Source organism: Vigna umbellata, chromosome 1 (assembly GCF_029865625.1).
Source record: "Vigna umbellata cultivar VRB3 chromosome 1, Vumbellata_1.0, whole genome shotgun sequence".
Taxonomy (NCBI): Eukaryota; Viridiplantae; Streptophyta; class Magnoliopsida; order Fabales; family Fabaceae; genus Vigna; species Vigna umbellata.
This window is the reverse complement of record NC_142165.1, coordinates 64,307,443-64,550,708: the sequence shown is the minus strand read 5'-3', so window position 1 is coordinate 64,550,708 and position 243,266 is coordinate 64,307,443. Positions and strand designations below refer to the sequence as shown.

General features: G+C 39.2%; 29 protein-coding genes, 2 long non-coding RNA genes and 1 pseudogene across 39 annotated transcripts; 16 read left to right on the top strand and 16 right to left on the bottom strand.

Moving 5' to 3' along the window:
* Positions 1 to 8,185: 8,185 nt before the first annotated feature.
* LOC148206057 (uncharacterized) lies at positions 8,186 to 24,334 on the bottom strand. Its single transcript, XM_088104067.1, has 2 exons — positions 24,115 to 24,334; positions 8,186 to 16,249 (listed from the first exon to the last, which is right to left on the bottom strand). The coding sequence occupies exon 2, from the start codon at positions 13,295 to 13,297 to the stop codon at positions 12,512 to 12,514; it is 786 nt and encodes a 261-aa protein (XP_087960193.1). The 5' UTR covers positions 13,298 to 16,249; positions 24,115 to 24,334; the 3' UTR covers positions 8,186 to 12,511.
* Positions 14,770 to 24,121, bottom strand: LOC148206058 (uncharacterized). Of its 5 annotated transcripts, none has more exons than XR_015783427.1 (3): positions 21,260 to 24,121; positions 20,962 to 21,113; positions 14,770 to 20,423 (listed from the first exon to the last, which is right to left on the bottom strand). XR_015783427.1 is itself a non-coding variant. In XM_088104065.1 (2 exons), the coding sequence occupies exons 1-2, from the start codon at positions 22,532 to 22,534 to the stop codon at positions 21,066 to 21,068; spliced, it is 1,323 nt and encodes a 440-aa protein (XP_087960191.1). In that variant the 5' UTR covers positions 22,535 to 24,121; the 3' UTR covers positions 14,770 to 21,065. The 5 variants fall into 5 exon arrangements, 2 of the variants coding, with proteins under 2 accessions (XP_087960191.1, XP_087960192.1); XR_015783426.1 differs by having other exon boundaries at positions 21,001 to 21,113; XR_015783425.1 differs by having other exon boundaries at positions 21,001 to 24,121.
* Positions 24,335 to 33,416: 9,082 nt separating the features above from the next.
* Positions 33,417 to 34,787, top strand: LOC148206056 (uncharacterized). Its single transcript, XM_088106318.1, has one exon. It carries the CDS (start codon positions 33,417 to 33,419, stop codon positions 34,785 to 34,787), a length of 1,371 nt encoding a protein of 456 aa, XP_087962444.1.
* Positions 34,788 to 41,852: 7,065 nt separating this feature from the next.
* LOC148206055 (aquaporin PIP2-7-like) lies at positions 41,853 to 43,439 on the top strand. The gene is made up of 4 exons (XM_088104064.1): positions 41,853 to 42,186; positions 42,549 to 42,844; positions 42,929 to 43,069; positions 43,199 to 43,439. The coding sequence occupies exons 1-4, from the start codon at positions 42,147 to 42,149 to the stop codon at positions 43,310 to 43,312; spliced, it is 591 nt and encodes a 196-aa protein (XP_087960190.1). The 5' UTR covers positions 41,853 to 42,146; the 3' UTR covers positions 43,313 to 43,439.
* A 2,706-nt stretch (positions 43,440 to 46,145) lies between these two features.
* On the top strand, positions 46,146 to 46,994 carry LOC148206054 (uncharacterized). Its single transcript, XM_088112767.1, has one exon. It carries the CDS (start codon positions 46,363 to 46,365, stop codon positions 46,774 to 46,776), a length of 414 nt encoding a protein of 137 aa, XP_087968893.1. The 5' UTR covers positions 46,146 to 46,362; the 3' UTR covers positions 46,777 to 46,994.
* A 627-nt stretch (positions 46,995 to 47,621) lies between these two features.
* On the bottom strand, positions 47,622 to 49,354 carry LOC148206053 (uncharacterized; annotated as a pseudogene).
* A 96-nt stretch (positions 49,355 to 49,450) lies between these two features.
* On the bottom strand, positions 49,451 to 50,628 carry LOC148206052 (uncharacterized). The gene is made up of 3 exons (XM_088104063.1): positions 50,469 to 50,628; positions 50,270 to 50,371; positions 49,451 to 49,776 (listed from the first exon to the last, which is right to left on the bottom strand). The coding sequence occupies exons 1-3, from the start codon at positions 50,487 to 50,489 to the stop codon at positions 49,660 to 49,662; spliced, it is 240 nt and encodes a 79-aa protein (XP_087960189.1). The 5' UTR covers positions 50,490 to 50,628; the 3' UTR covers positions 49,451 to 49,659.
* Positions 50,629 to 58,040: 7,412 nt separating this feature from the next.
* On the top strand, positions 58,041 to 60,024 carry LOC148206051 (aquaporin PIP2-7-like). Its single transcript, XM_088104061.1, has 4 exons — positions 58,041 to 58,767; positions 59,130 to 59,425; positions 59,510 to 59,650; positions 59,780 to 60,024. Exons 1-4 carry the CDS (start codon positions 58,470 to 58,472, stop codon positions 59,891 to 59,893), a joined length of 849 nt encoding a protein of 282 aa, XP_087960187.1. The 5' UTR covers positions 58,041 to 58,469; the 3' UTR covers positions 59,894 to 60,024.
* Positions 60,025 to 66,867: 6,843 nt separating this feature from the next.
* Positions 66,868 to 70,404, top strand: LOC148206050 (uncharacterized). 2 transcript variants are annotated; one of them, XM_088112765.1, is made up of 3 exons: positions 66,868 to 68,186; positions 68,293 to 68,379; positions 70,113 to 70,404. In XM_088112765.1, exon 1 carries the CDS (start codon positions 67,002 to 67,004, stop codon positions 67,626 to 67,628), a length of 627 nt encoding a protein of 208 aa, XP_087968891.1. In that variant the 5' UTR covers positions 66,868 to 67,001; the 3' UTR covers positions 67,629 to 68,186; positions 68,293 to 68,379; positions 70,113 to 70,404. The 2 variants fall into 2 exon arrangements, with proteins under 2 accessions (XP_087968891.1, XP_087968890.1); XM_088112764.1 differs by having other exon boundaries at positions 66,868 to 68,379.
* Positions 70,405 to 80,713: 10,309 nt separating this feature from the next.
* On the top strand, positions 80,714 to 81,562 carry LOC148206049 (uncharacterized). Its single transcript, XM_088112756.1, has one exon. The coding sequence runs from the start codon at positions 80,931 to 80,933 to the stop codon at positions 81,342 to 81,344; it is 414 nt and encodes a 137-aa protein (XP_087968882.1). The 5' UTR covers positions 80,714 to 80,930; the 3' UTR covers positions 81,345 to 81,562.
* Positions 81,563 to 82,295: 733 nt separating this feature from the next.
* Positions 82,296 to 83,923, bottom strand: LOC148206048 (uncharacterized). The gene has a single exon (XM_088104059.1). It carries the CDS (start codon positions 83,906 to 83,908, stop codon positions 82,775 to 82,777), a length of 1,134 nt encoding a protein of 377 aa, XP_087960185.1. The 5' UTR covers positions 83,909 to 83,923; the 3' UTR covers positions 82,296 to 82,774.
* A 92-nt stretch (positions 83,924 to 84,015) lies between these two features.
* On the bottom strand, positions 84,016 to 85,181 carry LOC148206047 (uncharacterized). The gene is made up of 3 exons (XM_088104060.1): positions 85,036 to 85,181; positions 84,837 to 84,938; positions 84,016 to 84,343 (listed from the first exon to the last, which is right to left on the bottom strand). The coding sequence occupies exons 1-3, from the start codon at positions 85,054 to 85,056 to the stop codon at positions 84,227 to 84,229; spliced, it is 240 nt and encodes a 79-aa protein (XP_087960186.1). The 5' UTR covers positions 85,057 to 85,181; the 3' UTR covers positions 84,016 to 84,226.
* Positions 85,182 to 91,784: 6,603 nt separating this feature from the next.
* On the bottom strand, positions 91,785 to 93,821 carry LOC148206046 (protein WUSCHEL-like). Its single transcript, XM_088112753.1, has 2 exons — positions 93,383 to 93,821; positions 91,785 to 93,295 (listed from the first exon to the last, which is right to left on the bottom strand). The coding sequence occupies exons 1-2, from the start codon at positions 93,654 to 93,656 to the stop codon at positions 93,111 to 93,113; spliced, it is 459 nt and encodes a 152-aa protein (XP_087968879.1). The 5' UTR covers positions 93,657 to 93,821; the 3' UTR covers positions 91,785 to 93,110.
* Positions 93,822 to 107,512: 13,691 nt separating this feature from the next.
* LOC148206045 (aquaporin PIP2-7-like) lies at positions 107,513 to 109,462 on the top strand. The gene is made up of 4 exons (XM_088104058.1): positions 107,513 to 108,239; positions 108,602 to 108,897; positions 108,982 to 109,122; positions 109,252 to 109,462. The coding sequence occupies exons 1-4, from the start codon at positions 107,942 to 107,944 to the stop codon at positions 109,363 to 109,365; spliced, it is 849 nt and encodes a 282-aa protein (XP_087960184.1). The 5' UTR covers positions 107,513 to 107,941; the 3' UTR covers positions 109,366 to 109,462.
* Positions 109,463 to 113,593: 4,131 nt separating this feature from the next.
* On the bottom strand, positions 113,594 to 116,408 carry LOC148206044 (uncharacterized). The gene is made up of 3 exons (XM_088106296.1): positions 115,694 to 116,408; positions 115,176 to 115,438; positions 113,594 to 113,677 (listed from the first exon to the last, which is right to left on the bottom strand). The coding sequence occupies exons 1-3, from the start codon at positions 116,406 to 116,408 to the stop codon at positions 113,594 to 113,596; spliced, it is 1,062 nt and encodes a 353-aa protein (XP_087962422.1).
* Positions 116,409 to 122,113: 5,705 nt separating this feature from the next.
* On the top strand, positions 122,114 to 133,782 carry LOC148206042 (uncharacterized). 2 transcript variants are annotated; one of them, XR_015783424.1, is made up of 3 exons: positions 131,019 to 131,334; positions 131,652 to 131,756; positions 133,461 to 133,559. XR_015783424.1 is itself a non-coding variant. In XM_088104056.1 (2 exons), the coding sequence occupies exons 1-2, from the start codon at positions 122,114 to 122,116 to the stop codon at positions 133,532 to 133,534; spliced, it is 1,242 nt and encodes a 413-aa protein (XP_087960182.1). In that variant the 3' UTR covers positions 133,535 to 133,782. The 2 variants fall into 2 exon arrangements, 1 of the variants encoding a protein (XP_087960182.1); XM_088104056.1 differs by lacking the exons at positions 131,019 to 131,334; positions 131,652 to 131,756 and adding an exon at positions 122,114 to 123,281 and having other exon boundaries at positions 133,461 to 133,782.
* LOC148206043 (uncharacterized) lies at positions 127,093 to 129,499 on the top strand. The gene is made up of 2 exons (XR_015786896.1): positions 127,093 to 127,318; positions 129,155 to 129,499. It is a non-coding gene; the product is annotated as an uncharacterized LOC148206043 (long non-coding RNA).
* A 1-nt stretch (position 133,783) lies between the features above and the next one.
* On the top strand, positions 133,784 to 141,215 carry LOC148206041 (uncharacterized). Its single transcript, XM_088104057.1, has 2 exons — positions 133,784 to 135,115; positions 141,016 to 141,215. The coding sequence occupies exons 1-2, from the start codon at positions 133,951 to 133,953 to the stop codon at positions 141,087 to 141,089; spliced, it is 1,239 nt and encodes a 412-aa protein (XP_087960183.1). The 5' UTR covers positions 133,784 to 133,950; the 3' UTR covers positions 141,090 to 141,215.
* A 7,444-nt stretch (positions 141,216 to 148,659) lies between these two features.
* On the top strand, positions 148,660 to 155,876 carry LOC148206040 (uncharacterized). The gene is made up of 2 exons (XM_088112748.1): positions 148,660 to 149,824; positions 155,685 to 155,876. Exons 1-2 carry the CDS (start codon positions 148,660 to 148,662, stop codon positions 155,756 to 155,758), a joined length of 1,239 nt encoding a protein of 412 aa, XP_087968874.1. The 3' UTR covers positions 155,759 to 155,876.
* A 1,173-nt stretch (positions 155,877 to 157,049) lies between these two features.
* On the top strand, positions 157,050 to 157,887 carry LOC148206039 (uncharacterized). Its single transcript, XM_088112744.1, has one exon. It carries the CDS (start codon positions 157,256 to 157,258, stop codon positions 157,667 to 157,669), a length of 414 nt encoding a protein of 137 aa, XP_087968870.1. The 5' UTR covers positions 157,050 to 157,255; the 3' UTR covers positions 157,670 to 157,887.
* Positions 157,888 to 158,514: 627 nt separating this feature from the next.
* On the bottom strand, positions 158,515 to 160,243 carry LOC148206038 (uncharacterized). 2 transcript variants are annotated; one of them, XR_015783423.1, is made up of 2 exons: positions 159,035 to 159,072; positions 158,515 to 158,858 (listed from the first exon to the last, which is right to left on the bottom strand). XR_015783423.1 is itself a non-coding variant. In XM_088104054.1 (2 exons), exon 1 carries the CDS (start codon positions 160,231 to 160,233, stop codon positions 159,100 to 159,102), a length of 1,134 nt encoding a protein of 377 aa, XP_087960180.1. In that variant the 5' UTR covers positions 160,234 to 160,243; the 3' UTR covers positions 158,515 to 158,844; positions 159,035 to 159,099. The 2 variants fall into 2 exon arrangements, 1 of the variants encoding a protein (XP_087960180.1); XM_088104054.1 differs by having other exon boundaries at positions 158,515 to 158,844; positions 159,035 to 160,243.
* A 97-nt stretch (positions 160,244 to 160,340) lies between these two features.
* LOC148206037 (uncharacterized) lies at positions 160,341 to 161,490 on the bottom strand. Its single transcript, XM_088104055.1, has 3 exons — positions 161,361 to 161,490; positions 161,162 to 161,263; positions 160,341 to 160,668 (listed from the first exon to the last, which is right to left on the bottom strand). The coding sequence occupies exons 1-3, from the start codon at positions 161,379 to 161,381 to the stop codon at positions 160,552 to 160,554; spliced, it is 240 nt and encodes a 79-aa protein (XP_087960181.1). The 5' UTR covers positions 161,382 to 161,490; the 3' UTR covers positions 160,341 to 160,551.
* A 7,692-nt stretch (positions 161,491 to 169,182) lies between these two features.
* On the bottom strand, positions 169,183 to 170,974 carry LOC148206036 (protein WUSCHEL-like). The gene is made up of 2 exons (XM_088112740.1): positions 170,462 to 170,974; positions 169,183 to 170,373 (listed from the first exon to the last, which is right to left on the bottom strand). The coding sequence occupies exons 1-2, from the start codon at positions 170,733 to 170,735 to the stop codon at positions 170,189 to 170,191; spliced, it is 459 nt and encodes a 152-aa protein (XP_087968866.1). The 5' UTR covers positions 170,736 to 170,974; the 3' UTR covers positions 169,183 to 170,188.
* A 9,656-nt stretch (positions 170,975 to 180,630) lies between these two features.
* LOC148206035 (uncharacterized) lies at positions 180,631 to 183,858 on the bottom strand. The gene is made up of 4 exons (XM_088106287.1): positions 182,700 to 183,858; positions 182,128 to 182,585; positions 181,061 to 181,926; positions 180,631 to 180,967 (listed from the first exon to the last, which is right to left on the bottom strand). Exons 1-4 carry the CDS (start codon positions 183,856 to 183,858, stop codon positions 180,631 to 180,633), a joined length of 2,820 nt encoding a protein of 939 aa, XP_087962413.1.
* Positions 183,859 to 194,670: 10,812 nt separating this feature from the next.
* Positions 194,671 to 202,359, bottom strand: LOC148206034 (protein WUSCHEL-like). The gene is made up of 2 exons (XM_088104053.1): positions 196,614 to 202,359; positions 194,671 to 196,523 (listed from the first exon to the last, which is right to left on the bottom strand). The coding sequence occupies exons 1-2, from the start codon at positions 196,885 to 196,887 to the stop codon at positions 196,339 to 196,341; spliced, it is 459 nt and encodes a 152-aa protein (XP_087960179.1). The 5' UTR covers positions 196,888 to 202,359; the 3' UTR covers positions 194,671 to 196,338.
* Positions 202,360 to 207,635: 5,276 nt separating this feature from the next.
* LOC148206033 (uncharacterized) lies at positions 207,636 to 211,567 on the bottom strand. Its single transcript, XR_015785906.1, has 3 exons — positions 209,113 to 211,567; positions 208,967 to 209,038; positions 207,636 to 208,025 (listed from the first exon to the last, which is right to left on the bottom strand). It is a non-coding gene; the product is annotated as an uncharacterized LOC148206033 (long non-coding RNA).
* A 379-nt stretch (positions 211,568 to 211,946) lies between these two features.
* LOC148206032 (aquaporin PIP2-7-like) lies at positions 211,947 to 213,657 on the top strand. Its single transcript, XM_088104052.1, has 4 exons — positions 211,947 to 212,406; positions 212,767 to 213,062; positions 213,147 to 213,287; positions 213,417 to 213,657. The coding sequence occupies exons 1-4, from the start codon at positions 212,109 to 212,111 to the stop codon at positions 213,528 to 213,530; spliced, it is 849 nt and encodes a 282-aa protein (XP_087960178.1). The 5' UTR covers positions 211,947 to 212,108; the 3' UTR covers positions 213,531 to 213,657.
* A 2,706-nt stretch (positions 213,658 to 216,363) lies between these two features.
* On the top strand, positions 216,364 to 217,212 carry LOC148206031 (uncharacterized). The gene has a single exon (XM_088112734.1). The coding sequence runs from the start codon at positions 216,581 to 216,583 to the stop codon at positions 216,992 to 216,994; it is 414 nt and encodes a 137-aa protein (XP_087968860.1). The 5' UTR covers positions 216,364 to 216,580; the 3' UTR covers positions 216,995 to 217,212.
* A 678-nt stretch (positions 217,213 to 217,890) lies between these two features.
* On the bottom strand, positions 217,891 to 219,568 carry LOC148206030 (uncharacterized). Of its 2 annotated transcripts, none has more exons than XM_088104050.1 (2): positions 218,360 to 219,568; positions 217,891 to 218,183 (listed from the first exon to the last, which is right to left on the bottom strand). In XM_088104050.1, exon 1 carries the CDS (start codon positions 219,556 to 219,558, stop codon positions 218,425 to 218,427), a length of 1,134 nt encoding a protein of 377 aa, XP_087960176.1. In that variant the 5' UTR covers positions 219,559 to 219,568; the 3' UTR covers positions 217,891 to 218,183; positions 218,360 to 218,424. The 2 variants fall into 2 exon arrangements, with proteins under 2 accessions (XP_087960176.1, XP_087960175.1); XM_088104049.1 differs by having other exon boundaries at positions 217,891 to 218,169.
* Positions 219,569 to 219,665: 97 nt separating this feature from the next.
* Positions 219,666 to 220,830, bottom strand: LOC148206029 (uncharacterized). The gene is made up of 3 exons (XM_088104051.1): positions 220,686 to 220,830; positions 220,487 to 220,588; positions 219,666 to 219,993 (listed from the first exon to the last, which is right to left on the bottom strand). Exons 1-3 carry the CDS (start codon positions 220,704 to 220,706, stop codon positions 219,877 to 219,879), a joined length of 240 nt encoding a protein of 79 aa, XP_087960177.1. The 5' UTR covers positions 220,707 to 220,830; the 3' UTR covers positions 219,666 to 219,876.
* A 3,890-nt stretch (positions 220,831 to 224,720) lies between these two features.
* LOC148206028 (aquaporin PIP2-7-like) lies at positions 224,721 to 226,437 on the top strand. The gene is made up of 4 exons (XM_088104048.1): positions 224,721 to 225,180; positions 225,543 to 225,838; positions 225,923 to 226,063; positions 226,193 to 226,437. The coding sequence occupies exons 1-4, from the start codon at positions 224,883 to 224,885 to the stop codon at positions 226,304 to 226,306; spliced, it is 849 nt and encodes a 282-aa protein (XP_087960174.1). The 5' UTR covers positions 224,721 to 224,882; the 3' UTR covers positions 226,307 to 226,437.
* A 12,692-nt stretch (positions 226,438 to 239,129) lies between these two features.
* On the top strand, positions 239,130 to 239,952 carry LOC148206027 (uncharacterized). Its single transcript, XM_088112725.1, has one exon. It carries the CDS (start codon positions 239,347 to 239,349, stop codon positions 239,758 to 239,760), a length of 414 nt encoding a protein of 137 aa, XP_087968851.1. The 5' UTR covers positions 239,130 to 239,346; the 3' UTR covers positions 239,761 to 239,952.
* The last annotated feature ends 3,314 nt before the right edge of the window (positions 239,953 to 243,266 follow it).

The following is a 243,266-nucleotide window of genomic DNA, read 5'->3' as shown; positions in this document are numbered from 1 at the left end:
ATGACTAGATGCATTTTCAATATCAATCAAGTAAATGTTATTATGCCTAACACCTTGCAAAGCAATTTCAGTAGAATCTTTAAAATATACGGTGCATCTATCACGTTCAAAAGTTACCTTGAGACCCTTGTCACATAATTGACTTATGCTTAGGAGATTATGTTTGAGACCTTCAACACATAATACGTCCTTTATAGTCAATGTGTTTCCTCCTCCAATGTCTCCATTTCCAATGATTCTACCTTTGTTGTTATCTCCATAAGTCACAAAGCCTTGCTTCTTCTTCTCAAAAGAAATAAACTTTTTCTTGTCACCGGTCATGTGTCTTGAACAACCACTGTCAAGATACCACAGTGACTTTTTTGACTTAATAAGTTCCTACAAAACAAATTTGAGCAAGACTTTAGGTCCCCAATCTTATTATGGGTCCTTGGGGTTAGTTTATGCCAACATACATCATTTTACAGTTTTAACCCATGCATATTTACCATTTGGAACACCAAAATGTTTGATGCTGCATTTGTTTGAGGTGTGACCAAGTTTCATGCAGTAAAAACAACAAGCCTTATACACTTTATTTTTCACAAAAGTCCCTTTTTCTACCCAAACTCTACGGGTTCTTATCACTTTAGATTTTTTGTGTAGATGTGTGTTTCCACTTCTTGCATTGCTTTTCTCAAAGTTTGTTTTGGCATATGATTTAGACTTGGTTGCCTTTGCAAGTAAGTGCTCAAGAATGTCAATATCAAATAGATGACTTTTACATGATAGACATTCAATAGGATGTACAATAGTATCAGATTCAGATAATTTAGTTTCCAAATTACTAACTTTGTTTCTTAAAACAACTTCGTCATCTAGAACTTTTTCATATCTCAATTTCAATTCATTATGCTCTTTCTTTAGCTTTTTATGAGCAACATTAAGTTTTTCAGATTCATTTAACAAATCAAGAAATGCCTTTTGTAAGTCAAACTCATTACTTGACTCTAAGCTAGAATCACTTACTTGGCTTCCTGCATCTTCTAGGTCTGCCATTAAGCACAAATTTGCTTCTTCATCTGATTCGCTTGAGCTTGAAGAACTAGAAGCATTCTCTTCCCAAGCTATGTAAGCTTTCTTCTTCTTTGGAAACTTTCTTTCTTTCTTTTCTTCACTTTTCTTATTTTTAGGACAGTCAGTCTTCACATGACCTCTTTCTCCACATCCATAACATTTAATGCTTGAAGAAGATCCATGATTTTCTTTCCTTTCTTCACGGTATTTGTCTTTTCCCTTTGCTTTCATAAATTTTGCAAACTTCTTAATCATAAGACTCATGTTTTCTTCATCGTTATCGGAATCATCATCCTCAATTCTCTTATAACTTTTTCCTTTTGAGATTTCAGATTTGAAGGCAAGTGTCTTTCTTTTGCCTTGATCCTCTTCTGTAGTTAATCTTTTCAGCTCAAGCTCATGCTCACGAAGCTTTCCAAAGAGAATCGCCGTTGACATCTGAGTAAGGTTTTGAGACTCCGAGATGGCAGTCACTTTTGGTTGCCAAGACCTGTCCAATGATTTCAAAATTTTTACATTTAATTCATCAGTATCAAAAGTCTTACCCAACCCTGTCAAGTGGTTCACTATGTGAATGAATCGCTTTTGGACATCAGAAATTGTTTCTCCAGGTTGCATTCTGAACATCTCATACTCCTGAATGAGAGTGTTCTTCCTTGCACGTTTCACGTCCTCTGTTCCTTCATGTGTGACTCTGAGAACCTCCCACATTTCTTGTGCTGTCTTACAAACTGAAATTCTATAAAACTCATCAAGTACAACAGCAGATGAAATGATGTTGCGAGCCTTAATATCAAATTGAGCTCTTCTATTTTCCTCTGGAGTCCAGTTGAAGTATGGTTTTTCTACTTCTACACCATCAATAGTTCTTTTTGGAATATAGGGACCATTTAGTACAGCTTCCCAGATGCCTCTGTCAACAGACCCCATAAAAATTTCCATTCTGACTTTCCAGAATGCATAGTTATCACCAGTAAAGAGTGGTGGTCTGTTGATGGAAGCACCCTCGGCATATACTTGAGTTTGATGACCGGCCATTTTCGAAAAAAAAATTTGAAAAAATATCAAAGCAAGCTCTGATACCAATTGTTGGAACAATCGGTACCGTTATAGAATTTGGCACAGCGGAATAACTTATAAAGCGGAAAGCGTGTTTAGTCAAACTCTTAATAAGATGGTCAGTTTTAGAAATTTAATTTACTTAGAGACAAATTTCCAAACAGTTGATGTGTATAAAACAGTAAAGAGTATAGAGAGCAAGAAAATTCAACACAGAATTTTTATCCTGGTTCGATTCAAAAGAATCTACGTCCAGTTGTTAATCACTATAAAAAGTGATTAACGTTTTCACTAAAAATAGTTTCACAAGTTTACAATAGAGTGAATGAAACAGAAAACAGATAAAACCTTCCTTCGAACGAACGAACCGGAAGAACAGAAACTTTGCCAACTTGAAGAGAACCGCTCCGACCTTTGACCCATAAAGCGCGAGCTTCTCCTTTTCACAAGACCAGGCAATGCAATGAACAAACTTTTGGAACTTCCTCAGATCACACTGTATTCTCAAAAGCTTTTTGTTCAACTCTATGTTCTAATTTCTCCAAAACAAAATATATAGCCAAGTACACTGAATGCCAAAGGTCAACTCTCAACTGCCATGAATAATCGATTATTGTAAGTGATAATCGATTATTCAAGTCCGTTATAGGTTTTCGAAAATGTGATAATCGATTATATGAAGTGATAATCGATTTATTTAAGTATGACTTGTGATAATCGATTATTGCTTCATCATAATCGATTATTGTAGTTAAAAATGTAAGTTTACAAGTTTTACAAGAATTTCCTACTACATTTAATTTCTACAAATTTGCTTTTAACTAATTCTAATATCTTCTGCAACTAAAACTTCTTGTAGCATCATCAAAACAAATTTCTTCAAGATTTACCAATACTCCTTATTGGTAACAAAACGTTGATCAACTCCAGGCACCACTTCTTGTACAGCTTGTAGTAGTCCCTGTTGAATGAAATTATCACAGTGTTGTTAGAGATATGATTTCAACCTCAAAGATAATTAACATAATCGGGGAATAGGTCATGTGCATTACCTTTTGCTGGTCCGACATGAATGTAAATGATGAACTTACTTCCTCCACACCGAGATCTTCAACCAGAAGTTGAAGGAACCATTTCCAAGTATCCTTGTTCTCTACTTCCACCACGGCATACGCAAGCGGTAACATTTGATCATTTGCGTCTCTACCAACAGCAGTTAACATTTCACCACCATATTTTCCTTTCAGAAAAGCACCATCCAACCCAATTATTGGCCTGCAGGACACAAAACTATCCTTGCAGGCCTTTAGACATGTATAAAACCTCGTAAAACTGATTCCATCCACATTCTCTTCAACTTTGACTTTTACTATGGATCTTGGATTACGAGCTAAAACCTCATTGGCATAATCATAAATCCTTCTATATCATTGGCATAATCATAAATCCTTCTATATTGGTCTTTGAAAGACCCATCAACATGGTCTGAAGCAATGGCCTTTGCCCTATAAGCCATACATCTAGATACACCTACATTCCATTTTCGATTTATCTTCTCACGAATTTCCTTTCCCTTTACTTGGGGATTTTCTCTAACAGTTTTTTCCAACCTTTTCTGAGCCATTTGCATTAAGTAATCTTAATTTGTGCTCTCTACTACATCTGTGGTAATCAACAATAGTCCTTAATTGCCACGTATGAATGGCTTCCATATAAGCACAATATGCCATCCAGGGGAACTCTCCTTTAGCACCCATACATTTTAGCCTCATTCTCTTCTTATCATTTTTAATATATTTAATATTTCTGCCATTTTCTATTGCATATGTTTTCATGGCATCCACAAAGTCTTCCTTCTTAGCAAAATAAGTTCCCACATCCCATTGATAATCTACCATTGTCTTAGGCATGCAGAAGGTTACAAACTTCCCATAACCCTCCTCTTCATCATCTTCTGCTTCACTTTCTGCTCCATTGTCTAATTCATCGGATTTCCATTCATCATCGGACAAACCTCTATGATGATCACTATTCATTCCATCATCCACATCACTATCATCAGATTGCACATCAACTTCGACATTACCAAACCAATCTGCCACTCTATCTCCTACCTCCTCTTCTAAATCACACTCAACATTAACATCAACCAGACCTTCCATACAGTCGTAATTAACCTCCTCATTGCCATCATCATGACCACTACTGGTCCAGCTTCGAACATCACAACCATCCTCTTCAACCTCACCCACACCAACATGTGTTTCAATTTCTCCTTCAACAACATCATCATCCTAACCTCTCTCACCTTCATTGACAACCACCTCAAATTGTCTTTCACTGTGTTGTTCACATTCACCCCCACCAACCTCTCTTTGAATTTCTCCTTCAACAACATCATCAGCCTCAACTCTTTCTTCTGAAACCACAATAGTTTCATTAATTCCATCACACTGCCCTCTCTCACCTTCATTAACAGCCACCTTAAATTGTCTTTCACTATGTTGTTCACATTCACCCCCACCAACCTCTGTTTCAATTTCTCCTTCAACAACATCATCAGCCTCAATTCTTTCTTCTAACATATGTATCACCTCAGGTTCAGAGACATTGTGAACAACAAATAGATGAACCTCACCATTAAGCCTAGCTAAGGTAATCATGTGCATGGCTCCTATGTCATCCAACAAAGGTTCCAACCTATTTTCCAAAACAGAACCACCACCAACGCAGTACAACAACTCCTTAAACCCATCATAACCTAGACCTTTTACTACACTAACTACAAGAAAATAACTCCATATGTCTGGGTCAAAGGATAAACTTGTACTCTCCCCCTCATACTTAAGTTTTCCTTCATTTATGAACTTCCCACCATGGTGAAAAACAACTTCAAAATTTCCTTCCATTACGTACAACACAACAATTATATTTTAACCTATAAAGTAAGAAAAGACTTTAACAATGGGGGACCACATTGCAACCGACCACAAAAAAAAGCATTAACAATATATACAAACCACAACCCACTGAAAAAGACAATCAAACAACACTTTAATAATGAGGGACCACATTGCAATCGAAAACGAAACAATATACAACATACAACAGTGTACGACAACCATAAAGGACAAAATCATCACAAAATTCAATCAAAAGCACATTTACTAACCTGAACACGTGGTTCACTTCGAACACTTTCGCCACTGCTTTCCACGTGCTTCACCGCCAACACCTTCTTGATTCTACCGAAATACCACCGATAGATCACTCGTAAATCTAGAAACGATACCTATTGTCTGCCAAATTGGAACCACAAAAGACAACCCTCAACAAAACCCTCATCAATTTAGGGATTCCTCCTTCTCATAAAATGTTCGCTGTTTATGTTAAAAATCAAAACGTTGCGTTTTGATTTACAAATTTCACTTTTTTAGATCTTAAAAACTCACCATTAAGCCAGGTCAATGCCACGTCAGTAACATTTCGCCATCTCAGCATCCCACTCATCAATTTTTTTAACGTCGTCCACCCAACTTAACGGGAAGGACTCAATTGATCTCAATTTTCAAAATTAAGGACCATTTTGATACACTTTAGAAAACGAGGACCTATCTGAGACATTCCTACACAAATAGGGACGTCAAAAAGGATTAAACCTATTTTATTTTCATCATGAGTGAAAAATAAAAAATAAAAAAATAATAGAAAAAATAAAAAAAAAAAGAAAAAAAGCGTTCGGCCTTGTACTGTAGCTTTACGACCGTTCGTTTTCTCCCGTGCGTCGTTCGGCTCCTCACCTTGCGTGACCGTACGTTTGTGATCAATTTCGCTGACCGTTCGTCCTCTACCATGCGCTTCTCATCTCCATATCCTTTCGACGTTCGGCTCCTTCCCTATGCTAATTCGTTCGTCCTCTACCATGCGCTGCTGTTCTCCATATCTTTTTGACGTTCGGCTTCTTCCACCTACATGCAATCGTTCGGTCTTTATTGAACAATACCACAGACATTCGGCCGCTCGTCCTCAACTGTTCGGTCGTTCCGTCTCATTGACGTTCGACAATTCTCAAACTCAAGCGTTCGACAGTTCAGCCTCGCAGGTTTACCGTTCGTTCTTTAATAATTGTCAACCTGATGTCTGTTAGTAGATGTTAGCGTTCGATCTTGATTAGAGTCTTAGGATTCAATCTGAAACGTTCGGTCATATTATGTGTTAGTGAACGTTCGGTCATGTTTATTCTTAGTGAACGTTCGGTCATGATGTTTATTCTTAGTGAACGTTCGGTCTTGATTGAGCGTTCGCCCTAACAGTATATTATAGGTTTCAAAATGGTTGGCTGTGTTTTAAAGAGGTCTGAAGACGCTCCCCTCATCTACCGCTCGTCCTTATCACTCTCCCCTCTCGCCTTGGTCGCTCCCCTTGTTTAGGGCCCCAGTAATGATTCCCACGATCTTCCACTAATGATTCCCATTTAACAAACTTCCACTAATGTTTCCCACTTCACCAACCCTCCAATTATCTGTCTGCCTACCAAATTCTTCCACCAATTCCCAGAATCCTCCAATCAAAGCTGCCGACAGACGAGCTCCAATGAAAGCTGCCGACACTTACCTCCTTCTGCCAATTTAATGGGTGCAGACCTCACAGAAGAGAGGGGAAATTCCTCAGCCCCTCACCCGTAACCATCCCAACTACACTTCCATTTCACCCGTGATCACCTCCAACAGCCCATCATCTTCATCTTAACCCCTTATCCCACGACTATCCGGATCCTCCTCTTCGAACCCCATCTATCCTCATTTTTTCACCTCTCTGATCACCTTCATCCTTACACACAGCCAATATCATCATCCATCTTTTGACCGTGGGCCATTGCCTCAAACAGCCATCGTCTTCATCCCTTACCTTCTTCATTTTCAAGACCTCACCATCAACAGCTACTGCCACGTCCACTTCGATCACCACCATTCATCGTCAACTCCGACAGTCTGCCACTGGACCAACACTTCCACCTTGCTTCCGCCGCTATCCCCAGGTCGCCTCGACTCTACCTCCGTCGACTCCGCGAGAACCTGTCCACCCAAAACACCTATTTTCCGCCATCCAAGGCTCTGCCTCAGCCTCTTCCCCGTCGCCCTCGATCCCAATCCGAACCACCATCATCTTCTCCGTGCCTCAGCCCTTTCTCCGAAACCACCGAACAACCATCTGTTGCGTATCTGTGTTTCTCCAAATCGCGACCGTGTAAGCGGAGGCGGCGACGCGTCCGTGTAAGTGATCAGAGAAACGATAAAGAGAAAACCAGAAAGAACAAACTGAAAATGAATTGTATTGAAAAAGTTGCAGAAATTACAATAAAACAAAGTATTTATACAGGAAAAAGAAGAAACAACTAAGAAAAGTAAAACGCAGACCGAGCAGCTTCCTAGACCGATCGTCCTAGAATAGAGACGATCAATAGAGAGCAGACAATCGAATGGAACGACCGATCGTCCAAGAGTCCTTACCGATCAGTGGTGACGATCGGTAAGAACGATCGGTAAAGAAAAGGATTACAATCAAACCGATCGTCCGAACAGTAATGACGAGCGTTAAGGACGATCGATAATGTAAAAGGTCTCTATCACCCTCCCTCAAGATGAACATGGATATTATGCATCTTGGAAGTAACAGTATTAAAAGGAGAAGGATAGAGAGATTTGGTAAAAACATCTGCAACTTGATTGGTAGAAGAAACATGGAGAAGTTTGATAAGACCATTGATGAATCAATATTTTCTTCACTTCACTTAGTTTACTGTACTAAAATTAATCGGGGAATTGTGCATAATTGTCCAGTATTTTCCTATTTTACTGAATTGAGCTTAATCCGATCAGAAATTCTTATTTTAACTAATTTGAATTATCTGAGCTAATTATTTTCATTATTGATTGTAGGGAAAATTTTGGAAATATTTGAGGACATTTGGAAGAAGCTAAACTACATTGATTTATTTTGTGTGTTGATCTATGGAAACTTGAGATGAAATATTTTTGTTTGGATTAACTAAAAAATTAGAAGAAGTGCACGGTTGGAAACATCCACGTAAAAGGGAAAAATCATGTCATTCACTCTTTACAATTTTAAAAGCAAAATTGGCTTGGAACTCACATACACAACACACGGCAATTGGATTTAAAGTAGGAGCCACCTTGGGAGCTCACGGTTCTTGGCCATTAATTGTAGAAAATCATACGGCCTTAAGCAACCAGCCAAGGAATCTTCTTTCTTGCTTTGTAAATTGCACTAATGGAGGGGCCACGTAGAAGAATAGCTCACGGTTTTGAAGGATACACGTGCAGAGATTGGAGAAAATTATACACAAAGGGCCCACAAAGGAATTAATTTTAGTTTATCTTGGAAAGGTTCACAAGCACATGCAGACCACATCCAACTTGAGCAAGGAGGGGGTTTCACAAATGAAAATCCACGTTTTGGAGGGCTGCATGACCAACATTTTCCTTCATCCAGCTGCAACGTCTAGCCAAGGAAAGCTCACGGCCCACACTTGGTTTGCATTCCAGCAGCCTGCACGCATCTAGCATTCAAACACGGTCCAGCACTCCTTCACGTCCAGCTTGGGAGGTGTCACGGCTGGAGCAGCAAAGACAGCTTGGTTGGAGACAAAGCAGCAGCTGTTTGATTACGGCCCTGTTCTTGGAGGCCAAAAACGGTCCAGCAGCTTAAGTCTAGCACACGTCCATGGAGAAGCACAACCTATGAGCAATTAAATGGAAGCAAATCCAGCACCACTTGGTTGGTTGAAAGCTCACGGCCTAGATGCTGTCACGTCCAGGAAGATGCTTCACGTTCCAGCAGCGGCAGCAGCAAGGAGTGCAGGCAGCAGCAAGAAGAGAAGCGTTCCAGCAACACACAGTAGCTTGGAGGTGCACGGTGATAGTCCAGAAAGATGGGTCTTCTCGGTGCAGCAGCTGAAGAAGAAGACAAGAAATGGAGGGCCCCACCTTAATTTGCTTTGACAAAAGAGGAGCATTTGACGAAGGAATTCAGGAAGGCAGGGGCTGCTAATGGGAAACTAAGAAACGGGAAACCGGGCTGGAATACTGGCTGAGATGAAGGAGGAGAAACGGGAGATGGTTCTGAATCTTGGAAATAAAATGGAGAACCAGCAGCAGAAGGAAGACGGCCTGGGAGGAGGCTCTCGCCTCTTTCTATTCCTCTCTCTTGTGTTTTTATTTTCCCGCAGTAAAAATTGTATAATTTTATTTCTGAAAGCATGTAATGTTTGGATCAGTTTTACTCGTTTTATTTTTACCTTCAAGAATTTAATTTAAAGTGTTGAATCCTTAAATGAATCTTTTTCATTTTCAGTCAAGTACTTTTATTTTTTTACTGTCTCTTTTATTTTACCATTTACTATTTTATGCATCGTTAAATTTTATCGTTTCTTTAGGGCTAGTGTATGAGCTTCAAAACAAATAAATGGGGAAAGTATAGGCTCAAAAGGGGTTAACAATGGATAATAACAAGGTAGGCTTATTTGGCTAGAGAGGTTCAAGAACAAAAATGCCTTTGTCATCATTTCTGATCATGCATATCAATCAAGTATATCAACAAGAGTCAAGCCAAGGCATATGTGCAAGCAAGATACATACCACATACAAGAAAGAAAATTAAGTGGCTCAAATCTCACATAGGGTATTCGTCACAATCAAATCAACCTCTTAAACACATAATCATCTTTCCAGGCAGAGAAAAGCAAGGATTACAATCTATAAGTATTAAGTAAGTGAAGGAAAAAATCTACAACTTAGACATCATCCAGAAATCAAGAGAAAAATGTAAAATTTATTGCACACGAAACTCGATAAAAATAACTTAAAACAGAAAAAATTTTAACACTCAAAAACAAAAAATTTAACACACAAAATACAAACTAACAGAAAAATCAGAATTTCTCCCCCACACTTAAATTACACAATTTCCTCAGTGTGTTACAATCATCAGATTATCAATTTCAGAGCAGTCAAATAATATAGACAAGTGCAATAAAAAGTAGGAAAAAGGGAAGAAATTTCCAGTAACATCCATCAGTAGATGTTATCATTGACATCCATCAGCAGATGTCTAAATCACCTAGCATCCATCAGTAGATGCTAACTAATTTTTTTTTTTTTTTTGAAAAGGGAGATGATCGGTACTGTGACAACAGTTTCGGCGGCAACGACCGAAACTGTTGCTACAGTTGCAGAATTTTTGGCTATAAATAGGCACCTCCTTCGCGTCGAGCAACATTTCTGATCCCTCACTCTCTCTCTACTCCTCTCTTCTCTCTCTCCGCTCTCCTCTCTCTCAACCTGAGCGTCTGGAATCTCTGCGGAGCCTCTGCCCCGGTGCCATCTGAAGAGTCTGAGATCCGCTAGGAGCTTCTCTGCCAGCCCTACTTCTCCGGGTAAGTTCTCAGAACTTTGGATCTCCCTTTCAGTTCTTTCTTTCCTTACTCCCCTTTAAGCTTTTCGTTCTTTCATTTAAGCTTTCTCTTCCCTTTCCCTTTCTGTTATTCCTTTCCTTTATGCATTTCGTTCTTCTTTTCTTTCTGCCTGTTTTCCTTTCCTGCTTTCCGTCTTCTTACTTCTTGCTTTCCTTTATCGTCTTTCTTCTCCTTTTCAATTTTTTTCATCATTTTTTTTTTAAAAAAAAAAAACTTAAAACACTTAAAACACATAAAACACAACTGTCTTAAAACTTAAGGGGTATATAGGCTGGAAACCAGACGTTAATCTCCCTTCGATTGAAGGTATGGCAGACACAATCGGGTAGAACAACGCCACGTACCCCACTTAAAACTAAATAAACACAGAAACATAATTTACATGAACAACATGGACAAGGACAACAGGACATAGATCCGTTTAGGACCCTTTTGCAAGGACCGTGAAACAGATCTGAGACAAGACACAGAAACATCAAAGACTGACAGGACAAAAAATAAATCTAAAAGGAAACAAAAATGAATAAAGAAAACACTGAACTAAGTTTTTTTTTCGTTTTGTTTTTGTTCTTTTTATTTTTTTTTTATTGTTTTTGTTCTTTTTATTTTTTTATTTTTTAGAATACTACGAGAGGAAGGATGAGTGAGATGGAAATAGAGAGATACACCAGTCAGCGGTGGCGTCCTACCGAAGATCAGATCAAGATGATGACCAACATATACAACTATGCGGTCACACATCCAAGCAGAGCTCAAGTCATCGAGATTGCGTCTTGACTAAGGGCTTTCGGAGAAGCCACTGAATACAACGTGCACTGCTAGTTCAACAACCATGGCAATCGGGTCAGGCGCTTGCAAGCGGAGATAGACCCCACTAGCACCATCTTTTCATTGCTGCCGCGATATATGTACGGTAGGAACTCTGATCATATCTCTATTTTTATTGAATTTTTTTCCTTTCCTCTTCTATTATTAACACAATTTTTTTTTGTTGAAAGAATATGACTGGGTAGTAATGAGGGCACCGAGGCTGCTGGATCTGTTCCCCATTCCGATCATCATCGACGACGACAGAGATGAACGACAAATCCCTCCGCCTAGGCCTCCTACATTCCGTACCAGAGCTCCCTCGACGGAGCTTACCTTAAGAACTCCACCCAGCCACTACTTTCAATTTTAATGTTTTTATATTTTTTATGTTTTTGTTTTTTTTTTTATGTTTTTGTTGGCCGAGTGTGGCCAGAATTTTAATAAGGATTGTAATATGGACACTTATTTTTTTTTTTAATTATTATTATGGTTTGTAATATTAACGGTCAGAAATGATCGACCCTGAACATCCTTATTATGTTTTTATATATATATGTTATATTTATTATTATTAACAATGTAAGATAGAATGTTTTCGGTGTAAGGTTTTTTTCAATAAAAGCACTCAAATTTGTATCAGCTCAAACTACACCTCTCTGCATTACTTGTTAATTCTGCTCTTGTGACTATTTTTTTTTTTACACAAAAACTAAATAAATAAAAAAAAACAGAACACAAATTAACAAAACAAAAGACCTAATACCGAACACAAAATATCAAAGCACACAAAACACATATTTACAAAACATACATTAACAAAATAACACACCTGAAATAGAACACACATTTTTTTTTTAAATTTTTTTATTTTTTTATTTTTTTTAAAGATAACAATTCGAAAACTAAGAAGAAAAGGAAAAAAAAAAACTTAAAAGAAAAACAAAATGCAGAATCTTCCCGAGACCACACTTAAACTACACTGTCCTAAATGTTTTCTAAGCATAAGATCATAAATTAAAACAATAAACAGATAAAGGACAAGTGCACTAAAAATATGAAAACGGGGAAGAAAGAAAAAGAAAACTTCCCTGGTCATGGTGGCAGTTGCCAATTTTGGATTTGTAGGGAGATGTTCTTCGCCTCAGGATCCAGCATGAAAGTGTTGAGGACGAACTGCTTCATCCTCCAGATCTGATCAAGCAGTGAAATGTCCTCCACCGCGGGATCTAAACCACAAATATTGTTACTGAGCGGATTCAGCAGGTGCCTATTGGTCTTCAAACTATCAGTGTTAGCATCTTTGTTTTCCACTGTGGGTGCATGCTGATCAAATTTATATGTACCTCCTGCAATATGGTTAGTGCAAAATGGTTCCACAGAAATGTCATGCAGAGGTATAACACCCAATCCTAGTGTAATAGGCTGAACCTTAGATAAATCCTCATAACATGAATCAATTTCTAAATTACATGCAATATTAATCATAGACTCAGATTCATGTTCAGTGCATGAAGAATAAACATTCGAATGTGATAGTAAAAAGCGGTTCTCATCATGCACAGAGGAAAAATTAAAATCAGACTCAGCAACAATATAGTCATTAGCATACCGATCATCATCACAATCAACAGAATAATCAAATTGTGGTATGCTTACCTCCTCTTCCTTGAAGATTGCTAGAGTGTGGGAAGATGAAGGTGGTCTACCTGGTTCAGAACTACTGCTTATTCTTGCCTGGTCCTCAAAATCTTCAGCATTCTCCTCAGGTGCAAGAGTGGCCATCTGCCCGATCTGATCACTCAGATTCTGCATGGCAGCTTGAGTTTCCTGTTGGATCTTCATGCTCTCTTGCTTGAACTTGAGATTCTGCATGGTCATCTGCTCCAATAACTCCTGCAATGTGGGTTCAGAAGTTGAAGGCTGAGGAGTTGTTTGGGCAGAAACATTATACTGCTAACTCTGATATTGCTGGACTGGTGGAGGCATAAAAGTGCTCTGGAATGGTGGTTCTAGATAATGATCTTGTGGGGTATCGTACCATTCGTTGTTAAGATCATTCCAGTCAGGATCGTTGATGTATCCATACTGCTCAGGGGAGAATTTGCTCAGAAACTGATGCTCAAGATATCCCCAATTGGTAACGGATCCTAGATGAAGAGAGTCTTGCCAATCCTTAGCTGCTCCTTGTAATGAGTGCGGAAATGCCCTCAAGAAAATGTGATCAAGAGGGACATGTGGAGGCTTCATTGAAGAGCACATGTTGTGGAACTCCTCCAAATGTCTATGTGGGCATTCTCCGGCAAAACCATGAAACTTAGGGAGCAGATATATCAGTCCAGTGCTAAGAACTCAATGAATATCATCCTTTGTAGGTGGGACCGGCTCACGAGGAGCGCTTTTAGGAAATTGAGGATGATCCATATAATTCTTATCATAGAATTCAGCAGAATTATAATCAGAGTACCATGCAGAGGGCGAATCATAATTATAGACGCAAGCAGAATAAATAGTATTCGCATAATTAAAATTGGTAGACATCAAAAAGAATAAAAATAAAAATAAAATACTAAAAATTACGAGATAAACAAAATACAACACATTTATACATGCTACAGGCACACACAAAACAGAACATAATTAATTTTTTTTTTAATTTTTTTTTTAATTAACGATATAATACAAAACACAACACAATAAAAATATAAAATACTAAACATATATTAACACAGTAAAAATCTAAAATAAAAACCTGGAACTGAAGTGACAACGCCGCCAAAATTTGCTGAAGGTGTCGTTGTCGCCTACAAAAATATACAGGAAAAACACACAAAACACACATATTAACAAAACAAAAATTTACACAACAAAAATCTAAAACCAAACCGTCTTTGGTCCTCGGCAACGGCGCCAAAATTTGCTGCGGGTGTCGCGGCCCGTCAAATTTGATTGCTCGAAATGATGCAGTATATCTAGGAAGTGACTCCTGGGTCGTCTCTCAAGGACCAATTTGTGGCGGTTCAATCTCAGATTTTTTTACACGAAGTGGGGGGGGGGGGGTTTGTGATTTGTTTTGTTATGCGGTAAAATTAAATTAAAACTGACTGGAATTTAAATAAGACAGAATTTAAAAACACTAAAGTAAATTTTAAAGATAGTAAAATCAAAACAGTAAAAGACGATAAAAACGGAAAGTGATCAATTGAGAAACGGTAAAATTAAACGATGTAGAAAACAATAAACGATAAAATAAAAGAGACGGTAAAATTAAAAGCACTTGACTGAAAATCAAATTGATCAAGGATTCAGTATTTAAATTAAAATTCAAAACTTCAAATAAAATGAAAATCAAATGATCAAATGAACTACACGCTTCTTCAGAAATAAAATTCATACAGTATTTGAAAATAGAATTGAAAGAACTTGCTACTGGAAATGGAAAAGGAAGTGGCGGAAGCCTCTTCCAAGCCGTAAGTTTCTTACTTCCTACTCCTAGTTCTAATCTAAAATCTGATCCTAAAATCTAATGATTTTTTTTCTCTGCTGCCCATTCCATTTTATAGCCAAAACTCATCCTCCCGTGACTTCCTTCACTCCTAGATGTGCCAAGGAAATAGGTGGGTTCCACTTCCAACTTCTTGCTGAACCGTGAACCTTGCTTCTCCCTCTTTCACGGGAATTTTGCTCCCACTCCAAATCAAGGATCAATTCTTCTTCACATTCTTCTCTTTTGCTTGGACCGTGGAAGTGCAGCTCTTCACGTGTGCACCTTCTTCTTCCTTTATCTTGTTTTTCTTAAAGCAAACAAAAAGAAGCTTCTCCTTCATCCAGCCCGTGTGGACATTCCTTGACCAAATAAAAAATCTGCACCTCTTATTAATAAATGAAATCAGCCCTTCTTCTATTAATCACGTTGCAGCTGGTCCAAAACGTCCCAGCTCCCTTCTCTTCTCTTCAATGTTGGATAGGTGCTGCATCCTCTCATGCTTCCATCATCAAAATGTTGTGTGCTTTGAACGTGGCAGCTGCTGTAGTCCAGCCAAGATTCACGTGAATCTTCTTCCAGTAGGCTCCCTTCACATTTCATGACAATGAATCAACTCTTCTCCCTTTGGTTCTCCAAAACAATCTTCAAGAAAACATCCAAAATAGCATGCAAGTGGTGGCTGGATGCGTGAGGAAAACTGCTGGAATGATGAAGTCTTTGCTGCCATGGGGTATCACCTTGAGAGCTCCTCCTTTTGCTGGCCAACCATTAACGTCAAATCCATGCCTCTTTCCCGTGAATATATGTCTCTCTTCCAAGCAAAAAAATAGCATTTCCTAAGTGGTGAATGGACACATAAACCGTGAGCCTTTAGTGGAGAAACCATGTCAAAAATTCTGCACACCAAGTCAAGGTGATTAACGTGAAGTGGTGGCTCCCATTTCTTGTCCAACTTTGCAAAATTCTTCACAAGAAAGAATGCAGCCGTGAACTTCATAGGTGGTGGTGGTCCCCTTCATCTTTTATTCCTTCATGTGATGCCAAAATGAATGCATAATACCGTGGCCCATGTGTTGTCAAAAATGTTGAATGGCCGTGTGAAGTGGAAGAGAAAAGTAATGTGCACATTCTTCTTTCATTTTAATAAAAGAATTTCCTTGTTTGGTGTCACAATGAATGTGCTGTGAGTGCTTAAGGCCGTGGGCAGCTACTATGTTCCAAGTGATATTGAAAAACCGTGGCTGCACTTATGTGGTGGTCTCATGATTTTCATGTGTTGTCTAGTATCTCCAATCAATTTTTCACGTAGGAAAAAAAAGGCCATGTGTATGTGGATGCACAATTTCCTTCAAAATAATCAAATGAGTTACGTATCAATTGGACATGTAGCCATGAGTTTGGCTTAAAAAATAATAATGTGGCAGATGCAAATTCTTCTTCAAAATTTATGTCACATCTATCTTGAAGTCCCAAATTTATTTCCAGAATTTTCCTTGCAATTACTAATGCAAATAATTAACTCAAATAATTCAAATTAATTCAAATTAGAATTTTTGGTGTAATTAAGCACAATTAGCAAAAACGGAAAAATACCGAACATTTAAGCACATTTCCCCGATTAATTCTAGCACAATAAACTAAGTAAAGTGAAGAAAATATTGACTCATCACCAGCACGCACAACGTCAATTTAATTATCTCGAGCTTCACCGGACTAGTACCCCACGTCACCCCCATCACTCTTACATAATGTAAGAGATTCCCCGGGCGGTTACACATTACCCCAATGTGTAGTGCTGCTTCCCATCACTCTATAGGGAGATTCCCCGGGCAAGTACACAATGTCACCCTCCATCACTCTCATCAAGAGCTTCCCCGGACAAGTGCAAGTATACGCCCCATCACTCACCTAAAGAGATTCCCCGGGCCCGCAAGCACAACACTTACTATCCACCACTCGTTCAATAACATTATTTGACCAAAATACCCATATACAATAATCCTTACAATACCAATCCAACCATACCATAATGCCTATATCATGTCATCATCACATATTTGCCAACCATGACCTTAGCATATGTTCAATATATTTAAATGCATAAGTGGGATTATCACAATACCATATCATTAATAACCTCAATTCTTCATTTAACATGAAACTCATAATCAAATCATATACAACCATGATTTCAACAGTACTTAACCATCCAAACATCATTCTCATATCAATTTGCAATGTCAAACCGATCACACAACATTTCCATATCAAATAGATATATCTAACAACTCAAAACAGTGTACACCTAACACATTTTCTTTATATCCTTTTAATACTCATTTTTAGGTAACTCAAACAGCTTTGAAACCATTACCAACAGTTCCGGAAGGGTCAAGAACCCCCAAAACGACCTAGAGAACGTCCAAAACGAACATCCGGAACCCCCAAAACTATCGAAAACAATTTCTGCAAAGTGCAGGTGCGAGTTAACTATTTGGACGAACGTCATAAACCATTGGACGGACACTGTTTGGACAAACGCTGTTACTCTTAGTCGAGCACTATTGGGATGAGCGTTGTTACTCTTAGTCGAGCACTATTGGGACGAACGCTGTTAATGCTAGCGCTTCATGGACGAACACTGTGAGATCAAACACTAGGCCGAACGCTCAAAACCGAACACCATATTGAATTCAACACTTATTGAACGAGCGCTCCACGATCAAACCTTATGAAGACCGAACGCTAATTAAACCATCAACTGACCGAATACTACTAAACCAGCGAATGAACGAACGCTACTAACCAACACCTGAGCGATCGTTACTAAACCATAACTTGAGCGATCGTTATTTAAACCAATGACCGAACGCTATTAATATCATCCCCTAAAACCGAACGCTCTCCAGACAAGGACGAACGCTAAATGCCTAAGCCAAAGCATGATTATGACCGAACGCTACTACCAAGAACGAACGTTAACCAAACCAACATTTGACCGAACGCCACTCAGCACATGGCATGACCGATCGTCCAAATCCGACATGGACGAACGGTCAGTTTTCGCATCATGCAGAATTCTGCAGAATGGTAGCAGAACCTCCCTTGACCATTTCTAACCACTTTTCTCAACTTCTTAGACTCTTAATTCTTGTTTTAGACTTAATTAAACTTATCCAAATGATTCTAAGCATTTCTACTACCATTTTTAAGTGATTAAAGTTCACTTTCAGCTCCAAAACACTAACTTCAACATCTTAGGGACCCAAATTTGATTCTACTACTTGGAACATGTTTTAGACCACTTTTATGTTTCTAACAAGTCACAATAGACTTGTCTAGACTGCCCAAACAGTCCAGGAACACTACAGCCTCAACTACCATTCACAACTTTGAAAAGACTCTAAATGACAGTGCTTGACTCAAGGCTTCTCTAAATCAATAGGTCTTTAATTGGCTTGTAATGTTCATGGAATGAAATGGAAAAACAGAAAAGAATGGGAACTAAAATGAGTAGAGAAATGTGAAGAAAAAGGGATAAAACTAGAACTCAGAACATACTATTTTTCTCAGACTTTGGCCAGATGATTTTTTCTTTCTTTTTCTCTGGTTCTCTTTCTATTTCATTCATTTCAGGTCTCTTTTTCAATTTCTTTTTCTGATTTTTCTCATTTCCAAACCTGTTTCTTTCTTTTTCAACCAAACCAGATTTTTTTCAACACATTTTTTTTTCTTTTTCACTTCTGGCCTCACTCTTTTTCATGCACTCACCAAGTTCTAAACTTCTCCCTACATCTCACAAGTCTCTAAGGAATGATTGGTTTGGGGAAATGGCTTGAAATGGATGGAAAGCAAAGAAAAGAGGCTAAGGCTCAATATAAGGTGCAATGGTAAGGAATGAAATGGATAAGCTAAACTGGAAAAATGAAGGATGCCTATATCATATTTAAAGTTACCAAGAGCAAGCACATCACAAAGAATCAATGCAAAATCAGAATGACAATTAAACATGCATGTTATCAAACAAGAAAGACAAAAACTGGCCCAAAATCTCTCAAGGGTTTAAAATTTGTTAAAACTGACTTGCTACTCATCCTATGTAAAAATTACTGAATTGAAATGAACTAAAGACTGTAAAAATTAATGCTAGAACTACTTCTGCCTAAATCCAAAGCTAAGTCTACTCTTGACAATTCTAATCTAAGGAAATAAAGCTAAAATTTGAATGACATCACCAAAGAATGAAGATAAGCATAAAACAGAATCTAAAAGAATAGAAACAAAGGTTAGAGAAATAAAAGGAACCTGGAATCAGTCCTAAACTACCAATATATTGACAGAAGATAAACCTAAACTATTCCTATAAGCTACCTGACATATGCAATATAACCAGAATAGAGAATTGACAAAAAGAAAGCTAGACAGATTCAGAAAAATTTTAAAAACAGTAGTAGAAAGAAAATAGAACCAAATTATGAAAAGAATCCTAATTAAAACTTGAAGCAAAGCATGAAAATAAAATGAAGAATAGAAACTAATGAAGAACCAAAACAGAGCAAGAAACTAGCATAAGGAAAACAAAATAATAGAAATAAGCCAAGAAAAGGGACCTAAAATAAGTTCTAAAACAGATTAAAAAACAGCAACAGAACCTAAGCTAAAACAACATAAACCAGAAAATTAATGAACTTTAAAAGACCTAAGAACTATTATCAACAAAACTAACAACTAAACTAAAACAGATCAGTAACAAGAGTAAGTATAAACAGACTAAAGAAAGAATAGTAAACTACTCTAGGGATTTATAAACCAAACCAGACCTAAACTAAGAGAAAAACAGTTCAGAAAAAAAAAATACCCATATTTTATTGCTAAAACAGATACTAAACACATCTATCAAAGTAAAAGCAAAAATTTTAACTACAACCCCTCACCCCCACACTTAAGAGGCACATTGCCCTCAATGTGTGAGTGAGTAAGGTTTTCTAATCAACAAAAACATACTCAAATCAAATAGCAACAAATATGTACAAGAATAGAAACTGAAAAACACAAAAAGAACAACTGAACAAGAATAGAAACAAGACTTAAAAGTAAAACTATAAAACTAAAGAGGAAAAGAACTTATTCAGATTGGCCACAAATCAAAGTTAATTCTTTTTATTTTTATGAAAAACAACATATTATCTATCCTACTATTTATTATGCTACTTAAAGCTATGTAAACTACTATAAAAGACCTGTAACTACTATTTAAAAGAAGGGAAAAGAAAGAGCTTATTGGATTTTCTCCACTGTCAGCCAAGATGTGCATTAGCTCCTTCCCAGCTCTTTGCTTTAGCATCATCAGTTCTCCATTCAATGCTTTCAGTTGCAGCAACCAGATCTCCTCATGCATTTGCTGTTGATTCTGCAAATTCCAGGCTCTTTGAGCATCATTTATACCTTCTCTTGCATCCATCACCACTTCCTTTGTGTCTGCAGCTTCCTTTGGATGAGTGGCAATATTAGTCATGTCAGCTGCAACAGCAAAATCAAAGTCAATGTTCATCAGTGAATCATCAAACATTTCAGCTTTGTTAAAAGTGAAATCAAGATCATTTTCATGAAGAACCAATGCATCAAAGGTGGGACAAATATTATCAGTGCAAACAGTAGGGGTATGGATACGTTCAATCTCAAATGGTGCTCTGAGAACCTTAGAATCAATAACTACTGCAGTGTTAACAACAGGCTCTAAAGGATCTATGCACAGGCAATCAAATGAGCTAAACTGTAAAGGAAACTCAGATAAGACAACTAGAATTTCAAGGTTAAACAACACCTGTGTTGGCTCTTCCTTAGTAATAACAACAGAATCCATAGTTAACTCAACACAGTCCATAAGGCTATCCTCAAAATTGTTGTCCAGACCAATGCACACATCATAAAAATCATCAGAAATATCAATATGTTCTACAACACAAATTTCATCCAGCTTTTCAGTACAATCAGGTATAACAGCAAGAATATCTGGCAAGTGTTTCTCATGCATAAGATTATCAAAGCTAGTTTGTACCTCACCCAAACAGATAGGAAGCTGAAATTTAAAATCAACCTGTACTGGCTCCTCAAAAATGACCTCACTAGCATCTATCAAATCAGCAGCTAAATGAACACCTACTATGAAGCTATCATCAACTGGAATAATGTCAAAACCAGTGCATAACTCTGAAACAGCATAAGGCATGTCAATATTTTCAATGGAAAAGGCTGAATCTAAAATGAGTGTGTGCAGGCATAACATGAACATAATCTAGAGCAGGTTCTATGGGTTCAACTTTAAACAGATCCAAAGCATTAAATTCATATTGAACCTTAGAGAACTCTATGGGAATGCTAAGTTCAGAATAAACATGTGTTCTCTGATCACTAGCTACATCATCAGGGTCATTTCCATCCAGCTTGAACATAATGATCTCTTCCTTGGCACCTGCAAAATAGTTAGAAGCAGAACATATGGCAGAACTGATTTCTTCACAAATTTCACAACCACCCCCAAGGCATGTACAACCAGTGAGTTTTTCATTACTCAGTTCTAAAGAGTTTAAGAACCCAACAAACTCAAGTTCAAGTTCTAATCCTAAATCAGTACAGGCATTTTCAAAATCAGTCATATCAACTTTCACATCATCAAAAACTACATATCTATCATCATGAGCATCTGATTCATCATCAAGAAGTGCATTTAAATCTGTGCAATCATAAAAAACACTAGATGCAGGTATATGAACTCTATCAATGTTAAATACTGAATTTGTGATATTAGAATTATCAAAGCAAGGACTAAAATCAACAACCTCTACAGGCACATCAAGCATTTGATCAAACACAGGCAAATCAATTTTAGGATCACATACATCAGCATAAAAATCCATTTCATAGTACTGAAGCACCAAAACATGGTTGGCAGCTTCCCTCATTTTTTTCGAATACTCTTTAGACTTTCTGAAATCAATTTGTACGTCAAGTTCAGCAGGTTCAATTTTCAAATCAGAGTTCAAATCAACAATACAATCAATTTCAGAATGAGGTTCAGTACTCTCATTACCAACATAAAGTTCACATACAGATTCAGAATCAACAGATGCATTCATACAATCACCACTCATCAGAGAATTGGAATTATCATTAACAGAATTTAAAACAGAATGTGAATCAGTGAAAGAAGGATTAGCATATACAATTACAGAGGTGGTTGGACACTTAATCACTTGAAACTCTGGAGCAGCAGCTACCATCAGTGGTGCTCCATTGTTTTCTGCCCCTTTCTCCTCTTCAGCTCTCCCTGTCAGCTTCTTGATAGTAGATACCAATTGAGCCACTTGATTAGTCATTTCTTGAAAGTCTGTTGATGGCAAATCTTGTTGCGCTTGATCACAGAATTGGTCCTGCCATGACTGCAGTGACTGGAAATCCTCTTGCTTTGGATCCTCATATTGGTTCCAAGGTTGCTGAGCACGAATTGGATGAGAATAGGGTGGGGGTTGCTGCATGAAATTCTCAGGAAAAGACTCATAGAACGGGTCAAAGCCTTGTGGTTGAGCATTATAAGGGAAAGAGAAATTATCATATGGAGAATAGTAACTCATGCTTACCCAAGGCTTACTGGAAAAACACCAATCAGACCTCTTTAAGGCCTCTATCACAAAACTCAACAAAAATATATGAAAGAAAAGAAAACTATACAAACTATATGGATGCAAGGGCTAACAATACACTCCCAAACCTAAGCTATATAAACACAAACAGAACTGCAAGTAAGAAAAGAAACTAACCTAGACAAGACTAACCTAACACTCTAAAACTTAACTCGCCGAGTCCCCGGCAACGGCGCCATTTGTTAAACTGATTTTTGTCGCCTAAAATCAGAACAAACTAAGTTTCCCCACTAATGTAGTAAAGGGACAACCTAGGTATCAATCCAAAGACTCGGCTAGAATTAAGTTTAAAGTGTAGAATTGAATCTTGTATTTATTTAACACCTAATGAACTACTAATGCAAGGTGGGGAAATGAATTATGAACAATGAAATTAAAGAGAAAAGAATAAAGGAATCAAATCTGTATAAAAGAAAAAAAATCAAGAAATAAAATGCAAAGAAATAAAAACAAAACTGGAACCTAATCTAAATTGTAAAATAACTGCATAACAAAACAGAACCTAAACTAAAATGAGAACTGAGTACAATTAAAACTAACCTAATACAGCAAAATGAAACTAAAACTAAAACTGAACAAGATTCTAAGAGTAGACAGTTCAACATCTAATCTACTAAACTTAGTCTATTCCTAGGAAAACAAAAATCAAAGTAAAATTAAAATGCAATACAGATCACTCTATCCTAATCTATATATCACCAGAAATCAATCAAGAACAGAATTTAGAATTGAAACAAATCAAAAACAGTACCTAAATTCTAACCAATCAAAAGCAATATCACAATAAAAAAAACACAGAATTGAATTCATAGGTGTATTGCACATTGAACTGAATAAAAGAGTGCTTAGAGCTCTCAGGAAGACATCCTGATAATATGAATTCCAATCCAGGATATTCTAAGTCATGTTTCAGAACTTTAAATTTGGCTCTTTCCACTAATTTGTCCAATCAATGTTCAGTAACCTATTCATCAATCTAAAATTCACAAACAAATTCAAGAAACACATATTTGAATCAATGTTTATGCATTGGACTGTTCTCTGTCTCAAGAAGACATCTCGATGAAGAATGCTCACTACGGAGACATTTAATTCCAAACGGAACCATAGAATTGCAGAGTTACAGAATCCAAATCAGTTTCTCAACACGTAACAAGTACAAAATTCAAAAACAAAGAACAAAATCGAGATATAAACAAGAACAGAACAAAAACACAAAACTCAACTTTATTAACATGAAAAGAAAATTTTACACACTACCAGAAATCACCAAGACTCTCGCGGCCTGTCACCCTCGCGATCGTCTCAACGAAATCCAAAAGTCGAGAACTCTACTTCTACGAAAGCGGAAAGGAACCCTAACCTAAAGCGCTTAGAACTATGAACAGAAAATGTATCTCAGGGTGTGTAAGTGGTGTCTCGTGTACATGGTGAAAGCCCTTTATATAGGGTCGAAGAAAGAAAACAATAGAAAAGGAAAGGGGAAACGAAAAAATATGGGAGAAGGGAACCTTGCTGTGACGCTTTGAGCTCTCTAATCAAACGACCAACCTTCATTTCACTTCACAGCCCTCCGATCACCTTCTTCGGTTAGGTTCGGTCAGCTCTTCTTCTCCGGTCAGCTATGGTCAGAGTGTCACACTCCTCTTTTCACTTCGCTCTCTGCCCCTAGCTCAAGGGTGAATTTCTTTTACCCCTTTTCAAATGAAGATGAAGGGAAGAGATGCCTAAGGAACGCTAAAACGCTGCGTATCAATAATTGGAGCCCAAGGCAGCTGCACTTTGCATCAAAACGGTACGCTTCAATAAGGGAGAGTCCAATTTTACTTTGAGAGTTGCTCCCTCCACCACCACCAACCGCTCCCTGCACCTCCCCATACCTTATTTGCCCTTTTATAAAACGGATGTCAACATCCGTTTCACCTTCAACGGATGTTGACATCCGTAACATCCATTTACATATTTTATATTTTAGTTTATTATTTTTATTTAAAAAAAAAAAAAACTTCAACGGATGTGGTCACATCCGTTAACGGATGTGCCACATCCGTTTAATAGATTTTTAAAAAGTTTTTTATTTATTATTTAAATAATAATATATAAATTAAAATAATTATTATTATTTTATTAAATAAAATAAAATTAATTTACAAATAATTAAATAATAATTTTTTAAAAATTAAATAATATTTATATATTAATTTAAAATATAAAAAATTAAAAAAATAAAAACTAAAAAACAAAAAAAGCAACGGATGTCGCCACATCCGTTAACGGATGTGGCGCATCCGTTTTAATATATTTATAACAAATTTTTTAATTATTATTTAAATAATAATACATAAATTAAAAGTAATAATAATTATTTTATTAAATAAAATAAAATTAATTTATAAATAATTAAGTAATAATTTTAAAATAATTAAATTATATTTATATATTAATTTAAAACAAAAAAAATAAAAAAACTAAACTAGAAAAAAAAAAAGCAACGGATGTGGCACATCCGTTTTAATATATTTATAATAAATTTTTTAATTATTATTTAAATAATAATACATAAATTAAAATTAATAATAATTATTTTATTAAATAAAATAAAATTAATTTATAAATAATTAAGTAATAATTTTAAAATAATTAAATAATATTTATATATTAATTTAAAACAAAATAAATAAAAAAACTAAAAATTAAAAAACCAAAAGAAGGCAACGGATGTCGCCACATCCGTTAACGGATGTAACACGTCCGTGGAAGAATTTTTTCTTCAACGGATGTTGACATCCGTTGAAGAAAAGAGGTGGGGGTGTAGGATATTTTAAAATATAAAGGATAATTTTGGAATTTTAAAAAAATGTGGTGGTGCAGGGAGCAAAGTGGGGTGGTGTAGGGAGTAAAACCCTTTTACTTTTGTTCCAATTATCCAAATGCAGTGGCCCAATTTCTCGGTGCAGCGGCCCAATCTTCCAATGCAATGGTTCATTCAATGCAGCAGCAACAACAATGGCCTAGCAGCACAATTCAACACTCTGCAACAGCAACCCAATTCCTGAAATCAGATTCACCAAGCAACAAAGAAAAATTAATCAGAAATTAAAGAAAGAAAAGAAAAATTAACAAACAAAAGAAAAGAATCTTTTTATCAAAAGATTTTCTAAAAAAAAAATTATTAATTTTCTAATTATTAACATAAACTAAAAATTATATCTAAAAACCTAATTTTAACTAAAATTTTACAATTCTAAAGAATTAAGAGAAAAACATAAAACTAGCATAATTCTAAGAAATTAAAAACTAAAGAAATCTAAGAAATGATTTTTAACAAAGAAAAATATGTAAATCTAGAGTGTTATCACTCAGGATTCCAACAATGTCAACAGCTGCAGTGTCGGAAGTGGCTTCACTTGGTGACTGTGGCCATGAGGGAACTAATGGCTGTTTAGGAGCCTCAACTGCTGGGGCTTTTGAAGCTGCACCCACCACATCCATGCACATCACAACCATGCATGCAACCTTAAGCTGACCATACTTCCAAATACTGGTATTAGTTCCTAGACTAAAGGAAAAATACTACTATTATGTTGTGTTATCAATTACCTTTTTTATGTATGTATATGTCTCCAAAACTATTTAAATCCAAATGAATGTCACAATCTGAATTGATATATATAGAGGGAGGAGGGGGAGAAAACCAGAAAACCACGTTTTTCTTTCCTATGATTGATTCACATTTGTTGATAATGTAAACAATAAATTCTTCCTATAAAGTCAGTTTATGTGCCAAATTAATTAATAAGCTTTTATGACAAGCAACCACAAATGTTTTTAAAATCTTACGATATTTTTAAAAATAACCTTCAAAAACTTTCTTTAATGATAAAATATTATATTTATATGTTAATAATAATAATATAAATAAAATTCTGTGATATAATAATATCTTATCGTATATATATAAATTTGGAAAAATGTCAATTTATCATGTTCTTTTTTTTAAATAAAATAAATAGGTAATTTTTTCTTCCTTCTAAAATAGAAAATATCTCAAATATATAATGATTAATTCTAATGATATTCTGATTTCAAGTTTGTGAAATTATTTTATAAAGTGAATAATTCTTATAAAGTAATTAATAAGATGATCAATAATAATTCACACACCAACCTAAAGAGTATGTTGCATTCCAATAGTTCATCTTTTAAATTATTTACTTTTCTTCTAATTACTAAAGAATGACTTAACTTGTCTTAGGATTCCAACAATGTCAACAGTTGGAGTGTCAAAAGTGGCATCACTTGGTGATTGTGGCAATAAGGAACCAGTGACTGTTTAGGAGCCTCAGCTGATGGGGGTTAGGGGTCGTTTGAACTAGTTTAAGATGGGCAGAAGCTGGTGATAATTGAGCTAAAGTGGTGGTGGAATACAAAAATGAAATTAGTAGTGCTACTGAGAAAGACAAAACATGTTGCTTTTTCATCATCTTTTGGTTTTGTTCAATGAAGGTTTGGATGATATTAGAATGCACGTATGTAGGCTCTTTATAGAGAAGCACAAGTAGGTGAAGGTCCATGTTATATAACCTTTAATTTTGATTTATGAACTATCTTATTTGATATTAAAAGTTTAAAAAATAATTCTGATGTATTATTTAAAATAGTAGAGTAACACACACACACACATATATATATATATATATGTGTGTGTGTGTGGATCCTATAATTTCTCATATATTACAAGAATGACAAGTGCACAAATTTGCATAAATTATAATAATGCCCAAATTATAGCCAACACAATATTTAATTACCTAATATTTACTAATAGAATATTTAACATATCTTAATATCCCTAATCAAGTAAATGCATGGATATTAAACATTCCCAACATGAATAAGGACTCATTAAAAAATATGTTTGACACTCCTTTGGTGAGAACATCAACCAACTGCAATTATGATCTTATAAAAGGAAAGGATATTATTTTAGTTTCAAGTTTCTCTTTGATGAAATGTCTATCAATAGAGAGATGTATATCGCACTATACATTGATGCGTATGTATTTCCCAATATTGTTAACTTTTATCAAATTTTAATCAATAAACTCACTAGTTGTTGGTACATGATAGGGGCCATTGGCAACTACTGGTGATCATTCCAAAAGAAGCACAAGTTGTATGGTTTTGTTCTCTTCATAGGAAGATGAAATCGAAGTTGAAGTCCTTGTTACAAACATAAGTATTACATTCATTCATATCAATTCATTATGATATTTATATATTAACTTATGTTTCTAATGTTTCAAATGTTTCAAATTTGTTTAGAGTTATGGCTAGGACTAGAGGACAACAAATTGAAATTATATATCCTAAGGATGGAATTCATTGATCTTTAACTATTAATTTTCGTAGTCAAATTTAAACCATTACATTTGACTAAGTTCTTTCACATGTTTAGTGTAACAAGCAGAATGATTCCTGGGCATGTGGCTACTACATCATGTCATGGATGAAGGCAATCATCCGAGCAAAAATCAGAGAAGATTGGACTGAGGTAGAAATTTACATTTGAAAATCTTACAAATATCAATAAACTTTTCACAATAAAATGAATATAATAGTAAAATTTTCTTGATTTTGCAGCGGTTCAACACTACCTCTACATTGTCAGATGCATTGATAAAGAAGATAAGAGAGGAATGGGCAGAATATTTGAATAAACATTTTAAATAACTATAACTTTAGGTTTTTCCTTTGATGATAGTAGCATTTGCTTAGCTTTTAGTTTTACTTGTGCAACTTTTTGAATGGATGAATTGATAATAGCATCGTTTAAATTGTGAATAGATGAATAATGTGAATAGATGAATACTGTGTATAGATGAATAGTGTGAATAGATGAATGGAAAACTAGGTTCTTTTAAGTTTTGATGATAGCATTGATAATGACATATTTTACCATGAATTCAGTAATGAATTAAGAGAAAATGTCAACCCTTCCTTAACTTTTTGCCTTGTAAATCCTAGTTTTCTTTTAGTTTGTTAAGTGGTTACACCTTAAGCTTTAATGAGATATGTTGATCACTAATCCCTGCTTTCATGTGCTTAAAGTAGTTGAAAGAAGTCTATGCATCAAATGAAGACACTGGAAAGCAAGGAAAGCAAGAAAAACAACAAAAATGAAGAACCATAATTCTACTGAAGCTAGCCTGGGCGCCCCTGGTCTATGGGGGCTTGAGCTCCAGTGCATCAGGACTGTCGTGAACTCTTATGTAAACTAACGTGTTTTGAATGAATATATGTCTCTTTCATTGATTGTTAGTGTTTAATTCATTCTCTTAATGCTTGTTGTGAAATTGCTACCCATGACATGATTTTAAGGTTTGCTTGATATCGGGAAATGTTGGGTAAATCTGGACTTGGATTAAACACCTAAAGGAAATAGTATCTAGGGATAGAACTAGGACCTTTGGTTGTCTTAAATCTCAATTCTTAATGCGGAAATAATTTTTAGGTTTTCCAAGGGATTGGAGCCTAATGAGGAAGTCTAGGCTCTCTCTACCAAGGGATTGGGTTTGAGTAAATTAGTAGATTGACATTGGCACATTAATGAAGAGGAAATGAGTTACCATACATAAGAGTGAAGTAGGTGAAATCATACCCCCAACAATATCATTTCATATCATTTATAGTCTTTTCATTTCCAAGTGCTTGAGTATCTAAGATCACTTTTATCATTTATGTTGAATGGTTACTTTAATTGCACAAAAACCCAAATTATGGAATCATTCTTTAGTCTAAGTTAGTTGAAAATTACACGATTGTTTGGTGACACGAGTCTCTTGGGAAACAATATCCGGTCTTATCGATTTATTACTTGAAACGATTTGATACACTTGTCAAAGTCTCAACAAGTTTTTGGCGCCGCTGTCGGGGACTCGTGGTCAACACTATACTTTTGTGTGATTCTTAACCAACTTAGGCTTTATTCTTATATTCTTTTTTACTGTGTATAATTTTGTTTTAATTCTTCTGGGCTAACTTGGTGCTCTAGTATTGTTGCTCTCTAGTGCATGCAGGACACAATCTATACTAGGAGCACAACATCATCTGAACCTCTCCTTTTAGACCCTGAAGTTGAGAAAATTGCCTGTAGAAACAACAATAGAAGGAGAAGAGAGAACAAGGCTTCCAGAGAAACTTCTCTCATTCCTGAGATTCCTGAGCAACCATTCATCCCTGTTTTTTATTAGGAAGGAGAAGATATGGCCGCCAATCCAAATGGTCATGGTGATGGTCAAGCTATACGCACCTTGGAGGACTATTCTACATTCTCAGGGCCTCTTCACTTCAACAACATTGCTAGGCCAAGGGTTAATGCCGCCAACATGGAGATGAAGCCTGCTCTCATCCATTTGGTGCAAACAATCAGTTCAACAGCCTATCTCATGAGAATCCTTATAATCATTTTGCCACCTTCCTTGAGATATGTAATACTGTGAAGATTCATGTGTGCCTGATGAAGCTATAAGGCTCAGCCTGTTTCCATTCTCACTGGGAGACAACGCCAAGGTGTGGTTGAATTTGTTTCCTGAGAATAGCTTCACGGCATGGGAGGATGTGGTTTCCAAGTTCCTCAACAAATACTTCCAACAATCAAAAGTCAACAAAGGGAAACAGGAAATCTCATCTTTTTAGCAAGATGGTAGTGAAACTTTGAGCCAAGCATGGGATAAGTTCAAGGGGTTACTACGAAAGACGCCCACTCATGGGTTTGATGAGCCTACCGTCCTGAATATGTTTTTGGGAGGCCTTGAATCCCAAACCAAATTGATGTTGGATGCCTCAGTTGGAGGAAACATCAGATGGAAGACACCTAAAGAAGCACATGAGCTGATACAGAATATGGTTGTTAATGACAATGAAGTGCAGAATGAAAGGGATCAACTATAACAAAAAGGTGTTCTTCAACTACAATCTCAGGACGCCTTGTTAGCTTAAAACAAAATAATGACCCAACAACTCGAAGCTCTCATGAACAAGCTCTCTCAACTGCCTAAAGAGCTCCAAAATGTTTCTCAAGCTCAACATCAAGGTTGTGAGTTATGTGGTGGAGATCATGTAAATAGTTAGTGTGCCATGCAAGCAAATTCCCAAGAAGAGGTGAACTATATGGGTAATCAAGGTCGACAAGGTAACTACAACCAAGGGTGGAGACCTCACCTAAGCATGGTCCAAGGACAAGTTGGGCCATCAAATAGACCACCTCAGCAACAATATCAACCACATCCCTCCTTATCTGACAAGACCTCAAAGTTGGAGGACACACTTCAGCAGTTTATGCAAGTATCCATCTCTAACCACAAGAGCACTGAAGCTTCCATTAGAAACTTGGAGATATAAGTGGGTCAACTTGCTAAGAAGCTGGAGGAGAAAACTAAAAAGAATTTTGTAGCCAACACTGAAGTTAACCCTCAGGAGAAATGTAATGTCATTACAACAAGAAGTGGAAAAGAGGTTGGGCTTGATTACAAGGAGAAGCTGCCAAATGAAGAGAAGAGAAGCAATGAAGATAAGATTCAAGCACAAAAAGAAACTAATCAAGAGATTGTTGGGGGAGAAGAAAAAAATAAAGGAAAAGAAAAAGAGAAAAAACAAAAAGAGAAGGAAATTTTGAAACATCTTCCTTATCCGAAAAATCCTTCCAATAAAGAAAAGGAGAAACATTTGGCTCGATTCAAGCAAATATTCAACCAGCTTGAGATTACCATACCCTTTACTGAAGCGTTGCAACAAATTCCCGCCTATGCAAAGTACATGAAGCAAATCCTTAGCAAGAAGAAGAAGTATTTAGATGAGAAAACAATTGAGGAGCAAGGAAATTGTAGTGTCATCATGCAGAAGACTCTCCCTCCAAAATTTAAAGATCCGAGAGTTTCAACATTCCTTGCACCATTGAAGACTATGATATAGGAAAAACTCTTATTGATTTAGGGGCTAACATCAATTTGATGCCCTTATCTATGCTTAAAAATATTAGTGGTCTTGAAGCCAAACCAATAAGAATGATGCTTCAGTTGACGGATAGATCTATTAAATATCCATTTGGTGTAATTGAAGATGTGATAGTCAAAATAAACGAATTCCTTTGCAGCAGAATGGTCATAAGAGTTTGAGATATATATGTATATAAAATATAAAAATATTTTAGCGAGTTTCATGGTGTTATAGCCAGTATCATTTTCAATAGAAAATTAGTTTAAAATTTTAACTTTATTATATTATTGTTAATACTCTTACTTATTTAAATTTAAAAATTTATCTACTATCTATATTAATGTTTGATAAGAATATATGGAGTACATATCACTTGTGAAGAAAAATATTTCTTTTTGTAATGATGATTATTAAAACAAGATTGTGAAAAAAAATAGAAAATAAATTTACTGCCCACAATATTATTATTTACATTAAAAAAAATAGTTTTGATTTAGTCATTGGTGGTTCAATTTTATAAAAGAACAATCTATTAAATATATATAATTTTTTTATTGTTATAATTATATTAAATTTGATATTCATTTTTGTTATGTTAGAGAAGATAATAAAATTATAAATTTTGAAAATATATTTTTCCTAAAATTAGTGGTCAAAATCCACCAGCGATCATGGCGTGGAACCATGCAAGCGAAATCAAGCTAGGGGCGGAAAAAAACCTATGTTAAGGAAAAATAAAAACACAGTTAAATTATTTGATTCATTACCATTCTCTCTCTTTCTTTTGATACTTGAATACCACCTCTTTCCACTAAACTTTGATGCCACACAAGACACACAGAGAGTTACCTAACTATATATAGTAGTGATTGAGCTTGAGAAATGGCTGAAGATGTTGAGATTCAAGAGCAAAGAGAATACCCTGCAAAAGACTATTATGACCCTCCTCCAGCACCTTTTTTCGACCGCAGAGAGCTCACACAGTGGTCCTTCTATAGAGCCATTATCGCTGAGTTCATAGCAACCCTTCTCTTCCTCTATGTCACTGTCCTCACCATAATTGGCAACAAAAGACAGATTGATAGTGGCACCGAATGTGATGGGGTTGGCATTATCGGTGTACTATAGGATACCTAATCCACCAACGGTCGACCAATAACCCGGGCGATTCATAACGACATTCGACCACGTGTTGTCGACCACTCGGTGCCCGACTCGCCCCGACATCTGACCATATGGTGTTGTCGACCACTTGGTGCTCGACAACCATATAAGTGATGTCGCGACATGAGGCATTCGCACGACAAGTCGTCCACTTATGTTGGAACGCAGGATGATTGATATACAGAACGCGATACCGCGGTCTAGCGGTTACAGATAAACAGTTACGCATATTGGTTAACAAGCGCCGTGAATCATGGAAGTACTTGACTCAATATCTAGCAGTTATAACTTATAGATAACCAACTCCAGTAACCACCCGAGATCTCAGGTAAACGGTTTATTTTACTACTTTAAATACACACAGCATACCAGAAAAAAGGTACGTTTTTCCCTTGAGAGAAAATTAACTAAGATTTTCTTATTCTAACAACACCCCTGTTGACTTGAGCGTCGGAGTGCCTTTGCAGGTACCCAGCCCACCGTATTCCAAGGATAGAGCGTAGAAAGAGAGAGGAAGCATCATCAACGAGATCACAAAGAGAAGCATTCTGGTCTTATTTGGTTTGTATTTCGGTCTCCACATCTGTACTGAAACATTTTGGCGCCCACCGTGGGGCCCAGATTTACAATCCCAACAACGACCACCGGAGCAATGGAGGATTTGATCAAGCAGCTGCAGGCACAGATAGAAGCACAAGAACAAACCATAAAGGAACAGCAAGAAATCCAACGCAAACAGGCAGAGGAGCTGGCAGCACTGAAGGCGCAACGTCCACCGCCAGAGTTATCTGCCTCGAACAGACAGAATAATAATGAAGAGAGTCACCATGGGGGACCATCTGATCCTTTTGACGGGGATAAGAAAGGGCCTACTTCCATACGCCTCACCAACTTACTTCCGTTCACGGAAGCCATCATGCAAGCGCACATGCCAGATAAACCTCCCCCAGTGTTAGAACGCTACGACGGCTCCGCCGATCCCGACAATCACCTGCGCAACTTTATAGACGCCATGGCGTTCTACACAGATAGTGACCCTGTCATTTGCAGAGCCTTCTCCTTATCCCTTAAGGACGAGGCCTTGGAGTGGTTCCACACTCTTCCACGTCATTCCGTAGATTGTTTCGCCACAATCGAATCCCTCTTCAGAAAGCAGTACGCGACCAATAAGAAACCGGCGATGACTGCGGCAGAACTTGTGCACACCAAGCAAGAAAAGGACGAATCTTTGAAAGCTTTCATGCAACGGTACACTGAGACAGCCCGACGCGTGAAAGATATCAGTCACACATTTATCATCAACAATCTGCCGTCATGTTTGAGACCGGGATACTTTGCGGAACAATTGTACGCTGACCCTCCGGCAACTATGGAGGAACTGCAATCCACAATTGCTAAATTCATCCGCATCGAGGATCTCCGAAACTCTAGGAGAAAACAGCAACCGGATACTTCCAACCATGAAGCAAAAAAACCTACCAAGCGATCGACGAACGACTATAAGTCAGATCGCGCACCCCGAAAAGAGTCGGGGTGGACGTCCAAATATAATCATTACACGACACTCAATGCCCCGAGAGCAAGAGTGCTCGAAGAGGCCTTGCACGCCGAACTCTTAACCGTACGGCGAAAGGCTACCCCAAAGAACGCGGATAATAGTAAAACCTGCCGGTTCCATATGAACCATGGGCACGACACGGAAGAATGCAACATGGTGAAAGAGGAGCTAGAACGACTCATCCGGGCAGGATATCTCCAGAATTACGTCAAGGATAGAATTTCCACAAGAGCCGCGACACCTCACCGAAGAGACCCTCCTAGACGAAGCCCCCAGCGATCACCCCCTAGAGATGATCGACACCGCCGTCGAACGCGCAGTCCGCCTAGACGGACAGATAGAGAACGCTCAGTCCGAGGCCGCATTGACACCATATCTGGCGGCTTCGCAGGAGGAGGTGTGTCAGCTTCAGCAAGGAAGCGACATTTAAGACAGTTGAAGTCCGTTCATATGGTCGAACGATAATCTAGGTCGATTCCTGACATTACTTTCACGAATGCGGACTTCCACGCGCCCGACCCTGATCATGATGATCCTATGGTCATCACAGCTAACATAGCTCGATATGATGTCAGCAAAGTCCTCGTCGATCAGGGGAGCTCGGTCAATATTCTGTATTGGTCCACCTTTCAGAAAATGGACCTATCGGAGGATCTCATAGCCCCGTTTAACGAACAAATTGTAGGATTCTCTGGAGAAAGAGTAGACACAAGGGGATACCTTGACCTGCGCACTCGGCTCGGAACAAGTCGAGAGGCACCTGAGCTTAGAGTTCGATTCCTGCTGGTCGAAGCAAATGCGTCGTACAATGCCCTGCTAGGAAGGCCTTGCCTAAATGCATTCGGGGCAATTGTCTCCACTCCCCACCTCACCATGAAGTTCCCGACAGAGCATGGTACCATTTGCACCGTGCAGGCAGATCAACGAACAGCCCGACAGTGTTATGTGGCCGGGCTAAAAGTCACCCCCTTCGTTCCAACTAGAAGGGCGAAAGGAGCCGAGACAGCGGCAATCGACTTAGACCCCCGGACCAATGCAGACGAGCGTCTTCATCCACAAGGCGAAGTCAAACTCTTATCCCTTACCACTGACGCGTCTAAATCCACCAACATTGGTGGCGACCTCACCTCAAGCGAAGAGCACGATTTAAGCAATATACTACGACATAATGCAGATTTATTTGCATGGACGGCCGCCGACATGCCAGGAATCCATCCAGGGGTTATGGCGCACAAACTGTCGATCTTCCGGGAGGCTCGACCGGTCGCCCAGAAGAAACGAAGGTTCGGAGAAGAAAAACGCCGGGCTGTGCAGGTTGAGGTCGAGAAGTTGATGAGCGCCCAGTTCATCAGAGAACTAAAATACACTACGTGGTTGTCGAACGTAGTTATGGTCAAAAAATCCAACGGTCAGTGGAGAATGTGTGTCGACTTCACTGATCTCAACAAAGCTTGTCCCAAAGACTCGTATCCCCTGCCCAGCATCGATCGCCTGGTCGACGGAGCCTCGGGTCATGTCGTATTGAGTTTTCTCGACGCTTACTCAGGATACAACCAGATCCCAATGTACAAGCCCGATCAAGACAAAACAGCCTTCATCACCGAACGTGCTAATTACTGCTATGAAGTAATGCCGTTTGGGTTGAAGAATGCCGGAGCCACTTACCAACGCCTCATGGACAAAGTCTTCCATCATCAGATAGGACGATGCATGGACGTATATGTCGATGACATGGTTATTCGGAGCAATTCCATGGAGCAACACCTGAAAGATTTGAAAGAGGTTTTTGGCCAACTCCGACGGTATAGCATGCGCCTCAATCCTTCCAAGTGTACTTTTGGCGTCCCCGCAGGAAAGTTCTTAGGCTTCATGCTTACACGTCGAGGTATTGAAGCTAATCCGGACAAGTGCAAAGCAGTCCTCGACATGCCTGCACCAAAAACCTTGAGGGAGGTACAACGTCTGGTAGGTCGACTCACCGCCCTATCTCGATTCATTCCAAAGCTAGCTGAACACATCAAGCCCATCCTGCGGAATTTAAAAAAGGATACCACTCAACACTGGGACGACGCCTGTGAGACAGCATTCAACACTGTCAAACACATCCTAACGAGTCCTCCCATTATGGCCCGACCAGACGACGGGTCCGACTTGCAGCTATATATTGCAGCTTCACAGCATGCTGTTAGTGCCGCCTTAATACAGGAAGCGCCCTCCCTGAAATTGATATATTTCATCAGTCGTACATTACAAGGGGCTGAGGAGCGTTATTCCCGAATTGAGAAACTTGCCTTAGCCCTCATCACAGCTTCTCGTCGCCTTCGACCATATTTCCAGAGCCATCAAGTAGTAGTCCGCACAGATCACCCCGTAGCCAAGATTCTCCGTAAACCAGACTTGGCAGGACGGATGGTCGCCTGGTCCGTGGAACTGTCTGAGTTCGGACTCCGTTACGAGCCGCGAGGATCTGTCAAGGGTCAACATTTGGCTGACTTCACAGCTGAATTAATACATACATCTGAGGACTCACCTACCACGTGGCTACTCAGTGTAGATGGTTCCTCCGACAAAAGGGGAGGAGGAGCCGGGATCGTACTAGAAGGCCCGGATGGTTTGGTCATAGAGCAAGCCATCATATTCAAATTTCCAACTAGCAATAACCAGGCCGAGTATGAAGCCTTGATTGCCGGCCTATCCTTGGCCAGAGAATTCTCGATTGATCATTTGGAGTGTCGGATGGATTCAAAGTTAGTGGTCAGCCACGTGGACGGAACCTATCAAGTCAAGGATAATCAACTTCTGCGCTATTTCCACAAAGTCCAAACCTTACTTCAACAATTCGTCAAGGTTAGCGTCACTCATGTACCCAGGGAGCAAAATGCAAGAGCAGATCTCTTGTCTAAGTTAGCTCACTCTAAAGAGCAAGCACAGTTGTCTTCCATCATTAGAATGACGGTCGACCGTCCTGTGGTGGAAGCTTTCGTCACCAATGTGTCGACACCCGCGGCAGACTGGCGACAGAACGTCAAAGATCTCATGGAGAGGCAGGATAAAGGAGATAGCATTACGGTAGCAGATTCCAAACGTATTGCACGTTTTGTAAGTATAGGTGACGACCTATACCGTCGCGGCCACAGCACTCCTCTGTTGAAATGCTTATCAGAGGACGAAGCAGACTATGTACTGCGCGAGTTGCACACCGGGATATGCGGATTTCACTCTGGCAAGAGAGCACTGAGAGCGCGTGTTCTCCGCGCCGGATATTACTGGCCTACACTAGACCGCGATTGCGAGACATTTGTCAAGAAATGTATCTCCTGTCAGGCCCATGGTCACGACATCCGCGCGCCTCCCGAAGATTTGCACAACATTGTCTCTCCTTGGCCATTCGCTCAGTGGGGTCTCGACATACTTGGACCACTACCGATCGCTAAGGCCCAAAACAAGTTTCTACTCGTGGCAGTCGATTACTTCACGAAATGGATAGAGGCCGAACCGTTGTCTACTATCAGTGCCCAACGAGTGCAGAAATTTATTTGGCATCTCATCTGCCGATTCGGTCTCCCTCAAAAGATCATTACTGACAACGGTCGCCAATTCATCGAGCGCAATTTAGAAGATTTCCTTAGCAATTTGGGCATCAAACATGTCACCTCATCCGTCGAGCATCCCCAAACAAACGGCCAAGCGGAAGCCGCCAACAAAGCCATACTGACAGAACTAAAGAAACGACTCGGTGACGCCAAAGGATTATGGGTGGAGGAACTGCCAGAAGTTCTGTGGGCGTATAGATGCACTCCTCACGGATCTACTGGTGATACGCCATTCAACCTGACTTACGGCACCGATGCCATGCTACCCGTCGAAGTTGGCGAGCCTTCCTTAAGACGCGACATCACTAATATGTCACTGAATGAGGAACAGTTGCGGCTGAATCTTGATATCCTTCCTGAACGTCGAGAGATCGCCACCATACGTGCAGAGGCACAGAAGCGAATGCTATCTCGCCGTTACAACACCAAGGTTAGACCCAGAGCTTTCAAAACTGGCGATCTGGTATGGCGAAAGCGGGGAGAGGCCAGAAAGGACCGAGCGCACGGCAAGCTCGCAGCCAACTGGGAAGGACCATTCCGAATCATAGAAGACCTGTCGAACGGTGCATATCGCCTCCAGCACCTCGATGGACAACCGGTACCTAATACCTGGAATGCCACTCACCTCAAATATTACTTCAGTTAACATTCATTTTTTGTGGGTTCTTTTGAAACATTGTTCAGTTTTATTTTGAATAACGAGTACATTTCATTATGATGCTACTTAGTCAAATCTCCAATGTCAAGTCCCAGGGTCATCGTCTCCGACACTTCCACACACATCACTGGTAGATGTTCACCCTTGAACACCCAGTCGACTTGGGATACAATCCCTCTGGTAGATGTTCACCCTTGAACACCCAGCCCACTTGGGATACACTCCCTCTGGTAGATGTTCACCCTTGAACACCCAGTCCACTTGGGATATCCAGTAATCCCCTACGCGACACTCGCTCTCGACGACCATACACAGCGTGAACAACACATTCGACATCGATAGTTATTTAACGGCCTTTATGGCTAACAAAGCGCAAAATCAGCAAAGATAAACGCTCAATATTCACAAACATTCAACATATTCCAAGAGTCCTACATTTCAAAGAGTTCTACATTTCCAAATTCATACCCACACATATGTAGGCATTTATATATACATTTCAGTATTCATAAACTCCTAATCTATTACAATGTTGGTGGGGACGCCCTCAACATCTTGAACCGTCTCGGCAGCTGCCTCATCCACAGCAGCTGTTTCCACGGGTTCCTCCGCCACAACCCCCTCTTCATCCTCTTCACCCTCCAAGATAGCGTCTTCGGGGATTTCCTTCAAGGGTTTCAGCTGACCCTCATGTACATCTTTGCGGACGTCAAATTCGGTTCCCTTGGTTGATACTTGAAGCAAGTGTTCGACTTGCCTCAAGGCCTTCCTGAATCCTTTCTTATGTTCGTCCATAATTGCATCCTTCAACTCCTCGATCAATTCATTTTTTTTCAAAGATTTCTACCTTCAGTGCGTTTCTCTCTCGGGCCACTAGCAACATTGAGTTCTTTGCTTGATCCAGATCCCTGCCCATCTGATCACGTTCTTGTTGAAGGGTCACACCAGCTTCTCGAGTCTTATTCAACAATACCTCGCCCTCCTTCAGCAGTTGTTCAGTATGCTTCTGCTTGGCCTCACAGCCTGCATGGACCTCTGTGAGCTCTTTCAGCTGGGCACGCACCTTCTCTAACTCAGACCGCATCTGACCCCTATCCGAAGCATACGCTAGATGCCAGGCCAACGCCTGTGCTCGTGTGTTCATCTCTAGCAAGCCCTCAGCAATCTGTTGCTCGCTCATGTTTTCGATCACCTTCTTCTCTGAAACATCCAGGTTGAGGTCTACTCTATGACCAGGCATGAAAGCACGATCCCATATGCCCTGCGGCAGGGGGCGTTCATCTTCTTCAACCACCTCCTTACTTTTCTTTGCTGCCTCGCGGTTGATGTCGCCTGTCTTGGATTTCCTTTTGCGCACAAGAGGCACCTCGACTAATGTCGCCTCCTCAGCCGGTGCCACCACGACGGGAGGTGGACCAGATGGTGGCACCGGAGGGCATTGTCGCCCAGTGGATGACCCTGGACGATTACCTTCATCCCTCTCATCGTCGATGGTCTGAAACCAATTGCGACCACTTCCTTTCCTCCCCATTATCTCTGCAAAACACCAAAACCCATCCAGCATGGTCAGCAACAACATAACAAGTTACAAAAATGATAAGCAAAGACACATACCAAACACCCTCGCCCCTGCGTCGTCGAACTCGAGGCAATTAATAAGCTGACGAGAAGAAAGGGGGCGTGGCAACGAAGTCAACACACTCAACGCCTCTAATTCTTCAACCGTCATCTTATCCTCCGGCCAAGAGGTGAATCTCAGCGGATCTTGCGTCCAGTACAGGGGAAATCTAGGGTTCCCCTCACCATCGAAAAAATACTGTCGACCGACAGCGGTAATCGACACCTTAAAAAATTTTTCTTTGAAATTCCTATATGATTGCAGATATAGCTCTAACAGCGCGCTACCCGGCTCCGAAATCAGCGACACCCATCCCTTTGTGGCTACTGGTCGACATCTAAAGAAATACAGAAACAAACCTACAGTGGGCCTAATAGCTAGTGCCCGACACACTATGGCGAAAGCCTGCACATACGCCCAACTATTGGGGTGCAACTGACTCGGTGCAACGTTTAGGGTACGCAGAACATCCATTTGGAAGCTGGTAAAAGGCAGTCTCAGATACAAATCGTAGAATAACACAGAATAAAAATAAAAGAACTCCTCAGAAGCATTCTCCCTCCCATGGCACACCCTCTCATCATCCCGGCAAGCTATCAATTTTATACAAGTTTGATACCCTAGGGTTCGCAACACGCAACTATTTTCAATCCAGTCTGCTAACACAACCCTACTCCTAAATTGGCTTCTGAGTTCTTTTACCTCACGCGCCGCCCAGGCGTACTCATCTCCACTAATCGGAGATATTATACGCCCCCCCGGTCCTTCACCACACACATTTCCATATGTAAAAGCCTCCTCCCCAAAAGGCACTGTGGTAATTTCAAGACATTCCGCCGTAGAGGACGGCCCCGGCGTCCCGCCCCCAATGTTCTGCCCCTTTCCTTCCATGGTCAACACTAAACAAACTAAGATGAAGGAGATTTTAGGGTTACCTGGTAACGTCTCGTAACAGGGTAAGCAGTGAGGATAGAAGAGAGACAATCTCGCTCAGGATGCACACTGTCAAACTCTGATCCTCCACGAAAGTGAATAACCTCCTTCTGAATCGTATTGAAGAAGCCAAAAGGTTCAATCATCAGGCACCGTAGGATTCTTTTTTATCTGACGGCTACTAATCCGCGTCCCCTCATTTCCCTAAAGGCGCGGGAAAACCCTAAAATTCGTAACGCCACGCACAGCGGTCACCCACGTCTTCTCGTTTCCTCCACGCCTCCTCGTTTTCCCCAACAATACTTAACAGTCCTTCGTAATTCTGTCGTCCATTTACTCGGACTTGGGGGGCATGTACTATAGGATACCTAATCCACCAACGGTCGACCAATAACCCGGGCGATTCATAACGACATTCGACCACGTGTTGTCGACCACTCGGTGCCCGACTCGCCCCGACATCTGACCATATGGTGTTGTCGACCACTTGGTGCTCGACAACCATATAAGTGATGTCGCGACATGAGGCATTCGCACGACAAGTCGTCCACTTATGTTGGAACGCAGGATGATTGATATACAGAACGCGATACCGCGGTCTAGCGGTTACAGATAAACAGTTACGCATATTGGTTAACAAGCGCCGTGAATCATGGAAGTACTTGACTCAATATCTAGCAGTTATAACTTATAGATAACCAACTCCAGTAACCACTCGAGATCTCAGGTAAACGGTTTATTTTACTACTTTAAATACACACAGCATACCAGAAAAAAGGTACGTTTTTCCCTTGAGAGAAAATTAACTAAGATTTTCTTATTCTAACAACACCCCTGTTGACTTGAGCGTCGGAGTGCCTTTGCAGGTACCCAGCCCACCGTATTCCAAGGATAGAGCGTAGAAAGAGAGAGGAAGCATCATCAACGAGATCACAAAGAGAAGCATTCTGGTCTTATTTGGTTTGTATTTCGGTCTCCACATCTGTACTGAAACAATCGGCGTCGCTTGGGCCTTTGGTGGCATGATTTTCATCCTTGTTTACTGCACTGCCGGTATTTCTGGTATACATCTCTCACCCCTTTCAATTTCCTCTCTCTCAGACACCACAACTGTGCCCTTCTATGCTTTCAAGTTTCAACTTTTCTACATGAAAAAGCCAAAATTTGGACAACTTTTGTATATGCTCACACGTTAAATCTGCTATAAACAGCCATTCAATAAACATAAGCACAATTCGAAGGAAAAAAAGTTGTACGGGTGCTAAAACTAGGTTAAAATTCCTGTATAAAATTGTCCATCTTGTTTCAAAACCTTGTTAATTTCGTGGTTCTTTTTGCTGGTTCGGTTGGATATTGGACAAGGAACGTGGGTGAGTATGCATGCAAGAAGAAAGTGTAACATGTTTTTGGATTTGGTGTTGTAGGAGGACACATAAACCCAGCAGTGACATTCGGGCTGTTCCTAGGACGCAAGGTGTCGTTGATAAGGGCGTTGTTGTACATTGTAGCACAATGTGCTGGTGCTATCTGTGGCACTGGACTGGCGAAGGTGTTCCAAAAGGCGTACTACAACAGGTACGGAGGTGGTGCTAACTTTGTTGCTGACGGCTGCAACAGGGGCACTGCTTTGGGTGCTGAGATTATCGGTACCTTCGTTCTTGTCTACACTGTCTTCTCTGCCACTGACCCTAAGAGGAACGCTAGGGACTCCTATATTCCTGTAAGCACCATAATATATACATGTTACAAACCTATTTCTTAAAAGATTAGTTAGTAATTCGTGGTCTCACATTTTCACATGAAGGTACTAGCACCACTCCCGATTGGCTTTGCTGTTTTCGTGGTTCATTTGGCTACAATCCCAGTTACTGGCACTGGCATTAACCCAGCAAGGAGTTTTGGAGCAGCTGTAATCTACAATGACGACAAAATCTGGGATGATCAGGTTAAAACTTCTTAACTATTTGAAGATGAAAACAGATTTTTACCGAAGAACACAAAATGCTGTTGAAATGTATATGTTGTTATGGATGTTGATAATGACTTGATAATTTTGGTGATTATTTATGAACAGTGGATTTTCTGGGTTGGACCAATTGTTGGAGCAGCAGGGGCTGCATTATACCACCAATACATCCTTAGAGCATCGGCTATCAAGTCTCTTGGATCATTCAGGAGCCATACTTAATTAATTAATTGTTTAATTAATTATGTTTTCAGTAATAGATAAATCAAGGAATTTTCGTTCCTAATACAATTTTGTAATGTATTGAGTTAGATCTTTCTCTTACCATTTTGCTTGAATGTAACCTCGTTACAAGAGTTCATGTTGACAGTATTTTTCTAAGAAATTCACTGTATTTAATGAAAAATGTTTCTAAATTAAATTAAAATTATAAAATATTAAAACAAAAAAAATTATAATTTAAATTAACTAAGCACACTCGTCAGAACACAATTAAAACTATATAACTAAATCAACATACTTAATTTTAAATATTAACAACCATCGATTCATGCTTCATAATTCAAATTAAAGATAGTCACTAGCTTCTTTTACCTGATTGAAAAAGCTATCATGATTTTATGTAGTGTACTACTCATGTCTCATCTCAAGAAACTCTAATCAGAGAGTTGTGATCGGAGTAAGGACCACTAATTGATAAGAAGCCAGAAAAAGAGATCAAGTAACACATGTAAGGAATTATATGTATGTGTCTTAAACTAAGAATTAAAGAAAAAAGAGCATAAACTTACTTACTTTGTAAGCAAAATCGATCGGTAAAGAATGGAGGACTCACTGTGATCTTCTAGGCAACTCCTGATGGTCAAATAGATGTCTCAGGTGTCAAAATTTGTAGAAAGAAAGGAGAAAGAACTCAGAGAATGAGTTTTAGAGAGATAGCGAGTGTTTTAAATATTGAGAAGTGTTTAAGAAATTATACTTATATTATTGAATTATTTTAATATTGAAATACTATGTCTCATTATTTTAAAACAGCTATTAACTCTAATACTCTATTTTCTAGGTGTTTACCCTTTATATCTTATAATTTTTTAATTTTATAGTTTTATAATATTAAAATACTATGTCTCATTATTTTAAAACACCTATCAACTCTAATACTCTATTTTCTAGGTGTTTACCCTTTATATCTTATAATTTTGTAATTTTATAGTTTTATAATTTTGTAATTTTTATATTTAAATAGAATGACAATGCAAAATAACAGGAACATTTATTTACATGAATTCAATGGAAAAGTTTTAAAATTTTGAGATTTTAATTTATCATAAAAATTTAATAGAGATTCAAAACATAATTAAGTCTTAATTAATAATTAAGCTACTTTTCTAGCTTTTTAATTTCTAACGAGCTAGGGTTTTTCAACCAAGAATAATAATTTTTGTGATGAGGAGTGCGGGTGAGTTTCTTAATTTAGGCTTTTTCGGTTTTTTCCTTTCATATTCTATAGTGGTAGTGGGGTTTGGAAGATTAAACCGAAAGGTAAAAATTTGGATTATCTGATACTGATTTTGATTTTTAAAATATTTTTAAAATAGTAATATAGGTGTATTTTTAATGCTCAGAGAATTCCAAAAAATTCAACAAAAAATTTGGACTCCAAAATTGTAGATAAGTATGCCTATGTGCAAGGATGTATTTTGTATCATTTTCTGTTTTGTTTTTTTTTTAAACTTGCTTGTAGGTGTCTCTTTTTCATTTTTTGTTGTTTCTTATAATATGTTTTTCGTATAATTATTTTTTTGCCTTATTCTATTTTAACTATTTTGAACTCTTAATGGTTCGTTTACTAAAAAAATGAGCTAATCTTTAAATATTTTGTGAGAATATACAATTAAATAGAATTGTTGGTGATTTAATAGTATATAGCAATCTCCATGAGTCATATAGTTGAGTATTCCAACATTTTACTGATTTTAATACATTTCATAACAAAATATGAATTAAAACGTTTTACTGCCATTTTACCAAAACTCAACCTGAATGAAAAGATTTTCCATGGGAGGTGAGACTTTTATACGTGATTTTATTTAGCAGATTGTGACACTTCTGATAGAGAATCTGTGAGTGCAGCCATGGAGAAGGAAGGATTAAAGAGAGTCACAATAGGAGGCACAGAAAGAGGGGAGAAGGCGTGAAAGCTGAGATGATTTTGAATTAACATCACTATGATTTTCACATATAGTGTGTGAGGCTAAGGAAGAGCAGAATGCATTTGGTATTCAATTATTGCATGCGTTTTGTGCCCTCGCAATAATGTGACGGAGCAGGCCAGCAATGCCCTTTGCTGGCCCTCTAAGCTAAGCCAACCTTATGCTTTAATTAATTATCGTTTTCCACTTTCAGACAAAGCAAAGTACAAAACTTTTTTCTGATAAAGTATGAGAAGCCTAATAGTGTCAAGCTGAAATACCCAGCTGCATTGAATACTATGCACATATGCAGATTTTTCCCACTCTTTTGAGATGGGTGGTTATTGCTCTAATTATGCAAGGGTGACAATTAATGTTCTAATCTTCTTTCTGCTTACTCTGTATTGTATCTGTATGCATTAGAGTAAGACACTTGAGCACAATCATGAAAAAATAAGTACTCTTGTTCTTACTCGAGTATAAGGATTATTTCTCCAAGTGCCTGAGTGAGTGGACCTTTTTCTTCACTGAGGAATTCATTTCGATTACAGAACAATACATTCATGGGTGACATAATTTTCCAACAATTTTGTTTCTGAAGTTGATAATTTTCCATATGGTGTCCCTTAGTTAATACTTTTACCATCTACCCCTTCCTCTTCCAATAAAGATATCAGCATCATTATTCCTCAAGTACAAGCATAATTTTTCTTAGAGCCACCTCTAGCTAATAAATAAAGCAATAAGATGGTGTTGTTATCAGAACAACTATGACAGTAATGCCACTGCTGCTTCAATCAATGCAATCTTTAAATGGGCGTCATTGTGAACCATTTATATACGTGTGTAACATATAGCCATGGGCAGTTTGGGAATAGCAAATGCTTTCAATGTTGGGGTTGGGGTCTGTTGAAAGCAAAATCCACAATTTTGTTCCCTCTCCTATAATTAGTCCAAGGAACAACCACTTCTTCAGAACCTCAACACATTTATAAAAGCCAGAGCAACCACCTACAAGTTTTTATCCAAAAGCTACTCTTTCTCTGATTTCAAGTGATCTACACAAAACAAAAGAGAAAAATGAGTTCTATTGGTTTGTCCTTCCTCTTCCTCCTTTCTCTAGCAATTTTCTCTATTGCTAGAGGGCAAGAAAGGGCCCCTCACGGGCTTGCTTATGAGAGTCCCATAGCTTTTCCACCAGCAGCATATGATTTTTTTCATCCCAATGCTCAAAAGCCTCAGACTAGAGACTCATGTGCAGCATCCAAATGTTCACCGCTGCCTCTAGCAGCTCAAGTGGATGGCACTCAAATATATCAAAACAAGGCTTCAGCATTCCAGAAAGGTGGGAAAGATATCGGAGCTGGGGGTGTAGCTGCCATTATCACTGTTTCTGCTTTTGTTGTGCTTTTAGCTATGGGAATCTACTATGTAAAGGTCACTCGCCAAGCCAACATGAATCGAGCGTGTAGTAGTGTTCAATCTCATGCTTGATGTGCTTTTGTTTAATCACTTCACAACCAAGCTTAGAACAAGGCATAAATACTCTTTCACTGCCTTAATTCCCAAAAAAAATTGTTTCCTTGACCATGTGTGTATCTCATTTTCTTATTTCTTAGCACTAGTTCCATTTCCAGTGTTCATGATTAACAATGTAACTACGACTGTCATAGTGATTAATATCAAATTTGGATGTTTTAACAGTTATTATAGTTACGTGTTTCCAACTTCCTACTAACTACTGAAAATAATAAGATAGTTTCGAGGCGAGGCAATATCAGACACAAAATAGCAGGTCTACTGCAGAACCTGGACATAATCAAACACACAGAAAGAGTGCTAAAACATACATTCTAAAACTTCCTTTGAACACATTCTAATTGGTTGAAACTCACGTGACCCCGAGAAGAGTTTGTACTGGAAAAGAGTGTTAAAAAATGTGTTCTTATCATCTCTCACATAAGTTACGAACATGAATCCTGAACTCACTGCAAGCAGACAATCGATAAACTCATTCAGAGTTTTGAGAGGCTTCTCGTCTGTGATACTAAACCGAAGATTTTATAAAAGAAACATACGATAAAATAGATCTTCATGTTTCCCTTTTAGACTTCATAAACGAAGACATTTCCATGAAATACCTGAATAAAAATTAAAATAACGTTGAAATGACTTATTAGTGGTATCTATTTGATATTCTTATCAATTTCCATTCAAATTTTACAGCAAAACGTTGCTTATCAGTGTGCAAATCATTAATTGGCAACAGGCAACTAGGGAATGCTAATTCATAGAGACAATGTGAGTAAATTCTCATATTCAGATATTAGAGTGCTGCAAGGGAGAAAAATCAGGTATCTTGATTCAAATATTAAAGCAACAGCCAAGTATTGCAGAATACATTACATTGGTGTTCAAACATCACTAGCTGTGTCCATGTGCACAACCATTTAAAAATCTAAAATGTCAAGGTAAAAATAAGGCCTTGTATGGTATGTTTTGATATCACAATTACAAGAGATAATATTAAAATAAATTTTCTCATAACATTTGTACCATCCGCGTGAGCTGAGGGACTTTATCAAAGGTCCAAATGTCCGATCCACTGTTTTGTTCCACTTATGAGCAAATTCAGAACGTGATTTTTTTCCAAATATAGGTTCTCCGACCTGGAGAGTGAAAGCTGAAAGGTTATAGTTTAAAAGTACCAAATCAAAAAACAAACTTATCTGCACCTTGTGTGTCAAAAGGGGGTATGTAGACTGGCAGAAAAATAAAATAAAGTTTTCAAAAAGCAATTTTGAGGTAAAAGTTTCCAAACACAAATCATAATGGGATCATAAATTATCAAATACTTACTGTTGTTGGTCCCAAATTGCCCAGGCTTCCTGTAGAAGAGTGAAAAAACAGAATTGAAGGTATGGTTAGGCCTCCAGATAATGACCCTTGTATGCTACTAATAACTCCTCTGCATTTTCCCTGAACTGTGATATATACTTGTCCAAAAACATCTCCTCAGACAAGCACAACACATGAATATAACTGGGGACTTTCTTGCAGAGATTTTTTGATTTCAACAGCTGGAAGACTTTATATCGAGGAAGCACGCGATCCTCCATGCTTGTACATTAAAATCTGAGGCTGGTGAATAAGGACTGACTTGGGCAGCATAACTGTGTGCAAGAGGAATTTCATTCCAACTTTCAACTTCATCTCTGATGTTCTGAACAAAGTCGGGGCTCTCTTGAACATTTGTAGGCCCTCATCGTTGGAAAACCCAAAACTATTAATTAGTTTCAGCTTTCTCTCAAATGTTTTATCGCTCAAACAACTTAATGTATGAATTGCATGGACAAGCATTCTTGAATTTTCACGGAAACCCAAGTCTACAGCTCGAGAAACACGGTTTTGAATAGTGGACTGCTGTGCAATGAAAAGCCTTGGGTGAAGTTTGAGTAGCAATGCAAGATGAGTCCCAAGAATGCCACACCTCTCCAAGAAGACGGCATTATCCATAAACCTTTTGTACTTTGGGAGTATCCAGCCACATCTGTGCAACACAAGAATAAAATCTTTCTGGTCGCACACAATTTTCCTAATAGCTTCAACTGAGGGGACCAATGTTTTCTTCAAGCTATGAGTCAAAATGGAGGGATTCTTTGAAATGAAGCTGCATAACTCGCGACCCTGGAATCCAGACATCTGAAAGAACTCAATTTTGGATCTTAAGATTTTGTCAACGTCTGTAAACAGTATCTGAGGTCTTTGACGAATCACAGAGAGAATCTGGCTTTGCGAAAAGCCTATTTGTTTGAAGAAAGTGAGCACTGATAATGGGTTTTGAGGGAATTTGCCCCGTGAAACACGTTTGGAGATATAAAGGGATTGGGTTTTGGAGAACTGGAAGTTGAAATTTAGGTAATCAATCATTGAAGTGGTTTCGTTGAAGTGTAGGCAACGGCATTTAGTTGAGAAAGAGAGGAAGGATGTCAGAGACTGAGAAGAGAATTGATTGAAAAGTGAAAATAAAAGAGCAGGGTGTGACTTTAGAGATTGCATTAGTTTAGTGAACGAGAATGAATGAATGTTTTATTTGGCGTCAACGAACAAACAAACTATTTCTTAGGTTGTCTATTTCGAATTTCCAGCCACCAAAACGTTGTCTGTATCCTAAATCAGGTATCTTGATTCAAATATTAAAGCAACAGCCAAGTATTGCAGAATACATTACATTGGTGTTCAAACATCACTAGCTGTGTCCATGCGCACAACCATTTAAAAATCTAAAATGTCAAGGTAAAAATAAGGCCTTGTATGGTATGTTTTGATATCACAATTACAAGAGATGATATTAAAATAAATTTTCTCATAACATTTCTACCATCCGCGTGAGCTGAGGGACTTTATCAAAGGTCCAAATGTCTGATCCACTGTTTTGTTCCACTTATGAGCAAATTCAGAACGTGATTTTTTTCCAAATATAGGTTCTCCGACCTGGAGAGTGAAAGCAGAAAGGTTATAGTTTAAAAGTACCAAATCAAAAAACAAACTTATCTGCACCTTGTGTCTCAAAAGGGGGTCTGTAGACTTGCAGAAAAATAAAATAAAGTTTTCAAAAAGCAATTTTGAGGTAAAAGTTTCCAAACACAAATCACAAGACTTCAAAGTTCAAACCCAGTTTTAACCAAAATTAAATGTACAACCTTTCATCATACCACAGATTAAAATACAACAAACAAATAGCCCTTCCCAAACACAACAAATTGTGGATTGTCTGTTATATAAGAAAAATGACAGCCAAACTTGAAGGGTAGTTATAATTTAAAAGTAAAACTAGCGCAGGCCACACCACACCACTTATTCAATCAAGAGTCAATAACAATGTGAATTCATTTGGTGTATCTAGTATCTGTGATTCCATCTACACAATTAGATAAACTGAATTGACAGGAATAAGGTAAAGAAGGAAGGGATAAGCGAGTAGTACCTGAGATTGGTTTTGGGAAATAGAGGCGTAGATGTATCTGCGTTGCTCAAACACAACCACCCCCGTCAATACCACTCCCAGTGAAGCTCCCAGAAGCCGTTCCTATTTCAAACCCAAATCCGCCATTAAAGTCCTCACCTTTAAATTGAAAGAAAACAAAAAACCTAAACTGATAATATTCTGATAGAGGAACTCGTACCTGGGTGAGAATGCTGATCATCCTTTCCTTTTTGTTTGTTCGCTGCAACAGATTTATCGGAACAATACTTCTCCTTCAAATGCCCCTTCCCGATCTTGCTTCGGGAAAAGCCTACGCTCCTCACGACATCGTATTCGCCGCTTACTTCTCCCTGCTTGGGCCTGTTTGTTGCACTGCCCAAACCACTAGGCCCAAAGGATGCACTCCAACACCATCTTTTGAAGGTTCTTTATTTTTTTTATTTCTTCACCCCACAATTTCTTTTGGAGAAAACTGTCTCTAATTAATGGTAGTATACTAGTAGTAGTAGTGTACAAGTGTTTACAAACCATTTAAAGTGAACATGGTGGATCCCAACAATATTTTTGGTATAATTTTCTTATGTTTGTTATCTAAAACTTTTATGGATTGTGTAATTCCATAATACGATTTAAGATTTTTTTTTGTCGAGAAATTTTGTGAAAGGTAAATATTACACTAATACTATCTTATTATTTATAATTATATAATTTGGAAGATATTTCTTTTATCGATTTTAAATAGGTTAATTTGTAATTTGAAAGGTGATTTATGACTTTCATATCAGCCAATTTCAATTTGACTTATACACAATAACTATGATAGACAATTGTCAACACTCAATTTCGTCTGGATTGACTAAATAATTTGTTTTATTGTTTTATCCTCATAAAAGGAAAAATTAAAAAAATATATATGTGTGTATATAAAAAGAAAAAAAAGTATATAATAAAAAATTATTAAAAAAAAAAAAAAAAGGTTTTTGTTTTGAACGTTCGGTTTATGTTGTTTAATGAGCGTTCGGTCATCACTTGGACACTCGGTTTTTCTTTTGAACGTTCGGTCTCCTCCAGCGTTCGTATTCCCTGCATTCGGTTTTGAGCGCTCGTCCTTTGCGCGACCGCTCGCCGAATTCGTTCCCCCTCATCTACGCTCGTCCAACTCACCCTTTTCTACCACTCGTCCAGGAGAGCAACTTGGAGTATGCGTAAAGAAGTGCTCCTGCCACACAAAATGCCCACGGCCTAGCTGGAGGAAATGCTTCATTTTAACAAAGCTGAAACATGAATTGCATCCTCCACGTTACTTTTGCCACACATGTGATATTATTGAAAAAAAAGAGAGGTGCTATCACTTGGGAGAAGCACATCCAGTAAGTGGCCAACCTTGGAGAGCAACTGCCATTGTCCAGCAGCTCCAACACGTCCAACTCCGGAAGTAGCGTCCAACAACCGTCCAGCACACACGGACAGCAGCTCCAGTTTCAATCAACTCATCTACACCAGTTCACGGTCCAATCCAGCATGGGAGAAGAAGCAAGCCTTCACGCCTTCACTTTGGTGTTCTACGTTCAGCAGAAGCGCATCTCCAAAATTGCAACAGCAGTTCACGCTCCCAGCGGTTTGGGAGGCAATTTCGGTTCACCATCCAGCATGCACAGAAGAGGAAGCAACCACACGCACAGGGTGTCCACCGTATGAAGAAGAAGACAAGATTGAGGGGCCCTCACCCTATTTTCTCACGGCCAAAAAACTGTAGCTCAGCATGCAAAGAAAAGAGGATCACGGGAAGAATTCTGAACAGATTGGGAGGCTCACGGGTTCTGAGATTTGGCTATAAAAGAAAACAAGCAGCAGAGGAAAAAAGGGGGGGCACAATCCAGAAACCCAGAAACCATAGCCGTGAGACACTGGCTCCCTCAGTCCCTCACCCGTAACCATCCCAACTGCATTTCCTTTCACTCCCAATTCCTCACATCCAACAACATCCATCATCTTTATCCTGAACACGGCCTAACCTCAAACTGCCATTCTTCATCACCCAATCTTTCAATCTTCATCCATTCCCAACAACCCAAATATACCCACGGTTACTGGGGAGCGATCATCTTCATTTTACTCTTCATTCCTCATCCACCTTTTGACCGTGGACCATTGCCAACAACACGGCCATCACCTTCATCTTCATCCCTCTCAATACTCCCGACACCCTTCCATTACAATACCTTTTTCGTTTTCATCCCCAACACCCGAACACACACAGCCCGTATCATCATCATCACACAAATACCTTCCATACGGCCTCCACCACAACCGTTTTTCCTTTCTCACTACCAACTCTGTTATCTTCAACGCCGGTGATCATCTCCAAGACCCCGGGAATACCTGCACATCCCTTCCCTCTTCGACCAACTTCATCATCTTCTCCCACAATATCAGCAACAACAATATCCCCCATTCACCTCAAACGCCCACTGCTACTAGAAACGGCCATCCTCCATATTCACACACAGCCAATATCATCACCTTCTCCTCCAACACGCCTCACGGCCATCCTTATACCATTTCATGGCAGCACCTTAGTCTTCATCTATTTCCTCCGTTTCATCATCCTAACAAACAGAAAACCAAATTTGAGTGTCATCGGAGACTCTGCCTCAGCCTTTGCCCGTCACCCCTGATCCAAACCCGAACCACCATCCTTTACCTCCACGTATGTCTATCGCGACCCTCATCACCAGCACACTTCAGATCCAGTCACCGTCGTTCTCCGCCTCTACCTCGCAGCCGCCGTCTTCTTCTCTCCTAGGTCAATACCCGCCACCACGAACTCCAGCCCAGACGGTTCCGACCCGGCAGCAAGAGAGGTCGCAGCCAGCAAGAAAGGTCGCCGTTGTCCTCCAGCATTAAGCCCTCGCCGACGGCCGCCCATCACTTCTCCCCACGCGGTGGCTGCCAAGTCTAGGAAGAAGGGAGGTTGCTTCCTTTGGTTTCATTCAGAAGAAAGAAAAAAAGAGAGAGTTTGGGCTTTGAGCCCGTTTTAGTTTCTAAATAAACAAAGAGAAAAAAAAAGAAGGAGAACTTTTTCTGCATTTCATGATTTGCATCCTTTCATTTGGACTTAAGCCCGCTCTAGAAAAAAAAAGAGAATTGGACATGAGCACACTATTTCAGAATACACCTCCGTTTTCGATTCCACACCGGGGCTGAAGCCCATTCCGTTTTTGCAAACAATAAAAAAGGGAGGTTTGGACATTGGGCTCATTTTATTTCTGGCACCTCCAACTTTGCTGCTGCACCTCTATAGAGCCCAATTTCGCTCCGCGCGCAACTCTGGTTCTTATATCTGCACCCTTATTCTTGTTTAGTTATTATCTTGTTTTATTTTTATACTTTTGTTTCTTTTTTTATTATTATTTATTTGGTTATTAGTTTTTTCTGTATATAGCCCCTTGTAAGATAACCCCTACCCCCTGTTTTAGTGGATTTGCTCGTTTCGTTTTATATCAAAAGAAAATAAAAAAAATAATAAAAAATATATAAAACTTTAAAAAACATTTAATGTAATAAATCTCGGTATGAGTACTCGTGCGATCGTATGCATCAGCCTAGTACTTATTGCCCAAATATAAAATAAATAAAAAGCCGTGTGAGTGCTCGTGCGATCGTACGCATCAGCCTAGTACTCATTACGCAAAACAAAAGAAATAAAAAGCCGTGTGACTGCTCGTGCGATCGTACGCATCAGCCTAGTACTCATTACGCAAAACAATAAAAGGAAAAAAAGCCGTGTGAGTGCTCGTGCGATCGTACGCATCAGCCTAGTACTCATTACGCAAAAAAAATATGTTTCAAAGGTTTAGGCACATGTGTGATCGCACGCATCGTCCTTGTGCTAAAAACCTTTTCTCTTTTCTAAAATTAAAAATCCAAAAAAAATATGTTTCAAAGGTTTAGGCACATGTGTGATTGCACGCATCGTCCTTGTGCTAAAAACCTCTTCTCCTAAACAATAAAAATACCAAAAAAATATAAAAATCCTCAAAAACTAAAAAAGGACTTCTACTTTTCAAATTCAAACAATATTGCCATGCAGAACTACGTGATCCTTGATTCTCCATCAAAAGTGGAGATACGTAGGAGCAAGGCCAGTCCTTGTCAGGCTCATTCTCCCAAAAATCCAAATTATCCATAACAAGTTTTCAAACAATTTTCCAAACAAGTTTCTCAAATAGTTTCTAAAAGAACTACGTAACCCTGATTTCTCACATGAGAATACGTAGGAGCAAGGTCAATCCTTGTCGGGCCCAAAAAGCTAAAAAGTATTGTTTGTTTTCTTTAGCGTTTTATTTTAAGGGGAAGTTAAACACTTTGAAACCACATCCACATTTGCACATTTAGTTAAAGGTACTGCCTTATGGCAGGCGTTGTAGGGTGCTGATACCTTCCCTACACGTAACCGACTCCCGAACCAAGAATCTGGTTCAATTTGACTATGCCTTATCATTTTATGGTTTTTCCGTAGTTTTCCAGAATAAACTATGGTGGCGACTCCAAAATCTCTTTTCAATACGTATTCTTTTTATTGGATCGTCGTCCCGTCGCGATTCCGGTTGCGACAACAATATAACATACAGCGTTTAATTTTAGACTTGGAGTTTACTTTTAAAATGTAATTTCTTTTAAAGATATTTGATTTAATATATATGAATTTGTCTCACAAAACTACCATACAAGTTCAATTTTAGAGTAAAATATATATAAAAAAAATAACATGTTGAGAGTTATGGATGAAATTGATTATATTATAAATTTTGAATCGAAAATAAAATGTTAAAGAGTATTACAATTATATTTTTTATATTTTTATGATTCGTAGAGATTTGCTTTAGGAAATACAGTTAGACAAATTCCAATATTAGGTAAGTTATATTCATACAGTTTTACATTATGGTTTTTTTTGTTATTAATAGGTTGAAATTATCATGTAAAGACTTTTTAATATCTTTTTATTCTTAAATCTTTTAAGTAAGATGTCTTCGTATCTATATTTCATCCTCAACGGAGTAGAGTTGTGAATTGTGTCTGCAAAAGACACTCTAATGCTCAAGTCAATCGAATTCGTCAGATATAAGTTAATAATGTAATGAATGTATACATAATTAATTACCTTGAGAATAATGTTATTTTATACTAAACTTATGAGCCTTTACATGGTTGAGCTTGAACTTGCAAACAATTATCTTAATTAACTTTTATTAGTGACCTATGTAATATTCCTTAATTTTAACTCAGTTTTTTAGTTAATCAAAATTATTTGAGTCATTTTAGTAGAGAATGTCTAAACTATCATATGTCATAGATTGAGATATACCTGACCATCATAGGTCAGGATGCTCCAAGTCATCTTAAGTCATGATGTTTTAGACCATTATAGACTGAAATATTTTAGACCCTGAAGTTGAGAAAATTGCCTGTAGAAACAACAATAGAAGGAGAAGAGAGAACAAGGCTTCCAGAGAAACTTCTCTCATTCCTGAGATTCCTGAGCAACCATTCATCCCTGTTTTTTATTAGGAAGGAGAAGATATGGCCGCCAATCCAAATGGTCATGGTGATGGTCAAGCTATACGCACCTTGGAGGACTATTCTACATTCTCAGGGCCTCTTCACTTCAACAACATTGCTAGGCCAAGGGTTAATGCCGCCAACATGGAGATGAAGCCTGCTCTCATCCATTTGGTGCAAACAATCAGTTCAACAGCCTATCTCATGAGAATCCTTATAATCATTTTGCCACCTTCCTTGAGATATGTAATACTGTGAAGATTCATGTGTGCCTGATGAAGCTATAAGGCTCAGCCTGTTTCCATTCTCACTGGGAGACAACGCCAAGGTGTGGTTGAATTTGTTTCCTGAGAATAGCTTCACGGCATGGGAGGATGTGGTTTCCAAGTTCCTCAACAAATACTTCCAACAATCAAAAGTCAACAAAGGGAAACAGGAAATCTCATCTTTTTAGCAAGATGGTAGTGAAACTTTGAGCCAAGCATGGGATAAGTTCAAGGGGTTACTACGAAAGACGCCCACTCATGGGTTTGATGAGCCTACCGTCCTGAATATGTTTTTGGGAGGCCTTGAATCCCAAACCAAATTGATGTTGGATGCCTCAGTTGGAGGAAACATCAGATGGAAGACACCTAAAGAAGCACATGAGCTGATACAGAATATGGTTGTTAATGACAATGAAGTGCAGAATGAAAGGGATCAACTATAACAAAAAGGTGTTCTTCAACTACAATCTCAGGACGCCTTGTTAGCTTAAAACAAAATAATGACCCAACAACTCGAAGCTCTCATGAACAAGCTCTCTCAACTGCCTAAAGAGCTCCAAAATGTTTCTCAAGCTCAACATCAAGGTTGTGAGTTATGTGGTGGAGATCATGTAAATAGTTAGTGTGCCATGCAAGCAAATTCCCAAGAAGAGGTGAACTATATGGGTAATCAAGGTCGACAAGGTAACTACAACCAAGGGTGGAGACCTCACCTAAGCATGGTCCAAGGACAAGTTGGGCCATCAAATAGACCACCTCAGCAACAATATCAACCACATCCCTCCTTATCTGACAAGACCTCAAAGTTGGAGGACACACTTCAGCAGTTTATGCAAGTATCCATCTCTAACCACAAGAGCACTGAAGCTTCCATTAGAAACTTGGAGATATAAGTGGGTCAACTTGCTAAGAAGCTGGAGGAGAAAACTAAAAAGAATTTTGTAGCCAACACTGAAGTTAACCCTCATGAGAAATGTAATGTCATTACAACAAGAAGTGGAAAAGAGGTTGGGCTTGATTACAAGGAGAAGCTGCCAAATGAAGAGAAGAGAAGCAATGAAGATAAGATTCAAGCACAAAAAGAAACTAATCAAGAGATTGTTGGGGGAGAAGAAAAAAATAAAGGAAAAGAAAAAGAGAAAAAACAAAAAGAGAAGGAAATTTTGAAACATCTTCCTTATCCGAAAAATCCTTCCAATAAAGAAAAGGAGAAACATTTGGCTCGATTCAAGCAAATATTCAACCAGCTTGAGATTACCATACCTTTTACTGAAGCGTTGCAACAAATTCCCGCCTATGCAAAGTACATGAAGCAAATCCTTAGCAAGAAGAAGAAGTATTTAGATGAGAAAACAATTGAGGAGCAAGGAAATTGTAGTGTCATCATGCAGAAGACTCTCCCTCCAAAATTTAAAGATCCGAGAGTTTCAACATTCCTTGCACCATTGAAGACTATGATATAGGAAAAACTCTTATTGATTTAGGGGCTAACATCAATTTGATGCCCTTATCTATGCTTAAAAATATTAGTGGTCTTGAAGCCAAACCAATAAGAATGATGCTTCAGTTGACGGATAGATCTATTAAATATCCATTTGGTGTAATTGAAGATGTGATAGTCAAAATAAACGAATTCCTTTGCAGCATAATGGTCATAAGAGTTTGAGATATATATGTATATAAAATATAAAAATATTTTAGCGAGTTTCATGGTGTTATAGCCAGTATCATTTTCAATAGAAAATTAGTTTAAAATTTTAACTTTATTATATTATTGTTAATACTCTTACTTATTTAAATTTAAAAATTTATCTACTATCTATATTAATGTTTGATAAGAATATATGGAGTACATATCACTTGTGAAGAAAAATATTTCTTTTTGTAATGATGATTATTAAAACAAGATTGTGAAAAAAAATAGAAAATAAATTTACTGCCCACAATATTATTATTTACATTAAAAAAAATAGTTTTGATTTAGTCATTGGTGGTTCAATTTTATAAAAGAACAATCTATTAAATATATATAATTTTTTTATTGTTATAATTATATTAAATTTGATATTCATTTTTGTTATGTTAGAGAAGATAATAAAATTATAAATTTTGAAAATATATTTTTCCTAAAATTAGTGGTCAAAATCCACCAGCGATCATGGCGTGGAACCATGCAAGCGAAATCAAGCTAGGGGCGGAAAAAAACCTATGTTAAGGAAAAATAAAAACACAGTTAAATTATTTGATTCATTACCATTCTCTCTCTTTCTTTTGATACTTGAATACCACCTCTTTCCACTAAACTTTGATGCCACACAAGACACACAGAGAGTTACCTAACTATATATAGTAGTGATTGAGCTTGAGAAATGGCTGAAGATGTTGAGATTCAAGAGCAAAGAGAATACCCTGCAAAAGACTATTATGACCCTCCTCCAGCACCTTTTTTCGACCGCAGAGAGCTCACACAGTGGTCCTTCTATAGAGCCATTATCGCTGAGTTCATAGCAACCCTTCTCTTCCTCTATGTCACTGTCCTCACCATAATTGGCAACAAAAGACAGATTGATAGTGGCACCGAATGTGATGGGGTTGGCATTATCGGCGTCGCTTGGGCCTTTGGTGGCATGATTTTCATCCTTGTTTACTGCACTGCCGGTATTTCTGGTATACATCTCTCACCCCTTTCAATTTCCTCTCTCTCAGACACCACAACTGTGCCCTTCTATGCTTTCAAGTTTCAACTTTTCTACATGAAAAAGCCAAAATTTGGACAACTTTTGTATATGCTCACACGTTAAATCTGCTATAAACAGCCATTCAATAAACATAAGCACAATTCGAAGGAAAAAAAGTTGTAGGGGTGCTAAAACTAGGTTAAAATTCCTGTATAAAATTGTCCATCTTGTTTCAAAACCTTGTTAATTTCGTGGTTCTTTTTGCTGGTTCGGTTGGATATTGGACAAGGAACGTGGGTGAGTATGCATGCAAGAAGAAAGTGTAACATGTTTTTGGATTTGGTGTTGTAGGAGGACACATAAACCCAGCAGTGACATTCGGGCTGTTCCTAGGACGCAAGGTGTCGTTGATAAGGGCGTTGTTGTACATTGTAGCACAATGTGCTGATGCTATCTGTGGCACTGGACTGGCGAAGGTGTTCCAAAAGGCGTACTACAACAGGTACGGAGGTGGTGCTAACTTTGTTGCTGACGGCTGCAACAGGGGCACTGCTTTGGGTGCTGAGATTATCGGTACCTTCGTTCTTGTCTACACTGTCTTCTCTGCCACTGACCCTAAGAGGAACGCTAGGGACTCCTATATTCCTGTAAGCACCATAATATATACATGTTACAAACCTATTTCTTAAAAGATTAGTTAGTAATTCGTGGTCTCACATTTTCACATGAAGGTACTAGCACCACTCCCGATTGGCTTTGCTGTTTTCGTGGTTCATTTGGCTACAATCCCAGTTACTGGCACTGGCATTAACCCAGCAAGGAGTTTTGGAGCAGCTGTAATCTACAATGACGACAAAATCTGGGATGATCAGGTTAAAACTTCTTAACTATTTGAAGATGAAAACAGATTTTTACCGAAGAACACAAAATGCTGTTGAAATGTATATGTTGTTATGGATGTTGATAATGACTTGATAATTTTGGTGATTATTTATGAACAGTGGATTTTCTGGGTTGGACCAATTGTTGGAGCAGCAGGGGCTGCATTATACCACCAATACATCCTTAGAGCATCGGCTATCAAGTCTCTTGGATCATTCAGGAGCCATACTTAATTAATTAATTGTTTAATTAATTATGTTTTCAGTAATAGATAAATCAAGGAATTTTCGTTCCTAATAAAATTTTGTAATGTATTGAGTTAGATCTTTCTCTTACCATTTTGCTTGAATGTAACCTCGTTACAAGAGTTCATGTTGACAGTATTTTTCTAAGAAATTCACTGTATTTAATGAAAAATGTTTCTAAATTAAATTAAAATTATAAAATATTAAAACTGTAAAACCCTGTATAATTAGCAATAGTAATTCTGTGTTAAACCAGATTTATGCTCATTATAATCCATGCTTATCCTATTAAATCCCATGTCAAATCTGCTTTTAAAATCCCTCTGCTGTGCAATAACACCGTGCCACAACATTCTCTGAGACGCGCACCACTGCACACATTCAGTGCATTAAAAACGCACCAATCTGTGCATGCACGCACGCCACGTGTCGCAGGAGAAGCTTCCAAAGCAGGGTTTGGGGTGCAGGTGGCAGGCTGGGAGACGCTAGCCTGTTTTGACGTGGAATCCACCAACAATACTGAGTTTTGAGAAAACTCTCTCACTTGCACGCACACTTCGTCTTCCTCAGAAAACCAAACCTTTCATCTTCTCCAACTTCTCACTAAGAACCTTTATCTTCTCTCTACCATTACTCACTTCTTTCAACTCCAAACAATTTTCTGAAACCATAGAAACGTTCACGGGCCAGTAAGCTTCGTTTTGATCCGAACATCTTTTGATCCTGTAACTGGTAAGTTCCCAAGCCATAACCTAGTTCTAGAATTTCTAGGAACACTGTTTTAGTTGCATGCAAAGAATAAAATCTGAGTTTCTGAGTTCTCTTTGGTTAAACCTAGTTGAAGAGCGTAAGAAAGAGCTTAACGGGTAGAAAGCCCTAGTTGGACTGATTCAAGTATACTGTTAAACGTTCACTGCAAATCCGGGTAAGGGAAGCTTATATGTTTAATTTATACTGTTTGATTTATGATCTGAGATTCATATAAGAAAAACATGATGTTTGAGTATTTAGAACGTTTACTGATATCTGATATGTATTCTGGTTTGGATGGATCTGTCATGAACTGATACGGCTTATATGAATTTTATTTGATGATGAATTTGATTTAAATGCATGATTGAGTTGATTATGGATAAATGGAGAATGGTTATTGTGTGGTTGGAATGATTTAAATGTTGAAATTTGCATGATGATGGTGTCTGAAGGGAATTAAATCTGGAAATGAAAGTATAAAGTTGAAAAATGGAAATCTGGAAAAATTTCTACTAAGTGTGAAAACTCTGAATTTCTGATCATTCTCTGTTGCTAAATGACGCTCGTCACTGTACGGTCTTAGACCGTTCGGTTTTTGGTTAACATGACTTAGATTGGAATTCATTCATTTGGAATGAATTCTGCTCGAGAACGAGCGTCCCCCAATTGAGTGAATGAGCGTTCGTTTCTGCTCAGTATAGATAAATATTTAAAACTTTATAAATAAGTGACGTTCGGCCTTAAGTCGAGCGTACGTTCTCATTGACGTTCGGCCTCATGTTGAGCGTTCGTCCTTATTGTCGTTCGTCCTTATTGTCGTTCGACCTTATATTGAACGTTCGTTCTACAGAGTGTTCGGTCTTATACTGAAGTGCTCGTTCTAAGTTGAGCTCGGTTTATACCAAGCGTTCGTTCTGATTGTGCTCGGTCATTGACCCAGCGTTCGTTCAAGGAGGGTTCGGTTACTTTTTATATAACTGAACGCTCGTCCTTACCATTGAATTCTGAGAGAACGTAATTGGCGTTCGTCCAAATTGTTAATGAACGTTCGTTCTTTGACTGGCAGTGTTGTTTTTTTTGAAATCAATTATATTGATTGTTTATCTAAACATTTTCTTACGGGTTTTATCCTTTGGATTCTACCTGGATTCTTTACCTTCAAAATATTTCTAAGTATCATCCATATCTTTTAAAGATCAGTATTTTCAAATTATGAAGTGTTGAAACGTGTTAAGTGAATAAATGGTTCGTTTCTTTTGTTCAGAAACGAGGATGTAGGAGTACTGTAACATGTTAAGTCCTGTTGATTAAGTGATGAACGTTCGTGGAATTAAGAGAGTGGAACACGGAATGAAAATGTGAATCAGTGAACTGTTTAATATGGTGAATGATATGTTGAACGAATTATTGGAACTGGATTTTATTAGCGTTCCAAGGAGGAACGTTTTTGATATGATTGATTATTGAGTTTTGTAAAGTATGACTGTGGGCATGCTAATGCTGGCTTGGTCCATCCTGATATTCCGTGATACTCATCTTCACGTAGAAGGGAGTAGTCATGCGTGGGAATGGCAGGAGACTCTATTCCTTAGAGGTACTTTGGATAGGGTTAACCTCGAGTGGCAGCTGTCGAGTGTAATACAGTTACCACACCACTCGGGTGCAAGGACGCCTGTAGCTACACGGTTCATACAGTCCGGACGGTCTGTCTTTTATATATGTATCTATATGATTGTTAACTGATGAGCTTGTATGTTGTATGCGTGGATTGAAATGTAAATGTATGTGATGATGGTATAAATTAAATATCATAAGCTTACCCTTGCATTTCCTTTGTGTTGTCTAATGTCCATGTATAATCCGTCTTGTCGAAATGCAATGATCATCCGTTGTGGATGTGAGCAGATGGTGGTGCATCCCTTGAGCAAGTACTGGAAGAAGAAAATTTGGAGGATGCCAACCTTGTGGACGTTGAAGTAAAATTGGAGCAGTAGGGATTAGTTCCGTAGTAGCAGCAGTAGTTAATTTTGGGTGTGCTGTATTCTGGCAGCCTGTATATAATTCTGCAGATTTGTTCCTGTAGATCTGTTTTGTATATTTTGCTAAAATTCTGAACACTGTAAACTCTACTGTAAGTTACTGTACAGTACTGTTTATTTATATAAGTGCTGTTTTCTTTTGGAGCAGCTGTTAATTACGCAAAGACTGTTTACTGTTACTGTTAATTGTGATAAATTCTGAATTATAGTGATTACTGTATTTTGGGATGTTACATTAGTGGTATCAGAGCAGTTTTGTTCTTTTAAGGAACACTGTAGGATATGAGTGCACTACGTTTTTGCTGTGTGCTTATTATGTGTTAATGAGTTATTGTTTTAACTCTCGAACTTTACTAACGCTCGTTTTTCTCTGATCCAGAGAACTAATGGCGCCTAGACTTCCTCCTCCTCCCCAACCGAATGAGTCCGATACGTCCAGCAACACTAGGTTGTTGGAAACCGTAGTTGAACGACTGCATCAACAGAATACTACACTGATGGAGCAAAACGCCACTCTGATGCAGCAAAACCAAGCTGCTATGCAAGGATTGGAGGCATCGCGTGTCAATTCTGAAAACACGCAAAGGCAATTGATGGAGATCCTGGCTGCAACTAGAGGTGCGCCTGGAGCATCTTCTTCAAACGCTGCTCAACCAAATGCTGAATGGAGTTTGGAAAGTTTCCTTCAGCATCACCCTGCCAAGTTCAGTGGCAAATGTCTTCCTGATGAGGCAGATCATTGGCTGAGGGACATTGAGAAGATTTATAATGCAAAGAGGTGTCCTGACGACAACAGATTGGCGTTTACTGAGTACTTGTTGACTGGTGAGGCCAACCACTGGTGGACGAGTGTGAGGGCTATCCTGGCCGACACTCATGCTCCTATCACCTGGGAGGTTTTTAGAAACAAATTTTATGAAGAATATTTCCCAGACAGCGTTCGCTATGCCAAGGAAGTAGAATTTCTTCAGCTGGTGCAAGGGGGAAAATCTGTATCCGAGTACACAGATTCTTTCAAACAGTTGTTGAGGTTTAATACGATGGCCACTAGTGAAGAGTGGCAGTGTAGGAAATTTGAGAATGGATTAAGAAGCGACCTGAAGGTGTTGATATCAAGTTTATGCATTCGGTCATTTCCTGCAATGGTGGAAAGAGCCAAAGTATTGGAGAAGAATATGGCAGAAGTGGAACGACAAAAGAAGCAGACACAGGTGACTAGAGGGTCGATTGTATCCAGGGGTACTGCCAACACGAGAAGTACTCCTTACGCTCGCCCAGGTCAGTCAAATGCAAGTGGATCACGAGCATTAATCACTGCCGGACAGCCAGGAAACGTCACTTGTTTCCAGTGTGGAGGGCCACACTATCGTTCATCTTGCCCTCAACTCACGGGAGGAAAATTCTGCACGAAATGTAGAAGAAGTGGGCACTTGGAGAATGAGTGCAACATGGGTGGACGAGCTGTGTTGAGGCCACCGAATGCTGGCAGAAATCAGGCTAGAGGAGGACGAGCCCAAGCAGCTGGACGCGTATATGCGATTACTGGTGCAGAGGCAGCTAATTCAGGTACACTCATCATCAGCACCTGCCTTGTGTTTGGTACCTCTTGTTGTGTGCTGTTTGATTCGGGGGCAACACACTCCTTCATATCGAAGGCGTGCGTTGATAAGTTGGGAATAGCTGTGAGCGAGATGAATTTTGATTTGGTGGTGTCAACACCGGCTGCGGGTGAAGTTAGGACGTCTACCATGTGTGTTAGATGCCCTATTGAGGTAGAAGGACGTAGGTACAAGGTGAATCTTATCTGTTTGCCTCTCAAAGATTTAGAAATAATTTTGGGAATGGATTGGCTCAATACCAATCGCATTCTCATAGATTGTGGCAAGAAGGAGTTAGTATTTTCTGAAGAAGATGAGGAATGCTTGGGAGTGACACTCGGTCAGTTAAAGGAAGACATTATGGAAGGCGCGGCTTGTTTTCTCATCATGACACATGAGGACCAAGAGCTGGGAAATTTGAAACAAAAACGAACGTCTGTTGTGGAGGAGTTTCTGGACGTTTTTCCAGATGAGATACCAGGGTTGCCTCCTGTTAGAGAAGTTGAATTCACCATAGACTTGGTGACCACGGCAGCCCCTATATCAGTCCAACCATACCGTATGGCGCCTGCAGAGTTGGTTGAACTCAAGAAGCAAATTGAAGAACTCATGGAGAAGCAGTTTATCAGACCGAGTGTGTCACCATGGGGAGCGCCTGTGCTCTTGGTGAAAAAGAAGGATGGTAGCTCTCGTCTGTGTATAGATTATAGACAATTGAACAAGCTGACCATCAAGAACAAGTACCCCTTGCCAAGGATTGATGATTTGTTGGATCAACTGCATGGGGCAACAGTGTTTTCTAAGATTGATTTGCGTTCAGGATATCACCAGATCAGGGTGAAGGAGGACGACATCCAGAAGACAGCGTTCCGATCACGTTATGGGCATTATGAGTACGTGGTAATGCCATTTGGAGTGACGAACGCTCCAGCCATCTTCATGGATTACATGAACCGGATATTCAGACCCTATTTGGATAAATTTGTAGTTGTGTTCATAGATGATATTCTCATCTACTCCAAAACCAATGCCGAACATGAAGAACACTTGAGAACAGTACTAACCGTGTTGAGGGAGAAAGAGTTGTACGCAAAGCTGTCCAAGTGTGAATTTTGGTTAAAGGAGGTGCAGTTTTTGGGGCATGTGATATCGTCTGAAGGTATTTCAGTGGATCCCTCTAAAGTGAGAGCAGTGCTAGATTGGAAGAGCCCGCGTTCAGTCACGGAAGTGAGGAGTTTTGTGGGACTGGCAGGTTATTACAGACGTTTCATAGAGGGGTTTGCCAAGATAGTGGCTCCTCTTACTAGATTGACTAGAAAGGACCAACCATTCGCTTGGACTGATCTATGTGAGGAACGTTTCCAGGAGCTGAAGGTGAAACTAACGAGCGCGCCAGTTTTGATTATTCCAGACACGTCCAAGCCATATGAAGTGTACTGTGACGCTTCTCACCAGGGTCTGGGCTGTGTGCTCATGCAGGAGAGACGTCCAGTAGCGTACGCGTCTCGCCAATTAAAGATTCATGAGCAAAATTACCCCACACACGACCTAGAGTTGGCAGCGGTCGTGTTTGCATTGAAGATTTGGAGGCACTACCTATACGGATCCACGTTCCAAGTCTTCAGTGATCACAAGAGCCTCAAATATTTATTTGATCAGAAGGAGTTGAACATGAGGCAGAGGCGTTGGCTAGAATTTTTGAAAGACTATGAGTTTGAGCTGCTCTATCATCCTGGGAAGGCAAATGTGGTGGCAGACGCTCTAAGCAGGAAGGCGATACATGTCTCATTGATGATGGTGAAGGAGCTGGATTTGGTGGAGAGCTTCAGAGATCTAAGGTTGCAGTTCGAATTAGAACCGAACAGCATCAAGTGCTGCAACCTTAGAATATCAAGCAATGTGTTTGATCGTATATGGATGAAGCAACGTGAGGATGAGGAGCTGGGGAAGATCTTTGGCGCACTCGGTACAGAAAAAGCCAAAGAGTTTAATGCTGGAACGGATGGTATGTTACGTTACATGGGCAGAACGTGCATTCCTAATGATGGTGAACTGAAACGGATTATATTGGAGGAAGCACACCATAGTCGTCTTAGCATACACCCCGGTATGACTAAGATGTATCAAGATCTTAGGAAATCGTTTTGGTGGCCTGGAATGAAAAGTGATATAGCACGTTTTGTAGCTTCCTGCCTGACATGTCAACGTGCTAAGGCCGAACACCAACGACCAGGTGGTTTGCTTCAGCCACTGGAAATTCCTGAATGGAAGTGGGATAGCATTTCCATGGACTTCGTGACTCATCTACCACGAACGGTTAGGAATCATGACTCAATATGGGTGATCGTGGATAGATTGACGAAGAGCGCACACTTCTTGGCCGTGAATCTGAAGATGTCAATGTCTAATTTGGCCAAATTGTATATAAATGAGATCGTTCGTCTGCATGGAGTGCCCTCAAGCATCATTTCTGACCGAGACACGAGATTCACATCTCGGTTTTGGCAATCCTTACAAGGTGAATTGGGAAGCAAGCTGCAGATGAGTTCAGCGTATCATCCGCAAACGGACGGCCAATCCGAACGTACTATACAGACGCTAGAAGACCTACTGAGGACGTGCGTCCTAGATCACTTAGGCGCATGGGATGAGGTACTGCCTCTTGTGGAATTCACGTATAACAACAGCTTTCAAGCTAGCATTGGGATGGCGCCGTTTGAAGCTCTCTATGGGAGGAAGTGCAGAACGCCACTTTGCTGGTTTCAAGATGGAGAGAACGTGCTAACTGGACCTGAGCTCATCCAGCAAACTACTGATAAAGTGAAGTTGATCCAGGAGAGACTGAAAACGTCCTTGAGCAGACAGAAATCCTATGCGGATAGGAGAAGGAGACCATTGGAATTCGCTGCAGGTGATCATGTATTTTTGAGACTGAATCCAATCACTGGAGTGGGAAGAGTTGTTCGTCCAAAGAAACTGTCTCCCAAGTTCATAGGGCCGTATCAGATATTGAAGAAGATTGGACCAGTAGCCTATGAGCTTGCGTTGCCTCCTCAGCTATCAAATCTGCATCCAGTCTTCCATGTGTCTCAGCTTAGGAGATACATAGCTAATCCTTCTCATGTCTTGGAGCTGGAAGACATTCAACTGCGTCCAGACCGAACGTTGGAGCTACAACCAGTCCGCATTGAAGATGAACGTACCAAGTTATATAAAGGAAAAGATATTCATTTGGTGAAGATAGTGTGGGACGCTAAAACTGGAGATTCAACGTGGGAAGTGGAGAGTGCAATGAAGGATTTGTATCCGCACTTATTTGCTTGTAAATTCTGAATTTTCGAGGACGAAAATTTTTGTAGTTAGGGAGATTGTAAAACCCTGTATAATTAGCAATAGTAATTCTGTGTTAAACCAGATTTATGCTCATTATAATCCATGCTTATCCTATTAAATCCCATGTCAAATCTGCTTTTAAAATCCCTCTGCTGTGCAATAACACCGTGCCACAACATTCTCTGAGACGCGCACCACTGCACACATTCAGTGCATTAAAAACGCACCAATCTGTGCATGCACGCACGCCACGTGTCGCAGGAGAAGCTTCCAAAGCAGGGTTTGGGGTGCAGGTGGCAGGCTGGGAGACGCTAGCCTGTTTTGACGTGGAATCCACCAACAATACTGAGTTTTGAGAAAACTCTCTCACTTGCACGCACACTTCGTCTTCCTCAGAAAACCAAACCTTTCATCTTCTCCAACTTCTCACTAAGAACCTTTATCTTCTCTCTACCATTACTCACTTCTTTCAACTCCAAACAATTTTCTGAAACCATAGAAACGTTCACGGGCCAGTAAGCTTCGTTTTGATCCGAACATCTTTTGATCCTGTAACTGGTAAGTTCCCAAGCCATAACCTAGTTCTAGAATTTCTAGGAACACTGTTTTAGTTGCATGCAAAGAATAAAATCTGAGTTTCTGAGTTCTCTTTGGTTAAACCTAGTTGAAGAGCGTAAGAAAGAGCTTAACGGGTAGAAAGCCCTAGTTGGACTGATTCAAGTATACTGTTAAACGTTCACTGCAAATCCGGGTAAGGGAAGCTTATATGTTTAATTTATACTGTTTGATTTATGATCTGAGATTCATATAAGAAAAACATGATGTTTGAGTATTTAGAACGTTTACTGATATCTGATATGTATTCTGGTTTGGATGGATCTGTCATGAACTGATACGGCTTATATGAATTTTATTTGATGATGAATTTGATTTAAATGCATGATTGAGTTGATTATGGATAAATGGAGAATGGTTATTGTGTGGTTGGAATGATTTAAATGTTGAAATTTGCATGATGATGGTGTCTGAAGGGAATTAAATCTGGAAATGAAAGTATAAAGTTGAAAAATGGAAATCTGGAAAAATTTCTACTAAGTGTGAAAACTCTGAATTTCTGATCATTCTCTGTTGCTAAATGACGCTCGTCACTGTACGGTCTTAGACCGTTCGGTTTTTGGTTAACATGACTTAGATTGGAATTCATTCATTTGGAATGAATTCTGCTCGAGAACGAGCGTCCCCCAATTGAGTGAATGAGCGTTCGTTTCTGCTCAGTATAGATAAATATTTAAAACTTTATAAATAAGTGACGTTCGGCCTTAAGTCGAGCGTACGTTCTCATTGACGTTCGGCCTCATGTTGAGCGTTCGTCCTTATTGTCGTTCGTCCTTATTGTCGTTCGACCTTATATTGAACGTTCGTTCTACAGAGTGTTCGGTCTTATACTGAAGTGCTCGTTCTAAGTTGAGCTCGGTTTATACCAAGCGTTCGTTCTGATTGTGCTCGGTCATTGACCCAGCGTTCGTTCAAGGAGGGTTCGGTTACTTTTTATATAACTGAACGCTCGTCCTTACCATTGAATTCTGAGAGAACGTAATTGGCGTTCGTCCAAATTGTTAATGAACGTTCGTTCTTTGACTGGCAGTGTTGTTTTTTTTGAAATCAATTATATTGATTGTTTATCTAAACATTTTCTTACGGGTTTTATCCTTTGGATTCTACCTGGATTCTTTACCTTCAAAATATTTCTAAGTATCATCCATATCTTTTAAAGATCAGTATTTTCAAATTATGAAGTGTTGAAACGTGTTAAGTGAATAAATGGTTCGTTTCTTTTGTTCAGAAACGAGGATGTAGGAGTACTGTAACATGTTAAGTCCTGTTGATTAAGTGATGAACGTTCGTGGAATTAAGAGAGTGGAACACGGAATGAAAATGTGAATCAGTGAACTGTTTAATATGGTGAATGATATGTTGAACGAATTATTGGAACTGGATTTTATTAGCGTTCCAAGGAGGAACGTTTTTGATATGATTGATTATTGAGTTTTGTAAAGTATGACTGTGGGCATGCTAATGCTGGCTTGGTCCATCCTGATATTCCGTGATACTCATCTTCACGTAGAAGGGAGTAGTCATGCGTGGGAATGGCAGGAGACTCTATTCCTTAGAGGTACTTTGGATAGGGTTAACCTCGAGTGGCAGCTGTCGAGTGTAATACAGTTACCACACCACTCGGGTGCAAGGACGCCTGTAGCTACACGGTTCATACAGTCCGGACGGTCTGTCTTTTATATATGTATCTATATGATTGTTAACTGATGAGCTTGTATGTTGTATGCGTGGATTGAAATGTAAATGTATGTGATGATGGTATAAATTAAATATCATAAGCTTACCCTTGCATTTCCTTTGTGTTGTCTAATGTCCATGTATAATCCGTCTTGTCGAAATGCAATGATCATCCGTTGTGGATGTGAGCAGATGGTGGTGCATCCCTTGAGCAAGTACTGGAAGAAGAAAATTTGGAGGATGCCAACCTTGTGGACGTTGAAGTAAAATTGGAGCAGTAGGGATTAGTTCCGTAGTAGCAGCAGTAGTTAATTTTGGGTGTGCTGTATTCTGGCAGCCTGTATATAATTCTGCAGATTTGTTCCTGTAGATCTGTTTTGTATATTTTGCTAAAATTCTGAACACTGTAAACTCTACTGTAAGTTACTGTACAGTACTGTTTATTTATATAAGTGCTGTTTTCTTTTGGAGCAGCTGTTAATTACGCAAAGACTGTTTACTGTTACTGTTAATTGTGATAAATTCTGAATTATAGTGATTACTGTATTTTGGGATGTTACAAAAACAAAAAAAATTATAATTTAAATTAACTAAGCACACTCGTCAGAACACAATTAAAACTATATAACTAAATCAACATACTTAATTTTAAATATTAACAACCATCGATTCATGCTTCATAATTCAAATTAAAGATAGTCACTAGCTTCTTTTACCTGATTGAAAAAGCTATCATGATTTTATGTAGTGTACTACTCATGTCTCATCTCAAGAAACTCTAATCAGAGAGTTGTGATCGGAGTAAGGACCACTAATTGATAAGAAGCCAGAAAAAGAGATCAAGTAACACATGTAAGGAATTATATGTATGTGTCTTAAACTAAGAATTAAAGAAAAAAGAGCATAAACTTACTTACTTTGTAAGCAAAATCGATCGGTAAAGAATGGAGGACTCACTGTGATCTTCTAGGCAACTCCTGATGGTCAAATAGATGTCTCAGGTGTCAAAATTTGTAGAAAGAAAGGAGAAAGAACTCAGAGAATGAGTTTTAGAGAGATAGCGAGTGTTTTAAATATTGAGAAGTGTTTAAGAAATTATACTTATATTATTGAATTATTTTAATATTGAAATACTATGTCTCATTATTTTAAAACAGCTATTAACTCTAATACTCTATTTTCTAGGTGTTTACCCTTTATATCTTATAATTTTTTAATTTTATAGTTGTTATGTAGTAAGGATATTTATGTAATAACATAAATACCTTAGATATTTTAGACAGTTAAGATATTTATCAAAGCCACTCACCACATTTTTAGGTAAGGTGGTTATTCTTATTTTTGCTTATAAATACAGTGAAAGGACCAAAGTCCAGGTACGTTCTCTTTATGCTCTAGAGATCCTGAATAATACTTCAGAGCAGTATCCAATTACTCTCTTCTGAGCTTCAGCTCCATAACTCATATCTGACTTGAGCGTCGGAGTATCTTTACAGGTACCTCCCCCTCCTTTGGCGAGTTTGAAGAACAACAATGGAAGAAATGCAAACATCCCAGACAGTAGAACACGCATCCCAGACAGCCAGGAGCAACGCAGGAAAATGTACACCGAAACATTTTGGCGCCCACCGTGGGGCCGAGCGTCATCTCACAAAAACCGCAAGAGGAGCACTCGGCCTCGAGAAATCATTTTTTCGGATAAGCTACTCCATCAACAGGAACAACCCGCACCAGTCCCTCCATTGACGCCACTCCTCAGATCCCAAAGCGCGCAATCAAACCAAACCCAGATCACGAGTTTCACAAGCTCGTTCATCATTTTCCTCGGAGACCTTCATTCATATCGGCAAAGAGGGAACGGTGCAAACCAGAACTCATTCATTTCCGCCTTCACCACGGAAAGATCATCCTTGCTCCCTCACCCTTTAATCATCAGCTATTTTTCCATAACTACTTTGAAATCCCAAATCTGTGAACCCCTCATGCGGGTCTCGTAACAGAAGCCACCAAACTCATCTTCCATCAGCAATCATGCACCTATGCCGTCATCACCATCTCCATGTCTTCATCTTCTTCCTCACCAAACAACATCCACGTCTACTGTTTGAACACCCTTCCATCAATCTCCTTCGAATTTAAGGATACAGAGGCACACCAGAAATTCCTCATTTCCCAATTACATCAGAAATCGGAGAAGAACAGGAACCCTAAACCCAAAACTCCATGTCGCCGCCGTCCCTTCCAATCACAGCGTCGCTGCCCTCGCCATCAGAAATCGAGAACCCCAAGATCAGAATCGAGACTGAGAACAGAAAAACTCCAAACCGGGCTCTGTCCAGACCACGCATCACCGTCGTGATTCAAGAGCCACTGTCGCGCTCTTATCCTCTCCGGTATCGCAGCGGTGGCACCTCCGTCGTGCCCAAACTCCATCAGGTGCGGCTCAAGCGACAACCACATCAGGGCCGTCGCCATCAGAATGCCACTGCAAAGCCGCCAGTTCATCCCAAGCTTGGGGACTCCATTGTCTTCGATCACCTCGGATCGCGGCAGCCTCAAGATCAGCCGTTCCGCAATAGGGCTGATTCTAGGGTTTTTTGGGCAGAAGGGATTCTAAGGAGACCCATTCTCCACATCTTCCGCAAGACTCGCGTAACCCACGCGTCATTCAGTTTTGCCTCCACGTCATCCAACCCAATTTCTATTCCTCAAATACTCCAACGTTCGACCTCGACTTTCGGCTTCGAGGACGCTCGACAATCACAATGTACGAGCGTCCAAACTGTCAGCCTCGCATACGTCAATGACGTTCGTCTGGAAGCGTCCCCCACTCGGCCTCACGTACGTCAATGACGTTCGTCCTGAAACGTCCCAAATACAGCCTCGCGTACGTCAATGACGCTCGTCCTGAAACGCCCCAAATTCAGCCCCTCGTACGACATCAGCGTTCGGCCATTGCATTCCTCTGACGTTCGGCCTAGAGCGTTCGCCATTTGGTTCAGCGAGCGTTCGCAAAGCGCTCGTCAATTCGTGTGTACGAGCGTCCACACTGCTCGACCGCTCGTCAATCCTCGTGTACGAATGTTCCAACCCCACTCAACAATCCTTGTTAACGAGCGTTCAAATACCGCTCGAATATCTATTTCAGCGAACGTTCAAATACCGCTCGACAGCCATGTGACAAGCATTCACGTGTCGAGCGTCCAAACCGCCCTCACGCCAACGACGTTCGTTCTATTAGGGCCAATCGTTCGGCCATTAGATTGTCGAGCGTTCGTCTCTTCGCTCATCATCGACATTCGGTCCTTAGCGCTCGACTTCACGTGCTACTCAACCGCTCGACAATCAGTATGTGTACGAGCGTTTGAACAGTAGACCGCTCGACCTCGCCTTCTGTATCCGAACGCTCGACACACAACGTGGACGAGCGTTCAAACAGCAGCCGCTCGTCCTCGTCTTTATATCCGAACGCTCGACACTCAATGTGGACGAGCGTTCAATAATCAGCGGTTCGTCCTCACGCTTCGGATTCGAACGCTCGACAAGCCTTGTGAACGAGCATTCCAGCACGGCTATGGACGAACGCTCGCCTGCGAAGACGAACGCTCGACAATCAATATGTGAACGAGCGTTCGTCAATCCATTTCAACGAGCGCTCGTCCATCCATTTCAACGAGCGTTCAAGAAGCGCTCGCCAACTCATGTCAACGAGCGTCCAAACGTCGCTCGACACTCCACTCGGTTTAGGCCGCTCGGCAAGCAATGAGACGAACGTTCAAACAAATCCCGACGTTCGTCCACTCGGTCACCAATGTTCGTCCACTAGGTTCCCAAGCGTTCGTCCCTTCGACGTTCACCAGTTCGCCATGGACAGTACGGCCTTTCTTATTGACGTTCGGCCTTGCCCTTCGAATTCGTCCATCCATTTCAGCGAGCGCTCGTCAAGTCCATGTTAACGAGTGTTCAGAAAATCGCTCGACAAACAACGGGACGAACGTTCAAACCATCATCGACGCTCGTCCACTCCGTCCTCAACGTTCGCCCACTCGGTCGCTAACGTTCGTCAGCTCGGGCGTTCGCCCACCCGAATGAATAACGTTCGTCCTCGCCTTCAGATTCCAGCGCTCACGCTCGACACTCAAAGTGGACGAGCGTTCAAACAGTGGGCCGTTCGATATCCTTTCGGTTTCAACCGCTCATCTTCACGTTCGGTCTCTACCGCTCAACCATTCTTCAATACGAGCGCTCCCACATTCGGCCTCATTAGCGTTCGACATCTTAGCTGCAACCGTTCGGCAAATCACTCCATTAGCGTTCGCCAATTTCCGCAGGAAGCATTCGGTCACTTCATCTCTTTGACGCTCGGCCTCAAGCGTCCAGCCACCAGGTTTGCAACTTGACCAAACGGTCTCACCTATATGCTTAATATTATTTCTTACAGTGCAGATATCTTGTACATAAAAGCGGACACTTGAAAGCCGTTCATCCTGAAGCACTTGCATATGTTCGCCCAAGAACACCCACGTGCATAAAGGGATACACTCCCACTGGCCGATGTTCGCCCTAGAACACCCAGGTGCATCGAACAACACGTGCATAAAGGGATACACTCCCGCTGGCCGATGTTCGCCCTAGAACACCCAGGTGCATGGAACAAAGGGACACACTCCCGCTGGTAGATGTTCGCCCTAGAACACCCAGACCATCAAACCTAGGGGACCATCCCCATAGCCTAGCTTATGTTCGCCCAAGAACATCTACTTTTCAAAGAATCTGTCGTTCAACATCGAAAGCGTTCGTCATTTGGTCTCAACGCTCGACATTCAATTGTCAACGAGCGTCCACTCAGTCAGTCGTTCGGCCTCAACGCTCGACATTGAATTGTCAACGAGCATCCAAACTTCGCTGGACATTCCATTTTAACGAGCGTTCAATAGCCGCTCGTCAATTCGTTCCAACGAGCGTTCAAGAAGCGCTCGCAAATTCATTTTAACGAGCGTCCAATAGCCGCTCGTCAATTCGTTCCAACGAGCGTTCAAGAAGCGCTCGCAAATTCATTTTAACGAGCGTCCAATAGCCGCTCGTCAATTCGTTCCAACGAGCGTTCAAGAAGCGCTCGCAAATTCATTTTAACGAGCGTCCGATAGCCGCTCATCAATTCATTTCAAACGCTCGCCAATTCATTTTAACGAGCGTCCAATAGCCGCTCGTCAATTCATTTCAACGAGCGTTCAAGAAGCGCTCGCCAATTCATTTCAACGAGCGTCTCAACATCACTCGACAACGAGCGTTCAAGAAGCGCTCGTCCATCCGAGTCCGAGCGTTCAAGAAGCGCTCGCCAATTCATTTTAACGAGCGTCCAATAGCCGCTCGTCAATCCATTACAACGAGCGCTCAAGAGCCGCTCGTCCATCTATGTCAAGGAGCGCTCGTCAATCCATTACAACGAGCGCTCAAGAGCCTCTCGTCCATCCATATCAACGAGCGCTCGTCCACGTCAACGAGCGTTCAAGAGCCTTTCGTCCATCCAAGTCAAGGAGCGCTCGTCAATCCATGTTTTCGAGCCTTCAAGAAGTTGGCCGTTCGGCCTCACGAACCCAGGTGCACGAACGTTCGACCTTTTGCTTCTTAAGCGCTCGCCAACCCAGGTACACGAACGTTCAGCCTCACTTGTTCCAGCTTTTTACCATTCGTCTTGGTCTCTTTTTGGCTCATCAAACCCAATTGCTCGGTCATCCTTGATTTAAAACGTTCAATCCACACATGAACGACAACCACAAACACGCTCCCCCAAACAACCTCCCTCAAACTCATAAGTCCTATAGTTACCACGTTCATAAAACAGAACGGTTAACTCGGACTTGGGGGGCATGTTATGTAGTAAGGATATTTATGTAATAACATAAATACCTTAGATATTTTAGACAGTTAAGATATTTATCAAAGCCACTCACCACATTTTTAGGTAAGGTGGTTATTCTTATTTTTGCTTATAAATACAGTGAAAGGACCAAAGTCCAGGTACGTTCTCTTTATGCTCTAGAGATCCTGAATAATACTTCAGAGCAGTATCCAATTACTCTCTTCTGAGCTTCAGCTCCATAACTCATATCTGACTTGAGCGTCGGAGTATCTTTACAGGTACCTCCCCCTCCTTTGGCGAGTTTGAAGAACAACAATGGAAGAAATGCAAACATCCCAGACAGTAGAACACGCATCCCAGACAGCCAGGAGCAACGCAGGAAAATGTACACCGAAACAATAGTTTTATAATATTAAAATACTATGTCTCATTATTTTAAAACACCTATCAACTCTAATACTCTATTTTCTAGGTGTTTACCTGTCACGCCCCATTTATTAACCTGCTGATTCACCTCTCTACTTCCATAAATGCACCTTGCCACGCGTACACCTCCATTTGACACGCACGCCCTTTATTTAAAACGCACTCACGTTCACAATGCATGCATGCTGACAAGTGTCACTTTGGAACGTTCCAAAACGTTAATGGAATCCAAGTGGCAGCAGGCGGTTGGACGATCGTCCTGCGTGAGGAAAGAAATGATTTCTGGAAAACTCTTTCCCTTTCTCTGTGCACTTCATCTTCTTCCTCCAACTCTCTGATCTCTCAAACTCTCTACCTTCTCTCTAGAACCCTTTCTCTTCTCTCTTCTGCAACTCACGATCTCCTTCTCCAATCCAATTTCAGAAACCGTAGAGGAGATCCAAACGTCCTGAGCTTTCCATCAAACCGAACCATTCTCAGTTCTGGTAAGTTCGCTTGGACGTTCGTCTCTGGAATTTCTGCTAACCCTAATTATCTGCATGCATAGACGTGAACTTAGTCTTTTCGTTTTCTTTTTGTAAATTTTAGTTGAAGAATTTAAGAGGAACGTTGAGAATAGAAAGTCACCGTGGACGAGTAGAAACCACTCATCTTAGAACGTTCACCACTGAATCCGGGTAAGGGAAGCTTATTAGGTTTAATTCATGTGATGTCTGTACTGCATGCGCGTTATGTGATGCTTGAAAATATGATTTCTGATATTTGATTTTTGAGTTTATGAATATGATTCTGAGATGATATATGAAAGTGTTGCATGTATGTACTGGGGAATTTTATGCTGGTGTGTATGAATGTTCTGTAAATTTGAATGCAGTACGATTTTTATATTTGTTGTTGGTATATGATTTTGATTCAAAGCTTGAGAAGTATAGAATATACTGTGAGATGATTAATGGAATGAATGTAAGTTATACTGGAAAATGCGTTACTGGAAGAGTAAATTTTAATATGAGAAGTATATGAAAATGAACGTTCGTTATCGATACGGTCATTGACCGTACGACATTCATAGTAAAATTCTTTGAAGTAGTCGAACCCTTTCATTTGGAAAGGATTTCCTATTGAGGACGAACGCCCTCTTATATAGCTTTATGTTGTGCTTTTGGCCAGACGTAAACATCACGAGTGTTGTGTGAGAATTGAGAAGTCTGATAATATCCCTTTGATCTTTTAGTCAAATTATTAAAACATCAACTTTAAATATCTCATCTTATATAAATCCCAATTTCTATGATTTTGAATTCAGCTAAGAGCCTCGACCTGAAAACGTACGTCCTAAGTGGCGTTCGGTCTTAGACCGGACGTTCGTTCAAAAAGGTAAACGATAAGTGGCGCTCGTCCTTATGACGAGCGTTCGTCTTTGGTGGCGTTCGACCTTATGTCGAGCGTTCGTTCTTGATAGCGCTCGTTCTTTTGTCGAGCGTTCGTATTTGATAGTGTTCGACCCTTGTCGAGCGTACATCCTTAATAGCGTTCGGCCTCTGTCGAGCGTTAGTCTTTAATAGCGTTCGGCCCTTGTCGAGCGTTAGTCTTTAAATAGCGTTCGTACAGATCATTAAATAGCGTTCGTCCAGATCTTTAAATAGCGTTCGTTCTGATCTTAAATAGCGTTCGTCCAAACAGTGAATTAACGTTCGTCTTTTTATGGAAGTGTAACAAAGAATGAAAATGTGATGTTGAGGGAAGTATAAAATGTGCGAACCATATATGAAATGATATTATGATTTTGGAATTTGAACGAGCGTTCCAGGGTGGAGCGACTCTTGACTGGATATTGATATTTGTAGTATGAACGTGGTAAGCTTAGATGGTGATCCATCCTGATATTCCGTGAGTGCTCGTTCTCAAGTAGAGAGGAGTAGGTCATGCGTGGGAATGGCAGGAGGTCTAGACCATAACTGTAACTTGGCAAAAAGACTAACCTCAGGTGGATACTGATGAGCATTCCAGTTACCCCACCTGAGTGCATGGACGCCTTAGCTACACAGGTTTCATACAGTCCGGACAGTCGGTCTAGCATTAGGAATTTGGTTGAATTAATGTATGATCTGAATGCATGTGTTATGAATAAATTGATATGTTTGATATGCATGAACTGTATGATTGACTTGAATTAAATTCAATAAGCTTACCCTTGCAATTCCTTTGTGTTGTCTTGTCTATGTATATCCGTCTTGTCGAATGCAATGATCATCCGTGTGGATGTGAGCAGAGGGAGATACTTCTTTGGAGCAAATACTTGAAGAAGGACTGCTTGCTGAAGAAAGTCTAGTAGAAGTCGAGGTAAAGGCCGAACAGTAGGAGCGTTCGGTTGTTAGTTAGGTTAGCGAGCGGCTGTGAGCGAGCGCTCATTTATCGTTTGTAGTAGTAGGACGTTCGGTATTTGTTTTGTAAACCGTTCGTCCTTATGAATTGGTGAACGCTCGTTATATTGTTGTAAGTTTACGGCCGTTCGGCCTCTTTAGTTGTTGTCGCTCCCTGTGTATATTAAAACTGTTTTGAGTTATTAATACGTGTAATTATTCTAAATATATAGTTGATGACTGTAAAATTTTGGGATGTTACATTACCCTTTATATCTTATAATTTTGTAATTTTATAGTTTTATAATTTTGTAATTTTTATATTTAAATAGAATGACAATGCAAAATAACAGGAACATTTATTTACATGAATTCAATGGAAAAGTTTTAAAATTTTGAGATTTTAATTTATCATAAAAATTTAATAGAGATTCAAAACATAATTAAGTCTTAATTAATAATTAAGCTACTTTTCTAGCTTTTTAATTTCTAACGAGCTAGGGTTTTTCAACCAAGAATAATAATTTTTGTGATGAGGAGTGCGGGTGAGTTTCTTAATTTAGGCTTTTTCGGTTTTTTCCTTTCATATTCTATAGTGGTAGTGGGGTTTGGAAGATTAAACCGAAAGGTAAAAATTTGGATTATCTGATACTGATTTTGATTTTTAAAATATTTTTAAAATAGTAATATAGGTGTATTTTTAATGCTCAGAGAATTCCAAAAAATTCAACAAAAAATTTGGACTCCAAAATTGTAGATAAGTATGCCTATGTGCAAGGATGTATTTTGTATCATTTTCTGTTTTGTTTTTTTTTTAAACTTGCTTGTAGGTGTCTCTTTTTCATTTTTTGTTGTTTCTTATAATATGTTTTTCGTATAATTATTTTTTTGCCTTATTCTATTTTAACTATTTTGAACTCTTAATGGTTCGTTTACTAAAAAAATGAGCTAATCTTTAAATATTTTGTGAGAATATACAATTAAATAGAATTGTTGGTGATTTAATAGTATATAGCAATCTCCATGAGTCATATAGTTGAGTATTCCAACATTTTACTGATTTTAATACATTTCATAACAAAATATGAATTAAAACGTTTTACTGCCATTTTACCAAAACTCAACCTGAATGAAAAGATTTTCCATGGGAGGTGAGACTTTTATACGTGATTTTATTTAGCAGATTGTGACACTTCTGATAGAGAATCTGTGAGTGCAGCCATGGAGAAGGAAGGATTAAAGAGAGTCACAATAGGAGGCACAGAAAAAGGGGAGAAGGCGTGAAAGCTGAGATGATTTTGAATTAACATCACTATGATTTTCACATATAGTGTGTGAGGCTAAGGAAGAGCAGAATGCATTTGGTATTCAATTATTGCATGCGTTTTGTGCCCTCGCAATAATGTGACGGAGCAGGCCAGCAATGCCCTTTGCTGGCCCTCTAAGCTAAGCCAACCTTATGCTTTAATTAATTATCGTTTTCCACTTTCAGACAAAGCAAAGTACAAAACTTTTTTCTGATAAAGTATGAGAAGCCTAATAGTGTCAAGCTGAAATACCCAGCTGCATTGAATACTATGCACATATGCAGATTTTTCCCACTCTTTTGAGATGGGTGGTTATTGCTCTAATTATGCAAGGGTGACAATTAATGTTCTAATCTTCTTTCTGCTTACTCTGTATTGTATCTGTATGCATTAGAGTAAGACACTTGAGCACAATCATGAAAAAATAAGTACTCTTGTTCTTACTCGAGTATAAGGATTATTTCTCCAAGTGCCTGAGTGAGTGGACCTTTTTCTTCACTGAGGAATTCATTTCGATTACAGAACAATACATTCATGGGTGACATAATTTTCCAACAATTTTGTTTCTGAAGTTGATAATTTTCCATATGGTGTCCCTTAGTTAATACTTTTACCATCTACCCCTTCCTCTTCCAATAAAGATATCAGCATCATTATTCCTCAAGTACAAGCATAATTTTTCTTAGAGCCACCTCTAGCTAATAAATAAAGCAATAAGATGGTGTTGTTATCAGAACAACTATGACAGTAATGCCACTGCTGCTTCAATCAATGCAATCTTTAAATGGGCGTCATTGTGAACCATTTATATACGTGTGTAACATATAGCCATGGGCAGTTTGGGAATAGCAAATGCTTTCAATGTTGGGGTTGGGGTCTGTTGAAAGCAAAATCCACAATTTTGTTCCCTCTCCTATAATTAGTCCAAGGAACAACCACTTCTTCAGAACCTCAACACATTTATAAAAGCCAGAGCAACCACCTACAAGTTTTTATCCAAAAGCTACTCTTTCTCTGATTTCAAGTGATCTACACAAAACAAAAGAGAAAAATGAGTTCTATTGGTTTGTCCTTCCTCTTCCTCCTTTCTCTAGCAATTTTCTCTATTGCTAGAGGGCAAGAAAGGGCCCCTCACGGGCTTGCTTATGAGAGTCCCATAGCTTTTCCACCAGCAGCATATGATTTTTTTCATCCCAATGCTCAAAAGCCTCAGACTAGAGACTCATGTGCAGCATCCAAATGTTCACCGCTGCCTCTAGCAGCTCAAGTGGATGGCACTCAAATATATCAAAACAAGGCTTCAGCATTCCAGAAAGGTGGGAAAGATATCGGAGCTGGGGGTGTAGCTGCCATTATCACTGTTTCTGCTTTTGTTGTGCTTTTAGCTATGGGAATCTACTATGTAAAGGTCACTCGCCAAGCCAACATGAATCGAGCGTGTAGTAGTGTTCAATCTCATGCTTGATGTGCTTTTGTTTAATCACTTCACAACCAAGCTTAGAACAAGGCATAAATACTCTTTCACTGCCTTAATTCCCAAAAAAAATTGTTTCCTTGACCATGTGTGTATCTCATTTTCTTATTTCTTAGCACTAGTTCCATTTCCAGTGTTCATGATTAACAATGTAACTACGACTGTCATAGTGATTAATATCAAATTTGGATGTTTTAACAGTTATTATAGTTACGTGTTTCCAACTTCCTACTAACTACTGAAAATAATAAGATAGTTTCGAGGCGAGGCAATATCAGACACAAAATAGCAGGTCTACTGCAGAACCTGGACATAATCAAACACACAGAAAGAGTGCTAAAACATACATTCTAAAACTTCCTTTGAACACATTCTAATTGGTTGAAACTCACGTGACCCCGAGAAGAGTTTGTACTGGAAAAGAGTGTTAAAAAATGTGTTCTTATCATCTCTCACATAAGTTACGAACATGAATCCTGAACTCACTGCAAGCAGACAATCGATAAACTCATTCAGAGTTTTGAGAGGCTTCTCGTCTGTGATACTAAACCGAAGATTTTATAAAAGAAACATACGATAAAATAGATCTTCATGTTTCCCTTTTAGACTTCATAAACGAAGACATTTCCATGAAATACCTGAATAAAAATTAAAATAACGTTGAAATGACTTATTAGTGGTATCTATTTGATATTCTTATCAATTTCCATTCAAATTTTACAGCAAAACGTTGCTTATCAGTGTGCAAATCATTAATTGGCAACAGGAAACTAGGGAATGCTAATTCATAGAGACAATGTGAGTAAATTCTCATATTCAGATATTAGAGTGCTGCAAGGGAGAAAAATCAGGTATCTTGATTCAAATATTAAAGCAACAGCCAAGTATTGCAGAATACATTACATTGGTGTTCAAACATCACTAGTTGTGTCCATGTGCACAACCATTTAAAAATCTAAAATGTCAAGGTAAAAATAAGGCCTTGTATGGTATGTTTTGATATCACAATTACAAGAGATAATATTAAAATAAATTTTCTCATAACATTTGTACCATCCGCTTGAGCTGAGGGACTTTATCAAAGGTCCAAATGTCCGATCCACTGTTTTGTTCCACTTATGAGCAAATTCAGAACGTGATTTTTTTCCAAATATAGGTTCTCCGACCTGGAGAGTGAAAGCTGAAAGGTTATAGTTTAAAAGTACCAAATCAAAAAACAAACTTATCTGCACCTTGTGTGTCAAAAGGGGGTATGTAGACTGGCAGAAAAATAAAATAAAGTTTTCAAAAAGCAATTTTGAGGTAAAAGTTTCCAAACACAAATCATAATGGGATCATAAATTATCAAATACTTACTGTTGTTGGTCCCAAATTGCCCAAGCTTCCTGTAGAAGAGTGAAAAAACAGAATTGAAGGTATGGTTAGGCCTCCAGATAATGACCCTTGTATGCTACTAATAACTCCTCTGCATTTTCCCTGAACTGTGATATATACTTGTCCAAAAACATCTCCTCAGACAAGCACAACACATGAATATAACTGGGGACTTTCTTGCAGAGATTTTTTGATTTCAACAGCTGGAAGACTTTATATCGAGGAAGCACGCGATCCTCCATGCTGTACATTAAAATCTGAGGCTGGTGAATAAGGACTGACTTGGGCAGCATAACTGTGTGCAAGAGGAATTTCATTCCAACTTTCAACTTCATCTCTGATGTTCTGAACAAAGTCGGGGCTCTCTTGAACATTTGTAGGCCCTCATCGTTGGAAAACCCAAAACTATTAATTAGTTTCAGCTTTCTCTCAAATGTTTTATCGCTCAAACAACTTAATGTATGAATTGCATGGACAAGCATTCTTGAATTTTCACGGAAACCCAAGTCTACAGCTCGAGAAACACGGTTTTGAATAGTGGACTGCTGTGCAATGAAAAGCCTTGGGTGAAGTTTGAGTAGCAATGCAAGATGAGTCCCAAGAATGCCACACCTCTCCAAGAAGACGACATTATCCATAAACCTTTTGTACTTTGGGAGTATCCAGCCACATCTGTGCAACACAAGAATAAAATCTTTCTGGTCGCACACAATTTTCCTAATAGCTTCAACTGAGGGGACCAATGTTTTCTTCAAGCTATGAGTCAAAATGGAGGGATTCTTTGAAATGAAGCTGCATAACTCGCGACCCTGGAATCCAGACATCTGAAAGAACTCAATTTTGGATCTTAAGATTTTGTCAACGTCTGTAAACAGTATCTGAGGTCTTTGACGAATCACAGAGAGAATCTGGCTTTGCGAAAAGCCTATTTGTTTGAAGAAAGTGAGCACTGATAAGGGGTTTTGAGGGAATTTGCCCCGTGAAACACGTTTGGAGATATAAAGGGATTGGGTTTTGGAGAACTGGAAGTTGAAATTTAGGTAATCAATCATTGAAGTGGTTTCGTTGAAGTGTAGGCAACGGCATTTAGTTGAGAAAGAGAGGAAGGATGTCAGAGACTGAGAAGAGAATTGATTGAAAAGTGAAAATAAAAGAGTAGGGTGTGACTTTAGAGATTGCATTAGTTTAGTGAACGAGAATGAATGAATGTTTTATTTGGCGTCAACGAACAAACAAACTATTTCTTAGGTTGTCTATTTCGAATTTCCAGCCACCAAAACGTTGTCTGTCTCCTAAATCAGGTATCTTGATTCAAATATTAAAGCAACAGCCAAGTATTGCAGAATACATTACATTGGTGTTCAAACATCACTAGCTGTGTCCATGCGCACATCCATTTAAAAATCTAAAATGTCAAGGTAAAAATAAGGCCTTGTATGGTATGTTTTGATATCACAATTACAAGAGATGATATTAAAATAAATTTTCTCATAACATTTCTACCATCCGCGTGAGCTGAGGGACTTTATCAAAGGTCCAAATGTCTGATCCACTCTTTTGTTCCACTTATGAGCAAATTCAGAACGTGATTTTTTTCCAAATATAGGTTCTCCGACCTGGAGAGTGAAAGCAGAAAGGTTATAGTTTAAAAGTACCAAATCAAAAAACAAACTTATCTGCACCTTGTGTCTCAAAAGGGGGTCTGTAGACTTGCAGAAAAATAAAATAAAGTTTTCAAAAAGCAATTTTGAGGTAAAAGTTTCCAAACACAAATCACAAGACTTCAAAGTTCAAACCCAGTTTTAACCAAAATTAAATGTACAACCTTTCATCATACCACAGATTAAAATACAACAAACAAATAGCCCTTCCCAAACACAACAAATTGTGGATTGTCTGTTATATAAGAAAAATGACAGCCAAACTTGAAGGGTAGTTATAATTTAAAAGTAAAACTAGCGCAGGCCACACCACACCACTTATTCAATCAAGAGTCAATAACAATGTGAATTCATTTGGTGTATCTAGTATCTGTGATTCCATCTACACAATTAGATAAACTGAATTGACAGGAATAAGGTAAAGAAGGAAGGGATAAGCGAGTAGTACCTGAGATTGGTTTTGGGAAATAGAGGCGTAGATGTATCTGCGTTGCTCAAACACAACCACCCCCGTCAATACCACTCCCAGTGAAGCTCCCAGAAGCCGTTCCTATTTCAAACCCAAATCCGCCATTAAAGTCCTCACCTTTAAATTGAAAGAAAACAAAAAACCTAAACTGATAATATTCTGATAGAGGAACTCGTACCTGGGTGAGAATGCTGATCATCCTTTCCTTTTTGTTTGTTCGCTGCAACAGATTTATCGGAACAATACTTCTCCTTCAAATGCCCCTTCCCGATCTTGCTTCGGGAAAAGCCTACGCTCCTCACGACGTCGTATTCGCCGCTTACTTCTCCCTGCTTGGGCCTGTTTGTTGCACTGCCCAAACCACTAGGCCCAAAGGATGCACTCCAACACCATCTTTTGAAGGTTCTTTATTTTTTTTATTTCTTCACCCCACAATTTCTTTTGGAGAAAACTGTCTCTAATTAATGGTGGTATACTAGTAGTAGTAGTGTACAAGTGTTTACAAACCATTTAAAGTGAACATGGTGGATCCCAACAATATTTTTGGTATAATTTTCTTATGTTTGTTATTTAAAACTTTTATGGATTGTGTAATTCCATAATACGATTTAAGATTTTTTTTTGTCGAGAAATTTTGTGAAAGGTAAATATTGCACTAATACTATCTTATTATTTATAATTATATAATTTGGAAGATATTTCTTTTATCGACTTTAAATAGGTTAATTTGTAATTTGAAAGGTGATTTATGACTTTCATATCAGCCAATTTCAATTTGACTTATACACAATAACTATGATAGACAATTGTCAACACTCAATTTCGTCCGGATTGACTAAAAAATTTGTTTTATTGTTTTATCCTCATAAAAGGAAAAATTAAAAAAATATATATGTGTGTATATAAAAAGAAAAAAAAGTATATAATAAAAAATTATTAAAAAAAAAAAAAAGGTAAAAAAAAAATAGGATGAAGCGTTCGTCCTTCTTTGGGCGCGTTCGGTTTTTGCCACTGTTGCTGTGACCGTTCGTCCTCAACCGTGAGCCTTCAGCACGTTCGGACGTTCGTCCTCCGTTTCAACCGTTCGGTTATCATCCAGCGTTCGTCTTCCATTGCTTCGACCGTTCGTCCTAAACTGTGAGTACTCAGCGTTCGTCATTTCTCAGCCCAGCGTTCGTCTTCTACTGTAGCTTTAGGACGAGCGTTCGCGTTCGTTCTCGAGGATCGTTCGTCCTCTGCATGGCGCGACCGTTCGTCCTCTGCCGTTCGTCCTTCCCCACTGTGGACGCTCGTCCAAACAGTGGCCGCTCGTCCAAACAAAGACCGTTCGTCCTTCCCCACTGTGGCCGCTCGTCCAAACAGTGGCCGCTCGTCCAAACAGTGGCCGTTCGTCCTTCCCCACTGTGGACGCTCGTCCAAACAGTGGCCGCTCGTCCAGACAGTGGCCGCTCGTCTTTTTTTTCAATAATATCACATGTGTGGCAAAAGTAACGTGGAGGATGCAACAACAATATCCCCCATTCACCTCAAACGCCCACTGCTACTAGAAACGGCCATCCTCCATATTCACACACAGCCAATATCATCACCTTCTCCTCCAACACGCCTCACGGCCATCCTTATACCATTTCATGGCAGCACCTTAGTCTTCATCTATTTCCTCCGTTTCATCATCCTAACAAACAGAAAACCAAATTTGAGTGTCATCGGAGACTCTGCCTCAGCCTTTGCCCGTCACCCCTGATCCAAACCCGAACCACCATCCTTTACCTCCACGTATGTCTATCGCGACCCTCATCACCAGCACACTTCAGATCCAGTCACCGTCGTTCTCCGCCTCTACCTCGCAGCCGCCGTCTTCTTCTCTCCTAGGTCAATACCCGCCACCACGAACTCCAGCCCAGACGGTTCCGACCCGGCAGCAAGAGAGGTCGCAGCCAGCAAGAAAGGTCGCCGTTGTCCTCCAGCATTAAGCCCTCGCCGACGGCCGCCCATCACTTCTCCCCACGCGGTGGCTGCCAAGTCTAGGAAGAAGGGAGGTTGCTTCCTTTGGTTTCATTCAGAAGAAAGAAAAAAAGAGAGAGTTTGGGCTTTGAGCCCGTTTTAGTTTCTAAATAAACAAAGAGAAAAAAAAAGAAGGAGAACTTTTTCTGCATTTCATGATTTGCATCCTTTCATTTGGACTTAAGCCCGCTCTAGAAAAAAAAGAGAATTGGACATGAGCACACTATTTCAGAATACACCTCCGTTTTCGATTCCACACCGGGGCTGAAGCCCATTCCGTTTTTGCAAACAATAAAAAAGGGAGGTTTGGACATTGGGCTCATTTTATTTCTGGCACCTCCAACTTTGCTGCTGCACCTCTATAGAGCCCAATTTCGCTCCGCGCGCAACTCTGGTTCTTATATCTGCACCCTTATTCTTGTTTAGTTATTATCTTGTTTTATTTTTATACTTTTGTTTCTTTTTTTATTATTATTTATTTGGTTATTAGTTTTTTCTGTATATAGCCCCTTGTAAGATAACCCCTACCCCCTGTTTTAGTGGATTTGCTCGTTTCGTTTTATATCAAAAGAAAATAAAAAAAATAATAAAAAATATATAAAACTTTAAAAAACATTTAATGTAATAAATCTCGGTATGAGTACTCGTGCGATCGTATGCATCAGCCTAGTACTTATTGCCCAAATATAAAATAAATAAAAAGCCGTGTGAGTGCTCGTGCGATCGTACGCATCAGCCTAGTACTCATTACGCAAAACAAAAGAAATAAAAAGCCGTGTGAGTGCTCGTGCGATCGTACGCATCAGCCTAGTACTCATTACGCAAAACAATAAAAGGAAAAAAAGCCGTGTGAGTGCTCGTGCGATCGTACGCATCAGCCTAGTACTCATTACGCAAAAAAAATATGTTTCAAAGGTTTAGGCACATGTGTGATCGCACGCATCGTCCTTGTGCTAAAAACCTTTTCTCTTTTCTAAAATTAAAAATCCAAAAAAAATATGTTTCAAAGGTTTAGGCACATGTGTGATTGCACGCATCGTCCTTGTGCTAAAAACCTCTTCTCCTAAACAATAAAAATACCAAAAAAATATAAAAATCCTCAAAAACTAAAAAAGGACTTCTACTTTTCAAATTCAAACAATATTGCCATGCAGAACTACGTGATCCTTGATTCTCCATCAAAAGTGGAGATACGTAGGAGCAAGGCCAGTCCTTGTCAGGCTCATTCTCCCAAAAATCCAAATTATCCATAACAAGTTTTCAAACAATTTTCCAAACAAGTTTCTCAAATAGTTTCTAAAAGAACTACGTAACCCTGATTTCTCACATGAGAATACGTAGGAGCAAGGTCAATCCTTGTCGGGCCCAAAAAGCTAAAAAGTATTGTTTGTTTTCTTTAGCGTTTTATTTTAAGGGGAAGTTAAACACTTTGAAACCACATCCACATTTGCACATTTAGTTAAAGGTACTGCCTTATGGCAGGCGTTGTAGGGTGCTGATACCTTCCCTACACGTAACCGACTCCCGAACCAAGAATCTGGTTCAATTTGACTATGCCTTATCATTTTATGGTTTTTCCGTAGTTTTCCAGAATAAACTATGGTGGCGACTCCAAAATCTCTTTTCAATACGTATTCTTTTTATTGGATCGTCGTCCCGTCGCGATTCCGGTTGCGACAGATGGCGACTCCGCTGGGGAAATGAGAGAGTCAGGCCATTTAATTAGATGTGCGATTTCAATGTGGTTTTTCTTTGTGTTTCTCTTCCCTCTTTCTTTGTCTTTGTTTGATATTTGTCATAATTGTATGTGTGTTTGTTTTGATTATATTGAACCCTAGGGTAGAAAACATGTTATATCTGCCTGGGATTTTTCTGGTTGTTTTGCAGGTGAGGGTTTGGGGTGTATAATTGCATTCTCCCTTCACACACACACAATATGCATATCATGAGTGAGGCCCTATACCCGGGTCTGAGCGCAACTTAGAAATAGAGGGGTTGTGTAGCGGTGTCACTCTGGGATGTACTTCCTGTCTGGCTATCGTGAGAACTCCAGCTAGAGTCTGTTCTCTTCATTTGTGTCTCCACATCTAGTTGATTACTCTGACTGTTGTGCCTGATTTAAGCATTAGGAAGCTATCCTTGTGAGTGCATACATTTGGCCTTAGAACTTTTGATATTCAACCTTTGATAAGGCACAAAAGGGAGAAATGTGTATTCTGACAACCCTCATGTTTGCTTAATAAAAATCACGCACCTTGTACATATCATCATATCTCTTTATCTTTTTTTTCTTTCTTTCTTTCTTTTGCTTTTTCCTTTTTCTTCGCTCATTGTTTTTCTTCATAGTCTTGTCACATTTTGTGGATTCTAGTCAAAAATTATAAAGTTGTGATTAAGGCCCTTAAGCTAAAAATGGAAATTAACATGGAATTTGAGTCAAGGGGTATAAGAATTTGGTGAGTTTGTCAGAGGGGAAGAATTTGGGAAAATATTAAATGCAAGTCTTGAGGCCAAAGCTCTATACAACTAAATCGGGCAATATACCCATGTCCCGTCCTGGCTGAAGTTTATGGGACCCTTAATCGTTGTTACGAACTTAAAGAGGGAAAGATGTTATGTTGTCTACCAGTGGTGTATTTGTGGTTCATTTCCCATGAGACTGGAGACGCCTTAAATTCCCTGTACCCCATGGACGAATTATTGTAGTATGTAATCGATTACAAGGACATTGTAAACGATTACCCGAGAGAAAATTGGATTTTGTACAAAACGTCCATCACAGGTACTCAGTCAGGTGAACATGGGTCACCATTGGAAAAAGAAGTGACTTTTAGGCACTGTTGCGCTTGTCTTAGGCTGTTCCTTGTGAACCACATGTGAAAAGAGCAAATGAATGGGCGCAACTTTGTGCAAGTTTAAACGAAGAACAAGTTAAATGGTGTGTCCCTTGGCAGCATAGATCGCAGATCACATATCATTGCAGGAGGTATCCTAATGTACCCCTCATGGGTATTAGGTGGTGTATTAATTGCAATCCTTTGTTAGCGCAAAAAGAATAATTTGAGTATCCTGAGAGGATCGCTAACACCTGCATCTCTCGCCACATTGCAGATCATATGAGGAATAAGTCTTCGCTGAAATGTTTCATCAAGTTAAAGACACTCGGGGAAATGGTGTTCGCTTCAAAGAAAGGCCCAAGATCATGGACTGTTAGTGGAAGTTGCCCTTAGCCAATGAATCACAGAAAGGGTTAAGACAATCAAGTTGTAATTCAGATTAATTTCCCCTACCCAACTTATGAGAAGAAATTTCAAAATGATGAGCAGTGGCTAGAAGCAGCAATGACAAAACTAGAAGGAATGTTGGCGTTAGCTAAGAGGAAAAAGATTGATGAGTCAGATGAAAAAAGAATATGTTGTTGAACAAGGACAAGTTAAAAGAATTGGAAGAGAAGTCTCTCATAGCTAGCTTCCCTTGCCAATGGAGCCATTGAAAACGTCCTTAAGTTCTTAGTTGATGCTGAGTCCGTAATGTCAATCATCAACCCGCTTGAGGGGACTGAAACATTCCTCAATTGCCGTAAGAAACTGATCAGACAAATGAAGAATGTGATGACTAAAGCCTGCGATGGTTGACCAAGAATTCCTATGTCTCGCATTTTGGGAACTTCTGAATGATGAATCACCTTATTGACTCAGTTTCGTGTTAATTTCCAAATTATACCGGGGCAATTATTTTCACAGCTTTATAATTTCTGACTAGAGATTTTAAACTGCGTTGTGTGTTCTTTTCATTTAAAAAAAAAAACTAAAATACAGCTAAGCATCTAATACACCCTAAAGGACACGAACCAGTGGCAAAATCATGGAGAACCAAGTAGAAGTTCAAGAGGGAATGAAGGCCGATATCCGACAGCTGAAGGAACAAATGAGACAGGTCCTAAAGACCCTGGAAGCCTTACAAAGTCCTGGATGTTTATGCACACAACGATCACAACAAGGAGTTCCAGAAGCACAAACTTTCCCTTCCTATGGTCTTCCCCCGAATTATACTCCACCCTCAGGAGTGGACTCGAGACATCTTGACACTCAAAAGGCCGAAGGTAATGCAGTTGAAGTAGAAGACGAGCCTGGGGCAACCACTTTCATAATTCCTAGGCAGACGATCCAACCAGGTATTGAGAGCATGATAATGAAAAAACAACCTAAGACGAAGTCTCCATCTTGTGTCATTACACCAGCAGATTTTAAGGATGATAAGAGCAGATTAGAAGTCCTTGAGAAGAGGTTGAGAGCCATAGAGGGTGAAGGAAGTTTTGAATTTGAAGATGCTAAAAAACTGTGTTTAGTTCATGATGTGGTGATACCTCCAAAGTTCATGTTGCCAGAATTTGAGAAATATCGGGGAAATACTTGCCCGAGGGACCACATAAGCATGTACTGCAGGAAAATGGCAGCTTATGCCCACGATGAAAAACTTTTGATTCACTTCTTCCAAGAAAGTTTAATTGACGAAACTCTAACTTGGTACATGCGCTTAGATACTACTCACATCTACTCATGGAAACATCTGGTTGAGGCATTCTTAAGGCAGTATGGATATGATAAAGATTTGACACCTGACAGAGCACAATTGCAGAACATGGTGAAGAAAGAATCTGAATCATTCAGAGAATATGCCCAAAGGTGGAAAGATATTGTTGCTCAAGGAAAGTCTCTTATGAGTGATAACGAGATCGTTGACACATTCCTAAATACTCTGTAATCACCCTTCTGTAAGACCATGGTGAGCAGTGTTTTCCTAAGCTTCTCAAACTTGCGATAATCCAAGAAAAAATTGAAATTGGCATGAAGACTGAAAAGATCGTACAAGGTCCTACCATGACAACGAATGTGAACAAGTCTGGTCTAAGCCTGGGACAAGGAGAGAAGAAGGAGCTCAATCACATCCTATTGCTCAAATACCGTCGGCCTACCCTTTGAAACTGCTCCGAGACAAGATTGGACTCAGCCCAAACTCAACTTCCCACCAAGCTGTCGGGTAGAAAAATGTTTGATCAAGAGAAAAGGCCTACGAGTTTCACTCCTATCCATATGACTTAGGCAACATTGCTTCCAAGTCTTATGCATAAAAAAGGTTGGTCTCCACTTGTTACATGGAGCCTTTAAAGCCTCAATACCTCAAGACTCATGATACAACATACACAAAAGGTGATTACCACGGAATGGCCATCGATCGTTCCAAAAGTGCTGGTGGTTCAAGCGCGAAGGCAAACTTTGATTCATTCAAGATAATTAAAGTTTGAAGAAAGTTAATCCAGCACTGTGGCAAGGTGTGAGTTCACCTCTAAAAATGCCATGACGAGGGAAGAGGACTCACGGATTATTTGGGAAAGCATTAAGTTGGAACTGATGTTGTTTTGCTCGAGCTTTAATTTGCCTCGCTATGAGGTTTATGCTCATTGATATCACGCTCTCATCCATGAATTTTAATGTAAAATTTCATTACTTGGTATCTCCAAGGTTTACTGGAAATCATGTCCTAATAGGGTGTCGTGGAGAAAATAAAATAAAAAAAATAATAATAAAACCGGAAATTGGAAAAATCTTGAGTCGCTTGTCTTACTTGCAAATTACCAAACTCTTGTTTTTTTTTAAAAAAAAAAAAAAAATGTTGCAGTGTCGGATTTTCCCGAATTTGATGTTTTCTTGCGAGACGTGTTTTCCATCTTTATAGTTGTGTCAGCGTGTATTTCATCATGTTTTCCATCAAAGGCTTATCTTGAGCCCATTTCTTCGTTGTTTCATGCAAATAATTTTGAGTTTTACTCCGGTCCTCATCTTTCGAAGTTATTTTTCCTTATCTTCCTTCATTGTAATATTTTTTTTAAGTCCTCTTCTTCTTTGTTTATTCGATTAGAATTTTTCTTTGGACAAAATAAAAAGAAAAACCATAAAAATCTAATTTTATTTCATCATTTGAGCAAGGTTTACAGTAAGGACAGAGGGAAAAATTTTGAACAAGGATACCAATTTGAAATATACTGAAACGATCATAGAATAAAAATACAAAAAAAAAGAGAAAAAACAGATATAACAAAAAAGTGCAAGGTTACAATTTCAAATAAAGGCAGCAAAAAAAAAAGTAAATAAAGCAAGGCAAATAAAGGATGTTTAGAGTTCGATCAATGCTGATCGTTAATATTACAGACCATTAAAATAAAAAAAAAATAAATAAAAAAAAAAATTTTCAGCGAAAGAATTCCCGAGCTGGTTGTGGTGGTCTAAGGGAGAGCTCCGTCGAAGGAGCTCTGGTTCGGAATGCGAGAGGCGTGGGTAGAGGGATTTGGCGTTCGTCCCTGTCGTCGTCGATGATGATCGGAACGGGGAACAAGTCCAGCAGCCTCGGCGCCCTCATAATTACCCAGCCATATTCTTCCAAAAAAAAAATTTTGTGTCAATAATAGAAAAAAAAAATTGAAAAGAAAGAAAAAAAAGGATGGAGGTGATCAGGTTGCTTACCATACATGTATAGTGGCAGTTGTGAAAACTGAGTGCCAGTAGGGTCTATCTCCGCCTGCCAGCGCCTGATCCGATTACCGTGGTTGTTGAACCAGCAGTGCACATTGTATTCAGTGGCTTCTGCGAAAACCCTTAGTCGAGACGCAATCTCGACGACTTGGGCTCTGTTGGGATGTGTGACCCCATGGTTGTAGATATTGGTCATCATTTTGACCTGATCGTCAGTAGGTCGCCACCGCTGACTGGTGTACCTCTCCATCTCCGTCTCGCTCATCTTTCCTCTCTAAGTTTTCTGAAACAAAAAAAAATATAAAAATAAAAAGAACAAAAACAAAACAAAACAAACCATAAATAACAAAAATATTATGTTCATAGTCTAATGTCTTCTTCCATTGTGTTTCTTTTAAGCTAATTTTGTTCTTTGTATTGGGTCTTTCGAGTCTTATTGTCCAATTTGTGATCTGTTTCATGGTCCTCGCAAAAGTTCCTAAACGGATCTATGTCCATATTGTCCTTGTCCAGTTCATACAAATAAAATCTTCTTGTCCATGTCCAGTTCAATAAAATTCTCTTTTTTAAGTTTTCTGTTTTTATGGGGTACGTGGCGTTGTTCTACCCGATTGTCTCTGTCATACCTTCAATCGAAGGGAGATAAACGTCTGGTTTCCAGCCTATATACCCCTTAAGTTTAAGACAGTTGTGTTTTTAAGTGTTTTAAGTTTTTTAAAATTAAAAAAAAAGAGGAAGAAAGAAGACTCAGAAAGAAAAGCAAAGAAGGGCAAGACGGAAATAAAAGCAGACAAATCGGAAAGCAGAAGAAAATGAAGAGCTTGCAGGAAAGGAAAGCAGAAAAGAAAAACATAAAAGGGAGAGGGGAAGTAAAGCAAAAATGGAAAGCGAAAAAAAAGCATAAACAGAAGGCTAAAGGGAAAGAAGAACAGAAAAACAGAAAGGGAAGAAAAGAAAGAAGGAACGGAAAACTTAAAGGGGAGTAAGAAAAGAAATAACAAGAAGGAAAGAAGTACAGAGGACTTACCTGGAAGTGCAGGGCTGCAGAAGCTTGTCGGAGGACTCAGACGCCTTCGAAGGCACGCGGGGACAAATGCTCCTCTCAGAAATCCAGACGCTCAGAAAGGAGAGAGAAGAGAGGAGTAGAGAGAGAAGAGAGAGGTAGAGAGAGAGGCAGATCGAGAAATGCCGCTCGACGCGGAGGAGTAACCATTTTATAGCGAAAATTTTGTCCACTGTAGCTACAGTTCCGGTCACTGCAACCGTCTGGTGTCGGTCTGATTTCTTTCTGAGTTTTAAAAAAAAATAAATAAATAAAAAAATTTGAAAATCTGAAAACGGGTAGGGTTTTGTTGGGTCGATCCGGCCCAATTCAAGACTTCTTGGATGATCCGATTTCACCAAAAAAAATAATAAAACAAAAAATCAAAAATATGATAATTGGAAAATTTTCAAGAAATAATAATTGGAGTGTTGTAAAATTTGAAGTGTTCAAAATTGTTTTTCATTTGCATGATAAAGGACATTTTTCAGGTTCATTAGGCCTCATTGTCATGTTAGCCTTCTTTGAACCCAATTCTTTCTGAAATAATAAATTTGAGTGAAGAATTATTTTGGCATGTTTGTGATTTCACATCACGCCATTTTGTTCGATTTTATTCTTTATTCTTCTACATTTTGAATAAATCTAAAAAAAAATATATTGAAAAAAAAGGGAACAGTGCTCGAGCCCATTAGGCCCAATGGCCTTCGTGATTTTCTCTCGAGGCTACTTCTTTTGAAAATATGTCAAAAACATTTTGTTTTCACATTTTTGCTGTTGAATGATGTATCATTCTGAGATTTGTCAAAAAAAAAGAATTCAGGTTAGATTTCAATTTTTTTTTCAGTGTGGTAGTAGGAATAGTTATCGTTGAGCCCATCTGGGCCCATTTTCAGTGTAATATTTTCCTTAGTTTTGTTTTCGAAAAAAAAATATATAAAAATTTTTCCCTTGCATAATTTTCACATATGTCATATTTCATTTAAAACAAAAAAAAATGTAAAAAGCAATTTCAATTCCTTGAGTCGCTTTGGTATTGGGTTTGTCCGGCCCATTGGGCTCGCTATCTACATTAATTTTTTCTTCAGGTCCAAGTTTGACCCTTTTTCTTTGATGTCTTATAAAATAAAAGTCAATCCAAAAATCTCAAAAATTATCAAAGTGCAAATTTTCAACAATGTCTTTAGAGTACAATCTTCCAAGTTGTCATGTGTGATTTTCTTTGAATTTGTAATTAAAAAAAAATCTGAAAATGAAAGCTGAACAGTTTTTGAGCCCATTAGGCCCTTTGTCATATGAGGTTTCTCTTAAACTGGTGCATCTGAATTTCTAAAAAAAAATAAAAATAAAAAAAAAATAAAAAAAATGCATGTCTTTGTAGATCTTGTGTTTTGAATTCAAATTTTTCCTTTTCATTTGTGTGAACAGGTATTTGTGCAAAAGATAAAATAAAGGGATTCAAACTCTTGTCTGAAGATTTTGTCATGGTTGTAAGAAGAATAGTGTTGGGCCCATTGAGTCTGGTGGTGTTGCAAAATTTTCTCTGGTTCAATCTTGTGAGATCCTCTCGTAACCAAAAAAATAAAAAAAAATGAATTTCTTTTAGCTTGTCCCATAAACTTGGAAAAATGCAAAAAAAAAAAAATGTTTTCTTGGTCACCTTCTTGTGTCATGATCACACGGCTCAGGTCATCTGATCCATTGGGTCAATGTGCCTGGTAAGTCCAACTTCCTTCTTTGATACTTCTCCTCAGGGCCGATCCGATCTGGATTTTCCCGTGTCAGAAAGTGAATAAAACAAAAAAAAAACATTTATTTTTCAAACGTTTTTTTCTAAATCAAGTTTTCTCATATCAATTTTTTTTGCATTGCTCACCAAGCCTAGTTTCTGCACTGGTTCCCAAGCCTTTGTTTCCATTTTAGCTCTCAAATCCCATTTCCCATACTGGCCTGCAAAGCTCAGTTTCCATACTGACCCGCAAGGCCCAGTTTCCATTGGCCAAGAAATCCCAATTTTTCCAATGGCTCACGAAGCCCATTTTCCACATCGGTCCGCAATGTCCAGTTGCTAGGCTGGTCCGCAAAGCCCAATTTTCATAAAAAAAAAAATTAATTAAAAAAATATATACAAAAACAAAAAAAATCTGTTTTTTCAACTAGCATCATCATTTTCATTTCATATCACTTTTCTTCATGCATAAAACCAAAAAAAATACGCAAAAGTTGAGTCAATTATTTTCGATGCAAATCATCCATTTTATGAAAAAAAAATAAGTATAATGGATGTCATAATCTCCTGGAATCAAATGATCAAATCAAATATTCTTAAGAGATATTTGTGTGTGCATCGCTTGAAAACATCATCCTTTAGCCCTCACTGTACCAAGAGATTGGCCCAATCATGTCCTTGAGCCCAATTGATAAACACCAAGTTTTACACTGGGGCAGATTTTCCGTTATATCCACTGGCTTTCATTTGGGAGATCCTGAAATCCGTTGTAAAAAAAAAAAATGAAAAAATGAATGACTCTTGTTGAGATCATTTAGTCTTGTCTCCTAACTAATCTTTTGAAAATGAAACAACCAATATTTGAAATGATGTGTGGCCATTTTTCTTCATCCAAAAAAAAAAAAAAACAAAAATATATCCTTTGATACCAAATTTGAGCCAATAAGAAATTTCTTTTCAAATTTTACCCAAACAAGGGTTACCATCACAGTAGAAGTCGACTCAAATCGCAAGAAGAACACACTTAGTGATCAAATGAAGAGAATTCCTCAAAAGTGAAGCAAGAATGGAAAGAATCACAAACTGATGACAAGCAAAGAATGAAATTTGAGAAAGGACAAAATAGTCAAAACAGATTTGACAAATAGCTGATACGAGGTGTAGATGGTAACTCTTGTTTCCAATAACCCACAAAAATTTATTTGAGCCTTTATATCCTTTCTTTCAACACCCTTTAGCCCAATCCACATTACAAGCCCAATAAAAGTCCACACAGATTGAATACTGGTTGCTTAAATTTTCATAAAGCTTAATTTTGAGACAAGACAAAAATGACCGACAATGCAGTCAAAAAAAAAAATGATGAAAAATGATGAAAAATCAATGTCCTCGAATGAAGGGAACTCCCTATTGATCAAAATTACACAAAGGAAAATCAAGCCAATTGGGGCAATCTTTTCAAGCCAATCCTTTCCATATCCATCACAAATTCCTGAACACATTCAAATCCCATTCAAACTCTTCCCCCGATTCCTAAACTAGGGGGCAATTTTGGGCAACTTTATTTCATATGTTTTGGCCCATTCAAAATATCGAGCAACTTTGTTAGTCTCACATTTGTTTCATCTGTATATTCAAAGTTCGTACCAAGACCGAGGCATCCCTTGTTGGGTCTCTCAGATTTGTCTACACTGAAACTCATGGATCCACCCTCAAAACAGGGGCAGACACTTTAGGGCTTTGTATGATTTTGAGTCCATCTTATCATTCGTAAACCCAGAGTGGGGGGAAACTTCTTTTTGAACCTCGCTTAATTGACTCATACCCAAAACCAAGGCGTGTCTTTCATATGCTTCGGCCCATTTAGAGTATTGAGCAACTTTGTTAAATCTCAAATTTTTTTCATCTGAATATTCAAAGCTCATATAAAGACTGGGGCATCCCTTGTTGGGCCTTGCATGATCTTGGTTCGCCCCGAACTTCAAAAATCTAAAAACCACCAAAATTGGGGCAATTTGCAAATCCCACATGATATTCTCACTCCCTGATTCCTGACTTATTCCCTCTCATTTCGGATACATTTGTCCATACCAATACTTCTACCATGTTCCAGAGCAGCTTCTGGGTATCTACTACTTCACAATGGCCTTTGTAGCCGTTTTAAGGAGTAAGAGGCTCAAGTAGCCAACCCGGTACTCTCCAAATCCTTCCAATCATCCTCCACGTTTTTGTCCCAACCCTTGATACCAAGCATGTACACACTAGTATCTCGTCAAGAAATGTGTGGCACACAAACTTCATTTTGCACAGTTGACTTTAGGATTTGGACGTCCATTGAAAAGAAATTGGAAGTCTAGATCGTCATAAATTGGATAATTTCAAAGGAAACAAATTGACTCTAAAAAAAATGTCATAGGTTCATAATCTTCCAATACATCTTGTACATATTTTCATCAAACTTTGAATTTGCCTCCATGTATATTCATCAAATTTCCTTCCTTCAAAAAGACAAAATTCAACATGCATCAAAGTTTTCTCCTCCAATTTCAAAATTACATACTTTCACCAAATTTTCTTCTTTCAAAAAAAAAGAGACAAAAAAATCAGCATGCATCAAAGTTTTCTTCTCCAAATTACAAAATTTACATCAACCAAGTTTCTTTTGCACATCAAGATTTCAAATCCTTGTACAAAAATGCAACACCTTGTTTCTTAATTTCAAAATTTTCCAAAAAAAAAAATCAAAATCAAAAAATTTTCAACATCTCAAAATTTCAACCAATTCCAAATTTCAAATTCAAAACAATCAAACATTTTTCTCTCTGCCATTTTATCTCGGCCATCTGCAAGATAATGGTCGAAAGCACTTTTCTTTTGTTTTATCTCGGCCATCTGCAAGATAATGGTCGAGCGCACTTTTCAGTTTTGTTTTATCTCGGCCATCTGCTAGATAATGGTCGAAAGCACTTTTCAGTTTTGTTTTATCTCGGCCATCTGCAAGATAATGGTCGAAACCACTTTTGAGTTTTGTTTTATCTCGGCCATCTGCAAGATAATGGTCGAGCGCACTTTTCAGTTTTGTTTTATCTCGGCCATCTGCTAGATAATGGTCGAGCGCACTTTTCAATTTTGTTTTATCTCGGCCATCTGCTAGATAATGGTCGAAAGCACTTTTCTCTTGTTTTATCTCGGCCATCTGCTAGATAATGGTCGAAGGCACATTTCAGTTTGTTTTATCTCGGCCATCTGCTAGATAATGGTCGAAAGCACTTTTCTCTTGTTTTTATCTCGGCCATCTGCTAGATAATGGTCGAGCGCACTTTTCTCTTGTTTTATCTCGGCCATCTGCAAGATAATGGTCGAAAGCACTTTTGAATTTTGGTGTCTCGGCCCTCTGTAAGACAATGGTCGAGCCCAATTTTACTTTCTGCCATTGGTATCTCGGCCCTCTGTAAGACAATGGTCGAGCCCAATTTTTACTTTCTGTCATTGGTATCTCGGCCCTCTGTAAGACAATGGTCGAGCCCAATTTTGCTTTTTGCCATTGGTATCTCGGCCCTCTGTAAGACAATGGTCGAGCCCAATTTTACTTTCTGTCATTGGTATCTCGGCCCTCTGTAAGACAATGGTCGAGCCCAATTTTGCTTTTTGCCATTGGTATCTCGGCCCTCTGTAAGACAATGGTCGAGCCCATTTTTATTTTTTCAAACGACCCTCTGCATGGCAATGGTCAGTACATTTTTTTTTTCTCAAATGACCCTCTGCGTGGCAATGGTCAAGTCCATTTTTTTAATTTTTTCAAAACGACCCTCTGCATGGCAATGGTCGAACCCAATCAAATTCAAATTTTCTCATTCATTTAATCTTGTTCATTTTATTAAAAAAAAAATAAATAAAAATATAATAAAAAAAAACAAAACAAAAGAATTTTTTTTTTAATTCAAAAAAAAAATGAAAAAAATTCCCTCTTTGTTCCTGATTCCTTTTCATTGAAAATTCTCTTTTTTTTCTTGTGTATTTTGAAATCCGAACGAAATTAATATTTCTATCTTTACTTATCTTTTACTCTGATAATATGAAAACATTGTTTATCATATGATCTAGTAAAATCTAAGTAAAGAGGGGCAACACTCAATTTCGTCCGGGTTGATTAATAAATTTACTTCCATAAAAAATTTGTTTTGTTGTTGTTCGTCGTACACTGCATCTGTAGCGTTGGTACACCCTCCACGAGGTTGTCACACTTCAATTCTCAGTTTTGTTTGTTTGTTTCATTCGCTGTTTGTTTCTTGTTTATCTTAAAATCCAGACGAAATTAGTATTTCTATCTTTACTTATCTTTTACTCTGATAATATGAAAACATTGTTTATCATATGATCTAGTAAAATCTAAGTAAAGAGGGGCAGCTGTCAACACTCAATTTCGTCCGGATTGACTAAATAATTTGTTTTATTGTTTTATCCTCATAAAAGGAAAAATTAAAAAAATATATATGTGTGTATATAAAAAGAAAAAAAAGTATATAATAAAAAATTATTAAAAAAAAAAAAAAAGGTTTTTGTTTTGAACGTTCGGTTTATGTTGTTTAATGAGCGTTCGGTCATCACTTGGACACTCGGTTTTTCTTTTGAACGTTCGGTCTCCTCCAGCGTTCGTATTCCCTGCATTCGGTTTTGAGCGCTCGTCCTTTGCGCGACCGCTCGCCGAATTCGTTCCCCCTCATCTACGCTCGTCCAACTCACCCTTTTCTACCACTCGTCCAGGAGAGCAACTTGGAGTATGCGTAAAGAAGTGCTCCTGCCACACAAAATGCCCACGGCCTAGCTGGAGGAAATGCTTCATTTTAACAAAGCTGAAACATGAATTGCATCCTCCACGTTACTTTTGCCACACATGTGATATTATTGAAAAAAAAGAGAGGTGCTATCACTTGGGAGAAGCACATCCAGTAAGTGGCCAACCTTGGAGAGCAACTGCCATTGTCCAGCAGCTCCAACACGTCCAACTCCGGAAGTAGCGTCCAACAACCGTCCAGCACACACGGACAGCAGCTCCAGTTTCAATCAACTCATCTCACCAGTTCACGGTCCAATCCAGCATGGGAGAAGAAGCAAGCCTTCACGCCTTCACTTTGGTGTTCTACGTTCAGCAGAAGCGCATCTCCAAAATTGCAACAGCAGTTCACGCTCCCAGCGGTTTGGGAGGCAATTTCGGTTCACCATCCAGCATGCACAGAAGAGGAAGCAACCACACGCACAGGGTGTCCACCGTATGAAGAAGAAGACAAGATTGAGGGGCCCTCACCCTATTTTCTCACGGCCAAAAAACTGTAGCTCAGCATGCAAAGAAAAGAGGATCACGGGAAGAATTCTGAACAGATTGGGAGGCTCACGGGTTCTGAGATTTGGCTATAAAAGAAAACAAGCAGCAGAGGAAAAAAGGGGGGGCACAATCCAGAAACCCAGAAACCATAGCCGTGAGACACTGGCTCCCTCAGTCCCTCACCCGTAACCATCCCAACTGCATTTCCTTTCACTCCCAATTCCTCACATCCAACAACATCCATCATCTTTATCCTGAACACGGCCTAACCTCAAACTGCCATTCTTCATCACCCAATCTTTCAATCTTCATCCATTCCCAACAACCCAAATATACCCACGGTTACTGGGGAGCGATCATCTTCATTTTACTCTTCATTCCTCATCCACCTTTTGACCGTGGACCATTGCCAACAACACGGCCATCACCTTCATCTTCATCCCTCTCAATACTCCCGACACCCTTCCATTACAATACCTTTTTCGTTTTCATCCCCAACACCCGAACACACACAGCCCGTATCATCATCATCACACAAATACCTTCCATACGGCCTCCACCACAACCGTTTTTCCTTTCTCACTACCAACTCTGTTATCTTCAACGCCGGTGATCATCTCCAAGACCCCGGGAATACCTGCACATCCCTTCCCTCTTCGACCAACTTCATCATCTTCTCCCACAATATCAGCAACAACAATATCCCCCATTCACCTCAAACGCCCACTGCTACTAGAAACGGCCATCCTCCATATTCACACACAGCCAATATCATCACCTTCTCCTCCAACACGCCTCACGGCCATCCTTATACCATTTCATGGCAGCACCTTAGTCTTCATCTATTTCCTCCGTTTCATCATCCTAACAAACAGAAAACCAAATTTGAGTGTCATCGGAGACTCTGCCTCAGCCTTTGCCCGTCACCCCTGATCCAAACCCGAACCACCATCCTTTACCTCCACGTATGTCTATCGCGACCCTCATCACCAGCACACTTCAGATCCAGTCACCGTCGTTCTCCGCCTCTACCTCGCAGCCGCCGTCTTCTTCTCTCCTAGGTCAATACCCGCCACCACGAACTCCAGCCCAGACGGTTCCGACCCGGCAGCAAGAGAGGTCGCAGCCAGCAAGAAAGGTCGCTGTTGTCCTCCAGCATTAAGCCCTCGCCGACGGCCGCCCATCACTTCTCCCCACGCGGTGGCTGCCAAGTCTAGGAAGAAGGGAGGTTGCTTCCTTTGGTTTCATTCAGAAGAAAGAAAAAAAGAGAGAGTTTGGGCTTTGAGCCCGTTTTAGTTTCTAAATAAACAAAGAGAAAAAAAAAGAAGGAGAACTTTTTCTGCATTTCATGATTTGCATCCTTTCATTTGGACTTAAGCCCGCTCTAGAAAAAAAAAGATAATTGGACATGAGCACACTATTTCAGAATACACCTCCGTTTTCGATTCCACACCGGGGCTGAAGCCCATTCCGTTTTTGCAAACAATAAAAAAGGGAGGTTTGGACATTGGGCTCATTTTATTTCTGGCACCTCCAACTTTGCTGCTGCACCTCTATAGAGCCCAATTTCGCTCCGCGCGCAACTCTGGTTCTTATATCTGCACCCTTATTCTTGTTTAGTTATTATCTTGTTTTATTTTTATACTTTTGTTTCTTTTTTTATTATTATTTATTTGGTTATTAGTTTTTTCTGTATATAGCCCCTTGTAAGATAACCCCTACCCCCTGTTTTAGTGGATTTGCTCGTTTCGTTTTATATCAAAAGAAAATAAAAAAAATAATAAAAAATATATAAAACTTTAAAAAACATTTAATGTAATAAATCTCGGTATGAGTACTCGTGCGATCGTATGCATCAGCCTAGTACTTATTGCCCAAATATAAAATAAATAAAAAGCTGTGTGAGTACTCGTGCGATCGTACGCATCAGCCTAGTACTCATTACGCAAAACAAAAGAAATAAAAAGCCGTGTGAGTGCTCGTGCGATCGTACGCATCAGCCTAGTACTCATTACGCAAAACAATAAAAGGAAAAAAAGCCGTGTGAGTGCTCGTGCGATCGTACGCATCAGCCTAGTACTCATTACGCAAAAAAAATATGTTTCAAAGGTTTAGGCACATGTGTGATCGCACGCATCGTCCTTGTGCTAAAAACCTTTTCTCTTTTCTAAAATTAAAAATCCAAAAAAAATATGTTTCAAAGGTTTAGGCACATGTGTGATTGCACGCATCGTCCTTGTGCTAAAAACCTCTTCTCCTAAACAATAAAAATACCAAAAAAATATAAAAATCCTCAAAAACTAAAAAAGGACTTCTACTTTTCAAATTCAAACAATATTGCCATGCAGAACTACGTGATCCTTGATTCTCCATCAAAAGTGGAGATACGTAGGAGCAAGGCCAGTCCTTGTCAGGCTCATTCTCCCAAAAATCCAAATTATCCATAACAAGTTTTCAAACAATTTTCCAAACAAGTTTCTCAAATAGTTTCTAAAAGAACTACGTAACCCTGATTTCTCACATGAGAATACGTAGGAGCAAGGTCAATCCTTGTCGGGCCCAAAAAGCTAAAAAGTATTGTTTGTTTTCTTTAGCGTTTTATTTTAAGGGGAAGTTAAACACTTTGAAACCACATCCACATTTGCACATTTAGTTAAAGGTACTGCCTTATGGCAGGCGTTGTAGGGTGCTGATACCTTCCCTACACGTAACCGACTCCCGAACCAAGAATCTGGTTCAATTTGACTATGCCTTATCATTTTATGGTTTTTCCGTAGTTTTCCAGAATAAACTATGGTGGCGACTCCAAAATCTCTTTTCAATACGTATTCTTTTTATTGGATCGTCGTCCCGTCGCGATTCCGGTTGCGACAACAATATAACATACAGCGTTTAATTTTAGACTTGGAGTTTACTTTTAAAATGTAATTTCTTTTAAAGATATTTGATTTAATATATATGAATTTGTCTCACAAAACTACCATACAAGTTCAATTTTAGAGTAAAATATATATAAAAAAAATAACATGTTGAGAGTTATGGATGAAATTGATTATATTATAAATTTTGAATCGAAAATAAAATGTTAAAGAGTATTACAATTATATTTTTTATATTTTTATGATTCGTAGAGATTTGCTTTAGGAAATACAGTTAGACAAATTCCAATATTAGGTAAGTTATATTCATACAGTTTTACATTATGGTTTTTTTTGTTATTAATAGGTTGAAATTATCATGTAAAGACTTTTTAATATCTTTTTATTCTTAAATCTTTTAAGTAAGATGTCCTTCGTATCTATATTTCATCCTCAACGGAGTAGAGTTGTGAATTGTGTCTGCAAAAGACACTCTAATGCTCAAGTCAATCGAATTCGTCAGATATAAGTTAATAATGTAATGAATGTATACATAATTAATTACCTTGAGAATAATGTTATTTTATACTAAACTTATGAGCCTTTACATGGTTGAGCTTGAACTTGCAAACAATTATCTTAATTAACTTTTATTAGTGACCTATGTAATATTCCTTAATTTTAACTCAGTTTTTTAGTTAATCAAAATTATTTGAGTCATTTTAGTAGAGAATGTCTAAACTATCATATGTCATAGATTGAGATATACCTGACCATCATAGGTCAGGATGCTCCAAGTCATCTTAAGTCATGATGTTTTAGACCATTATAGACTGAAATATTTTAGACCCTGAAGTTGAGAAAATTGCCTGTAGAAACAACAATAGAAGGAGAAGAGAGAACAAGGCTTCCAGAGAAACTTCTCTCATTCCTGAGATTCCTGAGCAACCATTCATCCCTGTTTTTTATTAGGAAGGAGAAGATATGGCCGCCAATCCAAATGGTCATGGTGATGGTCAAGCTATACGCACCTTGGAGGACTATTCTACATTCTCAGGGCCTCTTCACTTCAACAACATTGCTAGGCCAAGGGTTAATGCCGCCAACATGGAGATGAAGCCTGCTCTCATCCATTTGGTGCAAACAATCAGTTCAACAGCCTATCTCATGAGAATCCTTATAATCATTTTGCCACCTTCCTTGAGATATGTAATACTGTGAAGATTCATGTGTGCCTGATGAAGCTATAAGGCTCAGCCTGTTTCCATTCTCACTGGGAGACAACGCCAAGGTGTGGTTGAATTTGTTTCCTGAGAATAGCTTCACGGCATGGGAGGATGTGGTTTCCAAGTTCCTCAACAAATACTTCCAACAATCAAAAGTCAACAAAGGGAAACAGGAAATCTCATCTTTTTAGCAAGATGGTAGTGAAACTTTGAGCCAAGCATGGGATAAGTTCAAGGGGTTACTACGAAAGACGCCCACTCATGGGTTTGATGAGCCTATCGTCCTGAATATGTTTTTGGGAGGCCTTGAATCCCAAACCAAATTGATGTTGGATGCCTCAGTTGGAGGAAACATCAGATGGAAGACACCTAAAGAAGCACATGAGCTGATACAGAATATGGTTGTTAATGACAATGAAGTGCAGAATGAAAGGGATCAACTATAACAAAAAGGTGTTCTTCAACTACAATCTCAGGACGCCTTGTTAGCTTAAAACAAAATAATGACCCAACAACTCGAAGCTCTCATGAACAAGCTCTCTCAACTGCCTAAAGAGCTCCAAAATGTTTCTCAAGCTCAACATCAAGGTTGTGAGTTATGTGGTGGAGATCATGTAAATAGTTAGTGTGCCATGCAAGCAAATTCCCAAGAAGAGGTGAACTATATGGGTAATCAAGGTCGACAAGGTAACTACAACCAAGGGTGGAGACCTCACCTAAGCATGGTCCAAGGACAAGTTGGGCCATCAAATAGACCACCTCAGCAACAATATCAACCACATCCCTCCTTATCTGACAAGACCTCAAAGTTGGAGGACACACTTCAGCAGTTTATGCAAGTATCCATCTCTAACCACAAGAGCACTGAAGCTTCCATTAGAAACTTGGAGATATAAGTGGGTCAACTTGCTAAGAAGCTGGAGGAGAAAACTGAAAAGAATTTTGTAGCCAACACTGAAGTTAACCCTCAGGAGAAATGTAATGTCATTACAACAAGAAGTGGAAAAGAGGTTGGGCTTGATTACAAGGAGAAGCTGCCAAATGAAGAGAAGAGAAGCAATGAAGATAAGATTCAAGCACAAAAAGAAACTAATCAAGAGATTGTTGGGGGAGAAGAAAAAAATAAAGGAAAAGAAAAAGAGAAAAAACAAAAAGAGAAGGAAATTTTGAAACATCTTCCTTATCCGAAAAATCCTTCCAATAAAGAAAAGGAGAAACATTTGGCTCGATTCAAGCAAATATTCAACCAGCTTGAGATTACCATACCCTTTACTGAAGCGTTGCAACAAATTCCCGCCTATGCAAAGTACATGAAGCAAATCCTTAGCAAGAAGAAGAAGTATTTAGATGAGAAAACAATTGAGGAGCAAGGAAATTGTAGTGTCATCATGCAGAAGACTCTCCCTCCAAAATTTAAAGATCCGAGAGTTTCAACATTCCTTGCACCATTGAAGACTATGATATAGGAAAAACTCTTATTGATTTAGGGGCTAACATCAATTTGATGCCCTTATCTATGCTTAAAAATATTAGTGGTCTTGAAGCCAAACCAATAAGAATGATGCTTCAGTTGACGGATAGATCTATTAAATATCCATTTGGTGTAATTGAAGATGTGATAGTCAAAATAAACGAATTCCTTTGCAGCAGAATGGTCATAAGAGTTTGAGATATATATGTATATAAAATATAAAAATATTTTAGCGAGTTTCATGGTGTTATAGCCAGTATCATTTTCAATAGAAAATTAGTTTAAAATTTTAACTTTATTATATTATTGTTAATACTCTTACTTATTTAAATTTAAAAATTTATCTACTATCTATATTAATGTTTGATAAGAATATATGGAGTACATATCACTTGTGAAGAAAAATATTTCTTTTTGTAATGATGATTATTAAAACAAGATTGTGAAAAAAAATAGAAAATAAATTTACTGCCCACAATATTATTATTTACATTAAAAAAAATAGTTTTGATTTAGTCATTGGTGGTTCAATTTTATAAAAGAACAATCTATTAAATATATATAATTTTTTTATTGTTATAATTATATTAAATTTGATATTCATTTTTGTTATGTTAGAGAAGATAATAAAATTATAAATTTTGAAAATATATTTTTCCTAAAATTAGTGGTCAAAATCCACCAGCGATCATGGCGTGGAACCATGCAAGCGAAATCAAGCTAGGGGCGGAAAAAAACCTATGTTAAGGAAAAATAAAAACACAGTTAAATTATTTGATTCATTACCATTCTCTCTCTTTCTTTTGATACTTGAATACCACCTCTTTCCACTAAACTTTGATGCCACACAAGACACACAGAGAGTTACCTAACTGTATATAGTAGTGATTGAGCTTGAGAAATGGCTGAAGATGTTGAGATTCAAGAGCAAAGAGAATACCCTGCAAAAGACTATTATGACCCTCCTCCAGCACCTTTTTTCGACCGCAGAGAGCTCACACAGTGGTCCTTCTATAGAGCCATTATCGCTGAGTTCATAGCAACCCTTCTCTTCCTCTATGTCACTGTCCTCACCATAATTGGCAACAAAAGACAGATTGATAGTGGCACCGAATGTGATGGGGTTGGCATTATCGGCGTCGCTTGGGCCTTTGGTGGCATGATTTTCATCCTTGTTTACTGCACTGCCGGTATTTCTGGTATACATCTCTCACCCCTTTCAATTTCCTCTCTCTCAGACACCACAACTGTGCCCTTCTATGCTTTCAAGTTTCAACTTTTCTACATGAAAAAGCCAAAATTTGGACAACTTTTGTATATGCTCACACGTTAAATCTGCTATAAACAGCCATTCAATAAACATAAGCACAATTCGAAGGAAAAAAAGTTGTAGGGGTGCTAAAACTAGGTTAAAATTCCTGTATAAAATTGTCCATCTTGTTTCAAAACCTTGATAATTTCGTGGTTCTTTTTGCTGGTTCGGTTGGATATTGGACAAGGAACGTGGGTGAGTATGCATGCAAGAAGAAAGTGTAACATGTTTTTGGATTTGGTGTTGTAGGAGGACACATAAACCCAGCAGTGACATTCGGGCTGTTCCTAGGACGCAAGGTGTCGTTGATAAGGGCGTTGTTGTACATTGTAGCACAATGTGCTGATGCTATCTGTGGCACTGGACTGGCGAAGGTGTTCCAAAAGGCGTACTACAACAGGTACGGAGGTGGTGCTAACTTTGTTGCTGACGGCTGCAACAGGGGCACTGCTTTGGGTGCTGAGATTATCGGTACCTTCGTTCTTGTCTACACTGTCTTCTCTGCCACTGACCCTAAGAGGAACGCTAGGGACTCCTATATTCCTGTAAGCACCATAATATATACATGTTACAAACCTATTTCTTAAAAGATTAGTTAGTAATTCGTGGTCTCACATTTTCACATGAAGGTACTAGCACCACTCCCGATTGGCTTTGCTGTTTTCGTGGTTCATTTGGCTACAATCCCAGTTACTGGCACTGGCATTAACCCAGCAAGGAGTTTTGGAGCAGCTGTAATCTACAATGACGACAAAATCTGGGATGATCAGGTTAAAACTTCTTAACTATTTGAAGATGAAAACAGATTTTTACCGAAGAACACAAAATGCTGTTGAAATGTATATGTTGTTATGGATGTTGATAATGACTTGATAATTTTGGTGATTATTTATGAACAGTGGATTTTCTGGGTTGGACCAATTGTTGGAGCAGCAGGGGCTGCATTATACCACCAATACATCCTTAGAGCATCGGCTATCAAGTCTCTTGGATCATTCAGGAGCCATACTTAATTAATTAATTGTTTAATTAATTATGTTTTCAGTAATAGATAAATCAAGGAATTTTCGTTCCTAATAAAATTTTGTAATGTATTGAGTTAGATCTTTCTCTTACCATTTTGCTTGAATGTAACCTCGTTACAAGAGATGTAACATCCCAATAAATAGTAATTACTATTAATCAGAACTAATCACATTTACAGAAAATACAGTGCAGTCTTAGCATAATTAACAGCTGTTCCAAAATAAAACAGCATGTACAGCAAATTACATTATTCAGAAATTCATAAAAGGTACAAAACCAGTTACTGGACAAACGTTCTGCAGAAATATACAGTCAACGTCCCAAAATGCTATACAGAAAGACTAACTACTACTAATACTGTATGAACAGCGCTGCAAAACTATACACAGAACTATCAAAAATACAGCACTGAAAAGTGACTAATGCTAATACAGAAACGGGTCTCTACTGCTCAGCTTTAACTTCAACTTCCACAAGGTTAGCATCCTCCAAATTTTCTTCTTCCAGCATAGTTTCAAGGGATGCCTCACCATCTGCTCACATCCACAACGGATGATCATTGCATTGACAAGACGGACATACAGAAACAGTAGACAACACAAGGAAAATGCAAGGGTAAGCTTAGGTAATTTAATTCAATAAAATCAACATAATTTAACTTATAAAATAAGTCATGCAGTTCATACAATATTAAACACATATCCCAGCATACAGTAACTCATTCAAATTCTCATAATTAAAGACTGTCCGGACTGTATGATGCCATGTATCTACAGGCGTTCTTGCACCCGGGTGGTGTAGTAACTGGAACATCCATCAGCTGCCACCCGAGGTTAACCCTATCAGTCCAAAGTACTCAATAGGACTAGGGCCTCCTGCCATTCCCACGCATGACCTACTCCCCTCTACCTGAGGATGAGCACTCACGGAATATCAGGATGAACAGCCATCAGCAGCTTTACCATGGTCATACTACACTACTTCCCATATTCACATCATGGAGACGTTCCTCCTTGGAACGCTCTTTCATAATTCAATCCAATAAATCCATTCCAAATACCATTCGCACATATTCACAATTTCTCTTATTCAAATTTTCATTCTGTGTTCACTCTCTTTATTTTAAAGAACGTTCATCACTCAATAAATAGGGACGAACATATTACAGTACTCAAACTTCCACGTTTCTGAACAAAAGAAACGTACCATTTATCAACTTAACTACATTACAACACTTACTAATTTGAAGAAAACTGATCTGAGAAGAGATGGGTAATACTTAGAAAAATCTTAAGTATAAAGACTCCAGGTAGAATCCAAAGGATAAAGCCAATAAGAAATATTTAGATAAACAATCAAATATAATTGAATTCAGAAAACAACACTGCCAGTCAAAGACCGAACGTTAATTAACAATTTGAACGAACGCCATATACGTTCGCTCACGAAGCAATAATAAGACGAGCGTTCAATTATAAAAGCAAACACTGCTCAGGACGAACGCCAGGTCAATGACCGAGCACCAAATAGAACGAACGCGCATTTGAACGAACGCGCATTTGAACGAACGTTCGACCGAACGCTAACTAGGACGAGCGCTCAATCTAAGACCGAGAGCTCATTTGGACGAACGCTCAGTATAATACTAAGCTCTACTTATGACGAACGCTGGTAAACAAATCCGAGCGTCCTAACTATACTTCAATTTATTTTTTTTTAATGGTTGGACCCGCTAGGCTAAGCCGAACGCTCATACCTAACTCTTGACACCAATAACGCTCGTTCTCGATCCGAATCCTCTCCAAATGAAAGAATTCTTACTCTAAGTTATTTTCCAGTGAAACCGAACGGTATAAGACCGTTCGATGACGAGCGTACACCATTAATCAGAGAAGATCAGATTTTCCAGATTTTCAAACACTAGAATTTCACAGTTTTTCACACTATTCATAACTTAGAATTTATCTTTAACATAAATCTCATACCTTACATAATTCATATTATCATTTCATAATTCCAGAATCTTCCATTTTCCAGTTTCAAACATATCATCATCAACATACAGTTCAGATCATTATCATTCCAAATTATGCAGAAATCAATCACATTACAACTCATACATCTCATTCACTGCATAATTTCACACAACATTCCTGATATACATACATTTCAATTCTGCTCATTCACGAATATTCAAAATTCATATATTGCATACATTTCAGACATCCATCACAATTCATTACTGTCATACAGATCAAACATATATTAAATTAAATTACTAAAGCTTCCCTTACCTGGTCTAACACTGCACTTCCAAATGCTTAGAATATATCTCGACCACTCACGGCTTCCTATCCAGAAATTCACTCAACCACTTCCACTAAATCTAATACACCAAAAATCATAACAGATCAGACTTCTAATCCTGCATGCAACCAGAATTTTGGTTCGCATGAACTAAATGGAAAATTGTGCAGAAACGAGAACTTACCAGTTCAGTTCTCAGTTCTGTTCGGATCTGAATGGTGCTCACGGTGCAGGGAAATTTTCTACTGTGTCTGAAATGAGATCAGAGGGATTGATAGTGAGTTATCTTAGAGAGAAGATGGAGATGGTTTAGAGAGAGGGCAGAGAGTTTGAATGCAGAATTCTGAGAAGAAGATGAAGCATGCAGAAGGAAGAGGGAGAGTTTTTTCAGAATTATTTTTCTCTTCCCACGCAGAACAAACTCCCCAACCTCCACACGCCACTTGTCTCCCACTAACCATTCTTAGAATGCTCCAACAGTGACACATGGCAGGCGCATGCAGTGTTGAAGTGAGTGGAATTTTGACGTGGCAAGGTGAATTAAAACAGTGATCAGAGGATGGATTTAAGTGTGTTAATTATCAGGTTCTCACATTCCCCCTAACTACAAAAATTTTCGTCCTCGAAAATTCTAAAGCTTACCAGGGAATAGGTGCGGATACAATTCTCTCACAGCCTCTTCAACCTCCCATGTTGAGTCACCAGTCTTTGCATTCCACACCACTTTCACGAGCCTAACATCCTTTCCTTTGTAAAGTCTGGTGCGGCTGTCTTCCACACAAACAGGCTGCATCTCCAGGGTTCTATCTGGCCGAAGTTGGATATCTTCTAACTCCAATACGTGTGATGGATCAGCTATATATTTACGGAGTTGAGAGACATGAAAGACTGGATGAAGGTTGGACAGTTGAGGTGGTAAAGCCAATTCATACGCCACTGCTCCAATCTTCTTCAGAATTTGATAAGGTCCAACGTACTTGGGAGAAAGCTTCTTTGGACGAAGGATTCTTCCCACACCAGTGATTGGATTCAACCTCAGAAACACGTGATCTCCAGCAACAAATTCTAAGGGTCTTCTTCTTTTATCAGCATACGATTTCTGCCTGCTTTGGGAAGTCTTCAAACGCTCTTGGATCAGTTTCACTTTCTCTGTTGTTTGTTGGATTAATTCTGGTCCGGTTAATGCAGTTTCACCTTCTTGGAACCAACACAAAGGAGTTCTACACTTCCTTCCATAAAGAGCTTCAAACGGTGCCATTCCTATACTTGCTTGAAAGCTGTTATTATACGTGAATTCCACAAGCGGCAGAACCTCATCCCATATTCCCATATGATCTATCACACAGGTTCTCAACAAGTCTTCAAGAGTCTGGATAGTTCGTTCAGATTGGCCATCCGTCTGAGGGTGATATGTAGAACTCATTTGCAGTTTGCTCCCCAATTCTCCTTGCAATGACTGCCAAAAACGAGATGTGAATCTTGTGTCCCGATCTGATATAATACTGGAAGGAACTCCATGCAATCTAACAATCTCCTTAACGTACAGCTTGGCCAAATTTGTCAGGGACATCTTCAAATTAACGGCTAGGAAGTGGGCACTCTTAGTTAATCTATCAACAATTACCCAAATGGAATCATGGTTTCGGACTGTACGTGGTAGATGAGTCACGAAATCCATAGAGATGCTGTCCCACTTCCATTCTGGAATTTCCAATGGCTGCAGCAATCCTCCCGGTCTTTGATGTTCAGCTTTGGCTCTTTGACAAGTTAAGCAAGAGGACACAAAACGTGCAATGTCACTCTTCATCCCAGGCCACCAGAAGGATAAACGAAGGTCCTGATACATCTTAGTCATGCCAGGATGCATGCTAAGACGGCTGTGATGACCCTCCTCCATTATAATCCTCTTCAGTTCACTGTCATTTGGAATGCACGTTCTGCCCATATAGCGCAGTAAACCATCCGTTCCAGTACTGAATTCCTTGGCCTGATCTGTGCCAAGCACGCTCAAAATTTTCACCAATTCTGTATCCTCTCGTTGCTTCACTCGAATCCGGTCAAACACAGTACTGGAGAATCTAAGATTACAGCATCTGATAACGTTCGTTCCTACATCAAACTGTAATCTTAGATCTCTAAAGCTTTCCACCAAATTCAGCTCCTTCACCATCATTGCAGAAACTCTTACGGCCTTCCTACTCAAGGCATCAGCCACCACATTAGCTTTTCCAGGATGATACAACAGTTCAAATTCATAATCCTTCAAGAATTCAAGCCACCTCCTTTGCCTCATATTTAATTCCTTTTGATCAAAGAGGTACTTGAGACTCTTGTGATCACTAAACACTTGGAACGTTGCACCATACAGATAATGCCTCCAAATTTTTAATGCAAACACGACTGCTGCTAGCTCCAAGTCGTGTGTGGGGTAATTCTTCTCATGAATTTTCAGCTGTCTGGAAGCATAAGCCACTGCCCTCCTTTCCTGCATCAGCACACAGCCCAAACCTTGATAGGATGCATCACAATATACTTCAAATGATTTGGCTGTATCTGGAATGACCAACACAGGAGCGCTTGTTAATTTCTTCTTCAATTCCTGAAAGCTCTCCTCACATTTATCTGTCCAAGCAAACGGCTGGTCCTTCCTGGTGAGGTAAGTCAGAGGAGCTACTATCTTGGAAAATCCTTCAATAAATCTCCTATAATAGCCCGCGAGTCCCACAAAGCTTCTAACTTCCGTGACTGAACGTGGACTCTCCCAATCCAGCACTGCCTTCACCTTGGCTGGATCCACTGCAATACCACCAGCAGAAACAACGTGCCCCAAGAATTGGATCTCCTTCATCCAAAATTCACACTTTGAACGTTTGGCATACAACTCTTTCTCCCTCAACACGCTCAAGACGATCCTCAAATGTTCTTCATGTTCGTCAAAGCTCTTGGAGTAAATGAGGATGTCATCAATAAATACCACAACAAACTTATCCAGGTACGGTCTAAAAATTCTGTTCATATAATCCATGAAGATTGCAGGTGCGTTTGTCACTCCAAAGGGCATCACCACATACTCATAATGGCCATAGCGAGACCGAAATGCAGTCTTCTGAATGTCCTCCTCTTTCACTCTAATTTGATGATAGCCCGAACGTAAGTCAATCTTAGAAAACACACACGCACCATGCAACTGGTCCAGCAGGTCATCAATCCTTGGAAGAGGATACTTGTTCTTGATGGTCAGCTTATTAAGTTGTCTATAATCAACGCATAGCCGTGAGCTGCCATCCTTCTTCTTTACCAACAATACAGGCGCTCCCCAAGGAGAAGCACTTGGACGGATGAACCTCTTGTCCATTAATTCTTCAATTTGCTTCTTGAGTTCCACTAATTCAGCTGGTGCCATTCTGTAAGGTTGGACCGAGATGGGTGCAGCAGTGGTCACCAAATCAATTGTGAATTCTACCTCACGGATGGGAGGTAGACCAGGTACTTCATCCGGAAAAACATCTGGAAACTCATCTACTACTGTTCGTCCTCTGCTGCCATCATTGTTGGACGAACTCTCTACCCCATTATCTTCATACGTCATTATCAAAAAACAGCTTGCTCCCTCCATGATATCCTCCTTCAATTGACCGAGAGTGAGAGACAATTCTTCTTCTTCTTCATTGGGAAAAACCAACTCCTTCTTCCCGCAATCAATGAGGATCCGATTGGTAGCCAACCAATCCATCCCCAAAATTACTTCTATGTCTTGCAGGGGTAAACAAATAAGATTGACCTTATATCTACGCCCCTCAACTTCTATAGGACATCTTACACAAACTGTAGATGTCTTAATCCCACCAGCTGCTGGGGTTGACACCACCAGATCAAACTCTAATTCACTCTCTCTTATTCTCAGTTTCTCAACACACGCCTTCGAGATGAAGGAATGAGTGGCCCCCGAGTCATACAGTACACAGCAAGGCTTTCCAAACAACAAGCAAGTGCTGGTGATGAGTGTACCTGAACGAGCAGCTTCAGCACCAGTGATTGCGTACACTCTCCCTGTAGCTTGCGCACGTCCACCTCTCCCTTGTTGTGTTCTCCCAGTGTTCGGTGGCCTCATCGCTGCACGTCCTCCCATATTGCACTCGTTCTCCAAGTGCCCATTCTGTCTGCAACGAGTACAATATTTTCTTCCCGGCAACTGTGGACAAGCCCACCGATAGTGTGGTCCTCCACACTGATAACAGGTTAAGCTCCTCGGCTGTCCAGATTGTCCAGCAGTGACCAAAGCTTGTGATCCGCCAGAGGATTGAGTGGAACGAGCATATGGGGGCCTCCTCACATTCGATGCACCTCTGGATAAAACCGGACCCCTACTCACTTGTTGTTTCTTATGTTGTTCGGCCTCAGCAATGTTCTTCTCAAGCACCTTTGCTCTCTCAACCATAGCAGGGAAGGATCTGATACACAGGCAGGATATTAATACTTTCAGATCGCTCCTCAACCCGTTCTCAAACTTCCTGCATTGCCATTCTTCGCTGGTAGCCATGGTATTGAAACGGACAAGATGTTTGAATTTATTGGTGTATTCCGAGACAGACATACTGCCTTGCACCAATTGAAGGAACTCCACTTCCTTAGCAAACCGCACACTGTCAGGAAAGTACTCTTCATAAAATTTAGTTCTGAAAACTTCCCAAGAAATTGGACTTTGGGATTCTGTCAACAACATCTTCACACTTGACCACTAATGGCTAGCTTCTCCCGTCAACAAATATTCTGTGAATGCCAAACGGTTTTCATTTGGACATCTTTTGGCATCATAGATCCGCTCCATATCTCTAAGCCACTGATCCGCTTCATCCGGAAGTCCTTTTCCATTGAATTTTGCAGGATGGTGCTGCAAGAAGCTTTCCAAACTCCATTCAGCATGAGGTGCAGCATTAGAAGAAGAGGCTCCTGGTGTGCCTCTAGTAGAGGTCAGCAGGTCCATCAACTGCCTCTGAGTTGCTTCAGAGCTGATACGTGAGGCCTCCAAACTCTGCAGTGCTTCCTGGTTTTGCCTCATTAAAGCAGCATTCTGTTCTATTAAGGTTGTGTTCTGTTGTTGAAGCCTGTCAATGACGGTCTCCATCATCCTGGTATTATTAGAAGAGTCAGCCTCGTTTGGCTGAGGTGGGGGAGGAAGTCTAGGCGCCATTCGTTTTCTGGTTCAGAGAAAACGCACGTTAGTTATGTTCAAGAGTTAAAATTAATAACTCATCAACACACAATAAGCACACAACGAAAGTATAGTGCACTCATAACCCTACATGTCCTTAAAAGAACAAAACTGCTCTGATACCAATAAATGTAACATCCCAATAAATAGTAATTACTATTAATCAGAACTAATCACATTTACAGAAAATACAGTGCAGTCTTAGCATAATTAACAGCTGTTCCAAAATAAAACAGCATGTACAGCAAATTACATTATTCAGAAATTCATAAAAGGTACAAAACCAGTTACTGGACAAACGTTCTGCAGAAATATACAGTCAACGTCCCAAAATGCTATACAGAAAGACTAACTACTACTAATACTGTATGAACAGCGCTGCAAAACTATACACAGAACTATCAAAAATACAGCACTGAAAAGTGACTAATGCTAATACAGAAACGGGTCTCTACTGCTCAGCTTTAACTTCAACTTCCACAAGGTTAGCATCCTCCAAATTTTCTTCTTCCAGCATAGTTTCAAGGGATGCCTCACCATCTGCTCACATCCACAACGGATGATCATTGCATTGACAAGACGGACATACAGAAACAGTAGACAACACAAGGAAAATGCAAGGGTAAGCTTAGGTAATTTAATTCAATAAAATCAACATAATTTAACTTATAAAATAAGTCATGCAGTTCATACAATATTAAACACATATCCCAGCATACAGTAACTCATTCAAATTCTCATAATTAAAGACTGTCCGGACTGTATGATGCCATGTATCTACAGGCGTTCTTGCACCCGGGTGGTGTAGTAACTGGAACATCCATCAGCTGCCACCCGAGGTTAACCCTATCAGTCCAAAGTACTCAATAGGACTAGGGCCTCCTGCCATTCCCACGCATGACCTACTCCCCTCTACCTGAGGATGAGCACTCACGGAATATCAGGATGAACAGCCATCAGCAGCTTTACCATGGTCATACTACACTACTTCCCATATTCACATCATGGAGACGTTCCTCCTTGGAACGCTCTTTCATAATTCAATCCAATAAATCCATTCCAAATACCATTCGCACATATTCACAATTTCTCTTATTCAAATTTTCATTCTGTGTTCACTCTCTTTATTTTAAAGAACGTTCATCACTCAATAAATAGGGACGAACATATTACAGTACTCAAACTTCCACGTTTCTGAACAAAAGAAACGTACCATTTATCAACTTAACTACATTACAACACTTACTAATTTGAAGAAAACTGATCTGAGAAGAGATGGGTAATACTTAGAAAAATCTTAAGTATAAAGACTCCAGGTAGAATCCAAAGGATAAAGCCAATAAGAAATATTTAGATAAACAATCAAATATAATTGAATTCAGAAAACAACACTGCCAGTCAAAGACCGAACGTTAATTAACAATTTGAACGAACGCCATATACGTTCGCTCACGAAGCAATAATAAGACGAGCGTTCAATTATAAAAGCAAACACTGCTCAGGACGAACGCCAGGTCAATGACCGAGCACCAAATAGAACGAACGCGCATTTGAACGAACGCGCATTTGAACGAACGTTCGGTATCAGACCGAACGCTAACTAGGACGAGCGCTCAATCTAAGACCGAGAGCTCATTTGGACGAACGCTCAGTATAATACTAAGCTCTACTTATGACGAACGCTGGTAAACAAATCCGAGCGTCCTAACTATACTTCAATTTATTTTTTTTTTAATGGTTGGACCCGCTAGGCTAAGCCGAACGCTCATACCTAACTCTTGACACCAATAACGCTCGTTCTCGATCCGAATCCTCTCCAAATGAAAGAATTCTTACTCTAAGTTATTTTCCAGTGAAACCGAACGGTATAAGACCGTTCGATGACGAGCGTACACCATTAATCAGAGAAGATCAGATTTTCCAGATTTTCAAACACTAGAATTTCACAGTTTTTCACACTATTCATAACTTAGAATTTATCTTTAACATAAATCTCATACCTTACATAATTCATATTATCATTTCATAATTCCAGAATCTTCCATTTTCCAGTTTCAAACATATCATCATCAACATACAGTTCAGATCATTATCATTCCAAATTATGCAGAAATCAATCACATTACAACTCATACATCTCATTCACTGCATAATTTCACACAACATTCCTGATATACATACATTTCAATTCTGCTCATTCACGAATATTCAAAATTCATATATTGCATACATTTCAGACATCCATCACAATTCATTACTGTCATACAGATCTGTCAGGCCTTGGAAAAAAAAAAAAAAAAAAAAAAAAAAAAAAAACGTGGCAGTTGGTGAGCGCGCCACCTCAGCGACGCACTTGGACGACAGGAGCGCCCGACAACCACTAACGAGCGCCAGCTGTTGCACGTGGAGCTGAGTCAGGAAACGGAAGTGGAAACCACGTGGCGACCGCTGAATGGACGTCCAACATGGACTGTTGGGAATCTGGAGTGCAGAACGTGCGTCCAGTGTGGCTGAGTGGGAATGTGCGTTGGCTGAGTGGAGAAGTGCGCTGGATGAGAGTGGAAAACGAATCTGAGAATTTCTGAAATATTCTCCACCCTCTGCACGCACACCATTTTTTCATTCCTAAGCATCCAAGTCTCTCCTCCTTCTCTCTTCATTTTTTCTCTGCACCTTCTCTCTAAGAACCACCGTTATCCTCCTCCGTTTAGCATTTCCTGCACCATTGAAGGACGCTCAGCGTCAAGGACTTCCAGAGAAGAACGTTCGGTTAGTGAAGCTGTGTGGATAACAAGCGTTGGCGGTAGGAGAAATTGTAGTGGAGAATTGTAATTTGCGCATCTGTGGACGTTCGTTCATTTTCCAAGTAAGGGGAAGCTTATTTAATTTAATTCATGTGGTGTGCTTTGTATGAACGTTCGTCAATTTACTGCACGAAATTTATGCATGATGTATGATATGTATGAATTGTATGAACGCCCGTTATTTGATGGTATGAGTAAAATGCATGATATTTGATTTACTAAACTGCATGAACGTTCGTTTTTGATTGGATTCTCTATTAATGATGAAAATGATACATGACTAAGTTACGTATGACGCATGAGATGTTGGATGAAATGAGATATATGAAATCTGAAATTTTGAGTTGATATGAAGAATGCAATTATGTGATTTTGATGAGAAATGAACTTCCCATGAAATACTGTACGTTCGTACTGAACGGTCCTTGACCGTTCGGTTTTTCCTCATTGAGGACGAACGTCCTCATGTTCCAATGCCTTGCTTGAGCGTTCGGCCAAGCACTGTGATATCTGGGAGTCTTTGATAAACTCTATTCTTTCATATTTACATATATTCAGTCATTTGAAATAGTATATTTCCCGTTCGTAAACACTGTCGTAAAAGCCCTTAGAATTATTTCTTGAAATCTATTATTTTAAGATTATTAACGTTCGGTCTCACACCTGACGTTCGTACTTAGGAGAGTTCGGTCTTAAACCGAACGCTCGTTCTAATTGGTGCTCGGTCTCACACTGAGCGTTCGTCCAGCGCTCGGTTTTGAATTGAGCGTTCGTTCAAATAGTGCTCCGAATTGAGCGTTCGTCCAAAATGGAGCTGGGTTTTGAATTGAGCGTTCGTCAAAATAGTGCTCTGAATTGAGCGTTCGTCCAAAATGGAGCTCGGTTTTGAATTGAGCGTTCGTCCAATATGGCGCTCGGTTTTGAATTGAGCGTTCGTTCAAAATGGTGCTCGGTCTCACACTGAGCGTTCGTCCAAAAGTGAGCTCGGTTTTGAACTGCGCGTTCGTCCTAATGGTCTCGGTTTTGCTTGAGCGTTCGTCCTAAAGGGTGTTCGGTTTATACTGAACGCTCGTCCTAATAGTGCTCGGTATTATTTTGAGCTGTCGTTCTCTTTTCCCACCAAATAGCGTTCGTCCAATGAACAGTACCAGATTTGGAAATTTCTGAACTTAAACCGTTCGTTCTTTGATTCGAACGAGCGTCCTTTTGGGTCTCATTTATAGCGTTCGTCCTCGGTCTTTGGGGACAGAACGTTCGGTCTTGGTGGTTTTCTTATGAATAGTGGAAAAGGATTATGTATTAATGAATAGTACTTGATGAACAGTAAATGATGAATGGTAAATAATGAATAGTAAATGATGAAGAGTATATGAGATGAATGGAAAGTTGTGACTTTTGAAAGAGCGTTCCGGGGAGGAACGACTCAGAACTTGATTATTAAGATTTGTAATGTATGAATGTGGTAAGCTTAGCCGGTTGTTCATCCTGATGTTCCGTGAGTACTCGTCCTCACGTAGAGGGGGTACGTCATGTGTGGGAACGGCAGGAGGTCCTAGTCCTGGTGATTATTTGGACAGATAGGATTAACCTCGGGTGGCAGCTGATGAGAGTTCCAGTTACTACATCACCCGGGTGCACGAACACCGAAGCTACACAGAGTTCATACAGTCCGGACAGTCAGTCGTGTTGAGTTTTAATTTGTGAATACGTTAAAGTGGGTTGTTATGTAATGAATGTGTATGTTGAGATATGCATGTATGTTGAATTGTTTACCTGAAATTGCATGTTGATGCATGAGTTAAATTACGTAAGCTTACCCTTTCGTTTTCCTTGTGTTGTCCTTTGTCCTTGTACGTCCGTCCTGTCATTGCAATGATCATCCGTGTGGATGTGAGCAGAGGGAGACGAGCATTTGGAGGATGTTCTGAACGAAGAAAATTTGGTTGAAGTTGAAGTGAAGACTGAGCAGTGAGACGTTCGGCCAATCCTTTAATTCTATCATGTATGACCGTTCGGTGTTTTCCGGTGTGAACCGTTCGGTCAGGTTTTAATTTTTACGTTCGATTGTAATTCGTGACTATTGTATGGACGTGCGGTTTTGCGCGTTCGTTATTTATTTTTTTTTTTAAGACTGTATTCAAGGACGTTCGTCCTTGAGCGTTCGTTTGGTTTTAACTTTTTAGTTGGAAAACTGTACTGTTTTATTATTAACGGTGATTTTCTAATTTTATGGTTTTTACTGTATTTTTGGGATGTCACATTAGTGGTATCAGAGCAGTTTTGTTCTTTTAAGGACATTGTAGGTTGTGAGTACACCATGCTTGTTTTGCTGTGTGCTCAACGTTCTTTATTGAGTGTTTTAGACTCTTTGAATTTAATTAATGACCGTTTTCTCTGTTTCTCAGAGAATCAATGGCACCCAGACTTCCCCCTCCTCCTCCACCACAGACCAATGAACATGATGCGCCCAACAACACCAGGTTGTTGGAATCAGTGATCGAAAGGCTACAAGAGCAGAACGATGTTTTGATGCAGCAACATGCAGCTGCCTTACAGAGTTTGGAGGCCGCTCGTGCAAATTCTGAAGCGACCCAGAGACAGTTGATGGAGATCATTACGACCACGAGGGGTACGCCTGGGGCGTCTGCTTCAAACGCTAATCCTCAGACCGAGTGGAGTTTGGAAAATTTCTTGCAGCATCGTCCGGCCAAGTTTGATGGGAAGTGCCTTCCTGACGAGGCAGACCAGTGGCTACGTGACATGGAACGGATTTACGACGCCAAGGGATGTCCAGACGACCGTAGGTTGGCTTTCACTGAGTATCTGTTGACTGGAGAGGCCAGTCATTGGTGGTCAAGTGCAAAGATGTTACTGACAGACGTTCATAGTCCCATTTCCTGGGAAGTCTTCAGGGCTAAGTTTTATGAGGAATATTTTCCTGACAGCGTTCGTTTCGCCAAGGAAGTAGAATTTCTTCAGTTGGTGCAAGGTGGTATGTCCGTTTCTGAGTACACCAACAAGTTCAAGCATCTGGTTCGTTTTAATACTATGGCTACCAATGAGGAATGGCAGTGTCGGAAGTTTGAGAATGGACTGAGGAGCGATCTGAAGGTACTGATATCCAGCCTTTGTATTAAGTCGTTTCCTGCCTTGGTTGAGAGGGCCAAAGTGTTGGAGAGGAATGTGGCCGAAGCAGAACGACAGAAGAAGCAGCAGCAAATAGCTAGGAGACCAGTCATGTCCAGACCTAATCTGAATCGGGGCAGGATGCCGTACGCTCGACCAGCACAACCATCGAATTCTCAAGCTATGGTTGTTGCCGGACAGTCTGGGCAGCAAGGAACAGTCAGGTGTTTTCAGTGTGGAGGACCACACTACCGATCTTCGTGTCCCCAGTTGTTGGGGGTAAAGATATGCATTCGCTGTGGGAAGAACGGACATCTAGAGCGCGATTGTAATATGGGCGGACGAGTGGCAATGAGGCCGCCAAATACTGGGAGGATGCAACAAGGAAGGGGTGGACGAGCACAAGCTGTTGGTCGAGTCTATGCAATAACAGGCGCTGAAGCTGCCAGTTCAGGTACGCTCGTCACCGGTACTTGCTTATTACATGGAATGCCTGTTTGTGTGTTGTATGATTCGGGGGCAACACACTCCTTCATTTCGAAGGCGTGCGTTGAGAAATTGGGATTAGTCGAACGCGAAATGCAGTTCGACTTGGTAGTATCAACTCCAGCGGCAGGTGAGGTTAGGACGTCTACTGTATGTGTTAAATGTCCTATAGAGGTTGAGGGGCGTAATTATAAGGTGAATCTCATCTGTCTACCCTTGAAAGATCTAGAAGTAATCTTAGGAATGGATTGGTTGACTACCAACCGCATTCTCATAGATTGTGGTGCAAAGGAATTGGTGTTTCCGGACGAGTATGAAGTGGATCTATCAGTGACGCTCGGTCAACTGAAAGAAGACATCGTGGATGGCGCCAGTTGCTTTCTGATCATGACGCATTCGGACGAACGATTTGAAGATTTGAATCATGAGCGATCGTCCAATAAACTGAATGGAGGACGATCCGTCGTGGATGAATTCCCTGATGTATTTCCTGATGAAGTGCCTGGATTACCTCCCCCACGCGAGGTGGAATTTACTATCGACCTAGTGTCGAATGCTGGACCTATCTCTATTGCACCCTATCGGATGTCGCCAGCAGAGTTAGCTGAACTCAAGGAACAGATTGAAGAGTTAATGGATAAGCAGTTTATCAGACCAAGCGTATCACCTTGGGGAGCGCCGGTACTCTTAGTGAAAAAGAAGGATGGCAGCTCTCGTCTTTGCATTGATTACAGGCAACTGAACAAGCTAACCATCAAGAACAAGTATCCGCTACCTAGGATTGATGACCTACTGGATCAGTTACATGGTGCGACCGTATTTTCCAAGATTGATTTGCGATCGGGATATCATCAAATTCGGGTAAAGGAAGAAGACATCCAGAAAACAGCTTTCAGGTCTCGTTATGGACACTACGAATATGTAGTAATGCCGTTCGGTGTAACAAATGCACCAGCAGTTTTCATGGACTACATGAATCGTATCTTCAGACCATACCTAGACAAATTCGTAGTAGTCTTCATTGATGATATTCTTGTCTACTCCAAGAGCTATGAAGAGCATGAGGATCACTTGAGGATCGTTCTAGGCATATTAAGAGAGAAAGAGCTGTACGCCAAGTTCTCAAAATGTGAATTTTGGATGAAGGAAGTGCAATTCTTGGGGCACGTGGTTTCAGCTGGAGGAATCTCAGTGGATCCGGCCAAAGTACGAGCAGTACTGGAATGGGAAAGTCCACGTTCGGTTACTGAAGTTCGCAGTTTTGTAGGACTCGCGGGTTACTACAGACGGTTCATTGAAGGATTTTCCAAGATAGTGGCTCCGCTGACTCAGTTGACTAGAAAGGATCAACCGTTCGCTTGGACCGATCGGTGTGAAGCGAGTTTTCAAGCATTGAAGGAGAAGTTAACGAGCGCCCCAGTATTAGTCATTCCTGACACGTCCAAACCGTTCGAAGTATATTGTGACGCTTCTCATCAGGGTTTGGGTTGTGTACTCATGCAAGAGAGGCGGGCAGTAGCGTATGCTTCTCGACAATTGAAAGTTCACGAGAAGAACTATCCGACGCACGACCTGGAATTAGCAGCGGTTGTCTTTGCCTTGAAGATTTGGAGACATTACTTGTATGGATCCGTTTTCCAAGTCTTTAGTGATCATAAGAGTCTCAAGTACCTCTTTGATCAAAAGGAGTTGAATATGAGGCAGCGGAGGTGGCTGGAATTCCTAAAGGATTACGACTTCGAGTTGCTTTATCATCCTGGTAAAGCGAACGTTGTGGCGGACACATTGAGCAGGAAGGTGGTGCATGTCTCGTCCATGATGGTGCGTGAGATAAGCTTAGTGGAAAGCTTTAGGGACTTAAGGTTGCAGTTTAACTTAGAGCCGGACAGCATCAAATGCTGCAACCTTAGATTATCCAGTGACGTTTTTGAGCGGATAAGAAGGAAGCAGTTTGACGATGAAGAACTAATGAAGATAAGAGGCGCGCTCGGCACAGATCAGGCAAAGGAGTTCAACGCTGGGACGGACGGCCTATTACGTTATATGGGTAGGACGTGCGTTCCGAATGATGGAGATTTGAAGCGGATCATCTTAGCTGAAGGACATCACAGCCGTCTTAGCATGCATCCAGGCATGACTAAGATGTACCACGATCTCAAGCAATCGTTCTGGTGGCCAGGGATGAAGAATGACGTCGCACGTTTTGTGGCATCATGTCTAACCTGTCAACGTGCTAAGGCTGAACATCAAAGACCGGGCGGACTACTGCAACAGTTAGAGATTCCGGAATGGAAGTGGGACGGCATTGCGATGGACTTCGTGACTCACTTACCTCGTACGGTCAGGAATCACGACTCCATATGGGTAATTGTTGATCGACTGACGAAGAGCGCTCACTTCCTAGCAGTCAACCTGAAGATGTCAATGACGAACCTTGCTAAGCTTTACATCAAGGAAATCGTTCGTCTACATGGAGTTCCGTCTAGCATTGTTTCAGACCGAGACACAAGGTTTACCTCTCGATTTTGGCAGTCGTTGCAAAGCGAGCTCGGTAGCAAACTCCATATGAGTTCGGCTTATCATCCTCAGACGGACGGTCAGTCCGAGAGAACCATTCAGACACTCGAAGACTTGCTTAGGACGTGCGTCCTAGATCACATGGGCGTTTGGGATGAAGTCTTACCTTTGGTAGAGTTCACCTACAACAACAGTTTCCAAGCCAGCATAGGAATGGCTCCCTTTGAAGCTTTGTATGGGAGAAAGTGTCGAACGCCATTGTGTTGGTTTCAAGAGGGAGAAAAGGTCTTAACTGGACCAGAGCTCATTCAGCAGACGACTGAGAAGGTGAAATTGATCCAAGAAAGGCTGAAGGCATCTCGGAGCAGACAGAAGTCATACGCTGACAAAAGAAGAAGGCCATTGGAGTTCGATGCTGGAGATCACGTCTTTCTTAGACTGCATCCGACTACTGGAGTGGGGAGAGCCATTCGACCCAAGAAGTTGTCTCCCAAGTACATTGGACCTTATCAGATCTTGAGGAAGATCGGACCAGTCGCATACGAGTTATCCTTGCCGCCTCAGTTATCCAACTTGCATCCAGTCTTTCATGTTTCTCAACTCCGGAAGTACGTAGCCGACCCTTCTCACATATTGGAGTTAGAAGATATTCGTCTTCGTCAAGATCGCACACTGGAGATGAAGCCGGTACGCATTGAAGATAGCAACACCAAGTACTACAAGAGGAAAGCAGTCAGATTGGTGAAAGTCGTCTGGGACGAGAAGACGGGCGACTCTACTTGGGAAGTAGAAGATGCCATGAAGGATTTGTATCCCCATCTGTTTGAGAGTACGTCTTAATTTTCGAGGACGAAAATTTTTGTAGTTGGGGAGAATGTCAGGCCTTGGAAAAAAAAAAAAAAAAAAAAAAAAAAAAAAAAAAAAAAAAAAAAAAAAAACGTGGCAGTTGGTGAGCGCGCCACCTCAGCGACGCACTTGGACGACAGGAGCGCCCGACAACCACTAACGAGCGCCAGCTGTTGCACGTGGAGCTGAGTCAGGAAACGGAAGTGGAAACCACGTGGCGACCGCTGAATGGACGTCCAGCATGGACTGTTGGGAATCTGGAGTGCAGAACGTGCGTCCAGTGTGGCTGAGTGGGAATGTGCGTTGGCTGAGTGGAGAAGTGCGCTGGATGAGAGTGGAAAACGAATCTGAGAATTTCTGAAATATTCTCCACCCTCTGCACGCACACCATTTTTTCATTCCTAAGCATCCAAGTCTCTCCTCCTTCTCTCTTCATTTTTTCTCTGCACCTTCTCTCTAAGAACCACCGTTATCCTCCTCCGTTTAGCATTTCCTGCACCATTGAAGGACGCTCAGCGTCAAGGACTTCCAGAGAAGAACGTTCGGTTAGTGAAGCTGTGTGGATAACAAGCGTTGGCAGTAGGAGAAATTGTAGTGGAGAATTGTAATTTGCGCATCTGTGGACGTTCGTTCATTTTCCAAGTAAGGGGAAGCTTATTTAATTTAATTCATGTGGTGTGCTTTGTATGAACGTTCGTCAATTTACTGCACGAAATTTATGCATGATGTATGATATGTATGAATTGTATGAACGCCCGTTATTTGATGGTATGAGTAAAATGCATGATATTTGATTTACTAAACTGCATGAACGTTCGTTTTTGATTGGATTCTCTATTAATGATGAAAATGATACATGACTAAGTTACGTATGACGCATGAGATGTTGGATGAAATGAGATATATGAAATCTGAAATTTTGAGTTGATATGAAGAATGCAATTATGTGATTTTGATGAGAAATGAACTTCCCATGAAATACTGTACGTTCGTACTGAACGGTCCTTGACCGTTCGGTTTTTCCTCATTGAGGACGAACGTCCTCATGTTCCAATGCCTTGCTTGAGCGTTCGGCCAAGCACTGTGATATCTGGGAGTCTTTGATAAACTCTATTCTTTCATATTTACATATATTCAATCATTTGAAATAGTATATTTCCCGTTCGTAAACACTGTCGTAAAAGCCCTTAGAATTATTTCTTGAAATCTATTATTTTAAGATTATTAACGTTCGGTCTCACACCTGACGTTCGTACTTAGGAGAGTTCGGTCTTAAACCGAACGCTCGTTCTAATTGGTGCTCGGTCTCACACTGAGCGTTCGTCCAGCGCTCGGTTTTGAATTGAGCGTTCGTTCAAATAGTGCTCCGAATTGAGCGTTCGTCCAAAATGGAGCTGGGTTTTGAATTGAGCGTTCGTCAAAATAGTGCTCTGAATTGAGCGTTCGTCCAAAATGGAGCTCGGTTTTGAATTGAGCGTTCGTCCAATATGGCGCTCGGTTTTGAATTGAGCGTTCGTTCAAAATGGTGCTCGGTCTCACACTGAGCGTTCGTCCAAAAGTGAGCTCGGTTTTGAACTGCGCGTTCGTCCTAATGGTCTCGGTTTTGCTTGAGCGTTCGTCCTAAAGGGTGTTCGGTTTATACTGAACGCTCGTCCTAATAGTGCTCGGTATTATTTTGAGCTGTCGTTCTCTTTTCCCACCAAATAGCGTTCGTCCAATGAACAGTACCAGATTTGGAAATTTCTGAACTTAAACCGTTCGTTCTTTGATTCGAACGAGCGTCCTTTTGGGTCTCATTTATAGCGTTCGTCCTCGGTCTTTGGGGACAGAACGTTCGGTCTTGGTGGTTTTCTTATGAATAGTGGAAAAGGATTATGTATTAATGAATAGTACTTGATGAACAGTAAATGATGAATGGTAAATAATGAATAGTAAATGATGAAGAGTATATGAGATGAATGGAAAGTTGTGACTTTTGAAAGAGCGTTCCGGGGAGGAACGACTCAGAACTTGATTATTAAGATTTGTAATGTATGAATGTGGTAAGCTTAGCCGGTTGTTCATCCTGATGTTCCGTGAGTACTCGTCCTCACGTAGAGGGGGTACGTCATGTGTGGGAACGGTAGGAGGTCCTAGTCCTGGTGATTATTTGGACAGATAGGATTAACCTCGGGTGGCAGCTGATGAGAGTTCCAGTTACTACATCACCCGGGTGCACGAACACCGAAGCTACACAGAGTTCATACAGTCCGGACAGTCAGTCGTGTTGAGTTTTAATTTGTGAATACGTTAAAGTGGGTTGTTATGTAATGAATGTGTATGTTGAGATATGCATGTATGTTGAATTGTTTACCTGAAATTGCATGTTGATGCATGAGTTAAATTACGTAAGCTTACCCTTTCGTTTTCCTTGTGTTGTCCTTTGTCCTTGTACGTCCGTCCTGTCATTGCAATGATCATCCGTGTGGATGTGAGCAGAGGGAGACGAGCATTTGGAGGATGTTCTGAACGAAGAAAATTTGGTTGAAGTTGAAGTGAAGACTGAGCAGTGAGACGTTCGGCCAATCCTTTAATTCTATCATGTATGACCGTTCGGTGTTTTCCGGTGTGAGCCGTTCGGTCAGGTTTTAATTTTTACGTTCGATTGTAATTCGTGACTATTGTATGGACGTGCGGTTTTGCGCGTTCGTTATTTTTTTTTTTTTTAAGACTGTATTCAAGGACGTTCGTCCTTGAGCGTTCGTTTGGTTTTAACTTTTTAGTTGGAAAACTGTACTGTTTTATTATTAACGGTGATTTTCTAATTATATGGTTTTTACTGTATTTTTGGGATGTCACAAGATCAAACATATATTAAATTAAATTACTAAAGCTTCCCTTACCTGGTCTAACACTGCACTTCCAAATGCTTAGAATATATCTCGACCACTCACGGCTTCCTATCCAGAAATTCACTCAACCACTTCCACTAAATCTAATACACCAAAAATCATAACAGATCAGACTTCTAATCCTGCATGCAACCAGAATTTTGGTTCGCATGAACTAAATGGAAAATTGTGCAGAAACGAGAACTTACCAGTTCAGTTCTCAGTTCTGTTCGGATCTGAATGGTGCTCACGGTGCAGGGAAATTTTCTACTGTGTCTGAAATGAGATCAGAGGGATTGATAGTGAGTTATCTTAGAGAGAAGATGGAGATGGTTTAGAGAGAGGGCAGAGAGTTTGAATGCAGAATTCTGAGAAGAAGATGAAGCATGCAGAAGGAAGAGGGAGAGTTTTTTCAGAATTATTTTTCTCTTCCCACGCAGAACAAACTCCCCAACCTCCACACGCCACTTGTCTCCCACTAACCATTCTCAGAATGCTCCAACAGTGACACATGGCAGGCGCATGCAGTGTTGAAGTGAGTGGAATTTTGACGTGGCAAGGTGAATTAAAACAGTGATCAGAGGATGGATTTAAGTGTGTTAATTATCAGGTTCTCACAGTTCATGTTGACAGTATTTTTCTAAGAAATTCACTGTATTTAATGAAAAATGTTTCTAAATTAAATTAAAATTATAAAATATTAAAACAAAAAAAATTATAATTTAAATTAACTAAGCACACTCGTCAGAACACAATTAAAACTATATAACTAAATCAACATACTTAATTTTAAATATTAACAACCATCGATTCATGCTTCATAATTCAAATTAAAGATAGTCACTAGCTTCTTTTACCTGATTGAAAAAGCTATCATGATTTTATGTAGTGTACTACTCATGTCTTATCTCAAGAAACTCTAATCAGAGAGTTGTGATCGGAGTAAGGACCACTAATTGATAAGAAGCCAGAAAAAGAGATCAAGTAACACATGTAAGGAATTATATGTATGTGTCTTAAACTAAGAATTAAAGAAAAAAGAGCATAAACTTACTTACTTTGTAAGCAAAATCGATCGGTAAAGAATGGAGGACTCACTGTGATCTTCTAGGCAACTCCTGATGGTCAAATAGATGTCTCAGGTGTCAAAATTTGTAGAAAGAAAGGAGAAAGAACTCAGAGTTTTAGAGAGATAGCGAGTGTTTTAAATATTGAGAAGTGTTTAAGAAATTATACTTATATTATTGAATTATTTTAATACTGAAATACTATGTCTCATTATTTTAAAACAGCTATTAACTCTAATACTCTATTTTCTAGGTGTTTACCCTTTATATCTTATAATTTTTTAATTTTATAGTTTTACAATATTAAAATACTATGTCTCATTATTTTAAAACACCTATCAACTCTAATACTCTATTTTCTAGGTGTTTACTGTAAGGACCTAGTATAATTTTATTTATTTATTTTTAGTTTAATATTATTCTAGAAGGGGTAGGGGAAGTAATTAGGAGGTAATTAGGAAGTCACGGACGTTTGGTTTTATTTGGAAGTGGGGAGCAAAGAAGTCCGTGACTCCTCTCACATGTTTCTGGCACCATTCAAGCGTGGGAAATAAAAAGGGGTTGAGGGGTTCTGCACTGGGAGAGTTTTGCTGCTGCATTTGGTGAAAAACGTGAAGTCCAAAGTTGCTGGGAAAGAAGAAGTGAAGAACTTTGGAATTTGAAAGGAGATCCAGACACTTGAATTTCTAGGTTCAAGATTCACAAAGGAAGTCTTCAAGAGGTAAGCAGTGCTAGATTTTTCGTTTTGATCAGTTAATCTTACTGTTTTTGTAGAAATCTAAAAGCTTTAGAGTTAAAAATGGAGGTTTTCTGGTTTTCTGGAAAACCTGCGATTCTGCAGAATCTGCAGAATCGCGTTCGTCCAATTTGGTTTCAAATTGGACGTTCGTCCAAAACGAGACGAATTGAACGTTCGTCCACGTTAATTTGAACGCTCGCTTTTCTTTAGCCTGACGAGCGTTCGCTCATGCGTTCGTCCCGTAGCGTTCGTTCTAAATATTCTGAACGTTCGTCCTAACAGTATATGACCAAATATAGGTGGGTTTCTGAGCGTTCGTTCATATAGTGGATTAACGAGCGTTGGTGATAAGGATTTGAGTAGAGAGCGTCTGTGTGCGCCTGTGAACGTTCGTTCATTTCCGGGTAAGGGAAGCTTACTTAATTTAACTGTTTTTGATGCATGCTGTGTGTGAACGTTCGTTATTTTACTGTATGGAAATAATGCATGATGGAATGAATGGTATGAACGTTCGTTATTGTGACTCTATGATGTTGCTGTGATTGATTTATGTGGACGACCGTTATTTATTGAATGGAAATGAAACATGATTAAGCTACTTATGATGTATGAGATATTGGATGAAATGAGATATATGAATGAGATGTTTTGGTGTGAATGAATGAAACTATGAAAGTCTGTGATGAGAAATAAACTGGAACTGAAAAATGAACTCCCCATGAAATTGTACGTTCGTACTAAACGGTCATTGACCGTTCGGTTTTCCTTAGTTGAGGACGAGCGTCCTCACTCTAAAATGTTCTATTTGAGCGTTCGGTCAAACACTGTTGAAGCTAACATTTTCATAAACTTCTATCTCTTTGAAATTGTATGTGTATATGCAACTGTGTATTTTTCCCGTTCGTAAATACTCTTTAAAAGTATCTTAATTTATTTTTCAAGTCCTACCAATCTGAGTTATTAAACGTTCGGTCTCATACCGTACGTTCGTCCAAATTGGTGTTCGGTCTTATACCGAACGCGCGTTCTAAATGACGTTCAGTCTTATATTGAACGCTCGTTCTGTTTGGTGTTCGTTTCAGAACGAGCGCTCGCTCAAATTGGTACTTACACTGAGCATTCGTCCAACATGACGCTCGCTTTTGATGTGAGCGTTCGTCCAAAATTCTGCGTTTTGAAATGAGCGTTCGTCCTATTGGCGCTCGACTTTTGAAATGAGCGATCGTCCTAAATGAGGCTCGTTCTTATAACGAGCGCTCGCTCAAAGTGAGGCTCGACCTTATGTTGAGCGTTCGTCCCAAAATGGGGCTCGGCATTATTTTGAGCGCTCGTATTATTTTCTACAGCGTTCGTCCAATGAACAGTACCAGATTTAGAAAAATCTGAACTTAAACCGTTCGTTCTTTGATTCGAACGAGCGTCCCTGTTGGGTCTCATTTCACAGCATTCGTCCTCGGACTTATTGGGGACAAGACGTTCGTTTTTGATGGTTTTTCTTAAGAATGATGAATAATGAATGATGAACAGTTTATGAGATGAAATGAAAATACGAATACATGATGAAAACTGAATGATGAACAGTATATGAGATGAAATTAATATTGATTTATGAAAGAGCGTTCCAAGGAGGAATGACTCAGAACTTGATTATTGAGATTTGTAAAGTATGAATGTGGTAAGCTTAGCCGGTCGTTCATCCTGATATTCCGTGAGTACTCGTCCTCACGTAGAGGCAGTACGTCATGTGTGGGAATGGCAGGAGGTCCTAGTCCTGATGATTTTGGACAGATAGGATTAACCTCGGGTGGCAGCTGATGAGAGTTCCAGTTACTACATCACCCGGGTGCACGAACACCGAAGCTACACAGAGTTCATACAGTCCGGACAGTCAGTCGTGTCGAGTTTATTTAGTGAGTACGTTTAAATGGGTTGTTATGTAATGAATGTGTATGTTGAGATATGCATGTATGTTGAATTGTTTACCTGAAATTGTATGTTGATGCATGAGTTAAATTACGTAAGCTTACCCTTTCGTTTTCCTTGTGTTGTCCATTGTACTTGTACGTCCGTCATGTCTTTGCAATGATCATCCGTGTGGATGTGAGCAGAGGGAGATGAGCGTTTGGAAGATGCGTTGAATGAAAAGAACCTGGTTGATGTCGAAGTGAAGATCGAGCAGTGAGACCGCTCGGCCAGTAGTGTATTTTGTCTTGTGTAAACCGTTCGGTCAGGTTTCCTGTACGGTTGGTTTTAAATTGTAACTCTGATGTGTGGCGTGCACCTTTAGCACCTTCGCCGTTATGTTGGATTGGTACTCAAGGACGTTCGTCCTTGAGCGATCGTTAATTTCTCATTTCTTTAACTTTTAGTGTAAAACTGTTTGAGATTATTATTAAATGTGATTTTTCTAAATTTATAGTTATAACTGTATTTTTGGGATGTCACATTAGTGGTATCAGAGCAGTTTTGTTCTTTTAAGGACATTGTAGGTTGTGAGTACACCATGCTTGTTTTGTTGTGTGCTCAACGTTCTTTATTGAGTATTTTAGACTCCTTGAACTTAATTAATGATCGTTTTCTCTGTTTCTCAGAGAACAAATGGCACCTAGACTTTCTCCTCCTCCACCGCAGACCAATGAAAATGATGTGCCCAACAACACCAGATTGTTGGAATCAGTAATTGAAAGGTTACAAGAGCAGAACGCTGTTTTGACGCAGCAAAATGCGGCTGCCTTACAGAGTTTGGAGGCCGCTCGTGCAAATTCTGAAGTGACTCAGAGACAGCTTATGGAGATTCTTGCAGCTACCAGGGGTACACCGGGAGCATCTGCTTCAAACACTACTCATCAGACCGAGTGGAGTTTGGAGAACTTTTTACAGCATCGTCCAGCGAAGTTTGATGGAAAGTGTCCTCCTGACGGGGCAGATCAGTGGCTGCAGGATATGGAGCGTCTCTACGACGTCAAGGAATGTCCGAACGATCGAAGGCTGGCATTCACTGAGTATTTGTTGACTGGAGAGGCCAGTCATTGGTGGTCGAGTGCGAAGATGTTACTGACAGACTCTCATAGCCCTATTTCCTGGGAAGTCTTCAAGGAAAAATTTTATGAAGAGTATTTCCCGGATAGTGTTCGTTTCGGCAAAGAAGTGGAATTTCTCCAGTTGGTACAAGGTAGTATGTCTGTTTCTGAGTACGCCAACAGGTTTAAACATCTGGTTCGTTTTAATACCATGGCGACCAGTGAAGTATGGCAATGCAGGAAGTTTGAAAATGGGCTGAGAAGTGATCTGAAGGTACTGATATCCAGCCTTTGCATTAAGTCTTTTCCTGCCATGATTGAGAGAGCAAAAGTGTTAGAGAAAAATGTGGCTGAAGCAGAACGACTGAAGAAGCAGCAACAACCAACAAGAGGGCCGATCATGACCAGGCCGAATATGAATCGGAACAGGATGCCGTATGCTCGTCCAGCACAACCATCTAATTCTCAGGCTATGGTTGTTGCCGGACAGTCTGGACAGCAGGGATCAGTCAGATGTTTTAAGTGTGGAGGACCACACTACAGATCGTCGTGTCCTCTGTTGGAGGGAGTAAAATACTGCACTCGCTGTAGAAGAAACGGTCACCTGGAGCACGAGTGTAATATGGGCGGGCGAGCTGTAATGAGGCCGCCAAATGCCGGGAGGATGCAACAGGATCGGGGTGGAAGAGCACAAGCTGTTGGTCGAGTTTATGCGATAACAGGCGCCGAAGCTGCCAGTTCAGGTACGCTCATCACCAGTACATGTTTATTGTTTGGGAAGCCTTGTTGTGTGTTGTATGATTCGGGGGCGACACACTCCTTCATCTCGAAGGCGTGCGTCGAGAAATTGGGTATAACCGAACGCGAAATGCAGTTCGACTTGGTAGTATCAACCCCAGCGGCTGGTGAGGTTAGGACGTCTACTGTATGTGTTAAATGTCCTATAGAGGTTGAAGGGCGTAATTACAAGGTGAATCTCATCTGTCTACCCTTAAAAGATTTAGAAGTGATTCTAGGAATGGATTGGCTGGCTGCCAACCGCATTCTCATTGACTGTGGTGCAAAGGAATTGGTGTTTCCAGACGAGTATGAAGTAGAGCTATCTGTGACGCTCGGTCAGCTAAAAGAAGACATTGTGGATGGCGCCAGTTGCTTTCTGATCATGACGCATTCGGCCGAACGGGTTCAGGGATCAAGTTATGAACAATCATCCGATAAGCTGAATGGAGGACGATCAGTCGTGGATGAATTTCCTGATGTATTTCCTGATGAAGTTCCTGGACTACCTCCACCACGCGAGGTAGAATTTACTATCGACCTAGTATCGAATGCTGGACCCATCTCTATTGCACCCTATCGGATGTCGTCAGCAGAGTTAGCTGAACTCAAGGAGCAGATTGAAGAGTTAATGGATAAGCAGTTTATCAGACCAAGCGCATCACCTTGGGGAGCGCCGGTACTCTTAGTGAAGAAGAAGGATGGTAGCTCTCGTCTCTGCATTGATTATAGGCAGTTAAACAAACTGACTATCAAGAACAAGTACCCTTTGCCTCGGATAGACGACCTGCTAGATCAATTACATGGCGCGGTCATATTTTCAAAGATTGATTTACGGTCGGGATATCATCAGATTCGGGTGAAGGAAGAAGACATCCAGAAGACAGCCTTCCGATCTCGTTATGGACACTACGAGTATGTAGTGATGCCATTTGGTGTGACAAACGCCCCAGCAATATTTATGGACTACATGAATCGTATCTTCAGACCGTATCTAGACAAGTTCGTGGTCGTCTTCATTGATGACATTCTTGTCTACTCCAAGAGCTATGAAGAGCATGAAGACCACTTGAGGGTTGTTCTAGGCATCTTAAGAGAAAAGGAGTTGTACGCCAAGTTCTCTAAATGTGAATTTTGGATGAAGGAAGTGCCATTCTTGGGACATGTGGTTTCAGCTGAAGGAATCTCAGTGGATCCGGCTAAAGTACGAGCAGTGTTGGAATGGGAGAGTCCACGTTCGGTAACTGAAGTTCGCAGCTTTGTGGGACTTGCAGGCTACTACAGACGGTTCATTGAAGGATTTTCCAAGATAGTGGCTCCGCTGACTCAGTTGACTAGAAAGGATCAACCGTTCGCTTGGACCAATCGGTGTGAAGCAAGTTTCCAAGCATTGAAGGAGAAGTTAACGAGCGCCCCAGTATTAATCATTCCTGACACGTCCAAACCGTTCGTGGTATATTGTGACGCGTCTCATCAGGGTTTGGGCTGTGTACTCATGCAAGAAAAGAGGGTGGTTGCGTATGCTTCTCGACAACTGAAGGTTCATGAGAAAAACTACCCAACTCATGACCTGGAATTAGCAGCAGTCGTCTTTGCCTTGAAAATCTGGAGACATTACTTGTATGGATCGACATTTCAAGTATTTAGTGATCACAAGAGTCTCAAATACCTGTTTGATCAGAAGGAGCTGAATATGAGACAGAGACGTTGGTTGGAGTTCTTGAAGGATTACGACTTTGAACTACTATACCATCCGGGAAAAGCAAATGTGGTAGCAGATGCTTTAAGTAGAAAGGTGGTTCACGTCTCCTCCATGATGGTCCGAGAGTTGAGTTTGGTAGAAAGTTTTAGAGATCTAAGGTTACAGTTTGACTTGCAACCGAATGTTATCAAATGCTGTACTCTTAGAATCTCTAGTGACGTATTCGACCGGATCAGAGTGAAGCAGCGAGAAGATGAAGAGCTGGTGAAGATCTTAAGTGCACTCGGTACTGATCAAGCAAAACATTTTAACACTGGAACTGATGGTATGTTACGTTACATGGATAGGACGTGCATTCCGAATGATGGCGAGTTGAAAAGAATCATTCTTGAGGAAGGACACCACAGTCGTCTTAGCATACACCCTGGTATGACTAAGATGTATCAAGATCTCAGGAAGTCGTTCTGGTGGCCAGGAATGAAGAGTGATGTTGCACGTTTTGTGGCATCTTGTTTAACGTGCCAACGAGCCAAGGCTGAATATCAGAGGCCTGGCGGTCTACTTTAGCAGTTAGAGATTCCAGAATGGAAGTGGGACGGCATTGCAATGGACTTCGTGACTCACTTACCTCGTACGGTCAGGAATCATGATTCCATATGGGTAATTGTGGATCGTCTGACGAAGAGTGCTCACTTTCTAGCGGTCAACCTGAAGATGTCAATGGCGAATCTTGCTAAGCTTTACATCAAGGAAATCGTTCGTCTACATGGAGTTCCGTCTAGCATTGTTTCAGACCGAGACACAAGGTTTACCTCTCGATTTTGGCAGTCGTTACAAAGCGAGCTCGGTAGCAAACTCCATATGAGTTCGGCTTATCATCCTCAGACAGACGGTCAGTCCGAGAGAACCATCCAGACGCTTGAAGACTTACTGAGGACGTGTGTCCTGGATCATATGGGCGTCTGGGATGAAGTCTTGCCTTTAGTGGAGTTCACCTACAACAACAGTTTCCAAGCCAGCATAGGAATGGCTCCCTTTGAAGCTCTGTATGGGAGAAAGTGTCGAACGCCATTGTGTTGGTTTCAAGAAGGAGAAAGGGTCTTAACTGGACCAGAGCTCATTCAGCAGACGACTAAGAAGGTGAAATTGATCCAAGAAAGGCTGAAGGCATCTCGGAGCAGACAGAAGTCATACGCTGACAAAAGAAGAAGGCCATTGGAGTTCGATGCTGGAGATCACGTTTTCCTTAGACTGCATCCGACCACTGGAGTTGGGAGAGCTATTCGACCCAAAAAGTTGTCTCCCAAGTTCATCGGACCCTATCAGATCTTGAGGAAGATCGGACCAGTCGCATACGAGTTATCCTTGCCGCCTCAGTTATCAAATTTGCATCCAGTCTTTCACGTTTCTCAACTCCGAAAATACGTATCCGACCCTTCACACGTGTTGGAGTTAGAAGATATTCGTCTTCGTCAAGACCGTACATTAGAAATGCAGCCAGTACGCATTGAAGATAGCAACACCAAGTACTACAAGAGGAAAGCAGTCAGATTGGTGAAAGTCGTCTGGGACGAGAAGACGGGCGACTCTACTTGGGAAGTGGAAGCTGCTATGAAAGATTTGTATCCCCATCTGTTCGAGACTCCGTCCTAATTTTCGAGGACGAAAATTTTTGTTGTTGGGGATAATGTAAGGACCTAGTATAATTTTATTTATTTATTTTTAGTTTAATATTATTCTAGAAGGGGTAGGGGAAGTAATTAGGAGGTAATTAGGAAGTCACGGACGTTTGGTTTTATTTGGAAGTGGGGAGCAAAGAAGTCCGTGACTCCTCTCACATGTTTCTGGCACCATTCAAGCGTGGGAAATAAAAAGGGGTTGAGGGGTTCTGCACTGGGAGAGTTTTGCTGCTGCATTTGGTGAAAAACGTGAAGTCCAAAGTTGCTGGGAAAGAAGAAGTGAAGAACTTTGGAATTTGAAAGGAGATCCAGACACTTGAATTTCTAGGTTCAAGATTCACAAAGGAAGTCTTCAAGAGGTAAGCAGTGCTAGATTTTTCGTTTTGATCAGTTAATCTTACTGTTTTTGTAGAAATCTAAAAGCTTTAGAGTTAAAAATGGAGGTTTTCTGGTTTTCTGGAAAACCTGCGATTCTGCAGAATCTGCAGAATCGCGTTCGTCCAATTTGGTTTCAAATTGGACGTTCGTCCAAAACGAGACGAATTGAACGTTCGTCCACGTTAATTTGAACGCTCGCTTTTCTTTAGCCTGACGAGCGTTCGCTCATGCGTTCGTCCCGTAGCGTTCGTTCTAAATATTCTGAACGTTCGTCCTAACAGTATATGACCAAATATAGGTGGGTTTCTGAGCGTTCGTTCATATAGTGGATTAACGAGCGTTGGTGATAAGGATTTGAGTAGAGAGCGTCTGTGTGCGCCTGTGAACGTTCGTTCATTTCCGGGTAAGGGAAGCTTACTTAATTTAACTGTTTTTGATGCATGCTGTGTGTGAACGTTCGTTATTTTACTGTATGGAAATAATGCATGATGGAATGAATGGTATGAACGTTCGTTATTGTGACTCTATGATGTTGCTGTGATTGATTTATGTGGACGACCGTTATTTATTGAATGGAAATGAAACATGATTAAGCTACTTATGATGTATGAGATATTGGATGAAATGAGATATATGAATGAGATGTTTTGGTGTGAATGAATGAAACTATGAAAGTCTGTGATGAGAAATAAACTGGAACTGAAAAATGAACTCCCCATGAAATTGTACGTTCGTACTAAACGGTCATTGACCGTTCGGTTTTCCTTAGTTGAGGACGAGCGTCCTCACTCTAAAATGTTCTATTTGAGCGTTCGGTCAAACACTGTTGAAGCTAACATTTTCATAAACTTCTATCTCTTTGAAATTGTATGTGTATATGCAACTGTGTATTTTTCCCGTTCGTAAATACTCTTTAAAAGTATCTTAATTTATTTTTCAAGTCCTACCAATCTGAGTTATTAAACGTTCGGTCTCATACCGTACGTTCGTCCAAATTGGTGTTCGGTCTTATACCGAACGCGCGTTCTAAATGACGTTCAGTCTTATATTGAACGCTCGTTCTGTTTGGTGTTCGTTTCAGAACGAGCGCTCGCTCAAATTGGTACTTACACTGAGCATTCGTCCAACATGACGCTCGCTTTTGATGTGAGCGTTCGTCCAAAATTCTGCGTTTTGAAATGAGCGTTCGTCCTATTGGCGCTCGACTTTTGAAATGAGCGATCGTCCTAAATGAGGCTCGTTCTTATAACGAGCGCTCGCTCAAAGTGAGGCTGGACCTTATGTTGAGCGTTCGTCCCAAAATGGGGCTCGGCATTATTTTGAGCGCTCGTATTATTTTCTACAGCGTTCGTCCAATGAACAGTACCAGATTTAGAAAAATCTGAACTTAAACCGTTCGTTCTTTGATTCGAACGAGCGTCCCTGTTGGGTCTCATTTCACAGCATTCGTCCTCGGACTTATTGGGGACAAGACGTTCGTTTTTGATGGTTTTTCTTAAGAATGATGAATAATGAATGATGAACAGTTTATGAGATGAAATGAAAATACGAATACATGATGAAAACTGAATGATGAACAGTATATGAGATGAAATTAATATTGATTTATGAAAGAGCGTTCCAAGGAGGAATGACTCAGAACTTGATTATTGAGATTTGTAAAGTATGAATGTGGTAAGCTTAGCCGGTCGTTCATCCTGATATTCCGTGAGTACTCGTCCTCACGTAGAGGCAGTACGTCATGTGTGGGAATGGCAGGAGGTCCTAGTCCTGATGATTTTGGACAGATAGGATTAACCTCGGGTGGCAGCTGATGAGAGTTCCAGTTACTACATCACCCGGGTGCACGAACACCGAAGCTACACAGAGTTCATACAGTCCGGACAGTCAGTCGTGTCGAGTTTATTTAGTGAGTACGTTTAAATGGGTTGTTATGTAATGAATGTGTATGTTGAGATATGCATGTATGTTGAATTGTTTACCTGAAATTGTATGTTGATGCATGAGTTAAATTACGTAAGCTTACCCTTTCGTTTTCCTTGTGTTGTCCATTGTACTTGTACGTCCGTCATGTCTTTGCAATGATCATCCGTGTGGATGTGAGCAGAGGGAGATGAGCGTTTGGAAGATGCGTTGAATGAAAAGAACCTGGTTGATGTCGAAGTGAAGATCGAGCAGTGAGACCGCTCGGCCAGTAGTGTATTTTGTCTTGTGTAAACCGTTCGGTCAGGTTTCCTGTACGGTTGGTTTTAAATTGTAACTCTGATGTGTGGCGTGCACCTTTAGCACCTTCGCCGTTATGTTGGATTGGTACTCAAGGACGTTCGTCCTTGAGCGATCGTTAATTTCTCATTTCTTTAACTTTTAGTGTAAAACTGTTTGAGATTATTATTAAATGTGATTTTTCTAAATTTATAGTTATAACTGTATTTTTGGGATGTCACATTTACCCTTTATATCTTATAATTTTGTAATTTTATAGTTTTATAATTTTGTAATTTTTATATTTAAATAGAATGACAATGCAAAATAACAGGAACATTTATTTACATGAATTCAATGGAAAAGTTTTAAAATTTTGAGATTTTAATTTATCATAAAAATTTAATAGAGATTCAAAACATAATTAAGTCTTAATTAATAATTAAGCTACTTTTCTAGCTTTTTAATTTCTAACGAGCTAGGGTTTTTCAACCAAGAATAATAATTTTTGTGATGAGGAGTGCGGGTGAGTTTCTTAATTTAGGCTTTTTCGGTTTTTTCCTTTCATATTCTATAGTGGTAGTGGGGTTTGGAAGATTAAACCGAAAGGTAAAAATTTGGATTATCTGATACTGATTTTGATTTTTAAAATATTTTTAAAATAGTAATATAGGTGTATTTTTAATGCTCAGAGAATTCCAAAAAATTCAACAAAAAATTTGGACTCCAAAATTGTAGATAAGTATGCCTATGTGCAAGGATGTATTTTGTATCATTTTCTGTTTTGTTTTTTTTTTAAACTTGCTTGTAGGTGTCTCTTTTTCATTTTTTGTTGTTTCTTATAATATGTTTTTCGTATAATTATTTTTTTGCCTTATTCTATTTTAACTATTTTGAACTCTTAATGGTTCGTTTACTAAAAAAATGAGCTAATCTTTAAATATTTTGTGAGAATATACAATTAAATAGAATTGTTGGTGATTTAATAGTATATAGCAATCTCCATGAGTCATATAGTTGAGTATTCCAACATGTCAACACCCAATTTCGTCCGGATTTGTGAACACCCAATTTCGTCCGGATTGACAAATAAATTGCATTTTCCCATAAAAATAGAAAAAATAAAAATAAAAAAAAAATAATAATAATAATAAAATAAAAAATATATATATACAAATAAAAAATGAAAAAAAAAACAGCTAATCAGTCTCACGAACGTTCGGCCTTGATGTGCTGAACGTTCGCCCTTGATGTGTTGAACGTTCGTTCTTGATGCGTTCAACGTTCGGTCTTATGTTATATGTTATCGAACGTTCGGTCTTGAGGTTTGTTGAACGTTCGGTCTTGCTGTCTATACTGTTGAACGTTCGTTCTTTTTGTTTTTCAACGTTCGTTCTTAATGAGTTTATTGTCTGTACGTTCGTGCTTGATGAGTTTATTGTTGAACGTTCGGTCTTGCTTTGTTGTTGAAGAACGTTCGGTCTTTTGTGTTGAACGTTCGGCTTTACTGTTGAACGTTCGTTCTTTATTGAATAAACGTTCGTCTCGGTAATTTTGGACGTTCGTTTTTAGCCTCAACCGTTTGGTCGTCCACAAGCTTTTCAACCGTTCTACCGCTCGTCCTTTTCACTCCCGCCTTTCTGCCGCTCGTCCTGATTCTTCTACTCATCTACCGCTCGTCCATCATTCCCATTCTCTAACGCTCGTACATGATTTTCCCTTTCTACCGCTCGTCCTAGTCATCCGCTCGTCCAGCTATTACCCTTTCTACCGTTCGTCCTAATCACTTCGCCTCTTCTAGCGCTCGTTCTCCCTCTTCTAGCGTTTGTCCAGGATTCAGTCTGAAGCGTTCGGTCATGTGAACGTTCGGTTTTGATGATGCTTGTGAACGTTCGGTCCTTTTGAAGTTTATTCTCAGTTGAACGTTCGACTTGATGATGTATTGAACGTTCGGCCTTATTGAACGTTCGGATTTGATGATCTATTTCTATTCGTGGGGAGCGTTCGGTCTGAGGCGTTCGTCCACACAGGGTAGAATGTTTTATAACGGTCGTTCGTCTCAAATGAACGTTCGTCCGTAATTCCCACCTGCTGTTTCCCACAATGCACCAATCAAAGCTGCCGACAGATTATCCACCAATCAAAGCTGCCGACAATGGCTTCCTTTCTGCCAATTTAATGGGTGCAGACCTCACAGAAGGAGGAGGGGAAATTCCTCAGCTCCTCACCTGTAACCATCCCAACCATTTCTTCCCCGCAAAGCCCAATTCCTCACCTCCAACAACATCCATCATCTTTATCCTGACCACGGCCTAATCCCAAACTGCCATTCTTCATCACCCAATCTTTCAATCTTCATCCATTCCCAACAACCCAAAGACACCCACGGCTACGGGGAAAACCCATCATCTTACTCTTCTTTCATCCTGACTCCCTCACCCTATCTTCATTCCTTTCTTCTTCATTTTTCATCTCAACAGGACCAACACCCATCATCATTTTATCCAGACCTCACGGCCACCACACAATCTTCAATCACCATCCTTCCACCCAACTTCCACTTCATCTCCCCAACATCAAAACTTGAAAATCTAAACACCCACCCTCCTAATCTCAGCATTTCCCTTTCACTCGTCAACATCCAATTCAATTTCCAGTTCAACTCCACCCATCAACCACACTTCCTTTTCACTCCAAATTCCCCATCTCAACACCCTTCATCATTATCCTCTCCACCCTCAACGTTCACCTCCGACCACCGTGAACCATACCAAACCTGCAAGAAATACAGAAACGACCCAACCCATTCCCAAATCACCATCAACAGCAGAGTGGGAGCAAGATCTGACGCTGCGGCCAGTGGCGGCTTTGGAAACTCCTGGGAACTGCCGGCGACATTAGAAATCAGGCAGAGAACTCTTCGCGGCAGCCGGCTTGGCAGAGACGGCCTCACGCACACGAAGGGAAGGAAAAAAGGGAGCGAGGACTCCAGCGGTGAACGGCGGTGGCTCGGACTGCAGCTGGCGGAAGTCGGTTTTGGCGGAGGCAGTGGCGTCGCGTGCGGTGGCCATTTGAACACCTTTGCTTCTTTTGGTAAGAATGGGAGGAAACCCTAAGGGTCTCATGAACCGAAAAATAAAGGCCTTGGGCCTGCAGCTCTCACTAATAAACCAAAAAAACAAAAATAAAGTAAATAAAATAAAATAAATAAAAACATTGTTTCCTTCACGCACCCCCGGTTTTCACCCGTACACCTCCTTTCATTTGGGCTTAAGCCCATCCATTTCTGCAAACAAAAATAAAAAAAAATGAATTGGGCCGGACAAGCAGATACTCAATGCACTTCCAGTTTCATCTTGACACCCCTGGCGGACACAAAGTCAAAAAGAGGGGATTTTGGCCCAAACCAAAGAGCTTCATTTCTTTCCACACCTCTGGTTTTTATCTCTACACTCTTTGCTTATTGGTTGTTTTGTTTTATGCTCTTTAATGTTTTTCTTTCTTTTACTTGATTGTTTTATACGTGGCTATGTGCGATAATTTCACTCTTGTATATTGCATCTTATATTTTGTTGGATTTGTTCATAAAAAATATAACAAAAAATAAAACAATAAGCAAAAAGCCGTATGAGTACTCGTGCGATCATACGCATCAGCCTAGTGCTCATTACGCAAAATTAAAAGATAAATTAAAATTACAAAAATATGTTTTAAAGGATTAGGCACATGTGTGATCGCACGCATTGTCCTTGTGCTAAAAACCTTTCCTGTTTGCTTCATAAAAATACAAAAAAAACATAAAATCATCAAAAACTAAAAACATCGACAATTTCAAACAACAAACAATATCGCCCGCCAGAACTACGTGATCCTTGATTCTCCATCAAAAGTGGAGATACGTAGGAGCAAGGCCAGTCCTTGTCAGGTTCACTTTCCCAAAAATCCAAATTTATTTATAATCAATTTCTTAAACAAATCTTTCAAACGATTTCCAAACAAAATTTCAAGCAGTTTTCTAAAAGAACTACGGAACCCTGATTTCTCATTCTGAATGAGAATACGTAGGAGCAAGGTCAATCCTTGTCGGGCCCAAAAAATTAAAAAAGTACATTTTGTTTCTTTAGAGTTTTATTTTAGGAGAAGTTAAACATTTTGAAAACCACATCACATTCGCATATTTAGTTAAAGGTACTGCCCTAGGGCAGGCGTTGTAGGGTGCTAATACCTTCCCTACACGTAACCGACTCCCGAACCAAGAATCTCAGTTTCGCAGACCATGCCTTATCATTTTATGGTTTTTCCGTAGTTTTCCAGAATAAACTATGGTGGCGACTCCAATCTCTTTTTCAAAACTGTATTTTATTTTTCCACGGATCGTCGTCCCGTCGCGATTCCGGTTGCGACACAACATTTTACTGATTTTAATACATTTCATAACAAAATATGAATTAAAACGTTTTACTGCCATTTTACCAAAACTCAACCTGAATGAAAAGATTTTCCATGGGAGGTGAGACTTTTATACGTGATTTTATTTAGCAGATTGTGACACTTCTTGTAAGGACCTAGTATTTTTTTAATATAATATTATTTTAGAAGGGGTGGGGGAAAGCAATTAGGAAGTCACGGGATTTGGTTTTATTTGGAAGTGGGGAGCAAAGAACATCCGTGACTTCCCTCATGTGTTTGGCACCATGCAAGCTTGGAAGATAAAAGGAGTTGAGGGGTTCTGCACTGGGAGAGTTTTGCTGCTGCATTTTGGTGAAGAACGTGAAGTCCAAAGTTGGTGGGAGAGAAGAAGTGAAGAACTTTGGAGTTGGAAGGAGATCCAGACACTTGTATTACTAGGTTCAAGATTCACAAAGGAAGTCTTCAAGGGGTGCTAGATTTTTCGTTTTGATGAGTTAATCTTACTGTCTTTGTAGAAATCTAAAAGCTTTAAAGTTAAAAATGGAGGTTTTCTGGTTTTCTGGAAAACCTGCGATTCTGCAGAATCTGCAGAATCGCGTTCGTCCAATTTGGCTTCAAAATTGGACGTTCGTCCTAAACAAGACGAATTGAACGTTCGTCCACGTTAATTTGAACGCTCGCTTTTCTTTAGCCTGACGAGCGTTCGCTCATGCGTTCGTCCCGTAGCGTTCGTTCTAAATATTCTGAACGTTCGTCCTAACAGTATATGACCAAATATAGGTGCGTTTCTGAGCGTTCGTTCAGATAGTGGATTAACGAGCGTTGGTGATAAGGAGTTGAATAGAGAGCGTCTGTGTGCGCCTGTGAACGTTCGTTCATTTCCGGGTAAGGGAAGCTTACTTAATTTAACTGTTTTTGATGCATGCTGTGTGTGAACGTTCGTTATTTTACTGTATGGAAATAATGCATGATGGAATGAATGGTATGAACGTTCGTTATTGTGACTCTATGATGTTGCTGTGATTGATTTATGTTTACGTCCGTTATTTATTGAATGGAAATGAAACATGATTAAGCTACTTATGATGTATGAGGTATTGGATGAAATGAGATATATGAATGAGATGGTTTTGGTGTGAATGAATGAAACTATGAAAGTCTGTGATGAGAAATAAACTGGAACTGAAAAACGAACTCCCCATGAAATTGTACGTTCGTACTAAACGGTCATTGACCGTTCGGTTTTCCTTAGTTGAGGACGAGCGTCCTCACTCTAATGTGTTCTATTTGAGCGTTCGGTCAAACACTGTTGAAGCTAACATTTTTAAACTTCTATCTCTTTGTAATTGTATGTGTATATGCAACTGTCTATTTTTCCGTTCGTAAATACTCTTTAAAAGTATCTTAGTTTATTTTTTTTAAGTCCTACCAATCTGAGTTATTAAACGTTCGGTCTCATACCGTACGTTCGTTCAAATTGGTGTTCGGTCTTATACCGAACGCGCGTTCTAAATGACGTTCAGTCTTATATTGAACGCTCGTTCTGTTTGGTGTTCGTTTCAGAACGAGCGCTCGCTCAAATTGGTACTCACACTGAGCATTCGTCCAACATGGCGCTCGCTTTTGATGTGAGCGTTCGTCCAGAATTCTGCTCTGTTTTGAACTGCACGTTCGTTCTATTGGTGCTCGGCTTTTGAAATGAGCGGTCGTCCTAAATGAGGCTCGTTCTTATAACGAGCGCTCGCTCAAAGTGAGGCTCGACCTTATGTTGAGCGTTCGTCCCAAAATGGGGCTCGGCATTATTTTGAGCGCTCGTACTATTTTCCACAGCGTTCGTCCAATGAACAGTACCAGACTTGTACATTTATGAACTTAAACCGTTCGTTCTTTGATTCGAACGAGCGTCTCCTTTTGGGTCTCATTTACAGCGTTCGTCCTCGATCTCTGGGGACAGAACGTTCGGTCTTGGTGGTTTCTTATGAATGATGAAAAATGAATGATGAACAGTATATGAGATGAAATGAAAATATGAATACATGATGAAAAGTGAATATGAGATGAATGGAAAGTTATGATCTATGAAAGAGCGTTCCAAGGAGGAACGACTCAGAACTTGATTATTGAGATTTGTAAAGTATGAATGTGGTAAGCTTAGCCGGTTGATTCATCCTGATATTCCGTGAGTACTCGTCCTCACGTAGAGGCAGTACGTCATGTGTGGGAATGGCAGGAGGTCCTAGTCCTGATGATTATTTGGACAGATAGGATTAACCTCGGGTGGCAGCTGATGAGAGTTCCAGTTACTACATCACCCGGGTGCACGAACACCGAAGCTACACAGATTTCATACAGTCCGGACAGTCAGTCGTGTTGAGTTTTAACTTGTGAATACATTAAAGTGGACTGTTATGTAATGAATGTGTAAATTGAGATATGCATGTATGTTGAATTATTTACCTGAAATTGTATGTTGATGCATGAGTTAAATTACGTAAGCTTACCCTTTCGTTTTCCTTGTGTTGTCCATTGTACTTGTACGTCCGTCATGTCTTTGCAATGATCATCCGTGTGGATGTGAGCAGAGGGAGATGAGCGTTTGGAAGATGCGTTGAATGAAGAGAACCTGGTTGATGTCGAAGTGAAGATCGAGCAGTGAGACCGCTCGGCCAGTAGTGTATTTTGTTGAACTAAGTGGTCGTTCGACCATCTCTTGAATTCGTTTAAGTTTATTTCGACCGTTCGGTATTTGTCTTGTGTAAACCGTTCGGTCAGGTTTACTGTACGGTTGGTTTTAAATTGTAACTCTGATGTGTGGCGTGCACCTTTAGCACCTTCGCCGTTATGTTGGATTGGTACTCAAGGACGTTCGTCCTTGAGCGATCGTTAATTTCTCATTTCTTTAACTTTTAGTGTAAAACTGTTTGAGATTATTATTAAATGGGATTTTTCTAAATTTATAGTTATAACTGTATTTTTGGGATGTCACATTAGTGGTATCAGAGCAGTTTTGTTCTTTTAAGGACATGGTAGGTTGTGAGTACACCATGCTTGTTTTGTTGTGTGCTCAACGTTCTTTATTGAGTATTTTAGACTCCTTGAACTTAATTAATGATCGTTTTCTCTGTTTCTCAAAGAACAAATGGCACCTAGACTTTCTCCTCCTCCACCGCAGACCAATGAAAATGATGTGCCCAACAACACCAGATTGTTGGAATCAGTAATTGAAAGGTTACAAGAGCAGAACGCTGTTTTGACGCAGCAAAATGCGGCTGCCTTACAGAGTTTGGAGGCCGCTCGTGCAAATTCTGAAGTGACTCAGAGACAACTTATGGAGATTCTTGCAGCTACCAGGGGTACACCGGGAGCATCTGCTTCAAACACTACTCATCAGACCGAGTGGAGTTTGGAGAACTTTTTACAGCATCGTCCAGCGAAGTTTGATGGAAAGTGTCCTCCTGACGGGGCAGATCAGTGGCTGCAGGATATGGAGCGTCTCTACGACGTCAAGGAATGTCCGAACGATCGAAGGCTGGCATTCACTGAGTATTTGTTGACTGGAGAGGCCAGTCATTGGTGGTCGAGTGCGAAGATGTTACTGACAGACTCTCACAGCCCTATTTCCTGGGAAGTCTTCAAGGAAAAATTTTATGAAGAGTATTTCCCGGATAGTGTTCGTTTCGGCAAAGAAGTGGAATTTCTCCAGTTGGTGCAAGGTAGTATGTCTGTTTCTGAGTACGCCAACAGGTTTAAACATCTGGTTCGTTTTAATACCATGGCGACCAGTGAAGTATGGCAATGCAGGAAGTTTGAAAATGGGCTGAGAAGTGATCTGAAGGTACTGATATCCAGCCTTTGCATTAAGTCTTTTCCTGCCATGATTGAGAGAGCAAAAGTGTTAGAGAAAAATGTGGCTGAAGCAGAACGACTGAAGAAGCAGCAACAACCAACAAGAGGGCCGATCATGACCAGGCCGAATATGAATCGGAACAGGATGCCGTATGCTCGTCCAGCACAACCATCTAATTCTCAGGCTATGGTTGTTGCCGGACAGTCTGGACAGCAGGGATCAGTCAAATGTTTTAAGTGTGGAGGACCACACTACAGATCGTCGTGTCCTCTGTTGGAGGGAGTAAAATACTGCACTCGCTGTAGAAGAAACGGTCACCTGGAGCACGAGTGTAATATGGGCGGGCGAGCTGTAATGAGGCCGCCAAATGCCGGGAGGATGCAACAGGATCGGGGTGGAAGAGCACAAGCTGTTGGTCGAGTTTATGCGATAACAGGCGCCGAAGCTGCCAGTTCAGGTACGCTCATCACCAGTACATGTTTATTGTTTGGGAAGCCTTGTTGTGTGTTGTATGATTCGGGGGCGACACACTCCTTCATCTCGAAGGCGTGCGTCGAGAAATTGGGTATAACCGAACGCGAAATGCAGTTCGACTTGGTAGTATCAACCCCAGCGGCTGGTGAAGTTAGGACGACTACTGTATGTGTTAAATGTCCTATAGAGGTTGAGGAGCGTAATTATAAAGTGAATCTCATCTGTCTACCCTTAAAAGATTTAGAAGTGATTCTAGGAATGGATTGGCTGGCTGCCAACCGCATTCTCATTGACTGTGGTGCAAAGGAATTGGTGTTTCCAGACGAGTATGAAGTAGAGCTATCTGTGACGCTCGGTCAGCTAAAAGAAGACATTGTGGATGGCGCCAGTTGCTTTCTGATCATGACGCATTCGGCCGAACGGGTTCAGGGATCAAGTTATGAACAATCATCCGATAAGCTGAATGGAGGACGATCAGTCGTGGATGAATTTCCTGATGTATTTCCTGATGAAGTTCCTGGACTACCTCCACCACGCGAGGTAGAATTTACTATCGACCTAGTATCGAATGCTGGACCCATCTCTATTGCACCCTATCGGATGTCGCCAGCAGAGTTAGCTGAACTCAAGGAGCAGATTGAAGAGTTAATGGATAAGCAGTTTATCAGACCAAGCGCATCACCTTGGGGAGCGCCAGTACTCTTAGTGAAGAAGAAGGATGGCAGTTCTCGTCTCTGCATTGACTACAGGCAGTTAAACAAGCTGACTATCAAGAACAAGTATCCTTTGCCTCGGATTGACGACCTACTGGATCAATTACATGGCGCGACCGTATTTTCGAAGATTGATTTACGGTCGGGATACCATCAGATTCGGGTGAAGGAAGAAGACATCCAGAAGACAGCCTTCCGATCTCGTTATGGACACTACGAGTATGTAGTAATGCCATTCGGTGTGACAAACGCCCCAGCAATATTTATGGACTACATGAATCGTATCTTCAGACCGTATCTAGACAAGTTCGTAGTCGTCTTCATTGATGACATTCTTGTCTATTCCAAAAGCTATGAAGAGCATGAAGATCACTTGAGGATCGTTCTAGGTGTGCTAAGAGAAAAGGAGTTATATGCCAAATTCTCTAAATGTGAATTCTGGATGAAGGAAGTACCATTCTTGGGACATGTGGTTTCAGCTGAAGGAATCTCAGTGGATCCGACTAAAGTGCGAGCAGTGTTGGAATGGGAGAGTCCACGTTCGGTAACTGAAGTTCGCAGTTTTGTGGGACTCGCGGGCTACTATAGACGGTTCATTGAAGGGTTTTCCAAAATAGTAGCTCCGCTTACTCAGCTGACCAGAAAGGATCAACCGTTCGCTTGGACCGATCGGTGTGAAAGAAGTTTCCAGGAATTGAAGAATAAGTTAACGAGCGCCCCGGTATTGGTCATTCCTGACGCGGCTAAACCATTCGTGGTATATTGTGACGCGTCTCATCAGGGTTTGGGCTGTGTACTCATGCAAGAAAAGAGGGTGGTTGCGTATGCTTCTCGACAACTGAAGGTTCATGAGAAAAACTACCCAACTCATGACCTGGAATTAGCAGCAGTCGTCTTTGCCTTGAAAATCTGGAGACATTACTTGTATGGATCGACATTTCAAGTATTCAGTGATCACAAGAGTCTCAAATACCTGTTTGATCAGAAGGAGCTGAATATGAGACAGAGACGTTGGCTGGAGTTCTTGAAGGACTACGACTTTGAACTACTCTACCATCCGGGAAAAGCAAATGTGGTAGCAGATGCTTTAAGCAGAAAAGTAGTTCACGTCTCCTCCATGATGGTCCGAGAGTTGAGTTTGGTAGAAAGTTTTAGAGATCTAAGGTTACAGTTTGACTTGCAACCGAATGTTATCAAATGCTGTACTCTTAGAATCTCTAGTGACGTATTCGACCGGATCAGAGTGAAGCAGCGAGAAGATGAAGAGCTGGTGAAGATCTTAAGTGCACTCGGTACTGATCAAGCAAAACATTTTAACACTGGAACTGATGGTATGTTACGTTACATGGATAGAACGTGCATTCCGAATGATGGCGAGTTGAAAAGAATCATTCTTGAGGAAGGACATCACAGCCGTCTTAGTATACACCCTGGTATGACTAAGATGTATCAAGATCTCAGGAAGTCGTTCTGGTGGCCAGGAATGAAGAGTGATGTTGCACGTTTTGTGGCATCTTGTTTAACGTGCCAACGAGCCAAGGCTGAATATCAGAGGCCTGGCGGTCTACTTCAGCAGTTAGAGATTCCAGAATGGAAGTGGGACGGCATTGCAATGGACTTCGTGACTCACTTACCTCGTACGGTCAGGAATCATGATTCCATATGGGTAATTGTGGATCGTCTGACGAAGAGTGCTCACTTTCTAGCGGTCAACCTGAAGATGTCAATGGCGAATCTTGCTAAGCTTTACATCAAGGAAATCGTTCGTCTACATGGAGTTCCGTCTAGCATTGTTTCAGACCGAGACACAAGGTTTACCTCTCGATTTTGGCAGTCGTTACAAAGCGAGCTCGGTAGCAAACTCCATATGAGTTCGGCTTATCATCCTCAGACAGACGGTCAGTCCGAGAGAACCATCCAGACGCTTGAAGACTTACTGAGGACGTGTGTCCTGGATCATATGGGCGTCTGGGATGAAGTCTTGCCTTTAGTGGAGTTCACCTACAACAACAGTTTCCAAGCCAGCATAGGAATGGCTCCCTTTGAAGCTCTGTATGGGAGAAAGTGTCGAACGCCATTGTGTTGGTTTCAAGAAGGAGAAAGGGTCTTAACTGGACCAGAGCTCATTCAGCAGACGACTGAGAAGGTGAAATTGATCCAAGAAAGGCTGAAGGCATCTCGGAGCAGACAGAAGTCATACGCTGACAAAAGAAGAAGGCCATTGGAGTTCGATGCTGGAGATCACGTTTTCCTTAGACTGCATCCGACCACTGGAGTTGGGAGAGCCATTCGACCCAAAAAGTTGTCTCCCAAGTTCATCGGACCCTATCAGATCTTGAGGAAGATTGGACCAGTTGCATACGAGTTGTCTTTGCCGCCTCAGTTATCAAACTTGCATCCAGTCTTTCACGTTTCTCAACTCCGAAAATATGTATCCGACCCTTCACACATATTGGAGTTAGAAGATATTCGTCTTCGTCAAGACCGTACATTAGAAATGCAGCCGGTACGCATTGAAGATAGCAACACCAAGTACTACAAGAGGAAAGCAGTCAGATTGGTGAAAGTCGTCTGGGATGAGAAGACGGGCGACTCTACTTGGGAAGTGGAAGATGCTATGAAAGACTTGTATCCCCATCTGTTCGAGACTCCGTCCTAATTTTCGAGGACGAAAATTTTTGCTGTTGGGGAGAATGTAAGGACCTAGTATTTTTTTAATATAATATTATTTTAGAAGGGGTGGGGGAAAGCAATTAGGAAGTCACGGGATTTGGTTTTATTTGGAAGTGGGGAGCAAAGAACATCCGTGACTTCCCTCATGTGTTTGGCACCATGCAAGCTTGGAAGATAAAAGGAGTTGAGGGGTTCTGCACTGGGAGAGTTTTGCTGCTGCATTTTGGTGAAGAACGTGAAGTCCAAAGTTGGTGGGAGAGAAGAAGTGAAGAACTTTGGAGTTGGAAGGAGATCCAGACACTTGTATTACTAGGTTCAAGATTCACAAAGGAAGTCTTCAAGGGGTGCTAGATTTTTCGTTTTGATGAGTTAATCTTACTGTCTTTGTAGAAATCTAAAAGCTTTAAAGTTAAAAATGGAGGTTTTCTGGTTTTCTGGAAAACCTGCGATTCTGCAGAATCTGCAGAATCGCGTTCGTCCAATTTGGCTTCAAAATTGGACGTTCGTCCTAAACAAGACGAATTGAACGTTCGTCCACGTTAATTTGAACGCTCGCTTTTCTTTAGCCTGACGAGCGTTCGCTCATGCGTTCGTCCCGTAGCGTTCGTTCTAAATATTCTGAACGTTCGTCCTAACAGTATATGACCAAATATAGGTGCGTTTCTGAGCGTTCGTTCAGATAGTGGATTAACGAGCGTTGGTGATAAGGAGTTGAATAGAGAGCGTCTGTGTGCGCCTGTGAACGTTCGTTCATTTCCGGGTAAGGGAAGCTTACTTAATTTAACTGTTTTTGATGCATGCTGTGTGTGAACGTTCGTTATTTTACTGTATGGAAATAATGCATGATGGAATGAATGGTATGAACGTTCGTTATTGTGACTCTATGATGTTGCTGTGATTGATTTATGTGGACGTCCGTTATTTATTGAATGGAAATGAAACATGATTAAGCTACTTATGATGTATGAGGTATTGGATGAAATGAGATATATGAATGAGATGGTTTTGGTGTGAATGAATGAAACTATGAAAGTCTGTGATGAGAAATAAACTGGAACTGAAAAACGAACTCCCCATGAAATTGTACGTTCGTACTAAACGGTCATTGACCGTTCGGTTTTCCTTAGTGGAGGACGAGCGTCCTCACTCTAATGTGTTCTATTTGAGCGTTCGGTCAAACACTGTTGAAGCTAACATTTTTAAACTTCTATCTCTTTGTAATTGTATGTGTATATGCAACTGTCTATTTTTCCGTTCGTAAATACTCTTTAAAAGTATCTTAGTTTATTTTTTTTAAGTCCTACCAATCTGAGTTATTAAACGTTCGGTCTCATACCGTACGTTCGTTCAAATTGGTGTTCGGTCTTATACCGAACGCGCGTTCTAAATGACGTTCAGTCTTATATTGAACGCTCGTTCTGTTTGGTGTTCGTTTCAGAACGAGCGCTCGCTCAAATTGGTACTCACACTGAGCATTCGTCCAACATGGCGCTCGCTTTTGATGTGAGCGTTCGTCCAGAATTCTGCTCTGTTTTGAACTGCACGTTCGTTCTATTGGTGCTCGGCTTTTGAAATGAGCGGTCGTCCTAAATGAGGCTCGTTCTTATAACGAGCGCTCGCTCAAAGTGAGGCTCGACCTTATGTTGAGCGTTCGTCCCAAAATGGGGCTCGGCATTATTTTGAGCGCTCGTACTATTTTCCACAGCGTTCGTCCAATGAACAGTACCAGACTTGTACATTTATGAACTTAAACCGTTCGTTCTTTGATTCGAACGAGCGTCTCCTTTTGGGTCTCATTTACAGCGTTCGTCCTCGATCTCTGGGGACAGAACGTTCGGTCTTGGTGGTTTCTTATGAATGATGAAAAATGAATGATGAACAGTATATGAGATGAAATGAAAATATGAATACATGATGAAAAGTGAATATGAGATGAATGGAAAGTTATGATCTATGAAAGAGCGTTCCAAGGAGGAACGACTCAGAACTTGATTATTGAGATTTGTAAAGTATGAATGTGGTAAGCTTAGCCGGTTGATTCATCCTGATATTCCGTGAGTACTCGTCCTCACGTAGAGGCAGTACGTCATGTGTGGGAATGGCAGGAGGTCCTAGTCCTGATGATTATTTGGACAGATAGGATTAACCTCGGGTGGCAGCTGATGAGAGTTCCAGTTACTACATCACCCGGGTGCACGAACACCGAAGCTACACAGATTTCATACAGTCCGGACAGTCAGTCGTGTTGAGTTTTAACTTGTGAATACATTAAAGTGGACTGTTATGTAATGAATGTGTAAATTGAGATATGCATGTATGTTGAATTATTTACCTGAAATTGTATGTTGATGCATGAGTTAAATTACGTAAGCTTACCCTTTCGTTTTCCTTGTGTTGTCCATTGTACTTGTACGTCCGTCATGTCTTTGCAATGATCATCCGTGTGGATGTGAGCAGAGGGAGATGAGCGTTTGGAAGATGCGTTGAATGAAGAGAACCTGGTTGATGTCGAAGTGAAGATCGAGCAGTGAGACCGCTCGGCCAGTAGTGTATTTTGTTGAACTAAGTGGTCGTTCGACCATCTCTTGAATTCGTTTAAGTTTATTTCGACCGTTCGGTATTTGTCTTGTGTAAACCGTTCGGTCAGGTTTACTGTACGGTTGGTTTTAAATTGTAACTCTGATGTGTGGCGTGCACCTTTAGCACCTTCGCCGTTATGTTGGATTGGTACTCAAGGACGTTCGTCCTTGAGCGATCGTTAATTTCTCATTTCTTTAACTTTTAGTGTAAAACTGTTTGAGATTATTATTAAATGGGATTTTTCTAAATTTATAGTTATAACTGTATTTTTGGGATGTCACACTTCTGATAGAGAATCTGTGAGTGCAGCCATGGAGAAGGAAGGATTAAAGAGAGTCACAATAGGAGGCACAGAAAAAGGGGAGAAGGCGTGAAAGCTGAGATGATTTTGAATTAACATCACTATGATTTTCACATATAGTGTGTGAGGCTAAGGAAGAGCAGAATGCATTTGGTATTCAATTATTGCATGCGTTTTGTGCCCTCGCAATAATGTGACGGAGCAGGCCAGCAATGCCCTTTGCTGGCCCTCTAAGCTAAGCCAACCTTATGCTTTAATTAATTATCGTTTTCCACTTTCAGACAAAGCAAAGTACAAAACTTTTTTCTGATAAAGTATGAGAAGCCTAATAGTGTCAAGCTGAAATACCCAGCTGCATTGAATACTATGCACATATGCAGATTTTTCCCACTCTTTTGAGATGGGTGGTTATTGCTCTAATTATGCAAGGGTGACAATTAATGTTCTAATCTTCTTTCTGCTTACTCTGTATTGTATCTGTATGCATTAGAGTAAGACACTTGAGCACAATCATGAAAAAATAAGTACTCTTGTTCTTACTCGAGTATAAGGATTATTTCTCCAAGTGCCTGAGTGAGTGGACCTTTTTCTTCACTGAGGAATTCATTTCGATTACAGAACAATACATTCATGGGTGACATAATTTTCCAACAATTTTGTTTCTGAAGTTGATAATTTTCCATATGGTGTCCCTTAGTTAATACTTTTACCATCTACCCCTTCCTCTTCCAATAAAGATATCAGCATCATTATTCCTCAAGTACAAGCATAATTTTTCTTAGAGCCACCTCTAGCTAATAAATAAAGCAATAAGATGGTGTTGTTATCAGAACAACTATGACAGTAATGCCACTGCTACTTCAATCAATGCAATCTTTAAATGGGCGTCATTGTGAACCATTTATATACGTGTGTAACATATAGCCATGGGCAGTTTGGGAATAGCAAATGCTTTCAATGTTGGGGTTGGGGTCTGTTGAAAGCAAAATCCACAATTTTGTTCCCTCTCCTATAATTAGTCCAAGGAACAACCACTTCTTCAGAACCTCAACACATTTATAAAAGCCAGAGCAACCACCTACAAGTTTTTATCCAAAAGCTACTCTTTCTCTGATTTCAAGTGATCTACACAAAACAAAAGAGAAAAATGAGTTCTATTGGTTTGTCCTTCCTCTTCCTCCTTTCTCTAGCAATTTTCTCTATTGCTAGAGGGCAAGAAAGGGCCCCTCACGGGCTTGCTTATGAGAGTCCCATAGCTTTTCCACCAGCAGCATATGATTTTTTTCATCCCAATGCTCAAAAGCCTCAGACTAGAGACTCATGTGCAGCATCCAAATGTTCACCGCTGCCTCTAGCAGCTCAAGTGGATGGCACTCAAATATATCAAAACAAGGCTTCAGCATTCCAGAAAGGTGGGAAAGATATCGGAGCTGGGGGTGTAGCTGCCATTATCACTGTTTCTGCTTTTGTTGTGCTTTTAGCTATGGGAATCTACTATGTAAAGGTCACTCGCCAAGCCAACATGAATCGAGCGTGTAGTAGTGTTCAATCTCATGCTTGATGTGCTTTTGTTTAATCACTTCACAACCAAGCTTAGAACAAGGCATAAATACTCTTTCACTGCCTTAATTCCCAAAAAAAATTGTTTCCTTGACCATGTGTGTATCTCATTTTCTTATTTCTTAGCACTAGTTCCATTTCCAGTGTTCATGATTAACAATGTAACTACGACTGTCATAGTGATTAATATCAAATTTGGATGTTTTAACAGTTATTATAGTTACGTGTTTCCAACTTCCTACTAACTACTGAAAATAATAAGATAGTTTCGAGGCGAGGCAATATCAGACACAAAATAGCAGGTCTACTGCAGAACCTGGACATAATCAAACACACAGAAAGAGTGCTAAAACATACATTCTAAAACTTCCTTTGAACACATTCTAATTGGTTGAAACTCACGTGACCCCGAGAAGAGTTTGTACTGGAAAAGAGTGTTAAAAAATGTGTTCTTATCATCTCTCACATAAGTTACGAACATGAATCCTGAACTCACTGCAAGCAGACAATCGATAAACTCATTCAGAGTTTTGAGAGGCTTCTCGTCTGTGATACTAAACCGAAGATTTTATAAAAGAAACATACGATAAAATAGATCTTCATGTTTCCCTTTTAGACTTCATAAACGAAGACATTTCCATGAAATACCTGAATAAAAATTAAAATAACGTTGAAATGACTTATTAGTGGTATCTATTTGATATTCTTATCAATTTCCATTCAAATTTTACAGCAAAACGTTGCTTATCAGTGTGCAAATCATTAATTGGCAACAGGCAACTAGGGAATGCTAATTCATAGAGACAATGTGAGTAAATTCTCATATTCAGATATTAGAGTGCTGCAAGGGAGAAAAATCAGGTATCTTGATTCAAATATTAAAGCAACAGCCAAGTATTGCAGAATACATTACATTGGTGTTCAAACATCACTAGCTGTGTCCATGTGCACAACCATTTAAAAATCTAAAATGTCAAGGTAAAAATAAGGCCTTGTATGGTATGTTTTGATATCACAATTACAAGAGATAATATTAAAATAAATTTTCTCATAACATTTGTACCATCCGCGTGAGCTGAGGGACTTTATCAAAGGTCCAAATGTCCGATCCACTGTTTTGTTCCACTTATGAGCAAATTCAGAACGTGATTTTTTTCCAAATATAGGTTCTCCGACCTGGAGAGTGAAAGCTGAAAGGTTATAGTTTAAAAGTACCAAATCAAAAAACAAACTTATCTGCACCTTCTGTGTCAAAAGGGGGTATGTAGACTGGCAGAAAAATAAAATAAAGTTTTCAAAAAGCAATTTTGAGGTAAAAGTTTCCAAACACAAATCATAATGGGATCATAAATTATCAAATACTTACTGTTGTTGGTCCCAAATTGCCCAGGCTTCCTGTAGAAGTGTGAAAAAACAGAATTGAAGGTATGGTTAGGCCTCCAGATAATGACCCTTGTATGCTACTAATAACTCCTCTGCATTTTCCCTGAACTGTGATATATACTTGTCCAAAAACATCTCCTCAGACAAGCACAACACATGAATATAACTGGGGACTTTCTTGCAGAGATTTTTTGATTTCAACAGCTGGAAGACTTTATATCGAGGAAGCACGCGATCCTCCATGCTGTACATTAAAATCTGAGGCTGGTGAATAAGGACTGACTTGGGCAGCATAACTATGTGCAAGAGGAATTTCATTCCAACTTTCAACTTCATCTCTGATGTTCTGAACAAAGTCGGGGCTCTCTTGAACATTTGTAGGCCCTCATCGTTGGAAAACCCAAAACTATTAATTAGTTTCAGCTTTCTCTCAAATGTTTTATCGCTCAAACAACTTAATGTATGAATTGCATGGACAAGCATTCTTGAATTTTCACGGAAACCCAAGTCTACAGCTCGAGAAACACGGTTTTGAATAGTGGACTGCTGTGCAATGAAAAGCCTTGGGTGAAGTTTGAGTAGCAATGCAAGATGAGTCCCAAGAATGCCACACCTCTCCAAGAAGACGGCATTATCCATAAACCTTTTGTACTTTGGGAGTATCCAGCCACATCTGTGCAACACAAGAATAAAATCTTTCTGGTCGCACACAATTTTCCTAATAGCTTCAACTGAGGGGACCAATGTTTTCTTCAAGCTATGAGTCAAAATGGAGGGATTCTTTGAAATGAAGCTGCATAACTCGCGACCCTGGAATCCAGACATCTGAAAGAACTCAATTTTGGATCTTAAGATTTTGTCAACGTCTGTAAACAGTATCTGAGGTCTTTGACGAATCACAGAGAGAATCTGGCTTTGCGAAAAGCCTATTTGTTTGAAGAAAGTGAGCACTGATAATGGGTTTTGAGGGAATTTGCCCCGTGAAACACGTTTGGAGATATAAAGGGATTGGGTTTTGGAGAACTGGAAGTTGAAATTTAGGTAATCAATCATTGAAGTGGTTTCGTTGAAGTGTAGGCAACGGCATTTAGTTGAGAAAGAGAGGAAGGATGTCAGAGACTGAGAAGAGAATTGATTGAAAAGTGAAAATAAAAGAGCAGGGTGTGACTTTAGAGATTGCATTAGTTTAGTGAACGAGAATGAATGAATGTTTTATTTGGCGTCAACGAACAAACAAACTATTTCTTAGGTTGTCTATTTCGAATTTCCAGCCACCAAAACGTTGTCTGTCTCCTAAATCAGGTATCTTGATTCAAATATTAAAGCAACAGCCAAGTATTGCAGAATACATTACATTGGTGTTCAAACATCACTAGCTGTGTCCATGCGCACAACCATTTAAAAATCTAAAATGTCAAGGTAAAAATAAGGCCTTGTATGGTATGTTTTGATATCACAATTACAAGAGATGATATTAAAATAAATTTTCTCATAACATTTCTACCATCCGCGTGAGCTGAGGGACTTTATCAAAGGTCCAAATGTCTGATCCACTGTTTTGTTCCACTTATGAGCAAATTCAGAACGTGATTTTTTTCCAAATATAGGTTCTCCGACCTGGAGAGTGAAAGCAGAAAGGTTATAGTTTAAAAGTACCAAATCAAAAAACAAACTTATCTGCACCTTGTGTCTCAAAAGGGGGTCTGTAGACTTGCAGAAAAATAAAATAAAGTTTTCAAAAAGCAATTTTGAGGTAAAAGTTTCCAAACACAAATCACAAGACTTCAAAGTTCAAACCCAGTTTTAACCAAAATTAAATGTACAACCTTTCATCATACCACAGATTAAAATACAACAAACAAATAGCCCTTCCCAAACACAACAAATTGTGGATTGTCTGTTATATAAGAAAAATGACAGCCAAACTTGAAGGGTAGTTATAATTTAAAAGTAAAACTAGCGCAGGCCACACCACACCACTTATTCAATCAAGAGTCAATAACAATGTGAATTCATTTGGTGTATCTAGTATCTGTGATTCCATCTACACAATTAGATAAACTGAATTGACAGGAATAAGGTAAAGAAGGAAGGGATAAGCGAGTAGTACCTGAGATTGGTTTTGGGAAATAGAGGCGTAGATGTATCTGCGTTGCTCAAACACAACCACCCCCGTCAATACCACTCCCAGTGAAGCTCCCAGAAGCCGTTCCTATTTCAAACCCAAATCCGCCATTAAAGTCCTCACCTTTAAATTGAAAGAAAACAAAAAACCTAAACTGATAATATTCTGATAGAGGAACTCGTACCTGGGTGAGAATGCTGATCATCCTTTCCTTTTTGTTTGTTCGCTGCAACAGATTTATCGGAACAATACTTCTCCTTCAAATGCCCCTTCCCGATCTTGCTTCGGGAAAAGCCCACGCTCCTCACGACGTCGTATTCGCCGCTTACTTCTCCCTGCTTGGGCCTGTTTGTTGCACTGCCCAAACCACTAGGCCCAAAGGATGCACTCCAACACCATCTTTTGAAGGTTCTTTATTTTTTTTATTTCTTCACCCCACAATTTCTTTTGGAGAAAACTGTCTCTAATTAATGGTGGTATACTAGTAGTAGTAGTGTACAAGTGTTTACAAACCATTTAAAGTGAACATGGTGGATCCCAACAATATTTTTGGTATAATTTTCTTATGTTTGTTATCTAAAACTTTTATGGATTGTGTAATTCCATAATACGATTTAAGATTTTTTTTTGTCGAGAAATTTTGTGAAAGGTAAATATTGCACTAATACTATCTTATTATTTATAATTATATAATTTGGAAGATATTTCTTTTATCGACTTTAAATAGGTTAATTTGTAATTTGAAAGGTGATTTATGACTTTCATATAAGCCAATTTCAATTTGACTTATACACAATAACTATGATAGACAATTGTCAACACTCAATTTCGTCCGGATTGACTAAAAAATTTGTTTTATTGTTTTATCCTCATAAAAGGAAAAATTAAAAAAATATATATGTGTGTATATAAAAAGAAAAAAAAGTATATAATAAAAAATTATTAAAAAAAAAAAAAAGGTAAAAAAAAAATAGGATGAAGCGTTCGTCCTTCTTTGGGCGCGTTCGGTTTTTGCCACTGTTGCTGTGACCGTTCGTCCTCAACCGTGAGCCTTCAGCACGTTCGGACGTTCGTCCTCCGTTTCAACCGTTCGGTTATCATCCAGCGTTCGTCTTCCATTGCTTCGACCGTTCGTCCTAAACTGTGAGTCCTCAGCGTTCGTCATTTCTCAGCCCAGCGTTCGTCTTCTACTGTAGCTTTAGGACGAGCGTTCGCGTTCGTTCTCGAGGATCGTTCGTCCTCTGCATGGCGCGACCGTTCGTCCTCTGCCGTTCGTCCTTCCCCACTGTGGACGCTCGTCCAAACAGTGGCCGCTCGTCCAAACAAAGACCGTTCGTCCTTCCCCACTGTGGCCGCTCGTCCAAACAGTGGCCGCTCGTCCAAACAGTGGCCGTTCGTCCTTCCCCACTGTGGACGCTCGTCCAAACAGTGGCCGCTCGTCCAGACAGTGGCCGCTCGTCTTTTTTTTCAATAATATCACATGTGTGGCAAAAGTAACGTGGAGGATGCAACAACAATATCCCCCATTCACCTCAAACGCCCACTGCTACTAGAAACGGCCATCCTCCATATTCACACACAGCCAATATCATCACCTTCTCCTCCAACACGCCTCACGGCCATCCTTATACCATTTCATGGCAGCACCTTAGTCTTCATCTATTTCCTCCGTTTCATCATCCTAACAAACAGAAAACCAAATTTGAGTGTCATCGGAGACTCTGCCTCAGCCTTTGCCCGTCACCCCTGATCCAAACCCGAACCACCATCCTTTACCTCCACGTATGTCTATCGCGACCCTCATCACCAGCACACTTCAGATCCAGTCACCGTCGTTCTCCGCCTCTACCTCGCAGCCGCCGTCTTCTTCTCTCCTAGGTCAATACCCGCCACCACGAACTCCAGCCCAGACGGTTCCGACCCGGCAGCAAGAGAGGTCGCAGCCAGCAAGAAAGGTCGCCGTTGTCCTCCAGCATTAAGCCCTCGCCGACGGCCGCCCATCACTTCTCCCCACGCGGTGGCTGCCAAGTCTAGGAAGAAGGGAGGTTGCTTCCTTTGGTTTCATTCAGAAGAAAGAAAAAAAGAGAGAGTTTGGGCTTTGAGCCCGTTTTAGTTTCTAAATAAACAAAGAGAAAAAAAAAGAGGGTGTTGCTCCCTCCACCTCCACAGCCTTCTCCCTCCACCTCCCCAATTATCTTTAATTTCAATTATATTCTTAAAGTTAAAATTTTTTATTTTTATTATTTTATTATTTTAATATTTAAATATAAACTAATATAAATATACATTATTAAAATACATTAAAAAGATATTCAAAAATAATAAATCAAAATATTAAAATATCTAAAAAAATAATAACAAAAACATAAAATTAAAACAAAGCTTAAACGGATGACATCCTTCAACGGATGTCAACATCCGTTTAAGGCGAAACGGATGTCGACATCCGTTTTGCCTTAAACGGATGTTGACATCCGTTGAAGGATGTCATCCGTTTAGGCTTCGTTTTCATTTTACGTTTTAGGGTTAAAGGATTATTGGAAAGATTATTGGAAGGATTATTGGAAGGGTTTAGGGTTTAGGATTATTGGAAGGATTATGACTACGTACCTGGAGAGGAACCACGACAAGCACATTACACCACAAACGCACTGCACCACGTACTGCACCGAAAGCAAGAGAAAGATTGTTTGATAATTCTTTTCACGATCACTGAGCTTTGCAGAAAAATATTTTACTCATACAAGGAACTACGTAGGTTATCAGTGAAATATGTTATAAATGAGTAAAATTAAAAAACAATAATTCTAAAAATAAAATTTTACTGAGGGGCAAAATAGTAAAGGGGAGGTGGAGGGAGAAGGCTGTGGTGGTGGAGGGAGCAACACCCAAAAAAAGAAGGAGAACTTTTTCTGCATTTCATGATTTGCATCCTTTCATTTGGACTTAAGCCCGCTCTAGAAAAAAAAGAGAATTGGACATGAGCACACTATTTCAGAATACACCTCCGTTTTCGATTCCACACCGGGGCTGAAGCCCATTCCGTTTTTGCAAACAATAAAAAAGGGAGGTTTGGACATTGGGCTCATTTTATTTCTGGCACCTCCAACTTTGCTGCTGCACCTCTATAGAGCCCAATTTCGCTCCGCGCGCAACTCTGGTTCTTATATCTACACCCTTATTCTTGTTTAGTTATTATCTTGTTTTATTTTTATACTTTTGTTTCTTTTTTTATTATTATTTATTTGGTTATTAGTTTTTTCTGTATATAGCCCCTTGTAAGATAACCCCTACCCCCTGTTTTAGTGGATTTGCTCGTTTCGTTTTATATCAAAAGAAAATAAAAAAAATAATAAAAAATATATAAAACTTTAAAAAACATTTAATGTAATAAATCTCGGTATGAGTACTCGTGCGATCGTATGCATCAGCCTAGTACTTATTGCCCAAATATAAAATAAATAAAAAGCCGTGTGAGTGCTCGTGCGATCGTACGCATCAGCCTAGTACTCATTACGCAAAACAAAAGAAATAAAAAGCCGTGTGAGTGCTCGTGCGATCGTACGCATCAGCCTAGTACTCATTACGCAAAACAATAAAAGGAAAAAAAGCCGTGTGAGTTCTCGTGCGATCGTACGCATCAGCCTAGTACTCATTACGCAAAAAAAATATGTTTCAAAGGTTTAGGCACATGTGTGATCGCACGCATCGTCCTTGTGCTAAAAACCTTTTCTCTTTTCTAAAATTAAAAATCCAAAAAAAATATGTTTCAAAGGTTTAGGCACATGTGTGATTGCACGCATCGTCCTTGTGCTAAAAACCTCTTCTCCTAAACAATAAAAATACCAAAAAAATATAAAAATCCTCAAAAACTAAAAAAGGACTTCTACTTTTCAAATTCAAACAATATTGCCATGCAGAACTACGTGATCCTTGATTCTCCATCAAAAGTGGAGATACGTAGGAGCAAGGCCAGTCCTTGTCAGGCTCATTCTCCCAAAAATCCAAATTATCCATAACAAGTTTTCAAACAATTTTCCAAACAAGTTTCTCAAATAGTTTCTAAAAGAACTACGTAACCCTGATTTCTCACATGAGAATACGTAGGAGCAAGGTCAATCCTTGTCGGGCCCAAAAAGCTAAAAAGTATTGTTTGTTTTCTTTAGCGTTTTATTTTAAGGGGAAGTTAAACACTTTGAAACCACATCCACATTTGCACATTTAGTTAAAGGTACTGCCTTATGGCAGGCGTTGTAGGGTGCTGATACCTTCCCTACACGTAACCGACTCCCGAACCAAGAATCTGGTTCAATTTGACTATGCCTTATCATTTTATGGTTTTTCCGTAGTTTTCCAGAATAAACTATGGTGGCGACTCCAAAATCTCTTTTCAATACGTATTCTTTTTATTGGATCGTCGTCCCGTCGCGATTCCGGTTGCGACAGATGGCGACTCCGCTGGGGAAATGAGAGAGTCAGGCCATTTAATTAGATGTGCGATTTCAATGTGGTTTTTCTTTGTGTTTCTCTTCCCTCTTTCTTTGTCTTTGTTTGATATTTGTCATAATTGTATGTGTGTTTGTTTTGATTATATTGAACCCTAGGGTAGAAAACATGTTATATCTGCCTGGGATTTTTCTGGTTGTTTTGCAGGTGAGGGTTTGGGGTGTATAATTGCATTCTCCCTTCACACACACACAATATGCATATCATGAGTGAGGCCCTATACCCGGGTCTGAGCACAACTTAGAAATAGAGGGGTTGTGTAGCGGTGTCACTCTGGGATGTACTTCCTGTCTGGCTATCGTGAGAACTCCAGCTAGAGTCTGTTCTCTTCATTTGTGTCTCCACATCTAGTTGATTACTCTGACTGTTGTGCCTGATTTAAGCATTAGGAAGCTATCCTTGTGAGTGCATATATTTGGCCTTAGAACTTTTGATATTCAACCTTTGATAAGGCACAAAAGGGAGAAATGTGTATTCTGACAACCCTCATGTTTGCTTAATAAAAATCACGCACCTTGTACATATCATCATATCTCTTTATCTTTTTTTTCTTTCTTTCTTTCTTTTGCTTTTTCCTTTTTCTTCGCTCATTGTTTTTCTTCATAGTCTTGTCACATTTTGTGGATTCTAGTCAAAAATTATAAAGTTGTGATTAAGGCCCTTAAGCTAAAAATGGAAATTAACATGGAATTTGAGTCAAGGGGTATAAGAATTTGGTGAGTTTGTCAGAGGGGAAGAATTTGGGAAAATATTAAATGCAAGTCTTGAGGCCAAAGCTCTATACAACTAAATCGGGCAATATACCCATGTCCCGTCCTGGCTGAAGTTTATGGGACCCTTAATCGTTGTTACGAACTTAAAGAGGGAAAGATGTTATGTTGTCTACCAGTGGTGTATTTGTGGTTCATTTCCCATGAGACTGGAGACGCCTTAAATTCCCTGTACCCCATGGACGAATTATTGTAGTATGTAATCGATTACAAGGACATTGTAAACGATTACCCGAGAGAAAATTGGATTTTGTACAAAAAGTCCATCACAGGTACTCAGTCAGGTGAACATGGGTCACCATTGGAAAAAGAAGTGACTTTTAGGCACTGTTGCGCTTGTCTTAGGCTGTTCCTTGTGAACCACATGTGAAAAGAGCAAATGAATGGGCGCAACTTTGTGCAAGTTTAAACGAAGAACAAGTTAAATGGTGTGTCCCTTGGCAGCATAGATCGCAGATCACATATCATTGCAGGAGGTATCCTAATGTACCCCTCATGGGTATTAGGTGGTGTATTAATTGCAATCCTTTGTTAGCGCAAAAAAAATAATTTGAGTATCCTGAGAGGATCGCTAACACCTGCATCTCTCGCCACATTGCAGATCATATGAGGAATAAGTCTTCGCTGAAATGTTTCATCAAGTTAAAGACACTCGGGGAAATGTTGTTCGCTTCAAAGAAAGGCCCAAGATCATGGACTGTTAGTGGAAGTTGCCCTTAGCCAATGAATCACAGAAAGGGTTAAGACAATCAAGTTGTAATTCAGATTAATTTCCCCTACCCAACTTATGAGAAGAAATTTCAAAATGATGAGCAGTGGCTAGAAGCAGCAATGACAAAACTAGAAGGAATGTTGGCGTTAGCTAAGAGGAAAAAGATTGATGAGTCAGATGAAAAAAGAATATGTTGTTGAACAAGGACAAGTTAAAAGAATTGGAAGAGAAGTCTCTCATAGCTAGCTTCCCTTGCCAATGGAGCCATTGAAAACGTCCTTAAGTTCTTAGTTGATGCTGAGTCCGTAATGTCAATCATCAACCCGCTTGAGGGGACTGAAACATTCCTCAATTGCCGTAAGAAACTGATCAGACAAATGAAGAATGTGATGACTAAAGCCTGCGATGGTTGACCAAGAATTCCTATGTCTCGCATTTTGGGAACTTCTGAATGATGAATCACCTTATTGACTCAGTTTCGTGTTAATTTCCAAATTATACCGGGGCAATTATTTTCACAGCTTTATAATTTCTGACTAGAGATTTTAAACTGCGTTGTGTGTTCTTTTCATTTAAAAAAAAAAAACTAAAATACAGCTAAGCATCTAATACACCCTAAAGGACACGAACCAGTGGCAAAATCATGGAGAACCAAGTAGAAGTTCAAGAGGGAATGAAGGCCGATATCCGACAGCTGAAGGAACAAATGAGACAGGTCCTAAAGACCCTGGAAGCCTTACAAAGTCCTGGATGTTTATGCACACAACGATCACAACAAGGAGTTCCAGAAGCACAAACTTTCCCTTCCTATGGTCTTCCCCCGAATTATACTCCACCCTCAGGAGTGGACTCGAGACATCTTGACACTCAAAAGGCCGAAGGTAATGCAGTTGAAGTAGAAGACGAGCCTGGGGCAACCACTTTCATAATTCCTAGGCAGACGATCCAACCAGGTATTGAGAGCATGATAATGAAAAAACAACCTAAGACGAAGTCTCCATCTTGTGTCATTACACCAGCAGATTTTAAGGATGATAAGAGCAGATTAGAAGTCCTTGAGAAGAGGTTGAGAGCCATAGAGGGTGAAGGAAGTTTTGAATTTGAAGATGCTAAAAAACTGTGTTTAGTTCATGATGTGGTGATACCTCCAAAGTTCATGTTGCCAGAATTTGAGAAATATCGGGGAAATACTTGCCCGAGGGACCACATAAGCATGTACTGCAGGAAAATGGCAGCTTATGCCCACGATGAAAAACTTTTGATTCACTTCTTCCAAGAAAGTTTAATTGACGAAACTCTAACTTGGTACATGCGCTTAGATACTACTCACATCTACTCATGGAAACATCTGGTTGAGGCATTCTTAAGGCAGTATGGATATGATAAAGATTTGACACCTGACAGAGCACAATTGCAGAACATGGTGAAGAAAGAATCTGAATCATTCAGAGAATATGCCCAAAGGTGGAAAGATATTGTTGCTCAAGGAAAGTCTCTTATGAGTGATAACGAGATCGTTGACACATTCCTAAATACTCTGTAATCACCCTTCTGTAAGACCATGGTGAGCAGTGTTTTCCTAAGCTTCTCAAACTTGCGATAATCCAAGAAAAAATTGAAATTGGCGTGAAGACTGAAAAGATCGTACAAGGTCCTACCATGACAACGAATGTGAACAAGTCTGGTCTAAGCCTGGGACAAGGAGAGAAGAAGGAGCTCAATCACATCCTATTGCTCAAATACCGTCGGCCTACCCTTTGAAACTGCTCCGAGACAAGATTGGACTCAGCCCAAACTCAACTTCCCACCAAGCTGTCGGGTAGAAAAATGTTTGATCAAGAGAAAAGGCCTACGAGTTTCACTCCTATCCATATGACTTAGGCAACATTGCTTCCAAGTCTTATGCATAAAAAAGGTTGGTCTCCACTTGTTACATGGAGCCTTTAAAGCCTCAATACCTCAAGAATCATGATACAACATACACAAAAGGTGATTACCACGGAATGGCCATCGATCGTTCCAAAAGTGCTGGTGGTTCAAGCGCGAAGGCAAACTTTGATTCATTCAAGATAATTAAAGTTTGAAGAAAGTTAATCCAGCACTGTGGCAAGGTGTGAGTTCACCTCTAAAAATGCCATGACGAGGGAAGAGGACTCACGGATTATTTGGGAAAGCATTAAGTTGGAACTGATGTTGTTTTGCTCGAGCTTTAATTTGCCTCGCTATGAGGTTTATGCTCATTGATATCACGCTCTCATCCATGAATTTTAATGTAAAATTTCATTACTTGGTATCTCCAAGGTTTACTGGAAATCATGTCCTAATAGGGTGTCGTGGAGAAAATAAAATAAAAAAAATAATAATAAAACCGGAAATTGGAAAAATCTTGAGTCGCTTGTCTTACTTGCAAATTACCAAACTCTTGTTTTTTTTTAAAAAAAAAAAATGTTGCAGTGTCGGATTTTCCCGAATTTGATGTTTTCTTGCGAGACGTGTTTTCCATCTTTATAGTTGTGTCAGCGTGTATTTCATCATGTTTTCCATCAAAGGCTTATCTTGAGCCCATTTCTTCGTTGTTTCATGCAAATAATTTTGAGTTTTACTCCGGTCCTCATCTTTCGAAGTTATTTTTCCTTATCTTCCTTCATTGTAATATTTTTTTTAAGTCCTCTTCTTCTTTGTTTATTCGATTAGAATTTTTCTTTGGACAAAATAAAAAGAAAAACCATAAAAATCTAATTTTATTTCATCATTTGAGCAAGGTTTACAGTAAGGACAGAGGGAAAAATTTTGAACAAGGATACCAATTTGAAATATACTGAAACGATCATAGAATAAAAATACAAAAAAAAGAGAAAAAACAGATATAACAAAAAAGTGCAAGGTTACAATTTCAAATAAAGGCAGCAAAAAAAAAAGTAAATAAAGCAAGGCAAATAAAGGATGTTTAGAGTTCGATCAATGCTGATCGTTAATATTACAGACCATTAAAATAAAAAAAAAATAAATAAAAAAAAAAAATTTTCAGCGAAAGAATTCCCGAGCTGGTTGTGGTGGTCTAAGGGAGAGCTCCGTCGAAGGAGCTCTGGTTCGGAATGCGAGAGGCGTGGGTAGAGGGATTTGGCGTTCGTCCCTGTCGTCGTCGATGATGATCGAAACGGGGAACAAGTCCAGCAGCCTCGGCGCCCTCATAATTACCCAGCCATATTCTTCCAAAAAAAAAATTTTGTGTCAATAATAGAAAAAAAAAAATTGAAAAGAAAGAAAAAAAAGGATGGAGGTGATCAGGTTGCTTACCATACATGTATAGTGGCAGTTGTGAAAACTGAGTGCCAGTAGGGTCTATCTCCGCCTGCCAGCGCCTGATCCGATTACCGTGGTTGTTGAACCAGCAGTGCACATTGTATTCAGTGGCTTCTGCGAAAACCCTTAGTCGAGACGCAATCTCGACGACTTGGGCTCTGCTGGGATGTGTGACCCCATGGTTGTAGATATTGGTCATCATTTTGACCTGATCGTCAGTAGGTCGCCACCGCTGACTGGTGTACCTCTCCATCTCCGTCTCGCTCATCTTTCCTCTCTAAGTTTTCTGAAACAAAAAAAAATATAAAAATAAAAAGAACAAAAACAAAACAAAACAAACCATAAATAACAAAAATATTATGTTCATAGTCTAATGTCTTCTTCCATTGTGTTTCTTTTAAGCTAATTTTGTTCTTTGTATTGGGTCTTTCGAGTCTTATTGTCCAATTTGTGATCTGTTTCATGGTCCTCGCAAAGGTTCCTAAACGGATCTATGTCCATATTGTCCTTGTCCAGTTCATACAAATAAAATCTTCTTGTCCATGTCCAGTTCAATAAAATTCTCTTTTTTAAGTTTTCTGTTTTTATGGGGTACGTGGCGTTGTTCTACCCGATTGTCTCTGTCATACCTTCAATCGAAGGGAGATAAACGTCTGGTTTCCAACCTATATACCCCTTAAGTTTAAGACAGTTGTGTTTTTAAGTGTTTTAAGTTTTTTAAAATTAAAAAAAAAGATGAAGAAAGAAGACTCAGAAAGAAAAGCAAAGAAGGGCAAGACGGAAATAAAAGCAGACAAATCGGAAAGCAGAAGAAAATGAAGAGCTTGCAGGAAAGGAAAGCAGAAAAGAAAAACATAAAAGGGAGAGGGGAAGTAAAGCAAAAATGGAAAGCGAAAAAAAAGCATAAACAGAAGGCTAAAGGGAAAGAAGAACAGAAAAACAGAAAGGGAAGAAAAGAAAGAAGGAACGGAAAACTTAAAGGGGAGTAAGAAAATAAATAACAAGAAGGAAAGAAGTACAGAGGACTTACCTGGAAGTGCAGGGCTGCAGAAGCTTGTCGGAGGACTCAGACGCCTTCGAAGGCACGCGGGGACAAATGCTCCTCTCAGAAATCCAGACGCTCAGAAAGGAGAGAGAAGAGAGGAGTAGAGAGAGAAGAGAGAGGTAGAGAGAGAGGCAGATCGAGAAATGCCGCTCGACGCGGAGGAGTAACCATTTTATAGCGAAAATTTTGTCCACTGTAGCTACAGTTCCGGTCACTGCAACCGTCTGGTGTCGGTCTGATTTCTTTCTGAGTTTTAAAAAAAAAATAAATAAATAAAAAAATTTGAAAATCTGAAAACGGGTAGGGTTTTGTTGGGTCGATCCGGCCCAATTCAAGACTTCTTGGATGATCCGATTTCACCAAAAAAAATAATAAAACAAAAAATCAAAAATATGATAATTGGAAAATTTTCAAGAAATAATAATTGGAGTGTTGTAAAATTTGAAGTGTTCAAAATTGTTTTTCATTTGCATGATAAAGGACATTTTTCAGGTTCATTAGGCCTCATTGTCATGTTAGCCTTCTTTGAACCCAATTCTTTCTGAAATAATAAATTTGAGTGAAGAATTATTTTGGCATGTTTGTGATTTCACATCACGCCATTTTGTTCGATTTTATTCTTTATTCTTCTACATTTTGAATAAATCTAAAAAAAAATATATTGAAAAAAAAGGGAACAGTGCTCGAGCCCATTAGGCCCAATGGCCTTCGTGATTTTCTCTCGAGGCTACTTCTTTTGAAAATATGTCAAAAACATTTTGTTTTCACATTTTTGCTGTTGAATGATGTATCATTCTGAGATTTGTCAAAAAAAAAGAATTCAGGTTAGATTTCAATTTTTTTTTCAGTGTGGTAGTAGGAATAGTTATCGTTGAGCCCATCTGGGCCCATTTTCAGTGTAATATTTTCCTTAGTTTTGTTTTCGAAAAAAAAATATATAAAAATTTTTCCCTTGCATAATTTTCACATATGTCATATTTCATTTAAAACAAAAAAAAAAATGTAAAAAGCAATTTCAATTCCTTGAGTCGCTTTGGTATTGGGTTTGTCCGGCCCATTGGGCTCGCTATCTACATTCATTTTTTCTTCAGGTCCAAGTTTGACCCTTTTTCTTTGATGTCTTAAAAAATAAAAGTCAATCCAAAAATCTCAAAAATTATCAAAGTGCAAATTTTCAACAATGTCTTTAGAGTACAATCTTCCAAGTTGTCATGTGTGATTTTCTTTGAATTTGTAATTAAAAAAAAATCTGAAAATGAAAGCTGAACAGTTTTTGAGCCCATTAGGCCCTTTGTCATATGAGGTTTCTCTTAAACTGGTGCATCTGAATTTCTAAAAAAAATAAAAAAATAAAAAAAAAATAAAAAAAAATGCATGTCTTTGTAGATCTTGTGTTTTGAATTCAAATTTTTCCTTTTCATTTGTGTGAACAGGTATTTGTGCAAAAGATAAAATAAAGGGATTCAAACTCTTGTCTGAAGATTTTGTCATGGTTGTAAGAAGAATAGTGTTGGGCCCATTGAGTCTGGTGGTGTTGCAAAATTTTCTCTGGTTCAATCTTGTGAGATCCTCTCGTAACCAAAAAAATAAAAAAAAATGAATTTCTTTTAGCTTGTCCCATAAACTTGGAAAAATGCAAAAAAAAAAAAAAAATGTTTTCTTGGTCACCTTCTTGTGTCATGATCACACGGCTCAGGTCATCTGATCCATTGGGTCAATGTGCCTGGTAAGTCCAACTTCCTTCTTTGATACTTCTCCTCAGGGCCGATCCGATCTGGATTTTCCCGTGTCAGAAAGTGAATAAAACAAAAAAAAAACATTTATTTTTCAAACGTTTTTTTCTAAATCAAGTTTTCTCATATCAATTTTTTTTGCATTGCTCACCAAGCCTAGTTTCTGCACTGGTTCCCAAGCCTTTGTTTCCATTTTAGCTCTCAAATCCCATTTCCCATACTGGCCTGCAAAGCTCAGTTTCCATACTGACCCGCAAGGCCCAGTTTCCATTGGCCAAGAAATCCCAATTTTTCCAATGGCTCACGAAGCCCATTTTCCACATCGGTCCGCAATGTCCAGTTGCTAGGCTGGTCCGCAAAGCCCAATTTTCATAAAAAAAAAATTAATTAAAAAAATATATACAAAAACAAAAAAAAATCTGTTTTTTCAACTAGCATCATCATTTTCATTTCATATCACTTTTCTTCATGCATAAAACCAAAAAAAATACGCAAAAGTTGAGTCAATTATTTTCGATGCAAATCATCCATTTTATGAAAAAAAAATAAGTATAATGGATGTCATAATCTCCTGGAATCAAATGATCAAATCAAATATTCTTAAGAGATATTTGTGTGTGCATCGCTTGAAAACATCATCCTTTAGCCCTCACTGTACCAAGAGATTGGCCCAATCATGTCCTTGAGCCCAATTGATAAACACCAAGTTTTACACTGGGGCAGATTTTCCGTTATATCCACTGGCTTTCATTTGGGAGATCCTGAAATCCGTTGTAAAAAAAAAAAATGAAAAAATGAATGACTCTTGTTGAGATCATTTAGTCTTGTCTCCTAACTAATCTTTTGAAAATGAAACAACCAATATTTGAAATGATGTGTGGCCATTTTTCTTCATCCAAAAAAAAAAAAAAAAAACAAAAATATATCCTTTGATACCAAATTTGAGCCAATAAGAAATTTCTTTTCAAATTTTACCCAAACAAGGGTTACCATCACAGTAGAAGTCGACTCAAATCGCAAGAAGAACACACTTAGTGATCAAATGAAGAGAATTCCTCAAAAGTGAAGCAAGAATGGAAAGAATCACAAACTGATGACAAGCAAAGAATGAAATTTGAGAAAGGACAAAATAGTCAAAACAGATTTGACAAATAGCTGATACGAGGTGTAGATGGTAACTCTTGTTTCCAATAACCCACAAAAATTTATTTGAGCCTTTATATCCTTTCTTTCAACACCCTTTAGCCCAATCCACATTACAAGCCCAATAAAAGTCCACACAGATTGAATACTGGTTGCTTAAATTTTCATAAAGCTTAATTTTGAGACAAGACAAAAATGACCGACAATGCAGTCAAAAAAAAAATGATGAAAAATGATGAAAAATCAATGTCCTCGAATGAAGGGAACTCCCTATTGATCAAAATTACACAAAGGAAAATCAAGCCAATTGGGGCAATCTTTTCAAGCCAATCCTTTCCATATCCATCACAAATTCCTGAACACATTCAAATCCCATTCAAACTCTTCCCCCGATTCCTAAACTAGGGGGCAATTTTGGGCAACTTTATTTCATATGTTTTGGCCCATTCAAAATATCGAGCAACTTTGTTAGTCTCACATTTGTTTCATCTGTATATTCAAAGTTCGTACCAAGACCGAGGCATCCCTTGTTGGGTCTCTCAGATTTGTCTACACTGAAACTCATGGATCCACCCTCAAAACAGGGGCAGACACTTTAGGGCTTTGTATGATTTTGAGTCCATCTTATCATTCGTAAACCCAGAGTGGGGGGAAACTTCTTTTTGAACCTCGCTTAATTGACTCATACCCAAAACCAAGGCGTGTCTTTCATATGCTTCGGCCCATTTAGAGTATTGAGCAACTTTGTTAAATCTCAAATTTTTTTCATCTGAATATTCAAAGCTCATATAAAGACTGGGGCATCCCTTGTTGGGCCTTGCATGATCTTGGTTCGCCCCGAACTTCAAAAATCTAAAAACCACCAAAATTGGGGCAATTTGCAAATCCCACATGATATTCTCACTCCCTGATTCCTGACTTATTCCCTCTCATTTCGGATACATTTGTCCATACCAATACTTCTACCATGTTCCAGAGCAGCTTCTGGGTATCTACTACTTCACAATGGCCTTTGTAGCCGTTTTAAGGAGTAAGAGGCTCAAGTAGCCAACCCGGTACTCTCCAAATCCTTCCAATCATCCTCCACGTTTTTGTCCCAACCCTTGATACCAAGCATGTACACACTAGTATCTCGTCAAGAAATGTGTGGCACACAAACTTCATTTTGCACAGTTGACTTTAGGATTTGGACGTCCATTGAAAAGAAATTGGAAGTCTAGATCGTCATAAATTGGATAATTTCAAAGGAAACAAATTGACTCTAAAAAAAATGTCATAGGTTCATAATCTTCCAATACATCTTGTACATATTTTCATCAAACTTTGAATTTGCCTCCATGTATATTCATCAAATTTCCTTCCTTCAAAAAGACAAAATTCAACATGCATCAAAGTTTTCTCCTCCAATTTCAAAATTACATACTTTCACCAAATTTTCTTCTTTCAAAAAAAAAGAGACAAAAAAATCAGCATGCATCAAAGTTTTCTTCTCCAAATTACAAAATTTACATCAACCAAGTTTCTTTTGCACATCAAGATTTCAAATCCTTGTACAAAAATGCAACACCTTGTTTCTTAATTTCAAAATTTTCCAAAAAAAAAAATCAAAATCAAAAAATTTTCAACATCTCAAAATTTCAACCAATTCCAAATTTCAAATTCAAAACAATCAAACATTTTTCTCTCTACCATTTTATCTCGGCCATCTGCAAGATAATGGTCGAAAGCACTTTTCTTTTGTTTTATCTCGGCCATCTGCAAGATAATGGTCGAGCGCACTTTTCAGTTTTGTTTTATCTCGGCCATCTGCTAGATAATGGTCGAAAGCACTTTTCAGTTTTGTTTTATCTCGGCCATCTGCAAGATAATGGTCGAAACCACTTTTGAGTTTTGTTTTATCTCGGCCATCTGCAAGATAATGGTCGAGCGCACTTTTCAGTTTTGTTTTATCTCGGCCATCTGCTAGATAATGGTCGAGCGCACTTTTCAATTTTGTTTTATCTCGGCCATCTGCTAGATAATGGTCGAAAGCACTTTTCTCTTGTTTTATCTCGGCCATCTGCTAGATAATGGTCGAAGGCACATTTCAGTTTGTTTTATCTCGGCCATCTGCTAGATAATGGTCGAAAGCACTTTTCTCTTGTTTTTATCTCGGCCATCTGCTAGATAATGGTCGAGCGCACTTTTCTCTTATTTTATCTCGGCCATCTGCAAGATAATTGTCACATCCCAGAAATATACAGTCATCAACTATATACTTAGAATAATCACATTAATCAATATTACAAAACAGTTTTAAAAGTGAAGGAAACAGATTTAAATAAATGGCCGAACGGCCTTTCATGTATAAATTAACGAGCGTTTACAAAAGAAATGAGGACGAACGGTTTACAAAAATTGACCGAACGTCCAAATATGTACAGCAACAAAAGAACGCTCGCTCACAGCCGCTCGATATCCTATCTACACTAACTAAAACCGAACGCATTTACGGTTCGGCCTTCACCTCGACTTCCACTAAGTTTTCTTCAGCAATGATTTCCTCCTCAAGTGTTTGCTCCAAAGATGCATCTCCCTCTGCTCACATCCACACGGATGATCATTGCATTTGACAAGACGGATATACATAGACAAGACAACACAATGGAAAATGCAAGGGTAAGCTTATTGAATTTAATTCAAGTCAAACATACATTTCATACTTATCAAACACAGCAAATAAATTCACAAGCATACTCATTCAATTCATACAATAATTCCATCCAAATCCTGATACTAGACAGACCGTCCGGACATGTATGAATCCTGTGTAGCTAAGGTGTCCGTGCACCCAGGTGAGTGACTGGAATACTCATCAGTTAGCCACCTGAGGTTAGTCTTTTCTGTCCAAGTTACAGTTATGGACTAGACCTCCTGCCATTCCCACGCATGACATACTCATCTCTACTTGAGAACGAGCATTCACGGAATATCAGGATGAACCACCATCTAAGCTTACCACGTTCATACTTACAAATCTCAATTTCCATTCAAGAGTCGTTCCACCCTGGAACGCTCGTTCAAATCCAACAATCACAATTTCATTTCTCATGGTGTTCGCACATATTAACCTTTCATCTTATTCACACTTTCATTCTCAGTTTCACTTCCATAAAAGAACGAACGTCCAGCCCCCTTTGTAATAGAGGACGAACGTTAAGGTAATATCAAGAAGGCTTGTTCACGAACTTAAATCAGTTAGATGAACTGAATCTAGAATGATTTATAATTTACTTAGAAAAATCCAAATTCAATAATTCTGGAATGAATCAAATGGATAGATGTATCACAAATTGTTTAAACAAAGAATCCGAACACAATTTAATTCAAGAGACAACCGCCAGTCAATGACGAGCGTGAAAATAGACTTTTGATGAATTTTGGACGAACGTCACTGAGGACTTGGACGAACGTCAACAGAACTTTTGAACGAACGCTGTTTAGATTTATGGACGAACGCTATTTCAATTCCAGGACGAACGCTAGTACCGTTCGCTAATAATTGAGAGAATGAACGAACGTTCGGTATATGACCGAGCGTTCTTTATCACATACGCATTTGGACGAGCGTTCGGCATCAGACCGAGCGCTACTTATCAATTACGCTGTTTAGGACGAACGTTCGGTCTAAGACCGAACGCCACTTCAGGACGTACGTTATTTAAATGGGGAATTTTCACTGATTCAAAATCTAAGAAGTTTGGGCTTTATATAAGGTAAGATACTTGAAATTTATGTAATACAATTTGACTAAGTGTTCAAAGGATGTTATCAAGCTTCTCAACTCTCACGCAACACTCATGAAGGATACGTATGGCCAAATGCTCACACGTAATGCTATATCAAAGGGCGTTCGTTCTCAAGGGAAATCCTTTCCAAATGAAAGGGTTTGACTACTTCCAGGAATTAACCAAGACTATCGAACGGTAAATGACCGTATCGATACGAACGTTCATTTTCATAGTATTTTCAGATTTATATTCCACATACAGTAACCATATTTTTCCAGTATACTCACATTCATTTACTCATATCATAACATATCTTATATTTCTCAAGCTTTTGAATTAAACACCATATTCAATCATTCAATACCAAGATCATACAACATACAACTTTTCAGATCATTCATATACCCAAGCATAAAATTCTCAGTACATACATGCATCACTTTTCATATATCATTTCAGAATCATAATCATATTTTCAAACTTCACACCCGCACATGCAGTACAGAGATTACATGAATTAAACCAATAAGCTTCCCTTACCCGGATTGCGCTTTCGTTCTTCAAAAGAAAACCAGATCCCAGTATAAACTCTTCTACCCTTTACGTTTCAAACCCAAAACTCCTCAAACTAAAATTACAGAAAAACCAATACTGGTTCAGAGAAGGTGCATGCAGATTAAAACGAGGCTTGCATGTGGAAAATGAAGAGTGGTTGAGGACGTGAAACTTACCCGTTTCAGAATCCAAAACCAATCGGTTTGAAGGAAAGCTCACGGTGCAGTGCTGATTCTCACGGTGCTGAAATGTGAACGGAGTAGTGTAGTGTGAGTTACAGAAGAGAGAAGAAGAAAGGTCTCTAGAGAGAAGGTAGAGGATTTGGAGTGCAAGAGTTCAGGGAAGAAGATGAAGTGTGCAGAGAAGGGGAAGAGTTTTCCAGAAATCAATTTTCTCTTCCCAGGCAGAACGAATGTCCATTCGCCTGCTGCCACTTGGATTCCATTAACGTTTTAGAACGTTCCAAAAACGCCACTTGTCAGCATGCATGCATTGTGAACGTGAGTGAGTTTTAAATGAAGAAGTGTACGTGTCACAGTGCATTAATGGAAGCAGAGAGATGATTCAGCAGATGAATTAATGGGGCGTGACAATCCCCCTAACTAAAAAAAATTTTCGTCCTCGAAAATGGAAGACTTACCAGGGAATAGATGAGGGTATAAGTCCTTCATGGCATCTTCAACTTCCCAAGTAGAGTCGCCAGTCTTGTCGTCCCATAATACTTTCACCAAGCGAACGTCCTTCCCTTTGTATAGCTTGGTGCGTTCTTCTTCAATGCGGATAGGCTTCATTTCAAATGTTCTATCTTGGCGAAGTTGAATGTTTTCCAGCTCCAATATGTGCGAAGGATCAGCTACGTACTTTCGAAGTTGCGAGACGTGAAACACTGGATGAAGGTTGGATAATTGTGGAGGTAAAGCCATCTCGTATGCAACTGGTCCAATCTTCCTTGTGATCTGGTACGGCCCTACGAACTTGGGAGATAATTTCTTTGATCTCAATGTTCTTCCTACTCCAGTAGTTGGATGCAGCCTTAAGAAAACGTGGTCACCAGCTTTGAACTCCAAGGGTCGTCTCCTCTTATCTGCGTATGATTTCTGCCTGCTTCTGGACGTCCTCAATCTGTCTTGAATTAATTTCACCTTCTCAGTTGTTTGCTGAACAAGCTCCGGTCCTGTTAATATGTTCTCTCCTTCTTGAAACCAACAAAGAGGTGTGCGACATTTGCGTCCGTAAAGTGCTTCAAAGGGAGCCATTCCAATGCTTGACTGGAAGCTGTTGTTGTAGGTGAACTCAACTAAAGGCAAGACCTCATCCCAAACGCCCATGTGGTCGAGTACACATGCTCTTAGCAAATCTTCAAGCGTTTGGATGGTTCTCTCGGATTGACCGTCCGTCTGAGGGTGGTATGCTGAACTCATTTGGAGTTTGCTGCCAAGTTCACTCTGCAACGACTGCCAAAACCGAGAGGTGAACCTTGTGTCTCGGTCAGAGATGATGCTGGATGGCACTCCATGTAGACGAACGATCTCTTTAATGTAGAGCTTTGCCAAGTTAGTCAATGACATCTTCAGGTTAATTGGTAGGAAGTGAGCACTCTTTGTTAAGCGATCCACTATCACCCAAATGGAATCGTGATTCTTGAATGTGCGAGGCAAGTGTGTCACGAAATCCATTGAGATGCTGTCCCACTTCCATTCGGGAATCTCCAAAGGCTGCAGTAGTCCACCCGGTCTTTGATATTCAGCTTTAGCACGTTGACAAGTTAGACATGAAGCCACAAAACGTGCAACATCCTTCTTCATCCCGGGCCACCAAAACGACTGTTTTAAATCATGATACATCTTAGTCATACCAGGGTGTATGCTGAGACGACTATGATGTCCTTCCTCCAAGATAATCCTCTTCAGCTTGCCATCATTGGGAATGCACGTCCGTCCCAGCGTTGAAATGCTTGGCTTGATCCGTACCGAGCGCGCTTAAAATCTTCATCAATTCTTCATCCTCTCGTTGTTTCATCCAGATTCGGTCGAACACATCACTTGATATCCTCAAGGTGCAGCATTTGATGCTGTCCGGTTCTACATTGAACTGCAACCTCAAGTCCCTAAAGCTTTCCATTAAGCTTATCTCACGCACCATCATGGACGAGACATGCACCACCTTCCTACTTAATGCGTCCGCCACTACGTTTGCTTTACCAGGATGATAAAGCAACTCAAAATCATAATCTTTAAGGAATTCCAGCCATCTCCTTTGCCTCATATTCAACTCTTTTTGATCAAAGAGATACTTGAGACTCTTATGATCACTGAAGACTTGGAAAACGGATCCATACAAGTAATGCCTCCAAATCTTCAAGGCAAAGACTACTGCTGCCAGCTCCAAATCATGTGTTGGATAGTTCCTCTCATGTATCTTCAACTGCCGAGAGGCGTAAGCCACTGCCTTCTTCTCTTGCATGAGAACGCACCCCAAACCTTGGTGAGATGCATCACAGTAAACTTCAAACGGCTTGGCAGTGTCCGGAATCACTAGAACTGGAGCGCTCGTCAGCTTCTGTTTCAACTCTTGGAAGCTGGATTCACACTTATCGGTCCAAGCAAACGGATGATCCTTTCTGGTCAGCTGTGTTAACGGTGCTACTATCTTAGAGAACCCTTCTATGAAACGCCTGTAGTAGCCCGCCAGTCCAACAAAACTCCTCACTTCCGTGACCGAACGTGGGCTTTCCCACTCTAAGACCGCTCGCACTTTAGCAGGATCAACTGAAATTCCACCAGCTGACACAACGTGTCCCAAGAACTGTACTTCCTTCATCCAGAATTCACATTTAGATAGCTTAGCATACAGTTCTTTTTCCCTCAACACTCCAAGTACTAATCTCAAGTGCTCTTCATGTTCTTCACAGTTCTTGGAGTATATGAGAATATCATCAATAAACACCACTACAAACTTGTCTAAATATGGCCTGAAGATGCGGTTCATGTAGTCCATGAAAACTGCAGGAGCGTTTGTCACACCGAACGGCATGACCACGTACTCATAATGTCCATAACGAGAACGAAAGGCTGTCTTCTGGATATCTCCTTCCTTAACACGAATCTGATGATAGCCCGATCTCAAATCTATCTTTGAGAAAACGCTCGCTCCATGCAATTGATCCAGTAGATCGTCAATGCGAGGCAATGGGTATTTATTCTTGATGGTTAGCTTATTCAATTGACGATAGTCAATGCATAACCGAGAGCTGCCATCCTTTTTCTTCACTAACAGTACAGGCGCTCCCCAAGGTGACACGCTTGGACGGATGAACTTCTTGTCCATCAATTCTTCAATTTGTTTCTTAAGTTCAACCAATTCAGCAGGTGCCATCCTGTATGGTTGAACGGATATGGGGGCTGCGGTTGTTACCAGATCAATGGTAAACTCAACTTCACGAACGGGTGGTAATCCAGGCACCTCATCAGGGAAAACGTCTAGAAATTCACCTACTACTGAACGTGCTTCTCTCCACTTAGACTGCGTTCGTTCAGAACTTTCAGATTCATTATCCGCGTGAGTCATGATCAAAAAGCAACTGGCTCCTTCCATTATATCTTCTTTCCACTGGCCGAGTGTCACACCCAACTTTTCTTCATGTTCTTCAGGAAAAATCAATTCCTTTGCTCCACAATCAATGAGTATGTGATTGGTAGTAAGCCAATCCATCCCCAGAATCACTTCTAGGTCCTTGAGAGGCAAACATATGAGGTTCACCTTATACCTACGTCCTTCAATCTCAAGAGGACATCTAACACATACGGTAGATGTTCTCACCTCACCAGCAGCTGGTGTAGATACCACCAAATCAAACTGCATCTCGCTCTCCACTATCCCCAACTTATCAACGCACGCCTTCGAGATGAAGGAGTGTGTCGCCCCCGAGTCAAACAACACACAACAATTCATTCCATACAGCAAGCATGTGCCAGTAACGAGCGTACCTGAGCTCGCTGCTTCTGCACCAGTGATCGCATAAACACGCCCGACAGCTTGGGCTCGTCCACCACCTCTAGTCTGATTTCTTCCAGTGTTGGGTGGCCTCATCACTGCACGTCCACCCATATTGCACTCGTTCTCCAGGTGGCCATGTCTTCTACAACGTGTGCAATACTTTACTCCTACCAATTGAGGGCATGATGACCTGAAATGAGGTCCTCCACACTGGAAACATCTAACCGGCCCCTGTTGGTTTGATTGTCCAGCAACTACCATAGCTTGCGAACCACCTGACTGAGCTGGACGAGCATACGGGGTCCTGTTTCTATTCACATTGGATCTCGACAGAATTGGCCCTCTTGATACTTGTTGTTTCTTCTGTTGTTCCGCCTCAGCCATATTTTTCTCTAACACTTTAGCTCTCTCAACTATGGCTGGAAACGTCCGAATGCACAAGCTAGAGATCAACACCTTGAGATCACTTCTCAGCCCATTTTCAAACTTCCTACACTGCCACTCTTCACTAGTAGCCATTGTATAGAACCTCACCAAGTGTTTGAACTTATTTGTATACTCTGAAACGGACATCCCTCCCTGTACTAGCTGAAGAAACTCCACTTCCTTAGCAAAACGGACGCTATCAGGGAAGTACTCCTCATAGAATTTGTTCCTGAAAACCTCCCAAGTAATAGGTCTGTGAGCGTCCGTAAGTATAGCCTTAGCGCTCGCCCACCAGTGGCTTGCTTCTCCCGTAAGCAAATACTCCGTGAAAGCCAATCGATTCTCATCTGGACATCTCTTAGCATTGTAAATTCGTTCCATATCCTGCAGCCACTGATCTGCCTCATCAGGGAGACCTTTCCCACTAAACTTGGACGGATGGTGTTGGAGAAAGCTCTCCAAACTCCACTCGGTATGGTGAACGGCATTGGAAGAGGACGCTCCTGGCGTGCCTCTAGTAGCAGCAATGAGTTCCATTAATTGTCTCTGAGTGGCTTCAGAGTTTTCTCTTGCGGCCTCAAGACTTCTTAGAGCAGCTGCATTCTGCTCCATAAGTGTAGTATTTTGTTGTTGCAGGCGTTCAATAACCGACTCCAACAACCTAGAATTGTTGGACGTATCCGGCTCGTTTGGTTGAGGGGGAGGAGGAAGTCTAGGAGCCATCGTTTTCTGGATCAGAGAAAACGAACGTTAGAAATGTCTAAGAGTTAAAACAGTAACTCATTAAACACACATAACAAGCACACAACGAAAGCATAGTGTACTCATAACCCTACTTGTCCTTAAAGAACAAAACTGCTCTGATACCAATAATGTCACATCCCAGAAATATACAGTCATCAACTATATACTTAGAATAATCACATTAATCAATATTACAAAACAGTTTTAAAAGTGAAGGAAACAGATTTAAATAAATGGCCGAACGGCCTTTCATGTATAAATTAACGAGCGTTTACAAAAGAAATGAGGACGAACGGTTTACAAAAATTGACCGAACGTCCAAATATGTACAGCAACAAAAGAACGCTCGCTCACAGCCGCTCGATATCCTATCTACACTAACTAAAACCGAACGCATTTACGGTTTGGCCTTCACCTCGACTTCCACTAAGTTTTCTTCAGCAATGATTTCCTCCTCAAGTGTTTGCTCCAAAGATGCATCTCCCTCTGCTCACATCCACACGGATGATCATTGCATTTGACAAGACGGATATACATAGACAAGACAACACAATGGAAAATGCAAGGGTAAGCTTATTGAATTTAATTCAAGTCAAACATACATTTCATACTTATCAAACACAGCAAATAAATTCACAAGCATACTCATTCAATTCATACAATAATTCCATCCAAATCCTGATACTAGACAGACCGTCCGGACATGTATGAATCCTGTGTAGCTAAGGTGTCCGTGCACCCAGGTGAGTGACTGGAATACTCATCAGTTAGCCACCTGAGGTTAGTCTTTTCTGTCCAAGTTACAGTTATGGACTAGACCTCCTGCCATTCCCACGCATGACATACTCATCTCTACTTGAGAACGAGCATTCACGGAATATCAGGATGAACCACCATCTAAGCTTACCACGTTCATACTTACAAATCTCAATTTCCATTCAAGAGTCGTTCCACCCTGGAACGCTCGTTCAAATCCAACAATCACAATTTCATTTCTCATGGTGTTCGCACATATTAACCTTTCATCTTATTCACACTTTCATTCTCAGTTTCACTTCCATAAAAGAACGAACGTCCAGCCCCCTTTGTAATAGAGGACGAACGTTAAGGTAATATCAAGAAGGCTTGTTCACGAACTTAAATCAGTTAGATGAACTGAATCTAGAATGATTTATAATTTACTTAGAAAAATCCAAATTCAATAATTCTGGAATGAATCAAATGGATAGATGTATCACAAATTGTTTAAACAAAGAATCCGAACACAATTTAATTCAAGAGACAACCGCCAGTCAATGACGAGCGTGAAAATAGACTTTTGATGAATTTTGGACGAACGTCACTGAGGACTTGGACGAACGTCAACAGAACTTTTGAACGAACGCTGTTTAGATTTATGGACGAACGCTATTTCAATTCCAGGACGAACGCTAGTACCGTTCGCTAATAATTGAGAGAATGAACGAACGTTCGGTATATGACCGAGCGTTCTTTATCACATACGCATTTGGACGAGCGTTCGGCATCAGACCGAGCGCTACTTATCAATTACGCTGTTTAGGACGAACGTTCGGTCTAAGACCGAACGCCACTTCAGGACGTACGTTATTTAAATGGGGAATTTTCACTGATTCAAAATCTAAGAAGTTTGGGCTTTATATAAGGTAAGATACTTGAAATTTATGTAATACAATTTGACTAAGTGTTCAAAGGATGTTATCAAGCTTCTCAACTCTCACGCAACACTCATGAAGGATACGTATGGCCAAATGCTCACACGTAATGCTATATCAAAGGGCGTTCGTTCTCAAGGGAAATCCTTTCCAAATGAAAGGGTTTGACTACTTCCAGGAATTAACCAAGACTATCGAACGGTAAATGACCGTATCGATACGAACGTTCATTTTCATAGTATTTTCAGATTTATATTCCACATACAGTAACCATATTTTTCCAGTATACTCACATTCATTTACTCATATCATAACATATCTTATATTTCTCAAGCTTTTGAATTAAACACCATATTCAATCATTCAATACCAAGATCATACAACATACAACTTTTCAGATCATTCATATACCCAAGCATAAAATTCTCAGTACATACATGCATCACTTTTCATATATCATTTCAGAATCATAATCATATTTTCAAACTTCACACCCGCACATGCAGTACAGAGATTACATGAATTAAACCAATAAGCTTCCCTTACCCGGATTGCGCTTTCGTTCTTCAAAAGAAAACCAGATCCCAGTATAAACTCTTCTACCCTTTACGTTTCAAACCCAAAACTCCTCAAACTAAAATTACAGAAAAACCAATACTGGTTCAGAGAAGGTGCATGCAGATTAAAACGAGGCTTGCATGTGGAAAATGAAGAGTGGTTGAGGACGTGAAACTTACCCGTTTCAGAATCCAAAACCAATCGGTTTGAAGGAAAGCTCACGGTGCAGTGCTGATTCTCACGGTGCTGAAATGTGAACGGAGTAGTGTAGTGTGAGTTACAGAAGAGAGAAGAAGAAAGGTCTCTAGAGAGAAGGTAGAGGATTTGGAGTGCAAGAGTTCAGGGAAGAAGATGAAGTGTGCAGAGAAGGGGAAGAGTTTTCCAGAAATCAATTTTCTCTTCCCAGGCAGAACGAATGTCCATTCGCCTGCTGCCACTTGGATTCCATTAACGTTTTAGAACGTTCCAAAAACGCCACTTGTCAGCATGCATGCATTGTGAACGTGAGTGAGTTTTAAATGAAGAAGTGTACGTGTCACAGTGCATTAATGGAAGCAGAGAGATGATTCAGCAGATGAATTAATGGGGCGTGACAATAATGGTCGAAAGCACTTTTGAATTTTGGTGTCTCGGCCCTCTGTAAGACAATGGTCGAGCCCAATTTTACTTTCTGCCATTGGTATCTCGGCCCTCTGTAAGACAATGGTCGAGCCCAATTTTTACTTTCTGTCATTGGTATCTCGGCCCTCTGTAAGACAATGGTCGAGCCCAATTTTGCTTTTTGCCATTGGTATCTCGGCCCTCTGTAAGACAATGGTCGAGCCCAATTTTACTTTCTGTCATTGGTATCTCGGCCCTCTGTAAGACAATGGTCGAGCCCAATTTTGCTTTTTGCCATTGGTATCTCGGCCCTCTGTAAGACAATGGTCGAGCCCATTTTTATTTTTTCAAACGACCCTCTGCATGGCAATGGTCAGTACATTTTTTTTTTCTCAAATGACCCTCTGCGTGGCAATGGTCAAGTCCATTTTTTTAATTTTTTCAAAACGACCCTCTGCATGGCAATGGTCGAACCCAATCAAATTCAAATTTTCTCATTCATTTAATCTTGTTCATTTTATTAAAAAAAAATAAAAAAAAATATAATAAAAAAAAACAAAACAAAAGAATTTTTTTTTTAATTCAAAAAAAAAATGAAAAAAATTCCCTCTTTGTTCCTGATTCCTTTTCATTGAAAATTCTCTTTTTTTTCTTGTGTATTTTGAAATCCGAACGAAATTAATATTTCTATCTTTACTTATCTTTTACTCTGATAATATGAAAACATTGTTTATCATATGATCTAGTAAAATCTAAGTAAAGAGGGGCAACACTCAATTTCGTCCGGGTTGATTAATAAATTTACTTCCATAAAAAATTTGTTTTGTTGTTCTTCGTCGTACACTGCATCTGTAGCGTTGGTACACCCTCCACGAGGTTGTCACACTTCAATTCTCAGTTTTGTTTGTTTGTTTCATTCGCTGTTTGTTTCTTGTTTATCTTAAAATCCAGACGAAATTAGTATTTCTATCTTTACTTATCTTTTACTTTGATAATATGAAAACATTGTTTATCATATGATCTAGTAAAATCTAAGTAAAGAGGGGCAGCTGTCAACACTCAATTTCGTCCGGATTGACTAAATAATTTGTTTTATTGTTTTATCCTCATAAAAGGAAAAATTAAAAAAATATATATGTGTGTATATAAAAAGAAAAAAAAGTATATAATAAAAAATTATAAAAAAAAAAAAAGGTAAAAAAAAAATAGGATGAAGCGTTCGTCCTTCTTTGGGCGCGTTCGGTTTTTGCCACTGTTGCTGTGACCGTTCGTCCTCAACCGTGAGCCTTCAGCACGTTCGGACGTTCGTCCTCCGTTTCAACCGTTCGGTTATCATCCAGCGTTCGTCTTCCATTGCTTCGACCGTTCGTCCTAAACTGTGAGTCCTCAGCGTTCGTCATTTCTCAGCCCAGCGTTCGTCTTCTACTGTAGCTTTAGGACGAGCGTTCGCGTTCGTTCTCGAGGATCGTTCGTCCTCTGCATGGCGCGACCGTTCGTCCTCTGCCGTTCGTCCTTTCCCACTGTGGACGCTCGTCCAAACAGTGGCCGCTCGTCCAAACAGTGGCCGCTCGTCCAAACAGTTGCCGCTCGTCCAAACAGTGACCGTTCGTCCTTCCCCACTGTGGAAGCTCGTCCAAACAAAGGCCGCTCGTAAAAACAGTGACCGTTCGTCCTTCCCCACTGTGGACGCTCGTCCAAACAGTGGCCGCTCGTCCAAACAGTGACCGTTCGTCCATCCCCACTGTGGCCGCTCGTCCAAACAGTGGCCGCTCGTCCAAACAGTTGCCGCTCGTCCAAACAGTGACCGTTCGTCCTTGCCCACTGTGGAAGCTCGTCCAAACAAAGGCCGCTCGTCAAAACAGTGACCGTTCGTCCTTCCCCACTGTGGACGCTCGTCCTTACCTATTGCGAACGTTCGTCCTCATCTTAAAGCGTTCGTCCCGGTTCTAGACGTTCGTCCTTTGCACTGTTCAACCGTTCGGCCATTCAGCCCTTTTGGACAATCGTGCGGCCAGCGTTCGTTTCCATCCTCTACATGAAACCGTTCGTTCTTGAGCAATAGCAGCCGTTCGGCAAATCAGCTCGACCGTTCGGCCATTCATGCCATTTGGACGTTCGGCATTTCTAATGTTCAACCGTTCGACCTCAACTTAACCGTTCGGCCAGTATTCAAGCTTGCGAGCGTTCGTCCTCTTTGATCAAGCGTTCGTCGTCTGACGTTCGTCTCCTGCCCTGCATGCAAACGTTCGTCCACCTACTGCTCCAACTGTCTACCGCTCGTCCTGATCGTTCCAGCTTTGTGACCGTTCGTCCTCAACTGTGATCCTTTAGGACGTTCGTCCTTCGTTTCTACCGTTCGGCTTTTCGTTGCGTTAGGACGTTCGTCCTCATCATCAAGCGTTCGGTCATGTTTGTTAACGTTCGGTTTTGATGTGTTTTGTGTTAGTGAGCGTTCAGTTTTATTGTTTTTCGAGCGTTCGGTTTATGTTGTTTAATGAGCGTTCGGTCATCACTTGGACACTCGGTTTTTCTTTTGAACGTTCGGTCTCCTCCAGCGTTTGTAATTTGAAAGGTGATTTATGACTTTCGTATCAGCCAATTTCAATTTGACTTATACACAATAACTATGATAGACAATATAACATACAGCGTTTAATTTTAGACTTGGAGTTTACTTTTAAAACGTAATTTCTTTTAAAGATATTTGATTTAATATATATGAATTTGTCTCACAAAACTACCATACAAGTTCAATTTTAGAGTAAAATTTATATAAAAAAAATAACATGTTGAGAGTTATGGATGAAATTGATTATATTATAAATTTTGAATCGAAAATAAAATGTTAAAGAGTATTACAATTATATTTTTTATATTTTTATGATTCGTAGAGATTTGCTTTAGGAAATACAGTTAGACAATATCATCACCTTCTCCTCCAACACGCCTCACGGCCATCCTTATACCATTTCATGGCAGCACCTTAGTCTTCATCTATTTCCTCCGTTTCATCATCCTAACAAACAGAAAACCAAATTTGAGTGTCATCGGAGACTCTGCCTCAGCCTTTGCCCGTCACCCCTGATCCAAACCCGAACCACCATCCTTTACCTCCACGTATGTCTATCGCGACCCTCATCACCAGCACACTTCAGATCCAGTCACCGTCGTTCTCCGCCTCTACCTCGCAGCCGCCGTCTTCTTCTCTCCTAGGTCAATACCCGCCACCACGAACTCCAGCCCAGACGGTTCCGACCCGGCAGCAAGAGAGGTCGCAGCCAGCAAGAAAGGTCGCCGTTGTCCTCCAGCATTAAGCCCTCGCCGACGGCCGCCCATCACTTCTCCCCACGCGGTGGCTGCCAAGTCTAGGAAGAAGGGAGGTTGCTTCCTTTGGTTTCATTCAGAAGAAAGAAAAAAAGAGAGAGTTTGGGCTTTGAGCCCGTTTTAGTTTCTAAATAAACAAAGAGAAAAAAAAAGAAGGAGAACTTTTTCTGCATTTCATGATTTGCATCCTTTCATTTGGACTTAAGCCCGCTCTAGAAAAAAAAGAGAATTGGACATGAGCACACTATTTCAGAATACACCTCCGTTTTCGATTCCACACCGGGGCTGAAGCCCATTCCGTTTTTGCAAACAATAAAAAAGGGAGGTTTGGACATTGGGCTCATTTTATTTCTGGCACCTCCAACTTTGCTGCTGCACCTCTATAGAGCCCAATTTCGCTCCGCGCGCAACTCTGGTTCTTATATCTGCACCCTTATTCTTGTTTAGTTATTATCTTGTTTTATTTTTATACTTTTGTTTCTTTTTTTATTATTATTTATTTGGTTATTAGTTTTTTCTGTATATAGCCCCTTGTAAGATAACCCCTACCCCCTGTTTTAGTGGATTTGCTCGTTTCGTTTTATATCAAAAGAAAATAAAAAAAATAATAAAAAATATATAAAACTTTAAAAAACATTTAATGTAATAAATCTCGGTATGAGTACTCGTGCGATCGTATGCATCAGCCTAGTACTTATTGCCCAAATATAAAATAAATAAAAAGCCGTGTGAGTGCTCGTGCGATCGTACGCATCAGCCTAGTACTCATTACGCAAAACAAAAGAAATAAAAAGCCGTGTGAGTGCTCGTGCGATCGTACGCATCAGCCTAGTACTCATTACGCAAAACAATAAAAGGAAAAAAAGCCGTGTGAGTGCTCGTGCGATCGTACGCATCAGCCTAGTACTCATTACGCAAAAAAAATATGTTTCAAAGGTTTAGGCACATGTGTGATCGCACGCATCGTCCTTGTGCTAAAAACCTTTTCTCTTTTCTAAAATTAAAAATCCAAAAAAAATATGTTTCAAAGGTTTAGGCACATGTGTGATTGCACGCATCGTCCTTGTGCTAAAAACCTCTTCTCCTAAACAATAAAAATACCAAAAAAATATAAAAATCCTCAAAAACTAAAAAAGGACTTCTACTTTTCAAATTCAAACAATATTGCCATGCAGAACTACGTGATCCTTGATTCTCCATCAAAAGTGGAGATACGTAGGAGCAAGGCCAGTCCTTGTCAGGCTCATTCTCCCAAAAATCCAAATTATCCATAACAAGTTTTCAAACAATTTTCCAAACAAGTTTCTCAAATAGTTTCTAAAAGAACTACGTAACCCTGATTTCTCACATGAGAATACGTAGGAGCAAGGTCAATCCTTGTCGGGCCCAAAAAGCTAAAAAGTATTGTTTGTTTTCTTTAGCGTTTTATTTTAAGGGGAAGTTAAACACTTTGAAACCACATCCACATTTGCACATTTAGTTAAAGGTACTGCCTTATGGCAGGCGTTGTAGGGTGCTGATACCTTCCCTACACGTAACCGACTCCCGAACCAAGAATCTGGTTCAATTTGACTATGCCTTATCATTTTATGGTTTTTCTGTAGTTTTCCAGAATAAACTATGGTGGCGACTCCAAAATCTCTTTTCAATACGTATTCTTTTTATTGGATCGTCGTCCCGTCGCGATTCCGGTTGCGACAGATGGCGACTCCGCTGGGGAAATGAGAGAGTCAGGCCATTTAATTAGATGTGCGATTTCAATGTGGTTTTTCTTTGTGTTTCTCTTCCCTCTTTCTTTGTCTTTGTTTGATATTTGTCATAATTGTATGTGTGTTTGTTTTGATTATATTGAACCCTAGGGTAGAAAACATGTTATATCTGCCTGGGATTTTTCTGGTTGTTTTGCAGGTGAGGGTTTGGGGTGTATAATTGCATTCTCCCTTCACACACACACAATATGCATATCATGAGTGAGGCCCTATACCCGGGTCTGAGCGCAACTTAGAAATAGAGGGGTTGTGTAGCGGTGTCACTCTGGGATGTACTTCCTGTCTGGCTATCGTGAGAACTCCAGCTACAGTCTGTTCTCTTCATTTGTGTCTCCACATCTAGTTGATTACTCTGACTGTTGTGGAGAAACAGTGAAAAGAGCCATAGCTCTGCTGGCCTGATTTAAGCATTAGGAAGCTATCCTTGTGAGTGCATATATTTGGCCTTAGAACTTTTGATATTCAACCTTTGATAAGGCACAAAAGGGAGAAATGTGTATTCTTATAACCCTCATGTTTGCTTAATAAAAATCACGCACCTTGTACATATCATCATATCTCTTTATCTTTTTTTTCTTTCTTTCTTTCTTTTGCTTTTTCCTTTTTCTTCGCTCATTGTTTTTCTTCATAGTCTTGTCACATTTTGTGGATTCTAGTCAAAAATTATAAAGTTGTGATTAAGGCCCTTAAGCTAAAAATGGAAATTAACATGGAATTTGAGTCAAGGGGTATAAGAATTTGGTGAGTTTGTCAGAGGGGAAGAATTTGGGAAAATATTAAATGCAAGTCTTGAGGCCAAAGCTCTATACAACTAAATCGGGCAATATACCCATGTCCCGTCCTGGCTGAAGTTTATGGGACCCTTAATCGTTGTTACGAACTTAAAGAGGGAAAGATGTTATGTTGTCTACCAGTGGTGTATTTGTGGTTCATTTCCCATGAGACTGGAGACGCCTTAAATTCCCTGTACCCCATGGACGAATTATTGTAGTATGTAATCGATTACAAGGACATTGTAAACGATTACCCGAGAGAAAATTGGATTTTGTACAAAAAGTCCATCACAGGTACTCAGTCAGGTGAACATGGGTCACCATTGGAAAAAGAAGTGACTTTTAGGCACTGTTGCGCTTGTCTTAGGCTGTTCCTTGTGAACCACATGTGAAAAGAGCAAATGAATGGGCGCAACTTTGTGCAAGTTTAAACGAAGAACAAGTTAAATGGTGTGTCCCTTGGCAGCATAGATCGCATATCACATATCATTGCAGGAGGTATCCTAATGTACCCCTCATGGGTATTAGGTGGTGTATTAATTGCAATCCTTTGTTAGCGCAAAAAAAATAATTTGAGTATCCTGAGAGGATCGCTAACACCTGCATCTCTCGCCACATTGCAGATCATATGAGGAATAAGTCTTCGCTGAAATGTTTCATCAAGTTAAAGACACTCGGGGAAATGTTGTTCGCTTCAAAGAAAGGCCCAAGATCATGGACTGTTAGTGGAAGTTGCCCTTAGCCAATGAATCACAGAAAGGGTTAAGACAATCAAGTTGTAATTCAGATTAATTTCCCCTACCCAACTTATGAGAAGAAATTTCAAAATGATGAGCAGTGGCTAGAAGCAGCAATGACAAAACTAGAAGGAATGTTGGCGTTAGCTAAGAGGAAAAAGATTGATGAGTCAGATGAAAAAAGAATATGTTGTTGAACAAGGACAAGTTAAAAGAATTGGAAGAGAAGTCTCTCATAGCTAGCTTCCCTTGCCAATGGAGCCATTGAAAACGTCCTTAAGTTCTTAGTTGATGCTGAGTCCGTAATGTCATTCATCAACCCGCTTGAGGGGACTGAAACATTCCTCAATTGCCGTAAGAAACTGATCAGACAAATGAAGAATGTGATGACTAAAGCCTGCGATGGTTGACCAAGAATTCCTATGTCTCGCATTTTGGGAACTTCTGAATGATGAATCACCTTATTGACTCAGTTTCGTGTTAATTTCCAAATTATACCGGGGCAATTATTTTCACAGCTTTATAATTTCTGACTAGAGATTTTAAACTGCGTTGTGTGTTCTTTTCATTTAAAAAAAAAAACTAAAATACAGCTAAGCATCTAATACACCCTAAAGGACACGAACCAGTGGCAAAATCATGGAGAACCAAGTAGAAGTTCAAGAGGGAATGAAGGCCGATATCCGACAGCTGAAGGAACAAATGAGACAGGTCCTAAAGACCCTGGAAGCCTTACAAAGTCCTGGATGTTTATGCACACAACGATCACAACAAGGAGTTCCAGAAGCACAAACTTTCCCTTCCTATGGTCTTCCCCCGAATTATACTCCACCCTCAGGAGTGGACTCGAGACATCTTGACACTCAAAAGGCCGAAGGTAATGCAGTTGAAGTAGAAGACGAGCCTGGGGCAACCACTTTCATAATTCCTAGGCAGACGATCCAACCAGGTATTGAGAGCATGATAATGAAAAAACAACCTAAGACGAAGTCTCCATCTTGTGTCATTACACCAGCAGATTTTAAGGATGATAAGAGCAGATTAGAAGTCCTTGAGAAGAGGTTGAGAGCCATAGAGGGTGAAGGAAGTTTTGAATTTGAAGATGCTAAAAAACTGTGTTTAGTTCATGATGTGGTGATACCTCCAAAGTTCATGTTGCCAGAATTTGAGAAATATCGGGGAAATACTTGCCCGAGGGACCACATAAGCATGTACTGCAGGAAAATGGCAGCTTATGCCCACGATGAAAAACTTTTGATTCACTTCTTCCAAGAAAGTTTAATTGACGAAACTCTAACTTGGTACATGCGCTTAGATACTACTCACATCTACTCATGGAAACATCTGGTTGAGGCATTCTTAAGGCAGTATGGATATGATAAAGATTTGACACCTGACAGAGCACAATTGCAGAACATGGTGAAGAAAGAATCTGAATCATTCAGAGAATATGCCCAAAGGTGGAAAGATATTGTTGCTCAAGGAAAGTCTCTTATGAGTGATAACGAGATCGTTGACACATTCCTAAATACTCTGTAATCACCCTTCTGTAAGACCATGGTGAGCAGTGTTTTCCTAAGCTTCTCAAACTTGCGATAATCCAAGAAAAAATTGAAATTGGCGTGAAGACTGAAAAGATCGTACAAGGTCCTACCATGACAACGAATGTGAACAAGTCTGGTCTAAGCCTGGGACAAGGAGAGAAGAAGGAGCTCATTCACATCCTATTGCTCAAATACCGTCGGCCTACCCTTTGAAACTGCTCCGAGACAAGATTGGACTCAGCCCAAACTCAACTTCCCACCAAGCTGTCGGGTAGAAAAATGTTTGATCAAGAGAAAAGGCCTACGAGTTTCACTCCTATCCATATGACTTAGGCAACATTGCTTCCAAGTCTTATGCATAAAAAAGGTTGGTCTCCACTTGTTACATGGAGCCTTTAAAGCCTCAATACCTCAAGACTCATGATACAACATACACAAAAGGTGATTACCACGGAATGGCCATCGATCGTTCCAAAAGTGCTGGTGGTTCAAGCGCGAAGGCAAACTTTGATTCATTCAAGATAATTAAAGTTTGAAGAAAGTTAATCCAGCACTGTGGCAAGGTGTGAGTTCACCTCTAAAAATGCCATGACGAGGGAAGAGGACTCACGGATTATTTGGGAAAGCATTAAGTTGGAACTGATGTTGTTTTGCTCGAGCTTTAATTTGCCTCGCTATGAGGTTTATGCTCATTGATATCACGCTCTCATCCATGAATTTTAATGTAAAATTTCATTACTTGGTATCTCCAAGGTTTACTGGAAATCATGTCCTAATAGGGTGTCGTGGAGAAAATAAAATAAAAAAAATAATAATAAAACCGGAAATTGGAAAAATCTTGAGTCGCTTGTCTTACTTGCAAATTACCAAACTCTTGTTTTTTTTTAAAAAAAAAAAAAAAATGTTGCAGTGTCGGATTTTCCCGAATTTGATGTTTTCTTGCGAGACGTGTTTTCCATCTTTATAGTTGTGTCAGCGTGTATTTCATCATGTTTTCCATCAAAGGCTTATCTTGAGGCCATTTCTTCGTTGTTTCATGCAAATAATTTTGAGTTTTACTCCGGTCCTCATCTTTCGAAGTTATTTTTCCTTATCTTCCTTCATTGTAATATTTTTTTTAAGTCCTCTTCTTCTTTGTTTATTCGATTAGAATTTTTCTTTGGACAAAATAAAAAGAAAAACCATAAAAATCTAATTTTATTTCATCATTTGAGCAAGGTTTACAGTAAGGACAGAGGGAAAAATTTTGAACAAGGATACCAATTTGAAATATACTGAAACGATCATAGAATAAAAATACAAAAAAAAGAGAAAAAACAGATATAACAAAAAAGTGCAAGGTTACAATTTCAAATAAAGGCAGCAAAAAAAAAAGTAAATAAAGCAAGGCAAATAAAGGATGTTTAGAGTTCGATCAATGCTGATCGTTAATATTACAGACCATTAAAATAAAAAAAAAAATAAATAAAAAAAAAAAATTTTCAGCGAAAGAATTCCCGAGCTGGTTGTGGTGGTCTAAGGGAGAGCTCCGTCGAAGGAGCTCTGGTTCGGAATGCGAGAGGCGTGGGTAGAGGGATTTGGCGTTCGTCCCTGTCGTCGTCGATGATGATCGGAACGGGGAACAAGTCCAGCAGCCTCGGCGCCCTCATAATTACCCAGCCATATTCTTCCAAAAAAAAAATTTTGTGTCAATAATAGAAAAAAAAAAAAATTGAAAAGAAAGAAAAAAAAGGATGGAGGTGATCAGGTTGCTTACCATACATGTATAGTGGCAGTTGTGAAAACTGAGTGCCAGTAGGGTCTATCTCCGCCTGCCAGCGCCTGATCCGATTACCGTGGTTGTTGAACCAGCAGTGCACATTGTATTCAGTGGCTTCTGCGAAAACCCTTAGTCGAGACGCAATCTCGACGACTTGGGCTCTGCTGGGATGTGTGACCCCATGGTTGTAGATATTGGTCATCATTTTGACCTGATCGTCAGTAGGTCGCCACCGCTGACTGGTGTACCTCTCCATCTCCGTCTCGCTCATCTTTCCTCTCTAAGTTTTATGAAACAAAAAAAAATATAAAAATAAAAAGAACAAAAACAAAACAAAACAAACCATAAATAACAAAAATATTATGTTCATAGTCTAATGTCTTCTTCCATTGTGTTTCTTTTAAGCTAATTTTGTTCTTTGTATTGGGTCTTTCGAGTCTTATTGTCCAATTTGTGATCTGTTTCATGGTCCTCGCAAAGGTTCCTAAACGGATCTATGTCCATATTGTCCTTGTCCAGTTCATACAAATAAAATCTTCTTGTCCATGTCCAGTTCAATAAAATTCTCTTTTTTAAGTTTTCTGTTTTTATGGGGTACGTGGCGTTGTTCTACCCGATTGTCTCTGTCATACATTCAATCGAAGGGAGATAAACGTCTGGTTTCCAGCCTATATACCCCTTAAGTTTAAGACAGTTGTGTTTTTAAGTGTTTTAAGTTTTTTAAAATTAAAAAAAAAGAGGAAGAAAGAAGACTCAGAAAGAAAAGCAAAGAAGGGCAAGACGGAAATAAAAGCAGACAAATCGGAAAGCAGAAGAAAATGAAGAGCTTGCAGGAAAGGAAAGCAGAAAAGAAAAACATAAAAGGGAGAGGGGAAGTAAAGCAAAAATGGAAAGCGAAAAAAAAGCATAAACAGAAGGCTAAAGGGAAAGAAGAACAGAAAAACAGAAAGGGAAGAAAAGAAAGAAGGAACGGAAAACTTAAAGGGGAGTAAGAAAAGAAATAACAAGAAGGAAAGAAGTACAGAGGACTTACCTGGAAGTGCAGGGCTGCAGAAGCTTGTCGGAGGACTCAGACGCCTTCGAAGGCACGCGGGGACAAATGCTCCTCTCAGAAATCCAGACGCTCAGAAAGGAGAGAGAAGAGAGGAGTAGAGAGAGAAGAGAGAGGTAGAGAGAGAGGCAGATCGAGAAATGCCGCTCGACGCGGAGGAGTAACCATTTTATAGCGAAAATTTTGTCCACTGTAGCTACAGTTCCGGTCACTGCAACCGTCTGGTGTCGGTCTGATTTCTTTCTGAGTTTTAAAAAAAAAATAAATAAATAAAAAAATTTGAAAATCTGAAAACGGGTAGGGTTTTGTTGGGTCGATCCGGCCCAATTCAAGACTTCTTGGATGATCCGATTTCACCAAAAAAAATAATAAAACAAAAAATCAAAAATATGATAATTGGAAAATTTTCAAGAAATAATAATTGGAGTGTTGTAAAATTTGAAGTGTTCAAAATTGTTTTTCATTTGCATGATAAAGGACATTTTTCAGGTTCATTAGGCCTCATTGTCATGTTAGCCTTCTTTGAACCCAATTCTTTCTGAAATAATAAATTTGAGTGAAGAATTATTTTGGCATGTTTGTGATTTCACATCACGCCATTTTGTTCGATTTTATTCTTTATTCTTCTACATTTTGAATAAATCTAAAAAAAAATATATTGAAAAAAAAGGGAACAGTGCTCGAGCCCATTAGGCCCAATGGCCTTCGTGATTTTCTCTCGAGGCTACTTCTTTTGAAAATATGTCAAAAACATTTTGTTTTCACATTTTTGCTGTTGAATGATGTATCATTCTGAGATTTGTCAAAAAAAAAGAATTCAGGTTAGATTTCAATTTTTTTTTCAGTGTGGTAGTAGGAATAGTTATCGTTGAGCCCATCTGGGCCCATTTTCAGTGTAATATTTTCCTTAGTTTTGTTTTCGAAAAAAAAATATATAAAAATTTTTCCCTTGCATAATTTTCACATATGTCATATTTCATTTAAAACAAAAAAAAAATGTAAAAAGCAATTTCAATTCCTTGAGTCGCTTTGGTATTGGGTTTGTCCGGCCCATTGGGCTCGCTATCTACATTCATTTTTTCTTCAGGTCCAAGTTTGACCCTTTTTCTTTGATGTCTTAAAAAATAAAAGTCAATCCAAAAATCTCAAAAATTATCAAAGTGCAAATTTTCAACAATGTCTTTAGAGTACAATCTTCCAAGTTGTCATGTGTGATTTTCTTTGAATTTGTAATTAAAAAAAAATCTGAAAATGAAAGCTGAACAGTTTTTGAGCCCATTAGGCCCTTTGTCATATGAGGTTTCTCTTAAACTGGTGCATCTGAATTTCTAAAAAAAAAAAAAATAAAAAAAAAATAAAAAAAAATGCATGTCTTTGTAGATCTTGTGTTTTGAATTCAAATTTTTCCTTTTCATTTGTGTGAACAGGTATTTGTGCAAAAGATAAAATAAAGGGATTCAAACTCTTGTCTGAAGATTTTGTCATGGTTGTAAGAAGAATAGTGTTGGGCCCATTGAGTCTGGTGGTGTTGCAAAATTTTCTCTGGTTCAATCTTGTGAGATCCTCTCGTAACCAAAAAAATAAAAAAAAATGAATTTCTTTTAGCTTGTCCCATAAACTTGGAAAAATGCAAAAAAAAAAAAAAATGTTTTCTTGGTCACCTTCTTGTGTCATGATCACACGGCTCAGGTCATCTGATCCATTGGGTCAATGTGCCTGGTAAGTCCAACTTCCTTCTTTGATACTTCTCCTCAGGGCCGATCCGATCTGGATTTTCCCGTGTCAGAAAGTGAATAAAACAAAAAAAAAACATTTATTTTTCAAACGTTTTTTTCTAAATCAAGTTTTCTCATATCAATTTTTTTTGCATTGCTCACCAAGCCTAGTTTCTGCACTGGTTCCCAAGCCTTTGTTTCCATTTTAGCTCTCAAATCCCATTTCCCATACTGGCCTGCAAAGCTCAGTTTCCATACTGACCCGCAAGGCCCAGTTTCCATTGGCCAAGAAATCCCAATTTTTCCAATGGCTCACGAAGCCCATTTTCCACATCGGTCCGCAATGTCCAGTTGCTAGGCTGGTCCGCAAAGCCCAATTTTCATAAAAAAAAAATTAATTAAAAAAATATATACAAAAACAAAAAAAAATCTGTTTTTTCAACTAGCATCATCATTTTCATTTCATATCACTTTTCTTCATGCATAAAACCAAAAAAAATACGCAAAAGTTGAGTCAATTATTTTCGATGCAAATCATCCATTTTATGAAAAAAAAATAAGTATAATGGATGTCATAATCTCCTGGAATCAAATGATCAAATCAAATATTCTTAAGAGATATTTGTGTGTGCATCGCTTGAAAACATCATCCTTTAGCCCTCACTGTACCAAGAGATTGGCCCAATCATGTCCTTGAGCCCAATTGATAAACACCAAGTTTTACACTGGGGCAGATTTTCCGTTATATCCACTGGCTTTCATTTGGGAGATCCTGAAATCCGTTGTAAAAAAAAAAAAATGAAAAAATGAATGACTCTTGTTGAGATCATTTAGTCTTGTCTCCTAACTAATCTTTTGAAAATGAAACAACCAATATTTGAAATGATGTGTGGCCATTTTTCTTCATCCAAAAAAAAAAAAAAAACAAAAATATATCCTTTGATACCAAATTTGAGCCAATAAGAAATTTCTTTTCAAATTTTACCCAAACAAGGGTTACCATCACAGTAGAAGTCGACTCAAATCGCAAGAAGAACACACTTAGTGATCAAATGAAGAGAATTCCTCAAAAGTGAAGCAAGAATGGAAAGAATCACAAACTGATGACAAGCAAAGAATGAAATTTGAGAAAGGACAAAATAGTCAAAACAGATTTGACAAATAGCTGATACGAGGTGTAGATGGTAACTCTTGTTTCCAATAACCCACAAAAATTTATTTGAGCCTTTATATCCTTTCTTTCAACACCCTTTAGCCCAATCCACATTACAAGCCCAATAAAAGTCCACACAGATTGAATACTGGTTGCTTAAATTTTCATAAAGCTTAATTTTGAGACAAGACAAAAATGACCGACAATGCAGTCAAAAAAAAAATGATGAAAAATGATGAAAAATCAATGTCCTCGAATGAAGGGAACTCCCTATTGATCAAAATTACACAAAGGAAAATCAAGCCAATTGGGGCAATCTTTTCAAGCCAATCCTTTCCATATCCATCACAAATTCCTGAACACATTCAAATCCCATTCAAACTCTTCCCCCGATTCCTAAACTAGGGGGCAATTTTGGGCAACTTTATTTCATATGTTTTGGCCCATTCAAAATATCGAGCAACTTTGTTAGTCTCACATTTGTTTCATCTGTATATTCAAAGTTCGTACCAAGACCGAGGCATCCCTTGTTGGGTCTCTCAGATTTGTCTACACTGAAACTCATGGATCCACCCTCAAAACAGGGGCAGACACTTTAGGGCTTTGTATGATTTTGAGTCCATCTTATCATTCGTAAACCCAGAGTGGGGGGAAACTTCTTTTTGAACCTCGCTTAATTGACTCATACCCAAAACCAAGGCGTGTCTTTCATATGCTTCGGCCCATTTAGAGTATTGAGCAACTTTGTTAAATCTCAAATTTTTTTCATCTGAATATTCAAAGCTCATATAAAGACTGGGGCATCCCTTGTTGGGCCTTGCATGATCTTGGTTCGCCCCGAACTTCAAAAATCTAAAAACCACCAAAATTGGGGCAATTTGCAAATCCCACATGATATTCTCACTCCCTGATTCCTGACTTATTCCCTCTCATTTCGGATACATTTGTCCATACCAATACTTCTACCATGTTCCAGAGCAGCTTCTGGGTATCTACTACTTCACAATGGCCTTTGTAGCCGTTTTAAGGAGTAAGAGGCTCAAGTAGCCAACCCGGTACTCTCCAAATCCTTCCAATCATCCTCCACGTTTTTGTCCCAACCCTTGATACCAAGCATGTACACACTAGTATCTCGTCAAGAAATGTGTGGCACACAAACTTCATTTTGCACAGTTGACTTTAGGATTTGGACGTCCATTGAAAAGAAATTGGAAGTCTAGATCGTCATAAATTGGATAATTTCAAAGGAAACAAATTGACTCTAAAAAAAATGTCATAGGTTCATAATCTTCCAATACATCTTGTACATATTTTCATCAAACTTTGAATTTGCCTCCATGTATATTCATCAAATTTCCTTCCTTCAAAAAGACAAAATTCAACATGCATCAAAGTTTTCTCCTCCAATTTCAAAATTACATACTTTCACCAAATTTTCTTCTTTCAAAAAAAAAGAGACAAAAAAATCAGCATGCATCAAAGTTTTCTTCTCCAAATTACAAAATTTACATCAACCAAGTTTCTTTTGCACATCAAGATTTCAAATCCTTGTACAAAAATGCAACACCTTGTTTCTTAATTTCAAAATTTTCCAAAAAAAAAAATCAAAATCAAAAAATTTTCAACATCTCAAAATTTCAACCAATTCCAAATTTCAAATTCAAAACAATCAAACATTTTTCTCTCTGCCATTTTATCTCGGCCATCTGCAAGATAATGGTCGAAAGCACTTTTCTTTTGTTTTATCTCGGCCATCTGCAAGATAATGGTCGAGCGCACTTTTCAGTTTTGTTTTATCTCGGCCATCTGCTAGATAATGGTCGAAAGCACTTTTCAGTTTTGTTTTATCTCGGCCATCTGCAAGATAATGGTCGAAACCACTTTTGAGTTTTGTTTTATCTCGGCCATCTGCAAGATAATGGTCGAGCGCACTTTTCAGTTTTGTTTTATCTCGGCCATCTGCTAGATAATGGTCGAGCGCACTTTTCAATTTTGTTTTATCTCGGCCATCTGCTAGATAATGGTCGAAAGCACTTTTCTCTTGTTTTATCTCGGCCATCTGCTAGATAATGGTCGAAGGCACATTTCAGTTTGTTTTATCTCGGCCATCTGCTAGATAATGGTCGAAAGCACTTTTCTCTTGTTTTTATCTCGGCCATCTGCTAGATAATGGTCGAGCGCACTTTTCTCTTGTTTTATCTCGGCCATCTGCAAGATAATGGTCGAAAGCACTTTTGAATTTTGGTGTCTCGGCCCTCTGTAAGACAATGGTCGAGCCCAATTTTACTTTCTGCCATTGGTATCTCGGCCCTCTGTAAGACAATGGTCGAGCCCAATTTTTACTTTCTGTCATTGGTATCTCGGCCCTCTGTAAGACAATGGTCGAGCCCAATTTTGCTTTTTGCCATTGGTATCTCGGCCCTCTGTAAGACAATGGTCGAGCCCAATTTTACTTTCTGTCATTGGTATCTCGGCCCTCTGTAAGACAATGGTCGAGCCCAATTTTGCTTTTTGCCATTGGTATCTCGGCCCTCTGTAAGACAATGGTCGAACCCATTTTTATTTTTTCAAACGACCCTCTGCATGGCAATGGTCAGTACATTTTTTTTTTCTCAAATGACCCTCTGCGTGGCAATGGTCAAGTCCATTTTTTTAATTTTTTCAAAACGACCCTCTGCATGGCAATGGTCGAACCCAATCAAATTCAAATTTTCTCATTCATTTAATCTTGTTCATTTTATTAAAAAAAAATAAAAAAAAATATAATAAAAAAAAAACAAAACAAAAGAATTTTTTTTTTAATTCAAAAAAAAAAATGAAAAAAATTCCCTCTTTGTTCCTGATTCCTTTTCATTGAAAATTCTCTTTTTTTTCTTGTGTATTTTGAAATCCGAACGAAATTAATATTTCTATCTTTACTTATCTTTTACTCTGATAATATGAAAACATTGTTTATCATATGATCTAGTAAAATCTAAGTAAAGAGGGGCAACACTCAATTTCGTCCGGGTTGATTAATAAATTTACTTCCATAAAAAATTTGTTTTGTTGTTGTTCGTCGTACACTGCATCTGTAGCGTTGGTACACCCTCCACGAGGTTGTCACACTTCAATTCTCAGTTTTGTTTGTTTGTTTCATTCGCTGTTTGTTTCTTGTTTATCTTAAAATCCAGACGAAATTAGTATTTCTATCTTTACTTATCTTTTACTCTGATAATATGAAAACATTGTTTATCATATGATCTAGTAAAATCTAAGTAAAGAGGGGCAGCTGTCAACACTCAATTTCGTCCGGATTGACTAAATAATTTGTTTTATTGTTTTATCCTCATAAAAGGAAAAATTAAAAAAATATATATGTGTGTATATAAAAAGAAAAAAAAGTATATAATAAAAAATTATTAAAAAAAAAAAAGGTAAAAAAAAAATAGGATGAAGCGTTCGTCCTTCTTTGGGCGCGTTCGGTTTTTGCCACTGTTGCTGTGACCGTTCGTCCTCAACCGTGAGCCTTCAGCACGTTCGGACGTTCGTCCTCCGTTTCAACCGTTCGGTTATCATCCAGCGTTCGTCTTCCATTGCTTCGACCGTTCGTCCTAAACTGTGAGTCCTCAGCGTTCGTCATTTCTCAACCCAGCGTTCGTCTTCTACTGTAGCTTTAGGACGAGCGTTCGCGTTCGTTCTCGAGGATCGTTCGTCCTCTGCATGGCGCGACCGTTCGTCCTCTGCCGTTCGTCCTAAAGCTACAGATTAAAATACAACAAACAAATAGCCCTTCCCAAACACAACAAATTGTGGATTGTCTGTTATATAAGAAAAATGACAGCCAAACTTGAAGGGTAGTTATAATTTAAAAGTAAAACTAGCGCAGGCCACACCACACCACTTATTCAATCAAGAGTCAATAACAATGTGAATTCATTTGGTGTATCTAGTATCTGTGATTCCATCTACACAATTAGATAAACTGAATTGACAGGAATAAGGTAAAGAAGGAAGGGATAAGCGAGTAGTACCTGAGATTGGTTTTGGGAAATAGAGGCGTAGATGTATCTGCGTTGCTCAAACACAACCACCCCCGTCAATACCACTCCCAGTGAAGCTCCCAGAAGCCGTTCCTATTTCAAACCCAAATCCGCCATTAAAGTCCTCACCTTTAAATTGAAAGAAAACAAAAAACCTAAACTGATAATATTCTGATAGAGGAACTCGTACCTGGGTGAGAATGCTGATCATCCTTTCCTTTTTGTTTGTTCGCTGCAACAGATTTATCGGAACAATACTTCTCCTTCAAATGCCCCTTCCCGATCTTGCTTCGGGAAAAGCCTACGCTCCTCACGACGTCGTATTCGCCGCTTACTTCTCCCTGCTTGGGCCTGTTTGTTGCACTGCCCAAACCACTAGGCCCAAAGGATGCACTCCAACACCATCTTTTGAAGATTCTTTATTGTTTTTATTTCTTCACCCCACAATTTCTTTTGGAGAAAACTGTCTCTAATTAATGGTGGTATACTAGTAGTAGTAGTGTACAAGTGTTTACAAACCATTTAAAGTGAACATGGTGGATCCCAACAATATTTTTGGTATAATTTTCTTATGTTTGTTATCTAAAACTTTTATGGATTGTGTAATTCCATAATACGATTTAAGATTTTTTTTTGTCGAGAAATTTTGTGAAAGGTAAATATTGCACTAATACTATCTTATTATTTATAATTATATAATTTGGAAGATATTTCTTTTATCGACTTTAAATAGGTTAATTTGTAATTTGAAAGGTGATTTATGACTTTCATATCAGCCAATTTCAATTTGACTTATACACAATAACTATGATAGACAATATAACATACAGCGTTTAATTTTAGACTTGGAGTTTACTTTTAAAATGTAATTTCTTTTAAAGATATTTGATTTAATATATATGAATTTGTCTCACAAAACTACCATACAAGTTCAATTTTAGAGTAAAATATATATAAAAAAAATAACATGTTGAGAGTTATGGATGAAATTGATTATATTATAAATTTTGAATCGAAAATAAAATGTTAAAGAGTATTACAGTTATATTTTTTATATTTTTATGATTCGTAGAGATTTGCTTTAGGAAATACAATTAGACAAATTCCAATATTAGGTAAGTTATATTCATACAGTTTTACATTATGGTTTTTTTTGTTATTAATAGGTTGAAATTATCATGTAAAGACTTTTTAATATCTTTTTATTCTTAAATCTTTTAAGTAAGATGTCTTCGTATCTATATTTCATCCTCAACGGAGTAGAGTTGTGAATTGTGTCTGCAAAAGACACTCTAATGCTCAAGTCAATCGAATTCGTCAGATATAAGTTAATAATGTAATGAATGTATACATAATTAATTACCTTGAGAATAATGTTATTTTATACTAAACTTATGAGCCTTTACATGGTTGAGCTTGAACTTGCAAACAATTATCTTAATTAACTTTTATTAGTGACCTATGTAATATTCCTTAATTTTAACTCAGTTTTTTAGTTAATCAAAATTATTTGAGTCATTTTAGTAGAGAATGTCTAAACTATCATATGTCATAGATTGAGATATACCTGACCATCATAGGTCAGGATGCTCCAAGTCATCTTAAGTCATGATGTTTTAGACCATTATAGACTGAAATATTTTAGACCCTGAAGTTGAGAAAATTGCTTGTAGAAACAACAATAGAAGGAGAAGAGAGAACAAGGCTTCCAGAGAAACTTCTCTCATTCCTGAGATTCCTGAGCAACCATTCATCCCTGTTTTTTATTAGGAAGGAGAAGATATGGCCGCCAATCCAAATGGTCATGGTGATGGTCAAGCTATACGCACCTTGGAGGACTATTCTACATTCTCAGGGCCTCTTCACTTCAACAACATTGCTAGGCCAAGGGTTAATGCCGCCAACATGGAGATGAAGCCTGCTCTCATCCATTTGGTGCAAACAATCAGTTCAACAGCCTATCTCATGAGAATCCTTATAATCATTTTGCCACCTTCCTTGAGATATGTAATACTGTGAAGATTCATGTGTGCCTGATGAAGCTATAAGGCTCAGCCTGTTTCCATTCTCACTGGGAGACAACGCCAAGGTGTGGTTGAATTTGTTTCCTGAGAATAGCTTCACGGCATGGGAGGATGTGGTTTCCAAGTTCCTCAACAAATACTTCCAACAATCAAAAGTCAACAAAGGGAAACAGGAAATCTCATCTTTTTAGCAAGATGGTAGTGAAACTTTGAGCCAAGCATGGGATAAGTTCAAGGGGTTACTACGAAAGACGCCCACTCATGGGTTTGATGAGCCTACCGTCCTGAATATGTTTTTGGGAGGCCTTGAATCCCAAACCAAATTGATGTTGGATGCCTCAGTTGGAGGAAACATCAGATGGAAGACACCTAAAGAAGCACATGAGCTGATACAGAATATGGTTGTTAATGACAATGAAGTGCAGAATGAAAGGGATCAACTATAACAAAAAGGTGTTCTTCAACTACAATCTCAGGACGCCTTGTTAGCTTAAAACAAAATAATGACCCAACAACTCGAAGCTCTCATGAACAAGCTCTCTCAACTGCCTAAAGAGCTCCAAAATGTTTCTCAAGCTCAACATCAAGGTTGTGAGTTATGTGGTGGAGATCATGTAAATAGTTAGTGTGCCATGCAAGCAAATTCCCAAGAAGAGCACTACAAAAAAGAAGGGCATTACCGAAGGCCATAAGCCCTCGGAAATAGCCAGAAGCCGTCGGAAAAGGGTATTTACAGACGGCTTATCGACGGCCAAAAAGCCCTCGGTAAATCCCTTGTCGCTAACAATTACCGAGGGCTTCCGCCCTTCGGTAATTACCGAGGGCCAAAAGCCTTCGGTAATTACCGAGGGCCAAAAGCCTTCGGTAATTACCGAGGGCCAAAAGCCTTCGGTAATTACCGAAGGGCAAAAGCCTTCGGTAAAAATCAGGCAGGATTAAAGGATAAAGAATCAATGAACTACATTTAAAATCTCTAGCAAATTGTAATGCAGCTGGTAATGCGATGAACTCTATAATTTCCTTTCAAGTTAAATCATTTTCCGGAACATATATCTTGAAGAAGGTAATAATGAATGTAATTTTTTGTCATTCAACAAAGAATAAAGTATGATTCTTATATTCCAATACATATATCTCCAGAAGAAAAAAGGCTACAAATTATAAAATCTAGCTGTAAATAGAAAGCTCTTATGAATCGTCATTTACATTCTTGACAATCTTCAAAAGAAATTCGCCGAAGAATGAATAAGAAAACCAAAAGACTTCTATCTGGTGAAATTGAGTGAGAATACCAAACAGGGATTGTCCAACTTTGGCAAACTCGTAGTTGGTTATGTATGAGCTGCGCTTTAAATGAAACAATTCTTGCAGTATCCATAATACCAAAAAGGAACCCATAGCCTATCTTCCAATCACTTCCTGTTGGTGTATACTGTGAAGGAACCTTGTAATAAGAGGGATTAACAATGTTAAGGAAATAAAAAAACCAATATATATAAATGGAACACTAGAATAAATAAAATAAAAAATAAATATTTATATATTCTTTTATGAAAATCTGCAAGGATTTGACTATTAACCTTATATATGAAATAAATTTAAGTATTAGCAATATACATTTTAAGGTGATATAATAATTTAAAGTAATATAACATATCCTAAGTATTGGAACATCGTTCCTGCCAAAAATTTATAGATTAACGTGCTGAGGTATTAATTATAGCAACCACCTAGGTCTAATGCAATGTAACATCACGTTTCAGCCAAAATTTCCTACATTAACGTGCCAAGATTTTATTCATCAACTACCACCTAAGCCTGGTGCAGTTAGATATAATTCTAAACATTCCTCAACAAGAATCAATGTAATTATGTTAAAACTAAACATGTGCCGAAACAATTTAAATCAACTTCCAGTTCTCAATTTCCATTCCAAGCAACCCAGATATACTCAAAAAGATTTAAACTATTCCAGAACTAGATTCAGACATTTTAATGAAACTTGTACTTATCTGCATCACTGGGATAATTATTGCAGAATCGTATTCTATGCAATGCATGACCATTACTGGATATAAACCAATAACATTTTAAAGCAAATTATTCATCGTAACTTCCTCTGTACATTAAGCTAAATGCAAATTACCATTTTGGAGCTTTCAGAAGAGAATCAAGACAATCTAGATGATATATATGTAGATAAGTACAAGTTATTACAACTGGACTTTTCATGCATGTTCCCTTTTTTGCTTATACTGTTCTTAGATCGAGTCACAACAGTTATCTAATTTCTCATTCTTTTTAATTTTAACATGTTCTTAATTTATGACTTGATCATTTCCTTTGATAGATATAACAAAAGAATATACTGAATAAAATACTTACAAAATCTCCAATTCAGACAGTGATCCAATATCTCCATAAAGCTTGCCACCCAAACCAGTACTTGCCAGTGTTCTGAAATAAATAAAATTAAATGCTCAAACAAGTTGAATACTGATATAGAACTATGTAGTCTGATACAACATTACCATATTCACAAACGACAAATGCTCAATACACTTTAGCTTCTACTTCCTCGAGGTCGCGAGAAGCTGCCACAAAGCCCGCCCAAAGGCATTACCAATCAACTTCATTGCATTACCATGAGCACAATTGAAAGCCCTCTCCACAGAACCAAAACTATCCTTCTTATACTCTGTTATAGGCGTCAAAAGCCATGGCAAAAATGGAAAAACAGGATTCTCCCATAATATACTAAGGAATCAAATTACCGTCGTTGAGATTATAACATGGTCCACTCAACAATTCCTTGGATTCCTCAACCTCGAGATAAATCATACTCTCACACAAAATGGTTTCAGGATTCATGGTACTGGCCACACAGCTGAGATATCCACGAACCTCCCTTCGGAATCCACCAACGCTTGAACCATCAAGCACCCATTTTCACCCAAAATCGAGTCGTCAATTCTGAACCTAGCCAGCCCTAAAACCCTTAAACGAATGTGGAGAGAACTCAAAGCACACAAAACGCACATACACAAAATTATAGAATCCTAAACACGAAACTCATAACAGTGAAGACAAACAAGACAAATGACTCGAAACAGATTTACAACCCAGAAAATGGAGAACGACCAACGCACAGATTGAATCAATACAAGATCAAAACAGATCAAGATAATTAATCGAAGACAACATGGAAAGGCAAAGAAAATTCTTAGCTCCGTGCAAATGCGCCAAACCTAGGCTCTGAATACCACTTGATAGCTCCAGGTCGAGGCGGATCGATGAAGAACCATGGAAACTGGCACAGATCGAGCAAATCAAAGAAGAAGAACATCGAATGACGGACAACGGAGGCAAATCGTAGATTGAGTGGTTTGACCGGTGTAGATTCTAGGGATGTGGATTTGGGACGTTTTGATCGGTGGAAAGAAAGGATTCCACGATTGAATCGATGGAATGGAATGAAAAGAGGTTTTAATCGGGAAAAAGTGAAGATAGATTAGTGAGGATAGGTTTAACCGGTGAAAAGTGGATTATATGGTGGATTAGGTTGAGGCAAAGGAGAAATGTACGGGAGAATGAAGATCTAGAGACTAACCGTGGCTGGTGGATGAAGATCTGAGGCGGAGGAACTTGAAATGTGGATCGGAGACGAGCGGAGGTTCGAGAGAAAAAGAGATGTGTGCTGGTGAATATCTCGAGAGAATGGCTGGATGAAGATGCGGTTCGCAAGGCATTAGGCATTACCGAAGGCCTAAAGACCGTGGGTAATAAACCTTCGGTAATACACACTTTTATTGTAGTGGAGGTGAACTATATGGGTAATCAAGGTCGACAAGGTAACTACAACCAAGGGTGGAGACCTCACCTAAGCATGGTCCAAGGACAAGTTGGGCCATCAAATAGACCACCTCAGCAACAATATCAACCACATCCCTCCTTATCTGACAAGACCTCAAAGTTGGAGGACACACTTCAGCAGTTTATGCAAGTATCCATCTCTAACCACAAGAGCACTGAAGCTTCCATTAGAAACTTGGAGATATAAGTGGGTCAACTTGCTAAGAAGCTGGAGGAGAAAACTGAAAAGAATTTTGTAGCCAACACTGAAGTTAACCCTCAGGAGAAATGTAATGTCATTACAACAAGAAGTGGAAAAGAGGTTGGGCTTGATTACAAGGAGAAGCTGCCAAATGAAGAGAAGAGAAGCAATGAAGATAAGATTCAAGCACAAAAAGAAACTAATCAAGAGATTGTTGGGGGAGAAGAAAAAAATAAAGGAAAAGAAAAAGAGAAAAAACAAAAAGAGAAGGAAATTTTGAAACATCTTCCTTATCCGAAAAATCCTTCCAATAAAGAAAAGGAGAAACATTTGGCTCGATTCAAGCAAATATTCAACCAGCTTGAGATTACCATACCCTTTACTGAAGCGTTGCAACAAATTCCCGCCTATGCAAAGTACATGAAGCAAATCCTTAGCAAGAAGAAGAAGTATTTAGATGAGAAAACAATTGAGGAGCAAGGAAATTGTAGTGTCATCATGCAGAAGACTCTCCCTCCAAAATTTAAAGATCCGAGAGTTTCAACATTCCTTGCACCATTGAAGACTATGATATAGGAAAAACTCTTATTGATTTAGGGGCTAACATCAATTTGATGCCCTTATCTATGCTTAAAAATATTAGTGGTCTTGAAGCCAAACCAATAAGAATGATGCTTCAGTTGACGGATAGATCTATTAAATATCCATTTGGTGTAATTGAAGATGTGATAGTCAAAATAAACGAATTCCTTTGCAGCAGAATGGTCATAAGAGTTTGAGATATATATGTATATAAAATATAAAAATATTTTAGCGAGTTTCATGGTGTTATAGCCAGTATCATTTTCAATAGAAAATTAGTTTAAAATTTTAACTTTATTATATTATTGTTAATACTCTTACTTATTTAAATTTAAAAATTTATCTACTATCTATATTAATGTTTGATAAGAATATATGGAGTACATATCACTTGTGAAGAAAAATATTTCTTTTTGTAATGATGATTATTAAAACAAGATTGTGAAAAAAAATAGAAAATAAATTTACTGCCCACAATATTATTATTTACATTAAAAAAAATAGTTTTGATTTAGTCATTGGTGGTTCAATTTTATAAAAGAACAATCTATTAAATATATATAATTTTTTTATTGTTATAATTATATTAAATTTGATATTCATTTTTGTTATGTTAGAGAAGATAATAAAATTATAAATTTTGAAAATATATTTTTCCTAAAATTAGTGGTCAAAATCCACCAGCGAGGAACCATGCAAGCGAAATCAAGCTAGGGGCGGAAAAAAACCTATGTTAAGGAAAAATAAAAACACAGTTAAATTATTTGATTCATTACCATTCTCTCTCTTTCTTTTGATACTTGAATACCACCTCTTTCCACTAAACTTTGATGCCACACAAGACACACAGAGAGTTACCTAACTATATATAGTAGTGATTGAGCTTGAGAAATGGCTGAAGATGTTGAGATTCAAGAGCAAAGAGAATACCCTGCAAAAGACTATTATGACCCTCCTCCAGCACCTTTTTTCGACCGCAGAGAGCTCACACAGTGGTCCTTCTATAGAGCCATTATCGCTGAGTTCATAGCAACCCTTCTCTTCCTCTATGTCACTGTCCTCACCATAATTGGCAACAAAAGACAGATTGATAGTGGCACCGAATGTGATGGGGTTGGCATTATCGGCGTCGCTTGGGCCTTTGGTGGCATGATTTTCATCCTTGTTTACTGCACTGCCGGTATTTCTGGTATACATCTCTCACCCCTTTCAATTTCCTCTCTCAGACACCACAACTGTGCCCTTCTATGCTTTCAAGTTTCAACTTTTCTACATGAAAAAGCCAAAATTTGGACAACTTTTGTATATGCTCACACGTTAAATCTGCTATAAACAGCCATTCAATAAACATAAGCACAATTCGAAGGAAAAAAAGTTGTACGGGTGCTAAAACTAGGTTAAAATTCCTGTATAAAATTGTCCATCTTGTTTCAAAACCTTGTTAATTTCGTGGTTCTTTTTGCTGGTTCGGTTGGATATTGGACAAGGAACGTGGGTGAGTATGCATGCAAGAAGAAAGTGTAACATGTTTTTGGATTTGGTGTTGTAGGAGGACACATAAACCCAGCAGTGACATTCGGGCTGTTCCTAGGACGCAAGGTGTCGTTGATAAGGGCGTTGTTGTACATTGTAGCACAATGTGCTGGTGCTATCTGTGGCACTGGACTGGCGAAGGTGTTCCAAAAGGCGTACTACAACAGGTACGGAGGTGGTGCTAACTTTGTTGCTGACGGCTGCAACAGGGGCACTGCTTTGGGTGCTGAGATTATCGGTACCTTCGTTCTTGTCTACACTGTCTTCTCTGCCACTGACCCTAAGAGGAACGCTAGGGACTCCTATATTCCTGTAAGCACCATAATATATACATGTTACAAACCTATTTCTTAAAAGATTAGTTAGTAATTCGTGGTCTCACATTTTCACATGAAGGTACTAGCACCACTCCCGATTGGCTTTGCTGTTTTCGTGGTTCATTTGGCTACAATCCCAGTTACTGGCACTGGCATTAACCCAGCAAGGAGTTTTGGAGCAGCTGTAATCTACAATGACGACAAAATCTGGGATGATCAGGTTAAAACTTCTTAACTATTTGAAGATGAAAACAGATTTTTACCGAAGAACACAAAATGCTGTTGAAATGTATATGTTGTTATGGATGTTGATAATGACTTGATAATTTTGGTGATTATTTATGAACAGTGGATTTTCTGGGTTGGACCAATTGTTGGAGCAGCAGGGGCTGCATTATACCACCAATACATCCTTAGAGCATCGGCTATCAAGTCTCTTGGATCATTCAGGAGCCATACTTAATTAATTAATTGTTTAATTAATTATGTTTTCAGTAATAGATAAATCAAGGAATTTTCGTTCCTAATACAATTTTGTAATGTATTGAGTTAGATCTTTCTCTTACCATTTTGCTTGAATGTAACCTCGTTACAAGAGTTCATGTTGACAGTATTTTTCTAAGAAATTCACTGTATTTAATGAAAAATGTTTCTAAATTAAATTAAAATTATAAAATATTAAAACAAAAAAAATTATAATTTAAATTAACTAAGCACACTCGTCAGAACACAATTAAAACTATATAACTAAATCAACATACTTAATTTTAAATATTAACAACCATCGATTCATGCTTCATAATTCAAATTAAAGATAGTCACTAGCTTCTTTTACCTGATTGAAAAAGCTATCATGATTTTATGTAGTGTACTACTCATGTCTCATCTCAAGAAACTCTAATCAGAGAGTTGTGATCGGAGTAAGGACCACTAATTGATAAGAAGCCAGAAAAAGAGATCAAGTAACACATGTAAGGAATTATATGTATGTGTCTTAAACTAAGAATTAAAGAAAAAAGAGCATAAACTTACTTACTTTGTAAGCAAAATCGATCGGTAAAGAATGGAGGACTCACTGTGATCTTCTAGGCAACTCCTGATGGTCAAATAGATGTCTCAGGTGTCAAAATTTGTAGAAAGAAAGGAGAAAGAACTCAGAGAATGAGTTTTAGAGAGATAGCGAGTGTTTTAAATATTGAGAAGTGTTTAAGAAATTATACTTATATTATTGAATTATTTTAATATTGAAATACTATGTCTCATTATTTTAAAACAGCTATTAACTCTAATACTCTATTTTCTAGGTGTTTACCCTTTATATCTTATAATTTTTTAATTTTATAGTTTTACAATATTAAAATACTATGTCTCATTATTTTAAAACACCTATCAACTCTAATACTCTATTTTCTAGGTGTTTACCCTTTATATCTTATAATTTTGTAATTTTATAGTTTTATAATTTTGTAATTTTTATATTTAAATAGAATGACAATGCAAAATAACAGGAACATTTATTTACATGAATTCAATGGAAAAGTTTTAAAATTTTGAGATTTTAATTTATCATAAAAATTTAATAGAGATTCAAAACATAATTAAGTCTTAATTAATAATTAAGCTACTTTTCTAGCTTTTTAATTTCTAACGAGCTAGGGTTTTTCAACCAAGAATAATAATTTTTGTGATGAGGAGTGCGGGTGAGTTTCTTAATTTAGGCTTTTTCGGTTTTTTCCTTTCATATTCTATAGTGGTAGTGGGGTTTGGAAGATTAAACCGAAAGGTAAAAATTTGGATTATCTGATACTGATTTTGATTTTTAAAATATTTTTAAAATAGTAATATAGGTGTATTTTTAATGCTCAGAGAATTCCAAAAAATTCAACAAAAAATTTGGACTCCAAAATTGTAGATAAGTATGCCTATGTGCAAGGATGTATTTTGTATCATTTTCTGTTTTGTTTTTTTTTTAAACTTGCTTGTAGGTGTCTCTTTTTCATTTTTTGTTGTTTCTTATAATATGTTTTTCGTATAATTATTTTTTTGCCTTATTCTATTTTAACTATTTTGAACTCTTAATGGTTCGTTTACTAAAAAAATGAGCTAATCTTTAAATATTTTGTGAGAATATACAATTAAATAGAATTGTTGGTGATTTAATAGTATATAGCAATCTCCATGAGTCATATAGTTGAGTATTCCAACATTTTACTGATTTTAATACATTTCATAACAAAATATGAATTAAAACGTTTTACTGCCATTTTACCAAAACTCAACCTGAATGAAAAGATTTTCCATGGGAGGTGAGACTTTTATACGTGATTTTATTTAGCAGATTGTGACACTTCTGATAGAGAATCTGTGAGTGCAGCCATGGAGAAGGAAGGATTAAAGAGAGTCACAATAGGAGGCACAGAAAAAGGGGAGAAGGCGTGAAAGCTGAGATGATTTTGAATTAACATCACTATGATTTTCACATATAGTGTGTGAGGCTAAGGAAGAGCAGAATGCATTTGGTATTCAATTATTGCATGCGTTTTGTGCCCTCGCAATAATGTGACGGAGCAGGCCAGCAATGCCCTTTGCTGGCCCTCTAAGCTAAGCCAACCTTATGCTTTAATTAATTATCGTTTTCCACTTTCAGACAAAGCAAAGTACAAAACTTTTTTCTGATAAAGTATGAGAAGCCTAATAGTGTCAAGCTGAAATACCCAGCTGCATTGAATACTATGCACATATGCAGATTTTTCCCACTCTTTTGAGATGGGTGGTTATTGCTCTAATTATGCAAGGGTGACAATTAATGTTCTAATCTTCTTTCTGCTTACTCTGTATTGTATCTGTATGCATTAGAGTAAGACACTTGAGCACAATCATGAAAAAATAAGTACTCTTGTTCTTACTCGAGTATAAGGATTATTTCTCCAAGTGCCTGAGTGAGTGGACCTTTTTCTTCACTGAGGAATTCATTTCGATTACAGAACAATACATTCATGGGTGACATAATTTTCCAACAATTTTGTTTCTGAAGTTGATAATTTTCCATATGGTGTCCCTTAGTTAATACTTTTACCATCTACCCCTTCCTCTTCCAATAAAGATATCAGCATCATTATTCCTCAAGTACAAGCATAATTTTTCTTAGAGCCACCTCTAGCTAATAAATAAAGCAATAAGATGGTGTTGTTATCAGAACAACTATGACAGTAATGCCACTGCTGCTTCAATCAATGCAATCTTTAAATGGGCGTCATTGTGAACCATTTATATACGTGTGTAACATATAGCCATGGGCAGTTTGGGAATAGCAAATGCTTTCAATGTTGGGGTTGGGGTCTGTTGAAAGCAAAATCCACAATTTTGTTCCCTCTCCTATAATTAGTCCAAGGAACAACCACTTCTTCAGAACCTCAACACATTTATAAAAGCCAGAGCAACCACCTACAAGTTTTTATCCAAAAGCTACTCTTTCTCTGATTTCAAGTGATCTACACAAAACAAAAGAGAAAAATGAGTTCTATTGGTTTGTCCTTCCTCTTCCTCCTTTCTCTAGCAATTTTCTCTATTGCTAGAGGGCAAGAAAGGGCCCCTCACGGGCTTGCTTATGAGAGTCCCATAGCTTTTCCACCAGCAGCATATGATTTTTTTCATCCCAATGCTCAAAAGCCTCAGACTAGAGACTCATGTGCAGCATCCAAATGTTCACCGCTGCCTCTAGCAGCTCAAGTGGATGGCACTCAAATATATCAAAACAAGGCTTCAGCATTCCAGAAAGGTGGGAAAGATATCGGAGCTGGGGGTGTAGCTGCCATTATCACTGTTTCTGCTTTTGTTGTGCTTTTAGCTATGGGAATCTACTATGTAAAGGTCACTCGCCAAGCCAACATGAATCGAGCGTGTAGTAGTGTTCAATCTCATGCTTGATGTGCTTTTGTTTAATCACTTCACAACCAAGCTTAGAACAAGGCATAAATACTCTTTCACTGCCTTAATTCCCAAAAAAAATTGTTTCCTTGACCATGTGTGTATCTCATTTTCTTATTTCTTAGCACTAGTTCCATTTCCAGTGTTCATGATTAACAATGTAACTACGACTGTCATAGTGATTAATATCAAATTTGGATGTTTTAACAGTTATTATAGTTACGTGTTTCCAACTTCCTACTAACTACTGAAAATAATAAGATAGTTTCGAGGCGAGGCAATATCAGACACAAAATAGCAGGTCTACTGCAGAACCTGGACATAATCAAACACACAGAAAGAGTGCTAAAACATACATTCTAAAACTTCCTTTGAACACATTCTAATTGGTTGAAACTCACGTGACCCCGAGAAGAGTTTGTACTGGAAAAGAGTGTTAAAAAATGTGTTCTTATCATCTCTCACATAAGTTACGAACATGAATCCTGAACTCACTGCAAGCAGACAATCGATAAACTCATTCAGAGTTTTGAGAGGCTTCTCGTCTGTGATACTAAACCGAAGATTTTATAAAAGAAACATACGATAAAATAGATCTTCATGTTTCCCTTTTAGACTTCATAAACGAAGACATTTCCATGAAATACCTGAATAAAAATTAAAATAACGTTGAAATGACTTATTAGTGGTATCTATTTGATATTCTTATCAATTTCCATTCAAATTTTACAGCAAAACGTTGCTTATCAGTGTGCAAATCATTAATTGGCAACAGGCAACTAGGGAATGCTAATTCATAGAGACAATGTGAGTAAATTCTCATATTCAGATATTAGAGTGCTGCAAGGGAGAAAAATCAGGTATCTTGATTCAAATATTAAAGCAACATCCAAGTATTGCAGAATACATTACATTGGTGTTCAAACATCACTAGCTGTGTCCATGTGCACAACCATTTAAAAATCTAAAATGTCAAGGTAAAAATAAGGCCTTGTATGGTATGTTTTGATATCACAATTACAAGAGATAATATTAAAATAAATTTTCTCATAACATTTGTACCATCCGCGTGAGCTGAGGGACTTTATCAAAGGTCCAAATGTCCGATCCACTGTTTTGTTCCACTTATGAGCAAATTCAGAACGTGATTTTTTTCCAAATATAGGTTCTCCGACCTGGAGAGTGAAAGCTGAAAGGTTATAGTTTAAAAGTACCAAATCAAAAAACAAACTTATCTGCACCTTGTGTGTCAAAAGGGGGTATGTAGACTGGCAGAAAAATAAAATAAAGTTTTCAAAAAGCAATTTTGAGGTAAAAGTTTCCAAACACAAATCATAATGGGATCATAAATTATCAAATACTTACTGTTGTTGGTCCCAAATTGCCCAGGCTTCCTGTAGAAGAGTGAAAAAACAGAATTGAAGGTATGGTTAGGCCTCCAGATAATGACCCTTGTATGCTACTAATAACTCCTCTGCATTTTCCCTGAACTGTGATATATACTTGTCCAAAAACATCTCCTCAGACAAGCACAACACATGAATATAACTGGGGACTTTCTTGCAGAGATTTTTTGATTTCAACAGCGGGAAGACTTTATATCGAGGAAGCACGCGATCCTCCATGCTGTACATTAAAATCTGAGGCTGGTGAATAAGGACTGACTTGGGCAGCATAACTGTGTGCAAGAGGAATTTCATTCCAACTTTCAACTTCATCTCTGATGTTCTGAACAAAGTCGGGGCTCTCTTGAACATTTGTAGGCCCTCATCGTTGGAAAACCCAAAACTATTAATTAGTTTCAGCTTTCTCTCAAATGTTTTATCGCTCAAACAACTTAATGTATGAATTGCATGGACAAGCATTCTTGAATTTTCACGGAAACCCAAGTCTACAGCTCGAGAAACACGGTTTTGAATAGTGGACTGCTGTGCAATGAAAAGCCTTGGGTGAAGTTTGAGTAGCAATGCAAGATGAGTCCCAAGAATGCCACACCTCTCCAAGAAGACGGCATTATCCATAAACCTTTTGTACTTTGGGAGTATCCAGCCACATCTGTGCAACACAAGAATAAAATCTTTCTGGTCGCACACAATTTTCCTAATAGCTTCAACTGAGGGGACCAATGTTTTCTTCAAGCTATGAGTCAAAATGGAGGGATTCTTTGAAATGAAGCTGCATAACTCGCGACCCTGGAATCCAGACATCTGAAAGAACTCAATTTTGGATCTTAAGATTTTGTCAACGTCTGTAAACAGTATCTGAGGTCTTTGACGAATCACAGAGAGAATCTGGCTTTGCGAAAAGCCTATTTGTTTGAAGAAAGTGAGCACTGATAAGGGGTTTTGAGGGAATTTGCCCCGTGAAACACGTTTGGAGATATAAAGGGATTGGGTTTTGGAGAACTGGAAGTTGAAATTTAGGTAATCAATCATTGAAGTGGTTTCGTTGAAGTGTAGGCAACGGCATTTAGTTGAGAAAGAGAGGAAGGATGTCAGAGACTGAGAAGAGAATTGATTGAAAAGTGAAAATAAAAGAGCAGGGTGTGACTTTAGAGATTGCATTAGTTTAGTGAACGAGAATGAATGAATGTTTTATTTGGCGTCAACGAACAAACAAACTATTTCTTAGGTTGTCTATTTCGAATTTCCAGCCACCAAAACGTTGTCTGTCTCCTAAATCAGGTATCTTGATTCAAATATTAAAGCAACAGCCAAGTATTGCAGAATACATTACATTGGTGTTCAAACATCACTAGCTGTGTCCATGCGCACAACCATTTAAAAATCTAAAATGTCAAGGTAAAAATAAGGCCTTGTATGGTATGTTTTGATATCACAATTACAAGAGATGATATTAAAATAAATTTTCTCATAACATTTCTACCATCCGCGTGAGCTGAGGGACTTTATCAAAGGTCCAAATGTCTGATCCACTGTTTTGTTCCACTTATGAGCAAATTCAGAACGTGATTTTTTTCCAAATATAGGTTCTCCGACCTGGAGAGTGAAAGCAGAAAGATTATAGTTTAAAAGTACCAAATCAAAAAACAAACTTATCTGCACCTTGTGTCTCAAAAGGGGGTCTGTAGACTTGCAGAAAAATAAAATAAAGTTTTCAAAAAGCAATTTTGAGATAAAAGTTTCCAAACACAAATCACAAGACTTCAAAGTTCAAACCCAGTTTTAACCAAAATTAAATGTACAACCTTTCATCATACCACAGATTAAAATACAACAAACAAATAGCCCTTCCCAAACACAACAAATTGTGGATTGTCTGTTATATAAGAAAAATGACAGCCAAACTTGAAGGGTAGTTATAATTTAAAAGTAAAACTAGCGCAGGCCACACCACACCACTTATTCAATCAAGAGTCAATAACAATGTGAATTCATTTGGTGTATCTAGTATCTGTGATTCCATCTACACAATTAGATAAACTGAATTGACAGGAATAAGGTAAAGAAGGAAGGGATAAGCGAGTAGTACCTGAGATTGGTTTTGGGAAATAGAGGCGTAGATGTATCTGCGTTGCTCAAACACAACCACCCCCGTCAATACCACTCCCAGTGAAGCTCCCAGAAGCCGTTCCTATTTCAAACCCAAATCCGCCATTAAAGTCCTCACCTTTAAATTGAAAGAAAACAAAAAACCTAAACTGATAATATTCTGATAGAGGAACTCGTACCTGGGTGAGAATGCTGATCATCCTTTCCTTTTTGTTTGTTCGCTGCAACAGATTTATCGGAACAATACTTCTCCTTCAAATGCCCCTTCCCGATCTTGCTTCGGGAAAAGCCTACGCTCCTCACGACGTCGTATTCGCCGCTTACTTCTCCCTGCTTGGGCCTGTTTGTTGCACTGCCCAAACCACTAGGCCCAAAGGATGCACTCCAACACCATCTTTTGAAGGTTCTTTATTTTTTTTATTTCTTCACCCCACAATTTCTTTTGGAGAAAACTGTCTCTAATTAATGGTGGTATACTAGTAGTAGTAGTGTACAAGTGTTTACAAACCATTTAAAGTGAACATGGTGGATCCCAACAATATTTTTGGTATAATTTTCTTATGTTTGTTATCTAAAACTTTTATGGATTGTGTAATTCCATAATACGATTTAAGATTTTTTTTTGTCGAGAAATTTTGTGAAAGGTAAATATTGCACTAATACTATCTTATTATTTATAATTATATAATTTGGAAGATATTTCTTTTATCGACTTTAAATAGGTTAATTTGTAATTTGAAAGGTGATTTATGACTTTCATATCAGCCAATTTCAATTTGACTTATACACAATAACTATGATAGACAATATAACATACAGCGTTTAATTTTAGACTTGGAGTTTACTTTTAAAATGTAATTTCTTTTAAAGATATTTGATTTAATATATATGAATTTGTCTCACAAAACTACCATACAAGTTCAATTTTAGAGTAAAATATATATAAAAAAAATAACATGTTGAGGGTTATGGATGAAATTGATTATATTATAAATTTTGAATCGAAAATAAAATGTTAAAGAGTATTACAATTATATTTTTTATATTTTTATGATTCGTAGAGATTTGCTTTAGGAAATACAATTAGACAAATTCCAATATTAGGTAAGTTATATTCATACAGTTTTACATTATGGTTTTTTTTGTTATTAATAGGTTGAAATTATCATGTAAAGACTTTTTAATATCTTTTTATTCTTAAATCTTTTAAGTAAGATGTCTTCGTATCTATATTTCATCCTCAACGGAGTAGAGTTGTGAATTGTGTCTGCAAAAGACACTCTAATGCTCAAGTCAATCGAATTCGTCAGATATAAGTTAATAATGTAATGAATGTATACATAATTAATTACCTTGAGAATAATGTTATTTTATACTAAACTTATGAGCCTTTACATGGTTGAGCTTGAACTTGCAAACAATTATCTTAATTAACTTTTATTAGTGACCTATGTAATATTCCTTAATTTTAACTCAGTTTTTTAGTTAATCAAAATTATTTGAGTCATTTTAGTAGAGAATGTCTAAACTATCATATGTCATAGATTGAGATATACCTGACCATCATAGGTCAGGATGCTCCAAGTCATCTTAAGTCATGATGTTTTAGACCATTATAGACTGAAATATTTTAGACCCTGAAGTTGAGAAAATTGCTTGTAGAAACAACAATAGAAGGAGAAGAGAGAACAAGGCTTCCAGAGAAACTTCTCTCATTCCTGAGATTCCTGAGCAACCATTCATCCCTGTTTTTTATTAGGAAGGAGAAGATATGGCCGCCAATCCAAATGGTCATGGTGATGGTCAAGCTATACGCACCTTGGAGGACTATTCTACATTCTCAGGGCCTCTTCACTTCAACAACATTGCTAGGCCAAGGGTTAATGCCGCCAACATGGAGATGAAGCCTGCTCTCATCCATTTGGTGCAAACAATCAGTTCAACAGCCTATCTCATGAGAATCCTTATAATCATTTTTCCACCTTCCTTGAGATATGTAATACTGTGAAGATTCATGTGTGCCTGATGAAGCTATAAGGCTCAGCCTGTTTCCATTCTCACTGGGAGACAACGCCAAGGTGTGGTTGAATTTGTTTCCTGAGAATAGCTTCACGGCATGGGAGGATGTGGTTTCCAAGTTCCTCAACAAATACTTCCAACAATCAAAAGTCAACAAAGGGAAACAGGAAATCTCATCTTTTTAGCAAGATGGTAGTGAAACTTTGAGCCAAGCATGGGATAAGTTCAAGGGGTTACTACGAAAGACGCCCACTCATGGGTTTGATGAGCCTACCGTCCTGAATATGTTTTTGGGAGGCCTTGAATCCCAAACCAAATTGATGTTGGATGCCTCAGTTGGAGGAAACATCAGATGGAAGACACCTAAAGAAGCACATGAGCTGATACAGAATATGGTTGTTAATGACAATGAAGTGCAGAATGAAAGGGATCAACTATAACAAAAAGGTGTTCTTCAACTACAATCTCAGGACGCCTTGTTAGCTTAAAACAAAATAATGACCCAACAACTCGAAGCTCTCATGAACAAGCTCTCTCAACTGCCTAAAGAGCTCCAAAATGTTTCTCAAGCTCAACATCAAGGTTGTGAGTTATGTGGTGGAGATCATGTAAATAGTTAGTGTGCCATGCAAGCAAATTCCCAAGAAGAGGTGAACTATATGGGTAATCAAGGTCGACAAGGTAACTACAACCAAGGGTGGAGACCTCACCTAAGCATGGTCCAAGGACAAGTTGGGCCATCAAATAGACCACCTCAGCAACAATATCAACCACATCCCTCCTTATCTGACAAGACCTCAAAGTTGGAGGACACACTTCAGCAGTTTATGCAAGTATCCATCTCTAACCACAAGAGCACTGAAGCTTCCATTAGAAACTTGGAGATATAAGTGGGTCAACTTGCTAAGAAGCTGGAGGAGAAAACTGAAAAGAATTTTGTAGCCAACACTGAAGTTAACCCTCAGGAGAAATGTAATGTCATTACAACAAGAAGTGGAAAAGAGGTTGGGCTTGATTACAAGGAGAAGCTGCCAAATGAAGAGAAGAGAAGCAATGAAGATAAGATTCAAGCACAAAAAGAAACTAATCAAGAGATTGTTGGGGGAGAAGAAAAAAATAAAGGAAAAGAAAAAGAGAAAAAACAAAAAGAGAAGGAAATTTTGAAACATCTTCCTTATCCGAAAAATCCTTCCAATAAAGAAAAGGAGAAACATTTGGCTCGATTCAAGCAAATATTCAACCAGCTTGAGATTACCATACCCTTTACTGAAGCGTTGCAACAAATTCCCGCCTATGCAAAGTACATGAAGCAAATCCTTAGCAAGAAGAAGAAGTATTTAGATGAGAAAACAATTGAGGAGCAAGGAAATTGTAGTGTCATCATGCAGAAGACTCTCCCTCCAAAATTTAAAGATCCGAGAGTTTCAACATTCCTTGCACCATTGAAGACTATGATATAGGAAAAACTCTTATTGATTTAGGGGCTAACATCAATTTGATGCCCTTATCTATGCTTAAAAATATTAGTGGTCTTGAAGCCAAACCAATAAGAATGATGCTTCAGTTGACGGATAGATCTATTAAATATCCATTTGGTGTAATTGAAGATGTGATAGTCAAAATAAACGAATTCCTTTGCAGCAGAATGGTCATAAGAGTTTGAGATATATATGTATATAAAATATAAAAATATTTTAGCGAGTTTCATGGTGTTATAGCCAGTATCATTTTCAATAGAAAATTAGTTTAAAATTTTAACTTTATTATATTATTGTTAATACTCTTACTTATTTAAATTTAAAAATTTATCTACTATCTATATTAATGTTTGATAAGAATATATGGAGTACATATCACTTGTGAAGAAAAATATTTCTTTTTGTAATGATGATTATTAAAACAAGATTGTGAAAAAAAATAGAAAATAAATTTACTGCCCACAATATTATTATTTACATTAAAAAAAATAGTTTTGATTTAGTCATTGGTGGTTCAATTTTATAAAAGAACAATCTATTAAATATATATAATTTTTTTATTGTTATAATTATATTAAATTTGATATTCATTTTTGTTATGTTAGAGAAGATAATAAAATTATAAATTTTGAAAATATATTTTTCCTAAAATTAGTGGTCAAAATCCACCAGCGAGGAACCATGCAAGCGAAATCAAGCTAGGGGCGGAAAAAAACCTATGTTAAGGAAAAATAAAAACACAGTTAAATTATTTGATTCATTACCATTCTCTCTCTTTCTTTTGATACTTGAATACCACCTCTTTCCACTAAACTTTGATGCCACACAAGACACACAGAGAGTTACCTAACTATATATAGTAGTGATTGAGCTTGAGAAATGGCTGAAGATGTTGAGATTCAAGAGCAAAGAGAATACCCTGCAAAAGACTATTATGACCCTCCTCCAGCACCTTTTTTCGACCGCAGAGAGCTCACACAGTGGTCCTTCTATAGAGCCATTATCGCTGAGTTCATAGCAACCCTTCTCTTCCTCTATGTCACTGTCCTCACCATAATTGGCAACAAAAGACAGATTGATAGTGGCACCGAATGTGATGGGGTTGGCATTATCGGCGTCGCTTGGGCCTTTGGTGGCATGATTTTCATCCTTGTTTACTGCACTGCCGGTATTTCTGGTATACATCTCTCACCCCTTTCAATTTCCTCTCTCTCAGACACCACAACTGTGCCCTTCTATGCTTTCAAGTTTCAACTTTTCTACATGAAAAAGCCAAAATTTGGACAACTTTTGTATATGCTCACACGTTAAATCTGCTATAAACAGCCATTCAATAAACATAAGCACAATTCGAAGGAAAAAAAGTTGTACGGGTGCTAAAACTAGGTTAAAATTCCTGTATAAAATTGTCCATCTTGTTTCAAAACCTTGTTAATTTCGTGGTTCTTTTTGCTGGTTCGGTTGGATATTGGACAAGGAACGTGGGTGAGTATGCATGCAAGAAGAAAGTGTAACATGTTTTTGGATTTGGTGTTGTAGGAGGACACATAAACCCAGCAGTGACATTCGGGCTGTTCCTAGGACGCAAGGTGTCGTTGATAAGGGCGTTGTTGTACATTGTAGCACAATGTGCTGATGCTATCTGTGGCACTGGACTGGCGAAGGTGTTCCAAAAGGCGTACTACAACAGGTACGGAGGTGGTGCTAACTTTGTTGCTGACGGCTGCAACAGGGGCACTGCTTTGGGTGCTGAGATTATCGGTACCTTCGTTCTTGTCTACACTGTCTTCTCTGCCACTGACCCTAAGAGGAACGCTAGGGACTCCTATATTCCTGTAAGCACCATAATATATACATGTTACAAACCTATTTCTTAAAAGATTAGTTAGTAATTCGTGGTCTCACATTTTCACATGAAGGTACTAGCACCACTCCCGATTGGCTTTGCTGTTTTCGTGGTTCATTTGGCTACAATCCCAGTTACTGGCACTGGCATTAACCCAGCAAGGAGTTTTGGAGCAGCTGTAATCTACAATGACGACAAAATCTGGGATGATCAGGTTAAAACTTCTTAACTATTTGAAGATGAAAACAGATTTTTACCGAAGAACACAAAATGCTGTTGAAATGTATATGTTGTTATGGATGTTGATAATGACTTGATAATTTTGGTGATTATTTATGAACAGTGGATTTTCTGGGTTGGACCAATTGTTGGAGCAGCAGGGGCTGCATTATACCACCAATACATCCTTAGAGCATCGGCTATCAAGTCTCTTGGATCATTCAGGAGCCATACTTAATTAATTAATTGTTTAATTAATTATGTTTTCAGTAATAGATAAATCAAGGAATTTTCGTTCCTAATAAAATTTTGTAATGTATTGAGTTAGATCTTTCTCTTACCATTTTGCTTGAATGTAACCTCGTTACAAGAGTTCATGTTGACAGTATTTTTCTAAGAAATTCACTGTATTTAATGAAAAATGTTTCTAAATTAAATTAAAATTATAAAATATTAAAACAAAAAAAATTATAATTTAAATTAACTAAGCACACTCGTCAGAACACAATTAAAACTATATAACTAAATCAACATACTTAATTTTAAATATTAACAATGTGAGATCCTTAATAATTAGCTTAAGTTAATCCTGGCACCTCACCCTTAATGCTTGCCACCTCATTCTCAGCCATTTAAAACCCACTCCCAATTCTGATTTTTCACCTCTGCTGTGCACGAAAATTTAAGCCATCATCATTTTCTCTGCTACATTAAAAATGCACCAATCTTTGCATGCAAGCACACCACGTGTCACGGGAGAGAATTCCAAATCAGAGTTTGGTGTGCATGTGGCAACCTGTGACACGTTCTTCCAATTTAACATTAGTTTAACAAAAACAGACTTTTCGAAAACACCCTTTCACTTACACGGACTCATCTTCAACCTCTGAAATTCACCCTTTCATCTTCTCCAACTTCTCTCTAGAACCAGTAACCTTCTCTCTTCGATAACTCATCTTCTTCTTCTCCGATTTCCCTTTCCAGAACCGTAGAAGTGTTCGTCCGGTTGAGACCTTTCATTTGGACCGAACAGAACTTGGATCGGAACTGGTAAGTTCTTCTGTCTTAAGCTTCGTCTTTTCTGGTCTCATGCGAACCCTAGTTGGTTGCATGCATGGGTTCTGGGTCTGAGTTTTGGTTGATTGTTTTGGTGTCTTAGTTTTACGGGGGAACTGTGGAACGAAACTTGAGAGTAGAAGTGGTTAGAGGAAACCCTAGAATCGTGCTTTGGAAGTACACTGCTATCCAGGTAAGGGAAGCTTACATATATTTAAATTTATACGTGTATGATTGTATGAAAGCCTGATGTGGGTTGTTGGTATGAAATCTCTGTATACGTGTTTTCTGATCTGCATGAACGAGTCCTGTTATGCTGTTATGAATGTTTACTGATATGATTTCTGGGTTGTTGAACTGCATGCTGCTTGAAACGTATGAGGGATGGATGAATATTATAATGCATAAATTGTTAAGATGTTGATTATTGAGTATGAATTAATCTGGAAGTGAAAGTATAAAGTTCATCAATTTGAGATTCATTTGAAGTATAAAGTATAAGTTAAATTGTTGTAATCTGGAAAATTCCTAAGGTTGAGAAATCTGAAGTTTTATTCTTTCCCACTGATAAATGACGCTCGTCCCTGAACGGTCTTAAACCGTTCGGTCTTCATTAAAATAACTCAGTTTGGAATTCTTTCATTTGGAAAGAATTCTGCTCGCGAATGAGCGTCCCCAATTGAATGTCTGAGCGTTCGTTCAGCTCAGTTATTATAAATATTTGAAACTTTATGAATACATTAACGCTCGGTCTTAAACCGAGCTTCGTCCTAAAAAGCGCTTGATTTCATATTGAGCGTTCGTCCTAAAGAGCACTCGGCCTTTTGCCAAGCGTTCGTCATGATTTGTGCTCGGTCATATACCGAGCGTTCGCTTTGATAAAGAGTTCGGTCTTAAACCGAACGTTCGTCATCATCTTTATTTCCTTACTGAACGTAAATAGCGTTCGTCTTCGATAGCGTCCGACCTCATGTCGAGCGTTGTCTTTAATAGCGTTCGGCCTCATGTCGAGCGTTTGTCTTTAATAGCGTTCGGCCTCATGTCGAGCGTTTGTCTTCGATAGCGTTCGACCTCATGTCGATCGTTTGTTTTAATAGCGTTCGTCCTGAATTTTAATAGTGTTCGTCCTGATCTAAATTAGCGTTCGTCCATACAGTTAATTAACGTTCGTCCTTTTTGAGAAGTGTATCTAAGAATGAAAATGTGATGTTGAGAGAATTATAAAAATGAACGAGCCATATATGAGGTGAATTTATGAGTTTGAGATTTGAACGAGCGTTCCAAGGAGGAACGACTCTTGGTTGGAAATTGATATTTGTAAAGTATGACTGTGGATAAGTTTAGACTCGCTGTCCATCCTGATGTTCCGTGATACGTCTCTTCAAGTAGAAGGGGGTACTCATGTGTGGGAACGGCAGGAGGTCCTTAGTCCATAAGTTAACATGGGCGACGTAAGAACGGACTTACCTCGAGTGGCAGCTGTTTGGTGTTATCCCAGTTACTACATCACTCGGGTGCAAGGACGCTTGAAACTACACAGATTCATACAGTCCGGACGGTCTGTCTAGCATATTTATTTATTTATATTTTGATTGATGTTATATGTATATGTGCTGATTGCATGATGGTTTGAATATAAATGTTGAAGTATGAATTTAAATTACGTAAGCTTACCCTTGCATTTCCATTTTATTGTCCACTGTCCATGTACGTTCGTCTTGTCTTGCAATGATCATCCGTTGTGGATGTGAGCAGATGATGGTACGCCCCTTGAAGCAATGCTGGAAGAAGAAAATTTGGACGACTCCAATCTGGTTGAAGTTGAAGTAAAGGCCGAGCCTTAGAGTGTTCGTTTGATTTAGGCGGTATATGTTAGCATAGTTATAACGTTCGGCCACCTATTTTTGTAAGGCCGTTCGTCTTAATCATATTTTGTCGTACGTTAGTGAATGTATCTAAGAACGTTTACTCTTGGTTTCATTGTATGCGTTTACACGCGTCCTCTGTACTGATGCCGTTCGGCTTTTTTTTCAATCCAGTTTTAATGTAAAGACTGTTTGTGATTACTGTTAATTGTAATTAATTCTGAATTATAGTGATTACTGTATTTTGGGATGTTACATTAGTGGTATCAGAGCAGTTTTGTTCTTTTAAGGAACACTGTAGGTTATGAGTGCACTACGTTTTTGCTGTGTGCTTATTGTGTGTTAATGAGTTATTGTTTTAACTCTTGAACTTTACTAACGCTCGTTTTTCTCTGATCCAGAGAAATAATGGCGCCTAGACTTCCTCCTCCTCCCCAACCGAGTGAGTCTGATACGTCCAGCAGCACTAGGTTGTTGGAAACCGTAGTTGAACGGCTGCATCAACAGAACACCACGTTGCTGGAACAGAACGCCACCCTGATGCAGCAAAACCAAGCTGCTATGCAAGGTTTGGAGGCTTCGCGTGTCAACTCTGAAAACACGCAAAGGCAGTTGATGGAGATCTTGGCTGCAACTAGAGGTGCGCCTGGGGCATCTTCTTCAAACGCTGCTCAACCGAACGCTGCTGAATGGAGTCTGGAGAGTTTCCTTCAGCATCACCCTGCCAAGTTTAGTGGGAAGGGTCTACCGGACGAAGCTGATCAATGGCTAAGGGATATGGAGAGGATTTTTAACGCCAAAAGGTGTCCGGATGAGAACAGGTTGGCGTATACAGAATACTTATTAACTGGAGAAGCAAGCCATTGGTGGGCGAGCACAAGGGCCATACTGGTAGACGCTCAACGCCCTATTACTTGGGAAGTATTCCGTAATAAGTTTTATGAGGAATATTTCCCTGACAGCGTAAAGTTTGCAAAGGAGGTGGAGTTTTTACAACTGGTTCAAGGTGGAATGTCTGTATCAGAATACACCAATAAGTTTAAACACCTTGTCCGATTCAATACAATGGCCACTAGTGAGGAGTGGCAGTGCAGAAAATTTGAGAATGGTCTACGCAGTGATCTGAAGGTTGTGATTTCCAGTTTATGCATCCGAACGTTCCCTGCCATGGTGGAGAGGGCTAAGGTACTGGAAAAGAATTTGGCAGAGGCGGAGCGGTACAAGAAACAGCAAACAGTAAGGGGGCCAATTGTCTCAAGGGGAAATGTGAATCAGAGAGGATCCCCTTACACTCGTCCTTCAACCAACACGAGTGGATCTCAAGCCTTGATTCCTGCTGGACAGTCTGGGCAGCAAGGTAGTGTTGTCTGTTACAAGTGTGGAGGACCCCATTATCGTTCATCATGTCCTCAACTGGTGGGAGTGAAATATTGCACTCGATGTAGGCGAAATGGCCATCTAGAGAACGAGTGTAACATGGGCGGACGTGCTGCGATGAGGCCACCCAACGCAGGAAGAAATCAGCAAGGAAGGGGTGGTCGAGCCCAAGCTACTGGGCGTGTTTATGCGATCACTGGAGCGGAGGCAGCGAGCTCAGGTACGCTCGTCACTGGTACCTGCTTAGTTCATGGAATACCCTGCTGTGTGTTGTTTGACTCTGGGGCAACGCACTCCTTCATCTCGAAGGCGTGTGTTGAAAGACTGGGATTAGTGGAGAGAGATATGCAGTTCGACTTGGTGGTATCAACACCAGCGGCTGGAGAGCTTAGGACATCTACCATGTGCATTAGATGTCCTATTGTGGTTGAGGGGCATAGCTATAAGGTGAACTTAATCTGTTTACCTTTGAAGGAATTGGAAATCATTCTAGGGATGGATTGGTTAGCTGCCAACCACATCCTCATAGATTGTGGCAATAAGGAGTTAGTGTTTCCTGACGAAGAAGAAGAATGCATAGGCGTGACGCTCGGTCAATTGAAGGAAGATATTATGGAGGGCGCGTCTTGCTTCTTGATCATGACGCATGAAGATCAAGAGCTGGGAGATTTGAGGTTAGAACGAACGTCCATTTTGGAGGAGTTTCAGGACGTTTTTCCAGAAGAAATACCAGGGTTGCCTCCTGTTCGGGAAGTTGAATTCACCATTGATCTGGTGACCACAGCAGCCCCTATATCTGTTCAACCATACCGTATGGCGCCTGCAGAGTTGGTTGAACTCAAGAAGCAGATTGAAGAACTTATGGAGAAGCAATTCATAAGGCCGAGCGTATCGCCCTGGGGAGCGCCTGTGCTTTTAGTGAAGAAGAAGGATGGCAGCTCTCGGTTATGTATAGACTACAGGCAGTTGAACAAGCTGACCATCAAGAACAAATACCCGTTGCCAAGGATTGATGATTTGTTGGATCAACTGCATGGGGCAACGGTGTTCTCTAAGATTGATTTGCGTTCGGGATATCACCAAATCAGGGTGAAGGAGGACGTTATCCAAAAGACAGCATTCAGGTCCCGTTATGGACACTACGAGTACGTAGTGATGCCCTTTGGAGTAACGAACGCTCCTGCAGTGTTCATGGATTATATGAATCGCATCTTCCGGCCATACCTGGACAAGTTTGTGGTCGTTTTCATAGATGATATTCTCATCTACTCTAAGACACAAGCCGAGCATGAAGAACACTTGAGGGCAGTGCTGAGTGTGTTGAGAGAAAAGGAGTTGTATGCCAAACTGTCCAAGTGTGAATTCTGGATGAAGGAGGTGCAATTTCTGGGTCATATTGTGTCCGCTGGAGGCATCTCGGTGGATCCAGCGAAAGTGCGAGCGGTATTGGATTGGGAGAGTCCGCGTTCGGTCACGGAGGTGCGTAGTTTTGTTGGGCTGGCGGGCTACTACAGACGTTTCATTGAAGGTTTTGCTAAGATAGTAGCACCGCTAACTCAATTGACTCGTAAAGATCAGCCATTCGCTTGGACCGATCGTTGTGAGGACAGTTTTCACAAGCTGAAGGTCAAGCTGACGAGCGCCCCAGTGCTGGTTATTCCGGATACGTCTAAACCATTTGAAGTCTATTGCGACGCTTCTCATCAAGGTCTGGGTTGTGTTTTGATGCAAGAGAAGCGAGCTGTAGCGTATGCGTCTCGGCAGTTGAGGATTCACGAGAAGAATTACCCAACGCACGACCTGGAGTTGGCAGCGGTCGTTTTTGCGCTGAAGATCTGGAGGCATTTCTTGTATGGATCCACGTTCCAAGTCTTCAGTGATCACAAGAGTCTCAAGTACCTCTTTGATCAGAAGGAATTAAATATGAGGCAGAGGAGGTGGCTTGAGTTCTTGAAGGATTATGACTTCGAATTACTCTATCATCCCGGAAAGGCCAATGTAGTGGCGGATGCTCTAAGCAGGAAGGCAGTGCATATGTCGGTTATGATGGTGAAAGAGTTGAATCTGGTGGAGAGCTTCAGGGATCTGAGGTTACAGTTTGAGTTAGAATCGAATAGCATCAAGTGCTGCAACCTTAGGATATCAAGCAACATATTTGACCGTATTTGGAGGAAGCAACGGGAGGACGAAGAGTTAGTGAAGATCTTTAGCGCGCTCGGTTCAGACAAAACAAAGGAGTTTAATGCTGGAACGGACGGTATGCTACGTTATCTTGGTAGAACGTGCATTCCTAATGATGGAGAGCTGAAGCGGATTATTTTAGAAGAAGCACATCATAGTCGTCTTAGTATACATCCCGGTATGACTAAGATGTACCAAGATCTTAGGCGTTCGTTCTGGTGGCCTGGAATGAAGGGCGATGTCGCTCGTTTTGTGGCATCCTGCTTGACTTGCCAGCGTGCTAAGGCCGAACATCAACGACCAGGTGGTTTGCTTCAACCACTGGAAATTCCTGAATGGAAGTGGGACAGCATTTCCATGGACTTCGTGACTCATCTACCACGAACGGTGAGGAATCATGATTCAATCTGGGTGATCGTGGACAGATTAACGAAGAGCGCACACTTCTTGGCCGTGAACCTGAAGATGTCAATGACAAATTTGGCCAAGCTGTATATAAATGAGATCGTTCGTCTGCATGGAGTGCCTTCAAGCATCATTTCTGACCGAGACACGAGATTCACATCTCGGTTTTGGCAATCATTACAAGGCGAGTTGGGGAGCAAGCTGCAGATGAGTTCAGCGTATCATCCACAAACGGACGGCCAATCCGAACGTACTATACAGACGCTAGAAGACCTACTGAGGACGTGCGTCCTAGATCACTTAGGCGCATGGGATGAGGTACTGCCTCTTGTGGAATTCACGTATAACAACAGCTTTCAAGCTAGCATTGGGATGGCGCCGTTTGAAGCTCTTTATGGGAGGAAGTGCAGAACGCCACTTTGCTGGTTCCAAGAGGGAGAGAACGTGCTCACCGGACCTGAACTCATCCAGCAAACAACCGAGAAGGTTAAGTTGATCCAAGATAGATTAAAGACGTCTTCGAGCAGGCAGAAATCCTATGCGGATAGAAGAAGAAGACCATTGGAATTCGCTGCAGGTGATCATGTATTTTTGAGGTTGAATCCAATCACTGGAGTGGGAAGAGTTGTTCGTCCAAAGAAGCTGTCTCCCAAGTTCATAGGGCCGTATCAAATATTGAAGAAGATTGGACCAGTGGCCTATGAACTCGCGTTGCCTCCTCAGCTATCAAATCTGCATCCAGTCTTCCATGTGTCTCAGCTTAGGAGATACATAGCTAATCCTTCTCATGTCTTGGAGCTGGAAGACATTCAACTGCGTCCAGACCGAACGTTGGAGCTACAACCAGTCCGCATTGAAGATGAACGTACCAAGCTGCATAAAGGAAAAGACATCCGTTTGGTAAAGATTGTATGGGACGAAAAGACTGGAGATTCAACGTGGGAAGTGGAGAGTGCAATGAGGAACTTATATCCACACCTATTCACGGGTAAGTTCTAAATTTTCGAGGACGAAAATTTTTGTAGTTAGGGAGAATGTGAGATCCTTAATAATTAGCTTAAGTTAATCCTGGCACCTCACCCTTAATGCTTGCCACCTCATTCTCAGCCATTTAAAACCCACTCCCAATTCTGATTTTTCACCTCTGCTGTGCACGAAAATTTAAGCCATCATCATTTTCTCTGCTACATTAAAAATGCACCAATCTTTGCATGCAAGCACACCACGTGTCACGGGAGAGAATTCCAAATCAGAGTTTGGTGTGCATGTGGCAACCTGTGACACGTTCTTCCAATTTAACATTAGTTTAACAAAAACAGACTTTTCGAAAACACCCTTTCACTTACACGGACTCATCTTCAACCTCTGAAATTCACCCTTTCATCTTCTCCAACTTCTCTCTAGAACCAGTAACCTTCTCTCTTCGATAACTCATCTTCTTCTTCTCCGATTTCCCTTTCCAGAACCGTAGAAGTGTTCGTCCGGTTGAGACCTTTCATTTGGACCGAACAGAACTTGGATCGGAACTGGTAAGTTCTTCTGTCTTAAGCTTCGTCTTTTCTGGTCTCATGCGAACCCTAGTTGGTTGCATGCATGGGTTCTGGGTCTGAGTTTTGGTTGATTGTTTTGGTGTCTTAGTTTTACGGGGGAACTGTGGAACGAAACTTGAGAGTAGAAGTGGTTAGAGGAAACCCTAGAATCGTGCTTTGGAAGTACACTGCTATCCAGGTAAGGGAAGCTTACATATATTTAAATTTATACGTGTATGATTGTATGAAAGCCTGATGTGGGTTGTTGGTATGAAATCTCTGTATACGTGTTTTCTGATCTGCATGAACGAGTCCTGTTATGCTGTTATGAATGTTTACTGATATGATTTCTGGGTTGTTGAACTGCATGCTGCTTGAAACGTATGAGGGATGGATGAATATTATAATGCATAAATTGTTAAGATGTTGATTATTGAGTATGAATTAATCTGGAAGTGAAAGTATAAAGTTCATCAATTTGAGATTCATTTGAAGTATAAAGTATAAGTTAAATTGTTGTAATCTGGAAAATTCCTAAGGTTGAGAAATCTGAAGTTTTATTCTTTCCCACTGATAAATGACGCTCGTCCCTGAACGGTCTTAAACCGTTCGGTCTTCATTAAAATAACTCAGTTTGGAATTCTTTCATTTGGAAAGAATTCTGCTCGCGAATGAGCGTCCCCAATTGAATGTCTGAGCGTTCGTTCAGCTCAGTTATTATAAATATTTGAAACTTTATGAATACATTAACGCTCGGTCTTAAACCGAGCTTCGTCCTAAAAAGCGCTTGATTTCATATTGAGCGTTCGTCCTAAAGAGCACTCGGCCTTTTGCCAAGCGTTCGTCATGATTTGTGCTCGGTCATATACCGAGCGTTCGCTTTGATAAAGAGTTCGGTCTTAAACCGAACGTTCGTCATCATCTTTATTTCCTTACTGAACGTAAATAGCGTTCGTCTTCGATAGCGTCCGACCTCATGTCGAGCGTTGTCTTTAATAGCGTTCGGCCTCATGTCGAGCGTTTGTCTTTAATAGCGTTCGGCCTCATGTCGAGCGTTTGTCTTCGATAGCGTTCGACCTCATGTCGATCGTTTGTTTTAATAGCGTTCGTCCTGAATTTTAATAGTGTTCGTCCTGATCTAAATTAGCGTTCGTCCATACAGTTAATTAACGTTCGTCCTTTTTGAGAAGTGTATCTAAGAATGAAAATGTGATGTTGAGAGAATTATAAAAATGAACGAGCCATATATGAGGTGAATTTATGAGTTTGAGATTTGAACGAGCGTTCCAAGGAGGAACGACTCTTGGTTGGAAATTGATATTTGTAAAGTATGACTGTGGATAAGTTTAGACTCGCTGTCCATCCTGATGTTCCGTGATACGTCTCTTCAAGTAGAAGGGGGTACTCATGTGTGGGAACGGCAGGAGGTCCTTAGTCCATAAGTTAACATGGGCGACGTAAGAACGGACTTACCTCGAGTGGCAGCTGTTTGGTGTTATCCCAGTTACTACATCACTCGGGTGCAAGGACGCTTGAAACTACACAGATTCATACAGTCCGGACGGTCTGTCTAGCATATTTATTTATTTATATTTTGATTGATGTTATATGTATATGTGCTGATTGCATGATGGTTTGAATATAAATGTTGAAGTATGAATTTAAATTACGTAAGCTTACCCTTGCATTTCCATTTTATTGTCCACTGTCCATGTACGTTCGTCTTGTCTTGCAATGATCATCCGTTGTGGATGTGAGCAGATGATGGTACGCCCCTTGAAGCAATGCTGGAAGAAGAAAATTTGGACGACTCCAATCTGGTTGAAGTTGAAGTAAAGGCCGAGCCTTAGAGTGTTCGTTTGATTTAGGCGGTATATGTTAGCATAGTTATAACGTTCGGCCACCTATTTTTGTAAGGCCGTTCGTCTTAATCATATTTTGTCGTACGTTAGTGAATGTATCTAAGAACGTTTACTCTTGGTTTCATTGTATGCGTTTACACGCGTCCTCTGTACTGATGCCGTTCGGCTTTTTTTTCAATCCAGTTTTAATGTAAAGACTGTTTGTGATTACTGTTAATTGTAATTAATTCTGAATTATAGTGATTACTGTATTTTGGGATGTTACAAACAACCATCGATTCATGCTTCATAATTCAAATTAAAGATAGTCATTAGCTTCTTTTACCTGATTGAAAAAGCTATCATGATTTTATGTAGTGTACTACTCATGTCTCATCTCAAGAAACTCTAATCAGAGAGTTGTGATCGGAGTAAGGACCACTAATTGATAAGAAGCCAGAAAAAGAGATCAAGTAACACATGTAAGGAATTATATGTATGTGTCTTAAACTAAGAATTAAAGAAAAAAGAGCATAAACTTACTTACTTTGTAAGCAAAATCGATCGGTAAAGAATGGAGGACTCACTGTGATCTTCTAGGCAACTCCTGATGGTCAAATAGATGTCTCAGGTGTCAAAATTTGTAGAAAGAAAGGAGAAAGAACTCAGAGAATGAGTTTTAGAGAGATAGCGAGTGTTTTAAATATTGAGAAGTGTTTAAGAAATTATACTTATATTATTGAATTATTTTAATATTGAAATACTATGTCTCATTATTTTAAAACAGCTATTAACTCTAATACTCTATTTTCTAGGTGTTTACCCTTTATATCTTATAATTTTTTAATTTTATAGTTTTATAATATTAAAATACTATGTCTCATTATTTTAAAACACCTATCAACTCTAATACTCTATTTTCTAGGTGTTTACCCTTTATATCTTATAATTTTGTAATTTTATAGTTTTATAATTTTGTAATTTTTATATTTAAATAGAATGACAATGCAAAATAACAGGAACATTTATTTACATGAATTCAATGGAAAAGTTTTAAAATTTTGAGATTTTAATTTATCATAAAAATTTAATAGAGATTCAAAACATAATTAAGTCTTAATTAATAATTAAGCTACTTTTCTAGCTTTTTAATTTCTAACGAGCTAGGGTTTTTCAACCAAGAATAATAATTTTTGTGATGAGGAGTGCGGGTGAGTTTCTTAATTTAGGCTTTTTCGGTTTTTTCCTTTCATATTCTATAGTGGTAGTGGGGTTTGGAAGATTAAACCGAAAGGTAAAAATTTGGATTATCTGATACTGATTTTTGATTTTTAAAATATTTTTAAAATAGTAATATAGGTGTATTTTTAATGCTCAGAGAATTCCAAAAAATTCAACAAAAAATTTGGACTCCAAAATTGTAGATAAGTATGCCTATGTGCAAGGATGTATTTTGTATCATTTTCTGTTTTGTTTTTTTTTTAAACTTGCTTGTAGGTGTCTCTTTTTCATTTTTTTTGTTTCTTATAATATGTTTTTCGTATAATTATTTTTTTGCCTTATTCTATTTTAACTATTTTGAACTCTTAATGGTTCGTTTACTAAAAAAATGAGCTAATCTTTAAATATTTTGTGAGAATATACAATTAAATAGAATTGTTGGTGATTTAATAGTATATAGCAATCTCCATGAGTCATATAGTTGAGTATTCCAACATTTTACTGATTTTAATACATTTCATAACAAAATATGAATTAAAACGTTTTACTGCCATTTTACCAAAACTCAACCTGAATGAAAAGATTTTCCATGGGAGGTGAGACTTTTATACGTGATTTTATTTAGCAGATTGTGACACTTCTGATAGAGAATCTGTGAGTGCAGCCATGGAGAAGGAAGGATTAAAGAGAGTCACAATAGGAGGCACAGAAAAAGGGGAGAAGGCGTGAAAGCTGAGATGATTTTGAATTAACATCACTATGATTTTCACATATAGTGTGTGAGGCTAAGGAAGAGCAGAATGCATTTGGTATTCAATTATTGCATGCGTTTTGTGCCCTCGCAATAATGTGACGGAGCAGGCCAGCAATGCCCTTTGCTGGCCCTCTAAGCTAAGCCAACCTTATGCTTTAATTAATTATCGTTTTCCACTTTCAGACAAAGCAAAGTACAAAACTTTTTTCTGATAAAGTATGAGAAGCCTAATAGTGTCAAGCTGAAATACCCAGCTGCATTGAATACTATGCACATATGCAGATTTTTCCCACTCTTTTGAGATGGGTGGTTATTGCTCTAATTATGCAAGGGTGACAATTAATGTTCTAATCTTCTTTCTGCTTACTCTGTATTGTATCTGTATGCATTAGAGTAAGACACTTGAGCACAATCATGAAAAAATAAGTACTCTTGTTCTTACTCGAGTATAAGGATTATTTCTCCAAGTGCCTGAGTGAGTGGACCTTTTTCTTCACTGAGGAATTCATTTCGATTACAGAACAATACATTCATGGGTGACATAATTTTCCAACAATTTTGTTTCTGAAGTTGATAATTTTCCATATGGTGTCCCTTAGTTAATACTTTTACCATCTACCCCTTCCTCTTCCAATAAAGATATCAGCATCATTATTCCTCAAGTACAAGCATAATTTTTCTTAGAGCCACCTCTAGCTAATAAATAAAGCAATAAGATGGTGTTGTTATCAGAACAACTATGACAGTAATGCCACTGCTGCTTCAATCAATGCAATCTTTAAATGGGCGTCATTGTGAACCATTTATATACGTGTGTAACATATAGCCATGGGCAGTTTGGGAATAGCAAATGCTTTCAATGTTGGGGTTGGGGTCTGTTGAAAGCAAAATCCACAATTTTGTTCCCTCTCCTATAATTAGTCCAAGGAACAACCACTTCTTCAGAACCTCAACACATTTATAAAAGCCAGAGCAACCACCTACAAGTTTTTATCCAAAAGCTACTCTTTCTCTGATTTCAAGTGATCTACACAAAACAAAAGAGAAAAATGAGTTCTATTGGTTTGTCCTTCCTCTTCCTCCTTTCTCTAGCAATTTTCTCTATTGCTAGAGGGCAAGAAAGGGCCCCTCACGGGCTTGCTTATGAGAGTCCCATAGCTTTTCCACCAGCAGCATATGATTTTTTTCATCCCAATGCTCAAAAGCCTCAGACTAGAGACTCATGTGCAGCATCCAAATGTTCACCGCTGCCTCTAGCAGCTCAAGTGGATGGCACTCAAATATATCAAAACAAGGCTTCAGCATTCCAGAAAGGTGGGAAAGATATCGGAGCTGGGGGTGTAGCTGCCATTATCACTGTTTCTGCTTTTGTTGTGCTTTTAGCTATGGGAATCTACTATGTAAAGGTCACTCGCCAAGCCAACATGAATCGAGCGTGTAGTAGTGTTCAATCTCATGCTTGATGTGCTTTTGTTTAATCACTTCACAACCAAGCTTAGAACAAGGCATAAATACTCTTTCACTGCCTTAATTCCCAAAAAAAATTGTTTCCTTGACCATGTGTGTATCTCATTTTCTTATTTCTTAGCACTAGTTCCATTTCCAGTGTTCATGATTAACAATGTAACTACGACTGTCATAGTGATTAATATCAAATTTGGATGAAAATCCCTACCTCACTTCCTCTAAAATAGCCCAAATTGACCATAAAGACACTTGATTTCCTTTCTAACAGCACTACCACCGAATTTTCATGTCAACACAGATCCAACATACACAATTCCATAATCATCTCATACTCCCATCAATTCATCCAACCAAAAATTCATTAACTAAGCAAAAACACAATTTTTCGTATTCCATGGAAAGTGAGTTAAAACTTCCTTGTTTACCACCCTAATTCACACCCAAATCCATCAAAACTTCATTTACGCATATACCAACATGCTAGAACGAATTTCCATCATCCAATTCACATATATTCATCACCTTACACAATTATTTCATCATCCAACTTATGCAGAATTCATAGATTAAATCTAACTTCCCTTACAACTTTACCTTCAAGCTTCTTTCATATTCAGAATTCTCAATCCATCATTTAATTATCTCACCTTATCATATTGATAATAACAAGTCCATAGATTCAAACAGAAAACCAAAGATCAAGGATCAATCTAACATCATCTCCATATGCTTAAAACATTTCATCCAATTCATACAAATTTTCCACAAAGTAAAATACATAGATTAGCTCCCCTTACCTCTTGAAGATCTTAACTTCTTCTTCCAAGAGAGTAACTCTTCCCTTCCTTGGTTGACCAAGCAAGTTCCAACACCTCTACACACTTAGAGTTTCGTTCTCCTCACACAAAAAAGCTCTCCACTCTCTCCTAACTTCCAAGTCTGATTTGGATCTAAAGAAATGGCTCCAAGACAAGCAAGGACCCAAGATATTGTAATTTAGCAATAAAAGACCAACATCTGGCCATCCTAATCCATTTTCCAGCCCCAAAATCCGGAAAGAATGGTTTGTGGGAAGATTCCCCAACCTTGCACGCTCAAAAAAACGTGTTCCAGGCTGTTATGTTTCCATAACTGACGTAGCTAATCGATTAACTCAAGTGCTAATCGATTAACTTGAGTCCAGAGGCTAAAACACGAATTTTCTCTGTACTAATCGATTAACTACAGCAGTTAATCGATTAACCAGCAGAAAACTCAAAATAACATTTTTCGTGACTTGTTTGATTTGGTTTAGGCCCTTCCCGATGTTGAAAAAAAACGTATGAGTACTCAAATCGAAGCTCTTTGAGTCTACTTTCTAATGGAAAAAGAATCAACCCAAAATATTAATTGTATAAAAAGTTATACATAAAATAGTAAACCATGTCAAATTTTGACAGCATTCTATTTTACACTACAACTTGAAATTTTTACAAGTTGGTAAAATTTTGAGTTTACAAGGGTCTTACAAGTTTCCCCGGTCTCATTCAGTAGAAACATTTTGGCGCCCACCGTGGGGCCGAGCGGCATCCCCTTTTGACCACTAGGAGCCAGACGAGCACTCGGTCTCAAAATCACTAGTTTGTTCGAGCCCATCTATCAGCCCTGTCGGGGACGGCAGAGAGTCTCGCCCACCAACATTAACCAGCTTATGCACTTATGAACTTTTGACTTTGCTCAATCATACACATATTTTATACATATTTTCTATCTTATCCTTTGCTGAATAATTTCATATCTTAATTTCATATCATGTTGTTATTAAGGATCATTCGGGAACAAACAGAGTCCAATGGTGCACCCATCATGTTCTCGGATACAAAGATCGGCATCAACGTTCTCTGCCGTTCAGATCCAACGCGGTTAAAATCCAACTTCTCCATAGTTTCCCTATTGAATGTGGGAACAACAACCGAGAAAAGGATGTGGAGAAATCCTTTCATAATCTGCAAAAATTACAATCAAAAAATCACATCTTTCTTTTAGAAGTAAATTAAATTCAATATAATTAACTTTTTCTTCCATTTTATGAACATGTGTGTGACATCCCAAAAATACAGTCATAAACTATATAATTTAGAAAATCACATTTAATAATAATTCAAACAGTTTTCCAACTAAAAGGAAATCTAGAACGAATGAACGAACGCTCAAGGACGAACTTCCTTGAGCACTTTTACAACATAGCAGACGAACGCGCCAAGCCGCACATCTTACAACAAGAGTTACAAATTAAACAGCCGAACGTACAATAACACCCTAACCGAACGGTTTACAAGGAACAAATACCGAACGGTCTAAAAACTCACAAAAGAAACTAATGAGTAGGTCAAACGACCACTCTAATAAGCACCTATACTACTGGCCGAGCGTCTCACTACTCGGTCTTCACTTCGACTTCAACCAGATTCTCTTCGTTTAGCGCCTCTTCCAAACGCTCATCTCCCTCTGCTCACATCCACACGGATGATCATTGCAATGACAAGACGGACGTACAAAACGAGACAACACAAGGAAAACGCAGGGTAAGCTTATGTAATTTAACTCATGCATCAACATATAAATTCCAGCAAACAGTTCATTTCACACATACATATCAACGTACGCATTCATCACACATCAACACCTTTTAACTTATATACTAAATAGACTCAACACACGATTGACTGTCCGGACTGTATGAATTCCCGTGTAGCTACGACGATCGCGCACCCGGGTGGTGTGGTAACTGGCATTCTCATCAGCTGCCACCCGAGGTTAGTCCGTTCCGTCCAAAGTACAGTTATGTGACGAGGACCTCCTGCCGTTCCCACGCATGACATACCCCCTCTATGTCAGGACGAGTACTCACGGAACATCAGGATCGGATCGTCCGCTAAGTCTGGCCACGGTCATACTTTACAAATTCCAACATTTTCCAAGAGTCGTTCCTACCTGGAACGCTCGTTCAATATTCATAACTTTCATTTCATCTCATATATTGTTCATCATTCACTATTCATCATATATTCATACTTTCATTTCCTCTCATATACTGTTCATCATTCACCATATATCATTCCATAATCATTTTCATCATTCATAAGGAAACCACCAAAACCGAACGTTCTGTCCCCAAAGACCGAGGACGAACGCTGCAAGTGAGACCAAAAGACGCTCGTTCGTATCAGAGTACGAACGGCAGAATTTCAATGACGTACGGGAATAGCTGCATAATACACTGTTCATTGGACGAACGTTATTTACCTTGAGAATCAGTTCAATGAACGGACGCTCGGGAATTCAAACCAATTTTCAGAGAATAATTTAAGTGTGAAGGCTCTAGGCCGAACACATCAAACATAGACATCTCAATACGTTTAACGAATCATTTTACCAAAAATTCTCATACTGGAATCCACTTCCAGTCAATGACCGAGCGTGGAAAATCTGAAGTTGGACGTTCGCTATTTCATTAAACCGA

Excerpts from the sequence above, each read along its gene's own strand:
- LOC148206037 (XM_088104055.1), bottom strand. The coding sequence starts at position 161,381 with ATGATCAGCATTCTCACCCAG. Across the intron at positions 161,264-161,360 it reads TGATCAGCATTCTCACCCAG|GAACGGCTTCTGGGAGCTTC; the intron begins GTACGAGTTCCT and ends GGTTTGAAATAG. Across the intron at positions 160,669-161,161 it reads TTTCCCAAAACCAATCTCAG|GTCGGAGAACCTATATTTGG; the intron begins GTACTACTCGCT and ends TTCACTCTCCAG.
- LOC148206055 (XM_088104064.1), top strand. The coding sequence starts at position 42,147 with ATGATTTTCATCCTTGTTTACTGCACTGCCGGTATTTCTG. Across the intron at positions 42,187-42,548 it reads CTGCACTGCCGGTATTTCTG|GAGGACACATAAACCCAGCA; the intron begins GTATACATCTCT and ends TTGGTGTTGTAG. Across the intron at positions 43,070-43,198 it reads ACAAAATCTGGGATGATCAG|TGGATTTTCTGGGTTGGACC; the intron begins GTTAAAACTTCT and ends ATTTATGAACAG.
- LOC148206046 (XM_088112753.1), bottom strand. The coding sequence starts at position 93,656 with ATGAGCGAGACGGAGATGGAGAGGTACACCAGTCAGCGGTGGCGACCT. Across the intron at positions 93,296-93,382 it reads ACTGCCACTATACATGTATG|AATATGGCTGGGTAATTATG; the intron begins GTAAGCAACCTG and ends TTTTTTTGGAAG.
- LOC148206057 (XM_088104067.1), bottom strand. The coding sequence starts at position 13,297 with ATGACCATGCAGAATCTCAAGTTCAAGCAAGAGAGCATGAAGATCCAA.
- LOC148206039 (XM_088112744.1), top strand. The coding sequence starts at position 157,256 with ATGAGTTCTATTGGTTTGTCCTTCCTCTTCCTCCTTTCTCTAGCAATT.
- LOC148206036 (XM_088112740.1), bottom strand. The coding sequence starts at position 170,735 with ATGAGCGAGACGGAGATGGAGAGGTACACCAGTCAGCGGTGGCGACCT. Across the intron at positions 170,374-170,461 it reads ACTGCCACTATACATGTATG|AATATGGCTGGGTAATTATG; the intron begins GTAAGCAACCTG and ends TTTTTTTGGAAG.
- LOC148206028 (XM_088104048.1), top strand. The coding sequence starts at position 224,883 with ATGGCTGAAGATGTTGAGATTCAAGAGCAAAGAGAATACCCTGCAAAA. Across the intron at positions 225,181-225,542 it reads CTGCACTGCCGGTATTTCTG|GAGGACACATAAACCCAGCA; the intron begins GTATACATCTCT and ends TTGGTGTTGTAG. Across the intron at positions 225,839-225,922 it reads CTAGGGACTCCTATATTCCT|GTACTAGCACCACTCCCGAT; the intron begins GTAAGCACCATA and ends TTTCACATGAAG.
- LOC148206038 (XM_088104054.1), bottom strand. The coding sequence starts at position 160,233 with ATGCAATCTCTAAAGTCACACCCTGCTCTTTTATTTTCACTTTTCAAT.
- LOC148206031 (XM_088112734.1), top strand. The coding sequence starts at position 216,581 with ATGAGTTCTATTGGTTTGTCCTTCCTCTTCCTCCTTTCTCTAGCAATT.
- LOC148206049 (XM_088112756.1), top strand. The coding sequence starts at position 80,931 with ATGAGTTCTATTGGTTTGTCCTTCCTCTTCCTCCTTTCTCTAGCAATT.
- LOC148206027 (XM_088112725.1), top strand. The coding sequence starts at position 239,347 with ATGAGTTCTATTGGTTTGTCCTTCCTCTTCCTCCTTTCTCTAGCAATT.
- LOC148206032 (XM_088104052.1), top strand. The coding sequence starts at position 212,109 with ATGGCTGAAGATGTTGAGATTCAAGAGCAAAGAGAATACCCTGCAAAA. Across the intron at positions 212,407-212,766 it reads CTGCACTGCCGGTATTTCTG|GAGGACACATAAACCCAGCA; the intron begins GTATACATCTCT and ends TTGGTGTTGTAG. Across the intron at positions 213,063-213,146 it reads CTAGGGACTCCTATATTCCT|GTACTAGCACCACTCCCGAT; the intron begins GTAAGCACCATA and ends TTTCACATGAAG.
- LOC148206030 (XM_088104050.1), bottom strand. The coding sequence starts at position 219,558 with ATGCAATCTCTAAAGTCACACCCTGCTCTTTTATTTTCACTTTTCAAT.
- LOC148206048 (XM_088104059.1), bottom strand. The coding sequence starts at position 83,908 with ATGCAATCTCTAAAGTCACACCCTACTCTTTTATTTTCACTTTTCAAT.
- LOC148206029 (XM_088104051.1), bottom strand. The coding sequence starts at position 220,706 with ATGATCAGCATTCTCACCCAG. Across the intron at positions 220,589-220,685 it reads TGATCAGCATTCTCACCCAG|GAACGGCTTCTGGGAGCTTC; the intron begins GTACGAGTTCCT and ends GGTTTGAAATAG. Across the intron at positions 219,994-220,486 it reads TTTCCCAAAACCAATCTCAG|GTCGGAGAACCTATATTTGG; the intron begins GTACTACTCGCT and ends TTCACTCTCCAG.
- LOC148206047 (XM_088104060.1), bottom strand. The coding sequence starts at position 85,056 with ATGATCAGCATTCTCACCCAG. Across the intron at positions 84,939-85,035 it reads TGATCAGCATTCTCACCCAG|GAACGGCTTCTGGGAGCTTC; the intron begins GTACGAGTTCCT and ends GGTTTGAAATAG. Across the intron at positions 84,344-84,836 it reads TTTCCCAAAACCAATCTCAG|GTCGGAGAACCTATATTTGG; the intron begins GTACTACTCGCT and ends TTCACTCTCCAG.
- LOC148206051 (XM_088104061.1), top strand. The coding sequence starts at position 58,470 with ATGGCTGAAGATGTTGAGATTCAAGAGCAAAGAGAATACCCTGCAAAA. Across the intron at positions 59,426-59,509 it reads CTAGGGACTCCTATATTCCT|GTACTAGCACCACTCCCGAT; the intron begins GTAAGCACCATA and ends TTTCACATGAAG. Across the intron at positions 59,651-59,779 it reads ACAAAATCTGGGATGATCAG|TGGATTTTCTGGGTTGGACC; the intron begins GTTAAAACTTCT and ends ATTTATGAACAG.
- LOC148206034 (XM_088104053.1), bottom strand. The coding sequence starts at position 196,887 with ATGAGCGAGACGGAGATGGAGAGGTACACCAGTCAGCGGTGGCGACCT. Across the intron at positions 196,524-196,613 it reads ACTGCCACTATACATGTATG|AATATGGCTGGGTAATTATG; the intron begins GTAAGCAACCTG and ends TTTTTTTGGAAG.
- LOC148206042 (XM_088104056.1), top strand. The coding sequence starts at position 122,114 with ATGGCACCCAGACTTCCCCCTCCTCCTCCACCACAGACCAATGAACAT. Across the intron at positions 123,282-133,460 it reads CGCTGAAGCTGCCAGTTCAG|AGGGAGATGAGCGTTTGGAA; the intron begins GTACGCTCGTCA and ends GGATGTGAGCAG.
- LOC148206045 (XM_088104058.1), top strand. The coding sequence starts at position 107,942 with ATGGCTGAAGATGTTGAGATTCAAGAGCAAAGAGAATACCCTGCAAAA. Across the intron at positions 108,240-108,601 it reads CTGCACTGCCGGTATTTCTG|GAGGACACATAAACCCAGCA; the intron begins GTATACATCTCT and ends TTGGTGTTGTAG. Across the intron at positions 109,123-109,251 it reads ACAAAATCTGGGATGATCAG|TGGATTTTCTGGGTTGGACC; the intron begins GTTAAAACTTCT and ends ATTTATGAACAG.
- LOC148206052 (XM_088104063.1), bottom strand. The coding sequence starts at position 50,489 with ATGATCAGCATTCTCACCCAG. Across the intron at positions 50,372-50,468 it reads TGATCAGCATTCTCACCCAG|GAACGGCTTCTGGGAGCTTC; the intron begins GTACGAGTTCCT and ends GGTTTGAAATAG. Across the intron at positions 49,777-50,269 it reads TTTCCCAAAACCAATCTCAG|GTCGGAGAACCTATATTTGG; the intron begins GTACTACTCGCT and ends TTCACTCTCCAG.
- LOC148206056 (XM_088106318.1), top strand. The coding sequence starts at position 33,417 with ATGGAGGATTTGATCAAGCAGCTGCAGGCACAGATAGAAGCACAAGAA.
- LOC148206044 (XM_088106296.1), bottom strand. The coding sequence starts at position 116,408 with ATGTTGTTGACAGAATCCCAAAGTCCAATTTCTTGGGAAGTTTTCAGA. Across the intron at positions 115,439-115,693 it reads TGCTGAAGCTGCTCGTTCAG|ACATAGAAGTAATTTTGGGG; the intron begins GTACACTCATCA and ends TACCCCTGCAAG. Across the intron at positions 113,678-115,175 it reads CAGATGTTTTTCCGGATGAA|ATCAGGCCAAGGAATTCAGT; the intron begins GTACCTGGTCTA and ends TGCTTGGCACAG.
- LOC148206041 (XM_088104057.1), top strand. The coding sequence starts at position 133,951 with ATGGCACCTAGACTTTCTCCTCCTCCACCGCAGACCAATGAAAATGAT. Across the intron at positions 135,116-141,015 it reads CGCCGAAGCTGCCAGTTCAG|AGGGAGATGAGCGTTTGGAA; the intron begins GTACGCTCATCA and ends GGATGTGAGCAG.
- LOC148206035 (XM_088106287.1), bottom strand. The coding sequence starts at position 183,858 with ATGGCTCCTAGACTTCCTCCTCCCCCTCAACCAAACGAGCCGGATACG. Across the intron at positions 182,586-182,699 it reads TGCAGAAGCAGCGAGCTCAG|TGGAGAGCGAGATGCAGTTT; the intron begins GTACGCTCGTTA and ends AGTTGGGGATAG. Across the intron at positions 181,927-182,127 it reads TTGAGTTTACCATTGATCTG|CTAACCATCAAGAATAAATA; the intron begins GTAACAACCGCA and ends CAATTGAATAAG.
- LOC148206054 (XM_088112767.1), top strand. The coding sequence starts at position 46,363 with ATGAGTTCTATTGGTTTGTCCTTCCTCTTCCTCCTTTCTCTAGCAATT.
- LOC148206040 (XM_088112748.1), top strand. The coding sequence starts at position 148,660 with ATGGCACCTAGACTTTCTCCTCCTCCACCGCAGACCAATGAAAATGAT. Across the intron at positions 149,825-155,684 it reads CGCCGAAGCTGCCAGTTCAG|AGGGAGATGAGCGTTTGGAA; the intron begins GTACGCTCATCA and ends GGATGTGAGCAG.
- LOC148206050 (XM_088112765.1), top strand. The coding sequence starts at position 67,002 with ATGGCGCCGTTTGAAGCTCTCTATGGGAGGAAGTGCAGAACGCCACTT.
- LOC148206058 (XM_088104065.1), bottom strand. The coding sequence starts at position 22,534 with ATGAGTTACTATTCTCCATATGATAATTTCTCTTTCCCTTATAATGCT. Across the intron at positions 21,114-21,259 it reads TTCCCATAGAGTTCTCTAAG|AGTTATGCACTGGTTTTGAC; the intron begins GTTCAATATGAA and ends ATGCTGTTTCAG.